Raw genomic sequence first — 288358 nt, 5'->3', positions numbered from 1 at the left:
CTGGGTCAAAACTGTGCAAACAACATAAAACTGTCTAAAATCGCCAACTCGTTAGATCAGCCGTCATTAGAAAGGTATAAAGCCAAAGTCGTCCTCCTGGGTTGTGGAACAGATCCCGATCTAATTCCGATGGAGCACTTTGTCGGTCTAATCAACGCTCATTCTGTGCCCAACCTTCAGTATCCAGATATTTACAACTACTTCATTCATTCAACATCGTCCTACACCAATCAAGAACTGAAAAGCTACAAGGGGTTAGAAGCAGATAAATATTCTGTAGCAGGATGCGTGAGATCTTTGTTGATCACCAAACATCACATCTGTTCCTGAAAACAGCCAGGGTATATAGAATGGGGGTCAAAATCAGAGCCAGAGCGTCCCGGGATGGCGGAAATTGAGGGCTGGGGTGGAGGGGATTCCTTGCCCGTGAAAGTGAGGATTGTGAGGAAAGTTTATCGCACACAAATACTACACGTTCGTCCAGATGGATAGTTTGACCTCCACTATGGCGGCATAAACACCATGTCACGTGGTTTTGTGACAAGACTTTAAAAAACAACATTAGAACACAGATTGGGATGACAGTAGCTCAAATGGTAGAGCATTGTCTACTGACGGTTCAAATCCCACTCTCGAGATAAACATTGAGCGGTCAGATCCACATCCCACAGATGAATGCTGTCGTTGTGTGCTTGGGCAAGACCCACCTTACTCCGAGTGTCTGTGCAGACTGGTGTATGAGTGTGTGTGTGAACGGGTGAGTGCTTCCTTTGATTGCCTTGAAGGTGGAAACGCTCGATATAAAACTGTGCCATCAGAAAGTAGAATAATATGAGTCCTTTAGCTTCAACTTCAAATAATTTAAAATGACCACAGCAGAGTGTCCCTCCAGAGCTTACTATCCAGCTCAAACCACGCTCAACCCAGTGAGGCCTTACATTGTTGTTTGTGCTGTAAAATCCATCACTTATCAATAACCAAAACAATACAGACAGTCAACAGAGGCTGGATCGATCCGGGCTGCCTCTGATTTCTGATACAATTCCCTGTGTTGTGCTCCGTCTTCTGGCCCATGTTAATAAGAGCCATCGATCGCTGCGGCGCTGCGTGTGAACAGAGCGGAGTCAGAGGGTGAGGGTTCAATTACCCAAACCCATGAGCAACACCTGAGCCATGCATGCCCCCTTCATCAATCATTAAAGATGTTGTATCAAGCTCTGGGATTCGAGATATGGCTGTATCATGTCTGCTGGTGTTGTATTTGAGAAGGAAATAGTTCATGGCTGAGTAATTTTAAGACAAAAAAAAAGTTTTAAAGGGCCCGTATTGTGCTATTTTCTGATCTTTGTTATAATGTCGTTGTTTCCTCGTCACAAAGATATGAAGTTGTGTTTTGTATCATTTACACAAGCACACAAACCCTGCATATTTAAGATGAATTATTCTCTTAAACTGAAAATACTCTGCTTCACTTTATGTAATACAGGAAGTGCTTTTTAAACTCCACACACCTTCACTAGAATCACTTGGATGATTTCAGCTCTGGAAGTGCCCATTTCTACTGAACTAAAGATAAAAGCTGTTAACTAAAACTACCTCTTCATGACATCACAGAAGAGAGATTTTTGAACTTTGAAGACAAAAAAGATAATAATAGAGGATTACCGTATTTTCCGGGCTATTAGGCGCTCTGGATTATAAAACGCACTGTCATTAAATGGTCTATTTTTGAACTTTTTTCACAAATAAACCGCACCGGACTTTAAAAGAAACACAACAGTTGGACGGGTCAGTGGGACTTTGTTTGTGGCGTTCACGGTGACTCTGGGCTTTGTTCAGTTGTGGCGTGTAGGGAGGGTGCTGTCTGGGACACGCTGGATTGTCGGCGTGTTCGCAGTGACTCAGTTGTTCAGTTGTGTCTAGAAGTCGGCACATTGCACTCACTTTTTCGGTTCGTTCCTCCGTTCTGTTCCTCGTCGGCGTGGAGTGATGAGTGTGGCTGTGGGTGTTTGTCGCTGTGCGGTCGCTGTCTGCTCCGTGTGTGTTTGCGTGCGCTGTGGGTGGTGCGGCTTTGTAGTTTACTGAAGTCGTGCTGGGACACCCGAGTGGATTTGTGTATGGGGCGCTCTGGTTTGCGAGGCGCGTGGCCGTTTTGTGATGGAGCGCATCCAATAGTGTGGAAAATACAGTACTCAAACATGTGTGAATGACACAAAATATAACACAAGGTCTCTTATAACATGGCTAAAAACCATGGCAAATAAGAGTCAAGTTAGTTTTGTTCAGATTTTTGCTTTTTGTTAATTATTTGCCTAATTTGAGCTTTTGTTAAATAACTTTTTTTTTTTTTTTACTTTATTGAATTTAAACTTATTTTTATACCCTTTGCAATTGCCTTTCTGTTTGCTCCACTACATGTGACAAGACACATTTTGCACAGATACATGGGAATCATTTGGGTACAGGACCTTTAAACTACTATTCTGCCTTTTACTAATAATTAGAGCTCCCTGATCTAAAGTGTTTCCAAAAGTTGTATTGTAAATCATGTCATGACCCAGAGTAGTAAATGTGATTGTGTTTACAGTGAACAGTGCTTTCATTCAGACTGGGGCTTCAGCGGCGTCACCTGCATTTGCTCCTGTTTAAATGACATTAGACTCATAAATATAATCCACTTTAGATCATTCAATAGTGCTCTGGTATTCAACAAACGGAACAAGACAAGAAAGGGTTTTTTTTTAACAATGAACGAGAATACAATTTGGCAAGTCACGCTATTGTCACAGGACATTTTTCTCTGAAATGTGCACAGAAGTAATGTTTTTTACGAATAAAAATCCTCAATCTCTGGAATCGTTGACAAGACAGAATATATGGCTCTTCGCTGACTGACTGGTACCCGAATTTGCACTTCCAGGGTTTTTGCGAACTGTCTAGTATATTCAGATTCCTGGTCGCTGGAGAGAAATGAAATTGAGTGGATCCACTAGGTGGCGCCAGCCTGGCTACAGTTTTTGTGCAGCCACCGCAAATTCTAGTTGGTGTTTGGCACGTTCAGGAGGAGCTGGTCAGCCGACCTGAAAGACCGTGCAGGAGTGTAAGGAAGGAGGAGCTCAGAGAGGTACAGCGAGGCAGCACCATTCAAACACTTAAAAACAATAAAAGTAGTTTAAAATGGATCCTAAAGTGCACAGGCAGCCACTCAAGGGAGGATCAAATGGGGGTCATGTCCTCATATTTTCAAGTGCTCATGTTTTTGAGTTACACTATGAAACTTATTCGATCCCCTCTACACATATTTTTCATGAATGTAACTTTTTCATGTTGATGAAATGTGATCAAATCATGTTGAATATGCATATTTATCTTGCATTACGTTATCATGAAAATTGGACTTTTTTATGTTTTTATTTTTTATATATTATTTAATTCTGTCGACACAATTACTTTAAAATACAATGTCAAATGTGTTTTCTGGGGACCCATGTTTAAAAGTCACAAACCTTCAAGACCCAAGTCAATAGACATTATTCATAAGTCACAAAGTAAATGTGGATTTGACCATTATTGAACATTATTGAGGATATTTTAATGTTGACTTAGAGATCTCGTCTCTCCGAACAATTAGTATTACTCAAGTTTTAAACAATGAAAAACAGTAATTGAACCAACAAGAAAAGGATCCATTAGTCGCCTGTTTGGACATTAAATTTAGCCCATTTCTTTTTCTTTTCAGTCTTTTCAATTGGACCCGCAATAACATCAACATTTTAACATTTCTCTGCAGACAGAGCACAGGAGTCACGTACACTTTTACAGCTGTTGTTGTCTGACCATGTATTGATCACTTAGTTTGACACGAACCTCACACCTGTTGTCCACTGTTGCTATAAACTATATAAAAACTGTCTGTTCCTGAGACTCGAGCGACTAGAAACTCATGATATCAGCTGATTTCTGTGTTTTGCACCGCATACAGACTGAACCAGGACTGAACCAGGACGAAAACAGGACTAAAACAGGAGTAAAACAGGTCTAAACCAGAACTGAACCATGGACTGAGTCCGGAACAAAACCAGGATTAGACCAGGACCAGGATTGAAGACTGGGACTGAGACTGGGACTAGACCAGGACTGAGACCAGTATAGTCCTGGCTTGGTCCTGGTTTACTCTTATTTTAGTCCTGGTTTAGACCTGTTTTAGTCCTGGTTCAGTCCTGGTTTAATCCTGGTTCAGTCCTTGTTTAGACCTGCTTTAGTCCTGTTTTAGTCCTGTTTTAGACCTGCTTTAGTCCTGTTTTAGTTCTGTTTTAGACCTGGTTTAGTCCTGTTTTAGTCCTGTTTTAGACTTAGTTTAGTCATGTTTTAGACTTAGTTTATAGTCCTGTTTTAATCCTGTTTTAGTCCTAGTTCAGCCCTGTTTTAGTCCTGGTTTAGACCTGGTTTAGACCTGGTTTAGTCCTGTTTTAGTCCTGGTTCAGTCCGGCATCGCAGTTTAAGTCACAGAAACAGGAAACGGCCTGTATCCTTTTTTTTTTTTCCATTTTTGCTGTTTTTTCATTTTCTTATTTTTGGTTTTATTTTGAAAAAGGAATGAACGAATTATACACAGATTTAAAAAGCTCTATAAAGTTGATTTTGCAGAATAGTCCGCTTTAAGACTTTTATCCAGTCACACCAGAAGAAAGTAACTAAAACCAATATTAAGAAAAATAACCCAGAGCTCCAGCAGGTCACAGCCCATCTGCATGCAAACATACACAATGAGCCGTCCACATAAAAATTCAAGTACAAAGCGCTTATTTAGCTTTAGACCTGCAGAGAAACGTACGCCATGAAATTCAAACTGAACCATGTCGCTGCAGCCAGGGAGCTTCTTCAATCTGACTGGGAGCGAAAATGCAACGCGCCCTTATTTTTCATCTGTTTTGGATATTTATCAGGCGCTGTCATGGAAAAGTAGGTCATTTGAGAGGCATTTATTCTGCAAAAAACAATAATAAGGTCAAAATTGAGATGGAAATGATGCCATAGAGATGCACGGGGCAGTGAGCGGAGCGGGGACTTTGTCTGTGGTTAAAACAGGATCTGTCCAAATAAATGCAGAGAAGAGGAATCAAAATATAATGGGAAAAAAAATAGGTTAATGCTGGATGTATTTTTACTCATAATAATAGAGACCGTGTTTACTTGGGACAGACTGTACAATCTTGTTTTACAGTTACAGTGAACAAAAACAGTATGTGGCAGCCATTTTAAAGGTATTATATTACGAAAAATGGATTCTTGTGAGTTTTGAGCCATGTTATAATGTTTGTACCTCATCAAAAACAGTTCAGATTTTTTAAGTGGGGGTACGCGATTCGTAATGTCATCGATGTTATTAACATTAACGCCATTCAGAATCACTTACAGAACATAAATCATAGACTACAACACATGAACCAGGACTAAACCAGGACTGAACGAGGACTAAACCATGACTGAACCACCACTAAAACAGGACTAAACCAGGACTAAACCAGGACTGAACCTGGAATGAACCAGTTGGACTAAACCGGGACTGAACCACCACTAAAACAGGATTAAAAGAGGACTAAACCAGGACTAAACTAGCTCTAAAACAGGACTAAAACAGGACTAAACTAGCTCTCAACCAGGTCTAAACCAGGACAAATGTAGTTCTACGCCAGGACTAAACCAGGACTAAACCAGGACTGAACCAGTAGGACTAAACCAGGACTGAACCGCCACTAAAGCAGGACTAAAACAGGACTAAAACAGGACTAAACCAGGACTAAACTAGCTCTAAACCAGTACTAAAACAGGACTAAAACAGGACTGAACCAGTAGGACTAAACCAGGACTGAACCACCACTGAACCACCACTAAAACAGGACTAAAACAGGACTGAACCAGGACTAAACTAGCTCTAAAACAGGACTAAGCTATTTCTACACCAGGACTAAAACATAACTAAACCAGGACTGAACCAGTAGGACTAAACCAGGACTGAACCACCACTAAAACAGGACTAAACCAGGACTAAACCAGGACTGAACCTGGAATGAACCAGTTGGACTAAACCGGGACTGAACCACCACTAAAACAGGATTAAAAGAGGACTAAACCAGGACTAAACTAGCTCTAAAACTGGACTAAAACAGGAATAAACTAGCTCTCAACCAGGTCTAAACCAGGACAAATGTAGTTCTACGCCAGGACTAAACCAGGACTAAACCAGGACTAAACCAGGACTGAACCAGTAGGACTAAACCAGGACTGAACCGCCACTAAAGCAGGACTAAAACAGGACTAAAACAGGACTAAACCAGGACTAAACTAGCTCTAAACCAGGACTAAAACAGGACTGAACCAGTAGGACTAAACCAGGACTGAACCACCACTGAACCACCACTAAAACAGGACTAAAACAGGACTGAACCAGGACTAAACTAGCTCTAAAACAGGACTAAGCTATTTCTACACCAGGACTAAAACATAACTAAACCAGGACTGAACCAGTAGGACTAAACCAGGACTGAACCACCACTAAAACAGGACTAAAACAGGACTGAACCAGGACTAAACTAGCTCTAAAACAGGACTAAGCTATTTCTACACCAGGACTAAAACATAACTAAACCAGGACTGAACCACCACTAAAACAGGACTAAAACTAGCTCTACACCAGGTCTAAACCAGGTCTAAACCAGGACTAAACCAGGACTAATCTTGGATTTGAGAGTGAGAGAACCTCGAGGTCGTGGAGCAGTAGTTTAGTATTTCTTTGAGGAGGTAACAACATTCTAACATGGTTTAACGCTCACTAGAATCAATTTTGCATAATATAGAACTTTTTAATTAAGTCTTTATTCAGTCTTTACTTTTTATTAAACTTATTAAAAGCAGCATATCTCATCTATCAGAAATTCTCTCTGAAACGATCCATATTCATATTTTTACCCTTGTTCAAATATAAGAGCTGAAGGATATTGGTTTTATTGTATTACACGGAGAAGTGGTGCGGAGACTAAGCTCACTTCAGCTCCGTGACGACATCGACTCATAAGTGCATGATTTCATTACCATAGAACAGAAGTGATTTAAGCCTGGTTGGAAACGTGTTTTTGTCCGAACGGGGGCAGCCTGCAGACATAACCCATAGACACAGCACTAATTTAATGAACCCAATAATAGAATAATGTCATAAGTTTGGATTCGGCCCGTGGCTAAACTCTCACTGGTTCATTCAAAACAGAACACGAGGGGATCACCTTTAACCACAAGAACATTTCACATTTTAATAATTATGACATAGGCTACGTTCAGACTGCAGCCTGAAGTGACCCAAATCTGATTTTTTTGCCCCTATGCGACCTGTATCTGATCTTTTAATGACCACTTGGATATGTGCAGTGTTGGGGAGTAACAGATTACATGTACCAGAGTTATGTAATCAGAGTACATATTATGAGTAACTGTATTCGGTTACAGTTACTGTTTCAGTGAGTGGTATTTGGATTACAGTTACTTTGTTGAAATAAATGGATTACACTGCGATAGTTTCCTGATTTTACATTTTGGGCTATATCCCCCCCCCCCCCCCCACTTCTTTTCTTTTTTTTCTGTAATTCCACTCATTGCCTGACACTAAACCAGGTCTAAAAGTAGGTCTAAACTAGGTCTAAACCAGGTTTAAAGCAGGTCTAAATCAGGTCTAAACCAGGTCTAAACCAGGTCTAAAAGCAGGTCTAAAAGCAGGTCTAAACTAGGTCTAAACCCAAGTCTAACACCAGGTCTAAATCAGGTCTAAACCAGGTCTAAAAGCAGGTCTAAAAGTAGGTCTAAACTAGGTCTAAACCAGGTTTAAAGCAGGTCTAAATCAGGTCTAAACCAGGTCTAAACTAGGTCTAAACCAGGTTTAAAGCAGGTCTAAATCAGGTCTAAACCAGGTCTAAAAGCAGGTCTAAACCAGGTCTAAAAGGTCCAGGTCTAAACTAGGTCTAAACCAGGTTTAAAGCAGGTCTAAAACAGGTCTAAACCAGGTCTAAACCAGGTCTAAACTAGGTCTAAACCAGTCTAAACCAGGTCTAAACCAGGTCTAAAACCAGGTATAAACCAGGATTTAACAGGACTAAACCATGCCGCGCGGACCATGTCTCCTCCTCTTCTATCAATAATATTTTTAATACGGTTAAGTAAAGACTAAGCATTTTTATTGTCTTTTAGCAGATAAAACATCTTATGTGAAGATTTCCTAGTCTTTGCTTCTCTCCAGAAAATCAAGTATACCAAAGTATTCAGATTACGTTACTCACCTTAAGTAATTTAATGGATTAATTTACAAACTACATTTTGGGGTCTGTAATCTGTAATCTGTAGGGGAATACATTTTAAAAGTAACCTTCCCAACACTGGATATTTGCTCCTAAAACCGATACATGTCTGATCTTTTGACGTGCGACTTCAGTCCGAAATGCCAGGTCACATTCATCCCACCTACACGTAAAAAAAATACACAAACGTTCTTCTCATCATTTGAAAATTGTGTCTGAATTCTGTGTCAGTGAAGCAGCAAAGCACAAATCAATCCCACCACTCCTGGCTGCGACTCTGCACCCACACGTTTCTTTCTACGTACGTTGCTGCCTCTGCCCCACAAAACGCCATGGCCAAAAACCTCATCCTTCTCCTTCTCAATCTCCTCCTTAAAATTGATTGATTAATTTATTTCTGACATTATTTCACAGACAGTCATATTTAACGTACACAGACTGAAAAGGTGTCAGCTGAAGCTTGAGCTTATTATGTTTTTACCCTTTATCAGAGCATTGTCTTGAAAACAAACAAATCAGTAACAGGACAGCAAAGTACTACAGCACAAAGTAAGTCTCATAATTCATGTATCTGCCCAGAGTTAAACATTTAAACATCTTTTAAAAATGGGAGAGTGTGGTGCAGAATTTTTGGTCTTCTGTACAATTGTTCCAGACCTCAACCCCTTTAACAAATATACAAAATTTCATAATGTCTGAACAAATATACAAAATTTCATAATGTCTGTTCTGATTTTCTTTTTAAAAACAAATAAGGTGTACATCTGGTTCTGGCTCCGGTACGACGGCAACTTTAAAATCGCCAGGTGCTCAGTGATCGTGTCCATGTTTAGGCGACTTCTGTAAATGCATGTGGGACACTTTTGGGGCGTTTAAAGTTCACACTGGAGATCACATACAAGTCGCATTTAATTGAAAATGTCAACGACCTCGCAAAAATTGTTGATTTCACCAAAAAAATCCGAATTTAGCTTTAAGCAGTGCAGTCTGAACGTAGCCTATGTTGGCTTTGTTATGCTGCTTTGTGCTCTACACTCTAGTTGTCAAAAACATACCTGGAGTTATGTTTTGTTTCACTGTGGCTCTACCAAATGACATCACCAGGAGGAACAGAGTGTTATTAGTGGATAATTCAAAAGCCGAGGCTCGATCAACCATCGTCCGGAGTCTGGACTTTGGAAAAGACACAGGGACCTGCCTGAGGATCTAAGGCTGTGAGAGGCTCGTTCTGAAATGTAACTTGGTGCTAGACCTAAATGAGCTTTAAAAGTGATCAGTAAAATCGATTCTAAAACACACAGGCAGCAGGTGAGGAGAAGCTAAAACAGGGGTAATGTGTCGATGTCTGTTAAACCCAGTGAGGAGCCGAGCTGATGTGTTCTGAACCAGTCGGAGGCGGGAGACGGATTTGAATCAAGGCGCAACAGTCTAGACGGGAGAAGATGAGCGCATTGATTACTTTTTCAGGATCAGGGTGGGATAGTTTTGATCTTTAGTAACTTTAAAAAATTGGGCCTAATGCTTCAGGGCTGAAAGATGAATCAAAATACAATAAAATTAAATAATGGTAATATCAAGCGATGATTGGTCAACATTTCATTGTATTGATGTTTGCAGCTTATGTCATCAACATTTTTTGGGGGTGTGATGCTAACTGTGGGCACTGCTCTGTCTGAAGCGCTGTTACTGAAGTTAGACTTTAATCTGAGCTTTATTTCAGCACAATCTGACCAGAAAAAAAACGGACTTAGTTGAAACTGCAGGAACAGGCAAGATGAGTTTTTTCACTTCATCACTCTCAGGTTTAATTTGAAAACTCCCTAAACAAACCATCCTTAAAATGTGCAGTTTAAATCCATTTTCTATTTTCTCTTGAGTTTTTGGACTATCTAAAACCTTCTTGGCAATGTTTGCTAATGTGCGTACTGTGTCACCATGGTAACCCCTAAACATTCCACCATTAGAGATTCATGTAGAACACCCCGGCACGATGTCAGAGCAAAGTATCAATTGAAAAGCGTAAAAGTGCACTATGTAAGTTTTCTGGTTCTGAGAGAAGTGACAGTTTTTCAATAGAAAGTGAACTGGAGCCAGAGTTGATGAAGCTGAAGCGGTTGCTATGTCCATTTGTCCAAGTCTATGATCAGCAGAGCAAATGTCTCAAACTGAAACACGGGTGGTAATTGCAGCCTGGAGGAGCCGGACTCTGGGGCTTAGTGACAGCTCTGTGTTAATTTGAACTGGACTCATGAGGAGGACATTGTCTCCTTGTCTCCTTTCCTCTCTGTGTGTCCTTGATGAAGGTGACTAAGGTGATATGGGTTTTTAGAGAAATAGGTTACAGCCATAAAACCCCGGTGTATTTTTAGCCACAGCACACGGTGTCGGACATGTGCCGTCTCTGTCTGGAGGAACACAACACATCAATTCATCCCATTTTCTTTCAGTGAAAATCAAGACTGTTATTCCTGCAATTTGTGTCTATTGATACTTTGCATCTCAGTTAGTCACTCTCACCTTTTGGTTGAAAATCAAACACCTAAACAGGACCGTGACTGCTCATATGAAGCACAGATTTCTGAAAATGTGCTGTTTAAATGCATTTTATAGTTTTTTTCTTGTGCTTAAAAACATTTTTGGCAGCAAACACTGGCCACCTGGTTGTCTCCATGTGGCCTGATTCACTAACTGTCATTAGGATTCGTTCACTTGAGGGTAGACAGGTACTTTTTTTCATTTAACCAATCGCTGCTATTTGGTCGTGACGTATGTAATGCGCCGCTAATGGGCTAACTATTAATTATATAATTAAGCTTTGCCCAAATCCTGTATGACGAAGGGCAATAACATCTCATTTCCCATTGATAACATCACCAAACATTTTCTTTGTTCTGGCTTTAAATCCTTGATCTCAGGAATTGTTGCCAACACATTTTGGCTGGTGCCCAAACTCGCACTTCTGGGGTTTTTGCGAACCATCTAGTGCAGGGGTGTCAAACATACGGCCTGGGGGCCGGATCCGGCCCTCTAAGTCCTTTAATCTGTCCCTCGGCTGATTTTCTACTAAAATATTTTAATTATATTTTCTTTTATAACATTGGTGATTTTCTGCGTCGCTTAGCATAACAGCATCTCCAGAGCCTCTGTACGTGGCCCCTCCCACCAAAACAGCACAAATGAAGATTTACCTCTTTCCAAACGCTCTTAAAGGACGATCGTTTTGACTGTTGACTGTGACACCCTCATCACCAAAATGTCAAAAATGAGAAAAGTGGAGCCGAGTGCAGGATTTCCCAAGAAAAATGGACTTATTCCTATTTACATACAAGTTCATGTTAAAACATTGTGTTGAAACTGCATTTTTCTTAAAGTTTCAGCTTGTTCATAATATTATAATATTTTGTAAAAAAAAAAGAGTTCATCAATTAAAAAAGATTTCTGTAATAGATTTGCATTTCTCTGCACAAACATTTGAACTTATTGCTATTTTTGCGGCATACATGCCATTATTTTTTTCCCCGACCCCTTTGGGATCAAAGTAGGTTGGATATGGCCCCCGGACCAAAATGAGTTTGACACCCCTGGTCTAGTGTATTTTGATTTCTGATCTAGTCGCTGGAGAGAGATGAAATTGAGTGGAGGCACTAGGTGGCACCAGCCTGGCTAGTCTCCATGGAGCTGTTGGCCTGAAATGTGTATAATATATGAACATATTTTTTATTTTTTATTATTTCAATTCAGATTTGTATAACTATATTATTATATTGTATTTTTGAACTACTATGTCCAAGAAATTTACCTCATGGATCAATAAAGTTCTAAGTCTAATACTGTAAAAAACACCACATTAAATGGAACCACAGTAGCACCAAATGTAGAACTAAACCTGGATTAAACCACGTCTTGAACAGGACTAAACCAGGTCTACATCAGGACTAAACTAGAATCAAACCAGAACACCTTTACCTTACCTGCTGTAATTTAACACTAATCTGGGACAAATGCAAATACTGCTGTTTTACTCACACAGATTAACCTCTGGCACAGTCGCCTCACAGCAGGAGGGTCTCTGGTTCTGTTAGTGGAGAGTGTGTTCTCCCTGTGTGGTGGGTTAGATCTGTATCTGAAGGACAGTCTGTATTAGATTTTCGTTGCTTCTGATAGAGTGCTTTGTTGTGACAGCGGAGTATCACTGTTATTGTAGATCTTCAAAGACACAGCCTTGAACCGAGCTCAGAGGATGAAATACTGACAAAAGTGACATCTAGATTTGACACAAAAGATCCAGGAAATGAGTCTGCTCCTGACAGGATGCAAGAGCAGCTAGAGAAGTTGGATCAAACACAAAAAAAGCTTCTCACTGTAAGTAAATAGTATTGTATTTTATTGTATTGTAAAGCATGCAAAGTGAGCTGTTCAATCACTTTTTTTTTCAGTGACACATTCAAACGAAGGAGACAAACTCAGATTTCCCTCACCTCAAATTAAGAGTTTAGTGCTCACTGAATAAATATATATATTTATAATATATTATAATTTTGTTTCCTCATCAAAAATCTACCAAGAGTTGGATTTTACTTGTCATTGTTTAAAAGGTTTGACATTATAAGTAGGGGTGTCAAATTATTGCGTTAATTGCGATTAATTAATTACAGTCATATTTAGCGCGTTATGTTTTTTAATCACGTTAATCTCATTTTTAATCTCTAACTTTAGTGTTTCTGTATGTGAGTTTCTTTATTATAAAACCTGTTTTTATGTGTTGTTGGGACAACAACACACACACACAAAACACATTTATACATTTTTTTATTTCGGTAATTCCACTCATTGCCGGAAACCCACACAAAACGCGCGCAGTAAGAGCGATGTAAACGTCATGTTAACGTTGGCGGCGTCAGGCACAATGGACGAGGTCGTAGAGCCAGTAGAACAGAGGCAGCAGTGCACAGGTAAAAACACATTCGTGTCTTGGAAATTATTCTCCCGACGTGAAATATAAAAGAAAATAACAAATATAATATCACCTGAAAACAACCTGCATAGACTCATGATGTCTGCACTACTGTCCTATAGTGACCTGCCACATGAGGGGACACGCACACAAACACACACACAACACACACACAAACACACAACACAAACACACACAAACACACACATTCATCATCGTCATTAACCTGAGAACGCGCGGACCACGTTTCCTTCCGTAGACACTGCGCGGACATCGCTGTCCTCCCGTGCGCCGTGTGTGGATCGTGTTTTCTCGCGTACGCGGCGTAAACCGCGCTTCCTCCTGTGCGCCTCTAAACCAGAACTAACACCAAGACTAAAACCAGGTCTAAACCAGGACTAAACCAGGACTAAACCAGAACTAAAACCAGGTCTAAACCAGGTCTAAACCAGGTCTAAACCAGGACTAAACCAGGACTAAACCAGGACTAAACCCAGAACTAAACCCAGAACTAAACCCAGAACTAAACCAGGACTAAACCAGGTCTAAACCAGGACTAAACCAGGACTAAACCAGAACTAAAACCAGGACTAAAACCAGGATTAATCCATTCCAGGACTAAACTAGGACTAAAGTAGGACTAAGGCAGGTCTAAACCAGGTCTAAACCAGGACTAAAACCAGTGATCTCATATATAAAGCATTTCTCTATCAATAATATTTTTAATATGGTTAAGGAAAGACTGGACTTTTTATTGTCTTTAAGTCGACAAAAGTTATTATGTTCAGATTTCCTCGTCTTTGCTACTTTACAACAAACAGTTTCTTATTCATGGAGACTTGGGCTCAACAGCCAAATTGGAGAGATTTGTTAAACAATAAATGACTTTATAAAGTCACTTTTTAAAATCTATATTAGTCTTTTGATCTGCCACAATAATGTAATAATGAATTTAAATGAAAATACCTCAAATTGAAGGCTTTTCTCAGCAATTTTTAGGTGAGATTAAAATGAGATTAATTAGATTAATTAATTACAGATCATAATTAATTAATATCTCAATTTTTTTAATCGCATGACAGCACTAATTATAAGTACTTTTTACTTCAGCCTAAACCCTTTCGGTCATGATCCGTGGGGTTGTGGTCTATGTTTTGTTTTGTTTTTGTTGTGCTGCAAAATGCCTGAATAAAACTACTACTACACTACTACTACTTTATTCACTGTTGTATCTTTAATCCTTTTTTAATCCAGCCAGAACCAAACCCTTCAAACAAAACTTCATAAAGATGAGTAGGTCTGACGCAACAATTGAAGCAGCAACTTTTACTAATCTCAGGTAAAAGAAGTTTTGAAGGTTACAAGAATTGTGGAGAGGAAAGGTCCTCCGGCTTTGAGAGACACGTGATACAAATTAGCAGCTGTGGTTGGATTGTCTCAGATTTGGACGAAGGTTTTTAAGGCTCTGTGGTCCGGTTCCAGTCTCTTCTGGACTCAAACAGAATGTAGAAGGGACTGGCTGGTTAGTCAAGTTCACAAGGGCACTCAAAAATCACTCCGTTCAAATTTTCCACAGGTAGTTACAAAACAGAAATCTAACCCGAAGTACCATATTTTTCAGACTATAAAGTGCACTTAAAATCCTTAAATTTTCTCAAAAATTGACAGTGCACTTTGTAATCCGGTGTGCCTTATGTATTAATTCTGATTGTGCTTACTGTACTCGAACCGATTTTAAGTGGTACACGGCGTTCAAAAATCTGTTAAAATGTACAGATTTTGTACAGATAGTACGACTTTGGTAAACTACGAACCTGCACTGTTTAATGGATTGTTGGAGCATTATGGCTGCAGTAGTCTAGCCTGATTCATCATCCTGTTTCACTTTGTTTCACTTTGTAGAAACTGTCAATTGCTGCTATTTGGTCATGACATAAGTAATGCGCTGCTAACGGGGATAACTGGTATATTAAAGGTTGTATAGAGGATTTTTTTTAAGGAAAGAGAAATCCAGCGACAGTCCTTTCTAAAATGTAGTGCATGCGTGACACCACCTTCCTCCTCCACAGGTCCCTCTAGAAATAATTTAGAGACCGACACCTCAGTTTTTAGACCCTTCGTCTGCTTCAGTCGCTGGAAGGAATCTCCAAGAATCACCTCAGTTTGTCTTCACTCCTTTTCTCCTTTCTCCTTCTTTCAGCGACGTCAAAAACCGACTTTCTTTTGCGGCGAACTGGTCGTGGATTCTCGTCCGCCATCGCAACAAACTTTATGCGAACTGCGAGAGAGCCACAATTAGGAAAAGCCTCTAAGACCCGCTGCATGGTTACCTTAGAAACGTAGGGAGTTTGATTGACAACCTGACAGCCAATAGAAAATGAGGCAGCCTCGTTTTCTATTGGCTGATGTTTATCTGGCCTCAACACGTCCACAGTTGATAGATTTTCTTTCTTTTTTTTTTTTTTTGGTCATCATAATTCCAAGGCTGCTGCGTCTCTGTAATGGTGTTTTAAACTTTCATTGACAATTTGAAACAAACAAAAAATCCTCCATACAACCTTTAAGCTTTTCCCAAATCCCGTAGGAAGAAGGACAATAACGTCTTTCCCCTTGGTAAAATTCACCAAACATTCTCTTTGTTCTGGCTTTAAATCCTTGATCTCGGGAATCGTTGACAACACTGAATATATGACTCTTCACTGATTGGCTGGTGCCCGACCTTGCACTTCCAGGCTTTTTGCGAACCGTCAAGTGTATTTTGATTCCTGACGTAGTTGCTTGAGAGAAATGAATTTGAGTGAAGGCACTAGGTGGCACCAGCCTGGCTAACCATAGTCAGGAGCCTCACGGAATAATAAACATTCACCAAGACAGGGAGGCAGCGCCAAATTACGCCATGATCTGCCAGTGGATCGTGGATACCTGGTCTCAAGTGTCGTCTGTTTGCTTTACTGAATGCGCCTTATAATCCGGTGCACTTTATGTATGAAAATAGACGAGAGAATTTAACATGATTGATATTGCACCTTATAATCTGAAAAATACGGTACTATTCTTTAAAAAAGTTACAAACTGTGCTATACTAATGCGAAGGTCACCGTGCTTTTAAAAAGATAATTAACGTAACAATAATGCCACTTTAAAACATATCAAATACCGGCTAAAAATCCAGTTAGGACCTAGAATCTACTTTACATCCGTAAAACTACTCACACTAGAAGTTCTTCGTGAGCTTGTCTCTATTACTTCGTTGTCTTGACAGTTTCCCATGATGCTCTGCGCCCTCTGGTCCAGGTCGCAGCTTTGGCCGTGTGTTGTGTTTCTAACAGAGAAAGATGTTACATGGAGCAGAAGTCGAGGCATGAGTTCTTCGGCCTGGACATGTACAGGTGCCTATATTGTTTATTCATATTACAATGTTTGCGTGTTTGCTCTCTGGGATGGAGTTGAAGCTTGCAGTAGGTTTTTACTGGTGATTTTCAAAACGTTTGACACAGCACTTTGTCCCTAGTCGCTATAGACCCCAATCCCGCTCCAGTAACCCCCAATTGTGCGGCTAAATCGGTCACCTGCCTTTCAATCAATGCGCAGCTCAAGTTTATATTGTTCAACTTCTTTGCTCCATATTTGAAAGCTGTTTCTCTGAATGCATGCAAATTTTCTATAATCCAAATGTAGGTCATGTAATTGAATGGAAAGTACTGACACCGACTGAAGTAAAATCACACGTGAAGATTGCAGATGTTTTGGAAATCTTGGTCCAGTTTTAAAGAGCCCGTTTAATGCTGTTTTCTGATCTACACTTTATTATAATGTTCAAAAACAGACGTGGAGTTGTGTTTTGTTTAATTCACACACGTTTAACACACAAATCCTGAATATTTAGGTTGAGTTCTTCTCTTCTCCACCTTGTGATGTCATTTGGTAATACATTGCTTCACTGTGTTTTAGAGCGTTTTCACACCACTAGTTTGATTATTTGGTCTTCATCATGCAATAAAATTATTCTTCCTTTAATCTTTTTAATCCGGGACGCCAAACTTTAATAATAATAATAATAGTAATCATTTTCAGTGTTTTAAAAGTAATTTCAATAAATAGTTAATACCGTGGGACTTGAAAGACAGATATTTTTGGTATTTTTATGTTATTTTTTTCTCTTATGAGGATCCATCTGCTTCTGGTCCGGCCCTTCTGTCATATTTTAGAACTCTTTGTGGCCCACGAGTCAAAACGTTTGCCCACCCCTGTTCTAGACCCCAGTGTGGTCCTTTTATACCTGCAGACCAACCAAAACTGGTCCAAATGACGTATACTGCCCCTTAACCGGTGCAGTTTTGGATGGTGGAAATTGAGGATGAGAGTGCGCTCGATTCGGGAGTCCGAGCATTCCCCCATGATGCATTTTGAATACATTCATTTCATTTGGACCTGTTGTCTATGGTTTTGTCTATGGCATTTAGTGCAGAGTCAAGCGGACCGAGACCACCTCTTTTTTTGGCGTCTCGGTCCGCTTGAGTTAGTGCAGATCCGAGTGTGATTGCCGCTTTCACCCCAACAAAAACAAACCAAACTAAGAGATTTTAGTTCTAATGGACTGTTTCGTGCACACTACTGCTGTCGGTATGAAAGCGCCCTTAAATTCCATACACCTTCACTAAAATAATTTGGATAATTTCAGCCCTGGAATTCAATCTCTACTGTCCTAAAGCTAAAATGTAGCTGTTAACTTGAAAATTACTGTTACGACGTCACAAGATGAACAGAGCATTTTGAGTTTGGAGATGTAGAGAGACTAATAATAAATATAAATATTAATCAAACACGCATGAATGAAACAAAACACAAATCTATGTGTATTTTTCAGAAGATAACAGCATTCTAATATGGCTTAAAGCTCATGAGAGTCAATACTGTGTGATATACAACCTTTAAAAGTCAGTAGTGTGACAAAACTATTTTAAAATATTATATTACGTGTTATTCCAGCTTTATAAACTATTTTGCAATGTGTTGAATACTAAACTTGGCAGCATGGTGGCTCTTTGTGTGTGGAATTTGCATGTTTTCTCTGTGTCTGGGTGGGTTTCCTCCGTCCACTCCGGTCAACCCAAAACATGCACCATAGGTCAAGTCCTCCAGATAATGCAGTCCTGACCAAGACTAGCAGTATTTGGTTGAAGGATGAGTCAAATGCAAGAGAAATTTCTGTTTTCTGATCTGTAATTATGTTGTTTTCCTCAATGTTTTTTTTTTTTTTTCACAAAATGTGAAAAACATTATACAAACAGAAAAAAAAATTAATAAAATAAAATACATACATTTAGACCCTCTCCCCACCCTAAAACCTACAAGTCACTCAATTTGAATTATGATTTCTACAAGTCAAAATTCTTTACAATGCGCAAAAATGGCAACCAAATGTCTTTAAAGTCCTCAAGTTTTCCTTTAGATATGTAGCTCAGCTTCTCCGGTGCCAAATTGCTGGACTTTAATTTAACCCTTCCAGACCTAAGGGCATTTTTGCTATTTAAACTCCCCCTTTTATCCCCTAATGAAGTGCTATACATCCTTTTTTTCAGTACAACCTGTTCTTTCACAATCTGAATGCTGTAGTTGTGTCATATGGCTGTAATAAAAGCTATAGCACTAGAAATACAAAGGAAAAAAAAAAAACGGAAAATAATATTCACACTCCTTTATTCAAAACACACAGCAAACATGTATAAACAACTTTTTAGACATAATAAATACTTAGTTTAGGGTCTTAGCTACAAAAGAGCAAAATATGAAGTTTGTAGGTATTCTAAAAATGTCATTTTTGCCCTCAAAACAAAAAAAAGTGCTTCACTATTGCCAATCATGGAAGCAGTTCCTATCAGGCACCAGGCATAGTGCCACATCACAGGCCTTGCATTTCCATGCAGTACACTGCCTCTTCCCCTGTGTTTGTCAGCAGTGCACACATGACAGCCTCCCATATGATCCTTGCCTGCTGCGGTCTTCCTGGTGTGGTGGTTAGTAAGTGTGGTGATGGAGATGAAGTACTGAGGAGTGGAGATCTGGATCTTCCATGTCCTCCATCCCTGCCCCTCCTCCTGCTCTCAGAGGAGATCGTAGGTGTTGAAGGTTCTGGACGGGTGGCTGGGGTTGTAGACACTGATGAAGCTGGGGAGACACCTGAAGTGAATGGCACAGGGGAATCTGGAGGAGCCTGAGGAACATCCTCTGATTCAGCACTAAACAAAAGAAAAGGAAAAAATGTTAGCTTGTGTAAAACTTGTGTATTACATATGTACTACAACAAGTCTAAGTCTAGTGCAGCAGCGGCGGCAAACACAATGCACAACCCCATCCCCACCCCAAATGGTGTCAACAGATTATGACCTCACTAATGAGGACATCCACACCTCCCAAACCACTTCATCCACTTTACACATGTAGTTTGTAGCTCGTTATTACAAACAACAACATACATGTCATAAGTCTAGTGCAACACAGGTAAACAGTTGTCTGAAGTTCACAATCTCATCCCCCCACCTAAATGATTATACCCCTCACTCATCAAATAAAACTGTATCCAAACAATGTGTAAATAGGCATTACGCATGCTACTATTATGTATTTACGCCCGTTTACTACAAGTGTTGCATGATGTTTGCTCTAAATAACTATGAAATATTTGCTACTTACTCTTCAATAGGGTCCAGATCCTCCAGGTAATCCAACTCTTCATCTGTATAAAAAGTGTCCACACCGGACTCGGCGTCACTGCCAGGCTCCGTTACCATCGCCACTGCTTCCAGCAAGGAAAGTGACGCTTTGCGTGCCATTTCTGTTCGTTCGTTCTTTCTTTCTTTCTTTCTTCTGATAGACTTCCCGGAGCTCTTTATCCTCTGTGCGCAAAACAACAAATGACTTGGCACACGCATCTGCGCGCACCTGCTCACACCTGCGCGCACCCGATTCATTGCTCGGCACTAGGCTGTTTACGTCCTGTTGGGTGTATTATGTGTCATTTGCAAGTAAAAAAAACCTTTTCAAATAAAAATAGTAAGGGATGCGCAATTACGCACACCGAGATGCGTAATTTGCCATTTACTTGAGAAATAATGGTACTTAGGTCTGCTTTATCAAATGCTATGAGCACAGTCGCTCAGAGGAGTAACTATCTTGACTTACAACAATCTTTGGCAAAGGTTGGACCAATGAAAATGGATGGAGCGCGTCACGCGCCGAAGAGCGAAGTTCCTATTGGACACCTGTGTTCACTACGTCACCACGCAGCGTGCGTGTGACGTAGGATGATGCCGGAAAGATGCTCGTAAAGCCACGGGTCTTATCTATACAAGGAAAAAAAAATTAAGTCTCTATCTTTTATGGTTAAAAAGTTATGCACGGTTATGTAAAACATGTCCACCGGTATCGTATACGATACCGTCGGTCTGGAAGGGTTAATCCACTGATTTACTTTGGGCGTCTCCATTTCCTTCCAGTTGAGAGCAATAAACTCAAAATTACAAGCTTCTTTTTGTTTAGACACTCAAGCTGTTGGGGAAGATGTGTAATATGCAGAGTTTAGTATGGAAGCCGAGAGGGGTCACAACAAACGCAAACACCGCAACAAATACAAATGCAACAACACACCAAACAAAGCCACAACACACCAAAAAAAGCCACAACGGAAATGACTGTGGGACTCTATTTTAATGCAAACGCCGCAACAAATACAAACGCCACAACACAAATGCAAATGCCGCAACACATTAAAAAGCCACAACGGAAGTGACCGCGGACTCTATTTTCTGACGGACCGATCAAGCGGCAAGTGAAGAAGAAGAGCTACAACATGAAATGAATAATGATAAAACAATAAATTACTTTTACTCATGTTTCCAACTTCTCTGTTCCTTTACTTTTCACGTTGTAGTTCTTCTTCTTCACTTGCCGCTTGATCGGTCCGTCGGAAAACAGAGTCCCGCGGTCACTTCCGTTGTGGCTTTTTTTGGTGTGTTGTGGCTTTTTGTTGTGTTGTCGTATTTGTATTTGTTGCGGCGTTTGCGTTTGTTGTGACCCCTCTCGACTTCCGTAGTTTAGCACCCAATGGCATCTCACATTCAATTAAATCTGAAATTGTAGTAGTGACCTCTTTCCAAAATAGCTGGAGTTTTTCACACTGCCACAATTTACACAGTCATCAGGAGTATTTGAATAAAAATGGTAAAGTTTTACAGGTGTAATATAAGTCCTAAACAACCATTTGTACTATAGCAACATGAATCTGGTGTTAATAGTTTGTTTTTGTGGCTGTAAAAGGATTTTAAAAAGGACATCACAAGGTGGAACAGAGCATTTTGAGCTTTCTAGATGTAGACAGACTAATAATAAATGGCTTCTCAGTGATGATCAGCAAATGTTTTATTAATATTTATCATTTCAATTCCTATTTGGAAAAACACAACAAGATATCTGTATGTTCATTTGAAGTGACATCTAATTACGGTATAATATATTAGGTGAAACTATTGAGACATTAAAAATGGCCGATGCAGCAAAGCAACAAAAATCACACGTAAAAACAGTGGAATGGAAAGTTAATCTCTATTTTATTGCCCGTACGACCTAATTCAGCAAGATAATTATAAAGAACCAATTTGATCTCCCTTAGCATTCAATTGCATCTAATCTCCAAGTGCGGTGTGTAATAGTGTTAAATGGGCCACTCCAGACCTGCATAATTTGCTTGTTCTGCTCACGTGCTGTGTTGAACGATGAGGATTACAGCCATGTTTGTTGAGCCAAAACAAATGCACAGGCAGGCTGCACACTCTGCTCTGATAATGGGAGATTTAATGGGCAAAACGTGATCAATGTTGTAATTCTCTGCAGTACACAATGTAAAAGCACTTTTATCGTGCCATTAAAATACAGGGACTTAGCAGGAGGATTAGCCTGTGTGTGTTAGGGTGATAGGGCTGGTGAGGCAACAATAAAAATGTAAAGTGAGTATTTAATAAACTTTATCTATAGTAAAATAAAGTGTGATCAGTTAGAAAAACAGCTCCAGCGACCTCATAATGGTCACATGGTAATGGTCATGTTTTTATGAGTGCTGTCAAAAATATTGCTTCATTAACAAGTGAACACAAAACAATTTTAATATACAGCTTGGTCCGGTCAAGCAGAAGTAAACAGCAAGGCCAAAAATTCAAGTTAATGCATCTGATATAAAAATGTATTGAACAGATACATATGTACTCTAGTTTATGAAACTGTTTACCTTTTTTCTGTACCATTTTTGGTTCTAAAGTTACATATGTTTTAAACAGACCATGTATGAAACATGGAACAAAAATTATTTGCCAAATTTCAAAGACCTGCAAATCATGTAAATAAATGGATGTATTTCATCATATCTTGTGTTAGTCCATCTTTGAACTGTTGATGAAGGTATGTGATTTTTCCAAAAAAATTATTTAAAATGATAAAAATTTGCTTGGAAGGACTGACATGTTTTATGGAAATAGTTTCCTTTCATTTTGAAGTATTATTAAAGTATTCGGAAGAAAAAAGCGACAAATTATGTAAAATCCTGCACCTTCTACTTGCTTGCACAATTTTCCCTCCGTTACTTTTCCCTCCGTTACCATGACCTTTCTTAATAAAAAAATCTCATGACTCAAAAAGTAAGAGGTTTTTCAACCTAATCTTGTACCATATGGTAGAAAACTATATGAAGCAAATATTCAAACCAGTTTGTTAAGGATATGTAAGTGAGAACCAAGAGTTATCACTGTTTGTATTTATTGCCCAAAAAGTGCTGCATATTTCATTACCAACATGAGTTTTTTAATATTTTGTCAACAACTTGAAAGAATATCACAGGTTTAACTTTACCCTGTTGGAGTGTAACTCTTTCCTACATTCTATTACCTTACTTATTTCAATAGTCCCTCTAGTTTCTGAATAAGAGACATTTGAATGTAAAAAATCTGCCCCTGTTTCCCTCCGTTACCGCTTGACGGGACCCAGCTCTGGAAAAAGAATAAGAGACCTTGCTTCCTTCTACTTTGACAATGTTCCCCAACTCTGAGGACTGTTTTTTCCAGTAGGACATTGCTCAACGCCACACATCAACCAAGGTGTGGATGAAGGACCACCAGATCAAGACCCTCTCATGTCCTGCCCAGACCGATCTCCAGACCTGAACTCCACTGAAAACCTCTGGAACGTGATCAAGAGGAAGATGGATGGTCAGTCATGAGGGTTATTCCACCAAATATTGATTTCTGAACTCTTCCTAAGTTAAAGCATTAGTATTGTTTCGTTTTAAAATGAATATGATCTTCTTTTCTTCGCATTATCTGAGGTCTGAAAACATTGCATCTTTTTTGTTATTTTGACCATTTGTCATTTTCAGCAAATAAATGCTCTAAATAACATTATTTTTATTTGGAATTTGGAAGAAATGTTGTCAGTGGTATATAAAAATTTTTTTTTCAAAAATTTTACTCAAACACATACCTATAAGTAGTAAAATCAGAGAAAGTGACCATCTCTTATTTTTTTCAGAGCTGTATATACATATATTTATATTTTATTGTGAGATTAATGTTCTTTGTGAAGTCGTGTACTAGTTTTTTTCATAAACTGTGGCCATTCTTATAACATTAGAAAAATTACAGGATCCATCTGTAAACAGGAAGCAAAACAATTTGTACGAAACTGAGAAGCTCTATCAGGCGCTGATGTTATTCATATGAGGAAAACATGAAATAAAATCTGCTCCAAAACGTACGACGAATCCGAGCTTACCTTCGATAAGGACTGTGACAGAGACAGAAGTTTTTCAGGCTCTCTTCTGGCTGTTCTCACTGTTTCGAGCTGTTGTTATATCCATAAACTCACGGAGAAGCAGGACTCATATCGGTCTCAGTATTTAATAGATATTTCTGCCGCTGGACTTATTTTCTCTGCTAACAGATGTAAACAAACAGCACCGTGTGATTATGCTTAGCCCTTAGTGCAGCAACGTTGAGGCGACAAACACGGTCGCACTAACGGGAGATCACTGGACGTCCCTCAGTGATGAGAACTACCTCTTGGTCACTGCACATTTCACCGCCCAGTGGGAGCTTCAGTCGCTTTAACTGTTCTGAAGACACAAGAAAGACACACTTTGCTGACACTGTTGCAGAGAACTTCATGAAAGTAGCCAGAGAGTGGAACATCGAACACAAAGTTCTCACCGACAATTGCTATGGTTTGCAATAAAAAAAAAAAAAAAACATTTGCACAAAGCCTATCCACTTTTTTTTTTTTTACATTGATAAGAGCATTAAAATGATTATTCAAGGGACAAAAATGAGCGATTAATTTGTGATCAATCATGAGTTAACTATGACATTCATGAGATTAATCGCGATTAAATATTTGAATCGACTGTCAGCACTAGTTTTTAGCACTAGGAGAAAGTGGGAGAGGGCAGAAAGCGGAAGATGGGGGGAGGATGAGGAGAGAAATAGGAAAAGACAGAGGAAGAAGAGAGAGAGAGAGAGAGAGAGGAGAGGAGAGAGACAAAGGGAAACAGAGGAAAAAGAGGGTTAGAGAAAACCAGAGAAAGAGAGAGAAGAGAAAAAGAGGGAAAAGCAGAAGAGAAAGGGGGGAAGAAAGAGAGAGAGAGGGAGAAAGAGGAAGAGAAAGAGAGTGGAGAGAGAGAGAGAAATAGGAGAGAGAGAAAGAGGGAGGGGGTTTTTATATGGCACTTTTCCACCTCCAAGGCACTCAAAGCATCATCAAGGAACCACTGACCCATTCATACACCAATGCACGCAGACAGTGGGGGGGGAGGTGGGTTAAGTGTCTTGCCCAAGGACACAATGACAGCATTCAGCTCCTCCAAGCTGCTTCTCCAGTTCTGGTCAGTTTTGGTCAGTGTCCACCAGCATTCTGACCAGAACTGAAAGAAGCAGCTTGGATGAGCTGCGAAACATCTTCAACCAAACTAACTTACGTCCAGTCGACCAAACTGAATTTTCTCCTCCCCGTAAAAGGAGCTGTTAACTCGAAAACTACCACTTCATGACATCAGAAGGTGGAACAGAGCATTTTGAGCTTGGGAGATGTAGACAGAATAATAATAAAGGGTTACTCAAACATGTGTGAATGAAACTAAACTCTGGGTATGTTTTTGAGGAGGTAACAACGTTCACGGCTTAAAGTGCACAAGAATCAGTTTTGTGTAATCTGACCTTTTAAGAAGAGAGCAGAGGGGGTACGTGGGTAGTTTTCTGTTGGAGGGGCAGAAATATAACGCCTCCCTCAGGCTGCACTGAGACTCCTGCGTCAGATCACCTCTCACATGAAGAGCGGTTGTGGTCACAGACTCTAAAATAGGGTCTCCAGCCTTTTTCCTTCAGTGAGCTTCCTTTACAAAACAAAAAATTCTAGAGAGCTACAAATTTTAACAGTCGCAAGAAATTGAGCACATATAACAGCCGTGATAAGACCTAGATGGGGAACAGGACTGCAAAAAAACAAAATCTAATCAAGTTAAGATGATGTGACTTAAGAAAGTTTTATCATGATTTGAATAAATTTCACTTGGCAAGTAAAATGATCTGCCAGTGGATGAAGACTCATCATTCACTGTCATTGAATGGTCTATTTTCTAACTTTTTTTCCACAAATAAACCAACTATAACCGGACTATAAATGAAACACAAGAGTTCGATGGGTCAGTGGGACTTTGTTTGGTTGCGTTCACGGTGACTCTGGGCTTTGTTCAGTTGTGGCGTGTAGGGAGGGTGCTGTCTGGGACACGCTGGATTGTCGGCGTGTTCGCAGTGACTCAGTTGTTCAGTTGTGTCTAGAAGTGGCACATTGCACTCGCTTTTTCGGTTCATTCCTCCTTTCCATTCCTTGTCCACATGGAGTGATGAGTGTGGATGTGGGTGTTTTTCGCTGTGCGGTCGCTGTCTGCTCCGTGTGTGTTTGCGTGCGCTGCGGGTGGTGTGGCTTTGTAGTTTACTGAAGTCGTGCTGGGACACCCGAGTGGATTCGTGTATATGGCGCTCTGGATTGTGTGGCGCGCAGTTGTTTTTTGATGGGGTTGGAGGCTTAAGAGTGCGCCCTATAGTCCGGAAAATACAGAAGATCATCCAAATGATACATTTACAATCGTAATTAATACAATTTTACTTCTTCAGCACAGTATGTATAATTCAGAAATCATTTGGTGAGCTGCTTGGAAGTGGGTCGAGCGCGACTGGTAGCTCCTGAGCCAAAGGTTGGAGACTCCTGCTCTAAACACTGCACTCTCCAGAAACGTGGAAATAGGGCCTGTGATGGGCTGTGACTGCCCGGGATCCTGCTGTTACTTTGAATACTTTGGGCCTGTCCATGGACTTTGTAAAGTGCTCTGCAACCTGCACTGGCTCCCTGTCTTATATAGGGTTTAAATGTTATTAATTGTTTCCAAATGTTTGCACGCTATGGGTCCAGTTTATTTGAGGGAGCAGCCCTGTTCTCCGTCCAGAGCCCTGAGATCTGCTGACCGGCTCCTGTTGGTCGTACCCAAAACTAGACTCAACATGAGAGGTGACAGAGCTTTTTCTGTGGCAGCACCCGGACTGAGAAACAACCTCTTCCCGTCAGATCCTCTCAGTCTGTAACGTAGTTTAAGACGAGACTGAAAACTCACCTCTTCTCCCCGGCATTTAGTACGAGCTAGTTGACGTAACAATCTTGGTGTTTTTATTGTAGTTTTCACATGTATCTGTATATATCAGGGGTCCCGCCTCCAAATAACTCGCCAAGGGATTTCTGAATTATACCATTGTGCTGACTCAAATTTGATTGATTAATCCTATTTCCATTGTAAAAGTATAATTTTGATGCCTAATTTTATGCACTGATTACTGGAAATGGGTTATGTTTTATTTGCATCCAACTGTACCTCATCTTAATCTTGCCATAGCTCTTCTATTTTCTGAATTTCTCGTTAAAATTGGTAGCTCTCTTGCAAAAAAAGTAGCTCACAGGATGAAAAAGGTTGGAGACCCCTGATTTATATGTATATGTAACTGTAAGTTCTGCTTTTGTTGAGTTTTATGTGAAGCACTTTGGTCAGCTGAAGTTGTTTTAAATGTATATGCTGTGTAAATAAACTTTTTCAGTACGACTCCAGTCAAATGAAGCTCATCGGGCTCGCAGTTATAAGGCCGAATTTGAAGTCGAGTCGCATATTAGGGATAGGAATTATTTACAGATAAAATAGTGAAATAAAAACACCAGGATCATGTAGAGTGAGTTAATACGAACATTTTAAGACCAAAATGAAAAGGCTCAATGCAGAAGTTGGTTATGTCCATTTATATGTAGTATGAGTGTGTAGAGGGTAGAGTGTGTGTCGAGTGTGTGTAGAGTGTGTGTAGAGTGTGTGTAGAGTGTGTGTGTAGTGTGTGTGTGTGAGTGTGTGTAGAGTCGAGTGTGTGTAGAGTGTGTGTAGAGTGTGTGTCGAGTGTGTGTAGAGTGTGTGTAGAGTGTGTGTAGTGTGTCGAGTGTGTGTAGAGTGTGTGTGACGTGTGTGTCCAGAGCAGGTGCCCAGGTGTGTAGAGTGTGTGAGAGTGTGTGTAGAGTGAGAGTTCCGCCTGTGTGCAGGTGCCTCACGACCACATCCACATCTCTGCACCGCTCCGTCCAAACTAGAATATAACAGGAAGAGAAAGAGGGAGGGATGGATGGAGGGAGAGAGAGGAGAAAGTGGGAGAGGGGAGAAAGAGAGGGAGAAATAGAGGAAGATAGAGGAGGAAGAGGAAGAGAGAAGAGAGGAGAGGGAGACAGAGGGACACCGTGGGGAAAGTGGGAGAGAGGGTTAGAGAGAACAACAGAGAGAGAGAGAGAGAGAGAGAAGAGGGAGAGTGAGAGACAAAGAAAGAGGAAAAGCAAGAAAGGGAGAGAGAGGAGAGAAAGGGAGAGAGATAGAGGGAGAGAGAGAGAGAAAGAAAGAGAGAGAGAGGAGAGAGAGGGACAGAGAAAGAGAGGAGAAAGGAGAAGAAGAAAGAGAGGAGAGAGAAAGAGAGAGAGAGGAGAGAAGAGAGAGAAGAGAAGAGAGAGAGAGAGAGAGGAGAGAGAGAGAAAGGAAGAGAGAGAGAGGAGAGAAAAGGAGAGAGAAAGAGGGAGAGAGAGAGAGAGAGAGAGAAGAGAAGAGAGAAGAGAGAAAGAAGAGAGAGAGAGGAGAGAAAGGGAGAGAGAAAGAGGGAGAGAGAGAGAGAAAGGAGAGAGAGAGAGAGAGAAAGAGAGAGGAGAGAAAAGGAGAGAGAAAGAGTGAGAGAGTGAGAAAGGGGGAGGGAGAGAGAGTAAAAGAGAAAGAGGAAGAGAGCGACAAGAAAAAGGGGAAGAAAGCGAGAAAGATGGAGAGGCGAGAAAGAGGGAAAGCTAGAGAAAGAGGGAGAGAGGGGAGAGAGGGAAAGACAGAGGAGAAAGAGGGAGAGAGAGAAAGCAGAGAAAGCAAGGGGGAGAGGGAACGAGCGAGGAAGAGGAAAGAACGGGGAGAGAGGAGAGAGGGAGGGAGAAAGAAAGAGGAGGGAGAGAGAAAGAGACAAGTATGAGGAGCAGAGGGAGCTAAGAGAGAGAGGAGAATAAGAGAGAGAGATAAACAGAGGAGACAGGAGAGAGAGAGAGAGGCCGCAAAGATATGGAGAGATGATTGAAGAGGGAAAATGGAGGGACAAAGAAAGAGAAGTGGGTGGTGTGAGAGGCAGGAGGAAGAGACTGACCTGGGGCTTCGGTGCTGACGCAACTGAACGGGGGAGGCTCATGTGATAAAAATAGAAAGTTATAATTTGGTCCTTTCCTTTGTGAAATTGGAAATATGTTTTATATATATGAGTATTGACCTTTAGTGTGACTGGAACACACGAGTGACAGTCCACAAAAATCAACCTGTAACTTAAAAACACGAAAAACAGAACCAGTTCATTTTAACTCTTTATAGCCCGTACAGCTGTTTAATCCACTTTATAATCATACTAGTCATCATCATCACTTTGAAAGTCTATAAAAGTCACTTTCTCTAAACTTATCCACAAAATACGTCCGCTTCTCATTATTTCTAAAACTGTGCGCCGCAGCGCCGCGATCTTTCCATTGCACGTGTTTAGTGTTGTGTTTTTTCCGGAAGCTACCATCATCACTACTTCGATTAACTTTGGAAAAAATCAGCGAAAACATATCCTTGAATCCTATTGGTCAGCCTAGTGTGGGTTGTAGTGGCCCCGACCTATCGCAGTCTCTGTTTAAATGTGAAAAACCGAGCCGTTTCTAAAGGTCGTCAAATCACGTCTTTAGTGATACAGCGGAGGCGTCAAAAGTCGTCATTAAGGAAACAGGGGGGGTCGTCAAATGTCGTCTTCATGGGGGAAAGAGTTAAACAGTTTGCAGTGGTCCAGAGTTATTCCTCACATTTCTAGCATTCTAATTATTTATTGCAAGAGTTTATAAGCACTTTTCACAACTTTCAGACACCATTTGGGCACCGCACCACTGCTAACAATAACTAGCATGCTAACAGTGCACCAACATTACTTCTGAGATCAGTTTTATTGTAGAATAAACAGTAGAGTACAGTTGGCCCATTTTGACTTCAAGAGCTGCTTTCACAATGCACTTGCACTGACGCAACACACTGCACACATATTTTAGAGCATTTTTTCCCAAAGACTTGGTTGTGACCCTCAGGTGGATCACAAGAGAGTTTTTTGGGGGTCACTTTGTCACGATCTGCATTTAGGTCTGTGATATACAGTTGTACAAATGGATCTGTGACCTGATCGTCATTCTAGATCAGCATTTCATCAGAATATCCTCTCTTCATTAGAGCCAGTATTTCTGTGCTTGTTCCTTTTGCTACTACATATATGTGTGAATCTTTTTGTAATTATTTTATTGACTATTTTGTTCCAAGATTGCTGGTTCAATTTAACGCTGAAAAGAAAAAGAAATGGGCTACATTAAGGGCCTGTTTGCGGGTAAAAATGACAAAATATTTTATCAGAAGTGCCTTTCGTTTAGACGGTGACGACGTTTTTGGGGCTTAAAAATGTAAAAATCTGAAACCACCTTCCAGAGTGGAAAAGTTGAAAACACTCCAGTGTTTCCGTCTACACTGCCCAAGACGCAAAACTCTGGTCAGATCTGCTAACGTCGCATACGAGTTTACGTAACACACAAAGAGAACACAGAAACAAACATCTCAGGTCATTTCCATGGTTCGGACCTTCAAGCTACTCTGGCAGCTCTAATAAACTTGCAGGATCTCTAATTACCTCAGGTCTCGTCCATAGGCGAGCCAGACTCTATGGACGAGACCTGAGAGAACCAGTCGATGGTGGGACAACTTTGTGGAAGGAGTAGCTGATGAAAATGCGTGGAGTGAAAACCTCCAAATCCTCCTGGGACCTGAAGAAAAAAAGTGTATTGCAACATATATTTTTTGTGATTTTCTGTCTATTTGGAGGTAAATTAACACTTTAGCATTTAGATTTTGTTCATGTTATTTGTATTTATAATTTTGTCCTATGTAATGAACATTTTGGTGTTAAATCCATGTGAAGTTAACAACCAAACAATAACAACTTTTTTGATGACCAACATCTCTGACAAGCTTCTACAGTCGCCTCAAAAAGTTTTTAGACTCTGGACATAATATTACCCTATAATCCTCCAGCCCTATTTAGGCAGAAGAACCTAGTCCCCCCATTAAGAGTCTATCTCAAAACACTTAAAAAATAGACTGGTTAACTCATTGTCCACTATAGAGGACATAAATGAATGGACCGGGTCTCAGGAGGATATGTCCAAAGATACAGATAAGTTGCTTTAAGTACATGCATACCCAATCGAATTCCACACACTTTTGCATGCAGATTTCCTTCCGAAAACACTTGTCTAAACGCGAATGAAGTAGAAGTAACAAATATCAAACATTTGAACCCTAATTATAAAGAGCTTGAGAGGGAGAGATAAAGAGATTGTCCAGTAATCAGGAAGGCTCATTCACATGTCAATTGTTGTTACCATGTTGATGTTGATGTTTTTGCTTTATGACGAAGGTAAATAATTGTGAAAAACACTTATAACCTCATCATGGTGAATAATTATAATGCTTGGAATGCTTAAGGTGAGAAAGGAATAACTCTGGATCGCTGCAAACTGTTTTCTGTTTTTCACATTTTTAAGACAGTAAAAATGTGTCTCCCAAAGGACACTCCGTTCGTCTGCACACTCTTAAATTTGTCATTTATCTTTGGACAAAACTCTGGCACTTCCTGTGTGTTTATCCCACATGACAGAGGAGCTGGTGTCCTTGGTGTCTGTGCACTTGTGTGAAGAGCTCTTGATTACAGATGAGAGGCTTTAGTCCATAAAACAGCCAAATCACACATGTACCCAGTCATTTCACAATCCGGCGAAATACGATCGATACGGGGCTGCGCTAACTCAAGGTGAGCACTCCTGATCCGAGGCTAAGTCCTTTTAAACTGTCTCATAATAACAGTCTCACTTCAGGATTGTACTGGAGTCATTAGAAAGAGTGAACGAGGTGAGCAGGTGAACGCACACGTGTGTTTATCTGTGTGCTCAGTTTGAAAGGATTTACAATGGACTTTTATTTGATCATGCTCCACAGTACAAACATTTCATCGAGGTACCGCACCATTTTGTGGTGTATACAGCAGTGGTGTTCAATTTTGTTACTTGTACAGATAAAAGTACAGATACTAGAGCAAAAAATACTGAAGTAAAAGTAAAAGGATCAGCCGAAAAAAAATGGACTTAGTACCATTTACCATAAAGATTAAAAAGTAAAAGTATTGTGTGCAGATAAAAGCTTCAAATGTGAAAAAATGATTTTAATCATGAATTTTGTTAAACAGAAAGACTGATCTTATTGTATATTTTCATTTGCTCAAACTATGAACATGATAAAAAATAAACCCACAGGTTTTTCAGCAGGTCTCAAACAATCATAAAAAATACTTTTACTTTTCAGTCCTCAAAAATGTAGAAAGAGTAGAAAGTACAGAAACCTGCTCTCAAGTGTAAGTAAAAGTAAAAAGCATCCACCTAAGTCAAGATAAAAATTTAAGTACTTCAGTATTTTTCTACTGCTCAATGGATTCTTAAGATTAGTTGATAAAATATTTCGCACTTGCAAAATTGTAAATGTGTGTGGCCATCCATGCAGTGCTCTTACTGTTAAAAATGTACTGCAATCTCAATTGAACCTGGGTTTTCAGAGTCTTATTCTGCACATAGAGGACACATACAAGTTTGTCAGTATATAAACAGCATGTACTAGTACAAGTACTGCTGCTGCAGAGGCTGCACTAGCAGCAGTTTGGCTGCAGGTGCTGGGGTTTAGGTAGTGACCATTCCGATCAGAGAGAAGCATTTTAGGTTTAAACTAACTGGATTTCAGCGTTAAAACTAACAGAGACTCATGTGAGGCTCATTCTGCTTTCTGATTGGATAATTTTGTTGAAAAATATAAAAAACAAGAAAGTCAAATATATTTTTATTTAAAACAGATGTGAGGCTTGTGACATGTTCATGTCCACACGCCAAGTGTCAAGTTGATCAGAAAGCAATAAAATCTGTCTTTTTTGTTTGACGCTCTGGTGCCGTGTGTTCTTACAGCAGCACCTGCTGCAGACTGTGAACATCCTGATGATGAACATCCTGATGATGAACAGAAGTGCACAGGACATGGGCTTTGTACAGGGTCACAAATGGTCGCGCTCTGCACCTTCAGAGCACTCAAAGAGCTTTACAACAAAGAACCACTCATCCATTCACACATTCATACACCAGAGTACACAGACACTGGAGAAGAGGTGGGTTATGTGTCTTGCCCAAGGACACAACGACAGCATTCATTTGTAGGAGCTGTAATCACAGCAGCAAACCACCTGAGCCTCTGCTGCTCCGCTGGAGATTTCAGGAATAATCATGGCTTCATTAATGCAAATCCTGAGTTCACCTCCTCCACCTGTTTGTTTGCACTTGTGTAACACTCGACTCAGCGAGGGGCAGATTTCAGAGAGCTCTTCACAAACTCTCACTCCTCTCATTTGATTACCTTGTGCAGATTCACACAGTGTTAGTAAAGTATGCAGCTCATATGTTTAATGCAAAGTCAAGCTTGGTGACGAGTGTGGTTTTCAGCGGTGTCACTTTAAAGTTTAATCAAAGTTTTTTTCTACAACTTATTAAAGTTATATTTTTAAATCTTAAATTAGACAAGAAATCCTGTATCACGTTCATTAAAGTGCATAGAATTTTGGGTTCTCTGTGGGTGGACATTTCTTTTAATTTAGTCCAAACTTTTTTTGGATCACTAAAAAAAGAAAGAATAGAAGTGCTAAATTGATCTATACCTCACAGGAATAACCAGAGCTGTACCTGATTTTAACTCTCTTAAAATATGAGAAACAGAACGAGCTCATTTACAAAAGCTCTCAGCGGTCCAAAGTTATTCCCCACTTACTTGATGCATTCTGAACTTCATAATTATTCAGTATGATGAGTTTAAAAGAGCTGTTCAAAACTCTCAGACAAAACAAACAACAAGAAACAACAAATAGCATGCTAAGTGTGCACTTCTTGATTCTATGGCAATAAAATACTTTAGAATTAGATGCAGACAGAACACATTTTGACCTCAAGAGCTGCTTATACAATATTTCTGTACTGGTGCAAGACACATTTTGCTCAAATACATAGAAATAACTCAGATACATGCCTTTGAAAGTCTATTACTTCTATTATTTTTTGTCTAGTTTACGCTACGTTCTTCCTGAGTGTGGTACAAATTATTATCCTTGCGCCCTCTGCTGGTATGTATTAGAATTTCAGTTTTTTGGGAGGAGCATCTTCACCAAAACAGCTTCAAACACAACCTCCTTGTGTCTTCCATAATCGTCGGGTCACACGTGATGTTTGTCCTTGCACAAAAGTAAAAACCACAGAAACCATTTTTTATAAAGTGGGCAGTAATTAGGAGCGTAAGTGCCCAAATAACTCCATCTCCTTGACTTAAGAGCTCCGTTCTGTCCCTCCCCTGCTCCCCTCCTGTCTCTTTGTCTCACCTTGTCTGTGTCTCTTAAGGACGTGTTTGTGATGGAGGATAAACACTGGATCATTAAAACGACCCAATCACAGCTCAGAAGAAACAAACGATTTCATTTAAAGGTCCTACAATACGTAAAACTGACTCTTTTGAGCTTTAAGCCGTGTTATAATCCTGTATCTTTATCAAAAACAAACCTGGAGTTTTATTTTGTTTCATTCACATATGTTTGAGTAACCCTTTAATATGAAGTAGCAGTTTTCAAGTTAACAGCTTCTTCTACCTTTTGTTCAGCAGAGATGGGCAATTCCAAGGCTGAAATTATTCAAACGATTCTAGTTAAGGTGTATGGAGTTTAAAAACACATTGGAGCACTTCCTTTATTACCACATGACATCACAACGTGGAAGTGATTCCAGTTTGAGAGAAGAACACTCAGGGAGGGAGACGCCTGGGATGCATCCGGGACAGATGCCCAAGTCACCTCAGTTGGCTCCTCTAGACATGGAGGAGCAGCGGCTCTACTCCGAGCTCCTCCTGTGTGACTGAGCTCCTCACTCTATCTCTAAGGGAGCGCCCAGCCACCCTGCGGAGGAAACTCATTTTGATCGCTTATATCCTCGATCTCATCCTTTTGGTCATTACCCAAAGCTCATGACCATAGATGAGGGTAGGAACGAAGACTGACCACTAAATCCAGAGCTTTGCCTTTCGACTTCGCTCCCTCTTCACCACAACGGTCCAATACAGCGACTGCATCACTGCCGACGCTGCACCGATCCACCTGTCAATCTCACGCTCCGTCCTCCACTCACTCGTGAACAAGACCCCGAGATACTTGAACTCCTCCAATTGAGGCAAGGGCATAAGTTTCTTATTTGAAAAAGTCAATAACTGGACCCGACTTCTTTTCAAAAGTTGGCACCTTGAGCTGTAGTTGAGCCATTAACAGTCCCATTGTATAAACTTTTCTGATTTTTGATTTCCACTGATCAATGGTCGGGGTCTCAGATTTCAGCCAGTAGATTGAGATAATTTTTCTTGCAGTCATCAGAAGAAGATGCACTGATCATGAGCGAGACCATCAGGAAACGTATCAAGCAAAAAGATCTTTGGGTCCAACAAGAGGTCAGCAGCCAATATATTTTGTAGAACAACTTTAACTTCAATAATCTTGTATCTTAAAGTTCTTTCGACTGACGATCATGTCTTTGGAGTCGTATAAATAACAGCACCAATTTCTGAGGTCGCTGTGAAAAAATAATTTCACTTTAGTTTATTTATACTGACAGAGAAGATGTTGAACTTTGTGACAGTTTTGTTTAATGTGGATAGGCCCAGTGATTACAGAGATATGAACCACAAACCAGGTCAACAAATCTGCAATCTGACAGGTAAACAGAAAATTGTACCACAGAGTTCTGGCCTGTCGTCCAGCTCAGGTTAAACTACAGGATTGTGGAGTGTTGTGATGTGTGAACCGAACCTATTGACCTAATAAAGTCTGGTGTGTGTCACTAACTCTCATGTAAAGCCACGGACTGCGCGAGGATTGACTGTGCTTTGGCAGCCGCCCTGTTTCACTTCTCTCTATAATAAAGTCTTACATGTGAATATGAACCAAGAGCGCTATACGAACCAGTGAGATTGACTACATACTTTGGGTAATCCATCTTAAATGCATTTTTATTAAAGGATTAAGGGGATGGTATGTACAGTACGATGATTTAGATTTTAAATTTCATAACCTTGGCCTAACTGTGTCCCCAGATACGAGGTAAATGTTTCAAATCAAATTTAATTGTTGCAGATTTGCACAATTGCAATTCTGATTTATTCTTAATTATAAAAAACATTTATCTTTTGTTATAAAGTTGTGTATTGGGTCTCCAGAAAGCAGAATGAGCCTCACGATTAGGTCTTGGTATCGTTAAGAAGTTGCCGTTACGATACATACCTCGATCTTTTGATTCGATATGTATTTCAAATCGATTCAATACAGTTAAATAAAAAATATTTTCAAAATCATGGCTGTGATACTAAAAGTCTTTGTGAAATCACATCTTGTGCAAAGTGAATATAAAACACCAACATTTTAACAATCAAAACAGTGAAAATGTCAAATGTGTCGGTTAAACAAGTTTCCGTCTAAACAAACAACAAAACAAAACCACCTAGTGCCTCCGTTCAATTTAATTTCTCTCTAGCGAGTAGGTCAGGAATCAGAATACACTTGACGGTTTGCTAAAAATCCCGGAAGTTGTAGACCACGCACCATCCAATCATCAAAAAGCTGTGAAGCCATGATGTCAAACTCAAGCGCCTGTCTGGGTCCCTTTTGTGGAACAGCACAACAGTAAACAAAGTGGTCGAGATCGATGAAGACGAGGACAGACATTCTGTGTTGTCAACGATTCCCGAGATCGAGGATTTAAAGCCGGAACAAAGAGAATGTTTGGTAAATTTTATCAAGTAGAAAGATGTTATTACCCTTCTTCTTACAGGATTTGGGAAAACCTTAATATACCAGATAGCTCCGTTAGCAGCGCATTACATATGTCAAGACTAAATAGCAGCGATTGGTTAAATAAAAAAAGTACCGCCTACCGTCAAGTAAACGAATCCTAATGCTGCGAGGTCAGAGGGTTTCCACAAAGTGAAACCGGCTGATGAATCAGGCTACAAAACTGTAACTCTTTAACAAAATAATTTAGTAAAATACACCAAAAAATACACTTGGCAATAATCGATACAGCAGCCCACGGTATTGATACTGTATCATCACATTAAAATATTGATATTTCAATATTTTTGCACACCCCTACTCATGAGTCTCTCATTTCAGTTGCCAGTTTCCAGTTACATCGCATAAAACAAAATAGTCAAGTTAAAATGACTTGAATTTAGAAAGGTTTTTCATGATTTGAGTAAATTTCACTTGACAAGTAAAATTATCTGCCAGTGGAAGGAGACTTGTTGTACTTAAAATATGAAAATACATCTTGCTGTTCTTAAAATAAGAAAAACAACAACTTTTTGCACTTAAAATAAGAAACAAAATCTAATGTTGCTTGAATTAAGAAAAATATTTTCCATTGATAAATAATTTTACTTGTCAAGTTGAATTGACTCAAATAAAGTAAAATTATCTTATTTTAAGTCATTTTAACTTAGATAGATATTGTTTTTTCCAGTTAGTTTCTGTCTGATCTGAATGGTCATTACCTAAACCCCAGCACCTGCAGCCAGTCACGAATCTGTGAATTTTGTAACATCAGAGCTTTTACATGATGATTCCAATATGGCCAACTAAGTAACTAAACTGAAAAAATATTACAACCAGTTCCCCAAATCACTGAATTATAAACTAACAGGTCAGTTGTTTCTTTAATGCAACCAATATTATCCTTTTGACAGGCTGCAAGTGTTACTGAAAACTGGGTCAAATGCACTGATGTGTTATAAAGTGTTTTATTGTCAGAGAATAAGAAAATGTGCAGTTAGCATGCTAGTCATTGTTAGTATTACTGTGCGTATAAACTTATCACAGTGACTAATGAGGATGCTCTGAATGCACAAGAGGTAAGTAACTTTGGAGCACTGCAAACTGTTTCTAACTGTAAAAATCAGGATGAATCAGCTCTAATGAGGAGAAAAATTGTGGCTCTAGACAAATGTGCTGGCTCTACAGTAGTTCTCAGGCGGCCAGACGGTGTGGTGCAGGGGCTGTGGTTGTTCCTGTGTGAGAAATGAGTCTGTTCTCCCGTCTCGTCTCATCCCTCATTCACTCTCATCAGTCTGAACAGAAACACACATAATGGACCCCAAACCTCCCAGGACTTACTCAGGCCTGACACTCTGACTTTACTAACTTCAGAGCCCTTTGTTTAGACCAAGTCACCTGGAAAGCACGCTCAATAATAAACTCACAATTTAAATATTATAAATTAAAAGAGACAAAAAGAGAATGCGTGTGATTTTGCATGAATGCTGCTTTGTATCCGACTCCGGCCCTCCATGCCTCTTTGACCGGCCCTCCACCACTTGAACTGGCCCTATGAGGTAATCCTCAAAAGTTTTCATGGCCTCTTTTTTAAATTACTTTTTGGCAAATAATAACGCATCTGCTTCTTGTATTTTGTTGATTTTTTCAATTAAAAATGATATGTATATGAAGCATTTATATTTAAACAATTATATGACGCATTTAGATTTGCTGCAGAATTTTCGTCACCTGATAAGCTCGAGATCAAACAGTGACAGTCAATGCACGTGCACAGTTCTGTAGTGCAGTTAAAGACAGCAAAATGACGAGTGTTAAAGTACGAAAAGTTGACAGAGAGTGCCAAGTTTTCAAAGAACAGTGGACGACCGATTATTTTTTTGTTCACTGTAAGGATCGTGCAGTTTGTCTAATATGTAAAGAAAGTGTGGTGGTTTTCAAAGAATATAATCTGTGTCATCAGGGTCGTACGATTCTGTTTTACGACCAATGGTAAATGGTCACATTTTTCTATAGCGCTTTTCCACCTTCAAGGCACTCAAAGCGCTTTACAACAAGGAACCACTCACCCATTCACACACCAGTGTACGCAGACACTGTGGGCAAGGTGGGTTAAGTGTCTTGCCCAAGGACACAACAGCAGCATTCATCTGTGGGAGCTGGAATCACACCAGCCAACATGTGGGTCATTGGATCTGACCACTCAACCTGTGATGTTTATGTCCGAGAGCTGGATTCGAAACCGCCAACCTTCAGATCAGTGGGCGAATGCTCTACCAACTGAGCCCAATCCAACCCCCCACCCCCATCACAGTCAAGAGCGATAATGGGGCCCCTAGAGAAAAAAGGTTTCGTGACATTGCAGCATGGGTTGGGTGAGTGAGTAAAACTCTCGACTCAGAACAAGAAAGTTGTAGGTTTGACTTCCCGGGATGGAGAGACTTTTTTTTTGCAGAGTTTGCATGCTCTGCATTCTCCCCTCGTCTACGTGAGCAGAATCTCATCAAGCCAAAATCCCTACACGTACACCGAGCGATACCTGTGTGTCAGTGCCCATCTCCTCGGATCTTGAAAGCTCCACAATGCCAGGCCTGGTTATCAGATGGGAGACCGCAGGGAATACCAAGTGCCACAGTGGAGCACAGAGGTCAGTGCAAAACTGCGGTTGTATCCTTAGGCAAGACACTTCACCCGCTTTGTCTAGTATGAATGAGGTGTGTTTGAGAGCTACCAATGGCACAAATTTACAGCCTCGCTTCCAACAGTCATAGAACATAGAAGCAAAAGCAACCACCTCCAGTATTGAAAATGTAAAGCACTTATGTGTATAAATCCAATTCATCATCATTACAACACAGTTAAACTCCTCCTGCTGAGGAAGTCCAGACCAAGTCCAGCAAACGGAGAACCGAAGAGCTCATTTTTTACTTTAAAAAAAAGATTTGGCATCATCTTTTGGAACACAGATTTCATACAATTTTCATATCCTCTTTGAAAACTTTATCCACAGTTACGCACAGTGTGTTTTGAGATCTCTACATTATTCATCAGTGTTTAAGATAAAAGTATTATTTCACTTTAGTTTCCTTCACTTCGAGAAAAGTCACAGCAGCTGCATGTCTGTGTCATTTGTACTTTGAAAAGGCTCAATAGAGTGACGTTATCCACTCCTCTGGGTTTAAAAGCATATATTGTTTGCAGTGAACATAAGCCTTGTGGATCATGTCTCTGAAAGAAACATGCTGTTGACACACTGCAAGTCTGGACGAGCAAAACAACAGGTACAAGCGCAGGAAAGAAAGAAAGTATAAGTAAACTAAAGCATTTGCAGCACTTTCACAAATACAATGACTCAAGGTTGTAGGAGCCATCACTCCAAGGCCCCTGAGCTCCTCACCCTGTCATTCAAACATATGAAGATTATATTTCAAGTGTTGTTGGCCATTCGTCAGAAACTCAAAGAGGAAGTAATTATTTACATAACAAATATTTTCAACGAAGTGTCCTTGACAGTGTCCTTAAGATCAGTTCAAATGTAGCTATCCTTGAAACTGTACTTATCGTATTTTTTTTGCACTATTAGACGCTCTGGATTATAAGTCGCACTGTCATTAAATGGTCTATTTTCGAACTTTTTCCACAAATAAACCGCATCGGACTATAAACAAAACACAACAGTTATTTGGGGTCAGTGGGACTTTGTTTGTGGCGTTCACGGTGACTCTGGGCTTTGTTCAGTTGTGGCGTGTAGGGAGGGTGCTGTCTGGGATCGCTGGATTGTCGGCGTGTTCGCAGTGACTCAGTTGTTCAGTCGTGTCTTGAAGTGGCACATTGCACTCGCTTTTTCGGTTTGTTCCTCCTTTCCGTTCCTCGTCGGCGTGGAGTGATGAGTGTGTCTGTGGGTGTTCTTTGCTGTGCGGTCGCTGTCTGCTCCGTGTGTGTTTGCGTGCGCTGTGGGTGGTGCGGCTTTGTAGTTTACTGAAGTCGTGCTGGGACACCCGAGTGGATTCGTGTATAGGACGCTCTGGATTGTGGGGCGCGTGGTCGTTTTTTGATGGGGTTAGAGGCTTAAGAGCGCGTCTAATAGCCCGGGAAAATACGGTAATCATATTTTTAAACTTCCTCACTTCCTCTGCATCTCAACAGTGAAGATTTTCCATATTTTTTTTCCCATAGACAAAAAATATATATTAAAAGTTTGAAAGCTAAAGTCAGTGGTCAGTGGTAACTAATGTAGGGTGACCAAATGTCCGTTTTTACTCGGACATGTCCATTTTTTGCATCCTGTCTTGGGCGTCTGAGTTTTTTTTTAAGTGATGGAAATGTCCGGGCTTTAATTACCGTTCATTGGGCCATTAAACTGAGCGTCTCTCGTAGCTCTCTGTAACTCAGAAGGGGCGAGCAGACACAAACAGTCGGTCAACCTGCAACATGCCAAATTTTTTGCCTGAATTGTACAAGGAATTCCAGTCGAGACAAGTGGGAGGCCATGTGCGCAGGTTGCGAGGTGAGAGTAGCTCAATGTCGAGGCTCCAGCCCGGTAAGGTGTCCGGGTTTTCACAAATGGAAATATGGTCACCCTAAACTAATGACCACAAGAAAACATCATTTTAATTATCTGTTTCTGAATCATTATAAATTGTTACGCTATAACACTGACTTTCTGGACGTTTTAATCATGTGATATTCCTGTCCCCTCTCCAAAAACAGATTTCTCCTGCGCAGTTTTTAAGCTCATAAAGCATCACCAGGTTCATTCTGCGCTCAAACTGTATTCACAATGAAAACGCAGCATTCACGGAGGATAAGAACTTCAGTTGTTGTTCCTTTAAATCACAGGTGTCAAACATAAGGCCCGGGGGCCAGATCCGGCCCTCCAAGACCTTTAATGTGGCCCTTGGATGATTTTCTACTAAAATATTTTAATTATATTTTCTATTAAAATATTGGCAATTTTCTGTGGTGTTTATCACAGCAGCGTCTCCAGCGTCTCTGTACGTGGCCCCTCCCACCAGAGCAGCACAAATGAAGACTTGTCTCTTTCCAAACGCTCTTAAAGGACGATCGCTTTGACTGTTGACCGTGACACCCTCATCAGAAAAATGTCAAAAATGAGAAAAGTGGAGCTGAGTGCAGGATTTTCCAAGAAAAACTGACTTATTCCTGTTTGCAAACAAGTTATTGTTAAAACATTGTGTTGAAATTGAATTTTTCTTCAAGTTTCAGGTTGTTCATAATATTATAACATTATAATAAGAAAGATTTCATCAATTAAAAAAGATTTCTGTAATAGAGTTGCGTTTCTCTGCACAAATATTTGAACTTATTGCTATTTTTGGGGTTTATATGACATGAGTTTTCTGATCCGGCCCCTTTGGGATCAAAGTCGATTGGATACGACCCCCGAACCAAAATGAGTTTGACACCCCTGCTTTAAATGAATAATGTCCGTTGCAGACAGCAGAGGGAGCGCCAGAGCCTAAATGTAAAATGATACAAATAAAAGATTTTAACAAATTTTATGTTTGTCAAAATGGACTGGACTGAAATCAAATGTGTTCGCTGGTTTGTCCATCCTGCCAGGACATGACTAAATATTTGAAATTTGCGAAAAGTCTAAATGAATGAATGAGAAATTGACTTCCAGAACCAGAGCAGCTTTGAAGTGGGCGGGTGTGCTTCATTATGAATACAGAGGATCAGTTATAGTATTGTAAAGCAGCACATGATATTTACTGCAGAGGAGAGTACTGTTATAATAAGCCCGGTGCATGCATTGACCCGGTATGACAGACAGGTCGGTATGAAACCAGCAGCAGCACTGAGGCCTCATATAAAATTGAGAATGAAGGCTGTTACTGTGAATGTAAATGAGATGAATAATGTTATTGTGAAGGTGCTGCCACAGAAACCAAGACATTTTGTATCAGTTTGAATGGATCTCAGTCAAAATATGTATTTAAATATATTTAAATCTATAGAGCTCTTAGCTCCGAGCTCTTTTTGCACATTTCTAGGATTCACATGAATGATTTTTCGAGTATATGCAGCTTTTTTTTCTTTTAGATGGAGATTTGTGTGAATTGCCAATGGACAATCAATCTTCGCAACAGTTTCAGCTTTTTCTTCCTGATGGAGGATTGCACCATAGCCATATTGTTTAACCTCTAATGTAATTTTGTTGTTTCTTGTAACAATGACAATGACGGCTGTGCGAGTCCAACCCTGCCACATCAGTCCTTATTATGGCTTTCATCATCAGATGTTTAATACTCCCTACAACAGAAGCATAAGCAATGGTCAAATAAACTTCTCATGTGTTCTCAATGCGAGCCTTCTGCATATTTCAAACTGTGGTACATGTACTACTGGTGGTACACGAGCTCTTTCAGGTGGTACTCGGACAGCTCTTCAGTTTGTGGATTTTCCTCATTTAGAGTTCATTTCATCTCCTTTTTCCTTTGCATAATTTCTTAAATTACAGTGGAAATGACGTAGTCCACTTTCAGACCTGGTTTAGCCCTAGATTAGACATTGTGTAGTCCTGTTAGAGGCCTGGTTTAGATCTGGTTGTACTCAGAAAGCCAAATCTTGTCTTTGGTTGTACTTGGTGTGAAAAGTTTGAAAGTCACTGGTCCAGAACATTTATTTAAAATATAAAAAAAAGTAGATGTTTGTTAGTGTTGTGAGCAAGATGAATTCTCTGGATTTTTGTGAGTTCACAAACTCTTGAGAATCTGTTTTGAAACTGCCCTGACTGAAGTGTTTGCATGTGATGGACTGACCAATCACAGAGCAGCTCAGAGCCCGTTTTACCAGAAATATGGACTATGGACAATGTGGACTTTGTAAAAAACGTGCAGAGGAGCTGTTTTTGCATTTGTAGACAGATAAGACACCTGTGCTTTTCTTTTAACTGGATTTAACCAAAGTTTGATTTTCTGGCTTGTTCTGCTGTTGTAATGTCTTGACCGGTCACTTGAAGACTGATGTGGAGAACTCTATTCAGATAATGCTCTGAAGGGGGAGCGTGGAGAGCAAAGGGAGGGGTACGGAAGCCGAGAGGGGTCACAAAAACACAAACGCTGCAACAAATACAAATGCGACAACACAACAAAAAGCCACAACACAACAAAAAAAGCCACAACGGAAATGACCGCGGGACTCTATTTTAATGCAAACACCGCAAAGTAAAGAAATGGAGAAGGTGGAAATGTAAGTGAAAGTAATTTATTGCTTTATCATTATTCGTTTCCACCTTCTCCGTTCCTTTACTTTTCACATTGTAGTTCTTCTTCTTCACTTGTCGCTTGATCGGTCCGTTGGAAAATAGAGTTCCGCGGTCACTTCCGTTGTGGCTTTTTAAGGTGTTGTGGCTTTTTAATGTGTTGCGGCATTTGCATTTGTGTTGTGGCGTTTGTATTTGTTGCGGCGTTTGCATTAAAAAGCCACAACACATCAAAAAGCCACAACGGAAGTGACCGCGGGACTCTATTTTCCGACGGACCGATCAAGCGGCAAGTGAAGAAGAAGAACTACAATGTGAAAAGTAAAAGAACGGAGAAGTTGGAAACGTAAGTAAAAGTAATTTATTGTTTTATCATTATTCGTTTCACGTTGTAGTTCTTCTTCTTCACTTGCCGCTTAATCGGTCCGTCGGAAAATAGAGTCCCGCGGTCACTTCCGTTGTGGCTTTTTAATGCGATGTGGCTTTTTAATGTGTTGCGGCGTTTGTGTTTGTGTTGCGGCATTTGCATTAAAATAGAGTCCCGCGGTCATTTCCGTTGTGGCTTTTTTTGTTGTGTTGTGGCTTTTTAATATGTTGTGGCTTTTTAATGTGTTGCGGCATTTGCATTTGTGTTGTGGCGTTTGTATTTGTTGCGGCGTTTGCATTAAAAAGCCACAACACATCAAAAAGCCACAACGGAAGTGACCGCGGGACTCTATTTTCCGACGGACCGATTAAGTGGCAAGTGAAGAAGAAGAACTACAACGTGAAACGAATAATGATAAAACAATAAATTACTTTTACTTACGTTTCCAACTTCTCCGTTCTTTTACTTTTCACATTGTAGTTCCTCTTCTTCACTTGCCGCTTGATCGGTCCGTCGGAAAATAGAGTCCCGCGGTCACTTCCGTTGTGGCTTTTTAATGTGTTGCGGCGTTTTTGTTTGTGTTGCGGCATTTGCATTAAAATAGAGTCCCGCGGTCACTTCCGTTGTGGCTTTTTGTTGTGTTGTCGCATTTGTATTTGTTGCAGCGTTTGCGTTTGTTGTGACCCCTCTCGGCTTCCGTAGAGGGGAGACTCGAAGCATTAAAAAAACAAAACTGAAACTTTTTAAATATGTCAATACGTTTTTGCCAAACAGAACATTTTCAAAACGATAAAAGGTAACATGATGAGCTAAATGTGTTATGTGTTAGTCGTTACTGCCCCACAGAAGTAAAATACCCCCTCTTTAAAATCAATAAAACAGATTTCTTTCTTTGCCATAAACCAGGCAGAGACTATCCTTTAACGCAGAGGGGAGACTATGACATTTGTGTGCTTATCGGGCAATTTTAGATTCCACCTCAGCAGTTTTTCTGTGAATGATAATCTCAAATGTCATGCGGGAGAAGTGACAGCGCTGTCTGCACCGGGCCCCGTTATTATGTGCCGAGATACCAACAGCCTTTTCATATTACTCACCACATGCATATTCTAACAGTGTATTACGGCGACATTAAGTCTAAATGGGTGATTTGGCACTCACCGGTGGTCTCAGGTAATCTGTGTTTCAAAATAATTGTTTGACAGTTTAAAAGGTTTCATCGGAGTTCATTTTAATGGAAGCACAAATCAGGAGCTGTACCTGATTTTTACCGTATTAAAAACCTGAAAAACAGAACTAGCTGCTTGCAGTGGTCCAAACTTTTTCCTAACTTTCCTAATGAATTCTATAGCATCCTAATTATTCACCATGATGAGTGTATAGGCACTTTTCACAATTTTCGGAAGCCAGAGTGGAGTTTTGTTGTGAGGTGAGCTCTGTGTTCCCACTTTTGTTGGATTGTGGTGATGGTTAAGGTTAGTGTCTCGGTGAGGTTAGGGGTTATGGATTTATTTCAACACACGTGGGAACATACTGTATTTTTCTGACTATAAGCCACACTTTTTTCATGGTTTGGGTGGTCCTGCAACTTATACTCTGGTACGACTTATATTTTTAAATTTTCACAGAGAGGGCGCTCTAGGTTAAAAAACAAACTAATTAAGACTGAACAAAAATGGCCCCAAAAAGAAAATAATATTGTGCAGATTTCAAGATGCAAGTAGCGAAATATGCAGACGAAAACGATAATCACACAGCAGAAAGAAAATTTGGTGTGAACGAGAAACCTGTGACTCCGGGAGGATGCACCATGAATCTTTCCTGGAAGTTAGATTGGATGGATCAACAAAGTCTGGACTTCAGTGACACGAAACCATCCTGTCGGGATTCAGAAAGGCTGGAATTATTCTAACTGGAACTGATGCTGAGTCTGATGACAGCTACACAGAAGAGTCCTCTGGCTGGATTAAGTGATTTGGAGTGAGATGGAGAGTTTTGTAAACTTGTTCTGTTCTGTTGTTTATGTTATAGTTTATCTGAAGAACTGTTCATATGTGACATTAACAGTCTGTTGTTCTCTGTTCTGTTGTTATTACTAGAACTTGCCTTTCAAGATGAAATCTCGAATCCTGGTCTCTGATTTTATAAAATAAATTTCCCCCAAATGTGCGACTTACAGTCCGATGCGACTTATATATGTTTTTTTTCTTCATTACACATTTTTTTGGTTGGTGCAACTTTTGGCACTAAGCTTTTAAAATATACACTGCCTGTACTGGGGAAAAATCATTTTGCTCAACTACATGGACAAAAATCTGTTGCAGCCACTTGAACACACTTATCCTAAAAGCACCAAGAGAAATGTCCATGAGCCTAAATCAGAATGTGGCAACGGCACAAACACTCGACTCTCACATTATTTTAATATATTACAAGGGCCATTATAATGACCTTTTAAAGCCATCAAAGTTACTCAAGTAGAGTGGTAATTCTCAACCTCTCACCTCACATTCACAAACTACTAGTTTAAAAAACACATTTTATGCACATTTATTTGACTGAAAAGAGTCTAGTGATGCAAATTGTATTCATGTCTTGTCATATGATTTGAAGACCCTTTGAAATAAGTGAGACGATACACAGATATAAGACCACATGGTAATATAAAAGAAAGTACAATTATTTATTCTGAAATAACATTATCTGAAGGATGATTTTTTTAGTATTTTGTGGTATTAAAATCGGTATCAAGTATTGAGTCTATACTTTAGTAAAGAAATTAAGTTTGAAATTTTAGTCTTGTGACAAGCCTAATTCACACATGTCCCTCCAGGGCTTCCGTACATAGTCACAGGCTGTCAGAGAGTGTTAGGTTTCAAAGTGTGAACTGAAATCCAAAGTTTACACACAGTAGGACCAGACTTATGAACCACTAAACTGCAAAACAAAACACATAAGTGCATGTCACAGGTTTTCATGTTTTTCTAATTATTACTTAGTTTGGTGGAATAGTGTCAGTGGTGATATTCATCATAGTTTTACATCGGTTAAGCGGCAGAATGGGGAAAAAAGCTAAGAATAAAACTACAAACATACAGGAAGTAGTGAGGTCTAAAACAGAATATCTAAATCCCATAGAAATGGAGTGGCTTTGAGCTTTTGTGGCTACCTGGCTCACACACTGAGCAGTTTTTAATATAATATCATGGGATTTTAAACAATCAATCAATCAAACTTTATTTAAAAAGTGCTTTTCAAACAAAAATGTAACATAACATGCTTTACAGCGATTAAAAACAATCCCACATTTCCTTCTGCCCACCCACCCACCTACCCAACCCCTACAGCTGCCCAACCCCACAACCAAACAACCCAGATACACACACACTCGCGCACACACAAATACAAACACACTCACATACACACTAACATGCTAATATACATACAACTACACATAATCAAATTTGAGGCTTAGTACAGGCGAACCAGTTGAGAAAGCACTGTCAGAGGAGCCGTCTACACCAGGAGCAGAGAGTCGTCCACCGCCACCAGGAGGGAGACCAGCTCCAAGCACCAACCCTCCACCAGGAGCCCACGGGACAGAACCAGAAGCCACAGCCGAAAATAAATAACTAATAAAATGTGTATAATAGTGTAAAAAGCTAAACTAAAAAGGTGGGTCTTGGGTCTTTAACCAACTAAGAAGTGCAGCATGTGCAGTTCAAAGGACACAAGTAAGAGCCTGATTGATTGTGTGAAATGTTTATTTGTTTAAAATGTAAACTATTTATTTTTGGAGACTGTGCTAGTTAAGGAGCTAGCTGAAATGCAAGATGAGGAGCTATGGAGCTGAGTCGAAAGGAAAAGCTCTCCATTTACCAATCAATGAGTTTCCTTCGCAGGGTGGCTGGGCGCTCCCTTAGAGATAGGGGGAGGAGCTCGGAGTAGAGCCGCTGCTATTCGATGTCGAGAGGAGTCAGCTGAGGTGGCTGACGGGCATCTGTTCCGGATGCCTCCTGGGCGCCTCCCTCAGGAGGTGTTCTGGGCATGTCCCACTGGGAGGAGGCTCTGGGGAAGACCTAGGACACGCTAGAGGGACTATGTCTCTCGGCTGGCCTGGCCTCCCTGGAGGAGCTGGAGGACATGTCTGGGGTGAAGGAAGTCTGGGAGTCCCTGCTTAGACTGCTGCCCCCGTGACCCGGCCCCAGATAAGCGGAAGAAAATGGATGGAACTTTGGACATTTGAGAGCTACAGGCTTTTCACACCATATCTGTCAGCAAACGTGGCAAAAGACAATCCAGAGAAAATATTCTAAGAACTTCCAGAAGAAATACTGAATGAACCATTTCATCATGAACTCAAACACCAGAGCAGAGGAAGAATTTTAAGCTTTGGGGATGTAGATAGACTAATAATAAAAGATTAGTCAAACATGTGTGAAAGAAACAAACAAAACACAGCTCCATGTGTTTGATGAGGTAACACTTTTAGAACATGGACCTTTAACTTTATTTTAGTGGAACAAGTAGTCTAACAGTCAGATGCACTTTGAGGACATTTCCGTACGATTTGTCCTCTATGTAAAAGTCAAACGCAAAACTCTGGTCTCGTCTCACTACATTACATAATGAAATGAACAAAAGCACAGACTCAGATGCACGGGGAGAGCGTCGTCCTGAGCAGCCTGATGTGATTATTGACAGTAATTACATTTTTACTGTGGATAAAAGGATTAGTTTCACACAGGCGCATATGAGGAGCACCCATCTCTGCTACAAAACTGGGTGTCACTTAAAGCGTGTGTGTGGTTTTAGATGCTTTTAAATCTGCTGCATGGACAAAACTTTGGGCTCAATTTGATTTGGCAGATCAGGACATGGCTAACAACATTATGGTATTAATTTGGAACAAGTATAGGTGTTTTCTGTTGATATTTTTGCAGAGACATCAAGCTGGAGGTGTTCAGTAGTTATCGTAGTGACACAATGCACAACTCGCATGTCTGAAAACACAAGAAAATACACAAAATGGATTTAAATAACACATTTTCAGGAGCCTGTGATCAACACAAGCGTTCATGATCTTAGGCTACGTTCAGACTGCAGGGCTTAATGCTCAATTCCGATTTTTTTGTGAAATCCGATGTTTTTGCGAGGCCGTTCACATTTCCAATTAAATGCGACTTGTCTGTGACTTCAGTGTGAACGGTAAACGGCCCGAAAGTGTCCCGCATGCGCACTGGAGACACGATGACGTCAACCCCATGCGTCAACCGCAGCGAGCGTGCTCTGTGTTTACGGAAGTTGTCCAAATATGGTCGCGAGCATTGAGCACCTGGCAATTTTACAGTTCCGGTTTCCGCCTGCTTCAGCGCAGAATAGTGACGTTTGTCGCTTGTTAATGACGTGTAGGTCGGATGGATGCGCTTTGGCCGTTCAGACTGAAGTCGCATGTGAAAAGATCGGATATGTATCGGATTCAGGAGCACATATCCAAGTGGCCTGGGTCACATTTGAAAAATTCGGATCTGTGCCGTTCAGACTGTCATTAAAAGATCAGATACAGGTCACATAGAAGCCAAAAAATCGGATTTGGGTCACTTCAGGCTGCAGTCTGAACGCAGCATTAGTTAGGTGTTTGATTTTCAACGTAAGGTGAGAGTAATTAACTGAAGCATAAATTAAGTCAGATCTTTCGAGTCAGATTGTGTTAAAATAAAACTCAGCGTAAATCTAACAGCGCTTCTAACAGAGTAGTGCTTTCTGTCAGCTTCACACCCCCAGCTAATATTGATAACATCAGCTGCAAAGCGTCAATAGTTGGTTGTGTAATTCCGTATCTATCAAACTGATATTGTTGTGTCCTTGAGTGGTGACCAAACGTCCCAGTTTTGAGCCCTGTGTCCCCTGTCCCAGCAAATTTATCCAAAACCAGTGATTTGTTCCAGTTTTATACACGAAATGGCCCAGATGTCTGTATTTTGGACCAATTTGATCTAAATCAGGACTATATCAGGTCTATTTCATGTCTAAACCAGAACTAAAGTTGGGCTAAATAGGATTAGATCAGATCTAAACTAGGTCTAAACCAGAAGAGCATGAATTGAAATACAAGTCTGCGTTTTTGTTTTTGTCTCTTAGGGTCTGTTTACACGAGAACGCTTGCAGGTAAAAATGACAAAATATTTTATCTGAAGTGCCTTTTGTTTAGACGGTGACGGCGTTTTTGGGACTTAAAAACGCAAAAATCTCAAAGCACCCTCCAGAGTGGAAAAGTTGAATTTGCACCGTTTCTGTCTACGCTGCCCAAGATGCAAAACTCTGGACAGATCTGCGTTTACATCACATACATCACCACCTAGTGTCACCTAGTGGCACCCAGCATGCATACCCAACTGAATTCCAAACACTTTTGCGTCACCGTATGCACGCAGATTTCCCTCATCTAAACGCGGAATAAAAAGTGAAGACACCGCGACACTTTTGCGTCTTCTGTTCAGACCGTCATCGAAGCGTGTCACCCGCTACCCACGAGGAACGCCGTTGACAAACCCGCAGTCATAATGAGGTTTGTTAGCAGGAAAGATAAAATCGCGCTGCTCAGACAAGGATACAAACTGAGAGGATCAAACGTGTACCTAAACGAACACCTCACCAAACACAACGCAGACATCGCCAGGAAAGCTCGATACTTACGCAAAGTAAAGAAGATTCAGAATACGTGGACAACAAATTGCAAAGTGTTCATCAAGTTGAATGGGACCCCAGAGGAGGCCAGGGTACTGGTCATTCGGAATATGGAGGATCTGGCAAAGTACGAGTAAGCCTGCTGGACCAATAAGGTAACAAACATACTATGGCTTGCATGTTAACACCAGAGAAAAATAATAGCCTGACGCAAATGGTACTGAATCATGACAATAAGGAACTACATACATCACAATACTCTGACTATAATATGCAGGACTTGGAATATCACATTGACCCGGACAACAATTTCTTCTCCTCCATATTAAATAACTGTGGTTATTATACTGATGAACAGTTCAACAGTGGCATTGATACTGAGGGCAAACTCTCAATAATCCACTTTAACAGTAGAAGCCTTTACACAAACTTCACCGCTATAAAGGAGTATTTGCAACAATTGTCTCAGTCATTTAGCGTCATTGCTGTATCTGAAACTTGACTTACAGAAAATAAAGGCACACAGTTCGTAATCGATGGTTATGAACTAAAACTATTTAAATAGACAAAACAAAGGGGGTGGAGGAGTGGCTTTGTATGTAGACAATAGCTTGAACTACAAAATAATAGATCAAATGACTACAGCTATTGAAAATGTACTTGAATGTATTACAGTTGAAATAAGAATGGAAAATTGTAAAAATGTAATTGTTAGCTGTGTGTACAGAGCACCTGGGTCTAATATTGAAATGTTCACAAACTGGTTAGAAGAAGCATACTTGCTAAATTACAAACATACAGAGGAATGTACACTATGTTCAGTTTAAATCTGTATCCAAAAATAACAAAGCCTTCAAGGATAACAGCACATTCTACGCTAAAATAGATTTAAGCTTTCTCAAGACTGATTTTAGATTGATGCCTGAAAAAATACAATGTAATATCCAAAATGCAGAATGTGCATACAATGAATTTATAAAAATATTTCTAGAGTTATATAATAGAAACTGTCCAATTGTATACTATAATAAAAAAAGTAGATATAAAGAACACCCTTGGATAACAAAAGGTCTTCAAAATGCTTGCAATAAGAAAAATAGTCTATTCAGAAATTTTATAAAAAAGAGAACGATTGAGACAGAGACTAGATATAAAACATATAAAAAACAAATTAACTACAATTTTGCGTACAAGTAAGAGAGATTACTTTAGGAAATTATTAGATTATAATAAAAACAATGTGAAAGAGGTATGGAAAATATTGAACAGTGTCATAAATAATAAAGCAAAAGCAGAAAACTATCCGAAATTCTTTACACATAATAATAGAGATGAATATAACATGGAAATGGTGGCAAATAAGTTCAATCAGTTCTTTGCTAATGTGGGTCCAGATTTGGCAGCCAAAATCCCTCAACACACAGGAGAACGCCAACAACTAATTGACAGAAATCCCCATTCCATGTTTATTTCCCCTGTGGGTGAAAAGGAAATTGTCAATACAGTCATGAAATGTAAAAATAAGAAATCAACTGATTACATTGATTTGGACATGGCCCTGATAAAACAAATAATTACAGTAATTGCCAAACCATTAGCACACATCTTCAATCTATCATTTCAAACTGGTACAGTTCCACTACAGATGAAGATAGCAAAAGTCATACCTTTATTTAAATCTGGAAACAAGCAGGAATTTACCAACTACAGACCAGTTTCTCTACTACCACAATTCTCAAAAATATTAGAACAGCTCTACAACACTAGACTGGAAAAATTCATAGGTCAACACAACCTCCTCAGCGATAGTCAGTACGGTTTCAGAACAAGCAGATCAACATCACTCGCTCTGATGGACTCAATTGAAGCAATAACCAATCACATTGATCAAAGGAGAATAATAGCGGGTATATTCATAGATTTAAAAAAGGCTTTTGACACAATAAATCATCAATTGCTATTTAAAAAAATGGAAAGGTATGGAATAAGAGGGGTAGCTTTAAAGTGGCTAAAAAGTTATTTAGTAAACCGAAAACAATTTGTCAAACTGGGTGAACACTGCTCTTCACATGAGGACATTGTCTGTGGCCTGCCACAAGGGTCCGTGTTAGGACCTAAATTATTTATTTTATATATTAACAATCTATGCAAAGTGTCTACATTGTTAAAGCAGTGTTATTTGCAGATGACACAAATTTATTTTGTTATGGAGACAACATACAACAGTTATTAGCTGATATAACATCTGAAATGATACAGCTAAAAATATGGTTTGACACAAATAATAAATTATCTCTAAATTTGAATAAAACTAAAATAATGCTATTTGGGAATTATAAGGAAGAAAAAATACAGTTACAGATACAAGGTGTAAGAATAGAGCAGGTCAAGGAGAATAAATTTTTAGGGGACATAATTGATGAGAAGATTAACTGGAAAGCCCACATCCAATATATACATAATAAAATATCAAAAAGTATTGCAGTATTAAACAAAGCAAAGTATGTCTTAGATCACAGAGCACTACACACACTTTATTGTTCACTGGTTTTACCATATTTAACATACTGTGCAGAAATTTGGGGCAATAACTATAAAACTGCAATAGAACCATTGATAAAACTTCAAAAAAAAAGCAATAAGAATTATTTATAATGTCAAATTTCATGACCACACTAATCCACTGTTTATTCATGCCAAATTACTCAAACTGAATGATTTGATTCTGTACCAAACTGCACAAGTCATGTATAAAGCTAAAAATAAGCACTTACCAAAAAATCTTCAACTACTTTTTTGTGAAAGGGAAACAAACTATAACTTAAGAGGCATTTTGAATTTTAAATTGCCTCGTGCTCGAACGACAAGAAAAAGTTTTTGTGTCTCTGTTTGTAGTGTGAAATTATGAAACAACTTGAAAATAGAATTAAAACTTTGTTCGAATATACATCTATTCAAAAGGGCAATTAAAAAATTAATTATTTCAAAATACTGTGCGGAAGAAATGAGTGCTTAGGGTATATGTGTGCATGTATATGTATGTGTATGTATATGGGTGTATATATGTATATATATATAGGTATGCATGGGTATGTGATGTGTATGTAGGTATGTATATATTATATCTGTGTATATGATGTGTACTATATCTGTGTACATAATATACATATATTTGTTGTTGTCTGTTAGATTGTAATGCAATGGAGGTACTGTGCAATTATTGCTTATAATGTACAGGAAATGAGAAGTCTGTATTTGTTCTTCGTTAATTTGGGACTGTAGAAAAAAGGGGTGGGGTTAAATAAGTATTTACTTCCTCCCACTCCTTTTTCGGACACAAGGAAAATTCTGCGTAACATTTATTTTGCCTGTTATTATAGAATAGAAATAGTTACTTTTTGTGTTATATCTATGTATTTACGTTTTTGTCTTTTTTTTAGTTTTTGTTTTTGAATTTATGTTCTATGTATTACTGTCCGAAATAAATAAATAAACATAATATAAACGTAGCTTCAGATTACACACTAACCCACACATGAGTTGAGAATGGACAATGCTGCACGCCTTTTTCACAGTTTTATTTATATCTACATTCCCAACCCAGATGTGCCCCAGTTTGTAATTTTGAAAACCTGGTCACTCTAAGCTAGACACCACTGTGACTGAGGAGTGAATTAATACAATTTATCAGAATCTTTCACTAAAATAATTTCTTCCAAGACCTATAAACATACACTTCGTTGTCTCTGTAGGAAAAAAGAAATTCTGCATTTAACCCATTCTTCAAAGATGCTGGGGCAACTTTTCAGAAGCAGTGGATCCATCTCCAGATCTAGAGCTAGTTCTGGTCAGGACTACTTTAGCTGAAGGATTTGACCTTGAGAGCGCCCAGATGATACCCACCCAGACACAGGGAGAACATGCAAACTCCACACAGAAAAGCCTTGGAGTCGGACCTGGAACCTTCTTGCTGTGAGGTGTGAGTACTCTAGCCCCTCAGCCAACATTCTGCCATATATTTTCATATCACACTGTAATAAAAGTGGAATATTTCATTGGAGTTTTCTTGCAGATTTGTCACTAAAACACTAATATAGTAGCAATTACAACAGGCATCAATATTTCCAAGATTAATTTTACAGGAATTAAGAGAAAAACATGAAATAGACTGGTGCTACCCAGGGATATATTACACAAAATTGACTCCTGTGAGCTTTTAGCTATGTTAGAATGCTGTTACCTCATTTAAACAGACCTGGAGTTCTGTTTTGTTTCATTCACATGTTTGAAGAATCCTTTATTAGTCTGTCTAGCTCAAAATGCTCCGTTCCACCTTGTCATGAAGCTGTAGATTTCAAGTTATCAGCTCCTTTTACCTTTAGATCAGTAGATATTGGCAATTCCATGGCTGAAATTATCCAAACGATTCTAGTGAAGATGTATGAAGTTTAATAACACAGTGGAGCACTTCCTGAATTACCACATGACGTGCAGCTTCAATTAAACATTAGTACTGTTGTCAGAGTGATTAACAATGTAACCCTAAATATTATATCTTCACAAAAGTCACAAAATGTCACATATAACGAGAATCTGATGAAGCCATGAATCTACAATCAGAGCACAGATTTGGACTGTGCTGTATTTACACACTGGTTTATTAATTAAAATGTATTTATTGTTGCAAAAGTTGAATTGTATTTTTCACATGTTCAATAAAAAGTCATGAAACATTCTGCAGGTTAGAACCATGTGCCCCTGACCCTTACTTAACACTAACTAAAGTTTTCTTTTCTAACTTTCTGTTCCTGAAAATCAGCCACATCTCAGACTCATTTTGAGGGTTTAACTCAACTGCGTGGGCGCACTTTCGCCTACACTTTTACCGTCTCCTGTCAAATCTTCGCTTTCACTGCCTTTTAGCTTAATTTGTCATTGTGTTTTCGCATACAAAAGAAGCAAAATTATGGACGTCATTACTGGAACAATGGTGTCTGTCTGCCAATTAAGGTAAGACAAACTTCTATTCTAACATTGTACAGAAACACTTTTAATGTCTAGCCTGCTTTAATGCCTGTATTTTGTCAGTTACCTTGAATATTCTCTTTTTATTGTATTTTTTTTTATTGTACAGCATCTTTGAGTGTTTCGAAAAGCACTTTGTAAGTAAAATGTGTTATTATTACAAAAGTCTGCTGGCAGGGTAGTCAGCGACTAGGTCAGGAATCAAAATACACTAGATGGTTCGCAAAAACCCCGAAAGTGCAAGTTCGAGCACCAGAAAATCAGCAAAGAGACATATATTCAGTATTATCAATGATTCCTGAGATCGAGGATTTAAAGCCAGAACAAAGAGAATGTTTGGTGAATTTTATCAAGGGGAAAGACGTTATTGTCCTTCTTGCTACTTGATTTGGGAAAAGCTTAATATACCAGTTAACCCCGTTAGCGGCGCATTACATACGTCACAGCCAAATAGCAGCGATTGATTAAATGATAAAAAGTACTCGCCTACTGTCGAGCGAACGAATTCTAACACTGCGAGGTCAGATGGTTTCTATGAAGTGAAACCGTGTGATGAATCAGTCCATATGTGCCGGAACAAGAATCAATTTTTTTCTGTTTTCCAAAAAGTCACCGAGCAAATGGATAAATATTTGTCATCAAGAAGATTTTAAATTTTTCCATAACGGTGTATCAAAAGTGAAAACAAAAAGCACATGGCTCTGTAAAAGATGAGTCAGAGTGGCACCTCACATTGTCGCTTCTGTTTTCTTTGTCCAAGCGGTTCTATATGTGTGATGAAGAAACAACATTATAACACAGTATAACCTTTAAGAACTAAGAATGATGTTTAGTTCTATAAAGTATGGTTGGATGAAGAGGTTTATTGATTGATTTATTTTAAGACGTGTTATGCACTGCACTTATGGCCTCACAACAAACAGGAATGACGCAATCACACTTTAATGTATTTATGGATTTATGAAAGTAAATAATGTGCGACATGAAAATAGTGCGTGTCCTTCCACAGAATGATGCATTAACAGAGTGTACGTTCCTTTTATAATGTCTCCATACGATGTGATCATGTTGAATTTGAAGTGTTCCTTTTGATAAATAGAAAGTATCTGTACAGTGTTTGTCTCTAGGAAATGGTTTAAGTAACGTCTCTCATATGTAAAACAACGCTCCCTCCCCAAGGCTCTGACAGGGACCAGACCTTGAGCCTGGGGGGGTCACCTGTCACACCTGTCAGCTGTGTGTGCGTCATCACCATAACCAGACACACACACACACATATACACACACATATACACACACAAGTACACACACAGTTCATTTTCAAACTGCTTTAAAACAGTACAAATGGATTTTTTCTACTTTTTTACTTTCCGTTGACACAAGGTACCGTAATTTCTGGACTATTGAGCGCACTTGAATATAAGCTGCATCAAAAATGTTTTAAAAGAAAAGACAATTTGTACATATATATGCCGCACTTGTCTCTAAGCTGCAGGTGTTCACGTCTTCAAGAACATTTTCAAGTTCAAGCTGTCTGCTTTTATCGCCTCTGAAAACCTCTGTCGTCTTTTTGTATTGAGTCAGTTCGTCAAGCTGCCGTCACCAAAATCTCACCATCGACCCACTGATGTCGAGCTCACGTGCAGCAGCTTGATTTCCTTCTTTGACAGTCTTTACCTTTAACTTAAACACTGCATCATCTGCATTTCTTCATGTGTTTTCCATGAAGAGAGTGTGTGCATGAAGCGCAAAATAACTGTTCAAAACACAATCAAACGAGCATCTTCCTTGGCGCATCTCCCTGTCTCTCCCCACGTTCTACCATGCATGTCTCCTGCAGAAAGAGTCTCTGTCCTTTAACTTCTTGGGTTCTTTTTAAAGACAATGCAGTAAAGTGTATTTACCTTGTTGACATGTTTCGGCTGCTAGCTGCAAGCCATCTTCAGAACAAAGTCTCTGTCCTGTCTGTATCATGTCACTGTCTTGTAGGATTTCAGCAAATTTCAGACTCTGGGGCGGGGCTAGTTCTATCGATAAGGTATCAGTGGATGTTCGGATACTGAAGTTTGAGACGTTTCATCTCGTCAATTACACACTCACCTGCACTTAACACATATGGGTCATTAAGACGTGTCCCACTCACTAATGCTTATTTAGTATCATAACTTATTTTATCACACGGCAATAAACTGTTTTAGTGCTGACAATAGCACTAACGTTGCAGCTTCGGGTGTAACCGCACAGACAGCGGTGTTTTCTGTCCTCTGGCTGCGCATATCCACCTTGTTGTCAACCCATAGACTTTATATATGAATGGACAATGTGTCAAACAAAGAATCCGTCCATATATTCGCTGCATCGTTTTATTAGCCGCAGGGTTCAAAGTGTGAGAAAAAAGTAGCGGCTTATAGTCCAAAGATTATTAGGGTAAATAGAAGTAAAAGTGGAACACAGCTCTGTCCTTTACACACATCACACAAGGTTTAGCACAACTTTTTTGTCATACTTTTCTGCTGCTCAGTAAATCAGAGTAATCTAATGATGCATTCAGGCACCTAGTAACCAACTCGAACTGAGAATTCCCACTTGTGAACTGGAAGATGATCAAGGGACTTGCACTTCACATATTAGTTAAAGGTCCAGTATTACACAAGTTCTGTTATAAAACTGTTACCTCATCAAAACAGACCTGGAGCTGTGTTTTGTTTGAGTAATCCTGCATTATTAGTCTGTTTAAATCCCCAAAGCTCAAAAACATGTGTCCTTACTGAGAGCAGGCTTGCATCTCCACAAACCTGACTCTTACTTGTCCTGGAGGAAGGCCTTTTCCTGCTATAATATTCCACAATATGGCATGAAACCGATTGATCTCCATAGAGAAGAATCATGCAGTTGATGTTCCACTTCCAGAAAGTTACATATTGCACCTTTAATTTATATATTTTATCATCTGAAACTAATTTACACGTTTTAATATATGCACTCTTTTACCATCATTATTTCTGCAATTTCAGTAAAAGATTTTTGGTAGATTTTTATTGTAAATTGCTCCATCAATATTAATTTCAATAAATGCTGCCTCTTATAGGATTTGATCATGTTCAGTAAAGCTCTCTACTTCCCCAAATGCCTGTAGCTCACATCTCTCCAGGTTAAACATCACGTAACTCAGTTGACTCCGGAGCTCCTTCTGAACATATGCACTCCCAGTCTGTCCATGGTCTGAGGCATGGCTCCATCTGCCAAACGCCCCCACAGCTACGTTCGACCTGGATCAAAACACAAACAAGTTTACACATTTTTAGCATTTTAAATCGCAAAAAAATATCATGTAACTACTGTAAATCTTATGCTCAGAGTCAGCACGGTCACCTTTAAATGACTCAGACTAAAAGCCCTACATTACGCCGAATTGACTCTTGTGAGCTTTAAGTCATGTTAAAGCGGTTACCTCGTCAAAAACTTACTGGAGTTGTGTTTTGTTTCATTCACACGTGTTTGAGGAATCGTTGATATTACTCTGTCTACATCTCTAGTTCAAAATGCTCTGTTCCACCTTGCGATGTTATAAAGTGAGAGTTTTGAAGTTTACGGCTTCTTGTACCATCAGTTCTGGAGAGTTTGGCAATTCCAGAGTTGAAAATCACCCAAATGATTCTAATGAAGGTGTATGGAGTTTAAAAAGACAAGGAGCACTTCAAGTATTACCACGTGGCATCACAAGGTGGAACTGAGGCAAAGGAGAAATTAAATTTAAATTTGACTAAAAAAACTTTGTCCAGTTGACAAAATTGAATTTCTTCTTTGCCATGGATTCTACCTGGATGACTGATAGATTGTTTTTAGTTTCAGAGAAGAACTCATCCTAAATATGCAGGGTTTGTGTGTTAAGCATGTGTGAATGAAACAAAACATAATTCCAAGAATGTTTGTGATGATGTAATATGGGCCCGTTAATTGCCCAGCTCCAGGTAGAAGCATTCAACTTTAGAACTCACCTTTTCCCCACAAACTGCCCCTTACACAGACTGATTGAAAATATGATAAACACTGACCACAGGCATGATAAAACCAAATAATTAGAATCAAATGAAAACCTGCCACATGCACTAAAGTTATTTGCCGCTATATTCTGTATATTACTCACATTCTAGTTATACATACCAGAAAACTAAACAAACAAAAACTAGAGATACTTTGCAGTGACATCAAGCTGGGGGTGTTCTACACATATTTTTAATGGTGGAATATTCAGCAGTTACCATGGTGACACAACGCACACACTGGCAAACACACTGTCAAAAAGCTTTAAGTTTTAATAGTGTCGTAGTACTCCAGACTGGTCGTGCTGCTTTTTTACGGTCTTGGTCTCATCTTGGACTCGAGCGCATTTGGTCTCGGTCTTGATGGTGCTTGGTCTCGGTCTTGCCTTGACACACGACGAGTTTGATCATATTTCATTACAGCCGGTGAATGTGCCGAGGCTGCTAAATATCACTGCAAAACCAGTAAGATAATGTAACTGTAAATGTTATGAACTTAAAAAAACCCACTTGCTTAAGTTTGAAGTTGTTTTCTGTAAAGTGACAGTGTAAGTGGGATTAAAGGAGCGTTTCTCAAACTGTGAGTGAGGGTCCAAAAAAGGGGCATAGTGTTTTTCAGTGCAGTATAGTTTGCTTGGATTATTTTAAGCTTAAATGAACATTAATCATATAGAATGGAGATAGATTCATAAAAACATTTATATATATGTGCTAAAATAACTGTAAAATACAAATAAATGTAAAAAATGACTAAGATGGTCTCGATTTGGTCTAGATGGGCCGTGGTCTCGGTCTTGTCTCGGTCTCAACCTTTAAAATTCTTGGTTTTGTCTCGGTCTCGACTAAAACAATAAGTTTTAAGTCTGAAAACTGAAGAAAAAACACAAAATGGATTTGAACTGCACATTTTCAGGAGCTTGTGATCAATACGAGCGTTCACGGTTCAGTTTAAGAGTTTGATTTACAATGAATAATGCAAGAGTGTCCAAATGAAAAAGTATTCGGTAATGCCTGCGAGCTTGTGACTGTAATTTTATGTGTGAGTAACTTAGTTAAGCACACAAATCAGCTCTTTCTGGTCAGTTTGCTTGGATTAAAGTCTAACTTGAGTACCAGAGCTTCAGACAGAGCAGTGCTTCCAGGTAGCATCACAACCTCAGACAATATTAATGACAACAGCTGTAAAGTATCAGCAGGCCTAGTAAACATTGATGCAGCATTTGTAAGAGGAACCTTTGGGCTGCACAGATCAATAAAGACCAAGCCAATATTCCACTGTCAGTGCGTCTTTAGCTCAAGTAAAGATTTCCATTGGTGAAATAACTTTGAATTTTAAATGACGTATTGATTACAAACATCGAGTGGAAAACGAACAGGGATTATCCTCACTCTGTCTGCACTTTCACAAATATTGCTGCTTTCTTTTCCTCTCACAATGTTTTTAAAGGGTCCATATCACCCTATATTCTTTGCTATAGTGAAGTTTCCTCATCACAAACATTCCTAGAGTTGTGTTTTGTTTCGTTCACACATGTTTAACAATCAAATCCTGCATATTTAGGCTGAGTTCTTCTCTCTCATGATATCACAAGGTGTATTTTGAGCTTTAGAGATGCAGACAGAATGATAATAGTATCAAGTATTCATTCTAACATGGCTCAAACGCTCACAAGAGTCAATCTTGAGTAATCTAGGACCACTCCCGCAGCAGCAGAACCACCAGCCTTTCCACCTCCTCCTCTTTGACTAAAAATAAAGTCTATCCATTAGGGATGTAACGAAATCCAAATCTCTCTGTACGATATTTTCATGATATACATCTCATAGTACGATATTTATTGAAATATTTTGTGGAGGTTAACAAAAATATGATATATACTAACCCCAAGTGTTCCCAGGCCAGTCGAGACACATAGTCCCTCAAGCATTTCCTGGGTCTTCCCTGAGGCCTCCTCCTGGTGAGGACATGCCTGAAACACCTGCCCAGAGAGACGTCCAGGAGGCATCCGGAACAGATGCCCGAGCCACCTCAGCTGCTCCTCTCGATGTAGAGGAGCAGCGGCTCTACTCCGAGCTCCTCCTGCGTGACTGCGCTCCTCATTTTATCTCTCTCTCCTGCGGAGGAAACTCATTTCGACCACTTGTATCCGCGATCTCGTCCTTTCAGTCATTACTCAAAGCTCATGACCATAGGTGAGGGAAACTGCCAATTAACTGTTGTAAAAATATGATGAATACTTAGGACAGCGTTCTATCCCACCAAACCAAGTTAGCATTAGAAAAACATGAAAATCTGTGGTTTGCTTCAGAACATGTAGCTTTTGTCAAGAATCTGAATCTATTTTCTGCAGAAAGAGGCAGTGTCAGTGAGAACAGCAGGTCACAGGGTTTCTTAAGGCCTGTATTTACCAATTTACCAAACAAACTGGATTAGTAGCTCCTTGAAGTGCCGGATGAACATTGCTTAAATCCAAATAGGTAAACATGTTTAATTTATTGTAATGAAAAAGGATGGTTGAGCCTCTGGAGTTAAGTCACACAAGGCTTCATGTTGATTGAGGATTGACGAGGCCGGAAAATTAGGATTGGGGTCAGAGGAGGAGAAACACATTCCCAGAGGTACAAATCATCAGGAGAAAGACAAAGAGTGTAAATTGCTGTGTCATTAAAACAGGAAATAGACTCAATAAATCAACAGCAGAAACAGACCCCTAAGAAACAGAAAAGGTATTTAGAATGTCTGATTCACTTTGGATTTATGTTACACATTTATTTAAAGCCACAATGTAATTTTTGTTTGTGTGTGAGCGATCTTTACAAAAATAAAATGCCAGAGAGCTACTAGTTTAGCCTTAGATGAGGTACAGATAGATTAGGGTGACCAGATTTTCAAAATAAAAAACTGGGACATCCCTGGTTTGGGTTGGTCGAAATAATAAAATTGTGAAACAAGCGCGTAATTAAGGAACATTTTTTGCACTTGGCACTAATGTGAGTCAGTATAGTCACATTTTCTTTGTGTTTTGAGCATTTTTGAAGCAAATTTTCTGTAATTTACCTAAACAAATGACTATGTATGCCTCTCTTTACTGTTGGCAGGTCAAAAATAGAGACACATGGGACATTTCTTGTGTAAAACTGGGATATAGAAAAATATCCCGCACACACCGTCTTACTTGCAAATTGTAAGATTTATTAGGACAAACCGTGCAACTTTTGCGTGACGAAGGCCTACTGCCGAAACATTGCACAGTTTGTCCTAATAAATCTCACAATTTGCAAGTAAGACGGTGTGTGGGATTTTTCTCTATGTTCTAGGGCTGCTCCCTCACCTCCAACAGACCCGTCTTAAGTAACTGATGTGCGAAGTTCTCATTCTTTTATATTGTATAAAAGTGGGACAATCACTGGTTTTGGATAAATCTGGTGGGACAGGGGACACTGGGCTCAAAACTGGGACTGTCCCGGGTAAATACGCATGTCTGGTCACCCTAAGATTGATGGCTATAAAATATAAATCATTATCCATTTAGTAGTGTACAAACTTAAGCATCAAAATGATACATGTACAGTGGTGATAGGCATTTAATTGTAATTCAGAAAACCCTTGGCGAGCTACTTGAAAGGGGGTGGAGAGCTACACGTTGGAGACCCGTGCTGTACACTAAGCTTAGATGAGTTTCCAGGAATAGAAAATCAATGTAATGACTCTATTAGACACGTAAACTCAACATATGTGCAAGGCAAGGCAAGTTTATTTGTACATTTATTTATAGTACAATTCGTACACAAAGTAATTCAAAGTGCTTTACAGAATAAGAAAAACATTAAAATCACAATAAACACAAATCAAACATAAATAATTATCATAAAATTAAAGATAAAAAAAAAAAAAAAAGAGAGAGCAACATTAATTACATAAATTAGAGAGAAGAGTTCAGAATGAAAACCTTTCAGTCAAACACAGCTAAACAGAACCTGAGTCTGGTTCTAATCAGTGTCAAAGTAGAGTCTGTCTCACATGTTCAAGAAGACTGTTCCAGGTTTTAGTTGCATGAATCTGAAACTCTGACTGCCCGTGTTTAGTCCTGACTCTGGGCACCAGCAGGAGGCTGGTCCCTGAGCTCCTCAGAGTGTAAGATGATTCATTTGGCACTAACATGTCAGAGATGTACTTTGGTGCTCGGCCATGGAGAGATTTGTACAAGCAGAGCCGTTTTAAAGTCTCTGAGCCACAGGAGGCAGTGCAGAGACCTGAGCACAGGACGCATGTGCTCGTACTTCCTAGTTCAAGTCAGGACCCGAGCTGCAGCGTTCTGGATGTTCTGCAGCATCTCACAACTCTTTTGGAGAGGCCAGTGAGAGGTCATTACAGTATCTAACCTACTGGAGACAAACACATGGATAAGTCTGTCCAAGTCTACTTTAGACAGTAAACCTTTGCTTTTTGCTATATTTTTAGATGGTAAAAGGCTGCAGATGTTATTGATTTGATGTGGCTGTTAAAATTCAAGTCTTAGTCCATTATTACCCCTAGATTTCTTGCCTGATTTGAAGGTTTTAGAGAGAGAGACTGAAGGTGACTGCTGACACTGCCTCTTTCTTTCTGTGGGCCAAAGACGACCTCATGTGCAAGTGTCTGTGTGTGTTTTTTGCCAGTCTATACTTGGTCGTCTTAACATATTAGCTGCATTTATCATTCCAGGGACGACAGGTGGAAATTAGCACTGGGACTACAACCTGGTACAATGCATCTCTCCTGTTAAGGTTAATGTTAATTGTGCACGGTCTCTGTCTCAGTAAATAAATAAACTAAACTTTTTTATTGTTGCTAAACTAATTTAACAAAAATCCAGTAAGAGCCGTTGAAATGAGTCAAAGCCAGAGATGAATCTATGTTTTTTTTGGACTGATAAACATGTAATCATCACTGAAACATCTTTGGGTGACAGAAGGTAATTAGGTATCAGGTATCAGTTGGTAGACAAAACACATCTGTGGTGCGATTTCTGCTCCCACAGATGATTAATGCTGTTGTGTTGTTGGGCAAGACAAAACCAGTGTCTGTGTGCATTGATGTGTGAATGTGTGAGCGGCTCCTTGATATAAAGCGCCTTGAAGGAAGAAAAGAGCGAAATAAATATAACATTTACCATTTTTATCAAATATACAATACATAAATGAATGAAAACTGGCATTAATGCGCATGTTGTGTGTGTGTTAAATAAGCAAGTAAACAAACATGAGAAGCAGAAGATTAGAAGGTCTCACTATTCAAATGTGTCCCGGATTAGTCTTGATTATTGCTTTAATCTTGTCTTAAACCTGGTCTTTTCCTGGTTTAGTCCTGGACAGGTTCCAGTCATTTCCACTGTGGATTTCTTGTGCTGAGACAGGCACGTTTCCTGCATATGTGCTTCGACACACACTGGGCCGTACAAGTAGACAGGAGCATTTTTGGAAAATCGACTTCCTCTGTCAATCTCCCTGACGTTTGTGCAAATGAACGACCATATAGGACTAGGTTTTCGTCTCTTCTCATCCGAACACATCCTAAAAATCTTGGCTCAGTGCAAGAAAAAAATGATACGAAAACAAAATTAAAGAGGCATTAGGTAACTTTCTGGTGTCTGGTTTATTTGCCTAGAATGGTTCATGAAATGGCTTTAAATTAATCTATGTATGGGGCAAACAAGTGAGGCAATCCAAGCCAAATTCCACAGATCAGGTCTGTGGTGAGGCAGCCAGGCTGACGTCACCTAGTGCCTCCGCTCAATTTCATTTCTCTCCAACGACTAGGTCAGGAATCGGAATACACTAGATGATTTGCATGAAGCCCAGTGGTTGTAGATCACACACCGGCCAGTCAGAGAAGAGATGAGAAGGCATGACGTCAAACTCATCGCGCCTGTCTGGGTCCCTTTTGTGGAACAGCACAACAGTAAACAAAGCGGTCGAGATGGATGTAGACGAAGACAGACATTCTGTGTTGGCAACGATTCCCGAGATTGAGGATTTAAAGCCGGAACAAAGAGAATGTTTGGTGAATTTAATCAAGGAGAAAGACGTTATTGCCCTTCCTCCTACAGGGTTTGGTGCATTACATAAGTCACGACCAAAAGGCAGTGATTGGTTAAACAAAAAAGAACCCGCCTACCTACCGTCGAGCAAACGAATCCCAATGCTGCGAGGTCAGACGGTTTCCATGAACTGAAACCATCTGATCAATGAGGCTAAGCAAGTGACGCAATCCAAGCCAAATTACATGTTAGATCTGTGGTGAGATGACCCTGCTCAAAATAAAAATGCTGGTTTTTCAAAGCTCTGAATGCTCCGTTCCACCGTGTGATGTCATGAAATGGGGGTTTTCAAGTTAACAGCTACGTTTAAGTACGTCTAGTTCAGTGGAGATTTGCAATTCCAAGACTGATGAGGGTGGATGGAGTTCAAAATAGAGTGGGTCTCTTCCTGTATTACAGTGTTTCCCGCAGCGCTTTATAGTTGGGGTGGTTGCCTTGACAACAGTTGCCCCCCCATCTTGACTACGTCCCTCCAAACCACATGAAGCCTCGCAAAATTACAGTCATTGCTCCCTGGTCCTTCCTTTTGCCAGCATGTTATCCTTCCCCCCATCCCACCGTCACCACCTTGACTAACCAGTTTTCTGTGAGAAACACTGTATTACCACATGACATCACAAGATGGAATAGAGTTTTTTCGCTTTCAGAGAAGAACACAGTCTAAATATGCAGGGTTTGTGTGTTAAACATGTGCAAATGAACCAAAACACAACTCCAGGTCTGGAAAATTGTGTAGCATGGACCCTTTAAGAGCTGCAAGTGTCACATTTTCATTAGGAAAATGTCTCAGAGTTTGAGAAACAGTGCGATAAGATATTTTATATTTTATTCTAAGTAAATTCACTCTTGCAATTTAGAATGTAGAACAATATGCAACGGTCAACTTCCGTACACATTTACAAAACTATCGCAAAACAAGTATCGCAAACAGACTACACAGAGGATCCATTAAAATGTCACTAACGCCGTCAACTTCAGCAGCATGTGGAGAGAAAATACCTTGAAATGAAAGCTCACGGCACAATAAAGTTTGGGAGTCCGTACAGAACGCAGGTGTAATCGGCAGGCGTCGGGTTCAGCTCGTGACCTGCAAAAAGAAGTAATAAAATGTGATTGTTGTATTAACTCTGGCTCTCTTCTCAACGCCTAAACAAGAGGCGTCTGTATCTAACCAAGCTGAATTCATTATTGGAAGGATTCAGGATCTCGTCTCTGTTCTCAGCTGTACAGACGCGCAGAGGAAGCAGGGATATTCCACAAAGTAACAGGGACATTTTAATGAATTCCCAGTCCATACATTATATTGCAAAGGTTGGGCGTGGATACAGTAGGATCATGTAAGGGAATCCAATTTGATATAGGACGTACCATGTGATGTAATCATCTTTTCTGTGGGGGAGCCCAGGCTTTGTGCTTTTCTCAGAGAGTGGATGGCTTGTCCCGAGGTCTGCTTATCCTTAAGAAGACCTACAGAACACAAATGTGGTTATGTTTCAATAAGTTTACCCTTTGAGGAAGCCACAAGAAAATATCTACCCGTTAGCCTCGGTTTTAGGTCCGATGCTGTCCTTCATTTTGTCCCTTAATTTCATACCCCAATGTTTATTTTATTTTATTCATCTAGCCAGGAAACATATCTCATTAAGGAGGTCATTAGATTAAAAAAAAAGCTTATGACTGGATGCATTTGATATCTAACAGTGGTGATTACTGAAATGCTACTGGTGTTTTTCAGAGAGCTGGATTTCCCTATTGATTACGTTGTAGTTTGCCATGAAATATCTAAAAATACTTAAAAGTTAATTACCGTATTTTTCGGACTATAAGGTGCACAGAATTATAAGGCGCAATATCAATAATGTTGAATTCTCTCATCTATTTTCATACATAAGGTGCACCGGATTATAAGAAGTATAAAGCAAAACAAATGGACGACACTTGAGACTGATCCCTTAGCTCAGACGTCTACGATCCATTGGCAGATCGTGGCGTAATTCGCCCGGCGTTGCCTCCGTGTCTTGGTGAATGTGTATTATGAATGTGAATGTGGGTGGATCATTTAAGTTTGCTTTTTATTTTCTACAAGGAGAAATCAAATATACATTGAGTAATAATGCGTTTAATGCAGCACATTTGTTTATGTTTTACAGAAATGAAACTTAAAACCACATGAAAAAACAGCTCGCTCCTTGTGCGCTGATGCGGTTCAGCTTCTGTCGGACTAAAGGACACGACTCAGTGGAATATAGTGTGTTCTTTCTGTGACAAGGCGACGGCGGCAATGTGCGCTGAGTCGACGCAGAACTATACTTCACTGCCCTTCACTCCGCGAGGCTCCTGACTACAATGCTCCGACAATCCACCAAGAGGTGCGGCTTTGTAGTTTACCAAAGTCGTACTAAAAGATTTTAACAGATTATTGAGCGCCGTGTACCACATAAAATCGGTTCGAGGTCAGTAAGCACAACCATAAATAATACATATATCGCACCAGATTATAAGGTGCACTGTTGATTTTTGAGTAAATGAAAGGATTTTAAGAGCGCCTTATAGTCCAAAAAATATGGTACGTAACATACATGCATTTTAACAATATTTACTTTTGCTGTCAGCCATCTGTGTCTATGGAGCAATAAATAACATTGACCCATACCACTGGTAATGTGCAACAGACTCTATTCACACTTGCGTCACAAACCAGGAAGACGTTTGGAAACATGCATTGACAACTTCCAGTGTAGTTCCCGACACTGGGCTCACCGACCGACTGTGATAAAATCCAGTAAAGAAAATGTGATCAGTGGTAAAATGAAGACTGCATATGTATGTGCTGTTTGGAATCATCTTGATGAGGTTGTGTGGTTGTTATTGTTGATTAACCGAACACAACGGAACACTAGAATCAAATGTAGATGAAGAAAACTGGGCCATTTTCTGATTTTTGTCTAGATTTTGGCAGACTTACTACTGCAAACAGAGCCTGCCGGAAGTTGTCACTGCATGTTTCCAAACGTCTTCCTGGTTTGTGCCGTAAGTGTGAATAGAGACGGACATTTTGGCGAGTCCACTTACCCTCCAGAACAGCAGTTATGTTTCTGGTGTTGAGTTGAAAGCTGCTGTGCCATTGGTTGAGAGCGACGCAGCCGACTCCGCCCACACTGAGCAGCAGGGCGGTGTGCAGAGGAGTCTCCACAGCCAAGTGTCCTGGGCTGGAATATACTCAGGTCAGTCACTCAGGTCAAACACACGACTACATCTGCACATACTTTAAGTGAATGAGAATGTAGAACTAGACTGAGTTAGCTAGAAACAACCCATTTCCTCCATCTGTGCTTTGAAAATCGGGTAATCGTTAATTCGTCAATATTATAAACGTTGTGCAGAATTATTCTTGTACACACAAACAACATGTGATGTATTTTCATAGTAATATATGATAAGGCCCTCACAGTTGTTCAAAGCTACAGATGTTTTTCCACCCAATTTCCATGGAAAAACATGCATCTTGTGTGAATGGGCTTGCATCTCCACAAACCTGACTCTTACTTGTCCTGGATATTCCAGTGTGGCATAAAAAGTATATATCCGATCTTGTATCTGTGCTGCTATCAGGTTTAAGAATTCTCACTTGATGTGTGTATGTGTTAGTTAGGGGTTTCTTTCGTTCTATCTATCGTTCTGTCTACTGTATCGATCTATCTATCATCCTATGTAACATTCTATCTATCGTTCGACTGTACCTATCTATCTATCTGTCTGTCTGTCTGTCTGTCTGTCTGTCTGTCTGTCTGTCTGTCTGTCTGTCTGTCTGTCTGTCTGTCTGTCTGTCTGTCTGTCTGTCTGTCTGTCTATCTATCTATCTATCTATCTATCTATCTATCTATCTATCTGTCTATCTATCTATCTATCTATCTGTCTGTCTGTCTATCTATCTATGTCTATCTATCTGTCTATCTATCTGTTCTATCTATCTATCTATCTATCTATCTATCTATCTATCTATCTATCTATCGTTCTATCATTTTATCTTTCTATCTATTGTTCTATCTTTCTATTTATCTGTCTATCTATCTGTCTATCTATCTGTCTACTCTATCGTTCTATCTACTCTATCTGTCATTCTATCTCTATTGTTCTATCATTCTATTTATCTATCTATCTGTCTGTCTATCTATCTGTCTATCTGTCTATCTATCTATCTATCTATCTATCTATCTATCTATCTATCTATCTATCTATCTATCTATCTGTATCTATCTATCTATCTATCTGTCTATCTATCTATCTATCGTTCTATCTATCTATCTATCTATCTATCTATCTATCTATCTATCTATCTATCTATCTATCTATCTATCTATCTATCGTTCTATCGTTCTCTATCTATCTATCGTTCTATCTATCTATCGTTCTATCGTTCTATCTATCTATCTATCTATCTATCTATCGTTCTATCTATCTATCTATCTATCGTTCTATCTATCTATCTATCTATCGTTCTATCTGTCTATCTATCGTTCTATCGTTCTATCTATCTATCTATCTATCTATCGTTCTATCTGTCTATCTATCGTTCTATCTTTCTATCTATCTGTCTATCTATCTATCTATCTATCTATCTATTGTTCTATCTTTCTATCTATCTGTCTATCTATCTATCTATCTATCTATTGTTCTATCTTTCTATCTATCGTTCTATCTTTCTATCTATCTATCTATCTATCTATCTATCTATCTATCTATCTATCTATCTATCTATCTATCTATCTATCTATCTATCTATTGTTCTATCTTTCTATCTATCTGTCTATCTGTCTATCTATCTATCGTTCTATCTACCTATCGTTCTATCTGTCATTGTATCTATTGCTGTAGCTATCGTTTTACTCTATCCATCATTCTATCCATCATTCTATCTATCGCTCTCTCTCTGTCGCTCTCGCTCTCTCTATCTATCTATCCATCCATCTATCTACTGTATTTGTCATTCTCTATTGTTATATCATTCTGTCCATCTATCTATCTGTCTATCTATCGTTCTATCTATCTGCTGTATCCATCTTTCTATATCGTTCCATATCGTTCTATCTATCTTCTATTCTCTCTACCTAAAGAATGTTCCAAAGTGTAGCTATAACCTTCAGTTTCCACGCAACAACACCAGAAACTTAAATACTGTGCGTTAAAAACATTTTGTCCAGTTTTGTTGCAGATTTCAGTGATTTAAAAACAAAAATAAACCAATCGCTGTGGTGGTACGAACCCATTTCTCACAAGAATCCAGGACTTTTATTGTCCAGTATGTCGCTCCTTTCTAGACAGTCAAAGTCCTTTACCTTTTTTCCTTGTCGAGGTCTGATTGGCGGGCGATACTTTTTCGGTTCTGGACCAGGTCAAAGAGAAGGACCACGCTGCATTCTGAAGGGGTAAATACAGTGGTCATTCTGGGGTAATACAACATACATAAGCTGTAATGGATTAGATTCCCTATACACAATCTAAAGACATGCCAGTAATTCCACCCAACACAACTAAACAAAATGGAAAAGTACAACAGGTTATACAAAGAAATAGGTTTGATAAGGTAAATCTTCAAAGGAGTTTAGTCCAAGTCCGAGTCTTTTGAGTTCAGGTTACACAACACTGTTTTGAATCTATATTTGGAAAAGAACCACGGATAAAGCTGTGTTTATACTGTAGATTGTCTAATTTATTTTTAGATCAAATAGCGAGAAAGACTTTGAGCCTCTCCATAAAGTATCAAAGGGGTTTAGGCAGGGCATTTTTAACTTCATTATATTTTTATGCTGGACGAAAGGCTAGAGTTGTTTATTTAACACTGCAGAAAAAAACCTTCAAAACCGCAATTTGAAAAGACGGACTTAGTATATCACAAATGTTACAATTTTTGAAGTATAATAATTTCTTCCACAAACTATAGTTTAGTATATACTGCATAAAAACTGCTAAACCTGTAGTTTAAATCTGTTCAAACATGTTATATATATTGTGATTATTGTATTAGTTTGTCAGCTCATATTTGGTTTTGTCAGTTCTCCTGGAAATGCTTAAAATGTGGCCTTTGAACAGAAATGCAATCGCAAATCCAATCTTTATTGCAATGCTTGTTAGAAAAATTGCTATTGCTATCAGCCAATTTCACTTCGTAGAAACCATCGGCATTAGGATTCGTTCGCTCAATGTTAGGTGAGTACTTTTTTTATTTAATCAATACCTGCTATTTGGTCGTGACGTATGTAATGCGCCGCTAACGGGGCTAACTGGTATATTAAGCTTTTCCCAAATCCTGTAGGAAAAAGGGCAGTAACGTACTTTCCTCTTGATAATATTCACTAAACATTCTCTTTGTTCTGGCTTTAAATCCTTCGTTAATTGGCTGGTGCCCAAACTCGCATTGCCGGGGTTTTTGCGAACTGTCTAGTGTATTCCAAATCCTGACCTAGTCGCTGGAGAAAAATGAAAGTGAGGCACTAGGTGGTGCCAGCCTGGTGGGCACAGTAGCCCAAAAAACACCTTTATTTTGTTAAAATCATGTATAAAGTGCTGGGAAAGTGTGTTTATTGAGAGTAAATTGTGCAAATTGTGTCTAACTCTTGGACAGAATTCTCCGCAGTGTGATATCATCAATACGGAAGTCTCTAAAATAGAACTGTACTTCCCATAATTGTCAACATATTTTTCAACTTTTCTTCACAAATTGCTTTTTGGTTGGTTTAAAAATATAATTTACATTTACAGGTATTATCCCACCAAATTAAGTCAGAATTAGAGAAACATCAAAACCTGTCAAATGTACTTTAAGGGTTGATACATTAATCAAATCTCAAAAGTTGGAATTATTTAGAGATTGTAGAAAGTCCTCTGCAAAATAATATCCTGTCTTTTGTAGAAAAATCTTGCCACTAAACCATAACTAAACCAGGACTAAAACAGGTCTAAAACAGGTCTAAAACTGGACTAAAACAGGTCTAAAACAGGGTCTAAAACAGGACTAAAACTGGTCTAAAACAGGACTAAAACAGGACTAAAACAGGTCTAAAACAGGTCTAAAACTGGGTCTAAAACAGGACTAAAACAGGTCTAAAACTGGGTCTAAAACAGGTCTAAAACTGGGTCTAAAACAGGATTTAGCCAGGACTTAACCATGCGCCTCCTCCCATACACCACCCCTGATATAAAAGCGATCTGTGGCGTAAAAAAGGTTGGGGACCACTGGTTTAGATATCCACAAACACGGGATTCTTTGATTAGTTTATCACTTCAGATTTCAGTCTCCTCTCAAATGTTTATGCTCTTTTAGCTGTTTACATTGTGCACTCTGAACTTAATCCTATTTTTAAATATATCTCGACAATCTGATCACAATTGCACAAAAGTTGTCTTAGTTTTTTCTAAAATTGTGCAGCCAACTTCGAGTGGATAAATGCGAAGGGAAAATTATAAATCAATGGGTACAAACTGTTAAAAGTCGATTTTGCACACGTCTCCTTTTGTAAACTGGATTCCAAAGCTCTATTAAATAAAAGCTATAAAAGATGTCTCGTGTGAAGCCAGCCTCTGTGTATGAAATGTGATTATTTGATCTGATTATAGAACTGCATTCTTTATTATTATTCTCATAAAGTGTTGTGTAAGTGACTTTGGCTGTTGTTTCATTTCCTTAACTGCATTTTCTCAGATAGAAAACAGGCAAGACTAAACATACTGTCCACAAACACTAGACCAAAGATAAGGTTTTATAATAAACTATTTTTATTCCTGTTGGGAAATGTGAGGCTGCATTTTACATCAAGAGCAATAAAATAAAAATACACTATCTCTACTCTCAGGGGTGTTGAAAAGAGTGGACTGTTACTGGCCGGTTATGAAACTACACTTAACTTCAAATAATGAGATCATATATTTGATCAGAATAAGAAATGCAGTGGAAATGTTTGCTTTGTGCGGTTAACCAATGAAAGGAAAGGTTGCTATGGGTTTTATCACTTCACTTTACTCATGCTACTTTTTACTTAAAAAAAAAGTCAGAAAAAACAAACATTCGCAGTCGATCTATAATAAATGGTGCAACAATTAAATAGCCTGATACATCAGCCAGTTTCACTTCGTGGAAACTGTCTGACCTCGCAGCATTAGAATTCGTTCGCTCGACGGTAGGTGGGTACTTTAAAAAAAAATTTAACCAATAACCCCAACCCAGCAGAGCTCTACGATCTGCTGGGCAACATCTGCTGGAGGTTCCCCCGGTCCCGGTGCAAACAGTGGGGTGACCGTTCTTTTGCAGTCGCCGGTCCAAAACTCTGGAACTCTCTGCCGATTGAGTTACGGTCCATCCATGACCTGTCTCTGTTCAAAACCAATCTTAAAACGTACTTATTTAGAATGGCTATTAACACTTAGTGGCCCTGAGACACTTTCTTTATTTTAATGGTGTAATGTGCTTTGTTGACCTATTTGTATGATGTTTATTGTTTTTTTTTATCCTGTTTTAATGTTGTACAGCACTTTGGTCGGCTTCAGTCGTTGGAAGGTGCTATAAAAATAAAGTTTGATTGATTGACTGAACCAATAATCGCTGGTATTTGGTCGTGATGTATGTAATGCGCCGCTAACGAGGTTAACTGGTATATTAAGCTTTTCCCAAATCCCGTAGCAAGAAGGGCAATAACGTCTTTCCCCTTCATAAAATTCATCAAACATTCTCTTTGTTCTGGCTTTAAATCCTTGATCGTGGGAATCGTTGCCAACACAGAATGTCTGACTCTTCGCTGATTGGCTGGTGCTCGAACTCGCACTTCTGGAGTTCTTGCAAACTGTCTAGTGTATTCTGATTCCTGACCTAGTTGCTGGAGAGAAATGAAATTAAGCGCAGGCACTAGGTGGCACCAGCCTGGCTAACAATTAAAGGTGCTGTACCAGATATTTAAACACTTATTTTGACTTCAAGAGCTGCTTATACTATATATGTGCTGGAGCAAGACAAATTTTACTCAGATACATGAAAAAAGATATAGGGCCTTTAAAATTACGCTATGAATGAAACAAAAATATAAAAGCTGCCCCCACAGTGCACCTCGTACCTCATTCAGATTTACTACCCCCCGCACGTGCTCTGAGGTCTGAGGACCAGCTCCAGCTCGTGGTGTCTAAAACGAGACTTAAAACCCGGGGGAACTGGACCTTCTCTGTGGTCGGTCCCAAACTCTGGAACGCTCTGCCCCCCCCCATCCCAACAGCCCCCACAGTGGAGTGTTTTAAGTCTCTTTCATCTCAAGACTCATTTTTACTCTCTGGCTTTTAACGCCATGTGAGTTGTGTAGTTCTCTGTGTCTTTCATTTATTTTATTTAACTTATGTATTTATTGTTTTTACCTATTCTATTTTTTTAGTACTGCTTTTATGTATTGATTTTATTATTTTTGTCCATTGATTTTATTGTTATTATAATTTATTTATTGATTCTACTAGTTATTAGTTTCTTCATGGTTGGAACATAATTCTGCAGATTTTTATTTTTATTTTTTTATTAAAATATTTTACTTTGCTATGTAAAGCACTTTGTTTATAAAATGTGCTATACAAATAAAGCTGGACTGGATTGGAAATATTGGTTAATATTAATTGCAATACAGTGCATATGGTACAGTATTACAAAAGGCATTTTATGAAATTATATTCGATGTGTTTAAAGAATCACTTATTGAATAATTTAGCATTTTCACATAATTCTAAAATACGTGGTTTCAGGTCATTAACCCCAGTCCAAAGAAAAAGAAGAACTAACACAAAATTGCAGTAACATTATCACATTAATTACATATAATAATAATTATTATGCACCATTATCTCATTTTTTTAAATATGATGAGAGCTGATTGCTTTATTTGTCCAGAACCTCACCAAAGAACCAAGACCCAGCACATTTGAATCAGGTTAATTAGGTTATTATTATTAGTCCTGGGAGCAGATGTGACTTCATGACCCTCATTGTTTCCTGGAAAACCCAGATCTCTCGTGGCCTGATCATGTCCGCACGCTGGGAGCAGACAGTGGACTTGAACGCGCCTGTCACTTTAGTTATAGTTAGCCTTAGTGCACGGGGCACATGTGTCTGTCCTTAGGCTACGTTTAATCCCAGCGTCCTGCTGTCAATCACACAACGCAGAAAGAAATGTAGAAGAATATACGTCTAAGAAGAACCTTTGAAGGTGTAAAAAAGCTAAAGGCGATTTGGGGAAGTTCATCATTTATTAAACAAAGTCTGAATAAAGGCCTCAACTAATAATTGAACAGGGGAGTTAGGAGTGCCCAGACTGTCAATAAAATACTGAGCCCGGAGAATCTTTGAAGACTTCTTTAAGAGAAAGAGTACACCGATGACAAAAGATGACATGGGAGAGATTGTCACAGAGTGAAGTTTTACACTGCAGAAAAGCTTGGCCAAAATTTAAGATATAAACACATAAATCTGTCAGAAAATAACTTAAGATGCAGCAAGATCATTTTACTTGACAAGTTATCTTAAAATTAAAAAAAAAAAAAAAACAATATCTGAGAAGTTCTGCTGATATTTTTGGGTTTATATGTAGGGCCGATTTAGATTATTTCCACCAAATGGCAGAATTAAATGTACTACAAACTCACTCTTAGCCCTTTTAAGAGTGCAGCTTGGTCAAGTTTTTTGCAGTTATCTTTTCGCTCTTCAGTGTTCAACTAAAGCATCACTATGTATTTTCTTTAGACAACAGGTTGGCCAAAACTAAATATCAGCCTCTGTTTGAGATTTAAGGCTGATTAGCTGATTTGTTAAAAAGTGCAAATATTGATCCTGTCTCTAGCTGCTCATGTTGACAGCTCATCTTAAGAGCTCACCTTGGCTTGAGCTTTCCATTAGGCTCATACTGTATGCGTCCTTTGCTTTGTGGAACAGAGTGAATGGACAGGATGCTCTGAATCTCTCTACATTGTATAACATATGTAATTATGAATCATTATCAACCTTCTGCATATACCTCAGAATAGCTTCATCGCATCTCGGAATCGTTTCTATGGTGTACTTTAAAGGTCTCATATTACGCAAAATGGACTCTTGTGAGATTTACGTCATGTTGTTACCTCATCAAAATCATATCTGAAACAGTGTTTTGTTTCATTTACACATGTCAACAGCTCAAAATTCTCTGTTCCACCTTCTCCTAAATATGCAGGACATGTGTGAATGAAACAAAACACAACAAAAAAGTATGTTTTTCAAGAGGAAACAACATTAAAGTCGCAAGCAGCATCGAATGGCCTTCGAGGGCAGCGCTTTGCACTCGGTGGACCTGCAGCTCCCTCAGGATGGCACTGACGCACCACTTGTCTCTGTGTTATTGTGGCTTTGGGCTGTTCTTGTCACTAAACAGACAAAAGTCCACACACACTGGAGGTGCTGATGAGGTGCTCTGCACTGAACTTCGTAAAACAACTGACAATGATGAGTGAATGGGTGTTGCAAAAACAACAGGCTCTCCGCCCTCTAGGAGCTCATGCCTAATAATCTTTTGATCAAAAACAATATCGGTTAATATGGGAACAGTATACTATATACTTTTTTGAAAGCTCTTGACATTCCCCATGTCACCGTGGGGTCATTGATGAATGACGAGCGGGTCAGCACCATTTCATCAGGCTTTGCCCATTGACTCAATGCTGACCACTACACTTTATAAAGAACAAATATGCATGTCCCACACCATTAGCATGGGTTGCTACGATACTGCTATTAATGCAGTGGGCGACTGTTTAAAAAATAAAAATAATAAAATTTTTAGCAAAAACAATATACCTGTTTGTTGAAAGCTCTCGACTTTCCCCATGTCACCGTGGGGTCAATGGGGAAATCTCGTTGGGGTCTCTCTCTGACCTCCCATTGACTTCCATTCATTTTAACAGTTATAAATACGGATATGGATACAGCTTGATGCCAGGAGTGTGTTTGAGGGACAGGGGAGCTTTGCGCTACTTTTGTCACTACATGTAAGCAAGAACAAATATGCATGTCCCATGCCTTTGGCGTGGGTTGCTAGGATACTGTTGTTAATGCAGGGGGCAACCGAGGGACTGAGGGACGGCCACCAGGGTCGCCCATTGACACCCATTGATTTCTGTTACTTTTTAGCAGTTATAAATATGGCCCAGCTGGGCTACAGCTTGATGTCAGGAGTGTTTGGGGGACAGGAGCGCCTCACGCTACTTTTGTCAACATTCAGTCAATGTTGCTTTGCCCATTGACTCAATGTTGATCACTACATGTTAGCAATAACAAATATGCATGTCCCATGCCGAAGGCTAGGTTAAGATGCTGCTGTTAATGCAGTATCCAGTTGACATCGATGAGTATTGTTGTTGAAAGCCATAGGCCCTACTAGGGGCTCAGGACTAATTATAACATAGATCAGAAAATAGTATAATACGGGCCCTTTAAGAGTCAGTGGTTTTGAAGATAACAACATGTATTTTTAACCAACTCATGCTTCTGTAACAGTGACTATAAGGTCACTGTGCTTTGGTATCCTCACTACACAGTCATGTTTTACATACTAAATGTCACAGCTCATGCAAATGGGAGGAAAGTCGGCCAAAGACCTGATTATGAAAGCAGATGTTTAATAATTGCTGAAAGCTCATTAAATGACTGACGCTACTGTAGGTTGAACTCTGAGTCATTTGGTTTTCTTGGGTTGGTCAGTGGAGTGCATTATAAAACACTTACATAGGTTCTGTATGAGACAAGGTAAAAAAGGCATCAGAGGAAATTACAAGGACAAACCATGAAGGCAATTAAGATAAAAAGAAATGTTATTTAACATGTACTTAGTGAGAATCAGAATTGCAATCTTCACAATATTGTTCTAGTCTGAATCAAATGTCACAAATGGGGCATTAATGACAAAATCCACCATCTTGATCAAGTCAAACATGTACTGGTGGTTTTTACATCCTAGAATGTAAAGATTTCATACTCTCAGTTTTCATATTGATTACATCACACTTTGCCTTGAAATATTCTTAAGTTGAACCAGATAATTTATATTACCGAACTGACTAGACTCACGGTACAACAAAAAGCAGCATTTTAACCATAAACTGGAAAGAAGTGGACTAAGGGAGTGTGACATCCCCAACAGCGTTCAGCTCCAGTCAAAGGAAGCTCATCAGGCTATGGTCACATTTTTCTACAGCGCTTTTCCACCTTCAAGGTGGCGAATGCTCTACCAACTGAGCTACTGCCGCCCCTAGCAGTTATAGGAGCCATTCCATATTAGGAATAGGAATTTATTTAAAGACAAAACATGAAATAGGATCCTGTACAGCAGTCAATATGAACATTTTAAGACCAAAATGACGAGGCTCATTAGAGCAGTTACAGAGAGAAATGTGACCATTTTTTAATGTTAAGTCAATTGGAGACAGAGTCGCTGGAGCAGGAAGTGCTCACTAGCAGGTTAGATATGTCCATTTACAGTTTGTGACTCTTAACACTATTAACTTTTGCTGCCTCCATCTGTATTAAACATTATTGGCCTAGAATGTTGTGATGGTATCTGAAACCCAGCAAAAGGGATGCATTATTCAAAACTTAATAAACTCAGGTAGTTAAGATCTTAAAATGTCTATTGGTTTACTACCATATTTTTCGGACTATAAGTCGCTCTGAGGTATAAGTCACACTTTTTGGGGGAAATTATTTTATAAAATCAGAGACCAGGAACATAGATTTCATCTTGAAAGGCAAGTTATAGTAATAACAATAGAAGAGAGAACATCAGGCTGTTAATGTCACATATGAACAGTTCTTCAGATAATTATAACATAAACAACAGAACAGAACAAGTTTACCAAACTCTCCATCTCACTCTAAATCACTAAATTCATTGAATTTCTCGGTTGCACTTCTGAGCAACTCCACGACCTCCGGAGGTAAACAGGACGCCGCTTCCTCTTCTGTATAGCTGTCGTCAGACTCAGCATCAGTTCCAGTTAGAATTATTTCAGCCTTTCTGAATCCTGACAGGATGGTTTCGCTTGTTACTGGAGTCGAGGCTTTGTCGATCCATCCCGTGACTTCCAGGAAAGTTTCATGGTGCACCCTCCTGGTTACTGTGAAGCTGTGTTCTCCATCCCCGCTTTCCTCCAGTCCCTCACAAGTTTCTTGCTCATTTCAAACTTTATTTCTGCTGCTGGATTACCATTTTTGGCTGCATATTTTGCTACTTGCAGCAAGGACACATGCGCAGTAGTGAAGTGACAGTGGTACAGGAGGAATAAAAGTAGCAGATACTGACACACAAGCCGAAGAGCGCCCTCTTGAGGCTATCAGGGTGAAAAATTTAATATATAAGTCGCACTGTAGTATAAGTCGCAGGACCACACAAACCATGAAAAAAGTGCAGATTATAGTCCGAAAAATACGATATTATTAAAAAAAATGAACACATAAAAAATAAATAAATAAAACAATATGAGTGAATGCATTAACTCTAAAAGCCCTAACACTAACATGGCGTCTGAATGCTGTTGCTCGATGACACAGCCCTGCTCTCTATTCAAACATCCATAGGTGATAACAACTGAATGGATTGTCTCCTCTCTTCCACACTCCAGGTGAGAATTAGAGCTCAGGAGTGACTCAGTGGATATACGTAGAAGACACAGATCCAGGAAAAAGAACAGGAAGAAGTATTTTCACTAGAGACAAGACATCTTGTTCTCAGCTATTTTAAGAGATATTTGAACACAAAGAGAATGAAAAGACTGCACATTACTTTATTACTACATTTAAAAGTAGTTTTAGTAGTTTTACTTAGTAGTCAAATACCAGATAATGACTGTAAGAGCACATCAGACCACATTTTGTCTACTTTTAAAAGGGTCCATATTAACACTATAATCTGATCAATGTTATAATGTTGTTCCCTCATCAAAAATAGACCTAGAGTTGTGTTTTGTTCCATTCACACATGTTTAACACACAAACCCTGTATATTTAAACTGAGGTCTTCTCTTAAACAAAAACGCTCTTTTCTACATTGTGATGTCAAGTGGAAATACAGGAGGAGCTCCACTGTGTTTTTAAACTCCATAGATCTTCACTAGAATCATTTGGAATTTCAGACCACAACTCCAGGGATGTGTTTCAGGAGACAATAACTTTCTGATATGGCTAAAACCTCACAAGGATTATTGATTATCATAAGAACAATATTAATACAGTCACTTTTTTAAGACGCTCAAACATACTTCATAAATGTTGTTGCATTGTTGATTAACTTCACAAACTAAGCAGTAGTAGTAAACTTCTCTAACCAGAGCTGGGTATCGCAAAAGTCCTCAAAATGTCAACTGTAACAGGATTTTTGGAATTGCAATTATTGTAATGTAGTTTCAAAATGTTAAACACACCTCCATTGTTCTGTGAACACTTTCAATTACATGGTGTACAGGCTGCTCAAGAAATACATTTGATCTGCCCTGTTTTATTACTGCTGATTGTGGTTACCGTCTCTTAGTTAGAAAAGAATGAAAATACATTTACGGACCAATAATTCTTCTGTATTGTTACTTTGCAGCTGATGTGTGGAGCTTGGTTACTCAAATTAAACTTTAAGGTGATTTTCTCCATAAAGAACAACAGGTGAGCTGTTTTTTTATTGTCAGACAAGTCCCTCTTTAGCTACACCTAGTGCCTCTGCTCATTTTAATTTCACTCCAGCGACTAGGTCAGGAATCGGAATACACTTGACAGTTTGCAAGAACCCCGGAAGTTGTAGACTGCACACCGGCCAATCAGCGAAGAGCTGAACCAACCTGAGTTGCGATAGCAGACTGCATACGCTATCCTCCTTTGGACTTTGTCAAATAAGAACTTAAACATTTTTTATTGCACCTTTAATTCACAGAAACGGCAATGATCATTGACAGACACGTTCACTCTCTGCTTTGTTTGCTGTTGTGCCGGCAATTACTTGGATATCACTGAGCGTTCCGGCGCATTACATACATCAAGACCAAATAGCAGCGATTGGTTAAATAAAAAAAGTACCTGCCTACGGTCGAGCAAACGACTCCTAATGCTGCGAGGTGAATCAGGCTCATCCGTCTGACCTTTTTGTTATAATACAGGCCCCTAAACATGGTCATGAAAACACATATTGATTTCAGGCTCCTGAAAAGGTGTAGCTTAAATTTTTTTTTATTTATATATATATATATATATATATATATATATATATATATATATATATATATATATATATATTATTTTTTTTTTTTTTTCAGACAATCTTAAAACCTTTTTGGCTGAGTCTGCTAAACGTGTGCATTGTGTCACTATGTTAACTGAAGAACATTCTGCCATAGAAATACATGCAGAACACCCCCAGCATGATGGTAATGCAAAGTATAAATTGGGCATGTGTTCTAAATAGTGAGCTGCATGGTGAGTTTTGGGTTTACCAGTAAGATTGAGAGCTGCTATTCTGGCTGGAGTCACGTTCCCCATGAAGTGCTCCATCCCCAGGAAAATGAAGGTACTGCATCTGGACAGCAGCTGCTCTATCTCCGCTCGACTACACCGCAAGAAAACATATGTCAGAACTAAAGAACTAACAAGGTTCTACAAGTACATCACAACTAACAGCTATAATACTGATATATGATAGAATGAGTTATATTCAGAATCATTACAGGCATTTTAATTTATAATAGGAGGCATGTTATTTAGATTGTTATGTGACATTTCCGACTGAGAGAATATAATTTGAAATGAGTCAGTCTAGCAATGGGTAAGAAAATGTACCTCATCTCATCCTTAACGCAAGCAAGAAAATATATTTAACTACTAATCCTGACGACATTCATAGCACATATATATCTACAAGTTAACATTAGCTGTATTGAAAATAATTACAGATACATATACACTCATTAGAGTTTTTCCAGAAGATGTTTCACTATTTCTTGCATTATTTATTCTTCCCATACTGGATTGTGGTATATCACTATTGTAGCCACAGCTTGAGCATTTGTCAAGGAGGTATGGCCAGAGGTGATCTTAGAATAAGTGTAATGAAACCAGGCAGGAATAAATATCTAGGGAAAAGTCAATACATCTTGGTGAATTGTTGTTTAACTGTCAAAACTAATCAATTCCCACAAATATTCTGAAAACAAGACATAATTTGTGTCAATCTTTTTGCAGTGTTTAAGTCTGAAGACCCATTTCTATTTCCTATCTTTTAACACTGCATAAATTGAGCGGTTCTGTGTCTTTTATTTATTTTATTTTTATTTATTTTACTTATTTATTGCTATTTTATGACATTATGGTTTTGTTTTTATTACATATTCATCAAAATTGACACTTGTGAGCTTCAAGCCATGTTCTCCGAGTTATGTTTTGTTTTATTCACACATGTTTGAGTAATCCTGGTTTATTAATCTACATCTCCAAAACTCAAAAGTCTCTGTTGCACTTTGTGATGTCATGAAGCAGTAGTTTTGAAGTTAACAGCTACATCAGGCATGTCCAAACTATGGCCCAGGGGCCAAATGCGGCCCTCAGACACATCTTTCTTGGCCCTCAGGCTTCCAGGTGAACTGGCAAAATTACCTTGCATCAATTAAAAATATTTTTTTACTGCAAGTTTTTTGAAAATCTACTTTGATAAAGCCTTCTATTCTACCATGTTAAACATGCACATATTTAAATTATTCCCTGTACTGAGCATCAGTCTACAGCCCTCAGTCGGCCCACTGCTTCGTCTGTGTTTAGGTATGTGGCCCTAGATGAAAAAAGTTTGGACATCCTTGAGCTCCATTTTACCTTTTGTTTAGAAATAATTGGCAATTTTAAGGCTGAAATTATACAAATGATTCTAGTTAAGATGGATGGAGTTTAAAAACACATGTGTGAATGAAACAAAACACAACTCAAGGTCTGTTTTTGATGAGGAAACATTATAACGTAGATCAAATCAAATACAGTAACATGAGCCCTTTAAAATTTGCCATATACATGAAATGGATTTTGAAGTGAGGTTGTATGGACAAGCCCATGTTTCTGGAGGCAGTTTGATAATAGGGCTTATCCACTCACCTAGGCCTGTATTTGCTGCCCATGAAGCCCTCCCACAGATGGGCAGAGAGCTGGCGGTGTGCCTCCAGAATATCACTCATCCTCCTGGATAAACTGGTACCATCTGCTCACACAAAACATGGATATAATGAGAAATAGACATATGTAAACACACTGAGTAAGAACACAAGCTGCAGAAAAGGAGGCTTACAGGGAAAGATTAGGTAATGCACGACTTATAAATCAGACGGCTACTTGAACCAGGATTAAACATACTGGAGCCGGATCTTTTGATAGTCTAGCGGTGGCAATGAAAAAAAAGGATTCTTATTTAATGATTAATATGTAATATCTTTTTGATTAGTTCCTTCATTTGGAGTATGGAATGATACAGGTCTCATGAAACAGATATTCTATTAAAAAAACTAGACACATTGGTCTGGCCCATTTGAGTTGGATTTTTACAGATTGGAGTATTGGACTAACATGCTTCTACTACTACTGCTCCCACTGCTTCTGATTAGGGGTGTAACGGTACATGTATTCATGCCGAACCGTTTCAGTACAGGATGTTCGGTTCAGTGCAGGGCTGTGCATGAGTGAATTCGCACAATTTGTGTGTGTTTACATTCCGCCACTACACGGAAGGCTCGGCTCTTTAAGATTCACAAGGAAACTCGTCTGTGATTGGGGCAGTGTTTCTCGCAGTGCTTTATAGTTACGGTGGCTGTATTGACAACAATTGCCCCCTGCCTTGATGATGTCTCTCTGAACTACATAAGGGTATTTTCAACTGCTGGGGACAACTGTAACTGCCAGCAGATCTGCACTTACTGCAGACAATGTGGACAAGTTGTTTTTTCTGGCCAAAAATATGAAGACTGAGTAAAACTTCCTCCTGGAACTGTTAGTGCTGCACTTTACTTTTTGAAAAGTTTTGTTTACTGTTTACAAGGAATTTATTTTTTATAATATTTCATACATTTCTTGCTTATTTGAAAATATTTTCTTTAACTTATTAGTATTATGTGGGATGTTTTAATGTTTCATTCATGTTAATTCACCATGTAATAGAAGTCACTGTGTTCCTTGACGTGATGGGTATGTTTCTGGACTTTGGAATGTCAGTGGGGTTGGGATATGATGTCATATGGACTATGAGTGTTATGGGACAGCAACGGGGTAGGTCTTCAAACTTTAGCATATGCCAATCTATGATAAACACGTGTTGGGTCAAAATTGCTGTGTATGTTTCTGCAGAAAATGCTAAATCAACAAGTTATGCTAGTATAAAGGCACTCGTTTTTCTGTGAATAGTCAGAACGGGGGACGTCGTCTAAGGGGCGGTGTCGAGGGACGACGACGCAAAGAGATGCCGTGTGGCTGAATTATGTAAAATCAACTTGAATCGGAGACCTGTACCTGCCTGAACTAAAAAAAGAGACATGTCTGAGAACTGTTTTAACTCTCCAAGGCTCTTTTTTAAGACTCTCTGTTCAGGTTGCCTCCAGGAGAAGCTGACAATTACCAATCAGCACTTTGCGATTATTTTATTTTCCTGTTTGTATAATGTTAAAACAAATTGTTGGTTTAATAAACACACAAATAAACAACAAGTAAATGTTTTGTATTTTGTACTGTTTTGTATACTGTACTGAAAATGAACCAAACCGTGACCTCAAAACGGAGGAACGTACCAAACCATCATTTCTGCGTACCGCTACACCCTTACTACTGATACTACTGCTACAACTACTACTAGTGCTACTACTAATACTACTACTACCACTGCTACTACTACTACAAACTTAGGTGAAACTTTGGTGGCTATAGGCACACAGCCAAAACATTTGAACCACCATGAGCTGCTGTTGTAAAAAGTCAGCATTTTGCCCTAAATCCACTGAGGTACCTGTTAAGTTTATTACTACTCAAAATAAATGTAGTGTTATCTTTATCTTGTTGGTATTGGTATTTCGATTGAAAATAACACTGAAAACATTTTGAGATAGTTAGGTGATTAACTATTTGACTTCAATTGTGTTGTTTCTAGAAATAAAGATCACATATAATAGTCCACACTACATCTTAGCAATTATAAGCCCTATAAAAATAAAGCTTAAAACAACATTGTCTTACCAAAGATGCCGTCATTGTGAGGATCCACCACATCTTTAAAGCAAAGTTAAAAACACTAACTTCAGTAAATGACAAAATTCAAACCATTAACAACAGAGAAATATTGACTCGAAAATGACAAAAAGATACATTTGATGTTCTTGGAGTTGACCGGGATGGTGTTCGGGGGCAGGACGAATGGCCGCTGTGAAAAATAGACACATACTCAGTTAATGGCGTTTTTCATATAGCGTGCCATGTATTGAAAAACAATAGTCATCCACATGAATAGTAGTTTAAATCACAGCGCTGTGGAGGAAGTGGGACTTGGAGAAAGAAAAAAAAAAGCGAAAATCGAAGTGAGAAACGCTCCACAGCCCGAAATAGGATCTTTATGAAAACACATTATGTAATTGATTGAAAAAGTGCACATAAAAGCGTATGGGAGGAAAGTGAAATAGTCCAAGCGCTGACAGCAGGTGAAAGTAATACTGCGTGGTGTATCTGGCAACCCAAGATTAATTTACTAAACTCACCGCTTTGATGGCCTGGCTTTGATCTCCCTTGGCTTTGGCTCCTTTGGTCTCCTTTTTGTTGTCACCTTCAACTGCCACAAACAGGAAGCAGAATTAATATGTACACTTGTTGGCGGAGGAAGATTACGCCGCGTTTGGACTGTAGGGGGAGTCACTTTAATGTCTGCAAAGTCAATGACATTTATTGGTGTGTGGAGAAGTTTTGCACGGCTGCTCTGTTTGTTAATGAGCCCCAAAGCAGGTACGGAGAATCATTTTCATTCCCCAAAAGAGTGTTTATTTTGTTGGATTTAGATAACAATTAAAAATGAACCAAAGATAAGCAGTTATCTTAATTAACAATTTTGATTATGATTTATTTTCAGCTCATGATAGCATCAGAGGAGCTGCCGATGTTTTCTTAATAAATACAAATTAGGCAGTTTAGGGACCACATGGAAGTCTGGCATAGTAACAATGTTCATGTAACTCTGAATTTAAAGGTCTTATATTACAGAAAATTGACTCTTGTGAGCTTTAAGCCATGTTATAATGCTGTTACCTCCTCATTTTTGTTTTATTCATGTGGAGTAATCCCACATTAGTCTGTTAATAGTACATCTCTAAAGCTCAAAATGCTCTGTTCCACCTTGTAATGTCACGATGCAGTGGTTTTTAAAAACAGCTATCTTTTGCCTTTTGTTACGGATGGGAAATTCCAGGGCTGTAATTATCCAAATGATTCTAGTGAAGGTGTATGGAGTAGAGGTCTGAGCGGGACAGAATCTTCGGTCCTACTCCGGCCCGCAAAGAATTATAATTTTCATTCCTGCTCCCAGCCGCAAGTCCTGCAAGATGGGGATGTTCGCTTTCTTAAACTGTGTCAAACACAGAGAAGCGGAAAGGAATTGTCTAAAATGTGTGTGAGATTAGACCACGTCTGCAAGTTTAGGCTGCTTAAAAAGTTTTTATTAAGGCCAAATCAAATATCCAGCACAAATTATGCATGATAGGCATACATTTATCATTTTACTTTACACTCATATTATAGTTATTATAGTTTGCGGGACTGCAGTTTATCATCCCGCCCACCGTATTGTGCAGTCCCGCTCCTGCCCGCTCCTGTAATAATCTTTCAAAATGTGTCCCGTGCCGCACTGTTTTACGTCAGGTCCTGTGGGTGCAGGGCTCTAATATGGAGTTTAAAAACACAGTGAAGCACTTCCTGTATTACCACATGACATCACAAGATGGAATATAGAGTTTTCAGTTTGAGAGAAGAACTACAAGGTTTGAGTGTAAGGAAAACAAAACCATATGTATGCTTTTGATGAGGAAACATTATAACTATTCAGCCTCACATTTTACTATAGGTGTTTTTATGTATTTTAGCATGTTAGTGTGTGTGTGAGTGTGTGTGCGTGTGTGTGCGTCTGGGTTGTTTGGTTGTGTGGGGTCGGGCAGCTGTGAGGGTTGGTGGGTGGGTGGATGGAAATGTGAGCTTGTTTTTAATCACTGTAAAGCACTTTGTGTTACATTTTTGTATGAAAAGCACTTTATAAATAAAGTTTGATTGATTGATTGAACTATAGATCACAAAACAGAGTAATATGGGCCCTTTAAATAAGTCATAATATATATAAGATACAGTAGGTAGAAAGTTAAAAATATACTTAAAAGTTTAATGCCATACTGTGTAATATTACTAGCCTGATTCATCAGCCAGTTTCACTTCGCAGAAACCATCTGACCTTGCAGTGTTAGAATTCATTCACTCAGTGGTAGGCGGGTACTTTTCTTAATTTAACCAATCGCTGCTATTTGGTTGTGAGGTATGTAATGCACTGCTAACGGGACTAACTCGTATATTAAGCTTTTCCCAAATCCTGTAGGAAGAAGAACAATAACGTCTTTCCTCTTGATGAAATTCACCAAACATTCTCTTTGTTTCGGCTTTAAATCCTCGATCTCAGGAATCGTTGCCAACACAGAATGTATGGCTCTTTGAGGCACCACACTTCCGGGGTTTTTTGCAAACTCTCAAGTGTATTCTGATTCCTGACCTAGTCGCTGGAGAGAAATGAAATTGAGCGGAGGCACTAGGTGGCGCCAAACTGGCTATAATATTAAAGTTTAAAGAACAACATTTCCATAGAGATATGCAGGTTATGTTGAAATAAAGATCATATTAAAGTCTAACAAGCTTCAGAAAGAGCAGTGCTTACGGTTAATATCACACCCACCACATCAGCTGCAAAGTATCAATACACTGTAATGTGGTCCTTTTACACTTAAGAACCAATGAAGTTCTGCTCAAATTACCCAAAGACTTTCCATACTGTCACTCATGTACACAGGCCAATGCAGCCTGGCAAAGGTACAATAAATCACTCACCACCGTCAGACATTTGAACAAAACAAACATTTCTGATGTGGAGAAGCTGTGTCCATGTGTTGTGCTAATTCGCTGTGTGTTGTTGTGCTCATGCAAAACACTAGCAGAATAACAGATAGCCCTTTCAAATGTGGCCCGGGGTACTACATCTTCCTGACACAATGGTAAACTGGAGACGTCAGAGATATGGTAATGACAGGATAAAAAAAAACAAAAAAAAACAAGACACCTGGCTGCGGGGCGGAGTTTCACAATAACCTTTAAATATGATTCACACAGCTATGCAAACGATTCAACCTTTAAAAAGTAAAAATATCTGCTGTTCATTTTCAAATGTGTGCACAGTCCCCTGAGGACAGAGACACTTAAAGCAGCTAAAAGATTGTGTGGAAAGGCCTTAGACTCAGGAGCAGCTCAAACATAAACTGGAAAGGACAGCGTGAGGACACCAGGAGGTCAGTGGTGTTTAGATCCAAATATACAGTACACATCCAGAGCAGTGGGGGAGAAGGGTCTTTCAGTAAAATAAAGATAGACCAAAATTGAACTGTCTGTCAAATCAGTCAAAAGTTATTGAGTGCGTATACATGCATCAGTAGCCTGGTTATTATCCATATCCCGATTATGTCAGTATGTATGTCAGTAGTCCCGGTTTCTTGACATAATCTTACAAATGCACAAGCGAAAAAATTAACTTAATTTAAATGAATAAACCAGGAAAAATACAAACCATGAGCTCTTTTAGCAGAGGAAGCTTGGGAGGGTTAACCAGCGGTAAGGAGCTATGAGATATCCCACAATCCACTGCACAGATCAACCCGAACAGATTCTTCATGAAAATCTTCTGCATAAATAAACTCAACTTTAAAACATATAAACCATAACCACTACAGAGCCACATCAGCCCGTTTGATAATATAATTCAGCTGTGATCACATTTGTTTAAATTTTACAGAAACTAAACTTAAAACCGCATGGCTCATTTGCATAAACTGTTAGCGCTGATAAAAACAGCTGCTCCTTGTGCTGCTGATGCGATTCAACTTCATTCGGACTGAAGGATACGACTCAGTGGATTATGTGTGTTCTTTTTGTGACAGAGGAGGTGCTAATGATGGTGAGTCTGTTCTGTGCGTATATCATATAGGAGATAGTTCATATTTCACTTTTCAGCGATCATACATGTGCAGGTCGTACGAGTGCAGATTGTACGTGTGCGGGTTTAGCAGCTCTTTATTTTACAGTCATTTCACTCATGTATGGTCACTTTATTTATGTCCCTACTCTTGTGGTGAAAAGGCTGGAAAGTGTCTTTTGGACGCATGCGCACTCAACTTTATGTAGCAGTAACCGGGATACTGTGTATACATGCCACAGTATCCCGGTTACTATCGGAATATACCAGCTACAGTAACCCGGTTTCTAATAACGGGATACTGCCATAACCGGGTTACTGAAACCTTGATACTGTGTATACATGCTCCATGAAGAAACCGGGATACTCAAAAAACCCGATCATAACTGGGAAACTGATGTGCATGTAAACGCACTCATATAGAAAAAGATATCACAGCCAATGGCACACGGAATTTCATCTGTTTTAGTGAAAATATGGTCTGTTTTCTTTGTGAAAAATGTGCAGAGGGAAGTGCTTTGTACATTTGTGGATGGGTAAGATGTTCGATTTTTCGACTTGTTCTACTGTCGTGATCCATCAGATTCTATGCTGTTCGATTGTTTTCAGAAAGTATTCCAGATTGATAAACGTGCAGAAATGTATTCAGAGTGACACGTATATCAGTCTGGTATGAGCCAAGTTACAGATTCGTTGGGAGAAGTTAAAATGAGGCAACAACCAACAGCTGAACCTCACATATAGAAGTTTATAGAAGCATATATTAGAATCAAGTGAATTCCTTATTTCTGCATTTTATTGGATTCATTAGGCGCGACCTTCAGCGTGTGTTTGGACATGTTCAAGGCCATGTCTGAAGCAGAGGAGTTAAGTATCTTGGGCTGTTCTCAGGTGAGGGATGGAGTGCGAGATTGACAGGCAAACAGGTGCTGCTGCATGTAACAGCTGTGGGGGAGAAGGTAGAGGAAAAGAGTGCATACAGAGAGATGTGTGGGCATTTAGTTAAAATTTCTCCAGTCTAAAATGGATTGCGGATAGATGATTGTACAGGAGTTGAGTATGGACTTTTACTTTTGTGATTTGTTGGTGTTTATTATGTACACAAATGCAGAAATAGAAGACACATTGATTTTTTTCCCTTAAGTTTGAAAGTCACACACACTTTAAACTCTTGTATTTATTGTGTTCCAAAATGTCAAAACGTTCCAGTCCATTTATGATTTCACGAATGCGACTGACTGCAAACTGTACATTTACGATTTTCATGGGTGATGTGGCTGTCACCTGTCACAGCTGTTGTTGTTTTGATAAACTGTATCCTGAACTGCTGCTAGGACAGAAACATGCATTATCATTCACTACTAGGGCTGTACTTGTTTGGTTCTGGTTTGAGCCCAGTTTAATTCTGATGTAGGATTTGGTTCTAATCCTGGGTTAGTCCTGGTTTGGTTAAGATTTAGTTCCAGGTTTAGTTGCAATTTGAATGTGGTGTAATGTATGAACACATCCTTATTCCACAATAAGTCTGTAGTTCATTGAAATAATAAAGTTATACTATATTAATACTCACTGTTGCGAGTACTGGTTAGGTACTAGGGGTGTGCAAAAATATCAAAATATCGACATATCGTATTGTTTAATGTGATGATACAGTATCGATATTATGGGCTTCTGTATCAATATAGTATAGTGTAGAGTACTTTTTGGTATAGTATATTTTACTGAATTATTTTGTTACAGAGCTATAGTTTTTTTTGCTCATTTAGAAGAAGGAAACTCGTTCATGTGACACATTTGACATTTTCACTGTTTTGATGATTAAAATGTTTGTGTTTGAATCGAAAGTGCACTGTATCAAGATATGTACTGAATCGTGGCCGATGTATCAAAGTATGTATCGTATCGGCAACTTCTTAATGATACCCAGCTCTATTAGGTACAGTTTAATATTGTGATAAACAAGTGCCAAGTGAAATAGAGGACATATTTGCTCAGCTGTTTTTTAGGCACATTAACTTCATTTAAAAATGATGAGGATGTCCGAAGCAATTAAGTTTTTAATGCCATCGAAAACTCCAAAAAGTGAATCTAAATGTTTTTTTCATCTGTTTGTTTGTCACAATAACCTTAATTTATAAGAACATTTAATTTCATAATGTTGGTTGTACACTGGACTAGAAGAATGTTTTTTTTTTTTTTTTTAATGTCACTGAATGAAAATTAAGGATTTCACTGACTGTAACATTGATTGTAACATTTCTTTTCACAATAATCATAACACTAAATAACATTATGCTTTAAAGGCGCTGTACCTGATTTTTACTGTACAGTCGTCCCTCGTTTATCGTGGGGGTTACGTTTTAAAAATAACCTGCAATAAGTAGTCAGCTGTATTTTGTACAGTTATTATGTGTATTTTAAGGCTGTAAAACCCCTCATCACACACTTTATACACTTTTCTAAGACAGGAAAGTTACAACTCTGTTTTATCCTTCTTAAAACTTATTGCTGCTGTCGTCCTCATGCTTATGTATTTTTCTCCTTCTTCATGTAACGAACCCTACAGTTGCGTAACTTCTAACTTCCTTCAGCGTGTCCAGAAGTCCAACTTTTTGTGCAATGGGTAGAATCTTCCTCTGCCTTTTGGGAGCGACCACAGGAGTCTGTGTCGGTGCAGAACATCAGGGAGAAATCTTGCAAACATACAGGCTTCATACAGCACTTCAGAATCACACTGCTAGAGATTGAACATTTATGAAAATCTGACAAGCTGAACACATCTGTACTGTTCAGGAGACACGGCACGAAGGAGACTGATTGACAATGATGCAGAGGGAGGAACACAACACGCATTCAAATGCTATAAAAATAAAAATAAAATAAAATGAAATAAAATATGCAAAATTGCACAAAAAAAAAAAAAAAAATCTGTGAAATAGTGAGACCACGAAAGGAGAACCACATTATAGCGAAGGATGACTGTATTCAAAATGTGAAAAACAGAACTAGTTCGTTGTAAATTGTATGGTCCATATGAATTACGAGTATCCTAATTATTCACTGCGTTGTTTACAAATATTTTTCACAGCTAACAACTAACATGCTGACATGCATTTCCTGATTACAAGAAAAAAATGCTTTCTAATTAGATGCAGACAGCGCAAAGTGGATATATTTTGCCCCTAAGAGCTGCTTATACAATATATCTGTACTGGGAAAGACACATTTTGCTCAAATACACGGGAAACACTGGATACAGGGTCTTTAATACTGTGACATTCCAAACACACACGTTGCAGGTTTGTATAAGAGATAAATTCCAAACCAAACTCTCCTATAGAAAATCACGCTGCCCAATCAGACTGGACTCGGGCAGTGAATTGTCCCCAGTATTATGGCAGATCTAATGGTCAACCCTTTATTGCAGTAGGCAGCGGTGTTCACGGATGTCTGGATAAACCTGTGCATGCCAGTGGGATGTAGAATGACCTTTCTCTCCTGGACAAATTCCATTTCTTTGGATGGCTGCCTCCGCTCCTCAAGCCCGGCTCTGAGATGGTTTGGTAAGTGTAAGGCATTATTTAAAAGGAATAAGATCAGGTATGTTACGTGGCACAGGCCCAGTTACTCCACAAAGCCTGCCCCTGGTTATTAATAGATCAGTGGATAGGGCAGTGTCTGTTTGGATGTATCTTTTATAAGTTGTTTGCTTCACTATCCTGTCTGCATCACAATGTTTCTTGGTTTATAACCCAGTAAAAATTGTCTAAAAATAACCCCTGGGAGCTGTCAAAGAATTAATGTTTCATCGGTGGTGCATTTTCTTGGCCAGAATAAAATCAGAATATCAGAATAATCAGAGAACTGAATAATAGATCATCTCTTTTTGTGTGTTTGTGACAAATCTGAATATTCAAAAAGACTCAGTAGCATGTGACAGTTCATTTGTAGCTTTAAGAATAATTGTTGTTCATTTTTGTCACGTTCCTTATCAAAACCTGCATAAATGTGCACACAATCAGAAACTGTGCATGTCATTTCATTAATTTTACATATAATCTTACTCTTTTGTGTGATTGTAAACATAGTCAATACAACAGCAAAGTGTCAGGGGCTCAGTGTTCAGAGCATTCACCAATCAGGGTCAGTAGTAAGATCCCAGCTCCAGTTAGAAGCGAAGACTTGTAGCTGTTGTGGTGTTATTGGGCAAGACATTTCTCCCACCTTGTATGAATTTGGTGTGTGGTTGAGTGACTGATGAGAGTAAATAAATAATGCCATGTAAATGTATCTTGAAAGGCACTATATAATCAGAAAGTTATTATTTGCACCTAAAACGGTATTTTTAGTGAATGATTTCCAGTAAAGCTGCTAATCGAGGAAAGAAAACGGCAATGAATGCCTCTTAAATGATTGAAAAGAGCCTCCCACAGAGACAGGTGATTGTGGAAGTGTTAATTAAATGCTGCTTGTAATAAAAATCGCTTGAAAATCAGGCAGTAGAGTCATATGAAGTAGTACATGTTCATAGTATAAGGCTACTCTAGAAAGTAACTGTAGAAAGTAAGTAACAGTAACACTATACAATTCTAAGATCATGATATTTTAAAATAAAATAGACAAATCCTTGATTCAATTTAAATTACCATGAATTTTGAGTATAACTATTATTCTACAAATCTGACAGATTTTCACTATGTAACTTTTCTGGTGGAGTGTCAGTCACCTGCAGATCTCTATGGACCTGTTATTGCTTTGCCTGGATTGTACCACAGTACTGAAGGCAATCAAGTTGTTTGTCTTGCATTTACTCAATTAGAAGTTGTTTCACTGCTCAAGAATACTTTGGAAAAATCTGCATTCTTACTGTGAGTGGGCTCGCCTCTCTAAAGATTCTAACTTGTAGCTTGGCCTAGAAGTGCCACCTGTCTCCATCACGATAGATACGTTCAATGCCAAACTGTGGGACATGTCAGGCAAAGCAATAACATCTCCATGGAGACAAGACAAGTTGTGGACCATCCACTAAAAAAGTTTCATGATGCACCTTTAGATATCATGTTTTTTCTACACTTGCACACTTTTAGCACATTTAAGAAAAAAATTGCTATGGCTGAATTTTGTTTGACAGCAATTAGGCCTGCCAAGATGACACATTTTGAAATGTCCTATATTGAATCATATTGAAAGCATTATTAAAGCAGGATTATCCCAACCAAAAAAAAACTCTTTTAAACGTTTAAATACATTCTATCATTGAAAAAAAAAACATGAGCTGCAATAAATACACACTTTAGTACACTGTAGTACAAGACTGGGTCGTGACCCTCAAGTGAGTTGCAAGAGATTTTTTTGGGTCGCCTTGTCACAATGTACATGTAGATCTGAAATATACATATACATACTTCTCCATACACCCCCCTGCTCCTCACTTCTTCTCTGTGCACGGAATCTCCACCCGTGACTTGGGTCGTGAAGATTTGTGACTTTTAAAATATGGGTCCCCAGAAAAAAACCTTTGGGAAACACTGCTTTAGTAGTAAAGTTGTGTCTATGATTATTTGACTTTCTAGAGCTTAAATCTTATTCTTATTAAAAAAAAATTCCCATAGTGAAAAGAAAAAGAACCAATGACAAATTTTTATCCTGTAAAACATACTTCTCGAACTTTTATTAATTGAACGATAAGTCTATAACAGTATTTATCGTGACAGGCCTAGCAGCAGAACGTAACAAAAAAGTTCTGATCTTGATTATGACCCAAATACAGTACTGGTACATGAAAGTGTTGCAGTACCTTTTTCTGACTGTTGCAGGCGTGAGTGGAGGAGCTGGAGAGAGAAGTCCCGGGACACAGCCGTCAGCCCCTCCTCCTGCAGCACAGACAGAGCCTCCAGAGGGAAGAGGAGCAGAATGTGATCGGCCAGAAGCACCAGAGACTCCCCCGACTCCCCCGAGAACGTCGCTGTATGGACAAGGGAGAGGACTATAAGAATAACAATGGGCTTAACTTGTCTCTACTGTACTCTTTTTCTCATATAGGGCAAGACAAAGTAGTAGAAGAAGTCTTAAAGTGGAACTAAACTTTAAGTCAACTTTCTTTTCGCTACTTAACTGTGTATGTGATGTTTTAACAGCATTATCTATCGTTCAATGCTAGGTATATTTACAGCTTTTTGGTTAAAAACATCTAAATCTAATCTTTGATTTCCAGTAGTTGGTGACATCACACATAACTGGCCTAATTTACAACCAGATGTTTCTGTTCACAAACACCTGGCTGCAGGGTTGGAGTGTAAAGTGTGAATACTTGTTAGACCCCAAGATCCTGGCTCTACTCCCCCTCACTCTCCCCCTTAGTAGAATTTAGGTGTTTAGTCCCACTTTAAGACCAAAGCAGAACAATGAAAACTCAACTGTAAATCTGTCTTATTGATTGGAAATTGATACACAATAACTGATAGGGGTGTAACAATATCCAAGTCTCACGATACGATATCGTCACGGTATGAACCTCACGGTAAGATATTTATTGCGATATCATGGGAAAGCTCGCGATATGGTGGGGAGGTTCATGATTAGGGACGTAACAATATCCAAATCTCTCGATACAATATTTTCACGATATACATCTCCCGGTACGATATTTATTGCGATATTTTGTGGAGGCTAACAAAGTTGTTAAAATGCTACTTTTTTCTCTTAAAATGCCTTGACAAGACTTAATCCAAAAAACTAAGACTTAAAAATGCTCAGAACTGTTATTTCGTCTTGTAGTCTACACTGAAATGGAGCAAAGGATCATGGTCTATGTAGTTCCCTCTGTCTTTTTTTAGCTACTGCTGCACCATAACCCTTAATTTAAGCAAAGAGACTTGTAATTCGATATATTGTGATGGTCCACGACATTATTGAGAGAACTATTGTTACACCCCTAGATATTGAAAATACATATATAGTCTGAATCAGAAACCAACTATGAGCCTTTGAATAAAAAAAATTTAAAAAGGAAGAAAAAAAGAGCTGGAAATGGAATGTAAAGGTGCATGATGAAGGGTTTCTGTGGGAGGGTCAGCCATCTGATGCCTCCATAAACTTATGTATATGATCTTTAATAATAATAATTTAATAAGATCTAATTTAATAAGCACTGTTGGGCAAGTTACTTTGAAACTGTAATGCGTTATTTATTACCTATTACTGTCATTTCAAAGTAATTCGTTACATTACAATATTACTGCATTTAAAATGTAAGGCATAAACATTACTATTGCATTACTTTAAGTTACTCTCATCAAAATAACTTTTGCGCTGTATATGGACTGAACCAGGACTAAACCAGGTCTAAACCAGGACTAAACCAGAGCTGAACCAGGACTAAACCAGGTCTAAACAGCGTGGAGTTCTTTGTCAGTCCTTTCGCCCGCGGTTACCTGAAGGTCTACGAGGGCGCATCTCCGGCGTTTCACCACTGCTGATATCGAGGTGATTTTAGCGAATTTGTATGAAGAAAAACCCACCACTTCAATCCAGGTTAAAAAACACTGTAATGCGCGTTACTCACATTTGTACCGAGTAAAATATTACTATTTTTTCCCCTGTAATGCCTTACATTACTGCGTTACAGCAAAAAGTAATGCATTACTGTAATTCGTTACTTTTATAACGCGTTACTCCCAACACTGTTAATAAGACGAGCACGTGGCTGATCCCTCAACAGAAATGTTACATGGTACACCTTTAATAGCCGAAAGCCTAACTGGGTGATCAATTTGTTATCTATTATTTCTTGTATTTAAATCATTACAGTTATCACAAATATTAAAATTATTATCTTCTCTTCTTGATTATGCTCTTGAGTTTGAAATATTATTTTTTTTGTCTTTTTGTTTTCATCACACATGCACTATTTTACTGTGGGCAGCATCCATGTGTGTGTGTGTGTGTGTGTGTGTGCGTATGTGTGTATGTCCTCCTCTTTCATGCCCTGCACAAGGCTTACAGATGAGTTGGATAGATTCAAATGAATACAGTGCTGCAGTGAGCCACAACAGATGGAGCTAATGAGGCTGCCCGGGTCCACACAGGTTAGAGTCCCTGCAGCTGTACCTGAGCTGGTCTTCTCCTCTTTGTCTTTGGCCCGAGTCGGCTCCAGAGCTGCTGACACAGGCCTGGAGTAAAACCATAGAGAAACATCACTAATGCTGCAACAATATTCATGTTTTTCACTTTCCTGTTTGTAGGTGTAATTTTTGACCATGGAAAAGATAGAATATTTGCTTTTGAATTATTAATGACGAGAGTGCCTCTATTTTATAGCTCTGAAACCCATGCATGTACAGTAAGGGAGGATTTGGGGTGTCTGTAAATATGATTGTTTTACACTTCTACAACAGAATAATAAAGTTATCTGTCAGCTGATCAAAAATTTCAGATCTCTATTCCATGGCGTAACACCAAAGAGCATCTCTGACATGTTAGCGCCATATGAACCATCTGCACTGTGAGGAGCTCAGGGACCAGCCTCCTGCTGGTCCTCAGAGTCAGGACTAAACACGGAATGATTTTGTTTTATGCAGCTAAAACCTGGAACAGACTTCTTAAAGATGTGAGACCAGATTCTAATCTGACAATGTTTAAATCCAGGCTCAAAACAGTTCTGTTTAGCTGTGCACATGGCTAAAAGGTTTTTCTCTGCACTTTTCATGTTACTTTTATTATGATTATTGATGTTTTTTTATTTGTTTGTTTTATGTGTGTAATTCCTCCTCTTTAATGCCCTCTTCCATAAAGCCCTTTGAATTACTTTTCGTATGAATTGTGCTCTACATATAAACTTGCCTTGCTTCTATGAACACATGATTATGATCCAAAAGGGTTTTATGTTTTTTTTTTCCGCTAACTGCTTTCTCTTGGTAAAAAAAACAATACTCACTGCTACAAGTCATGCAATTTGCAGCCAAGAGACTGAAACTGTATCATTAAAAATGTAAGCTGGCACACTAACATCACATTTTACACGCATTGAGACTAAAGAAGATGTTGTAGTAACTTGATTGTACAGTGTTTGTGTAGAGATCTGAAAATGACAATTCAAACCTTGGTTGTACACTGACTTAAAACTTAAGTGTTTCTTTAGGCCATGAAATGTTTTGTAAAGGACAAAGCAGAGAATCTGAACACTCACCTGAAACCAGAGAAGTCAAACTGTGAAAGAAGTGGATTCAGATAGGCTTCCATTAGTTGTAGCAGCTCCCTGAAGAGAGGTGCTAATGCTTGTTCTGCTGCTGAGCTCTGTTTAAGGAACAAGGAACAAATCTGTTTATGTCTCAATTTGTACAGGGCCTGAATGACCCCTGTGATTAAGTCATTATTATGTTCCTTTTAACACGACCCATTTCTGCTGGTGCTTGAAAGCGTTATCTGACTTCATTACATCTTTTTGAGCAGATGAGTAGTAGTAATAGTATTTTTTACTTTTGTACATTCAATTAAAAAAAAAGAATATAACTGCATGTGAGTGAATCCATAGAGAAAAACTGTTCATAGATGACAGACCACTTGCAAATTTCAATCTAAAGAGATGGAGCCATATGCCTTATGTTTGTTCATTTCAAATATTTTGCAGGTTTACGATAATATTAAAGGGACAGTCTGGAATTTTTGACATAGGTCCTCATTTCCTAGTGAGCCAGAGTGTTGGAGACGTGTGAAGACACTTTTTAAAATATTCCATCCAGTCCTTGTATTTGCAGAGGTCGCTGGTGCTAGGCTAGTGCATGTCAATGGTCATAGTTCTCCTGCCACTAAAAACAGTCTTACCCACTCAACAAAACACCCGAAGAAAATCTATTATTACACCAGACTGTCCATGTGAATGTTTGTGTTGATAGAATCATTTTAGAGGTAAAACCAAAATTGCATTTGAAGGATTTATGTCTGAGCAAAAGTGAGTTGTACTTCCTGATAGAAAGCTTGGCAGCAGCGGACTGATATATGAGAAAATAATCCCTCAACATGCAAAGATTCATGCGATGCAAGGTTAGTTTTATTATTCTGTCAACACAGACATTTACATCAAATGTATAATTCAGAAATCCCTTGGCGAGCTACTTGCAAGGGGGTGGAAAGCTACTGGTAGCTCCCAAGCTACAGGTTGGAGACCCCTGATCTAAATAAACATTTGTCCAGTTGACCAATTTAATTTCTCCTTTGCCAGTAGATAAACTTTATATGTGTCAGCCTAATAACTTTTCCTTGTTATGGAAGCCATTTTGGGGTCTTTAGACAAAAAGATAAAATAATTTCGATGGCACTGATACTACTTTTTCACTTGGAGCACATGGATAGTAAACAAAAATGACATATACACATAACCTCTGTCCTCAAACAACTCCACTGACTCCTGGTCCAATACTGTATACAATACAAGGTCCTCCTCATCACCTACAAGTCCCTCCAAAACCCGGCCCCTCCTTCCTCCCTCCTCCGTATCTCACCGACTCCTCCATCAACGCTGTCCCTGTCCCACCCACTGTCTCAGATCAGACACCAACCCCCTCACTCCCCTCATCAGGACAAAGCGCTGGACCTTGAGGAACTGAGCCTTCGCTGCCACCGCCCCACCCTCTGGAACTCAATCCCACAACCCATCAGGAACTCGGAGTCATTACAGCACTTCAAATCACTGCTAAAACTGTTCAATCTGGCATCCCCCACTAAGATTTCCACCGCCGTTTTCTACTGTTTCCTATTGGTAATTCCAAAAATAGCACTACAGTGGTCCCTCGTTTATTGTGAGAGTTATGTTCTAAAAATAACCCGCGATAGGTGAAATCCACGAAGTAGTCAACTTTATATTTTACAAGTCTGTAAAACCCCTCACCACAGACTTTATACACTTTTGTCACAGAGGACACTTACAACCCTTTTTGCATCCTTCTTAAAACTTATTGCTGCTGTCGTCCTTTTGTTATTTTCCTCCTTCTTTATGTAACGAACTGAAGATTAATTTATTCCATAATGGAGTCCTACAGCACAGAGTCCCAGCACCGCACCCGCGCAGTACAACACCGCACCCGCCCGTTAACCTGAGATTGTATCAAACTTTTGTGCTGCCTACGCCATGGACTGAACCAAGACTAACCCAGGACTAACTCAGGACTAAACTAGGACTGATTCCAGGACTGAAGAGGAGGACTAAACCAGGACTGAACTAGGACTAAAACAGGAGTAAACAGGAGTAAACCAGGACTAAATCAGAACTGAAACAGGACTCACTGTTGGGACGGGATCGGAGGTGACCGCAGGAGAAAGGACCGATGGAGAGCTCAGCACCTCACGAAGGTAAACGCGGCAAATGCCCAATTGCACTTTGCGGACACCGTGCTCGGGTTCTCTCTCTTAAGTCCAAGATTAGATTTAGACCTGGTTTAGTCCTGACCCACCCGTGTGCAATTACTACCCACCCATAATACACAAAACATGTTCATACGCTGTAAAAAAAAAAAAAAAAAAAAAAAAAAACATGCGAAATAGCAAAAAAAAAATCTGCGAAACAGCAAGACCGTGAAAAGAACCGCGATATAGCGAGGGACAACTGTATATAAATCAGATTTTTACTGTATTATTATTAAATCAGCATCTATTTCACAGGCTAAAACTTTGTCCTGGTTTAGTCCTGGTTTATTTCTAGATTTAGTCCCCAGTTTGATGTGGTGTATGTGCAAGAGGAGTACGAGAGGAGTACTTCTTAAGAAATGATAGTGAACATTGCAGCGATCTCATGTAAATCCGTCCACACCTCCAGAGTTGCGCCCTCTGCTGTCCGGCGGGAGGCCTCCTTTAGTCGGACTCGTCTGGTCTCTCGGTCCAAGGTCTGAGCGCTGTCCTGCAGAGTCAGCAGAGTCCTGGGGCAGACGGTAACCTTGGCAACCTTTGAACATGTCAGGCCTAAAACAACAAGATTGACACAGACTGAGGCATGTATACTTGGACAGGTACAGTACTGGCTTATAATTGGTCCCTGCGAGCTCCGACCACATACATCTTCTCGTGTCTAATCTTGTTTTCCACTTGTCTTTTCCGATTTATCCTTACATAATGACTTAAGATCCGATCCGGTCGCACTTGTGTGTCTTGGTAAATCAGTAGAAAGCCCATGTGGTCCATCTTAATATCAGGCGGTGACGTTTAGGAGTCAAGGTTCAAAGACGATGCGGATGCCGAGGTCACAAAGTCCTTTGGTTTGCACTTCGGGGTGGTTATTTTTTCTTTGTCTTCATTAAATGTGAACTTTCAGCTGCCCTCGAGGAGAAATGCTAAGCCATGTTCATTCAAAGCTATGTAAATGCTGACTATAGGGCAAGATACGGCTTCAAGGTAACAGTGGGCATTACAAATTCAGAATTGGGGTCTCCGAAGCGGTCGGTGTTATTTAAGTTACTCCAAATGCATTTCTTAGCAGAGCTGCAGTCTAGTAGTTTATATGCGCATGAAATAAATGCCAACTTAGCAGATTTAGCTGTTAGATTCCAGATAAAGACGATTAAGTATAATTATTTAAAACATACACTACGCAACTTTTCTACTGGACGGTCTGGCACCTTCTTGTTTCTAAGGAGATGTCATTATTTGCTAGTAACGTTCAAAGGTATGGCCAGTTTATCTATTTCCATGAAGATTTCCAGGCCAAGTTACAGGTCAGGTCTATGGAGAGGAGAGCCCTCTCACTGAAATGCATGTTTTTTTAAGATAATTAAGACACCTGCAAAAGAATCAATGCAAGACAGAGAAATGTAATGCCTTACCGTGGAACATTCCAGGCATATAAAAACATCTCCACAGGAAGAAACGAGTAGGGTGATGATAGCCAGGCTGGCCCCACCTAGTGCCTCCGCTCAATTTCATTTCTTTCAAGCGACTTGGTCAGGAATCGGAATGCAGTACACAGTTTGCAAAAAACCCCGGAAGTGCGAGTTCGGGTACCAGCCAATCAGCAAAGAGCCATACATTCTGTGTTGGCAACGATTCGCAAGATCGAGGATTTAAAGCCGGAACAAAGAGAATGTTTTGTGAATTTTATCAAGGGGAAAGACGTTATTGCCCTTCTTCCTACAGGGTCTAGGAAAAGCTTAATATATCAATTAGCCCTGTTAGAGGCGCATTACATACGTCACGACCAAATAGCAGCGATTTGTTAAATAAAAAAGTACCTGCCCACCGTTGAGCGAACAAATTCTAATGCTGCGAGGTCCGACAGTTTCCACGAAGTGAAACTGGCTGATGAGTCAGGCTATGATAATGAGTCCTCCACCAAAATAATTACAAAACGCACCTTTAATGGTTATGTTTGAGACAATCATACTCCAGTAAACTCTAGTGATGGCTCTCGTAAAAATTGTGAACTATCTTCTACTGGCGTGACTATTTTTCCATTGCTGTTTTCTACAATTTCTTACTGATTTCCATTGTTTCTTAAGCGTCTTTGAGTGTCCAAAAAAACACTAAATAAATCCTTCTGAACTTAATGGTTATTCTGTCCCAATTTTAGTATTTTGTGGTGCATGGTGAAAGTGTGAATGCAGCCATACAGAGGAGTATAAGAGGAATATTACTTATAAAATGATGAGGTAAAAGTTCTTACCTTTAGTTTGAGTTGACCTCCCTTTTTGATTTCCCTGAGCTTTCACTTCATAGAAAGCCCCATAAAGTTCTTTCCTGTAAAAAAAGATTAGAGTCAGAAAAACAGCCCCCTAGTGTCCAGTTATGTACATATATAGTTAATGTGGTCCTGAAAGTGTTTTGTTCGTCCTTATGCAAACACATACATCATAGCAGTGACAGGGGGAGCCAGGGCAGTATTTATAGTCCATAGGTAAAAGGCAGATGAGAACATAAAGTAAATATAACAGAGTGGCTCACCTGTCCTCGGAGTGCTGCAGCAGGAGCAGCTTCATGTTTGGAGGCAGATCTGAGAGGAGGCTCAGGTGCCCAGGGTTTATGGACAAATGAGAGAACGCCTGGAGAAGATACAGAACACTTTAGTTATTTCAGAAAGGCCAGCAGTAAACAACATTCAGTTACTATTACAATTAAATAGTTGCAATAACCAATCCTATTTTTAAATATGTTGGAAAAATACGTATCCAATAGATGTCTATAAAAAAAAAAGAATAATTGAACACATGGGGTCTAGTGCACTAGCCTGATTCATCAGCCGGTTTCCACGAAGTGACCTTGCAGCATTAGGATTCTTTCACTCAACGGTAGGCGGGTACTTTTTTTATTAAATCAGTCGCTGCTGTTTGGTCGTGACGTATGTAATGCACTGGTAACGGGGCTAACTGGTATATTAAGTTTTTCCCAAATCCCATAGGAAGAAGGACAATAACGTCTTTCCCCTTGATAAAATTCACCAAACATTCTCTTTGTTCCGGCTTTAACTCCTCAATCTTGAGAACCGTTGCCAACACAGAATGTATGGCTTTTTGCTGATTGACTCACACGTCCGGGGTTTTGTGCAAACCATCTAGTGCAGGGGTGTCCACACTTTTTTCATCAAGGGCCACATATCTAAACACACACGAAGCAGAGGGCCGATCGAGGGCCATAGACTGGTGCTCAATACAGTGAATAATTAAAATATGTGCATGTCTAACATGTTAGAATGAGCCATCAGTCCTTTAAAGCCACACACAAAATATTAAATATTAGCTTTACCAAGGTAGATTTTCAAAAAACTTGCAATAAAAAAGTTTATTATTCATTGATGCAAGGTAATTTGGGCCAATTCTCCTGGAAGCCTGAGGGCAAAGATAAATTTGTCTGAGGGCCACATTTGGCCCACGGGCCATAGTTTGGACATGTCTGATCTAGTGTATTCTGATTCCTGAGCTAGTCGCTGGAGAGACATGAAATTGAGCGGAGGCACTAGGTGGCGCCAGCCTGGCTACTACTGCACAGTCAAAGGACTGAATTACTGTATCTGTCCCCTTGTGGACAAGAAAGAGTTGAAAGTACATAAAAATATATTCAGCAACTGTGCGTGGTGTTTGCAGAAGATTGTATTTCAAGAGTTGAAATAACCTTAGTCTTATGAGGTTGGTGGGCTAAACCATGTAACCGTTTTCAACAGATCAATTTCGTTTTTTCAGAAAAAGAGAAAAAGACACCTTTTGAATGAGGTTTGATTGAGGAAGTCACTATATAACATGGTCAAAAGTCAGTTAATCAGTGTATAACATCTCTAAAAATCTCTTTTGTAGGAGCTGTGGGTTTTCTATACGTAACACAAAATGGTGCAGTTTTGCAACATTATTACCTTTTTTATTTTCCAAATCCAACTTCATCCTAACTCCTGTGTGTCCCAATCCCATGTGTGTTAAATCCCGGAGTATATTTATGGCAGAGACCTTAACATAGCATGTGCCATCCAGGGAGCTCATAGAGGAGGCAGTGACAGCATTCATTAATCATGAGATGGGAGCGGAGGCCGGTACCTTGGAGCAGGGGCAGACAGTGCCCTGAGCTGCCTGCAGGGGGCGGGTGGGGCTCTCGTCACGGGACAGGAGCAGGTTTGTGTGCAGCCGGAGCACAGAGGAGAGAGAGGAGAGACAGTCCCTGGAGTCACTACAGGCTGCACTCAGGACCTTGGACATGAAGCTGATGGAGAGGCAGCTCTGGAGTGAGGTAACAAATGGAAATGTGTAATAGAAAAAGCAACAAGACAGGACAAAAAGGTAAAGTTAAATCACAGAAAGATTTAATGTTACTGTATTTCTATTTCTATTTTATATTATTATTATAATAATAATAATAATAATAATAATAATATTATGATTATTATTATAATTTTTTTTATTTTTTTACTTTCTATTGTACATGTTAAAGGCTACGTTCAGACTGCAGGGCTTAACGCTCAATTTGGATTTTTTTGTGAAATCCGTTTTTGTGAGGTCGTTCACATTTCCAATTAAATGCGACTTGTATGTGATCTCCAGTGTTAACTTTAAACAGCCCAAAAGTGTCCCACATGTGCACTGGAGACATGATGACATCAACCGCAGCGAGCGTGCTCTGTGTTTATGGAAGTTGTCCAAACATGGATGCGAGCATTGAGCACCTGGAGATTTTAAAGTTTCTCTCGTACCGGAGCCAGAACATGAACAACTTACTTGTTTTAAGGAGGAGATTGAGAAGGAGAAGGACGAGGTTTTTGGCCGTGGTGTTTTGTGGGGCAGTGGCAGCAACGACCGTTCAAAGGAATGTGTGGATGTGGAGACGTAGCCAAGAGTGGTGAGTGGCGATGTGCAGAACAGTGACGTTTGTGGCTTGTTGATAACGTGTAGGTCGGATGAATGCGCTTTGGCTGTTCAGACTGAAGTCGCATGTCAAAAGATCGGAAATATATCGGTTTTAGGACCACATATCGAAGTGGCCTGGGTCACATTTGAAAAAATCGAATCTGTGTCGTTCAGACTGTCATTAAAAGATCAGATACAGGTCACATAGGGGACAAAAAATAAATAAAATCAGATTTGGGTCACTTCAGGCTGAGGTCTGAACGTAGCCTTAGTGTTCCATGAGCTTCTTTCTGTGAGGCTGAAGCGGTAACTGCTGTGCCACTGAGCTGACTTAAACTAGGAGGACACTAGCTCCCTATCCCAGGCCATACAAATCAAACTTCACCATTATGTACAAGTCCCTGGATAACCTGTCCCTGACCTTCCTCTAAAAGCTCCTCCAGCACACTCCACCACTCATCATAAAGGTTTTTAAATAGCTGTATCTTTTGTCTGTTTCCTTAGTATAAAAAATTTGTTTGGAATTTTAGTATCGTGTCAACACTACTAGTATCATGTTTGTATGTATCTTGAGATTACTTCAAATATTAAAAATGCAGCGATTACATAAGACAGACTCCACGATGAAAGTAGGGAAGGTGGAAAAAAACGTAGACTGCATAAGTAAGAGTAAACTGGCTCTTGTAAAACATAATTAAATATAAAAGAAAAGCTAAGCGGATCATGGAAGAGGTGTCCGTGGTGTTGTGCAATGAAAAAATGTAATCAAAATATCATATCTATTTCAAGACAAGCAGGCAGCTCCAAGTACCACGAGGAATCTATCTTCCTGTGCAAGGTTAAAGTATAATGCCGTACTGAGAAAGCCAAACATAGCAACAACAACTCCATGTGATAGAGAGCATGAATTCCGTTGCTATGAGAGAGGAAGCAACAGAAGAGAAGGTAAGTTATATAGAATAGTCTTGTCTATCTTCCAATAATGCACATTAATACACATTGAGCTTTGTGACAGTGAGTTCACCTGCAGCAGAGCCAGGTACTGCCCGGTGACACTGGGCTCAGACAGGCCGTGGGTCTCCATCATGTTCAGGCAGACTTCAGACAGGAGTGCAAGGGAGAGCTGGTTCTGAAGACACAAACTCGAGGCCTCTGACAGGGACTTACTGGCTTCAGCTAATAGATGTTGTGCTCCCTGCAGATTTAATTGAACAAATATAACAGACACAGAGTAATTAATCAGGTTATACATGTTTACAATGCATGGATACACCTAAAAGTCTAATATAGAGGTCTCCAGTCCTTTTCCTCCACTGAGCTTCCTCTACAAAACAAAAATGTCAAAGAGCTACTAATTTTAGCGGTGATAAGAAACTGAGTAGATGTAAGAGTAATGGCAAATCTTAGATGCTCATAAACCATTATCCATTTATAAGTGCACACAGCATCAAAATGATACATGTATCATTATTATTCAGCACAATATGTATACCATATTTTTCGGACTATAAGTTGCACTTTTTTCATGGTGTGGGTGGTCCTGCAACTTATACTCTGGTGCAACTTTATATGAAAATTTTCACACTGACAGCTGCGAGAGGTTCTAGGTTTGTGTGTCAGTATCTAGTACTACTGTTACTCTTGTACCACTGTCACTTCGCTCTACTGTGCATGTCTCCTGTAGAAAAAGCTGCTGTCTTGCTGCTGCAAATGAAATATTTAGCCGAAAACGGTAATTGAGCAGCAGAAAGAAAGTTTGGAGTGAGAAACTTGTGAGGGACTGGCAGAAAGTGAGGATGTAGAACACATCTTCACGGCAACCGGGCAGGTGCGCCATGTAACTTTCCTTGGAAGTCACTGGATGAATCGACAAAGCCTGAACTTCAATGACAACTGAAACCATCCTGACAGGATTCAGAAAGGCTGGAATAATTCTAACTGGAACTGATGCTGAGTCTGACGACAGCTACACAGGAGAGGAAGCAGCGCTCTGTTTACATCATGGATCTATGGTTTATCTCCAGAGGTCATGCAGAAGTGACACCGAGGTCGAAGAATTCAATGGATTCAGTGAGTTGGAGTGAGATTGTGAGTTTGGTAAACTTATGTTATGTTGTTTATACTATAATTATCTGAATAACTGTTACGTGTATGTTATGTTAACATATTAACTCCTATTCTGTCTGTTGTTCTCTATTCTATTGTTATTACTATAACTTCCCTTTCAAGTTGAAATTTTGATTCCTGGTCTCTGATTTTATAAAATACATTTCCCCAAAAAGTGTGACTTATAGTCCGGTGTGACTCCGGAAAATACGATAATTAAAAAATACCTTGGCAAGCTACATGGAACGGGGTGGAGAGCTACTGGCAGCTCCTGAGCTACAGGTGGGAGACCTCTGCTCTAGTGAGTAGGTGGATTAAGTCAGCACTGCAACTGCCTTTATATCTCTGGAGTAGGTTGCAGGATGCAGATATGAATTATGTCTGTGCATATTCTAAGAATCGTACCAACTGCTTAATCTATTGCTTAAAGGCACAATAACTGATTATTGCTGTATTAAAAAGATGAAAAGCAGAACTAGAAATGCTTTATAATTCGCTGCAGACACCACACAGCGGATCTGAAGAGCGGCTTATACAATATATCTGTTCTGAGGCAAAACAAATTTGACTTGATTACAGGAATGACAGGCAAGAATTCTAAGGACTAGATGTGGCAGAGGCAATTGGGAGGTGTGTGGACTTTAAAAACATGGAGGAGCACTGAAGGAGAAGGAGAGGGCCATAAAGCGATTTAACTGAGCTTATTAAAATAATGAGTTGAAGACAATCTTAGCATGCAGGAGTATTCAAAGTCATTAATAATGGGTCTTTCCACTGATAGCTGTAATAGGATCATTTGTCACAGTTTGTACCTGCTGATCGGAGCTTTTGGCAGAGGTCATTCTTGGCTTTTTGATGCCTGATTCTTGTTCTTTCTCTGAAGTCTCTTGCTCTGCTCCTGTTGCTTGTGGGTCGGCCTCCTTCAGCTCCGAGTTCTTGCGAGATCACAGAACAATGGTGTAATTATTATGAAATCTTCTTATGATCACAAACCATGAGGACGTAAGCCTCTCAGTAGTGAATACACGGGCTGACATTATCTCTCCATAATCAGCATAAGCCAGTGATTTTTCCAGGTTATTGGAGCACTGGGGCTTATGTGAAGTGTGTGTGAGTGTGGGCGGCGGCATTCCAGCAACAGGTCTCCAGTGGAATTCCTCAAGATTTCTCCTATAATTGCAGTCAGTGCAACACGCTTACACGGCTCAATGGGTTCTTGCATACTGGCTTAAGAGGCACATTTTTACAGTTATGAACAAAGTACAGGAATCATTCTGTTGTGTAAGGTTCCTGTGCGACTCTCCAGACAATACAGAAGACACTTAAGCGTCTGCAATGACCTCTGAAAAGAAAAAAAACTAAAACATGTGTCTCAACTCAGCTAACCTTTTATAGTTCAGGCTGAGTCAGTTCTTTTTGGTTAGATCTTTATGTGTTAAAGTGAAGCTCAGATTAGACTCTAACTTGGGTAGCAGAGTTTCAGACAAAGCAGTGTCTACAGATAACGTCACATCCCCAGGGAATGTTGATGAGCTGCAAGGTATCAACAGCAAGAAACAACTTTTCCCTGGAAGCAAGCAGGCGGAGAAATTAAGAACTAGGGGTGTAACGGTACACAAAAATCACAGTTCAGTACGTACCTCGGTTTTGAGGTCATGGTTCAGTTCATTTTCGGTACAGTATGAGAATAAAATGCAAAAACATTTACTTGTTGTTTATTTCTGTGTTTATTAAACCAAGAATTAGTTTTAACATTATACAAACGGGAAAATAAAATAAATGCAAAGTGCTGCTTTGTAATACTAATAAGTTAAATAAAATATTCTCAAATAAGCAACAAATCTATGAAATATTATAAAAAATTAATTCTCTCTAAACAGTAAACAAAACTTTTCAAAACATAAAGCGCAGGATGAAGCTGGCGAAAGGCGAGAGTGAGGACCGGAGTTTTGCGAGGATTCACATGGTTCGCAGGGAAGTAGTCAAGGCGGGGGGCAATTGTTGTCAAGAAGGGCGCCTTAAATATAAAGTGCAGGAAACAAGCGGAGGGAAACACTGCCACCCAAATCACGGACGAGTTCCCTCATGAATATTAAACAGCCGAGCCTTCCGTGTAGCTGCACATGTAGTGGTAGAACGTAAACAAACACAAATTGAATGAACTCAATTGTGCAAAGTCCTGCACCGAAGCAAATGTCCCACAAAGCGAAATGGTTTGACACGAAAACATGTACCGTTACACCCCTAGTAAGGCAGCATGCTTTTCTATGTTTTTGTTGTTTCTTCTATATGATGGTACAGTACAGTATGCTTTTTATTTACACAGGGACAGTGCATAACAATATACTAACAAGACAAAAGTCATAGGTAAGATGCTGGTGCCAGGTTCATTTACACCTGTAGTTCCTGAGCAGGTTGGTGGAAATACTGACTCATTAGACTCTGTTATTCTATACCACCATGGGCTAAACTAACTAAACCTTCTTCTTGCCTAGTCCTTCACTGATATTTCTGGGTAACATTTCAGAAACTGCTGTGTGCCCCAATACATCTGCCAATACAATGTACTTTGTGAAGATACAATTGATTTTTAGAAGTGAATTTTGAGCCTCTTGACTGACTAAATTTGCTCTCCAGTTCATTTCAATGCTACGGGATGAAAAAAACCAAAAGGCAGACAAAAACTCATAATGCAGAAATGGGCCAAGAGGTGTTCCCAAAGGAGGTACAGATAAGACCCAAAGTCTGTGCCCTGACTGTTTATATTTTATTGAAACCCTTGAGGACAGTAGTATTTATGTAATAGGAGACAGCATTAGTCGCGGTGGCTGTACCTGCTTGTGAGGGTCCCAGAGGGCGGATACATAAATGGGGTCTTCCATCGTAGCCTGTAACCTCAGATATTTCCCCATTAGACATAGGCTCCATGCTTTGGTCTCGGCGCTGTTCAGGTAGTGAGAGCTGACCGCTGCCAGCTGGCCCAGCGCCACCTGCCCAAGGGTAGTGCCCACATTCAGCCAGGCCTAACCAGGACAGAGGCGGAAAGGTTAGACAAGGCCCTGTTATACAACCCTTTAGACATGCATTTGACTTCAATAAAATTCAGACACTGTGCATTTTGGATGACTTTTCAATCCGATTTTCAAACATATTGGAGAGATCTGTATCTGTTTACTGTCAGAAGTAGGAATATATTGAATTCAAGAGGTTTTGTTATGGAGGAAAGATGGAGAAAACAAGTGTCTAGCCAGGAACAATTGAGTGGTGCAAGAAAATAGACTTGAGAAAGCAATATATTAGCTATATGCAATTCACACACACTGATGGGCACGTTTTCAGCATATACCAGTTGCCTGATCTAATCTATTAATAATAAATGAGCAATAGCAAACCCGGCATGTTGGGTAAATTTAACATTCACTGCCTGTTTGCTTTATAAACATGCTCAGACTACCAATGTGAGCAGCCTATGACTTTCTATGTTCATGGGATGTAAAACTGTTTGAATATGAGATGGAGGACTGCGTAAACTATATGGTACAATCTGTAGTTAAATGTGTCAAAAGTCTGGTTTATGGTGTCTTTTAGTGTGCTTCATAGACATATGAAAAGTAGACTCTGGCTCAAAGTGTCTGTGTTGGCAGAAAACAACTTAATTATTAATAAAACTCGAGAATGATCGTTAATGGGTGACAGGACTTTTAACCCGTGTTTCCCATCCAGGGGTACTTGGAATCATTTAAGAATTCAAAGAAAGGTGGCATTGAAAGGCACATTATTTTATGTAATACATTTTACATGCTTGAGAATAATTCTGTGGGATAATATAACAAAAAATATAATACTTATAGTTGGCCTTGTACTAGTAAACATACTTAATAATTACCAAAGAAACTCCAGTACTGTAAGAAGAGAGTGTGAGACAATGCTTAGGGGCTACTCAAGACAAAAAACTTTGGGAAACACTCCTTTAAACTACCGTATTTTTTGGACTATAAGTCACACTTTTTTCATGGTTTGGGTGTTCCTGCGTCTTATATATTAAAATTTTCAGACTGACAACCGTGAGAGGGCGCTCTAGACTTGTGTATCAGTTTTCTGCGCATGTCTCCTTCAGAAAAAGCCACTGTCCTGCTGCAAGTACTGAAATATGCAGCAGAAAACAGTAATCAAGCAGCAGAAATAAAGTTTGGAATGAGCGAGAAACTTGTGAGGGACTGGCAGAAAGCAGGTATAAAGAACACAGTTTCATGGCAACCAGGTGGGTCACCATGAAACTTTCCTGGAAGTCATTGGATGACAAAGCGTGGACTTGAAGTGACACAGAGGATGAAGAATTCAATGGATTTAGTGATTTGGAGTGAGACGGAGAGTTTGGTAAACTTGTTCTGTTCTGTTGTTTCTGCTATAGTTACTATCTGAATAATTGATAATATGTTATGTTAACATGTTAACGCCTATTCAGCCTGTTGTTATCTATTGTATTGTTATTACTAGAACTAGCCTTTTAAGATAAAATGTCAGTTCCTGGTCCCTGATTTTATAAAATACATTTCCCCCCAAAAGAGTGACTTATAGTCCAGTGTGACTTATATATGTTCTTTTCTTCTTCATTATACATTTTTTGGCTGGTGCGACTTATACTCTGGATCGATATATATAGTCCAAAAAATATGGTGCATGATTAATGTGGCAAGTTACAACAGCTGTGACTTTTTTAATTGGGTTTTCATTAAAAAATACCTAAAAGGTCCTATTGTCATTTTACATTCTAGACCATGGATACAACTGGGTGACCATCTGTCCCTCTTTTGGTTGTCCAGCCATTTAGCCCCCTGTTCATCCCCCCACTTATTTAGAGCATGTCCAACTTTTTCAGTCATGCCACATAAAGTGCTTAAAAATTACACTTGAATACATGATATTTTTGGGTGTACCACCATTAATGGTTGTCATACTACTACCTACCACCTACTACCTATTCAATTCTCTCAGTGTGTAAGGATTCCTAAAACTACTACTAAAATTATGAGTGTGTGAGCAACTTGTCCCTCTTTTTTTATTATAATTAATGAATTTCAACAATTTGAGGCAGTGACTCTAAATACAACCTGTGAATCAGCTGACCTGTTGGATGGTGTGAGGCTCAGGCGTGGAGCGGGTGAAGTCCTCCACAATGATCTGAGCTGCAGATTTGTGGGACCGGGCCACAGCCTGGTGTGTGTGTTCAGTGCAGTGTTCTTCCAACATGAGCAGACACAGCTCAGCCAGAGCCAGACGCAGCCTCAGCAGCCACCTCAGCACGGCCAGGGATACAACAGGGCTCTGGGGGAAAGGCCACACCAACAATATGAGTTCATTTTCACATCTCATCTTTGACAACAAGCTCATTTGTATTAACTCACTCTTATAATTAAGTACTGATGTAACTTGATGGAAAAAAAAAAATGTAATTATGGAGTGAATAGCTTTGATTAAATTAAACAGTTCCTGCAGGTTGAACTTTTGACACTCATGTTGGTCTAAGTGGCTAGTATAGTCACCAGTAATAATTCTCTCAATTTACTATTCTCTTTAAACTTTTCTCAGGAGAAAAGCAAAAAGGTGGGCTATGAAGTGTGCTCATAAACATTTGAAATAAAATTGAGAGCACCAAAGTGAAAAGCGGATTAACAAAACTCATTTTGATAGACTGAAGTAGGACAAAAGTACTGTACAGCATGTTTAGTGTAAAAATCAATGCCTCTTTGGTGCCTCTTTTTGCTAAACAGCAGCGCCATCTGCTGACCAAAGCTGCAAAGCAAAATCAATGAGGCAGACAATACAGTAGATTTTAGATCAAATAAATCATCATGCATTGTCTTTTTAACAAGATAGTGAGAAAATGGTTTTAGTTTTAGTTAGAAAACTGAAAATATTAAGGAGTTGTCTTCATATTTTCAGTTAAAAAGAAGAATTTATTATTAGCATTTATTACCCATGAAATTAAAGGTCTGAAGATTCACTTAAAAATATTAGGTCTGAAAATAGGTCCCTTTGAACTCAATAAGCTTTAATGACAGATGGACTCTTGGACCTGTGCCCCTCATACCTCCTCCTGTGCAGGGAGCAGATTCTGAGCATTCAGGGCAACATGTTCCAGCTCCCTGACAGCTGCCTGCATCTGTGACAGTGCATCCAGCAGGAGGCGCTGTTTATCCTCTGTCTCTGGGCTGTGCTGGGCTAGAAACCTGCAAGGAAAAAACAGACTATCCGCCTTAGGAAAAAATCCCAAAGATAATTTTCCAGGGGACGATAATCTTGTACCTGAGTCCATGTGCGCAGTGTGCCAGGGCCTCTGCTGCCTGCTCTCTGTGTTGGAGCAGGGTGAAGTCTCGTGCGCACTGCTCCAGTTTATCACAGTCACTTTTAAGCCTCAGAGCCTCGTCAGGACAAAGGGTCTGACCAGGTTCAACGTCACCAACCGAATGTATGCACTCCACAGCTCCTCTGTAAAAGAATAATCTGATTAATTACTTATATTCAGCGTTCAAATCCTAAATGAAATGTATTTGTCTCAAACACAGATAATGACGCAAAACTGTAATATTTAACAAGTCACAATAAGTTTAAGGAGTAGAATGAAGTCAAAGGCTTAAACAAACTATTACATGCATATTGTATACTTTCTGAACCAAGAATAACGTGGCATAGAGTGTTTACATTATATACGCTGGAGATTTGTACAGCAATTACACAATAAAGTAGTTGCTAACAATCTTACATTTTTTCTTTATTATTGAATTTGTTTTGTTTGGCACATTGATCGGATCCTTTAATTGAAGTATAACCTTTTCTACAGGAGAAAATATTCATTGTTTGTCTTTTAAAAAATCAATAACATCTTATTCTCTGCAGAAAAAAGTAAAAGTTACTAGTTAAATGTCTAAATCTGATTTTCTAACATTAAACAACACATTTGAATTAAATGTTGAAAATGTGTTTTTGTTTTGTTTTCATTGGATACACATATGTTGATATTTTACCTCATTTTTAGTGACGTGATCATGAACTCCACCTCTTTCTGTCTGTTCACCTGCTTCTCCTTTATGAGCTCCAGTGCGTCACATCCTTGTTTTACAATATCCTCGATCTAAAGAAACATGTTTTGAGTTTAGCCTAATCTTATGTACAGATCTGTGTGCATCAGAGCTGGCTGTACCTTGGCGTGTACGTGCTTGTCTCTTTGCATGGCTGTAGCCTGGACTCTGGTCTGGATCAGCTGGTACCAGAAATCCGGGTCTCCTCCAGAGGCTTGGGCTGAATCCAACAGGATCAAAGCCTGGGCAGAGCTCTGCTGCTCACAGGCCAAAGCAGCCAGACGGAGAAGAGCACGCCCTGCGCTTATCTGATCTGCAAACTCCTATAGAAAGAAACTTATCACCATTCAGAACTATTAATAGTAGATCATAAAAAAGACAATCTAGATCATTTAAACATAATCAGATACAATTTATCACAAGAATTTGGGAATTTATGGGAGTTTTTATTATTTTATTATTATTTTTTATTTATTTGATTATTTTTATTTGGACTTGTTGCTATCTAAGTTGTTATTCTGGTCATATACAATGAGGACAATTTCATACTCACATTATTAAAGGTTATTATTTTTACATTATTATTATATTTTTATTGTTCATTTACATTTATTTTCATTATTTGACCTCAATTGTTTAATTTCTGAAAGGATCTTCTTACATAAAGCAAAAATACCATAAATAAAATAGACAAAGTACTATCTATTGTGAAGTTCAGAGCTTGATATTACACTGAAGATTATAAAATTCAAACTGAAAGATGTTCTTGGAGTGCAAAAATGTGTCAGTTGTACATGAGCACAGCGTTCTCAGACTCACTGTTGCCACTGAATGGGTTTCCTCCAGGAAGTGTCTGGCCTGTGCGTGCAGCCCCATGCTGAGGCAGATCTCTGCTTTGCCCAGCCAAATGCTCTGAGCACAAATGTCCTCCCTCTGTGCGCCAGTATCACCCAGAAGGTCTTTCTGAAAACATACAGCAAACAGATTTCAGATTTCACCATAATTTAAACCTCATATTATAAACAGTTTGTCAGAAAAAAACTAAAATGTAATCAAAATAGAACAAATTTGGTCGGACCTGTTTATAAGTTTGATCAAGGCTTTTTCTCTCTTGGGAAATGAGCATCTCTCTCCTGCACCTGAAACACAAAAAACATAAACTGTACTTTTGCATGTATGTTAAAAAGTATGATTGAGCACTTAAGAAATTGAGAAAACCAACCATTTAAGCTCTTGCTCGTTTATTCTCACAAGACTGTGAAGTTTCTCAAAGTATGGTGAATGTGTCTCCACTTCCAGCTCACGACAGATTTTCACAATTCTAAAAAAAAAAAAGAAATGTGGAAATAATTTGTTGTAGATTTGACACAGTTGCATAAAAGTTACAAGAGTTAATAATGCAATCTGGGCAACATAATCAGACATTACTATACCAGTCTATGGAGAAGTTTTGTATATTGTAGATTATTTATAGTGTAGTTATTTACCTGAGTCTATAAAGTTCTGAGAGGGCTTTCCGGTCCAAAAGGTCATGAGCGATGGTCTCAGCCAGGTGTAACACAGGCAGCGTCAGGTGAGGAAGAGACAAGGACTGAAGCTGTTTCTCCAGTAAGTTCAGGTAAAACAGGCTCTGAGGCTGTACAAAGAGAGAAAAAATAGTTTATACATGATCTCTTACATATGAACATTTTCTCTCAAAATGTGACAGTTTTCTAGCATTTTATTCCAAACTACAGAAGCTTAAAGACAAGTTTAAAACACAAACCCAGCATATTTAGGCTGAGAAAACACTCCACCTTGTGACGTCACGTGGTAATACAGGAAGTGCATACAACTTCACTTAAATAATTTGGATAATTTTAGCCCTGCAATTGCCAGTTTCTACAAAAAAAAAAAAAAGGTAAGTCTTAACTACCACATGTCATGACATCACAAGGTGGAACAGAGCATTTTGAGCTTTGGAGATGCAGACAGACTAAAATAAAGCATTACTCAAACATTGTGAGTGAAACATAACACAACTCCAGGTATGCTTTTGATTAGGGAACAAAAATAGGACCTTTAATTGCCAGGTTAGGAAAGTTAAGAATACGTCTGAACCGCCGCAAACCATTTCAAATTAACTAGTTTCGTTTTTCCAACCAGAGGGTTCAATGAATAGTTTTAAATTTTAAAAGGAGGTAAAACTGGATAGTATTTGAAATAAATAAATAAATAATATAACCTGTTTTGGAGCATTATGAACATCAATATAATTAAAACAGGAAATAAAACTAATAACTGACAATATACTAAAAAAAAATAAACATATGTATTTTCCTTCTGCTCATGTTAGGGGGTACTTGGGAGAGTAAGAGTAAAGCTTATGGTAAAGCTTAGACAAAAGTCCTTAACTAGGCTCCTCCAAACCTCACAGACCTCGTCCACCCTGCTGCCCCCACCCTCTGGATCTCTCTCCCCCTTCACATCAGAAACTTAGACTTACTACAACTTAAAAAAAAAAAAAAAAAAGCTCAAAACTCACCTTTTCCTCACAGCCTATCACCCCCACACATGACTGCCTCCTCACTGCTTGTTTTGTGTGTCCTGTCCTTGTTTTAGTGTCTTTGAGTTATCATGAAATGTATTATTGTAATTATTATTATGATTGTTGTACTAATTATTATATTAATTGAATATAGGTGCATGGTGTAACATTTCTAGTAGAGGGTCTGCCCCATGATGTCTCCATTGAAATGTTATTGCTTTGTCTAGAATGTTCCACAGTATAGATTAAACCTACCTATCACGAGCGACACAAGCAGAAGAAATTACTATATTTTTGAGAAACAGGAAAGCACGTAATAAATAAATGCTATATGGAATTGTTGAAAGTCATACCATGGAACATTTCAGGCAAAGCAATGACATCTCCATGGAGACAAACAGGCGCAGTGCACCTTTAACAGAGGTTGTGAAGTGGTGCACTACATGACAGAGTGCAGGTTAAGTCAGTATTTTGACGGATTTCATATCCAGTGGAAACAATGTCTAGTCATTCTGAAAATTTTTGACCCTCAGGGGAACTAAGAGCTCACAGAGTTGTGTTTTTCGTCATGCCTGTTTGGGGATGGAGCGGGCGTTAGGGCATCTGGGCTGCTGCTGTTTCTGAAGACGTGTCTTGTCGCCTGGTCGGGACACTGGAAGCACACCCAGTCCCTCAGGGTCAGAGGAGGGGTCGTATCTGAGAGCAGCGACTTCTGTTTGTCCTCATCGGGGGAAATCTATGGGACAAAGCAGAAAGGAGGAAATAGTTCAGATTTTATGACATTTTTTTGATGGACAATCATTACTACACTAAGTTGACTCTTGTGAGCGTTAAGACATGTTATAATGCTCTTACTTTCTCAAAAACATATCTGAACTTGTGTTTTGTTTCATTCACATATGTTTGAAGAGTCCTGGATTATTATTCTGTCTACATCTCAAGTTCAAAATGCTCCGTTCCATCTTGATGTCATGAAGCGATTTCAAGTTAACAGCTATGTTTTAGTTCAGTGGAGATTGGCAATTCCAGATCAGAAATTATCCAAATGATTCTAGTGAAGGTGTATACAGTTTACAAAAAAACAGTAAAACAAGGTGGAACAGAGTGTTTTCTGTTTCAGAGAAGGAGTTGTGTGTTAAATGTGTGAATGAAACAAAACACAACTTCAGGTTTGTTTGATGAGGAAACAACATTATAACATAAATCAGAAAGTAGCGTAATATGTGCAATATACAAGTAGGGAATTACTGAATAAATTACTAATCAAATTATGAATGCATGTACTTTGGAACTCTTTTACTCCATTATGAATTGGACACAATGAGAAATTCTAAATAGGTACTTAAATTATATGTACAGCAGTTTAGTGGATTTAAATAACTTTTAAAAATTATTATTAGCTATTATTGCTTATTATTTGAATATGATCTACCATATAATTGTTTAGTTATTTTTTATTAATTAAATGTTCTGCTAAAACCAATTATCTTCAGATATTATTATTATTATTGTTATTATTATTATCATTATTATTATCATGTAGAATTTAAATAATAATAATGTTTATAATAAAATAATAATAATAATGTTTTTAGCTTTAAATGTGATCTCAAAGTAAATTCATTGAGCCATTTTTCATCTGTAATGTCCTCCAGAAGCCACATGATGGTGCTAAAAACCTACCAGCCTGTCTGACTTTTTTACTAATCAAAGTAAACTAAAACCACAAGCTATATAATCCAAACATACTGATATACTAGGGTGATGAGTGGATATTTTTATCCATTGTAAAATAATACAGATCTCAACTAAAATATTTTAGCGTTTCAACAAAAAGTCACAAAGTAAAATACAGTCCAAATACTTGCATCTTTGTGAATATGTCTAGTCATAGTAGTGTGCCATCTACACACCTCCTTCGGTTTCTTCACTTTGCCCTTGTCTTTGTCTTTGCCTTTCTTGGATCCCGCTGAGGCCGGAGACGCACTCTGGGCCTGGAACTTTGCCATATCACTGGAAACATGACTAGCTTCTGTCATCGAAATCTACAGAGAGACAATAATCATATTAAACAAGTTAGTAGACAGAAAAAGACAATTATTCAAGTTAAATAAAGAAGACATATTATGTTTTTTGGGGTATTTGAAAGTATGAAGTAAGTATGAGTATGAAACTACAACATGTCTAGATCAGATCATTACATATTGTTCATTATAAAACTGTAATATCGATCTAAAAAATAACTTAGTAATAGAAATATGTTCATTGGCAAAACAACTCCATAATGTAATTTCACCATAGCAAGCTGTAGATTTTCAATAGGCCGTTGTACTTGTTTTAATTATGGGAAGAAGAAGAAGAAGAAGAAGAAGAAAAAACCCTATCAACCCTATATGTATGACACCAAGTATGTTTTTTTTTTTTTTTTTTTAAACAGAGGTAAGTATAACGTGGAAATAGCCTTAAGCCTCAAAATGCAGGACAATGCAGGATTAAAAGGCCATATCATATTATGCTATTTTCCTATCTAATAAAAAGTTATAATGTTGTTTTTCTCATCAAAAAACACTTGAACAGACATGTTTGAGTGAGTAATCCTTCATTATTAGCTTATATCTCCAAAACTTAAAATGCTCTGTTCCACCTTGTGATGCTATCAAGCGGAAATTGAGTAGAGATCGGCAATTCCAGGTCGTAAATTATCCAAATGATTCTAGTCAAGGTGTATGGAGTTTAAAAACACAGTGTGGCACCTCCTGCATTACCGCATGACATCACAAGGTGGAGGATAGTGTTTTCTGTTTGAGAGAAGAACTCTTTTGTAGGGTTTGTGTGTGAATGAAACAAAACACAACTCCAGTTCAGTTTTTGAGGAGGTAACAACATTTTAACATGTCTTAAAGCTCATAAGAGTCTGTTTTGTGTAATACAGGCCCTTTAATCAAACATTTTACTCAAAAAGTCCCCTTTAAGCATAAAATACCTTCCACATCTGTACGACGAAGCAGTAGGCTCGGAGCAGGTTTGCCTGGTGCTCAGGGGAGTTCTGTTCGGTCATCACAGCGAGGAGAGTGTGGGATCTTATTAAAGCATCAAGACACTTCACGTCTCTGATATCAGACACAGTTTGAATCGGTTCCTCTGGAGAGACACTGTTCTGAAATGTAGAGTCACTGTTTGTAGACTCGTCATCTGAAACAAAAATCGATTGAAAAGTCTTTTAAAAAAATAATAAACTAGTATGAAATCTTAATTAGTCTTAATAAAGTAGTTACTAAACCTGAATGACTTTGGTGTAGTTATTGTTAGGTGCCATTTCAAAAAACTACTAAGATAGGTTGGGCCAACAAAAAAAATGTAAAATAGTAGTACTACAGTATTTCATGGATCAGCGGTAATCAAATCTGTACTAAAACATTAAACATAATTAAATATTTATATTATGTATAACACTTTGTCGCAATTTTTCCACAAAACTTTAAACATTAATGCTTAAATCTAATATATTTCCATGACCAATGATTAATATTTTGCTGTAACATTAAGACAGCATTAACCATGTGGTGGTTTATGTAATTAATCTTCAAATGAATTAATTTCGCCTCTTTGGGAATATTTAATGACTGCACAGCGGGGTCACTCTGCTTTTCTCAGCAGGAATTCCCATAGCATTAAATCATTATTATGTAATTCAAATGGTACAAAAATAGTCTTAATACATGGAGCTGTCTCTTTTCAATTGAAAATAGGGCCAGGCTTCCCAAAAAATACAGACACAAGGGATACATTATTGAAGTAAAATTGGAGTAAACAAGGGTGGGTTTTATCCATGGGTTTCAGAATGATGACAAATTTATACCATAGCCATGGCAATTAACATTTAAAAAACACATTTATCAGTCACACAAAATACTTAGTGAAGAATATTCTAGTTCTTAGTCTCAATTCTAGTTCCTAGAATTGTTTTGGGCGGCAGTAGCTCAGTTGGTAGAGCATTCGCCCACTGATCTGAAGGTTGGCAGTTCGAATCCAGCTCTCGACATAAACATCACAGGTTGAGCGGTCAGATCCACTGACCCACAGGTTGGCTGGTGTGATTCCAGCTCCCACAGATGAATGTTGTCGTTGTGTCCTTGGGCAAGACACTTAACCCACCTTGCCCACAGTGTCTGCGTACACTGGTGTGTGAATGTGTGTGTGAATGGGTGGTTCCTTGTTGTAAAGTGCTTTGAGTGCCTTGAAGGTGGAAAAGCGCTATAGAAAAATGTGACCATTTACCATTTTAGGATATAGGCATACTTCAAAACTATTCATGAACGCAATGATCTTCTTACATCTATCTTATTGTATCATGTCATGGTCCCAAACCTCCTCAACCACATTGAAATCTCTCTGTTCATTAAAGAGTATACATACAATTTACCCTTAAGGTCCTTGACTAAAACCTCAGACACTGGCACCACTGTGAAATAAAAAAAAAAAAGTAGCCTATTTAACTTGGAATATTTTTACCCAATTTAATCTTTTTAAATATTTTTTTGTCAGTGTCTTAACTCTGATACACCACTGAATTCAGAATTTTCCAGGACCATAAACTGTACACTACAAGAGTGGTAACTCTGTTGTTCTAATGTACAGGACCACTCTTGGTCAGGGGCCTAGACAGTGGAACTGCTACAGCGGATTTAAAATAGGAAACAAATAGCAACAAACTTAAAAGCATATTTAAATTATTGTATGTTTCCATCCAAAAATGCTCTCACTGAAATTCTAATAATGCCATACATTTCTTAAAATTTACTTACATCCCAACTACTAGCCAGTCCCTATGGAATGCCACTTGGCCCCTGCTTTTTCAAATGTTCAAATGTACGCTGATGATACTGTGTTGTATGCATCTACAAAAAACACCGGCTCAGGCTAGTCAACATCGGAGTCACTTTATGCCCTTGTTGAAAGATTATACTGCACATTTCTTTATCTGCTCTTTTTGCATCTGTTTTTATATATTTTAGGCAACATACTTACTTATATACTTCTAATTTTGCATATCTTCAAATTAACTGTTTTGATATTACTACTAATTCACTGAACACCACTACAAGACAAATGTGTAATGAAGCCCAGTTTTTGTGCCTAAAAATACATTTCTAAATCTATTTACATTTTACATCCTCTCTTCCTGACTTTGGTGCAGAAAAAGTGTAATAACAGGTGTTAAAGCTGAGTAATAAAGGTACAAGTAAAGATAGAGGTAATGGTACCTGGTGGTTGTGTATTCTGAGGGTGAGATTGCAGGAGGAGGTCTATGGCCCACTGGATCATCTGAACAGCATCAGCTTTGGGGAAGTTGTTGAAGAACATCCACTCGGAGAGCTCCAGGAGCAGACTGGCCTTCTGCCACTGGAACTCTGCGCTCTGTTTACACAAAAACACAAAGCACAGGAGAGGATGAGAAAACAGAAAAAAAATACAACATATTTAACAATGACTATCTAGACTGTAGACTGTATTTATAGATATGTTTGTAGTTCTAGTTTTATCATGAATTGGTTTAAACAATAAGGGAGTCAGATTGTCATTTATCAAGCGGACACGCTACACAGGTTTCCAGGAAGAACAGTTGATAGCCAAGGTCAGTTAAATACAATCAATCAATGAACCTGCTCAGGGACGACAGGTGGAAATTAGCACTGGTGCTACAACCTGGTACAATGCATCTCTCCTGTTGAGGTTAATGTAAAAATTGTGTGCTGTCCCTGTCTCATTAAATAAATAAATAAGCAAAAACAAAAATGTAAAAATATGTATGCACTAAATGTTTAAAATGTGATCATTATGTGAACACAATATTATTAGGTGGACTTCAAGTAATTAAGTACATTATTACATTTTTTCCAATTTTATGTGATGTTCCATGTAACTTTTAGACTTTTGAAGCATGTTTTTAATAGTTCATTATTTTCTAAGTTATACTATACTTTCAAATACTGGTATGCTATTATAAATGGTTATTGTCTTTTGGCTTTTAATATGATAAATATGAAGTAGTGCAGGGGTGTCCAAACTTTTTTCATCAACGGCCACATTTCTAAACATAGATGAAGCAGAGGGCCGATCGAGGGCTGTAGACTGATGCTCAGTACAATGAATAATTGAAATATGTACATGTTTAACATGTTAGAATGAGTCATCAGTCTTTATTCACACTAAGATCCTTAAAACCACACACTAAATTTTCAATATTATCTTTATCAAGGTAGATTTTCAAGAAACTTGCAGTAAAAAGTTCATTTTTAATTGATGCAAGGTAATTTGGACCAATTCACATGGAAGCCTGAGGGCCAAGAAAAATTTGTCTGAGGGCCGCATTTGGCCCCCGGGCCATAGTTTGGACATGTCTGAAGTAGTGTTTTGATTCTGTGTAGTACCTTCCATTATCCACATGGTGGTGCTAAAGATCTACTTGAATACTGAGTCTTTTACAGTAACAGGCAGATATCAGGTGAGTATATGACCAGTGTGCAGTAAAATGAAAGCTGTTTCATTACAGTGAGTGTGTCGATGGCTCTCTGGTAGCACGTCAGTTTTTTGGTTAAGTCCCCTGTGCATAGCGCCACCCGGTGCCACATAAAAGAACAGCACTGCTCTCCTTCTCTCTCTAGCCTCTGCATCTCCATCACCACGCTGTCTCCAATTCGGGCTTTTACACAGATTAAAGACTTCAGCAAAGATCTGGAGGAACAGGACAACATTTAAGATCAGGACTAAATCAATTTCCTCATGTGTTTCTCATTGGCTTACACTCACAGCTTGTGTTTACCACGAGGCAGGTCGATCTGGGCCTTTTCCAGGAGCTGTTTGGCACTTTTCAAGTCGGATTTGTCCAAGTGGATTTGGAGAAGCAAACGGCAAATGGAAGTCTTCAAAGCTACATCATCATCTGCAAAAACAAGTTGAGAAAGGTTACAAATGTAGTTTTAATCTTGTGAATTGAACAGTTTAGTTATTCTATCCCAGTGGTCTCCAAGCTCTAGCTCGGGACCTACCAGCAGCTCTCCACCCCCTTCCAAGTAACTTGCCAAGGAATTTCAAGTATTGTGCTGAATAAGTCTAATTTGATTAATTAAATGCCTATTAACATTATGAAGTATCATTTTGATGCCTAACTTGCCCTACTATGGATAAAGGTTTATGTTTTATAGGCATCTGACTGTAGCTCATCTAAGGCTCGTCGTGGCTCTTATATTTACTCAGTTCCTTGTGACTGCTAAAATGAGTAGCTCTCCGTCATTTTTGTTTTGTAAAGGTAGCTCACTGGAATAAAAAGGTTGGAGACCCCTGTTCTATCCTATCCCATACTCCTGATATGTTTGCAGAGCTCAAGATACCTTGAAATATCACATAAGGTAAACAACTAAAAGACTAAGACTAATTAAAGAGGAACTAAACTCTAAATTAACTTTTTTGCTTCTGAACTGCTTCTAATCTGCTACTAATTTGTATATGGTGTTTCAACAGCATTATCTACTGTTCCTAGTACTTTTTGAGTAATTTTAGTGCAAACTAGGTAAATTTGCAGCACTTGAGACTGCTGTTTCTAGTGACGACTGCAATTTTAAGTACTTTTTAAGTAACATCACGCATGTCTTCACTGATTAAAACCCGGTGTGGACACCCTTTTAGATCAATTGCACGGCTCCTTACAAGTACATATCCGCCCTCACTCTTTTCTTTCATCCTCTAGGTACCTCCTAATTTAGCAGCTCTTTTTGAAATGTAGTTGTAGGTGGAGTTTAGGTGTTTAGTCCCACATCCAACTCAACCAAGTCTATTTGAAAACAACAAAATAAATAAATGAATAAAAAGATTGAGTAAATATCTATCACAAATTTGAACAAAAGAAAATCCACTTTGTTTGAGATCAACGCTGATAAACAGCGCAATGTTTGCATAGAAGCAGATACAGAACATTTTATAACATCAGTATCTTATGTACTCACTTGTTTCTTCTGCTTTGCCAGTTGAAGATCCCGAAGTAATTTTATTCTGCTTCTGAAATGAAATGGGTTAAAAAATGTCCATGATGGTAACTGGGTAGCCATGTTTCACAAGGTTAGTTATCATAAAATTAATACAACTGTGTAGCGCCTGTGGAAAGACCAAACCCAGTACAGAAATTACATCAGGCCCACAGAGACACAAGCAACGCCTGAGAGCGATGCTGGAAAGTGGAGTCAAGTTCGTAAAAAAAGAACCGGGCAAATTCCCACATAAACTGACATTAATTATAGATTTCAAGTGAGCTGTTTCACATTTATACAACTGTTTATCCCCCTGGCCTAAGAGCTGTCCATAGGAGCGTCTCTGGAGATGTATGCCTACAATTTCTCCAGAAGCGGTACCCATTAGAAACTCTCATCGTTTTCATCATTAATATAAAAAAAAAAAAAAAAGTAGGAATACAACTCTCCTGTGAAGTCGAAATATGTAATGTACAAGATAAAATTTGCTGCTTTGATGGAAAATTATGTTCTACGAAACTTGCAACATAATCTACACAAACTTTTTCTGCAATACTTGAATCTCAACCAAAAGTATGACGCGATTATTAAACTGTGAGAATAAAAAATATAGAGATTAAAATGAGCCCTTCATTAATGTTTAATGGGTAAAATGGTAAGATGTAGGAGTGTAACGATATCGAAGTCTCACGATACGATATTGTTACAGTATGAACCTCACAGTACGATTTATTGCGATATCGTAGGAAAGCTCACGATTGGGGATGTAACAATATCCAAATCTCTCAGTGCGATATTTTCACGTTATACATCTCACGGTATGATATTTATTGTGATATTTTGTGGAGGCCAACAAAAATGCCTTGACAAGACTTAATCCAAAGAACTAAGACTTAAAAGTGCTTAGAACTGTTATTTCTTCTTCTAGTCACTGAAATGGGGCAAAGGATCATGGTCTATGTAGTTCCCTCTGTCTTTTTTTTTTAAACTATTGCTGCACCCTAACTCTTAATTTAAGCAAAGAGACTCATAATTCGATATATTGTGATGGTTCACGATATTATTGTGAGAGCTTTGACGATACGATATTACGATATTTCAGTTATTGTTACATCCCTAGTAAGATGGAAAACATTTTGAGCATTTATGGTCCTTCAATATGACGCACAACCAAGTTTACTCAACGTCTTCATTTACTTTATCGACACAGGACTTGAATAATCAGTACTTATATTAGAGTTGTTAAAAACTGATACACAGATATAAATCAATACTAAAACTGGTCTAGAAAAAAAAAAAAAAGGAATAAATAGGATAAAATTTGACCTTTTCTGCAAAGTCTATGTTGTAAAATAAGTAGCAGTAGCCTGAGAGCTGAAGAGAAGATGGAGTTCTAACCTAGGAGAAGTTTATTTACCATCAGTACGATCCCAGCACCCAGAGACATGACTCCTGAAGACATTGTGATTAACGCAGTCCAGTCTAACTGATGATGCAGGTCAAGATAACAAGGACTGATCTGGCAGTGAGAGTCTTCAGTACAGCACAGAAATGGAATATAGTCCTGATGTAGTCTTGACTTGGTTTGGTCCAGTTCTAGTCTTGGTCTAGTCCAGGTTAAGAAATGGGTTTAGTTCCCGTTTCCATGTGAGCTATGAGCAAGTATGAACGCACCCTCAGAGCAGTCTTGATCTGTGTCAGAATTAGTGTAAGACCACAAGGTAATAACAAAATAAAAATTTTAAAAAATGTGGTAAAATGGACATTCTATTGTCTAAAAGTCCTTTTTATTTTATTTTTTTTACTAACATAGCAGTGGAATAAAAAATGTACGGATGCACTGATCCAGCTTTTTCAGTTCTGATACTGATTTTGCAACTATAGCTTTACTTACTATTAGGGTTAAGCAGTAATACGGTATTAAGGTACCTAGTGTCCCTGCTCAGTTTCATTTCTCTCCAGCAATTAGGTCAGAAAGTGGAATGCACTAGACGGTTCGTAAAAAACCCGGAAGTGCAAGTATGGGCACCAGCCAATCAGTTAAGAGCCGTATATTCAGTGTTGTCAACGATTCCCGAGATCGAGGATTTATACAAAATGTATGTGCTATATGCAAAATATGTATGAAGACGGTGACGGTGAGAGATGGAAACACCTCAAATCTCAGGGCTCGTGTGAGGATCAATCACCCGCTAACTGCTGCAAGGATGAGTTTGGCCCCGAGTTCAACAAATTCCACGATTTCCACCCCTCCTGCTGATACTGACGACGAAGCAACAACTAGGCCAAGTACCACACAACCAGCCATAAAGGAGGCATTCAGAAAAATAAAAAAGTACAAAAATGATAGTATCCGCTGGAAAGCCTGAACAGGTGCGGTGATCAAGTAGACGAGGTAATAGCGTATACCCCGGTAAAATGCTGAGAAGGTTTAACGGTATCAAAATCTTGATATCTCTCGACCAAACACCATTATTATCAACCAGTACCAGCGCAAAGACTGAAAACAGCATTTATTTGCTGATATTTGGAAGCCAATACTCGATCCAGCAAATGTTTCAGTATCAACGCTGATGTCTGATAGTCAGGCTGGCGCAACCTAGTGCTGACGCTCAATTTCATTTCTCTACAGCAATTAGGTCAGGAATCAGAATACACTAAACAGTTCACAAAAACCCCGGAAGTGCGAGTTCGGGCACCAGCCAATCAGCGACGAGTGAAGATCTAGGATTTAAAGCTGGGACAAAGAGAATGTTTGGTGAATTTTATCACGGGGAAAGACGTTATTGCCCTTCTTCCTACGGGATTTGAGAAAAGATTAATATACCAGCTACGACCAAATAGCAGCGATTGGTTAAATGAAAAAAAGTACCTGCCTATGAAGAGCAAACAAATTCTAATGCTGCGAGGTCAGATGGTTTCTACCGAGTGAAACCCGCTGATGATTCAGGCTAGATGTCTGATACCAGTAGGGACGTGACAATAACCGAAATATCGTGATATCGTATCGCCAAAGTTCTCACAATAATATCGTGGACCATCACAACATGTTAAATCACAAGTCTATTTGCTTAAATGAAGAGTTACGGTGCAGCAATAGTTAAAAAAACACAGAGGGAACTACATAGACCATGATCCTTTGCTCCATTTCAGTGTAAACTACATGAAGAAATAACAGTTCTAAGCACTTTTAAGTTTTAGTTCTTTGGATTAAGTTTTGTCAAGGCATTTTAAGAAGAAAAAGTAGCATATTAAAAGTTAAAATATCACAATAAATGTCATATATCGTGAGATGTATATATTGTGTAAATATCCTTAAGAGATTTGGATATCGTTACATCCTTAATCGTGAGCCTCCCCTCCATATCGTGATCTTTCCCACAATATCGCAATAAATATCGTATCGTGAGACTTGGATATCGTTACACCCCTAGATACCAGTATCGGACCGGTGCATCCCTACAAAAATGGTAAATAGTAAATAGATCCTGTTCAAATGTCTTCACTCTCTACATGCAAACTGTCCCCAACTTTTCATTTATTCTCAAAAACAAACAATAATTAATCACTTGAAGTCACTATTGCCCACTCCTGCTTCTTTAGTGACATTTGTGATAAGAAATAATAAAAAATGCGTCTGTTTTTGTCACTTCTGTATTGTTGTTTATCAGCAAAGTGCGGCGAGGTAAACAGTAAAGATTTGGACAACAAGTTTTAAGGCTTTGATAAGAGCAATGGCGGCCTTCGCTGAGAGGGCTGTAATTGGAAAGGGACTGAGCATTTCCCAAAGCAAAAGGGACGAGTGTGAGTCTTTGTACTGCCGCTGTCTGGAGACCACCTTCTCCTGCTAACAAGGTTTACATAAGGTTTACTGCACATCACATAAAGAGAGCCACCTTCAAAGCAGAGAAGAAGAAGAAGAAGAGAAGAGGGAGATGTGCAATTGTTTCAGAGCTGGACTGGTCTTATTGAGCTCAGACTATCAAGGTAAATTAACTTAGTGACTGCACAGACATAAAGTTAACAGCGGCCCCGGAGTTAAATAGTGTTTCAGTAGCAGAGTATAATGAAAAATCTGAGAATAAAATGACTGGAATTACTGAAAATGGACCTGCATTTAAATTACTGCAATGAATGTGAATGTTAATGACTTTATAACTGATAGAATATTACAGTAACATTTTAAGGAGTTTAGTAAAGTGAAAGTGTTAGCAACAGAATAAGGATATGCAAAAAAGGACATTAATAAGGGCTAAAAACAGATTTACACTGAATTAACCACTAACTAGTTTGTAAATTAGTTAATCTAAAAAAACATTAAATCTTACAGTTGTAACCCAATGAATTCTAGCAAGTACCTGGTGTGTTTTTCAATATGTACCATTACCTGTTTGCTTACAATAGTCAGTAATAAAAGTAGTAGTAGTAGTTTTTAATACAGAGGTATATCAGTTTGGTCAGCACTTCTTCCATCTTGCTTAGAGTCAGATTCAGACAGAAACGTGCAATCAAATACATCTATTTCAGTGACATGTGAAATGAAGGAGTACTTTGGTTGTGCATCACTAAAATTTAACTTCTCTCATCTAGTTTATTTTTTATTTTTTATTATTATTATTACTGAACGGACCATGTGTGTTCTTGATTGGCTAATCCACCTATCAATCAAACCCATCTGAACATGGGGAGATAACCAGTGTCTGGTGAGCTCACATTTTTGTAAATAATTGGAGAATTGAGTATTTTGGATTCCAGGCAAAATAGCAGTAGTAGTTGTAGCAGTTGTAGTAGTGTAGTAACCTCCTACACACAATCTTTACTCTCCCTAACATAATAAACCAACCAAACAACCAAGAGTATGGTCATGATCTGTAGGACTAAAGAAGATAAGCACATGAAATTTCCTGACGTTTACCTGTCAAATGTTGTGTTGACTGTTACAACAAAAATTAAATATCTTGGGCAGATCATTACTGCAGACATGACAGATGATGATGATATGTACAGACAGTGTAGGACGCTCTATGGTCAGGCAAAGGATGTAAAGTTGTTATTGTTTAAATCATACTGTACACCATTGTACACAGCCCACCTCTGGATTAATTATTAAAAAAGCAGTTTGCAAAGACTGCAGGTGGCGTACAATGATGCATTACGGTGCTTTTGAGGAGGCCACGATGGACGAGTGCGACTGAAATGTTTGTTACTGCACGAGAATTTTGCAAACTTCACTAAGAATTTTAATGTACAGTTTTATCTGCAGACTGAACAAATCGGACAATGATATAATAACGTCGATCACAAATATAATTTAATTCAGTGCAATAAGATATCAGTCCAATATGTGGAGGCACAGGTATGGCTTTTAAATGTTTATTGTTTTTGTACTGTCACTGTCCTTGCCTGTTTTAAAAATGGACAATGAGTCTGGAATAAAGATGATAATGAATAAAGAAACGTGCTAAAAAACAAACTGATCAAACAAAGTATAGTTTGTGCTTATTCTATTAACATGCATTAGAGGCAATATGTGTAATATTTATAGCTCAAGGCAAACACACACGAATGTTGGTAGCAAAAACATACGATAAACAGCGTGTACTTACCACCTGGAGCAAAACATGCTATGTATATAAAAGTATCTATGGGATTTACAAACATTAAATAATATATAAGCTACGTACTGTGTGTTTGCTGTATGTGTGCACTAGAGCCTTCTGGATGGTCTCGAGGGGGTCCTGCAGCAGTGCTCTCTCCTCGGGGGTCCCAGCCAAAGGGGGACAAGTGTTCCAGTAATGTCTGGCAGCGGCCACACACAGACTCCAGCTCCCGGCCTTATCTGCAAATCTGCACAGAACACAGAGGTGGAATATTGATACTCTGCAGCTGATGTCTTCAATATTCCCTGAGGGTGTGAAGCTACCTGAAAGCACTACACTGTTATTTTAACACAATCAGACCAGAGAGAGCTGATTTAGTTGGTGGTGGGATGATGTGAGCGCTTTAAAAAGGCTCTCACAGTTTTTTGTTGAAAATCACCCAAACAGGATCATAAACCCTTGTATTGATCACAGCTTCCTGAAAATGTGTTGTTTAAATACATCTTCTATCTTTCCTTGAGCTTTGAGCTTTCATAAAACATTTTTGTCTGTGTTTGCCAATGTGTGCATTGATTAACCATGGTAACTGCTGAACATTCTGCCAGTAGAGACACACGTAGAACACTGCATGATGTCACTGCTAAGCATCATTTAAATGGGAGTTTATTAGATTTAAAATACATGCATTACAGTCTCGTTTAAGGTCCATATGAGCACTTATTTCTCTAAAACATAGCCAGAATCATTATATTTTTTACTAAGATTACAGAATATGTAGAGATACTTCCAGTTACTTAGCAACCATAATGCTAATAAGGGCCAAAACTGCACAATAGTTATGATTAAATTAATACAAATAAATTATAAAATGTTGTTAAATGAAAGTTGAAACTGTCGGAAAAATTAGTACGCTGTGTGTAAATTGTCTCTGCATGTTGTTTTAGAACTCAGCGCTATTTCCTCTATTTTTGTACTTTTCTTCTTAACTGTTTTTCACGAACTGATGTAAAACTATGATAAACATTTAACACAGGGACTATTCTACCAACCAAACCAAGCAATAGTAACCAAGAAAAACATGAAAACCTGTCATATGCACGTTAGATGTGCTGTAGCCTGTACCTGACACTGGACAGGAGCAGATCCAGGGCCTCTCTGTATTTGCTGACGTCACCGTACGATTCATGGGCCAAACTCAGACCTCTCAAACAGGCCGCTCTGCTCAGCATCTCACTCACGGCACAATCACCGTACCTAAAGAAGAAGAAAACAGCGTAATTAACTATTTAAGGTGCGGTATGCAACTTTTCTGGTGGAATATTGGCAAACTGCTGGTGTCCATGGAGATATAATGGCTTAACTTGGAATATTTTATAGTAAACCATTAAAAGTGGCAGCTGACACCACCAGGCCAAGTTACAGGTCAGAGCTGTGGACAGGTGAGTCCGCTTACAGTAAGAAAGCATGTTTTTCAAAGTATTGTTCAGCGATAAAATGAACTCTAGCTGTATAAATGGAAGACAAATGTGTATAATACTTTACTGTGGAATATTCCAGACAGAGTAATTATATCTCCATGGAGAAACGTGCACATTTGACTTTAAGATTAGATCAACTGATTAATCAAAAAGGTATTCAGTTATGAATAGAAGTACAAAGTCATTTCAAAGAGCTCAAGTTCAAGAAAAAAATCAAACTAGTTTTTATTGTAGACCTTCATTTCAAGGGCCTATAAAAATCAGGAATAAAATCTGATTACATAAATTCAGCTGCAATACTCAATGTCATACACCAGATGTCACTTGCTAATCACACATTTTGTAGGTTAAATCCTGTGCTCTGCTTAAATGTAAAGTAAAACAGCCCTGCATCATGATTACGTGATATTCACCTTCAAAATGTACGCAGGACATGAAACAAACACGATAAGTACCCCCTATATACTGTATGTTTACATTACAGATGGAGGAGAGAGGGAAGTGGAGAGAAGGATGCATGAAGTGAGACGGAAGGGAGAGGAGGGAGAGAGGAAGAGAGCGTGGGTGAAAAGAGAGGGCTAAAGGAAGAAAGCCTGAATAGGAAAGAAAGAGGCAGGAAATGAAAAGAGAGAGGATAGTGGAAGAGGTAGGAAGGACAAAAAAGGAAAAAAAAACAATTAGAGGGGATGAGAGAGAGAGGGAGGAAGAAGGGAGAGCGAGGGGGCAGTGGAGAGGAGGGACGACAGTAGAACACCCACTGGGTTTCAAATGACATCACAAAATTTTACAGGCAAATAATATGTATTACAGATGAGAGCAGCGAAAATCAATTTTGTTAAACCCCAAATTTTCTTGTGATAAAACACTAATACTACTAATATTTACAGAAATGATCAGGTTCAAACATTTGAGCATTTAGCCTTTAAATATTTCATGGCAAAGTACAACGGAATCAGTAGAGCCGAGTATCTTTAAGAAGTTGCCGATACGATACATACCTCGATACAATGAGCTTTTGATTCAGTACGATATATTTCAAATCAATTCGATACGATTCAATAAAAAATAAAGGCTAAATCATGGCTGTGATACTAAAAGTCTTTGTTAAACCACTTACTGAATTTCCTTCCTCTAAACAAACAACAAAACTGTAGCGCTGTAACGAAATAATTTAGTAAAATACACCAAAAAATGATCTTGGTGATATATTGATACAGCAGCCCATGATATCGCTACTGTATCATCATATTAAATGATACGATACGTCGATATTTCAATATTTTTGTACACCCCTAGTGAGAATGGAAAAAAGAGAGAGAGAGAAAAAAAGGAAAAAAGACAATTAGAGAGGAGGAGAGAGAAGGAGGAGGAAGTGAGAGCGAGGAAACAGTGGAGAGGAGGGAAGACAGAAATATGTAATACAGATAAGGGTGGCTAAAATGAGTGTTGTTAAACCCCAAATTTTGTTGCGATAAAGTACAAATACTACTAATACTGACAGAAATGATCAGATTCAACATTTGAGCATTTAGATTTTAGATATTTCAAGGCAAAGTACAATGTAAGTAGTCAGTAGTCAGTAGGGGTGTAACGATACACAAAAATCACGGTTCGCTACGTACCTCGGTTTTGAAGTCACGGTTTGGTTCATTTTCAGTACAGTATGGGAACAAAATACAAAACCATACTTGTTGTTTATTTGTGTCTTTATTAAACCAACAAAGACGGGGCGCGACAATGTAGTTTTGCGAGGATTCATGTGGTTCGGAGGGACGTAGTCAAGCGGGGGGCAATTTTTGTGATGACGGCCGCCCTAACTATAAAGCGCTGCGGGAAACACTGCCACGCCAATCACGTACGAGTTCCCACATGAATATTAAACAGTTGAGCCTTCTGTGTAGCTGCACGTGTAGTGGCGGAATGTAAACACACACAAATTGCTCAAATCCACTCGTGCACAGCCGCGCATCGAACTGAATGTCCTGTACCGAAACAGTTCGGCACGAATACATGTACCGTTACACCCTTATAGTAATCAGAAGGTAAAACTGGCCCTTACCCCTCACCTGGAGTACAGCGTCATCAAATTGTACATAATGAAAACTACTAAATGTCAAGTATCCCCTGTATGTATGTGTTTATCTGAGTGATTGTTGCAGACGTACAGGGCGTATTGGTTGCTGCTGAGCTTCTTGGCGGCCGTTTGCTTCAGACTGAGGGCTCGGTGGGAGCAGCTCAGGACCAGACCGTGGTCTTCAGCCTCGTGACAGAAGGACGACAGCTGGGACCACACCTGCAGCTCCACCACCGCGTCAGGCCAACTGCACTCACACGCCACGGCCACCAACTGCACAGAGACGGAGGGAGAGAGAGGAAGAGAGAAGAGAGAGGGGGGGAGGACGGAGAGAGAGGGGGAGAAGAGAGACAGATGAAGAGACAGAGAGAGGAAGAGAAGGTGGAGAGAGAGGATAGGAAGAGAAAGAGAGAGAGGATAGGAAGGAAGTGAGGGAGAGAGAAGAGAGGGAGATGGGAGAGACAGGGGAATGGGAGGGAGAGAGAACATAGACAGATGAAGAGACAGAGGGAGGAAAAGGAGGTGGAGAGAGAGGATAGGAAGAGAAGAAAAGAGGATGGGAGAAGAGAGAGGGTGAGAAAGAGAAAAATAGAGAGAAAGGAAGGGAAGAGAGAGAGAGAAACTTGCAAGAGAGGCAGAGAGAAGAGAGGAAGTTAGGATGGAGGGAAAGAGAAGGGGAGAGAAGAGAGACAGACGAAGAGACAGAGGGAGGAGGGTGAGGCGGAGAGAGAGAATAGGAAGAGAAGGAAAGAGGAAGGGAGAAGAGAGAGGGTGAGAAAGAGAAAGAGGATTGGAAGAGAGGGAGAGAGAAAAGAGGATTGGAGAGAGCGAGGAGAGGGAAGAGAGAGGGAGATGGGAGGGAGGAAGGGAACGAGAGGGGGAGAGAAGAGAGACAGATAAAGAGACAGAGGGAGGAAGAGGAGGTGGAGAGAGGATAGGAAGGGAGGGAGAGAGGGAGGGAGAAGAGAGAGGGTGAGAAAGAGAGAGAGAGAGAGAAAGAAAGAGAGAGAGGAAAAGAAGAGAGAGGATTGGAAGAGTAGGGAGTGAGAAGAGAGAGGGAGATGGGAGGGAGAGGAGAAGAGAAGAGAGACCGATGAAGAGACAGGGAGGAAGAGGTGGTGGAGAGAGAGGATAGAAAGAGAGGGAGAAAGGGAGGGAGAATAGAGAGAGGGTGAGAGAGAGAAAGAGAAGAGAGAAGATTGGAAGAGAGGGAAGAGAGAGGGGGGCAGGAAGACAAGGAGAGGGAGGGGGCAAGGGTGAATGGGAGATAGAGGAGGAGGAGAGAGAGAGAGGATAGGAAGAGAGGGAGAGAGGAAAGAGAGTAACAGAGAGCGAGGGAAGAGAGAGAAAGCGAGAGAGAGAGAGAGAGAGATAAACAGAGAGAGAGGAGAAATGGTGGTACATGCATAGAGAGTGAGAGATTGGGTAGAGAAAGATGAATAGAGGAGTGAAGGAAGAGAGCGATACAGAAAGGAGAGAAAGAGAGAGGGTTAAGCGGGAGATAAGAAAGCATGAGAAAAAGAGAGGGATAAGTAAAGAAAGAGAGAGGAAGGAGAGAGGATAGATAAAGAGAGAGAGAGGGATAGACAGAGGTGGCAGGAGAGAGAATGAGGTAGCAGAGGAGAGGGGGAAAGTATAAAAAATGAATGAAATAGAGAAAAAAGAGAAAGCCAGTGACAGGAGGAGAGAGAGGAACAGAATAAGGGAGGAGGAGAGAAACAGAATAGGAAAAAGAAGAGATAAAAAGTGGTAGAGAATTAGGTGGGCAGGTGAGGGAGGGGGGGAGGAGGGAGGAGGGAGGGCATGTGTGGAATGAAAGGCGAAGGGAGAGATGAGGCAATCAGGGTGAAAACATGCAAAAATGGGATCCAGAGAAGCAACAAAGAAAGAGGAGTGAATTAGGTAAGACATTAGAGAGAATAGAGGACGAGCAGGGGAGATGAGGAGAGACACAAATCAGACCCAAATGTCACTAAAAACAGAAGTGCAATAAAAACAAATAATGTAAAACAGCAAACATTGGCGGCAACAAGGCGAAATGTATTTTGAAATCCTGTCAGGTTTAAAATAGGGGTGTATGTTGTCAGCAATTAATCAGTCAATCAATCAGTGTCACTTAATTTGTCCCAGAGGAGCAGTAAAATACAATAATAATAATAATAATAATAATAGAAAAGCTAAAACAAAAGTACAGTTCAACAGGTCAGGGCAGTTTGAGGAGAGTAATATCCCTCAGGACAAAAGTGTCTCTCCTTTCTGACCTGTAGCCGAGGCAACACAGCAGTGTCCAGAGGACCAGGAGAGAGAGACCAGGTCAACTCTGGACAAACAAGAAAACCTCTAAAATAACAAGCAGGTGACTCTACCTGACGAAGTTACAAGCCAGATCTGTGGAGAGGCACCCCCTATAAAAGTTTTCCAGTGCAATAATCCCATTTGCAGATTTATTTTTGAACCCAGAACTACAAATAATTATAACTTATCTATATATTACTTTTTGAATTTTATGCATCTGCTAATCATCTCATCATACTGATTTTCCTCCATAGTTACAATATTATTACAAGTGAACTCTGGGACTAAAATTGGAAACAACTAACATTGTCACAATCAAGAGCAGATCAGAAAAACACAAGTGTTGGCACAGTGCAAACTTCATATTCATATTCTAAATGCTACACAAGGCCTTAACTGATTTAAGATCTAAGACAGACATTTGGCCCACGATATAATTATATTTGGCCCGCGAGATCATATCAAATATGTATTAGAGCTGTCCCGCCGGCTACAGATAGGCTATAGAGACATTATTTATTTAAAATTTTGTTATTATTTTATATTCTGCTTGTTCTGGATTCAGTGTTTAAGGAAAACTTTTATTAAACATTTATTTTAACAAGAAAGGTTTAACATTACATATCTCAAAAGAAGAGAAAACATGCAGATGTTGTAGAAATTTTTCAGTAAATATTTAGTTTGACCCACGACTTAGTCCCAGTTTTTAATTTTGGCCCTCTGTGAATTTGAGTTTGACACCCCTGATCTAAGACATTTTGATGCAATTATCAAATTTAGTATCAAAATTTTAGAAAGAACTGTTTAATGACCCTTATGGAAATCGAATAGACAAACTTCAAATTTAATTAAAAGTTGCCCTTACGACACAACCTTAATAAATAATGGTGTATGTCTTCTGCGGTCTTGTTTATTGCTTATGAGAGAGAACTCATGTTTGATGTTTTCAGGATCTTGTTTCGGACATTATTAGTTAGTAAAACACATTGAAATGGAAGTAAAAGGAGCAGTGTCTTTATAGAAATGTTAAACCAATGTAGGAACTCGAACAGAGAATGAAGTGGATGAAATGAAGTGTCTTGCCCAAGTAAACAACAGAATGCCATGTGTTAATAGGGTAATCAAACCACCAAAACCTAATTATTAACCCATTTGATGACTGAAATCAAATAACATGCTAAATACTATGAAACTTTGCTCAGAAAAGCATCACAAACCAGCAGTGCAGTTGAGAGTAGAAAATATATATAGATTCCTCCTGCTCCCTCTGCAAGATCTGCTCCATAATGGTCCATATTCTTCTTCATGCTATAGCGGGCTGCCTTTATGTCAGCGTTAATGAGGCTTCAAAAACATGCCCGTGTTTCTGTTTATGTACACAATCCACCATCTCGTTGCCGTTTCATAACACGGATGATGAAAGAAATATAACTTCTAATCCTTCATTCTTGGCCAGAAAACAAGCACTCAAGTTTTGTCTTTTTTGAGATGTGCCTGGCAGCATCCACTTCTTGCTACGTTGAATGCAGTGTTTTGTTGTTGTTTAGGATTAGAGGAGATATATGGTTACATAGAGCTGTGTGTTGCCAGAAAACTGTGGTATGACTGTTTTGCTGTCAATTGTGGGAGCTGTGCGACTTAAGAAAAATATCTGTGCTTTTTAGAGGGTGGGAAAAGAAAACAAAATATGAAACAGTGTACACTGACTAAATCTTTTAAAATGCAGGTAGCTTTGACTATTTTCTTTTTTGTGAAGGAAGCAAGATATAATATCAATCAGTGTTGTCATGATACAAAAAATTCAATCTTGATTTCAATACTAAGGAATAGACTTGATTTTCAAAACCGATTCCAAAACCACAATGACAATTTCAACATTAAATCAGTACTTTCGTAAATTACCATGCGGCCAGGTAGGCTCCATAGTGGTCCATGGGCATATACTGTATTTTATGGACTATAAATACCACTTTTTTCATAGTTTGGGTGATTCTGCGACTTATACTCCGGTTTGACTTATATATTAAAATTCTCAGACTGACAGCCGCTAGAGGGCGCTCTAGGCTTGGGTGTCATTATCTGCTGCTCCTATTACTCCTGTACCATTGTCACATAGCGCTGTACTGCACATGTCTCCTGCAGAAAGAGCTGTTGTCCTGCTGCAAGTAGTTAAATAATAATAGATTAATCGAGTAGCAGAAAGAAAGTTGGATGAGGGGGAAAAAGAAAGGGGATAAAGAAGACAGCTTCACGGTAAACAGGAGGGTGGGCCATGCAACTTTCCTGGAAGTTATTGAATGGAACAACAAAGCCTGGACTTCAGCGACCATCCAAAACCATCCTGTCGAGATTCAGAAAGGCCAGAATAATTCTAACTGGAACTGATGCTGAGTCTAACGATAGCTACTCAGAAGAGGAAGAGGCCCTCTGTTTACCTCCAGAGGCCACGGAGTTGCTCAGGAGTGACACTGAGGATGAAGAGATTTGCAGTGAGATTGAGAGTTTGGTAAATGTTATGTTATGTTGTTTATGCCATAGTTATCTGAATAATTGTTCATATGTTATGTTAACAACTTGTTGTTCTCTGTTCTGTTGTTATTACTATAACTTGCCTTTCAAGATGAAATATTGGTTCCTGGTCTCTGATTTTATAAAATACATTTCCCCCAAAAGTGCGACTTATAGTGCGGTGTGACTTTTATATGTATTTTGCCTGGAGCGACTTATACTCGGAGTGACTTACAGTCCGAGACATACGGTACTAGTCTATGTGCTCTTATACTTGTTCTTAACACCATTCTTGAGTTATTCAAGTTCATTAGGTTAGTTATTAATTAATTATTAAGGTAAATTTCTGAATATGACTTTTTTAGTATCGATACATGCTCAAATGAGTATCTAGTTTCGATACTAGTCTTAGAATAGATTTTTACCTGGTTTTCAATACTTTTACTGCCCTACATGAAATTGGGAAAACTTAAGAATATTTGAATATGTTGTAGTGCTGCTCTCTCGTAGTGGAATATTTGTTGTTTTACACAAAATTGTTTAGTTTCTCATTTAATTAAAAATTGCCCTTAAGATACAACTTTAATTAATAATGGTGTATTTTTTATGCAGTCTTATTTATTGCTTAAAAAAGACCTCACATTTGATATTTTCAGGAACTTGTTTTGGACATGATTATTTAGTAAAACATTGAAATGGGAGTAAAAGGAGCAGTGCCTCTGTAATGAAAAATCAATCCAGTTTTATGCAGCATGTTTCTGTATTTCCATCTTAATCCTTCATTTGCATAGTCATTTGCAAGTGTCTCTAAAATGCTAAAATAAAGTCTAAAGAGACCTAGTGCCATTGGTAAATTAAGGGCTTTCCACACACGCCCCCAGCATGCTCAGTTTCTAGGACCCCTGTGAGAGCGAGTGTCATGTCTGTGTTTCATTTTCCTCAGTTTAGTAAAAGTGTGCGATAGATTATGAACACACAGCGAAAATATCAGAGCTTGTATTGCCACAACTTCAGAAGACAAGGCTTATTTCTTCTATCTTGGAGTACTCTCTGATAAGCTGTCACCCCATGCTAAGGAAATCACTTCACCTGTGTTCAGATTTAAAAATACTGATGTAGCGCAGACTTTAGGGACATTCAGCACTACACACACAACCTTCAGAGTCTATTAAATGAACTATTGAAATTAGATCATTTGAACAAAACACATAAACAGAACAGTGCTGGACCATTTGTAAATAGTTTTAGAATTATCCGAGTCTCTCCCTTTTCAGAGAGCTCTCAAAACACAATCAGCATGCATCCCGCAAATAAAACTATTGCACATCGCATCAGGTTTGTGAAGTTTCTGTGTAGTTTTGCATCATGCTCGTATATCGATGGAGAATTGTCATGTGGGAGCTTGGATGACGTACGCTTGAGCATTGGACAAAATCTTACAGCTAACGGTAAAGAGGGTTTGAACAGGGCCCAGGAGAGATCGCAAAAATACTCAAACATACATGGATAACATCAAAAACCTTTTCAGACATGTTTTTGATGAGGAAACAATGTTGTAACATGGTAGAGAACTTCTTTTAAAATCAATTTTGCGCAGTACCCCTAGAAACTACTACCATATTTTTTGGACTATTAAGTCACACTTTTTTCATGGTCCTGCGATTTATCTATTAAAATTTTCACACTGACAGCTGAGAGAGGGCGCTCTAGGCTTGTGTGACAGTATCTGCTACTATTACTCCTGTACCTATCACTTCACCCTCTACTGCGCATGTCTCCTCTAGAAAAAGACGCTGTCCTGCTGCAAGTAGTGAAATATTCAGCCGAAAATGGTAATTGAGCGGTAGAAAGAAAGTTCAGAGTGAGCGAGAAACTTGTGACTATTGGAAAGTGGGGATAGAAAACACAAGTTCACGGTAACTGGGAGGGTGCACCATGCAACTTTCCTGGAAGTGATTTGATGGATGGACAAAATCTGGACTTCAGTGACACTGAAACCATCCTGTCAGGATTCAGAAAGGCCGGAATAATTCTAACTGGAACTGATGCTGAGTCTGACGACAGCTACACAGAAGAGGAAGCTGCACTCCGTTTACCTCCGGAAGTCGCAGAATTGCTCAGAAGTGACACCGAGGATGAAGGTTGAATGGATTTAGTGATTTGGAGTGAGATGGAGAGTTTGGTAAACTTGTTCTGTTCTGTTGTTTATGTTATAGTTATCTGAAGAACTGTTCATATTATCATTAACTCTATTCTATTGTTATTACTAGAACTTGCCTTTCAAGATGAATTGTTGGATCCTGGTCTCTGATTTTATAAAATAAATTTCCCCCAAAAAGTGCAACTTATAGTCCGGTGCGACTTACATGTTTTTTTCTTGTTCATTTTTTTTTGGCTAATGCATCTTATACTATGGAGTGACTTATAGTCCGAAAAATATGGTATATTTTGTGTTGTAAATGACATTCTACCATCTAAAAGAGTGTTGTTCATTATCAAATTACATTCAAAATTAGTATCAAAACATTTCCCTAGTACAAAAATTGAGTGTTAGAAGTTTTGTGGCAACACTAACCCTGAAATGACCCATGGGTGTTGTTTGTAAATTGGCTTTTGTGGCAGAGAAATCAGTGCAACACCATTCAAAAATAGAGCACAATAACATACTGTTCAACTCCAGCTCCAAATAAAGAGTAACTATTGTAATATAGCAGCAGCTGATGCCTTATGATGGTATTAAAACACGTTGTGAGTTTGATTCAGACATGCTTTCACTGTCCCTTTGGCCAGAGCTGCATCTGCTTCACCATCTGGAGCACAGCCTCAGCAGGACAACAAACCAATACCCACACAGCATAATAAAACAACAGAGCACATACTGTGGAGAGAGCAGGGAGGGAGAAGTCCATCTGCCCAGGGCTCCTATTGCACTGAAACATCTCCAGCCCCACCAGCACACGCGTCATCGCCCGCACCTCTGGGGTAAGGCTCTGGAAATAACACAAAAGTCTTGGGTTATTACAAACGTGTGCTTTTTAAAATATAATACATGAGGAAATGAGGAGGAGGAGAAAAAAATGAGAATGAAGAAAAAATAACTTACAATTATTAATGTGAACTCTAGGCAAAAACTGTATTCAAATGTAAAGGGAGTTAGAGTGTACTAAAGCACACTTTAAGAACTAAGATTTACTATGTAGCTTTTCTGGTGGAGGGTTTGCCAACTGTTTGTCTCCATGGAGATGTTAATGCTTTGTGTTGAATGTTCTATGGCATTTTCAGTGTTACATTTACTCAGTTACATGTGTTTTATTGCAAAAAAAATAGTGCTTTTCACAGACATATGTCTCAAAGACGCGTGTGTCTGTGGGCTCGCCTCTCCACAGATCAGACCTGGTGTTTGGAGATTGATAAATTAAAACCTGTATTATAGACAAGAGTGTAGGTTTGCATAGGGACGGTGGAGACATGTCACAACCAGTATTAAGACAAAATAGTCCCTACCAATATTTGCCATTTTATTTTAATAAACAAAAATATACATTTATTCTGATAATTTTCCAAACTCAATAGTATTAATTTAACATGTTTTAGTTCACATTTTGTTTATTAGATGTTTTGAGATGTATTAAGTGATATGACAACAGAGTTACCCCTATTTCATTGGCTGCAACAGAGTGATGTCATTAGTGGAGCCAGGAGCCTAAACTGTCGAAGCGGCAGGACAGGGCCGCACCTGAAGATGTCGGCTTGAGCAGACGTGAGTGAAGATGCTGCGCACCAAACTTTGAAAAACTTTTCAAAACAAACTTACTTGGCTTCATCTTCAATTAAACTTGTCTTATAATGAGTCGCCGCGGAAAAAGAGCGACTATGGCCCCAAGTGCACCTCCCCAACGGAGCCCTACTCGTGCACTGTGAGCAGCCCGACTCTACTGACAATATTCCATGGAAAAATGTTCGGACATGACCTCACAAATATCTCATCACCAACAAGCAAAGGGAAACCTGCTACAAACTTCTACGTCGCTGAACTAACCACCTCTCACTTATTTTGGACCTGCCCAGACTTTGTGTGTTTTTGGAAAGAATTCACCAAACATATACACAACTTCTTATCCCATTTTACCCTTTCTTATAAACATGTGCTGTATGGTTTTTGCAGTGTGCATCAAACGAAAAGTAAACGATATTATATAATTAATTTGTTAATCAAGTAACGTATCAGTTGGTTTCATGGGAGAGCGTTTGCTGATAATTCCCCCACTAAAGCTAAAAGAAAACCTGCGCCCTTGATTACAGCGCATTCCAGACAATGCAATAACTCGTAAGATGTAAACGAACAAGTGGGGGACACTCTCTCAGAAATCAGGACTTAACTAGAAATAAAACCTGGTAATAAACCTGAATTAGACCAGGAATAGAACAAGACCAACCCCATCCTACATCAGGACTAAACTGGGATCATGCCAGGACATGACAAAATGAACTAAACCAGCCATTACTGCAACAAGAACGACAAGACTCCAGAGTATTACCAGAGCACAGAACTGCTGACAGTATCTTACACTGTCCTTTGAATGTACACCGCTCACTGTCCCGAAGTTTAATTATACAAAACGCAGAGCTAAACGTTAGATATATTGCTCTAAATTATCCATGGCGATGCAGTGTGATCATGATACGTGTCCCAAATGCAGTGGAGTCCGGCCTTGTTGATAATTCATGTCTGGCAAAGTGTGGAGAAAGGCCTGCTGAATGATTTATTGATTGCAATTAGAGATAACCCCCTGTGATGTTTACAAAGCGTGACATGATACAGATCTGATACAGCTGAGGTTCAAAGTAACACAGGAGACAAAGGCTAATGTAGAGTCATTTAGGTCATTACAGGCCAAAGCAATTACACGCAAGAGAGAAGATTAAGAGAATTAATCTATGTGGGAAGTAGAACAGTGGATGAAGTGTCTTGCCCAGGGACACAACAGAATCCAATGGGTCAAAAGGGCAATCAAACCACCAAGGCCTAGGTATTGGGTGAATACAAATAGTCCTAACTTGTGTCTTATTAAGTTGTATCACCTAAAGTTACACATTTAAGCTCATATGTTTGATGAGGGTTGAAGATACAACACTTTTAAATTAAAGGTTGTATGGAGGATTTTTTTTTTTGTTTTTTTCAAATTGTCAATAAAAATTCAAAATAGAATTATAGAGATCCAGCAGCCTGTAATTACGATGACGAAAAAAAAAAAGAATGAAAATCCATCACCTGTGGACATGGTGGGGGCAAATAAACATCAGCCAATAGATAACAAGGCTACCTCTTTATCTATTGGCTGTTGGGTTGTCAATCAAACTGCCTACGTTTCTAGTGTCACTGACTCGCCGGCGCGTTGGGATTGCGTGGTTTACGTTCACCTCTCACGCACTGATGCCATTTACTCAACCAACACTGCGGTTCTTGGCATCTTTTTCGAACTGCAGCTTCCTCTCAGTTTGCACAAAGTTTGTCGTAATGGCAGACAAGAATTCACGACCAGTTCGCCGCAAAAGAAAGTCCATTTTTGATGTCGCTAACAGAAGAAGGAACATTTGTAAAAAGACAAACAGTCACTGTAATTCTCTTTCCTTGGAAAATATTCTATACGACCTTTAAGCGATTGGTGTCCACTGCACGATTTTGTTCTTGAGTCACAGCTAAAAATCATGAGTTGTAGTTTTCAGAGCGAGACTGGGACTAAGCTCAACCATCGTACGGCCAAAGACAAACTGCGACTGATATCAAGCCTGTCTGATAGTTTGGAGTAGCCCGCCTCTCGCTGTGTCTGGTATCAATCTTCGTGGCCAGCAGTATTTTTCCGCATTTCTATTTCGTTGACTCTCTTTTACTCCCTCTCTGTATGGGGCGGGGGTGAGAGATGAGGACAGTGGCGCTGGTTCAGGCCGGTGCTTTGATTGACAGCTCTGGGTTATGACAGAGTCGAGGAGATGTCTCGCAGGTTTGGAGCTACTCTCTTGGCAGCAGCGGTCAGAGGAGTGTCGTATTCATTCAGAAACAGGGAGAAGGAGCGTGATCATTCCTATATCATTCCTTTAGACTTACAAAATTCCTTAGTTTACAGTTATGGAGACATTACCACACAGAGCTGGAGCCTGATATTCGCTCAGATAAACAGTGGTCGTACTCACAACTGATCGCGAACACCATCACATGTCTGTGTGAAGTCATACAATTTAAATTTATTGTATCGTGCAGTGCGACATCCAACAACCAAACAAGATGAAAAAAATTGTGCAGTGAACACCAGGGTTTAGGCCTGTCACAGTATTTACTTTATTGGATTATTGGAGGTCATGTTTTTAACAATATTGTCCATTTTGAATATGTTATTCTGCTTTAGTGAGTCAGTGGCATGAATTTGTTTCAGTATTATTGTTTATTGTCAATATTTTCTTCAGCAATGAATCACACTTCTAAAGGCCGCCACACACTACAGGATTTAAATGATTTTTAAACATGCAACAAAAAGTGCACACCACAGACACAAGGCGAGTCTTCTGATTAAATATTAAATCTCCGATCTCAAAGATCGCTGCGGGATATGGCTGTGAGCGCACCTCACGTCAGCTATTTCCTGTCTAGAGTAAAACAACTCACTCTTAAATGTTCAAAAGATCAGAGCACTTCTAGTTTAGAAGCAAGTCAAAACTGTGTGACTAGTCTTTGTTAAATGTGGTGCAATACTTCAGATACAAGATTTTTAATGCACAGAAGACTGGGGATAAAGTCCACAGGAAGTAGAGTCACTATCACAAATCTGCAGCTTCACCTCAATCCGTGCTCTGCATGGATGTAAACAGAGACACTTGAGGAACTACTCTCGCTTCAAGCTGGATAAATAGCTCTGTTTTGTGGACTGGGTGTCATTATTTGCAGAGGTCAAATTCTATGGATAATGTGAATGAAGATGCTGCAGTTTAAATGTAAAACTTTACGAGAGGTGAGTAATAAAGTCTTCTCATTATTTTGGCTATTTCCTGAGTTTGGAGCTTACGCCTCTGTCTGTCACTTCTCTGCCCCTGATGCTCTGTTTTATTGGCTGGTGCAGTGCTGGTGATGTTTTACTGTTATGATATGACAGAGCAGTTCAGAGTCACACTGACAACACACATGAAGAGCACACACACACACACAAGGAGCACAGCAGCTTCAAAATCACATACGAGGATAGAAAGTCGGGTCACACCTCCTCGAGCTCGGGGGTGAAACAAATCGCAGCCTAAATCAGGCAAATTCCCCTGTAGTGTGTGTCAGCCTTTAATGTGTTAGTTGTAAAATACAGGAACTAGAGCTAAGTTCTAAAACAGAATTCCTCTACCTATGTCATCAACATTTACATCAAAAATACAGGGGCAATTTATTGACAAGGGTTGCAGGGTCACATTGATTTAACAAAATAACGGTACTGTCATTTATTTTTATTTGTCAAATCACAACTGAGGCAGCTATAATATCTCTGCGTATCTCATATCTGCTGTCCAAAAAGCAAGTAAAATTAAAACCTGTACAAAAATTACTGTACAATACAACTAGTAAAAACTGCTCAAGATTGTGAGTAAAATCTTAAATGTAATGATATTAACTATGTTTCTGTCATATGCACTTTAAAGGTACACTGTGTGACTTTTCTGGTAGAGAGCCCGCCACAGGTTGACTCCATGTTATTTCCTGAAATGTTCAACAGTATGGCATTTAATTTAACTATCTCCATGGAGACAAGCAGGACACATCAGCAGGCCAAGTTTGTTGACAGAAAAAAATGCATGTTTTTGTGGTAGTTTTGACAATTAAAACACTTGCAATTTAATACATACATACGGTATTTTTCAGACTATATGTCGCACTTTTTTTTCATGGTTTGGGTGGTCCTGCGACTTATGCTCCAGTGCGACTTATATATAAAAAAAAATTCAGACTGACAGCCGTAAGAGGGCGCTCTAGGCTTGTGTGCCGGTATCTAGTACTACTATTACTCTTGTACCACTGTCACTTCGCTCTCTACTGCGCATGCCTCCTGGAGAAAAAGCTGCTATCTTGCTGCAAGTAGTGAAATATGCAGCTGAAAACGGTAATCAAGCAGCAGAAAGAGAGTTTGGAGTGAGAGAGAAACTTGTGAGGGACTGGCGGAAAGCGGGGATGGAGAAGACAGCTTCACGGCAGCAGGGAGGGTGCGCCATGTATCTTTCCTGGAAGTCACTGGATGAATGGACAAAGCCTGAACTTCAATGACAACCGAAACCATCCTGTCGGGATTCAGAAGGGCCAGAATAATTCTAACTGGAACTGATGCTGAGTCTGATGACAGCGACACAGAAGAGGAAGCAGTGCTCCGTTTACATCTATGGTTTACCTCTGGAGGTCGTGGAGTTGCTCAGAAGTGACACTGAAGATGATGAATTCAATGGATTTAGTGATTTGGAGTGAGATCGAGAGTTTGGTAAACTTGTTATGTTATGTTGTTTATGTTATAGTCTAGTTATCTAAATAACTGTTCATATGTGACGTTAACATACCAGAAACCCATTCAGCTTGTTGTTCTCTGTGCTATTGTTATTACTAGAACTTGCCTTTCAAGACAAAATGTTAGTTCCTGGTCTCTGATTTTATAAAATAAATTTCCTCCAAACAGTGCGACTTATATGTTTTTTTTTCTTCTTCATTACGCATTTTTGGGTTGGTGCAACTTGTACTCCGGAGTGACTTGTAGTCCAAAAAATATGGTAAAATCTTAAATGTAAAGATGTTAACTATATTTTTCATAAATGAGTGGTCTAACATGTCATATGCACTTTAAAGGTACACTGTGTCACTTTTCTGGTAGAGAGTCTGCCACGGGTTGACTCCATGTTTTTTCCTGAAATATTCTACAGTATGGAATTAAATTTAATTTTCTCCATGAAGACAAGCAGGCCACATCACCAGGCCAAGTCATAGGATCAGATCTGTAAAGAAGTGGACCCGCTGACAGAAGTAATGCATGTTTTTGTGGTAGTTTTGACGATTAAAACACCTCTAATGGAATAAATACAAGATATACTGTATATATACTGTAATATTTTAATGCCATAGGGTGGAAAATCCCAGGCAAAGCAATGATGTCACCATGGAGACAAACAGATGGCGGACCCTCCACTGGAAATGTTACAAAATGCTAAATTTAAGCACTCCCACCTACAGAATAAACAGAATAAACAGAAACATAAGCCTTTCTTCACATAGTCTGAACAGAGAAATGAACTCTGGTGGTTACAGCTGCAACATAAAGATGCATTAACCCACTAAAACCAGGCTTCTGTCATGTGTTTGAATTATTCATGTGAGTTTATATAAGACGTGTAAAGTAGGCTGAGCACATTTTAAGTGAATGTAATTATGACAGCATGCCACAGCAGTCATGTCTCGGAAATAATCCCTTATGCTTTAATTTTTAAATATTTGCCAATTAAAAGTTTTCTAAGCTGTCAATGCATTATGTTTTCACTTTAACTGCACCGTGACAAAAACTTTAAAAACTGTACTCAAAATTTCTCCTAATAACATGCACAGATAATTAGCTGCTGCTAGTAAATAAAACATGAAGTCAGGAATCATGAAAAGTGCAAGATTAACATATTCATTTAAATGTAATGTCTCAATTTTGAACACATTTCCAAAATAAATTGAAGAAGTCATTTGCAATTTGAAAATCTGTAAACAGAGCAGAAAAATATCTTAATGAATAATCCAATTAAATAGTTATTTCCTGCCTGCTTCCATTTGATCCTTACTTAATAAACTTTCAAATGAATAATGCCGTGTACCCAGACCTGACCAAAATGTGATTGAGCTGTCTGTCATCAGGAAATAACTCTGAACTGAAAAAATTAAACAGCACTTCATTCAGAACGGTGCTTATGTTTGATGATGAAAAGATATTATTTCCATAAAATTATTCTTTGTTACATGTTTGTTTGTGAAAATAACCTTCCTTAGACGCTCTGCTCTATCCGAGGCTTTACTAGACTTTAATTTGTGCTATATTCTTTAACAGAATCTGACCGTAAAGAGCTGACTTGGCTGGAACTACATCAGGTGAGCTGATTTGTGCTCTTAAACAAGTCTCTCACACATGAAATTACACTCACATTAGCAAATTAACAGTTTTTCAATCACTCACACTCACCATTTCTGTTGAAAATCCATGTCCCTGAAATTGCGTTTAATTGTGTTTAAATCAGGGGTCTCCAACCTGTAGCTCGGGAGCTACCAGTAGCTCTCCACCCCCGTCTGAGTAGCTCGCCAAGGGATTTCAGAATTACACCATTGTGCTGAATAACAAAGCATTAGTTAATTACATGCCTATTACCATTGTATCATTCCGAAGCCTTTAATACCAACTAATAAATGGACCATGGTTTATGTTTTATAGGCATCTAACTGTACCCAAAGGCTCGCTCTCTTTCTTATCATCGTCTCAATTTCTTACAGCCGTTAAAATGAGTAGCTTTCTGGCATTTTTGTTTTGTAAAGCCAAAACATGCGACATAGGTCTCCAGGAAGAACAGCTGATAGTTGATAGCTAAGGTCAATTAAATACAATCAATCAATTAATCTGCCCAGGGACGACAGGTGGAAATTAGCACTGGTGCTACAGCCTGGTAGTCAGGCTGGCGCCACCTAGTGCCTCCACTCAATTTCATTTCTCTCCAGCGACTAGGTCAGGAATCGGAATACACTAGACGGTTCACAAAAACCTCGGAAGTGCGAGTTCGGGCACCAGCCGATCAGCGAAGAGCCATACATTCTGTGTTGGCAATGATTCCAAGATCAAGGATTTAAAGCCGGAACAAAGAGAATGTTTGATGAATTTTAATCAAGGGGAAAGACGTTATTGCCCTTCTTCCTAGGGGATTTGGGAAAAGCTTAATACACCAGTAAGTCCCGTTAGTGGCACGTTACATACATCATGACCAAATAGCAGCGATTGGTTAAATAAAAAAGTACCATCGAGCGAATGAATTCTAACACTGTGAGGTCAGACGGTTTCTACAAAGTGAAACCAACTAATGAATCAAGCCAACAACCCGGTACAATGCATCTTTCGTGTTAAGGTTAATGTACATTGTGCACTGTCCTTGTCTCATTAAATAAATTAACTAAACTAAATAAAGAGAAAAGGTTGGAGACTTCTGGTTTAAATCCATTGTGTTTTTTCTTGACTTTTCAGAAAATCTTTAAACATTTGTTAATGTGGGATTTTGTGTCACCATTGTAACTCCTAAAATTCTACCATTAGACACGTAATATCACTGCAAATTAAATTAGCAGTAGTTGTAGCTGTAGTGATTTGAAATGTGATAACTCAAATGTTGTTGAATATTGTTTCTACAGAACTCTCACTCTACACGACCTCAGCCATGAATGCAGTGATTCAATCCCCAACTCATTTCTCGAGGTCTTGCCCTCTTTCTCATGAATCATATTCAACCACAGCTTCTCAAAAGATTTGGTTCACTTTGTAAAACATACGGTATATTTATTTTATATCTGTAAAATGGAAAACACAAGTAACATTTGGATTTTTATCAATGGTACATAGATGGGGATACAAACTTAATAAATAAAAGTTTATAAAAGAATAAAAAATACACATATAACTTAATGTTAGAATTGGGGGTGTGTATTGCCTTGAGTCACACGATACATATCATGATTCGCTTATCATGACTCACTATATCACGATATATCCCAATACTAAAACAATGGATGATATATTCTTGTTTTTTTTAAATGTATGTATTTTACAAAGACCGCTGAGCCTGTTTGCGCAACTACTGCCCTCTAGTGGGCAGCATGGTTTTATCACAAGACAAGCTTCACATGGACATTTTATACTTCCACTGCCCAGGACTAATGCTCTGAAAAGAACTGTTCTGTACAGAGTGATGTTGCTTTGGAACACGCTCCCCCAAACCTTAACTGTTCACAAGCATGAACCAAGTTTTAAGAAAATGTTAAAGAAATATATTGGAAATTGTACATATTATTATTGTACTTATTATATAGTTATATTTAGTCACTAGTTATGCATTGTAATTTATTGTATATATTATAATTGTAGTAGTGTTGTGTAGTGCAATATACTATGGAACAGGACTGTATCAACTTATGTGTGAACTTTTTGTTATTAATGGAGCATTTTATTGTAAATTATGCCAACTTGGACCCCAGGAAGAATAGTCTTTACCCCAGTAAAGACTAATGGGGGTCCCATAAATAAATAAATAAATAAAAATAAATAAATAAATAAATAAATAAATAAATAAATAAATAAATAAATTAGATTTATCAATAATTACTTCTAATAATACAGTCAAATACACCTTCAAGAGAACACAATAGAGATATAATTTATATATTTAAAAAAAAAAAAAAATCATGAGAACAGTGAATGTAACTAATGAATTTTTGGGAAAAAATATATTTAAATAAAAAAATAATATTTTAAATAATAAATAAAAATAATATTTAAAAAATCAATTTGGATCAATTTTGAATCGATTCGAGAATGAAGTATCACGATATATCTCTGAAACAATTTTTTACTTACACCCCTAGTTAGAATCTATCAATCCATCCATTCATATTGATAGATAGGTAAGATATCTATGTTTAATGTCTTACTATGGAACCTGTCAGACAAAAAACAAATAAAACATCTCCATGACATTAGACAGGTGGCAGACCCCTCAACCTGAAAAGTTACACAGTGAACCTTTAAGAAATGCTGTATATGAAACATTACTTTTATTACTGTTATTTGAGAGTGGAGTGGTGGTACCTCATCCCCCGGGTCCAGGGCCGAGCCGATCTGCTGCTGCAACAGCCTCTTGGTCTGGACCCATGTGGACACCACCTGGCTCCTCACTGCAATCGGGACCACCTCCCCAGGGACACCGCCGCTGGACAACTTCAGAGCCAAATCACACAGCTGGAGAAGGAAAACATACGACTCAGAATCACCTTTACCGGAATTTTACAGTTTACAGCATGTACCATAGTTGGGTTTTATAACTATTTTAGATAAAGAGCAAAGGCCAAAATTGCTCAACAAGTCATAGGATTACATAAAAAACAAACAAACAAAAAAAAACCCCATCAACATTATACTGTGACCATACCCAGGTAACTGAATTGAATAAACTTTTGTTACTTTTGTTCACATTAGCATATTTCCACAGTTTTTAGTTCATATGTATAAGCAGACACACTACCTGTCAAAAGTTTTAGAACACTCAAATTTTTTTGTTATTTATTGCTGTTCAAGTCGTGCAAGTCCAATGAAGAGCTTAAAATGGTACAAATGTAAGTACTGAAGAGCCAGAGGTTTAAAAAAAACCCAAAACCTAAAACCCTAACCCTAAAAAAAAGATAAAAGATGCAAAACACAAGTCCAAGCTCTGCCAAAACTACCTCAAGAAAAAAGAACAAGACGGTGAAGCTTGAAAACATGGAGTGTCCAGCACAGTCTCCAGACTTAAACCCAGTGCCACACATTTATGGGAGCTTCTGCAACAGACTTGGGAAGAACTTTCTGAAGAATATTTGATTTCTATTGTAAAAAGAACAAGCCACGAGTGTGTTCAGCTGTTATATCTGTCAAAGGTGGACACTTTCATGAATCAAAAGTTTAGAATACGTTTTTTGTCAACAATAAACAGTAAAAAAAACTGAAAAAGTGTGGTGTTCTAAAACTTTAGGCTGATAGTGTATATTAATCATAAACTTGACACAAAATATTAGAATCTCAAAAAATGGTTACTATTAGGCCAAACCATGGGTGAACCAGCCAGCAACTAAAAAAAATACATTTAGTGATAGCAACTTTTTGAATATATATGGAATAGTTCTACGCAGCAGTATATTGCCAACACAAGTATCTCCGACCTTGGTTCAGTCTGGACATTGCGTTGCCCTAGGCCTCTTTTGGCAGCCTGTCAACTCTCCACTCAACCCATACAGACAGTGCAATGAAAAAGTGCAAAGAAAAACCAGGACGACTTTGTTCAAGACCACTGTATCTGACCTCTGCTGAACTCTGCACTATTTATGAAAAATGCATTAAAGATGACGTTTTCCACCCAAAGAGAAACAGATAAGATGAAATGTAGTGAATAATTCACCGCTAAAATGACTTTTATCCCGGTTACAGCTGATATTCATGAAATCCTTTGAATGGGGAAGAAGAAAGAAAGGCAGCGTTAATTGGAATAGTGGGAAGATGTGACAAATTCGATAACTTCAGTGGCACATAGACACTTGTATGACAGTCACATGTGATTGTCTGTGTGCAAAACTAGAAGTAAACAAGCCTATATGATTTCTGCTTTGAATGTGCATCTGTCAAAATGTATTAAAGATAAAAAGATGAAAGCTATTGTCGCGTACGCACGGCTTCTCCAGTGTTAACACACTATGGCGAACATGTTTACACCGTCTATTTATCTGTCCACTACTCTGGGCTGTGATTTAAAAAATAAATTATAAACTTCTTCTACAATCTGCTTCTGTAAGATAATAAGGAAGTGTCGTCTAGAATTTTACTTTTATCGTTTTTTCAACATTGACGTAGAGCTATACCAAGTTCAAGTTCTTTTTTTTTATTATCTTAGCCTTGTTTCTTCTTAATTCTTCTTCTTTTAATTACTGTGTCATTTTTTCATTTTGTTTTCATTTTTTTTTCAAGTGTACACACATACACACATGAAAAAAGTATTACTGGAACATAAATCCTACTGTTTAACCAATGACCACAAAGTAGAAGTAGTTTTGAAGCTGAATACTGCACTGGCTGTGTAAGCACTAAGATTCCAAATGGACTGAACGTTGTGATTCAATCCCAAACTCATTTCTCCAGGTCTTCCCCTCACTCTCGCCAATCTGTCCACCCACCTCCTCTGTAAATTACTGTTTAAATATAGGTCATAATATATGATTGCATATATTTCACAAACAGACTGTATCATTTGACCCTTGAGAAAATAAGTCATACATCCAATGTGCTTTTAGAAAATGGATTTCAGGAGGTGTTATTTTAAGTTAAATCAAAATGGATCCAAGTAGCTGTCAGGAAGGTTACAGTGCATCCACCTACTGCCAGCACATCGATTAAATAAGACATCAGTAAACCATGAATAAATATTCTCATTGGGATTTTCAACAAGTTTGGTTTAGCTGACTTTTCCTTCAGGCAGTTTTTTGCTGTTGTTTGCTTTTTCTTTGCACGTAAAGCATCTGTGAATGTCCAAAAAGTGCAATGTAACTTGAAATATTGTTATTATTATTACCATATTTTTCGGACTATAAGTCACACTTTTTTTTCATGGTTTGGGTGGTCCTGCAATTTATATTCTGGTACGATTTATATATTAACATTTTCAGACTGAGAGCTGTAAGAGGGCGCTCTAGGCTTGTGTGTCAGTATCTGCTGCTATTGTCCCACTGTCACATGGTTCTACTGCACATGTTTCCTGCAGAAAAAGCCGCTGTCCTGCTGAAAGTAGTGAAATATTCAGCAGCAGAAAGAAAGTTTGGAGTGAGAGAGAAACTTCTGAGGATTTCAATGACAACCGAAACCGTCCTGTCGGGATTAAGAAAGGTCGGAAAGGAAATAATTCTAACTGGAACTGATGCTGAGTCTGACGACAGCTATGCAGAAGAGGAAGCTGCGCTCTGTTTACCTCATGGATCTATGGTTTACCTTCAGAGGTCATGGAGTTACTCAGAAGTGACACCGAGGATGAAAAATTCAATGGATTTACTGATTTGGAGTGAGATGGAGAGTTTGTTAAACTTGTTCTGTTCTGTTCTGTTGTTTATGTTATAGTTATCTAAAGAACTGTTCATATGTGACGTTAACAGTCTGTTGTTCTCTGTTCTATTGTTATTACTAGAACTTGCCTTTCAAGATGAAATGTCAGTTCCTGGTCTCTGAATTTATAAAATAAATTTCCCCCAAAAAGTGCAACTTATAGTCCGGTGTGACTTATAAATGTTTTTTAATTCTACATTATGCATTTTTTGGCTTGTGCGACTTATGCTCCGGAGCAACTTAAACTCAGAAAAATACAGTATTATTGTTATTATTATTATTATAAATAAAAGGTAATTTCTGTAATGCTTTCAGTAACTACACTTATTCATGCCTTAATAATGTATGAACAAAGATTTAAATCATAATGAACAGTTTAATAAGAATGACCCAGGCTTTGTACTTAGTTATTACCATATCTCAAAATCCTAACACAAACCTTTTCCTTAAGTAATTACTAAGCCTGAATCATTCTTAATAAACAATGTGTTGATTATGAGTATTTGCTCAATATGAGTCTTTGTTCATGTTTTATTAAGCCCAATCATCGTGTAGTGCTACAGGTTTGGTTACACAAGACGGATTCTTGTGAGCCTTGTTCTAATTTAGTGTCAAAACTGAAAAACATACCCAGAGTTTGTTTTGTTTCATTTACACATGTTGAAAAGCTTCATCTTTTCATGTCATGAAGTGGAAGCTTTCAAGTTAACAACAACCTTTTCCTTTAGAATAGAGATTAAAATTTCCAGAGATGAAATGATCCAAATGATTCTGATGAAGGTGTGTGGAGATTAAAACACAGTGGAGCACTTCCTGTATTACATGACATTTCTGTTTGAGAGAAGAACTCAGCCAAAATATGCAGGATTTGAGCGTTAAACATGTGAGTCATCAGCAGCCCTCAGTATCCCCTGTTCTAGCACAGGTCCACCTCTCTCAGTACCTCTAGAGCCTTGCGGGCATCCTGTAAGACGGATGGGTGCAGTGCAGGCCCACTCACGCTGGCAGAGCCCCCTCTGGCTCTACCTCTGTCCACTGGAACTGGCGTCTTCACGACGACAGGAGCAGACAGGGGCTGGATGAGGCCTCGAGCCACCGCGTTACACAGCATTGCAAACAGAGCGCGATCCCTAAGAGACCAAAATGCATCAGACTGACATGAGAACTAAAAATAAAGCAAGTCCGGGACAGGAGGACAAACAAATGTATTTTTACTACTTTCTTGTAAGTAACTGTGTGTTTTCAGAAAGTCAGAGGGTTACATAATGAATATAATTAATGCCTGAGGACATTTGGGCTGTGCTTGGCTCTCCAGAAGCAGAGGTTAAACTCCTTTTTTGCTCTGTGGATTTCCCAGTGAATAGGTCCACAGAAAACTTCACTGGGACAGGTTTGACAGACTCTGAAATTACTATTGTAGTGGACGCATCGGTGTCGCTGAATAGGAGTAATTTGCTAGTTTCACCTGGAGGGATAGAGCATGTTTACACAGAGGTCCTCAGGGGTTGGGTAAGTGATTGACAGGCGGAAGAAACCCATTCACAAAGTCAGTGAAAATGTGCAGTCATCAGAGTAAAAAGTGCAAGCCTTGTGTAAGAATGGCATGTTATTAAAGTTCTCAAAATAAGCCAAAGAAATTAGTCTCTTATAACTTCTTAAGTGTGTAAAATACGGGGAGTGGCTTACACCATAATAACAGAACTTGTAGAAAGGACACAGAGTGAAAAGTTTAATAATGGTCCATACATAATCTCAGTTGTGATGAAAATAGCACTTGTTTAGACCTGCTTCATTGTCTGCTTCTCCGTATATCTGACCCAAACTGCACTTACAAGACTACACCACGGGAGTTCATACAAAAACAACTATTTATGCAGACAAAAGTACTAGGAAACAATGTATTTATATAAAGACAGATTCAACCTATGAATCTGAACTTACGAACTCAGTCACCCACCCACTTCTTCTTTCCGCGTATACGCTACCAGTCAAAAGTTTGAATACGCTTTCTCATTTCTCTTTATTTTTACTACTTTCTACAATGTATATACACACAGAAGACATTAAATTTATGAAGTACCGTGTATGGGATTATTTAGTAAAGAAAAGAGGTAAACTGACTACTCCAAGTAGCCACCTTCTGCTTTATTGAAAAATATTTAGTAGTTATTTAACTTTTTTCATTGCTACATGCAAAAATAACAGTTGACAGTTGACAGAATCGAATCTTTGGTAACACTTTATAATTACTACACCTTATTTAGCCTTAATAAAGCATGAACAAACTAAGACTTAATTAATAATGAACAAATACTTAACTAAGAGTCATTCAGGCTTAATAACTACTTAACTACTACCTTAATTAGCACTTAACTTGCACTTAATTAGCTTGTACTGTAAATAGTTACTCATACTTATTGTATATTTACTTACCCATAAACTAACCACTTGTGTGTGTATTTGTAAATGCATATTTGTGTACAGATTTGAACATTTATTAAAGATTAGTAAACCATGAGAGAATGATTTACTAATACTGCAATGCAATGCTCATTCAAGCAGCTATTACCTGTTAGTTAAGTCTTTTCAAGAGATTTTGTAAAGTGAAGACTAATTATGCTTTAATTAAGTATTTGTTCATTATTAATTAAGTCTTTGTTCATGCTTTATTGAGGCTAAATAAGGTGTAGTTATTATAAAGTGTTACCGAATCTTTCTTTTGTCATGGATTCCACCCATGGACACATAATAAAAACTGGATAAGGCATTCCCCTTCTGTACCGGCTCGAGACCGACTAGTGGCTGCTCCATTGGTACTGCAGCTCCTGAGATCTTGGTTCCAGAAAGAATTCTCACATAAAAGCACAATGCATTTTTGGGGAATTCAAACTGTCCCGTGTTCAGCTGACAAGGTATCGACAACTTTCACAAAGGTCGGGTTTTGTAGGGATTCTTTTCTTTTTTCACAACATAAACTTTTTAAACTTTTTAAATCCTCAAAGCGCCTAAAAGTTAACTTTGTAAAAGTTATCCTGGCCCTGCTCTGAGCCCACGCCAGCTCTGCTCTAGCAGCTCTCGCTCTGATTGTCCAATGGTCCTTTTTTTTGGGCCCATGTTCTAATGAGCACAGGCCACTGAAAACAATACAGCGCCATCTTGGATTCATCTTCCAGATTTTATTATAGTTCTATGATCCTACTTGGATGACTGATTACAAAGACATGGTTGCTACAAAATTCCACATATCTTACTTCATATATTTGAGCTCTTTTGTATGTATAGAAAGTGTAGAAGGTAGTAAAAATAAAGAAGAAAAAAAGAATGAGATGGTGTGTCTAAACTTTTCACTAATAGTCTAAATCCTTGCCAGCTCAATAAAATCATCAAATAAACGACTAATGACCAACAGCCCTAGTTGATAATATGAAGTTCTAACACTGAGGAAATCAAGTAAACAAATGTGCCAGTGATATTACCATACAGTTTTATTCTTCGTGAGCTTGTGTCTATTCTCAGATCAGAACAAAAGGTAAAAGACCACAGTAGTATTTTAAGAGCCAGCCTACCCAGTGTACTGTATCTTCTGCATAAGGTCCACCACAGGCCTGAAGGTGGGCAGGAGAAGCTGGTAGCGCCTCTGTGAGAGTAGATGCTTGTTGTAATTCCACAGGTAAATGGCAGCGTTTGCAACAACCCACGGCTCGGAGATCTCTGCCCCGAGCTCGGCTGCGCGCAAGAAAGCCAAGCAGGCGTAGGCTGACAGAGAAATGATCCAATCTCTGTGAAAAGACAAGAGGAGTGGGAAAACAGAAGTTGGCAAAGAACACAGAATAATGCCAAAAACAAAGGTATCTCTACTATAAATAAAATAAAATAAGTTAAAAGCGACAACAGGTCACTTTCAGAAGCTGTCACTTGAATGATTCCATGGAAATAGCCAATTAAAACCACACTTTGAAACATTCTGCATAGAGATACGTTTTGCCATACCGTGTCAAAGTCAAAGGAGCAATATTTGAACTAGAGACAAGCAGTAGGTCAAGTCAGGTTTGTGGAAATGCAAGCCCGTTAACAGTGCATGTTTTTTTTTTTTGTTTTTTTTTTATGTTTTTCAGTGCAATTACAAACATCCAAAATGAATGGCACATGGGGCTTATTAAAGGGACAGTCTAGAATTTTGGACATAGGGCCTAATTTCCTACTGAGTCAGAGTGTTGGAGACGTGTGGAGACACTTTTTTAAATATTCCATCCAGTCCTTGTATTTGCAGAGGTCACTGGTGCTAGGCTAGTGCATGTCAATGGCCATAGTTATCCTGCCACTAAAAACAGTCTTACCCATTCCACAAAACACCCAAAGCAATACTAATACTACACCAGACTATCGAAGTGTCGATAGAATTTTAGAAGTAAAACCAACCTTGCATTTGAAGGATTTATATCTGAGCAACAGCAGCGAGTTAGCCAGGCTGGCGCCACCTAGTGCCTCCTCTCAATTTCATTTCTCTTCAGCAACTAGGTCAGGAATCAGAGATACTAGACGGTTCTCAAACGGTTCTCAAAAACCCCGGATGTGCAAATTTGGGCACCAGCCAATCAGCGAAGAGCCATACATTCTGTGTTGGCAACAATTTCCAAGATCGAGGATTTAAAACCGGAACAAAGAGAATGTTTGGTGAATTTTATCAAGGGGAAAGATGTTATTGCCCTTCTTCCTACGGGATTTGGTTAAATAAAAAAGTACCCAGCTACCGTCGAGCGAACGAATCCTAACACTGCGAGGTCAGACGGTTTCCACGAAGTGAAACCGTCTGATGAATCAGGCTAGCAGCAAGTTGTACTTCCTGATAGAAAGATTGGCAGTGATGGACCGATATCACCTAGCACCTATCTTACGGCAAATTAAAATTCCACTGCTGCTCTGTTTGTCAACATGCAACAATTCAAGTGTTGCAAGGTTAGTTTTATTTCAAACGTTATTCTATTAACACAGACATTTACATGGACAGTCTGGTGTAATAATAGATTTAGCACGGGTGTTTTGTGGAGTGGGTAAGACTGTTTTTAGTGGCAGGATAACTATGGCCATTGACATGCACCAGCGTAAAGTGACCTCTGCAAATACAAGGACTGGATGGAATATTTAACAATAAATTTAATAATAACAATACTCTGGCTCACTAGGAAATGAGGTCCTATGTCCAAAAATCTGGACTGTCCCTTTAAAATAAAAGTATCTTGAAATCAGAATTGCATTAATTTTGACACATTTACCATTTATGAATTTACAATAACACAAAAAAATTACGTGCATAAAAATTGTACTTGAAATAGCAATGTTACACCAAAAGAATTCAAGTTCGTAAGTCTGTTATCATTTTTTACAGCTAATGAGGAAAGCAGCTGTAGTGAAAGTGTGCTAATGCGCTTTCTCTATTGCACTATGCAGAAGGAGACAAAGGAACCACTTAAAGATGTTGTGAAGGTTATTCGTAATGAGGCGTTCACCACACATTTGTCTAACCACCTGGATGCACAGCAGAAGCTTTCACTAACAATAATGTCACCACTTGCTGAAACTACATTATTACATTCAGCGCTGCACATTTAAAACAGTGGGAGGTAGTGCAGAAGTTACACTTTTGAAAAGGTCGCGAAAGGTGGCGTCAGCTTTGTGTAACTCATTTACAAGTACGATGTGGATCCTTTTCCTTCATTCAAATTCAGCAGTCTCTCAAGTCAGTTTAATGCATATGTTCAGCCGTTTGTGCTTTAGAAAATGTATGATTGTGTTAATTTACAAACTAAATCGATTTCTATCCTCATTATCAAGTCAATTATCATGTTGTTATGGATGACAAAGTTGTTAAAATTACTAAAACTACTTTGTGATTTCTTGGCACTTAGATATTCTAATGTCTAATGCAGGGATGAGCGATAGGACAACATATATAATAATGACTTTTCCTGGAACCAGATAATGATTTCAGTTTTATCACAATGAATGAACACAGTATTTTTCTTGCCTTTAAGAAGTAAATTAAGTCATTGGCCTTTTCTGAATACTCACACTTTTCTGTGATTGGTTAAATCCAGTCAAAGTCTTACCAATTGGAGAAGTGAGTGGGGAAAGTGTCAAGAGTCAGAATGTAATAGAATAGTGACTTAAGAGCAAAACAGTAGATCTTCAAAAGGATGAACTCACAATAAGATTTTTATCGCAAGTCAAATACAGGCAAGTCCAAGTCGAGTCTCGAGTCACTTGCCCATAAGTCCAAGTCATGTCCAAGTCATCTGCTTTGAGCTTCAAGTCATTTCAAGTCTTTAAACCAAATTTTTGCAATTTATATTAATTTTAAACTAAATTGTACTTAAAAAGTCAAGGTATATTTATATACGAACAGCCCCCAGAGTGGAGTGTTTTAAGTCTCATCTTAAGACCCACTTTTATTCTCTGGCTTTTAACACTGCGTGAGTTGTGTGGTTCTCTGTGTCTTTTATTTATTTGATTTATGTTTTATGTTATTTTATTGCCTTTATCAATTTATTGCTATTCTTTGGATTTTCTCTTATTTTATTTCACTGGTTTTATTATTTTAAGACTAGTATGATTAAATCTGAGCTTTTATTTTATCATTGTATTATTGTTGTTATTATGTATTTGTGCAGCACTGTGGAAACTGTTTGTTTGTAAAATGTGCTATAGAAATAAAGTAGATTGGATTTGATATTTATAGAGTATGTAAGAGTTGTAGAAATTAATTTAGTAAATTTTTCCTTTTTAAATGTCTTGACAAGATCTTAGTGTGAATCATTATGGTCAGAATAGAAAGAATTCAGATTTAAAAGTGCTTTGCAAGTCTTCTCAAGTCACAGGCCTTGAGTCCGAGTTAAGTCCCAAGTCACTGGCCTTCAAGTCCAAGTCGAGTCCCAATTCTTACTCAGTATTATCAAGAGAAGTCTCTAGTTCTAAAAATAGTGACTCAAATCTGACTTGCAATTCCCCTCCTCAGCCTAGTACTATAGTGTAGGACTCCACGATTTTGGGAAAAAATAAAATAAAATCTAATTGTACTGTAATTACAATTAGATTTATGTTCAGAAAATAGGATGGTGTTCAGAGTGCACACTGTAAACAACTCCAGCAGCAATGACATTTAGGCGAAAACATGAACTGATAAAACAAAAACATTAATGTTTTTTTTTTTTTTTATATATTATTCAGTTTATTATTGCTGTATGTGTTGACGAATGTGCCCTTTATTTTGTTTTTGTGTCCTTATAGTGTTGACGCTCTATCTACAGTTCAAGTTAAATTAAGTTATTTTGATTCGACTGAGTTCAAAACAAGAACCCCATGCATTTCAGAACTTGTTTATCGGACACTCTATTATCTAAAAATAATTGCAGCCTTTGCATATGTCATAACTGCACCAAGTCAAAAAGCAGTTTCAATTGATAGTGATATATCGTGCAGTCTTCATCTAATGTGTAATTCATTTCATGTGCATTTTACTATAAGAAGTCGAGTAACACGCAGCTTAAAGGAAATGTATGCCAGACTAAACAAAGATACAAGTAGATGATTTGCTGTGACAACCCCTGCAGGGAGAACTTGAAATAAACTGCAGTAATCTAACCAAAAACACATCTAGAATCAATCTTTCAACATTTAAACAACATTTTAACCTCCAAAAAACAAACCAATTGAGAAGCATTAAGAAATATACTCAGAGTCTGTACCTGTAAACAATCCAATCAGCATCATCCTCAGACACGCGCTGCTTATTTACAAGAGGAGGAACAGGACAAGTATTAAGCTGCACCCCTTCTGTGTGGAGCTTCTGAACAACAGCCTAAAAAAACATAAAAAAAACATGTTTATTTGTCAAATTGTAGGGATAACAGCGAAGGTGACAACGGTTTTGATGACTCTATAAACCAAGCAGATAAGAAAACCTCATGCAGAGTTGTTGTCAGCTTCTCAGAGCATTTTAAAGCCCAGTTTTGGCTGATCAAAGACATGGAAAATATCTGGAGATGACTTTATTTCAGTGGTGGAAAAGGCACTCAAGACAAAAAGAACTATCCTCATCATGGGAGTCTTATTAGCTCAGTAGTTATAATGATATTCTTAAGAAATGCGAATAGTTTGAAGAATAAAGGGGAAGAATTGGGGCGGGGGGCAGAGGCAGGGGTGAAAGTCTGACTTGGTCCGACCCATGCTGTGGATCGGTGCCTTTATTTCCTTCAAAGCTGCTGGATCTCTTTGGACTTTGGAAGTGTAACCTCGGGCCAAGGCGAGAGTGGGATGAGACAAGATACATGATAAGACAAGCTACAAACACAAGCAAAACAGATTTACCACTACAGTCAGTCCACCTCTAGGGCCTGTTCTTAATCCTAGAATCACATTTATGGCCGTGTAAAATGTATGTATGATGAATTATACACTTAAGTTACAGTATTTTCAATATGTATGTTACAGGGATAAAATATATGGTGTGATAATTGGTACAGAAATCAATGAAAGTCAAGTCAGGCGCAGTATTGATTACACTTTGTTGCACATATGGAGAGAAGCTAAAGGTAACAGATAAAATGAAAGAGAAAGCATTGTTAAAACTGTAAAAGTAGGTTAGTTAAGATTAGGAATAGATCCTTCAAAGTGATATGTTCAGAACAGTTGCGCACACTGCCTGGTACCAATATAAATATTCTATCCAATTCATTTTAATAAGGCAGCAAAATAAAAATATGACTTCTGACAATATCAAACTTCTAGCTCCATTCTCCACAGTTCACAATTTTATGGATTTGAAATAAAACTATATATTCACTGTTGAACTATTGCGGCCCACTAGGTTTTTAGTTAAAATTTTAGCTTTTATTAGGGTTGGGCAGTAATACGGTATTATCCCGCAGTATCAAACAGCACTTAGTTTCATTACCGTCATAAAAAAAATCTGCAGCACATAAGGACCTAATATAATATTATAATTTATTGATATTAAATTTGTTTGCTGTGTTTGTTTTTTTGTTGTTGTGTGGTTGTATTTTCAATGTAATGCTATCATGATTTAAAACTAATAGTATCTATAATGTTTCTTTAACTGCGTGGGGAGATGACATTCGATTAGTTTCGTTCTGTTGTCATGTGGAAGCTCATAAGGGAGATCAAGACAAGACGGCAAGTCAGGCTGCAAGTGAGTTGGTCCCAAAAAAAAAAAAAAAAAAAACTAGTACTTCTGCAGTTTGGTATTATCGTTCTTTTAATATTAGTGTTTTTATTATTACCGCATTTTTCGAATTATAAGGCGCAATATCAATAATGTTGAATTCTCTCATCTATTTTCATATAGAAGGTGCACTGGATTATAAGGAGCATTAAGCGAAAAAAACAGACGACACGGAAGACTGATCCCTTAGCCCAGGCATCCACGATCCATCGGCAGATCATGGCGTAATTTGCCCGGCGTTGCCTCCCTGTCTTTGTGAATGTGTATTATGAATGTGAATGTGTGTGGATAATTTAAGTTTGTTTTTTTATTTCCTACGAGGAGAACATAAATATACACTAAGTAATAATGTGTTGCAGCTTAATAATGTGTTGCAGCTTAGAGCGCATTTGTTTACATTTTAAAGAAACCACATGGCTCATTTGCATCAACTATAAAACGCTGATAAAAACAGCTCTTTCTTTGAGCGCTGAGGCGGTTCAGCTTCTGTCGGACTAAAGGACAGGACTCAGTGAAATATGTGTGTTCTTTCTATGATGAAGGATGTGCTGCTGAGGGTGAGTCTGTTTCTTGTGTGTATCGCGTTGGAGATTGTTCATGTGAAACTTTTCTGAGATTATATGTCTGCAGGTCATACGCATAGGCCGTATAGCGATGCAGCTTTGTAGCTTACCAAAATCGTACTAAAACATTTTGGTAATACTGTAATATGGTATACCACGGTAAAATGCTGAAAAGGTTTAACGGTATCAAAATCTGGATACTGCCTAACCCTAGTGCTTATCATTATAAGCACTAGGGTCCATAAACTAAAGTAAGCACTGTTGCATGTGGTAATGTTTTCAAATGAAGCTCTGGAGTTACTCACATGTGGTCGAGCGGTTGTCATTCACTGAAACATGCCATGTTTGGAGTCTAACGCAATTGTAAATGCATTAGAGCTAACATGGAGTGGTCCCTGCTTTTATAATACATGTGTTCTGTTTACAAACACTATATAAGGCTCTATAAGTGCATCAGAGGAGAGGATCATGTGGCAGGTTTTGTTGATAGAGGCCGGATTGAGATGCTTTGGGGATGTTCAGAGGAAGGGGACTGAATACACGAGTAGAAACATGCTGAGGTTATAGATGCAAGGTAACCGGAGGCCTAGAAGATGAAGAAAAGCATAGCCATATTTATAGTCAACGTGAAATATACAACAACACATTTACATAACTTGTTGACAGTGTAGGGCATCTTCAAGGACAAACTCATTGGATTCCAGAGGGTTTCCGGCTAAAAGCAGCAGGTTCCGGTGTTTTTCTAACATGGTAAGAGAAGACTGATTGGATTATTTTGACTATGGGACCTTGGCAGAAGATGGCGGTGTCTGAGTGCCCTTTCATTTCCCGCTGTGTGAGTGACAATCTGTACTAGCATCAAAGGCAGGCATCAACACAAGACTTTCACTTAGGTTATATGGCCAAGCCTAAAATTTAAAAAAATAGCAGCACTAAAACATTCTTGCATAAATGACGTGAGTGTAATATTACCTCTGCATTTATGAAGTGTATTTCAGCCAACAGGCGCAGCAATTCTCTGTAGGAGTCTGAAGTATTTTGATCTGGACTTCCTCTTTTTGAAGAACTATCTGCATGAAATTATGAAAAATGATGAAGAATTTACAAAGTTATTTCATATTTCATTATAAACACAACAGGTTAGACTACTCATTTCAATATTTTCTATTTTCTACTGTATTTTTATTTAATTTACTTATTTTTTGGTTAAGATTATAATTTTTCTTCCTGGTTCAACACATAACTTTACAACATATGCCAAAGGTCATTCCATTTCTGTTACCTCGCAAGCATAACGTAAACAAGAGCCAAAACTTACTAAATTACACAAATTAAAAAATAGATGCCAACACCTTTATTTGTTTAAATCCATGTTAATTCAAATCTTAATCTTAAATTAAAATAGATGCCAACACCTTTATTTGTTAAATCCATGTTTACTCAAAAAATAAAATAAAAAAAGTTCTCTGGGCACAAATTGTCCATGAATTTTGGATGTAATTTTCGCTTTCGATGACTTGTCATATTCCATATTTAAAACTCACCACTATTCTTGGGTTTTTGTACTTTTATAACCAACTTTTTTCCACAAACTGCCACATAACTAATCTAAAACTAATACATATATATTTTTTATCACAGCCACTATCCTAATAAAACTAAGTAACACTTTGAAAAACATGAAATCCTATCACGCAAATATACAAACCAGATAAGTACAGACAATTATGAACAATACATTTACATTTACATTACGCTCTTATTAATATTAGATTTCATAAGGATTATATTATGGTCTTACAGAAACCGCTCTTGAAAAATCACTAATATAGTAGCTTCCAGGCATTCTTTTTAGATTTTGAGTGTTTTATTTTCATACCCTCAGCCTCGGGATCCTTCATCTTCTGAGTGTTTGCCTTGGACAGCTTCCATCTCCCGTCGTCATAAAGCAGGCAGAACCGGCACGCTGCTCGGCACACATCCCACACTTCCTGTTTCCTCGCCGTCTTCGCCAGAGCTGCCCAAAGCTTCAGTCTGTGCCAATCACCAAACCAGAGAAAAAAAAACAAACACATTGTCTATAGGTGGGCAGAGGTCAAAGAGTAGGATTGCGTTTGTTTACAAGGTATAAATAATTTTTCACAAAGCGGTCTGTTTGTTTTGATGGCTTTGCTTAGTCCCACAAAGTCTCCCCATTAAGCAGTTTCTCTTCTTTCTGAACAGTAAACGAGTGGTTGTAATAGGGCTTTTAGGACTACTACACTTTTAATACAACTTTAACAACACATTAGGGAAACAATGCAACAAGCAGATAGCAATGGGTGCATACAGTAATACATTCAACAAGGCTTAGTTAAAAGACTGCCAACGATTCTAGGAAGGCCAGAGGCTGAAAGTAATTATTTAGATACTATTGCTATAGGTGGAAAACAGATGGGAACTAGTGCATAGATAGAATATGCTACAGGCACAAAGTCATACTGAAATAAGACCTGTCCTCACCTTTCCTTGGTGTCGGTGTCCTCTTGGTGAACCAGGTGTTTGTTGACCATTTGGACAGAATTTGAATGATGCTGAGCCTTCGCACAGAGCTCTGCCATCGGTCCAGAACCATCAACTTCACTGGCAACTACAAGATATTAGAAGTATATTTATTTTTTAGATTACATTTATGTTTTTCTATGCCTTAAATCATGTTCAAAGTATATTTTAATAATTTTATGTTTTATATATCACAAAACTGCTCTAAGGTACATATTCATTAGTCAGGCTGGCGTCACCTAGTGCCTCTGCCTAATTCATTTCTCTTCAGTGACTAGGTCAAGAGTCGGCATACACTAGACAGTTTGCAAGAACCCCGGAAGTTGTAGACCGTGCACCGGCCAATCAGAGAAGAGCTGTGAAGCCATGACGTCAAACTCAAGCGCCTGTGTGGGTCCCTTTTGTGGTACAGCACAACAGTAAACAGTCAAGATGGATGTAAATGAACACATACATTCTGTGTTTGCAACGATTCCCAAAATCGAGGATTTCAAGCCGGAAACAAATAGAATGTTTGGTGAATTTTATCAAGGGGAAAGACGTTATTGCCCTTCTTCCTACTGGCGCATTATATATGTCACGACCAAACAGCAGCGATTGGTTAAATAAAAAAAGTATCCGCCTACTGTCAAGCGAACAAATCCTAATGCTGCGAGGTCAGATGGTTTCCACGAAGTGAAACTGGCTGATGAATCAGGCTACATATTTGTAGCCTATATTTATTTTCAACTTGAAAGTTTTGCGTAAGTTATCAGATTGTTTTTTTTTTTTGGTTTTGTTTTTTTTTTTTGAGAAAGAAATGCGGAATAAATGCATCGCGTAACTAAAAAAATAACCTTTTATTCAAAAGGTGATTTCAAAATTGACCAAAATAATCGTGATAATGATTTTTTCCATAATCAAGCAGCCCTAGAAGAGCAGTACAGTATAAGGATTTAAGTGAATGTAGCCTATTTTTTTCTGCATCAGTGTTGAACAAACCTAATATTCAAAGCATTAGAATTTGGATTCAACTAACTATAACAGCTATAACAAATAAATGGTAGGAATTTATACATTCAAACTAGGTTTACTTTCTCAAAATCTATTTTCTAAGTAACTAAAAAGTAAATCTGATATCAAATTCAGACTTGTAAAGAAGGGTTATAGGATTATGTGAGAGTAGAATACAAGTTAAAGTTAAACAAGAGTAAGAGTTTAAATAACTTAAAAATATAAGGATATCTCAAAATGCAATACACCAAACATATATCTATATATTTTGGGATATTCATAAATTCAATCAGAGCCAACAAATGTGAAACCTGGAGCTTGAGTGAGGTTTGAAATGTCTACCTTACGCATTATGGGCAATTACTATCCAACCTTATCCAATCCCACTTCATCTTGGTTCTTCAGTGAAATATGTAATTAACTATTAATGCTTGATTACATTTTAGAATATTTTTTGCCTTAATTAATTATGCTTTTCTCACATCATTACTTTGAAGCTAATTGTTTTTCTCTGGGAAACACTACTAGTGCTTTATAGAGAAAAACAAACCCTTCGGGGGTCTCTAGACTTTAACCCTAACCCCAGGCAGAAGCTCTGTGCGTGGCTGGACACGGCAGGTTCGTCCCTGGGTCATTAGGGCTGCTGAATGCTGATGTGGAGCCATAGACCGAGGAGCCGAAATGAGTTTAAGATCAAAGACTGTCGGCAGTTGCTCCACATCCGAGTGCTCCCAGCCAGCCTCTGCACAGCGGGCACGGCCATTACCCCAGAGAAATCACGCACTGTATTTCATAACAAATTTTACCGCTGCCACTAAAAAGGCACTGTACAGATGTGGGGTACTGGAAATTTGCATGGCACAGCACAGTAATTTTGCACCCTGACATTCAATTAAACTTTAATCGGTGCGTGATTTACTGAGACGGCAACTCATTACACAATTAAGGCAAAGTACAGCTTGCAGGTGTGCTTTCTGAAGGAAGCAGGCTCCAGTCGGATACAAGGCTGCTCATTCATTAAAAAAGAAAATCTGCTCTTAAATACTTAGACAAAGCTGCACGGACATAATACGAGCACAATTAAGCACCTGCGGCATGAAACTATTTAACAGCAGGGTTCCAGTACATTTAGATGATTCATTTATTTTATATTATGTGGATATTAAGCGGACAATGGGCGTCTGACATCATTGTGTTTGAATTTATGTAGTGGAATCCAAACTCCATTTTCTTTCAGTGCTCAATGACACCAACTTGACGACCTAAAGGAGATTTTGATGGTGCACGCAATGGCAAAAATGAACTGTACCGTATTTTCTGGGCTATTAGGCGCGCTCTTAAGCCCCCAACCCCATCAAAAAACAACCGCGCCAGAGCGCCCCATACACGAATCCACTCGGGTGTCCCAGCACGACTTCAGTAAACTACAAAGCCACACCACCCGCAGCGTACGCAAACACGCACGGAGCAGACAGCGACCACGCAGCGAAACACACCCGCAGCCACACTCATCACTCCGACGAGGAACGGAATGGAGGAACAAACCGAAAAAGCGAGCGCAATGTGCCTTTCTGAGCCACAACTGAACAACTGAGTCACTGTGAACACGCCAACAATCCAGCGGTCCCAGACAGCACCCTCCCTACACGCCACAACTGAACAAAGCCCAGAGCCACCGTGAACGTGCCAAACAAAGTCCGACTGACCCATCGAACTGTTGGGTTTCGTTTAAAGTCCGGTGCGGTTTATTTGTGAAAAAAGTTCGAAAATAGACCATTTAATGACAGTGCATCTTATAATCCAGAGTGCCTAATAGCCCATAAAATAAGGTACCTCTGGCTGGGTCATCTGCGTCCAAAACCGCTCGGAAAACATCAGGGGCCAAGAGAAGCCCCACAGAGACCAGCACGGGGCGACAGTCTGTGTTGTCATCTGGCATGTCCTTCACCTGAACAATGAATAACATGTTAGGGTGTTTTACATGTACAGTATCCAGAAACTTTACTGGTGAAGGATCCATTATCTGCTTGTGCCATGTGCAGGATATTATTGCTTTGCATAGAATATTTTACAGTATGACTGGTCTCCATCATGAAGACAAGCAGGTGATGACACAAGGCTAAATTACAGGGCAGACCTATGGAGAGGTAACACACTCACTGTAAAATGTAAATGTGTGTTCAATACCGTACCGCAGAACATTCTAGGCGAGGCAATAACATTTCCATTCCGTGGGGACAAGCATAGCAAACCCCCCGCCATAAATGTGATACAAAGCATTTTTCCATTCTCTAAAGGAAACTCTACTAATGCTGAAACAGCACTGAACTGAAATCTATACCCGTGATTATACTGCATATTAACAACAAATCCAGTCTTTACCTTGCAAAAAAAGGCAATAAGAGCAATCACATTATCATGAACCAACCAATGTGTTATTTATAAACCTTCAAACTCTTTATGATTTAGTCGACCTTTATACTCTGAAAATCATGTTCAAAGTAAACAACAATCTCCTGTCAAAATCTTTACAGAACATGTTCAAAATCCGAAAGAGCCAATATGAGCTCAGAGGCACGGCCGTGTTTATCAAAAAGAAAATCAGAACAAACATTATGAAATTTTGTAAATCTGTTAAAGGGGTAGAGCTCTGGAACAACTGTACAGAAAATCTAAAATTGTGCAACAGTCTCTTTCACTTTATAAAGAAATTTAAATGTTTGACTCTGGACAGACACATGAAATATGATATTTAGTTTGTGCTGTAGTACTTTGTTGTACTGTTTCTGATTTGTTTGTTTCCTCTTGCTATATAGGCGAGTTTCAGCTGACGTCATTGTTATTAAAAGCCCGCATTGCATGCTGGGAAATATTTTGGTCGGAGGCAAGAAACAGGATAGCGGTCAAACACAGTGCGTAACCTCGCGTATTTATCCCCGATAATGGTAAATTCCTGCTGCATTATCGGATGCACAAATAGAAGCACGGAAGAAGGAAAATGTCTTTTTCGTATTCCGAGTGAAAAGAACCGCTAACGGCGAATTAAACGGCTTTCAAACATTCGCAGAGCAAACGTAGAAGTTCCTAGCAAACCGTGGACTCCAACAAGTTCAACAACACATTGAGACTCTTGGAGGTTTTCATCTTTTCTGCTGTGAATGGCCCAGGAGTTTCCACCAAGTCATTGTGGATATCGCCAAAGTGAATATTTGTCCAGGTAGTTGGCGATTCTGACCAGAAATTTGGTTTCATCCACCTTTTGTAGGGGTTGAAAAGGGTGATTTGGCGTCCATTGATGCTTATGACCAATTTCTGGTCAAATGGTCTTGGGTCCTCTGCCGTTAGAGTGGATAAATAACCGGGATCAATACCCTTTACGTGCTTTCTCGCTCCGTCCGTCATGTTGAATTAGTGTTTCTTGCCGCCGACCAAAATAATTCCCAGCATGCAACGCGCGCTTTTGTCAAAAATGAAACTATGAACCCTATTTATGAAGATGAAATGGTGTTAAGGTGACACTCTGATAAAGGAATAAAGAGTAGGCATAATACGCTTAAGCTTCAGCCTACACCTTTTCGGTCTGTGTATGTTAAATATGACTGTCTGTGAATGAATGTCAAAATATACCTATGACCGAAATAAATAAATAAATTAACAGTATATTTACGGCATTCAATATAAAACTGACTGAAACCAAGCAACTGCCATTGTACAGATTTTTGATATAAAAAAATATATATATTGTTAGTTTAGCTTTAGGTTATATTGCACACAAAGCAAACAGTACAAGTCTGTTCTTTTATCCAGTGTGAGACATTTGCAGCAGTAGTGCTTTGTAAGAGGGTTTAAGTGGGATTAAACATAGTGTGGAGTGTGACAGAAAAGGCTAAACCTGCTGCATTAGCATGGCTGCTCTGTCCTCGGGCCGGGCCGGGGTGTTGTGTAGAGCTCTGAGCTGGAGGAGGCGAGAGGCGGATGACAGTGGCTCTCGGTGCGTCCCGTTCGGATCCAGCTGCAGAGCTTTGTTTAGGTGAGTCAGAGCAGCCTCCAGGCGGCCCTCCTCTTCTTCAATCAGCGCCAGCTCTGAGTGAATCTGACAGCGCGTCTCCAGGAGCAGGCTGTGGAAGAAAGCCTGATGTAATGTACTGTCTCACAAAAAAGGAGTGGGTTCATGGGTTTCAGCTTCCTGTTATGTTAGTTATGTTATGTTACTGCAAAAATAATCATAATCGAATCAAAGCTGCGATTTGAATGGACGCAACTAGCACAACAGGCTGCAGTTTTTGAAGTGCCATCATTTCCTCAACAACCAACAAAATATGCTGTCTTATTCTGCCCAATAGATCTGTTCAAACTTGTTCTGAAATGTGATTCTTCTATTAGTTTGCCAGTTCATATTTCAGTCTTTCTGTACATTCTTCTTGACGTGTTTGAAATGTAAACTTTAAACAGAATCCTCTTAATAAAACATCATTCTTGCTTCATGTTCTGTGCAATATTTTGAGGCGTTTTTCTCATTCAAAGATGTCAAATTCTGTTTTAAATTGTTAATCACTATGGCCTAATTTTTTGTAATTCTGAGAGCCTCAACAATCAAGACCCCTTTAAATATTATTACTAGATGATCTAACTCCATCTGGTCTTAAAAATCCCAAAACACACAAACAACTTAATTAATATGACTCAACATTACTAAAAAGAGGTAATATTTTTGAATTGAAACTGCAGAGTAACTCAAACCCATTTATAACAATAAAACACGGGACATCTTCCTTTGCTCACCTTAACACCACCATATTAACCTACCTTATTATGTGTTATGTTTTCTTTTTATTTTGTATTGATGAAGAACTACAATAAAATAATAATATTCTTCCCTTTCTAAATCACACTGGCAGAACTGTAATTGCATTTCGGCCCCAGAACCTGAAGAGATGCAGATTCTATTATCATTCTTCTGGAAATCAATTCATTTGTGTCCGGTGTAATTTTCCAAGAGGCTGTTGCCCCGGGTGAGGACATCAAAACAAAGACAGCATTATTCTGTTATGACCTATTTACAGCTGAGTGGCTCCTGTTTTGGTTGCACTCCCAATTTAAAAATGAAAATTGCATTGGCATAATCAACACTCATGTGCTTCTAAGATGGTGCTGAATTAAGTTGTCCTTTATATGACTTCTATTTGTGTTCATTTTGAATATTTGCACTATGACTAGTCACTTCCAATTGTTATTTGTGATTTTTGTATATTTTTAACTCTTACTTTAACACTAGACGATAGATAGGTATGTATAATTTTTATGTCAGCCTTGGTTTTGGAGAATTTGCAGATGCAGAAACACAGTGAAAAGATTTGACCCCATAGGTGCAAATATTCCACTATGTTGTACAAGAGATGTACTGACATCTGCTGCAGTAACAACAAGCACAAGCCCTTAGTCATGCTCTCTGTGTCCACACTCCTCTCCACAGACGTAGGAAACAGACCTCTGGATGTCTTCCAGCGCCTTTGCCACCCGGAGCAGAGCACTTGTGATGTTCCTGCGGAGGTTGTGCTGCAGCAGAGGCAGGCACAGTCTCCACACAGTGGCACACACTGCCTGCACGGCCTGAGGGGCCCCCGCTCGCTCGGCGTTTAGGAGCCACTGATCCAACCGGCCTATTTCCCTGAGCCGAGCCTGTGGGAGAACAAGCCCAGATTGAGCATAGCTGGTGTAATGCTGAAGAGGCAGCACTTCAATCGCTTGGCATGTATGCTGGAATTGAATTATGTCTGATATGCTGTGCCAAAGCATAAATGTGACATGTACAATTTAAAACCAAATGTGATGTGCCGAGTGAGTTTTGTCAGAGCAACAAACTTCTGCACAGAATAATAATGAGATAATTAAAGCTGTCACTTAATGACGAAGAGCTTGGAGATAGATTAGCTATTCCTTGAGGCACAAGTTTAAAGATAATTTTATCAAACAGTTAATCAAGGCAGTGCCGATGAGTCCACAGCCTGTATTGTTACATGTGGGAGAGAGGGAGCCACAGTCGATAATTTCCGTGTGTGACTAAGCACCTCCACGCTGCCTTTGGAGTACTCATTCATCTTCGCCTCTTTCTTCAGGAGGCTGATTTCGCAGCTGATACATTCCATTATGATCCTTTGGCCTGTGCTCTAGAAAGACAAACACATGTGTGATTACAGCTGTCAACACTCCAAGTCTTCAGGGAGGAGAGAAACAGAAAAATAGATCGTATCTGAAGTGCACTGTACAAAGATACTGTTGGAAGTTTTGAATAATAATGTGAAAATGTTTTGCAGTTGTTTGAGTTGGAAGAATCTGACTCTAAACACACCATGTGATCCCTGGAAAAAGGAATAATTCTTGACCAAGTTATGCATTTCTGGCCATTTATCTGCATTGCTTGTGATTAATTCAAAACTCCATGGTGCTTGTATGATGTTTAAAAAAAAGGTACAAGAGAAAAGTGAATCATTTTGTGTAAAGGAGGGCCACAAAAGATGTCACTCAAGTTACTATCTGAAGGCCCGTTTGCAGTAGTAGTTAAATAACTTGCTTGCTGACTATAAAAAGATGTTCCTGTGACCCAGAATACGTGCGGTACATGCTTTGCGGAGCTGAATTAACTCCAGTGACCTTGGATCCTTTACAAAGCGCCTACTTAACTCAGGATGTCATTTTGCAAGCATAAATTTACATGTTTTAATGATAAGTCGAACCAGCTAGCCCCGTCCATTTGCGGAGCTTTGAGGAGAAAATCGGACACTCACAGCCACTTCCGCCGTCTTTAGCGCTTTCAAACAGTCGGCAGCTACTTCCTGATGCTTGGTTTGCAAGGCCAGCAGAGCCAGCTCCAGGAGGAAGGCAACTCTGCAAATCCCAGATAAAACATAATTTATACAATTCACACAAGCCTTCAGTGCGGTAATCTAAGCCATGTACTGCCCGCGGAAATCCATATGTGGTTTTATGTTGGTGGGAGGTTTAAAAGAGGACAGGCAGCCACAAAGGTAATCTCGTCATACCGGAGACTGGATTGGGTCAGTCCAGGTCACGCACCTTGCAGCTGGCGGCAGAGGTTGCGCGTTGGATTCCGTGGGAGATGAAGAAGCTTTAGTGGGAACGAGCGAATCAAAAATCTCTTGAAGCTTCGCGGCATCTCCTTCCTTTAGCTCGTCTCCATTGGCTCTCCCCAACCTATTACAACGGCACAGAAAGACTTGTCATAAAACCAATTTTCAACAAATCGTCACTAATATACTCACACCAAACTAGGGATAAACTCTAGTTCATAATAATCTTGTGTGATTGTGACGGCAGGGTCACGGTTGACATTTAGTGCTAATCTGAAAAGCCATAAGGATCTGTGACGTGCTGAGTACAGGCCTGCAGACAGGAGGAGATGGGGGGCCGGGTAATGGTGGGGTCTTTAGCGCACACCAGAAGCATGAAGGCAGCTCTGGAGAAGCATATGAGATTATCAAGAAGCCTGGAGAAATTGTCCCACTAACCTAGGTTTAATGTGTGTTGCTGAGCTCTCCATGTTGGCTCACAAAAAATGCTACAGGCGCAAGCAACAGCAATCTGCATAATAATATAGCAATGAGCAAAAATGTGTCACATAAAGAAAGATTGGTTATAAGAGCCTGATATCCCTATTGATTACATTGTACTGTGCCACAAAATATCCAAAAGGTAAATGTGAAAATGTGTAATTTGATGATGGAGATTAGTAACACATTAACTTGTTGCATTACAATAAAAATCTGCATTTCAAATATATTTACTTTAGCAGTCCCTCAATAGAATGTTGTGAAGTTATGCGCTGAAATCCACCAAGTTGTTGATGTTGAGGAAAATTTTTGATGGTAAATGGAAAATATATCAAGTCAAGTCAACAAATTATTACTTTCATCTTGATTTTTCTTAGCCTGATTCATTAGCCGGTTTCACTTCGTGGGAACTGACCTAGGCATTAGGATTCGTTCGCTCGACGGTAGGTGGGTACTTTTTTTATTTAACCAATCGCTGCTATTTGGTCGTGACATATGTAAAGCACTGCTATCGGGGCTAATTGGTATATTAAGCTTTTCCCAAATCCCGTAGGAAGAAGAGCCATAACGTCTTTCCCCTTGATAAAATTCACCAAACATTCTCTTTGTTCTGGCTTTAAATCCTTGATTTCGAGAATCGTTGCCAACACAGAATGTATGGCTCTTTGCTGATTGGCTGGTGCCTGGACTCACACTTTGAGATTCTTGCAAACCAACTAGTGTATTCTGATTCCTGACCTAGTCGCTGGAGAAAAATTAAATTGAGCGGAGGTACTAAGTGGCACCATCCCAGCCATTTTTCTTACTTTATTTGACAATTTTCCATGATAATGTTAATCTGCTTGTACTTTACTATTACAACAATGGACTTTCACTACCGTGGCTAAGAGCATTTCTTATTATACAGATAAAGATACAATACCTGATTACCTGATTCAACTCAAATTCTTATCTCTACGTATTCGCTACCGCAAAACCAAGTCATGCCTTTTGGGTGCGTTCTAATGCTTACAGTTAGATACAGAAAAAAATTGAAATTGGAGCAAGCATCAATTTAAAAAGCTGAAACCAATCAAAAGAGATTATGCATCAATTTGAAATTGCAGATCCAATCAATGGTTATTTAGAGAGGTTCAGTGGAGCCTGTTTACTCCAGTTGTGATAAGTATGAAACTGGCTGATATGGTGGTGAAGAAAAAGCTTTTGTAGACTCAAACTGGGAACATTCTCACAAATTACAAAGCCTGGATGACAGATTCAAATGAACAGGTGCAAATGAGATGTGTGCAGAAACATATCTTACTTCTTAAATTCTTCTAGCTTGTAAATTGCTGTTAAAGTGGGACTCTGCCGGCTCGTCTCAAGTAAGACATCGCAGTCTGACAGCTTGTGTTGTATCTGAAGCAAAACAACAAAGTTAGAAACTGAAAGTGTTTTTGTACTAAAGGCTTCCAATTAAAACTCAAAGAAGCGCAGAGAAGAGCGCTTTGGGAAAAGGGAACTTAATTAAAACAACTGATCTACAAATGAAACTGCCAATAGTTAAGTGGGGAGTGAGACCATTACACACAAAAACAGGTACAAATTTGGATCTCAGTTTCATCTTTTTTCAGCTCAAGTTTCAATTTAAAATGTTTAAAAGGGCTCACACTAAACTATTTTCTCATCTATGTTACAATTTTGTTTCCTCATAAAAAACATACTCATTGTTTTGTTTTGTTTCATTCACAAATGTAACACACAAACGTTGCATGTTTAAGATGAGTTCTTCTCTTTATTAGTGATGTCATGTGGTAATACAGGAAGTGCTCCACTGTGTTTTTAAACTCCATATACCATCACTAGAACCAGTTGCAGGGTTCCCACTCTTTTTCACAAAATTTCAAAACTTTTCCATGGCTTTTTCATGACCTAAAGTGAATTTTCCATGACTTTACAGCACCTACATGTGTAGAACTGATCAGACTTTTAGGGCTAAATATGAAATGTTAACCTTTTCCACTCACCTTATAGTTTGGTATTATAGTTTTTAACATTCAAAATACTGTCAGTGCATTTATTGTCGTCTCTTTTAAACAAAAGGTGCACACGTTCAGAAATAATCATAATAGTCTAATGAGAACTTAACAGAACACTTTATTTGCTTGAAAGACCATGACTTTTCCAAAACTTGAATTGAATTTAAACAATTCCATGACTTGTCCAGGCTGAGAAAATGACATTTTCAATTTCCATGATTTTTCTAGGATTTCCATGGCCGTGGGAACCCTGCATTTGGATAACTTCAGCCCTAGAAATGCCAATCTCTAATGAACAAAAGGTAAAAGGTAGCGGTTCACAAAACTACTGCTTCATGACATTACAAGGAGAATTTTGAGCTTTGGATGTAGACAGATTAATAATAAACTTAAACATGTGTGGATGAAACAAAACACAACTCCAGATATGTTTTTGAGGAGATAACAACAATCTAACACGGCGTAAAGTTCACAAGAATCAGCTTTGTGTAATATAGAACCATTACATTGATTTCAGGTCCTTTGATACATCAACATACCCGTCTTTGAAATGATTTCTTTCTTTGCAACTCTGATTAGTTTGCTTTAGTTGTACTTTCTTTTATTTTATTCAGTCCATCACTAAAACTTTCAGAACATCTTCAACCCTCCCATTGCCCTTTTTTGTATTATTTACGCCATCTCCTACATGTTTCATATCTTTCTCCACTAATGAGGTTGTGATCTCCGTTTAGCTGTCATGCCCTTTCAAGACATTCACAACACGCCCGTCTTTGGAAAAATACTTCGCTTTTGTCATGTATTGTACGAAGAGGGTATTTTATCCTACTTACCAAGAGCCCAAATAGTTCAGGAAAGAGATGAGGTGTATGGGACTTGACAAAATCTTCCGTAACTTTAGCAAACGCTGTGGCTTCCTCCATTTTTCCGGCATCGACATTACATTTGATGAATTGCCTTAGGAATGAGTAAGATAATGAAGTTACTGGAGCCCACAGATAAGAAACGGCCTATATAGCAGCCCATCAGCTAACAACACCTTACATTTTTTTTACCCAATGTAATCTTTTATAATTAAGTCCCCATGGAGCTGAATGCTATGGCTCTTATTGCTTTTGATTTTAATGGTGGATTTTTCTTGCTGGTACAGTGGATTATATTCCATTAATGTCAAACATGCGTGTAATGCTTTTCAGCCTGTTTATGTCAGTCTTTGTGAGCTAATTTTAAAGGCGCTATGGAGTTTTTCTCACTGTTATGTGGAACCTATTCAGCAGTGAATGTGTGTCATGCTAGACGCCCTCTAATTAATACTGGAGCTGTATCGCTAACTCTATATATACTGAACATGAGCTGCATTAGACTATAAGAGAGATAACACTAACAGTTAGACCTGGGGCGCCGTAGAAAGACATGATAACGCAGCTTATATTGAAATAGATTCTCCACTCTATAGCGAAGAATGAGAGAGCCAATTAACTCTAGACTCTGAGTACTGTGATACTAAATAAACCACGAGCTGATTAGTTCTGTGAGTCAGGAATGTGAATGTACCAGTCAAACGTGTTACAATTAATGATAGTATTGTTATATTTACTATGAAAAATGCCACAGTACTATATATTGTTTTAGTATCATAGCAGAGGCGACTACAGAGCCCACGATGCTTTGCTCTTTTGCCTAGAACTGGTATTGAGAATTTATACATTATATAAAATTGGTCTCAATTAAAGCTGCGTTATCAGATTTTCATACCAAAGCGAATCTGGGGCTTGCCACCAATCCTAGCCGTGGCTTACAGCTCTTACTTTATACGAGTATACGATCGATAAAATACTTTCTTATCAGATGCAGACAGCCCACAGTGCTCTAATTTTCTTGCAAAATGCTGATGTTACAATACAATCTATGGGGAAAACTCTGCACAATATTATAATAAATAAATAATATCCTCTTGTGAGATTTAGAGCGTATTGTACTGGGTGTGATTTGAATATTGATATGTCGCAGAGGCATCACGCTGTTGGTGTTCTACATGTATTTCTATTGGTGGAACGTTCAGCAGTTACCATGGTGACCCAATGCACATATTAGGAAAAAAAGGACAAATAATGTTTAATATACACTACCGGTCAAAAGTTTTAGAACACCCTAATTTTTCAAGTTATTTATTGCAATTCAAGTCCAATGAAGAGCTTGAAATGGTACAAAGGTAAGAACTGAACAGACAGAGGTTAAAAAAAAAAGATAGAAACATAAGTCCAAGCTCTGCCAAAACTACCTCAGGAAAAAGGAACAAGACGATGAAGCTGAAAAACATGAAGTGTCCAGCAGCAGCACAGTGTCCAGACTTAAACCTCATCGAGCTGGTTTGGGATGAACTGGACAGAAGAGTGAAGCAACCTACAAGAGCCACACATTTATATGAACTTCTGCAACAGACTTGGGAAGAACTTTCTGAAGAATATTTGATTTCTATTGTAAAAAGAACGAGCCACGAGTGTGTTCAGCTGTTAAATCTGCCAAAGGTGGACACTTTCATGAACCAAAAGTTTAGAATACATTTTTGTCACCAGTTAACAGTAAACAAACTGGAAAAAGTGTGGTGTTCTAAAACTTTTGACCGGAAACTCAAGAAAATATACAAAATGGATTCGCACTTTCAGGAGCTGTCATCAATATGAGCATTCATGGTCCTGTTTAAGCATTTGGATTTTCAACAAAAAAGGGTGAGAGTGACTAACTAAAAAACTGGTGTGAATTGTGACAGTCATTTACGTCTCACCAGTGGCAGCTGCAACCAAGTCAGCTCTTTCTGGTCAGATTGTGTCAAAATAAAGCTCAGAAATCTCATTTGAGTAAGAAAGCTTCTAACAGAGTACTGCTTTCAGTTAGCTTCACACCCCTCAGAGAATGTTGATGATGCAAAGTTTCAATTGTTCACAGAAGCTTTAGACACCTGTCACACGTAGATATGTGTTGGAAAAAAGTCATAGATTTTTATTATTGTGCAGCACTTGGCATTGTGACTGGTGTAACGCACTTTTAAAAGGTTTTAAGCTATGGCAAAAATCCACTGTTTCCATACAAATAATGAAATTCACATTAAAATTTTATGATGAAAGATCCTCACAAAATCCTTCAAATCAGGAAGGAATTATTTGATTGGTTAGATTCAAGAAAAGATGTGTGTTTACATCATGAGCTGAGCCCTCCAGTCGTGGTCCGGGTCGTTCACCTCCTCCAGACTTTGGAGCACCTGCCTCAGCGAAGGGACCAGGGTGTAGCTCCTCCCCTCCACCAGCAGAGGGCGTACTGCGTGGAGGTACAGCACGGAGGCGTTAAAGACCAGACAATGGTACCTGTGAGAAAGAAAAGCAGCTCAGTATGTGTGAAATTAAATGTCTCAATCCAAATGTGTCAAGTACAAATCCTTCCAGGTTCACTTCTTTTCTGTCACTGTTGTCAAAATGTAAGACCACACAGGAAGACTATTCAGGAGACAATTTTCACATCGAGATAAAAAAAAGAGCTGTATTCATGAGTTTGAAATCACATTTGCAACACTGTCAAGCCGTCAGCATAATATCGGCCTGTTGTGGACAAAAGTGTGAATTAATTTGCTTATAAAAGTGCTTCTTGAGATGTGGTAATTTATTAAACAGTAAGACTGTCATACATAAACTTCACCAAATAAATAAATAATAATGTCACAGCTGCAAACACGTCACAGTTCAAACATAATAGTATTGAAATTTATGGTATCCATCCATCATCCAAAATATTAATCTGAATACAAAATAATGCTTAAAATGAATGCATTAATAACGCATCAGTTTTATATAGCACTTTTCTGGACACTCTAAGAGAAGTGAGGCTGACAATCTGCACCATTGGCCCCTCCAACATTCATGCACACACCATTTTCATACTAGGCAATGTGGGAGAAGTGCCTTGCCTACAGACACAATAGTATTCGCAATTGGCGCCCCACTGTAGCACCCGATTTTCCCAGTGGTCTCCCATCCAAGTACAAACCAGGCCTGACCTTGCTTAGCTTATGAGATTTGATGAGATCAGACTTTGAGAAGCCACATAATATTGTCTAATGTTCATATGTTAAGGTAAACTTATTTTGTGCTCTGCATTTGACCCACCCTACGACACTTTGTCAGGAACCTGTCTCCAGATCTTGAGCTTGTCTTGGTCAGAACTATCTTAACTGGAGGATTTTACCTATTGTGCATGATTTGTTTTAGTATCTCTTAGGGATGTAACAATAACCAAAATATCGTGATATTGTATCTTCAGAATTCTCACAATAATATCGAGAGCTGTCACAATATATCGAATTATACCATATTTTCCGCACCATAAGCCTCCAACCCCATCAAAAAACGACCAGAATCCAGAGCGTCCTATACACCAATCCACTCAGGTGTCCCAGCTCGACTTCAGTAAACTACACGCACGCAAACACGCACGGAGCAGACAGCGATCGCGCAGCGAAAAACACCCACAGACACACTCATCACTCCACGCCGACGAGGAACGGAACGGAGGAACAAACCGAAAAAGCGAGTGCAATGTGCCACTTCTAGACACAACTGAACAACTGAGTTACTGCGAACACGCCGACAATCCAGCGGTCCCAGACAGCACCCTCCCTACACGCCACAACTGAACAAAGCCCAGAGTCACCGTGAACACGCCAAACAAAGTCCCACTGACCCAAATAACTGTTGTAATTCGTTTAAAGTCCGGTGCGGTACGGTTTATTTGTGAAAAAAAGTTTGAAAATAGACCATTCTATGACAGTGCGCCTTATAATCCAGAGCGCCTAATAGTGTGGAAAATACAGTAAATTCCTTTGCTTAAATGAATTGTTCCTTAGAAGGAACAGCTAATAAACATTGGGAACTGTGTCCCATGATTCATTTCAGCACAGACAACATGAAAAAATGTTTTTTACTTGAATTCTTGAGATTCTGACAGTAATAATTCACACCAAAATCTTGCCAAGGTATTTTAAAAGCAAAAAAAAGTGTCCTATCTAGAATTATATTTGCCACTCCAAAATATCGCAATAAATATCGTACCGTGAGATGCATATCGTGATAATACTGTACAGAGAGATTTGGATATCGTTACCTCCCTAGTATCTGTGTAAATACATAAACTAAACCAGTATGGAATTAAACAAACTCCACTTTTATTTCTACTTTTTATATATTTGGTACTTTTGATATAATTGTCCAGATTTTACTCAGCTTTCAGACCAACGCACAGCTGTCAGGTACATATGTAATGGAACGAAATGACTTGTCTACGTGCATCCAGGCCTGTCAGCCCCCTGTCAATAACACTGGTAAATTACTCTGTGTATAGAACCAAACCACATCCTGATGAACACTGCACACTGAATTATTTACATTATGTCCATGGAAACTGCTGCATTTCTTGGAAAACACACTGTAAATTCCAATATAGACCATTGGAGAGTTATCCGGCTGATGAAGACTGTCTGAAATAAGAAGCATTTATGATTATATTGCTTGATTTTTGCTGAAAATCGTGTGGGAAAAATGTGCAAATTTATTCACCAGGGAGCTTGGTGGGCATTAGGCTTTCATGGACGCATTAGATGTATTTTCCCTTTGGTTTTAATTGCGGTGCTCATTTTGACCTTCTATTGACAAGCTGCGGTATCATTAAAGTGGAATGGACTCTAAGACATTTCGCACTTAAATAAACTGCGTGCTATTATTATTGTGACTGTATTCGTGCTGTGAGCTTTAACACCAGTCCTTGTTAAGGCGTGAAACTCTTGTGGAGGTCGTCTTTTTAATAAGAGCGAAAACCTATGCTACATCTCAATCTATGATCTTTGTATTTCACAGCAACATCTCTGCCCTCTGACATGCATACTTCTCTTTGATAGTCGCCTGTAACATGTGCACTTTGCCATTGTAGAACTTTCTTTACCACTTCCGAGACAATGAAACGCACATAACATGAATTACTAAACATTTTTTGACAGCGTAAAAAAAACAAAGCTTGACATGTTTAGAAAAGGTTACGGACCTTGGTTCGTTCTTCGCAACTTCAATCGCTTTGAGGAAGTAGTCCACGGCCTTCTCAACGTCCTCCTGAAATATAAAAATAAAAAGTAACGTGACATCTCAGAACACAGGGAACAAAGGGCGTCTTAAAACAAAAAAGGACAAAGGAATAGTCAGCATCCTGTGTACAAAAGCTGCAAAACTGTTCTACTTTTGGGTAATAATAAATGTAGCCCAATGTATCCTTCTAGTGTGAGTTCAAGTATCAAAAAAACTTCTCATTGATACTTACACTTAAAAGCTTATTCTTATAACTTATACTTAAAACTAGTATCAAAACTAGATACTCATTTGAGCAGGTATCGATACTCAAAAAGTTTAAGTCACAGGACAAAAATAAAATCTTATAAGTAGATCTTACTTGAATAAATCTAGGAAACCGACTGCCTTGAAAAATCTGGATAAACTGGACTGTGAATCTAAAACTCAGCTTGCAAGTACGGTAATTCGTCAGCGCATTGTACAGTAAATTCCTCTTTCATCTAACTAGGCAAGGCAAGTTAAGTTTACTTTAGTTTTCATTCATAGAACTCATGTTTTGTGAAGCTGTGTCAACTAATCAGTCAGTTCCTCAAATATGAAATATGTAGTAACCTTTACTTGAAGAGTAAGTTCATCTTACTTGGGAAAACCATGGAAACTGATTGCCTTGAATTGAAGTAAATGTTACTTATCTACACAAGTTAGGGTAAAAACAGGTTCTATTCTACAATAATGCCATTTAGATCTGCATCAGGTACAAGGATTTGAATAGTTATTAGTCTTTGAAAAAAAAAAAAAAAATGTAGCAAAACTTGGATTCATCTTAATTTCAAAACACATCATAACATGTGAAACAATAAAATAATAGACATAGCTCAGTCATTCCATATGAACTCAACCAAGGCCCCCGCACTTAGGGCTCAAAAAATGCTGGAAGAAACAAAACAGGTGTACAGATGTAATCGAGCAAAGAGTGAATGAACAGAGGGAGGATATCGAGACTGAATGAACACAGACAGGATTTACCCTGCGTTCGATTATCCTTCCGAATTGGTTTTCTGAGGAAGTTGCCTAGCGACACGCATGACACGCCCCTTCCTCGGTGGCGGAAAAAGTAGACTGAGCAAGGATTCCGAGTCAGAATCCAAGATTGCTATGTCCAAGATTGCTATGTGTTTAGATACTTTGGTGGTTTAAATGACAGTTTCAGTCACTCGTATTACTGCAATACTTTACCCTGTCCGTATCACTGCCTGTGGGTGTGGTAGTTGGTGTTGTGGTGAGGTCAATATTGAACAAACATCCCTAAGGTTGCAATGAAAGAGAAATCATAACATCCATGCAAATTTCAAAAATCAAATTAGTTAAAGTGGCAGTGTTTTCAAAAGATGACTCATAGTCCACGTAGTTCGTCACGCGAAACATAGTAACACGCTTCAAGCTCGGTCATGATGTTAATTCCGAGGTCCAAGTGTGAGTCGGAAGGTAATCGAACACAGGGATAAAGACGGTCCTGGGATGATTCGGGAATGAGTGGAGGCTGTAGGAAAAACAGGAAGGCAGCAAAAGGAGGACCGGAACTGAGAAATGGATCTGGACTCTTGGCAATAATACGTCACTGTTGAGGTTACTCGTCTCATTCAAGTTAACCTTACTCTAATCAACAAGTAATGTGCTTTTTTTCACCCTGAAAGTCACTGTTACTTTACCACAATCATTAAAATCCACAAATTCATAGCTGTGAGTAAGGAAGTTAACCCTAGTGTTAGATTTGACAGTGTAGACTAGTATAGACCCATGGACCACTACAGAACCTACCTGGATGACTGAGGGATTACAGATCTCATGGTAATAAGAGTAAGCATAAAAGGGAGTACTATTAGTTCATGTTCTTAATCACATTCTAGAGTTTTTTAGTATCATCGTGGTACCAAAATCAGTATTGAGTCTACTCCTTAGCATCAAAATCGAATTTGAAATGTTCGCATCATGGCAACACTAGTATGTATCCAACAGTTGAATACACTTCAGAGCCTCGAGGAGATGTGTCCAATCATGTGTCCTCACCGTGCTCCCACTGGCCCCGGGACACTGGAGCTGGCCTTGGCAGAGGTAGGCTCGACACAGAAATTGATTCGCTGGCGGATTCCCTTCAAAGTAGATCTTTAGGCACGGTTTGCTTATCTGCGCACGTCCAAGCTGAAACACAGAGAGCAAAAACACACAAGCTGCAGCGGAATGGAGGCTGGCGTTCGGGGTTCTTTCCGCAGATTTGTTTGTCAGCACAAGTTCCAATGCATTTTGAACAGTGTCGCGGGATATATTTCAAAGCATTACTTTTGAAATGGAAGAGGAGAAAGTGATGCATTAAAAATAAAATGGTACAATCATGGCATATCCCGCGGGTACTGCCATAACAGCTCTGCCTTTATGACTTCATGAAACTGTAAAAAATCTATGTGAAAAGCACTTAGAGTAAACAAGTGCTGCTCTTTCACTGGCCTTATGACTCAAATATGCACTGTCTAACTTTTTTGATTGAGACTCCATCACCTGCTTGTCTCCGCCGGAAGTTACACAGTGCATCTTTAAAAAAGTCATATTGTTTGTGCGACAGACTAACTCACTGTTGATATTCTGGTTATAGTATTTATTATATATATTCCCTCTTGGGTTTCCTTGATCAACAGAACTGAGCAGACAGGGACATTTGGGAAATTATTGGTTAGAAATTGAACCCACAATACATTTTCTGGTTAATATAATCCTTTGTGGTAGTTTCATATTTGCCATGACTTTGCTGTAGAGCTTTTGTTTTGATTGCCTCGCCTCAGGCTGTGCTGCATTATGACTAATTGCATTTCTGGTAACAGGTTGTTTTTCCCTTAATATTTCACACCAGTTAAACCAAATGATTCCAGACAGTGGCGTTAGGAATCAAATATTAATACATCGCCGAAAAACCAAAAAGCATGTAGGCCTATTAGTGAGCCAATTATTTTATATTCACAGGGCGCCTGAGACTCAGAGAAGCATTTTACAAAACTAGTGCTTTCTAATATTAAAAAGATAACACCAAATCAGAATATGCAATATTACTGTTTTATTATTCAAATAAGTTTCCTGTGCCGCAGGACACATCCATACATTAGTGAATATTCATGTCATCTCCTACGGAGGCTGCTGCAATCTCAGGTTATTGTAGAAAACCTATTAGTGCTCATATCCGAGCAGGACTGAGGCTAGTGCTGATAAATCATAATATTGATTTATTAAGCTCTATAAATCTTCACTACCTGTCGTTAATAGCGGAAATAATTCAGCTCCTTTGAAAGAGCAGACCAAAGCAGAGCCACTCACTGCAGAACAGTACGTAAGGAGTTTTCTTTAGTCCACATTTGGTTGGAGTCAAGGACATGATTTTCTCAAAAGTTGCTGCGTTGCTTTTGACACTGTACGCAAAGGGCAAACTAATTACACACTGGTACCTGTTCACAAAAAAGAGAATCATTCTAAGTTTCTGCTATCTCTATAATAAGGAAAATACTTTCAGCTACACTTGACTCTCTTCTGCCCATGCTGCTTTTTGCACAACACACGATGGGGAATTGTCCAAGACATAATCAAAAAGACAATGCCTGAGTGCACCATAAACTCCTACTGACTGAATGTAAAAGACAAGGACATGTAACCTTCTAACGATAAAAAAACAGAACAACACAAGTGGTGCACCCTACAACCCTACAAATATAAATTATCGTATATCAAACACTTTTTTGTGACAGACCTATCTGTAAAAAACTAATATTTTTCAACTTTATTTGTTTTTTACAGTTACTGTCACGATAAAAATGTTTGGCATACGATTTTATATTTGCAGGGCTACTGTACTATAAGGTTAAAATATTACACTTTCAGTAAACTTTTTTCTGAAAAAGAAAAGAACCAATTAAGAAGAAATTAAGAAGCTGCTAAAATGTAGATATAAAAATGTAATGTAAATATAGTACTTATTGTGACAGGCCTATTTACAGATGTTTAGATATGGCAATGCTGCATAAAAAATATCTTCAGGGTATCCCCAGGTTTGACTACCCCACATTTAAGACTTTTTAAAGACCTTGTTAAGACCGCTTATATGAAAATTAAGACCAACACCGCACCCATTATGCGGGCGAAAAACACCAGATCAATTCTAATAATGACTATTACTCATTGCTTCAAATAACAGAAAATACATCTATTATAAACTCTCATTCAGAACTCCAGAACTCATTTATAGTCATATGCATTGCTTGTAAAATGGCCAAAAAATAATTTATAACATTCTAACAAGAAAAATTAACCTTTCACATTGTCTTGTCTCACATTGTTTTTCAAAGTGCTTCAACCATTTAACATTTTCAACAAGAACAAACTGTTGCTCACCAGAAACCAAAGTATTGTTTGCTCATACTCCAAATTGGATGTTCATTCACGTTACGCGGTTTCACAGTTGTTGTTTTTTCCTCCCTCCATTTAACATCGCACTGCAGCCCGACTGAGAACACAAAAAATAGGCTACTGAAATTTAAGCCCTTTGTGAAAAAAATAAGACTTGGACAACATAATTTAAGACGTTTTAAGGCCTAAATTTAGGAACATGAAGCGTGCAGAGATACGAACAGAGAGAAAATAGTGCCAAGCGATTATGAGGTCTGACTTTTTTGAGGACTATGGTTTTGTCATGCAAACATATCACTCTTTTGAACACATATTGTTTTGAGAAGAAAAACGCTTTATTTTAAGGTCCCCAGTCAACTTGCCGGACTACTTTCGTCAGCACCAAAAACGGCCAGTATCTCGGCTCACCGGACGCTGTCGGGGGTAAGTCCGTGTGGATGCACGACACTGCTCACGGGGATGACGTACAGATTCATATAAAAAAATCAGAACTATCCCTTTAACTCTTTCTCCCATGAAGACGACATTTGACAACCCCCCGTACCCTTAATGACGTCTTTTGACGCCTCCGCTGTATCACTAAAGACGTGATTTGACGACCATTACAAACGGCTCGGTTTTTCACATTTAAACAGAGACTGTGATAGGTGGAGGCCACTACAACCCACACTAGGCTGACCAATAAGATTCAAGGATATGTTTTCCAAAGTGAATCGAAGTAGTGACGATTGTAAAAAAAACAAAACAAAAACAAACAACACGAAACACGTGCAATGGAAAGATCGCGGCGCTGCGGCGCACAGTTTCAGAAATATTGAGGAGCGGACGTATTTTATGGATAAGTTTAGAGAAAGTGACTTTTATAGATTTCAAAGTGATGATGAAGTTGATTATAAAGTGGAAAACAGCGATAGCGACGGACTTTCAGAGAGTGAATCTTAAGAAGATGAAAATACCGCTGATGCGTCTGTATGGAGTCCTGCGATATCCGAACAAACTATCCGGCTTTATACTCGATTATGACCCAAAATTGCCCTGAAATCTGGATGTTTCCCAGGCTAGTCCTTCAAAATATTTCAGTATTTTTTTCCGAGATGCGATGTATGACAGAATCGCTACAGAAACAAACGTTTATGCGGAGCTCTGCACACGAGAAAGTAACCAAGATGACAAATACTGGACACCCACTGATGGGGAAGAGTTTTATTATTATATTATTATATTATAATAAGCTAAATGAGTTGAATAAATTAAATAAGTTGAATAAGTTAAATGGAAAAAATGAATTAGGTCCACACACAGGTGTACAACAGGTAAAAACAGGTATACTGTATCTGGTGATATGAAATCTGTTTAAATACTTTGACAAAGTATATTTTTATATTTATTTTTTTATAAATATAGTACTCAGAACATGCATATATCAGATGCTGAATGTAGTTTTTTGTTTTTGATTTTGCACCTGACCAGGTAAACTCATTTTCAGTGAGCTGATATACACCTATAAATGAGTTGAATCACATTTAAACATCCATAAATGAATAGTTCAGAGTCTAAGGTTTAAAGAGATACCAAATATGTCTGTGTTACAATTAAGTTCATGAGTGTAAAAATCATTTATAATCACTCGTGGAAGTCTGTTTTCTTTTATGCAATTACGCTCTATAGCCCTAGTCATATATGTATGGGTTGTTCCTAGTAGGCGTCTAGGGGGGAAAGACTTAAGACCTTTTTAAGACTTTTAAGACCTCGCGGCTAACCTGATCTTAATAACAATATCTTAACTTCAACAGAGCGAAGTGTCCCTAAACTGGTGTGCGCATACCCCAAAGCAGCCGCATACGCAGACCGTCCTGTCACGGTGTTCGAACGCTGTTGAATAAAGACATTTGAGGCGCAGCAGTTATTGTTACGTTCTTGTTTTGACAGACACAAACAGATGTGTCGGGTACATAATGCCCTCTGTGGGAGGTAATGAGCGTCCCATGTTTCAGTAATATGCTAATGCTTGATTCTGTGAGGCACCAGGAAGCGTTGTGTATTACAGGACGTTTCATCAGTCGTGGGCTCTTTGAAAGGTGACTGAGGCTGGTAGGTGGATGGTGTCTCTGTGAATTTAAACAGGGCGCTGCTGCTCTTCAGACACAGCCTCTTTCACTATATGGTCTCTCTCCATATGCTTCTAATGTGCATAGCTAAACTGCGCAATTATGGAAATGAAATAAGGACGTTAAAGGACACTGCGATTCATTTTTTTCCCTATAATATCCTTGAGATACGAGCGATCACCTTGCAAATGAGTTTTCTAATTAGTCCATATAGTTATAGAGCGACACTGCAGTCAGTTTAGACCGTTTATACAATCGGTGGTTAACAAAATATATAATAAATGACCTACACATTTTCCATATGCTCAACCCTTTTCTATAATAAATGCAAAACACATATTTATGGATCTTTGTGCGTAAAACAGTTCAGTCAGTGAAGTGCTGTTTGGAAGTGTGGGACGATTCGTCGCGCTTACAGATTAAGTTAGAGCTGCTTGATTATGGAAAAAAAATCATTATCACGATTATTTTGGTCAATATTGAAATCACGATTATTCAGACGATTATTTTTTAGTTACACGATGCATTTATTCAGCATTTCTATCTAAAAAATACGCCACTTTCTTATTGATAATTTACGCAAAACGTTGAAATTGAAAATAAATATAGACTACAAATATGTACTTTAGAGCCATTTTGCAATTCATAAAACATGAAATGAATAAAATATCCTTTGAACATGAAATAAGGCATAGAAAATCATAAATGTATCCAAAATAAACTATATATCCGGCTGTTCTACAATCTCTGTGTTTAAAAAAAAAAAGTATAAATATACTTATTTATATAAAAAAAAAATCCCCAAAATAAATCGTTTCAACTCGATTACAGGAGTTTGGAGATCGTTTGACACATGAAATCAAAATCGTGATCAAAATTCGATTAATTTTACAGCCTTGGAAAAGTGAGATGGAAAACAGGCAAAGAACTCCAAAGCACTCTTGGCGGTGATAATATAATTTGTATTTGCACATGGTTAAGTTAAAAAAAAAAAAAAAAAAAAAAAGTGTACAAACACGTTTCTGCTGTGGTGAGCCTTCTCCAGGGTGCACACAAAGGCACAGGTGTCTCATTTGCATTGGTGCGTTTTTTTTTTAAGTTTTTTTTTCCTGTTTCTCATCTTACTGGCATCACCTGTTTTACAAGTGAATGCAATTTGTTTAATTTAATTTCTATTCATTTTCCATTTTCATTATTGTACAGCATTATTATTAGAGAATTCAACTGATTAATACCAACAATAATCTACAAAGCTTGTTCAAAATGAGAGAGAACTCATAATTTTAGAGAGCATGGAAATTTCAAATTGCCCAATGTTCGAAGTATCTGTAAAAGTTTATGTGTGTCTATATGTGGTGTAAAACTCTGGAACAGTCTGGCTACACATCCATAAATTCAAGCTGTTATATAACCATATGGTCTGGACACAGTATATAGAGAATACATCTTAATATTGGAACAATACTGCCTTCTGTGGTGCTGGTTTATGCTTGTTGCTTCCTCTTTCTTGTATCTGTACCATTGTTGGTGCGCTTATGTATTATTGCAATATGATGATAGTTATGTTACCAAGATATTACAGTTGCTCATTACTCGCATTTGTACGTAGTTCATATAGTTTAATGTAAAATGTCTGAAAAATACAAAAGAAAGCTCATGTTAAATTAGAAGAGGGGGGTGGGATTAAATACATTTTCTTCTTCCCACTCCTTTTTGGGCATTTTTTTTTTCCTTTTTGTTGTGGTTATTATTATTTTTTTATTTATTCTTATTAAGGACATCACAAACACCTTAGCCAAGCCAGATGCATTGCTTTGAGTGTTTTAGCACAAGTGCTAGTTTTCAACACCTGTCCATATGAAAATATAAACTACACACATAAAAACAGAATACAAGACACATAAGTTACATACAGATAAATATATATACAGTACATTTTCAATGGATGCATTTTTGATTGGAAACATACAGTAATTTTAAGAATATTTTTTCTTTTATGATTTCACTAATGTTACATATTCCAATTTTATAAGAATGTAAATCTCTTACTTGTTCAAGAAAAATACATAAAAAAAATGTTTGAGCCCAAATATAATACTTATATAAATGATAATACTTATAATAATAATAATCCTGTAACATTAAAATAAAATGGAGTAGAGTAAGCCAAATTCCACAGTTATTCGTACTAAATAAATTAACTACATAACCAGTGTTGGGACGGTTACTTTTAAAATGTATTCCCCTACAGATTACAGATTACATATCCCAAAATGTAGTTTGTAACGTAATCCATCAAATTACTTAGAGTGAGTAACGTAATCTGAATTCTTTAGATTACTTGATATTGTTATGCTTTTTCAAACTACATGAATGTACCAACCACATCCTGAAAATTCATGTTTGTTCTCTTCAAATTGGCTGAGTCCAAGTCTCCATGAATAAGAAACTGTTTGCTGTAGAGAAGCAAAGACGATGATCTTAACATAAAATGTTTTGTCTGTTTAAAGAAAATAAAAAGTCCAGTCTGTACTTAAAAAATATTATTGATAGAGAAATTATTTTTATATGAGATCCCTGCTGCCTTAAAGTGTGTCCACCCTACTGTTAGGTCTCTTACTGTTTAGTCCTGGTTTAGACATGGTTTTAGTCCTAGTTTAGTCCTGGTTTAGACCTGATTTATTCCTGGTTTAGTCCTGGTTTAGTCCTAGTTTTAGGCCTAGTTTAGTCCTTGGTTTAGACCTGGTTTAGACCTGGTTTAGTCCTGATTTAGACCTGGTTTAGTCCTGGTTTAGTCCTGATTTAGACCTGGTTTAGTCCTGGTTTAGACCTGGTTTTACTCCTACTTTAGTTCTGGTTTAGTCCTGGTTTAGCCCAAAATGTGAAAACAGGAAAATATTGCCATGTAATCCATTTATTTCAACCAAGTAACTGTAATCCAATTACCACTCACTGAAACAGTAACTGTAACTGAATACAGTTACTCATAATTTGTACTCTGATTACATAACTCCGGTACATGTAATGTGTTACTCCCCAACACTGTACATAACATTGTGGTCCGTGTGATGAGATAAAGGACTCACCTGAAGAGCTGCTTCGGCACACAACACGTAAATGTCCGAGGAAACGCACTCTTCGCTGTTTCCGGTGTTCGTCAAGAAGTCATAAGCGATCTGCAACGCGTCTGCATCTGCACACGATAAACAAAGTACTTTTAGAGTCATCGTTATGTGGAGAAACATTGGTAAGTGTGACTGACCTTTTTCATCTCTGGCCTTTGAAATTAACCTGCGGATCTCCACTGAATCCACGTTATCAAACTCGTCAGCCATTACCATTTATCAATTTAACATTAGCATCGACAAACCACGTGGAACTCTATCTAACATTAACACTTCACCAACGACATAAAGTTAAATTATAAAATCTAGAGAACTGCTGATGCACGCAGATATGACGGGCAGACGCGATAAATTTGTTAGTAAAACATTTTTCTGAGCACGTGTTAATTCAGAACGCGGTCATTTTACCTGTTATTGTACTAAACTAAAGGGTTTGCATCAAGTTTCAGTCATAAATGTAAAGAATAAACACGAACAGTAAATAAAATAAACACGAACAATTTCCGTGTTTAGGATTTGGAGCGAAAGCGCGTTACCTAGCAACCGGAGACAGGTACTCAACTACGGCGAGAGCGGAGGGACAAAACAAATCACACGTAATCTTCGCACTTAGACAATTTTTAAAACTTTTTTTGTATTTAGTCTTTTTAAAAATCTCGCAAGATAGAACCAATAATATATGATTAGCATTTACTAAGCCTTTGTTCTAATATAGTTTATAGAGAAAACGTCAAACAAATTAAAATTATGAATAGTAATTAGAACTACAGAAAACGCGTATAGAAAAGTTTTGTAAAGCAGATGGCAAACTACAAATAGTAGTATTACCTAATCAAATTATATACAAACTACTGCAGTTTTCGTTTATTACGTTATATTATAATTTAATATTTGTTGGCTGTTTTCTGTACTTGTTATTCGGGATGTAACGCTATCCAACCCTTTCGATATGATATTTTCATGATATCCATCTCACAGTACGATATTTATTGTGATATTTTGTGGAAGAAAAAAAAAATTAGTATGATACTTTTCTCTCATCACCACAATCCAAATAATTACAATTTAAAAGTGCTTCATAACAGTTATTTCAACATGTAGATTGGACTGAAATAGAGCAAAGGATCATGGTCTATGTAGTTTTTTAGCTGTTGCTGCACCAAAACAATGAATTTAAGGAGAAACACTTAAGATTCAATATATTGTGACTGTCCATGATATTATTGTGAGACTTTTGATGATACAATATCACGATATTTTAATTACTTGTTATGTCATTGTGGCCCTTGGCAGGTGATTTTACCCCAGATCTCTTTTATTTTAAAAATAATTTGACATGATTCACTGTCTGACACAGTTCAACTGCTGATATCTTGCACAGCAGAAAAAAACAAACATGAATTCTATTTGAGCTCTATGCTAAAACCCCCATGATAGTCAGTCTAAGGCTTTGTCAAAGCTCCTTAAAAAAAGTTTGCAATAAAGTACAGATATGTGGGATATGAGGGTTTAGTGATGTTTGGTCAGAGAAGTCTGAAGACAAGGGACAGGGGGAAGAAGTGTCAGGTGCTTTCTGTCTAGAATTAATTAAAAGACCTGGATTACACCTCGCAGTATCCTCAGAGCAAACTTGTGTTAGTACAGCCAAGTTAAATTTGTCAGTGCATTGTAGATTCTGCCTAAAAGTCATTCAAACAGAACACCCACCTACACAGGAGATTTAAATAAATAGTTTTCTTTCTCTTTTACTTACTTATTTGTGGTGGCATAGATTCAAAAACCATTGTGCTCATAATTAATGTTATTTTATGCACCAGTGTATTACTGTATTGGCATTGATTCTGAGCGAGCACCACATATTGCAACGGCAGCTCCTATGGAATATTCTATCTCCACAATGAACAGATGGGCCTACAGAATATGATGGAAAGTAGAGCTCATACCTGTCAGAACCTGTGCATATAAGCCACATTTCAACACTGCAGGGGGAAAGAACAAAAGCTTTATTCACCAGACTATGGGTTGGCAACGTATATATGGAATCCACTGTGAAATCCCCATAATTTACAAAGATTCTCTATACTGTTTCTGCATTTGATAATATTAAAATGTTATGTACTGCCAGATAGGTCATGATCACTCAAGAAAAGAAATACTTGGTTTCTTGGTCTTATACCCAGATTCTGTGATGCAAAATTAAAATTGTCTACAAAGAGTCTAATGCTTTTTGATTTTAGTGGACCACAGAACGACAAAGACAACAAGTGTTACATTTAGGGAAAAGTAGAATTTAACAAAGTCAAAAGTCAGAAAATGGACTCAGGTCAACTAACGAAACAGAAAAAAAATGTGTCACCGAACAGAAAAATAAATTCATGAGGACTAATCGTAAATGAACACTAGAGGGAGACATTGCACTAAAAATAAACCAAAAATGCTAACCTTGTAAGGTAAGTAACAATAAGGCAAAACATTATAACTAAACAAAACACAGTGAGTAGTAATAAACGTAATAGTGTCAGTCTCATTCTGAAGCCTGAAAAGAAACAATATTAGTATAAAATATTAAGACAAATATTAAATTCAGTGTGCACCAAAGTAATAAAAAACAAAAATACCTTAATGACTTTAACTATATGTGGTGTTAAATGTAATGTAAGTGTAAATTCAAAGGAGAAATACCAAAACGGAGTGCTGCCATAGTTATCCACTAGCCAGGCTGGCGCCACCTTGTGCCTCCGCTCAATTTCATTTCTCTCCAGCTACTAGGTCAGGAATCAAAATACACTAGACTGTTCGCAAAAACCCCAGAAGTGCAAGTTCGGACACCAGCCAATCAGCGTAGAGCCATATATTCAGTGTTGGCAACGATTCCCGAGATCGAGGATTTAAAGCCGGAACAAAGAGAATGTTTGGTGAATTTTATCAAGGGGAAAGACGTTATTGCCCTTCTTCCTACAGGATTTGGGAAAAGCTTAATATACCAGTTAGCCCCGTTAGTGGTGCATTACATACGTCACGACCAAATAGCAGCGACTGGTTAAGTAAAAAAAAGTACCCACCTTCCGTCAAGCGAACGAATTCCAAAGCTGCGAGGTCAAACGGTTTCTACGAAGTGAAACCAGCTGATGAATCAGGCTAGTTATCCACCACATTGATTACACATTAACTCATAGTACTTTCCTTTATATGTGGCCTTATAATGCTGTCGTAATCTATGTGGTCTTATATTTTCTATACATGCTAAAGTAGTATGACCAGATGTCTCTATTTACACAGGACAGTCCCAATTTTGAGCCCTGTGTCCCTTGTCCCAGGAGATTTATCCAAAACCAGTGACTTGTTCCAGTTTTATACAAGAAATGTTCCAGGTGTCCCTATTTTGACAAATTTGGTACCTGCCAACAGTAAAAAGAAGTAGTAGTAAAATACAGAAAAGCATACTTAAAAATGACCAAAACACAAAGAAAATGTGACTACTGGCTCACATTTTAGTCATGAATGAATAACAATTTTCCTTAATTATGCACTCATTTCACAATTTTATAATTACCAACTACCACAAACCGAGAGTGTCCCCGTTTTTGATCTGGAAAATTTGGTTGCCCTATTCTAAAGCGATTTAGGAAACGTACTTGCACAAATGAGTATCTAGTTTAAATTCTAGCTTTAGTATTGATTAGTATCTGACTTCCGATACTTTTGACAACCCTAATGCAGAATGTGACTTACGATTGTGTAACTTTGCTGTGGATTTGTATCTTTGAAACTTTGCACAGATAACAAGAACTTCAGACTGAGCATCAATCATCCACTCAAACAGATGCCTGACAGATAAGATGTAGCAATCGCTGGTTTTTGAAGTAAAATGCAGTTTGTGACATATTCCACCGACATTGCCGCCAAGGTCATATTTTTCATTTCTCTCCTGACAGTTTTAAAATGTTGCCAGACCAGTGAGTTCTTATTTTTTGCTGTTCTTCTCTCTTTTACAGATGAGTCCTGAAATGCCACGAGGACATCTTCACAAGCAGGTACACTCCAAACGAAGAAGCCCCACGCCGTCCAGGACTTGAATTTAAAACCTTTTTGCTGTGCGTCAGGAACGTTAACCGCTTCACCGTCAAATGTAAGTGAATAGTTTTGTCATGACACTAAAACTAAAGACTCAGTACTGATTCTGATACCGCAATGATAATAAAAACACTCTTATTTAGGCAGTGGGATCTATTCACGCTTATGTCGCAAACCAAGAAGACGTTTGGAAACAACAACTTCCCAGGCCCAATTTTCTTCATCTCCATGTCATTGTGGCATTCCGTTATGTTCAGCTAATCAACAATTACAACCACACCTCAGTTTTCATAATTTCCCCACTGGCACACAACTCTGAGCACACTGGGTACATGTAATTACAAGAGATGAGGGGCCAAATTCAAAATGATTCTAAACAGCACATACGTCTGCAGTCTTCATTTTACTGCTGATCACATTTACTTCAATGGGTTTTATCACAGTCGGTCGGTGAGCCCAGTGTCAGTAACTACACTGGAAGTTGTAATATCATCTTTGCAAACGTCTTCCTTGTTTGTGGTGTAAGCATGAATAGAGCCTATAGAATGTGTTTTTTAAATATTAAAACATAGTACTTTCTTTTATATTACCATGTGACCTTATATCGGTGTAATCCCTCAGTCTATGTGCTCTTATTCTTGTTCTGATACAGCTCACAATTATTCTAAAGCTATTTAGGAAAGGTTCATTTCTGTCCTGTAAATGTGACATTTTTAGTATCGATACCTGCTCAAATGAGTTTCAGTATTAGTTTTAGTTTTAGGGAGGCACAGATCCAGCTTTCTCAGTTCTGATACCAATTTTGATATATGAGTTTAGTGAATAACTGAGATTCAAGAGCTGGACCACGCCTCAGCCTCCTCTCCAGCCAACCACGGCTTATCTCAGCCACACCTTCAATTACCCAGAAGCCCTATTTATATGTCCTATCCCGACAACACCAGCCGGGTCAGCTTTCTTGACCCCCTCCCCTCCACCTGTGTCTTTCGTCCATCCTTCAGTCCGAAGACGTTATCTTCGAGGATTCAGGTTCCGATTCAGCTGGGTGACCGTTTTGGATTGGAGATTATACCCCCACCCTGAGTCTTCCCCCAGCCATCACGTCTATCTGCCGTCAATAAACACCTTTATGATATTCCAAGTATGTGCCAGCACCTGATATCAAACAATACCGGCATTTATCTCTCCTTTATAAGAAAATAAAATAGGAGAACACTGATGCAAATGTGTTATGAGGATGTTATTTTCCTTAAGTAGAGAACAACTGTGTGTAAATAAACATGCAATGATTGAGTCTTTCTGGGTTGATTACGACCAATAAGTAGTCATATTATACTATGTTTTACCAGGATATTGACCGAATCGATATTTGGAAGCCAATATTTGATACCAGCATTTGATGGGTGCATCCCACATCCTACCATCAGGACTTTAACTTAAAACCTTTTTGTTGTGTGGCAGGAATGCAAACCACTGCAGCACCAAACGCAAGTAAATAATCACACAACTAAACGTGCCCATTACAATCCATTGCCTATAGCTTTGTGATAGCATTACTTATTCATGTCTTTGTTATAGATAAGCTTCATAAGCTTTGTCAAATGGTACTTGTGGGGAAAATGTACCAATATAATTCATTACAAACATCTCCGCTCTCCTTCACTCTGTAATTGAGTGTCAGTGCGGCTCATTCGCTGAATAAGGCTCGTATAAATAACCAGAGGATGCACAAAGGTCTTCATCTCACTGTGCAAATACTAAAACCCCATTCTGTTCAATAGGCACATTTAGTGTCATTCCACTTGTGTTTACTCTCCATCATAAAAGCTATTTCGCAGGAATTGCTGTGTGTTTGGGTCACGGGCTGTTGTTAAAACCAGAAAGAAAATGGAATTGTTGTTAAGAGATGATCCATGTTGCGTTGACTGGTATCTGCGAGCCTTTAATGAGGATGTAACCGCACGATACTCCTCTGTCACAGCGGAGAGCCAAACCAAGGTGTAAGGCTGAGATAAACAATGAAGACACAAGTCAATTTACATTAATCAAGCCAGCGGAGTCCAGCAGAGCAGTGAATTAAGCGCGCCTATAGACTGTGTGTGTTAGCATAGACGCACTTAAGACGCTACAGCTGTTTAGACAACTGCCTGTAGCCCATCTGCTTGTTCAAAGGGTTAGATGTGGCTTGCATATACAGTAGTCTTTTGCTTGACTGAATCGTGAGTGCAATTAACCAACATTATAGAAAACATGAGAATTGTGCTTTCATTTTCTCAAAGAGGGGGTATTCTGCATAATAGATTTTTCCAAAGCTTTCTACAAATGTTATTTAATCATCAAAAACATGAAGAGGTTTTAGATGTTCTGTATGTTTTGAGTATTTTATTGATCTCTCCCTATTTGAATTCTACTTGTGGTAGCTGAAGGGTCTGTGTTTGTGTCAATTCTAGATAAATATACAAAAACATGATACAAAACTGTACACAGCAAATGAAACTAAGCCTAAGTTTAGAATGCAGGGCTTAATACTCAATTAGGATTTGTTTTTTGTGAAATCAGATTTTTGGGAGGTCATTCACATTTCCAATTAAATGCGATTTGTATGTGATCTCCAGTGTCAACTTTAGACGCCCCAAAAGTCCCGCATGTGCATTGGAGGACACGACGACGTCACACACACAGCGAGTATGCTCAGTGTTTACGGAAGTCACCTAAATGCTGAGTTGTCTCCCAAAATCTGGTCCAGTTCTTCATAAAATGGACAGGTTACACGTCCAAGGCTGCCTCATTTGTTTGAGTCTTTAGCCTCCTTATATTTGGCTTGCAGGCTCTTTATTTTATGTTGACATTGGAGCCAGGACCGCCTGTAGCCGCGCTCGGCCATTTCTTTGGTAATCATTTCAAAAACTGCCCAGTTCTGATAAGACCCTTTCAATCTGACCTGAATACAGCGATCCCCCCAAACATTAATTAACTTGTTAACCTCGTTTTCCCTTCATTGACGAGACTTTGAACCTGACGTGTAGGTGGGATGAATGTGACCTGGCCGTTCAGACTGAAGTCGCATGTCAAAACATCAGATATGTATCGGATTTAGGAGCACATATCCAAGTGTCCTGGATCGCATTTCAAAAAATAAAATCTGTGTCGTTCAGACTGTCAGTAAAAGATCAGATGCAGGTCACACAGGGGTGAAAAAATCAGGTTTGGGTCACTTCAGTCTGTAGTCTGAAAGTAGCCACATTAATACATTAACATTAATATGTTTTATGTTATTTTCAGTGATTTTTAGGATTTTCAAAACAATAAAAGGTAACATACTGATCTAAATATGTTATGTGTTACCTCATAGAAGTAAAATACTCTCTCTTTAATAAATAATGTTTTGTCTTTTCTGATGTTATGATTGATTAATTCAGAATTAACATCTAATGTCTCCTGCCAAATCATTTTTAAATAAATGTGATCTCTTATCAAATAATTGTATATTGTATGTCAATGCAAAATAGTACCGCATACTTTTTACCCATTAGAGCTTTGGTTATTTGGTAGTCTAGCTTTCTTTCATTTTATGTGGCATTTTTATCACACGATTTACAGAATATGTGCTCTTATACAATTCATACAACAGCCCCTTGGTAAAATGTGTAGGAAAACTGAAATAAGGCTTGCATTTTTCACAAGACATTTAAAATTGTATTAATATTAAGTTACATCATGTCTGGTTATGTGATGGGTGGAGCTGTCTGTCCTTTTTGACACATTGGATTGAGCTTCACGCCCCTGAGGTCTGGTCTGCTCTTTAGGGAGAGGTGAGAAGTCTAAGACAAGGACAAACTTAGACAACAAGAACAAGTACAAGAGTGGTGGAGACGAGGCTTTTAAGGCACTGAACTGCAGTCTCCAGATGACTCCAAGATAGACTGTTAATCTATTCTTTCAAAGAAAACATCATCTTTCAGTGAAATTAGGTTCAATAACACAATAAACTAACACGAACAAGTCATAACACAAAGAAGTCATATTGTTTCATGGTTATTTTGGAAGCCCCCGTTTCATAAAGTTTGGAAAACCTCTGTACAAAATGTTGACTAACTCTGAGCTGCCCTGTAAATTGTCAGTGGTCAAAATGTGAATGCTGGAATTTGTAACCTTAAAACCTTTCTTACATTTTGCATGATTTGTTCCAGTTTAGTACTATGCTAGCCCCAGTTTAGTTTGTATTAGCTAGTTAGAACCTTGGAAGTTGTAGATCGCGCACCAGCCAGTCAGCGAAGAGCTGGGAAGCCATGACATCAAACTCAAGCGTCTGTCTGGGTCCTTTTTGTGGAACAGCACAACAGTAAACAAACTGGTTGAGATGGATGTAGACGAAGACAGACATTCTGTGCTGGCAACGATTCCCGAGATCGAGGATTTAAAGCTGGAACAACGAGAATGTTTGGTGTATTTTATCAAGGGGAAAGACGTTGTTGCCCTTCATTCTACAGGATTTGGAAAAGCTTAATATACCAGTTAGTCCCATTATTGGTGCATTACGTGCGTCACGACCACTGTTGGGCAAGTTACTTTGAAACTGTAATGCGTTATTTATTACCTATTACTGTCATTTCAAAGTAATTCGTTACATTACAATATTACTGCATTTAAAATGTAAGGCATTACATTACTATTGCATTACTTTAAGTTACTCTCACCAAAATAACTTTTGCACTGTATATGGACTGAACCAGGACTAAACCAGAGCTGAACCAGGACTAAACCAGAACTGAACTAGGACTAAAACAGGACTCACTGTCGGGACGGTCTTGAAGGTGACGCAGGAGAAAGGAGCAGCTCTGCTCCACACCTCATGGAGGTAAGAGCGGCTGTCGCCCGATCACTCTTTATGGACCCTGCTGCTCGGGCTCGCGGCCCTGATTTCAGCAACTATTTGCAGGTACCCGAGCCGGTGCAAGAGTCTGTTACAGCGCGTAATTTCTACCTTCCTTCAGCGTGTCCAGAAGTCCAACTTTTTGTGTAATGGTTTGCATCTTCCTCTGCCTTTTGGGTGTGAGCGCAGGAGCCTTTGTCGGTGCAGAACGTTTCGTCAACGTTGTGGGTTTCGTCGGGGAGAAAACTTGCAGACATACAGCACTTCAGAATCACACTGCTAGAGACTGAACATGTATTTAAATTTGGCAGCTGAACACATTCTGTACTGTACTGTACAGGAGACAGGAGTCCCTTGGCCAGTCAGGACGCAGCGGGAGGAACGCAATACGCATTCATACAATGTCACAAAAAAGGGCATGCAAAATTGCACACAAAAAAAAAAAAGAAAAATCTGCGAAACAGCGAGACCGTGAAAAGTGAACTGCGATAGAGGGAAGGACGAGTGTAAACCAGGTCTAAACCAGGTCTAAACAGCGAGGAGTTCTTTGTCAGTCCTTTCGCCTGCAGTTACCTGAAGGTCTATGAGGGCGCATCTCCGGCGTTTCACTGCTGCTGATATCGAGGTGATTTTAGCGAATTTGCATGAAGAAAAACCCACCACTTCAATCCAGGTTAAAAAAAAAACATTGTAACGTGCGTTACTCACATTTGTACCGAGTAAAATATTAAATTTTTTTCCCCTGTAATGCCTTACATTTCTGTGTTACAGCAAAAAGTAATGCATTACTGTAATTCGTTACTTTTATAACGCGTGACTCCCAGCACTGGTCACGACCATTTAGCAACGACTGGTTAAATTAAAAGTACCCGTCTACCATCAAGCAAACAAATCCTAACACTGTGAGGTCAGACTGTTTCCACGAAGTGAAACCAGCTAATGAATCAGGCTATCGTATTATGGCCTATATACTATATGTTTCTGCAGCTTCTTAATTATACCCAGCCCTAATCCAAAGCCTGGGTGGGAACTTTAAACCTTTTAGATGTTTTGTGCTCAAATGACCATGGACAGTCCAAGCAGCTCTTTCACTACTTCGGATCACAATTGCAGTCTTCTTATTTTTGCGTGTTGGTGCTCATGTGTACACTGTATTCACTTGTATTTACTCTATTGCCCATTTTGAGTCACTCTTGCAGCATCACCAGTGCTTTTGCTGAGAAAGCCCACCTGGGTGTAATTAGCTCTCCCTCATTCAAAGCCTTTTTCAACACAGAGACACAGAGATGACAGTTACTGATATAATTATACGCCCGCGGCAACACTTTTAAGCTCTTCCCAAATGTTTTCCTGCCAAATTCTCTTATGCAGTCTATAATCAGGCAGGTTTAAATGTGGAATCGACAGTGTCCAAACAGCAGAGCCCCAAATCCCAATGTTTTGCTAATGCGGATCAGTATTTTCAGTGTTTTGAGTCACAGAAGAGCGCGTTTGTTACACATCGCAGGAGTTTTTTTTACCAAGCTTCATCCTTAGATTAATATAGCCTCATTATAAGGAATAAATCACCATGATGTTTTTTATTTGGACACAGGGGGCCCTTATGAGTCTTAGGAGAATGAGTGTAATTTGTACAGTGTTATAGCTCCAGAATAATGTATTGTGTTATTGTCTTTTCTGACTTTCACTACTGGGACATTAATCATTCTTTTTACTGTACTGAAGAAATCCTATTGACATCTTCTGAGATTTACTTTTGGTGATACATCGTGAATCCGTGTACCATTCGTTCATTCATTTTTCAAAATAAAACCAAAAATAAGAAAACAAACTATTGTCTTCATTATTTGTCTCCAAAACCAAAATGAAAAAAAAAACAGGTAACGATTTGTTTTTTTTCAGTTTTCGATTTTGTGTTTAAATGAAAAATGGAAAAACGGATAACGGCCCTTTCCCGTTTCCGTGACTTAAACTTTGATGGACTTTTGCGCTGCATACAGACTGAACCAGGACTGAACGAGGGCTAAACCAGGACTGAACCAGGACTGAACCAGGTCTAAACCAGGACTGAACCAGGTCTAAACCAGGACTGAACCAGGACTGAACCAGGACTGAACCAGGACTGAACCAGGTCTAAACCAGGACTGAAGGACCAGGACTGAACCCAGGACTGAACCAGGAAACCAGGACTGAACCAGGAAACCAGGACTGAACCAGGACTGAACCAGGTCTAAACCAGACTGAACCAGAACCAGACTGAACCAGGACTAAACCAGAACCAGTAACCAGAAGAACCAGGTAAACAGGACTAAACCAGGACTAAACCAGGACTAAACCAGAACTGAACCAGAACTGAACCAGGTCTAAACCAGGTCTAAACCAGAACTAAACCAGGACTAATCCAGGACTAAACCAGTCTCAGTCCTGGTCTGGTCCCTGTCTTAGTCCTGGTCTCAGTCCCCGTCTCAGTCCTGGCCAGGACGGGCCATAGACTGTTGGGTGATCAGGACTGAGACCGGGATCAGACCAGGATCAGACCAGGACCATACATGGGGACTGAGATTGGGACTGAGATCGGTTTAGTCCTGATTTAGACCTGGTTTAGACCTGGTTTAGACTTGGTTCAATCCTTGTTCAATCCTGGTTCAGTCCGTATGCAGCGCAAAAGTCCGGCATCGCAGTTTAAGTCACGGAAACAGGAAACACAAAATGAAAACCTGAAAACGCGAATTGTTATCTCTCTTTTCACTTTGGTTTTGGAGACAAATAACAAAGAAAACTGTTTTTTTTTTTTTTTTTTTTTCTTATTTTTGTTTTTATTTTGAAAAACGAACGAACGAATGACACATGGATTATTGTGTTCCAGTATCAGCTAATAAAGCCATTATTTCATTCCTCTGCTCCATGTGTTTCAGAACTTCATCACTGCGACTGGAGGATTGGATTTTGATCTGTCGGCCAGGATCTATAATTTACCGTACTGTATCACTACCACACCAGTGAGGCTCAAGATGGATTCTCGTGTGTTTGTGAACTCGCGAATATCGTGAGAATCCATCTTGTCGCGCAAGGTTAGAGCCTCCACCCATTTGAAGCTAATCTCTAAACTAGACGCAAGCAGTAACTTTTCTACAGAACTAAATCACTGCTTGTTTTTATGCAATATTGTGATCAGTGTACCTTAAAGTTCTTAATTACACACATGTTTATCTCCGTTGGATACGCCCCCTCCTCTGCTGGACCCCCTCTGTTAATGTTGTGTGTGTGGAGTCGACGTATCTCCGCTGACACAGTCCCTGCTCCTCTCTGATTAAATCCTAATGCTCTGATCAGGCTCAGTCACAAACCATTCATCAAAAGATCAGAGTGGGAAAACTAATGACTGCAATCCACTGGTGACACGTGTTAGAAGTGACGCGTATTCACTGTACCGTACCGACGTAAGGAGTAAGGAGCAAAGTGGAATTTGAATTTAGATTATTGTGAAATGATCTTGTTATTGTCATAGTTACTTAAGACACATAAGACCATTCAGTTTGATTCATTTGATTTACTTAAAGATGAATCATGTAACTTTTGTCTTGCGGAGTTGGGGGAAGTTTTTTTTCCCACAAAATGGCATTAAACTTACCTATTTTACATTTATTTTACAGGGTTTTTAAGCAGTAAAATCTCCGTGGGGACAAACAGGTGATGTGCGCTCCACCAGGAAAGTTAGTACGACATTAATCGACAAAATTAATGTACATTAACTGTTAAAAAATAAATAAAATCCACAGTTAGTCCAGTGAGATTTATTTGGTCTTCCAGTATTTTATGTTATTAGGTTCTTTTTACAGACCAGGAGTTTGTTTTTTATACCTGACAGTTTCGACTGCTCCCTGCAGTCTTCCTCAGAGTCACGTGATGTTGCTGTGTCGTGTCCAGTCAGCTGATTTAAACAGGTTTTGGTGCTGTCTTCCTACCGCTGGAGGCAGGACAAGATCGCCATCTGCAGTCCGACCTCCTCAGGACAGTATCCCAGGTGTGTGAGAATAAAAATAAAAAAAACCTCGTCCTGGTTTATAGTCCTGTGGGCACGTTTCCCTATTTAGTGTTTGTTTTCCTCTGTCCCAATGATGTTTGCTCCATCCTGGTCCATAACGTGGTTCTCTCTTTTACAGTGGTCAGAAACAGCCGATTTGAGTTGTTCCTGTTCTGCTTTGTGTTTTGTTGCTCGTGTTTCGCCTTCGCTGTTTCCTTCTCGCATTCTGTTCTGTGTTCCTTTTTTCGTGTACGTTTAAACGCCCGCCCTGTTTCCCCGGTGTATGTTTTGTGGCAGGACATGCAGGGTAGTTCGTATATGACGTTACATTTATGCTCCAGTTCTATTTTGTCTTTTGGGTGGACGAGTAGTTGCTTGAGTTTTCTGTATGGTTTTACTGGTGTGTTGATATCGTGCTTCCTCATTGCCCTCTGCACTTTTTATATGCGGTAATGTTACCACGCTTGAGCTTTTGTTTTGTTTTTCTGGTTCTATTTTTCTTTCTCTAACCTGATGTTTTCCTTTGTTTATTGGCATCACCTCAGAGTCTTTTGAATGTGTCTGTCTTCTTCCTGTTTGTCTGTCAAATAATGTTGGTTCTGTCAAATAATGTTCTTACAACGGAGAGTTTGTGGACTGTGGGATGTTCCGATGTCCATAAGAGGGACTGGTCCGTGTGAGTTGGTTTTCTGTGTATGGAAATCCACATTTATTGTAAAAACTAGTCAAACTATATTTTGGCTTTATCTTAAAAGTTGGGGTTAGTTCCAGTTGAATTATGCAGGTTTAAGAAATGTTCCAAGTTTTATTCGATATTGATTTGTATTTAATATTATATCACTGAATTAATTTACCACATTTTCAAATTTCTCTCATTCTTATTGATTCTCCAAAGCAGTGAAGAGTTTGTTATGAATGCAATTATGAATGACGTCAATAAAAGAAAGTTCTGAATTGGTTTTCTCTGATCTAAATGTTAAAATTGTATGCAAAATTTTGATTTTCTCTCCAAGCAGGGCAAAATACTATGTTATTTATGTTTTTTATCAGTCACACACCTGCGATTTAATCAGTTTTCAATATTTTAAGACATTTCGGAGGAGTTTTAGCTCAATATTTTCCAATATTTACTGTCAAAGTTTATGTTTTAAAGATGAAAAGCAGTCACATTCAGCAAAGTAGGTGAGTTTAACTAATGATATGATATTACATTTTTGTTGTTTTTCCCAGTAAGAGAAGGCTATAGAGTTTTTTTGCCCCAAGGAATACATTTCATCTATGCTGTAAATTGTTACCAAAAACACCATCTGTCTCAATCCATTTCCATCGAATCCATTGACAACTGTATTGGCCTGTGTTCATCCCCACTGCAGCTTGGCAGTAATAGCGAGCCTCCAATCTTTTTCTGTTTCTCTCTTTCTTAGCTGTGTTACTCATCTATTTCAAGTATAGAAGAAATCCTATAAATCACCCTGATATATTTGGATACTTTTCTGATGTTGGTGTATGAAACAAATCCTTCTATTGATAGCTGATATTTAATTTTTTTATTTTTTTTTTTATTTATAATTTGTCACATCCACAATAAGACAGACTTAACTAAACACGCATACAAAAAAAAATTATAAATAAATAAAAAAAATAAATAATAATAATAATAATAATATAATAATAATAATAATAATAATAATATAATAATAAAATAAATAAATAAATCAATAATAATAATAATAATAATAATAATAATAATAATAATAATACCCCCCCCCCAAAAAAAAAAAAAAAAAAAGGGAGGGGGGAGAGGGGGGAGGGAGGGGTGCAGTACAGAGTTTCTCAATGCAGTGACACAAACATTTACATACACATATATTTTGACATTGTCCAAGAGTATGCTGTTCTTATTTTACTGTGCTTTGTCCAAATAGGGTTTTGCCACAGTCCATAGGTCATCAGTCCGTTTGTTTTTTGTGTCCAACGATTAGCTGATATTTTTAAAGTGAGACTAAACACAAAACTCCACTCGCAACATTTAAACTTTAAAACTGCTAAACTGTGCAGTACCTGGACGACTAAAGAAGAGACCGATGGGGGTCTGGAGGTGTAAGGAACAGTGTCATTGGTCTAATGAGTGTCCACAATACAAACTTCGCCCCTGAAGCCAAGTATTTGTAATCAGAAACACCAAGCTGTAATCAGGGCAGTGCTGAGTGATGTCACATAGCACTTGGAATTACACTGAAGGCAGCCCACACACATTTTTTGACTATTTTTGACCAGAAAGCTGCAAATGTGTCTAGTTTATTTAGCAAAAAATTTAATAAAAAATACTAGGAACAATAGAGACTGCTATTTAAACACTGTATACACAAAAAAGAGAGGATTTAGTATTTAGTTCCACTTTAAAGTTTAGTTTATTTGTTTATTTATCAGGGACAATGTACATAAAAACATTGAGATACACAAAGAAGTCACATGTTTGCGCAGGTTATAGAAAAATTGCTCATTTCCACCTGCAGTCCCTGGACAGGCTTGATGTCATAAATGGCGCATATGCCAATAAATTACAATACAATGTTTACTGATGCGTCCAGTCAATCAATAAGTATAATAATAGTAAGTAATAAGCCGTGTCATACTGTAAAACAAACCTGGAGTTCGAATTCCAGGGCTGAAATTATCCAAATCCTTTAAGTGAAGATTAGGGCTGGGTATCATTAAGAAGTTGTCAATATGATACATACCTCAATACATGAGCCACGATACAATACAGTGAGCTTTCGGTTCGATATAATTCAAAGTTAATATGAAACACAAACATTTTAATCATCAAAACAGTGAAAATGTCAAGTGTGCTGCATAAACAAATTATCTTCCTCTAAACAAGCAACAAAACTGTAGCTCTGTAACAAAATAATTTAGTAAAATACACCACAAAATACTTTTGGCGATATATCGATACAGCAGCCCACAAAATCAATACTGTATCATCACATTAAACTATAAGATATATCCATATTTCAACATTTTTGCAAACCCCTAGTGAAGATATATGGAGTTTGGAGCACTTCCTGACGTGTTTTCTGTTTGAGAGAAGAACTTAGCCCACGGGTGTTCAAACTTTTTTCATCAAGGGCCACATAGCTAAACACAGACAAAGCAGAGGGCCAATCGAGGGCCGTAGACTGGTGCTCAATACAGTCAATAACTGAAATATGTGGATGTTTAACACATTAAAATGAGCCATCAGTCTTTATTCATGCTGAGATCCTTAAAACCACATACTAAATATTAAATATTCGCTTTTTCAAGGTAGATTTTCAAAACACTTGCAGCAAAAAGTTAATTTTTAATTAATGCAAGGTAATTTGGGCCAATTCACCTGGAAGTCTGAGGGCCACAAAAAATTTGTCTGAGGGCCGCATTTGGCCCACGGGCCGTAGTTTGGACTTGTCTGACTTAGCCTAAATATACAGGGTGTCTGTGTTAGAAATGTGTGAATAAAAGAAAACATAGCTTCAGGTCAGTTTGTGATGAGGAAACAACATTATAACAGAAATGATTATATCAGAAAACAGTGTAATAAAGCCCCTTTAATATGACATATATCCACACCTGAATGAAATCTTTCTAATAACTCCGGCTAAAGTAGAGATTCTGGAAAACTACGGCTTCGCATTTGTGTGGAACGTGAGATAAATGGAGTTTTAGGAGCTGACGTGCCAAAAGTGCGACCAGTGTTTACCTTTTGCTCTGATGATGAGCATGGAAGCATTCAGAGCAGTAGTTGCATTTCTTCTGGTGCAAAGACTTTTCATGTGTTTGCATTTGCACACACAGCTGATGTTTCATATTGATGACCAAAGACAAATGAGGCTCAGAGGTCAGCAATTTTGCCAATTCTTTAACAGATCTGTCGAGTGGCGAGCCTGCTCAGTAATGCACGGTTTTCAAGGTATTTCTGAGAAATACTTACAACTGTAATGAAATAAATATTACAGGTTTGAATCTAATCCAGGTGCCGCACAGAGTAGTAAAGTTATGTAGTTATGATGGCTCTCGATGGCGTATTTATGCAGGTTGATGTAAACCAAAACTTTTTTGAAAACAATGCTGTGTGCACGATGTTATTCTGGAAACTCGGAGAGAGAGAAATATTTGTTTCTCACCATACCCAGATATGTGTAAACATAGCCTTAGTTTGATGGTCCTGATCGTACAGCTTAACTCAGTGATGGAAAATAAGGAAACGTAACCTGTTGTGTCCTGCTGTCCTGCTTCTATTAAAGAAATACTGTGCTTTTGACAGATATACAGTTATAATCTATGACACCTGTTGATCATTGTGTTATATTTTTGGACATTTTAACGTGCAGCATTGATCTGGAACATCTCCAATGATTTATTGGGTGGCAGTAGCTCAATTGATGGAGTGTTTGTCCACTGATCTAAAGATTGGTCCTTGGGTAAGACACTTAACTGCCTGCCTTGCCTGGATACACTGGTGTTTGAATGTCTGTGTGAATGGGTGAGTGGTGCCTTGATGTAAAGCCCTTTGAGTTCCTCGAAGCTGGAAAAGCACTATATATAAATGTGGCCATTTATCCATGTGACCATATTTGAGAACTGTAGAGCCCAATGGGAGTTGTCTCCTCCACTTTCGTAATTGTCATCACAACAAAGTGCATGCTGTTGGCCCCTCCTGAGGATAGCTGCAGCTGATTTAATTTCATTTGTGACAATAGTTACATGATGCTGCCAAATCCTACGTGTGTTAAGAAGATGAACATGGAGAACATTAAATTGACCAGTCACATTTAATGGCTTTGGATTGCTGATGTTCTATCTTTGTTTAGTTTTTAAAGAAATATTTCATCCTTTTAGAGTTTAAAAATCAATTACCCCAGCTTTAAGTTGTTTTAGATTAATATCACATTGATTTTAAAGGAGGAACATCAAGTTGTCAGTTCTGGCAGAGAATTAAGGCCGTATTAAAGTATTAAAATCTGTTTCCTGATATAGTAGCTCAGTTGTGAAAAGTAAAGTTACACAAGTGTCCAGTCATCACTAAAACTACAGTCTCTGAACAATCAGCGACTGTCATGTCAAAGCGTTGAGATAAGCGTACATCAGCTTTACATAGACCCCTGTTCAAACGGCTTGAACCGTGAAATTACACTGTAATGATCTGTCACCATGGAGACGGGCCCCGGCACTGATACAAGACCTGTTCTAATCAGGGACTGTTCCAACACCTGATAAAACTAACTCACAATGTATAGTCCAGCGCTTTAAGTGCTTCAAGTGAGACCTATGGGATTTCAAATGGACACGCTCACAGTCCATCTCGATGTGACAGTGATGTTTGTAGAGTCCATTAATGCCAACGAAGCCCAGCCTCCTGTAGGATCAAAGCGCACTGAAGTGGAAACTGGGAATAGTGCAAAGATTTTACACATGTAGCAGATGTACTTTCTCAAAAATATGAACGAAACATTGTCGTTTTATCTCAATAGACTGACTGACACAACAAGATACATGTATGTCTTACACTATTAGAGTGAGACATTGCAGGTTAGTAGAGAAAATGTAGATATACTTAAGCATATATTTTGTAGATTAGTGATTTAAATATAAAAGTTGTTAATCACTTCATGTTTTCAAAGATCCTATATTAAGCTGAATTGACTCCTACAACGGTTAAGCCATGTTAGAATGTTGTTACCTCCTAAATATACCTGGAGTTGGTATTTTTGTTTAGTTTTCAGTTTCATTCACAGGTTTGATTAATTATTAGCCTGTCTACATCTCCTAAACTCAAAATGCTCTGTTCCACCTTGAGATTTCATGAGTTTTCAAGTTAACAGCTACATTTTACCTTTTGTTCAGTAGAAATCGGCAGTTTCAAGGCTGAAATCATTTAAATGATTCTAGTGAAGGTGTATGGAGTTTGAAAACTTCCTGTATAACCACATGACATCACAAGGTGGAACAGAGTGCTTTCTGTTTGTATATAAAAGAACTCTGAATGTGTGTGTCAAACGTGTGTGAATGAAACAAAACACTAATCTAGATATCTTTGTGATGAGGAAACAACATTATAACCAGAAAATAGTGTAATATGGACCCTTTAAATAACGTGTGTAATGTGTTTGGATGCCTTTATAACTGCAAACTTTGACCCCATTCAAAACTAAATAATGGAGAGAGATGGGTTTAAAATTGTTGCTTGATTTGTTGACTTAGTAGTTGCAGTAGATATAGTAAATATAATGTTTGGGTTAGAATTTTCTGATCTACTACATTTCAAGTAGTAGCAAGTAAAATTACTCCAAAATGTTATGTTGAAAGTATGAATTTCAAGTATTGAGTGTAAAGGGACAGTTCAGAGTTTTGGACATAGGACCTTATTTTCTAATTATCCAGAGTGTTGGAAACATGTGGAGACACTTTTTTAAATACTTCATCCAGTCCTTGTATTTGCAGAGGTCGCTGGTGCTAGGCTAGTGCATGTCAATGGCCATAGTTATCCTGCCACTAAAAACAGTCTTACCCACTCCACAAAACACCCGAAACTAATCTATTATTACACCAGACTGTCCATGTGATTGTCTGTCTTGATAGAATAATTTTAGAAGTAAAACCAACCTTGCATTTGAAGGATTTATGTCTGAGCAGCAGCAGTGAGTTGTACTTCCTGATAGAAAGCTCAGCAGAGGCGGACTGATATCACCTAGCACCTATCTTACCTGGAAAGTGCTGAGAAAATAGTCCCTCAACATGCGACGATTCATGAGATGCAAGGTTAGTTTTATTTCAGACATTATTCTATCAACACAGACATTTACATCGACAATCTGGTGCAATAATAGATTTGTTTCGGGTGTTTTGTGGAGTGGGTCAGACTGTTTTTAGTGGCAGGATAACTATGGCCATTGACATGCACTAGCCTAGCACCAGCGACCTCTGGAAATACAAGGACTGGATGGAATTTTTTTTTTTAAAGTGTCTCCACGCGTCTCCAACACTCTGACTCACTAGGAAATGAGGTCCTACGGCCAAAATTCAGGACTGATCCCTTTAAGCTTCACTAAAACCTTGGTATTAGATAATAAATCCTTCTGCAGAATCCTTCAAGAAATATTTACTCAAATGTAATTTCTGGTATATATGGTCGTGTTACAATAGTATTTTTAAATTTCTTTGTACAGAGACATATCCACCTGCAGAGAGAGAGAGATGTGGTTCTGTTTCCAGGGGCTCAGACGTGATCGGACACAGGACTGACAAGTAATTTCATGGGCAGCTGCGATTCCCCCCCTCATTACACGTAAGCAAATGAAGCAGGTAAAGGGACCGGGCTGAGAGGGGATCTGCCTCTGATTAAAGTTTGTGCCGTTGTGAATCTTGATGGTTGGAAATCAGAATTCAAGGGACAATGAACAGGCTAATGCTCCTGGACAACTCAAGAGTCTAGTATTGTTCAAGTGTATAAAGTTTGGGTTTATACAAGGTCCATTTTAGTGAGGTACAGACAAAAATAATAATGGTCAAAGGTGCACTGGGTAATGTTTCTTGTGGAGAGCCTCACTGCTGATGTCTTCATGGAAATGTTTTTGCTTTGTCTAGAATGTTCCACAGTATAGATTAAACCTACCTATCACAACGGAGACAAGCAGGTTACAGCATTATGCTACTTTACAGTTCAGATCTCTGGAGAGTCGCCCCTAGCCTGATTCATCAGCCAGTTTCACTCCGTGGAAACCATGTGACCCCACAGCATTAGGATACGTTTACTCGACTGTTGGCAGGTACTTTTTTATTTGACCAATCGCTGCTAATTGGTCGTGACGTATGTAATGCGGCAAATCCCGTAGGAAGAAGGACAATAACTTCCTTCTCTTTGTTTTAAGTCAACAATGTCATGCATTTTCAACACTTTAAGTTGAACAAATAATGGGTTGGATGGCTCTCTTTAAAGGCCCTTTTCTGTAAAATAAACAATGGCTGTAGGTAAGTTTTTTAGTAGTAGTAGTAGTAGTAGTAGTAGTAGTTTATTTTTCTTCGGTCAGTTAACATAATCATACATCATATAACAATAATTGAACACAATAAACAAATCATGCAGTTAAAGCATATCAATAAGGTTATTCTATCGATCGAAGGGGTTTAGATTGAAGTTTAAAACTTTTTTTTGCCAAACCCTATTAACATATAGAACAGGATACAAGATGGCAGAACTATTTACATAAAACAACTCAAAACTCCTCTTTTATGAGAGCAGGAAAAGAAATGTCCCTAAATCTTTTAATATACACATACACAAAACAGAACACAATCCAATATAATCGATGTTCATACACACACACACACACACACACACACACACACACACACACACACACACACACACACACACACACACACACACACACACACACACACACACACTGACCCTGTACATGTTAATATTTATACCTATTGGTTTATAATATACACTTAAATATATAAGTATAATTGGGGGTTACAGTTAATTTGTAGATTTGATGAGTAAAATGATTTATTGTATTTCTGTATATTTCTCTATAATTTTAGTCTTATATATATATATATATATATATATATATATATATATATATATATATATATATATATATAAGTTTTACATGTTGAGCCCCAAATTTCTACACAGTACATCAGTTATGGTGCAGTTATAGAGTTATAGAGTTATTCTTTCAATTATAAAATTCTTATCAACCACATTCTCCCGATATCAAAGACTGACTGTGTCCAGAACATGAACTGACTTAATTCATAATGAACAAATAGTTTCTTAAAACGATTTGATGAATGACATGCTTCCTAACTAATACAGGGGTTAGGAGTTTATTTTAGGATATTAATGAAGCAAATACTAAGCCTGAATCATTCTTAATAGTAGTGAACCGAGTCTTTCTTCATATTAACTGTCTTTAGTTTCTTGTAGAGGAAACACTGCTCACCTCCAGTCCATTCCCACTGGTAAAAGAGGTCAGATCTATACACTGCACATTACTGTACTTGACTCACCAAATGGACTCTGTCAGTCAGTCCTGGACACAGACAGTCCAGTCTTGGGAGTAATGATTTTCTGATTTGCCAAGAGGAATAGTCGTACCTTACAGACCTTATAACCTTATAGTCTTGTTTTACCTGGGGGTTTATAGCACTTGGACAGTTTGATTTCCCCATCAACAAGACACAAAGTCCAATAACTGATATAATTCATCTATAATTTATGAAAAGGCTAAATGCTGAAGACAATATTATTACTTCTAAAGAGGCAGTATTACACTTACACACAGTAATAATTACTAGCCCATAACACATTTAAATCACCATGTTGCCTTTTATTGTTTCAATTTCTGTATTCACCAAGAACAGCATATTAACAATCAATAAGTTCTCTCCTTTGCTTTCTATGCTAAGCCACTCCCCCTCCAGAGCACTGTCATTTACTTAAACATGCATGGATGACATACAAAACTAGTGCCTCCACTCAATTTTATTTCTCTCCAGCGACTTGGTCAGGAATCGGAATACATTAGACTGTGAAGAGCTGTGAAGCCATGACGTCAAACTCAAGCGTCTGTCTGGATCCATTTTGTGGTACAGCACAACAGTAAACAAAGCGGTCGAGATCGAGGTAGACGAAGACAGACCTTCTGTGTTGGCAATGATTCCCAAGATTGAGGATTTAAAGCTGCAACAAAGAGAATGTTTGGTGAATTTTATCCAGGTGAAAGACGTTATTGTCCTTCTTCCTACAGGATATGAAGCATTACATACATCACGACCAAATATAAGCAATTGGTTAAATTAAAAAAAGTACCCACCTATCGTCGAGTGAACGAATCTTAATGCTGAAAGGTCAGACGGTTTCCACAAAGTGAAACCGGCTGATGATTCAGTCTAGTGGTTTAGGTAGTGAACATTCAGAACAGAAAGACGCCCTCCAGCTGGATTTTAACATTGGAACTGGCAACCCAAATGAAAGACTCATGAGGCTTATTCTGCTTTCTCATTTCATAGCGAGTTTGAGAACCAAAACACCAACTTGTCCAAAGTTTTTCTAATTAATTATAAATCATCATTAGAATTGTTTTAATTATAAGCTATATTTGATTGGAACATGTCTATCTTGTACGAAGACAGAGATATGTTTATGAAATTATAAATATTCTACACACTCTCTCTTTGACAAACCATGTTATGACAATACAGTATAACATAATATAATAGTCAAATCATATAGTTTAATAATAATTAATAATCAAGGAGAAAGACGTTATTGCCCTTCTTCCTACTGGATTTGGTGCATAACATATGTCATGACCAAATAGCAGCGATTGGTTAAATAAAAAGTACCCACCAACAGTCGCGTGAACGAATCCTAATGCTGCGAGGTCAAACAGTTTCCACAAAGTGAAACTGGCTGTTGAATCAGGCTAATACTAAAACCTCTTCAGGCGTGTTTGTAATGAGAGAACAATATTATAACATGATAGAAGTAAAGTTGATTTTGCATAATAGCCCCTCTTAAAATAACCGTTTGAACCATGTGATCATGAAAATATCTTGAAAAGCTGATTTTTAACCCCAGCACCACAGTGGAGATAGAGTTCATGTTTTTTGGGATTTTCAAGGGCAAGTTGGTCAGTGTGCTTGTTCGTTGTTGACCAGTTTTTAGTTTGATTTTTATAACTCTTTCTGTGAAGCCCTGTGAGGTGACTGCCGTTGGGTTTTTGAGCTTTACAAAAATGAAAAGTCCTCAGGCTTGTTTTGATATTGGGCTTGCTAGACAAAAGCCTCTCTCTACACCACCGCTTCGGATCATTTTTTACGACAATTTATTTGGTCTTCAACTTTTATAGCGGGTTGGAGACAGAAGAATAGAACAGATCTAACTGTTCCCTCATCATTTCTTACTGATGAGTGATTCGTGCATATTTGAATAATCCTGAATTGTCCTGCAATTTTCTGTTATCGTCTATCTCCTATTTCCACTGCTCTGCTCTGTACTTACTTCAAAAAATGTATGTATGGCTCAAAAATAGTGATAAAAGTAAACATAAATTTTCTGTTTGTTAGGGTGAAATCAGACTATGAAAAGACAAGACCAGAGAGTCAATGGACCTGTTTCTATTAAAGTTGCATTATGTAATATTTCTGATGTAGAGGCTGCCACCTGCTGGTTGTCAGGAGATGTTTTATTTTGCAGTAAATATTCCACAGCATGTCATTACACTTATTTATCTCACATTTAATCAATTACAGGTGATTTTATTGCTAAATTGCTGGGAAAAAATGTGGATTCTTATTAGAGCATGCTCGTGCTTCCTCAGATCTGACCTGTAACTTGTCCTTGTCTCCACTGAGATAGGGAAGTTTCATGCCATACTGTGGAATATTCTAGAAAAAAATATCCATAGACACAAACAGGTGGCAGACCTAACCAGTAGGTGGCAGATACTAACCAGTATTAAAACTAGTATTGAAACTAGATACCGTATTTTTTGGAGTATATGTCACTCTGGAGCATAAGTCGCACCAGCCAAAAATTGTGTAATGAAGAAGAAAAAAACATCTATAAGTCACACTTTTTGGGGAAAATATATTTTATAAAATCAAAGACCAGGACCCAAAATTTCATCTTGAATGGCAAGTTCTAGTAATAACAATAGAATAGAGAACAACAGGCTGTTAACCTCACATATGAACAGTTCTTCAGATAAACTATAACATAAACAACAGAACAGGAAAAGTTTACCAAACTCTCCATCTCACTCCAAATCACTAAATTAATTCAATTATTCATCCTCGGTGTCACTTCTGAGCAACTCCGCGACCTCCGGAGGTAAACAGAGCAGCACTTCCTCTTCTGTGTAGCTGTCGTCAGACTCAGCATCAGTTCCAGTTAGAATTATTCCGACTTTTCTGAATCCCGACAGGATGGTTTCGGTGTCACTGAAGTCCAGGCTTTGTCCATCCATCCAGGAACGTTGTATGGTGCACCCTTCCATATGTCACAAGTTTCTCTCTCACTGCAGCACCACTCAACCCATGAAAAAAAGTGCGACTTATTGTCTAAAAAATACAGTACTCGTTTGAGCAGGTATCGATACTAAAGAAGCCACATTCACAAGACAGAAACGAACCTTTCCTGAATCACTTTAGAATGATCTTGAGCTGTATCAGAACAAGTATAAGAGCACATAGACTAGTATATGCCCATGGACCACTGTGGGATTACACAGATGGAAATATAAAAGAAAGTACTATGATTTAATGCTGTTTTTCACCACTGTGATATTGGCATCCCTTTGAGTATCATCTCTATTCCTTCTCGAAATCAAGTTTAAAAGTTTTATATCATAACACTAACATCCACCAAAACATAATGTATTCTTCGATATGTCCTTGGCGTTGGTCAGAGAAAGTTGTAGCTGCACATTCTTTTCAAACATACATAACTCAGTTTGTTTGTGTCTATAGGGTCCCCTCTGTGTGTGAAAGTACTGTCACATACGCAGCATAAGGTCATACAGAGACGTCTCCTCTTGACTTTATCCGCTGTGACAATCCTGCTCTCACAAAGACCATGTAATAATGCAGCAGGCTATAAATATTTCAACAGGAACACGTCAGTCACGCGGCAGTATAAGACCTTAATGAGGAGACTGTTTGAAGCCACTGTCATGTTAAAGTGCTGTTGTCTTTCACTGTCTCATTCTGACCCTATATGCTCATTTTAAAGCTGCACTGTGTAACTTTTCTGGTGGAGAGTGCGTTAAATGCTTTTCTCCATGGAGATGTTATTGCTTTGCCTGGAATGTTTATGTAGTATCAGTATGAATCTGTGTCTCATTCATTTTTCAAAATAAAACTGAAAATAAGAAAAAAAAAAAACAACTATTTTCTTCATTATTTGTCTCCAAAACCAAAATGAAAAAACGGATAACGATTTGTTTTTTCAGTTTTCGATTTTGTGTTTAAATGAATAATGAAAAAAAGGGATAACGGTCGTTTCCTGTCCCGGTGTCAGTCCCAGTCTCACTCCTGGTCCTGGTCTCAGTCTCAGTCCTGATTCTGGTCCTGGTCTCAGTCTCAGTCCGGGTCCCGGTTTGGTCTCGGTCTGATCTCAGTCCTGATCACCCGAAAGTGTGCGGGTGCACCTCTGGACCCGTCCCGACACTCAGTCCCGGTCTCAGTCCTGGTCCTGGTCCTTGTCCCAGTCTCAGTTCTGGTCCTGGTCCTGGTCCTTGTCCCAGTCTCAGTCCCGGTCTCAGTCCCGGTCTCAGTCCCGGTCTCAGTCCCGGTCTCAGTCCCGGTCTCAGTCCCGGTCTCAGTCCCGGTCTGGTCCCAGTCCTGGTGTTAGTCCTGATCATCCAACAGTCTACACAGGCGCACCTCCGGGCCTGTCCCGACACTCAGTCCTGGTTTAGTCCTGGTGTAGCCCTGTTTTAGTCCTGGTTCAGTCCGGCATCTCAGTTTAAGTCACGGAAACGGGAAGCACCTGTTATCCGTTTTTCCATTATTCTTTTAAACACAAAATCGAAAACTGAAAGAGTTTTCAGACGATCTCAAAACTCTTGTCTGTGTTTGGCCATGTGTGTATTGTGTCACCATGGTAACAGCTGAGTATTCTGGCAATATAGATACACGTAGAACACCCCAGAGCATAACGTCACTGCAAAGTATTGATATTAACGAACAGCAGTGTAGAGATTGAAAGCTGCTTTTTTTAATCTCTCAAGACAGGGTTAACTCATTACATATTTGATCCAATTATGTTACATAAGTGTTATTTACATTGGACACTGAAGTGCTTTATATGAATTAAAGTTCAAACACAGCGCCCTGGGGCTACATTAGTCAGTAAATAGGCTCATTACGTCCAATTAAAGGCAGAACCAGGATATCGGCATCAGTGCTTCTCCAGTTTTTTTTGTATAAAGCAAGAAAGAATAAATATAGTGGGAAATTAAAGGTGTATTATGGTTAACTTTTCTGGAGGAGCATTCGCCACCTGCTTATCTCCATGTAGATTTTATGCATCACAATATGGCATTAAACATTTCTTTTTTCCATGGAGACAATCGGGTGAAGTCACATGTTAGATTTGTAGTCCCAGTTACCTGTTTTCCAAGGTATTTTGAGCAATAAAAACTCCTGTCATTGAATAAATGCAATAAGGATAATTTTGGTAACATGTTGTGGAACATTTTAGGCAACCGGTATCATCGCTGTGGAGACAAACAAGTGTACTCCCCTCCAGAAAAGCTACATGGTGCACTAGTTGTTAAAGCAATATGGTGCAAAATAACTTGGTTCATTTAACTTTATTTATACTGTAGGTAGAATTGAAATCCAATTTGTGTTGACTTCATGACAAAAAATGAACAAAATATAGAGTAAAAATTAGAGGAGCAATAATCCACTATTCACTGATGTTATAATGTTGTTTACCTGCAGTTGTGTTTTGTTTCATTCACACATGTTTAACACACAAACCCTGTATATTTAGGCTGAGTTTTTTTCTCAAACAGAAAACACTCAGTTCTACCTTGTGATGTCCACTTAGTAATACAGGAAGTGCTCCACTAGAATCATCCATCCATTTTCTTCGACTTTATCCGGGGCCGGGTTGTGGAGGCAGCAGTCTAAGCAGGGACTCCTAGATTTCCCTTTCCACGCACACTTCCTCCAGCTCTTCCGGGGGGATCCTGAGGCGTTCCCAGGCCAGACGAGAGACATGGTCCCTCCAGCGTGTCCTGGGTCTTCCCCGTGGTCTCCTCCCGGTGGGACATGCCCGGAACCCTTCCCGAACAGACGCCCGAGCCACCTGAACTGGCTCCTCTCGACGTGAAGGAGCACCACTGGAGTCATTTGGATAATTTCAGCCCAGAATTTGACAATCTCTACTGATCAAACCGACAAAGAAGCTGTTAACTTAAAAACTATCCCTACATGACATCGCAAGGTGGAACAGAGCATTTTGAGCTTTTGAGATGTACACAGACTTATAACAAAGGATTATTCAAATATGTGAATGAAAGAAAATGATTACACCACAGCTAAAGGCTCACAAGAGTTAATTTCCGGTTAAAATATGACCTTTATACAGGGGCGGACTGGCAATTTGTGCTTTCTGTAAATGTCCAGAACGGCCGTCTGGTCTACCGGCCGTCAGCCATACTAACAGCAGAGAGCACTAATACGATAATTTGCCCATTTGTCAAGCATAAATTGCATACCCTACAAGGCAACGAAGAAGAGTGGGTTACTCGTTGGTTTCAACACGTATTAAAGATGTTGAACAGAAAACGTAAGGATAAAGGTGGATGGGAAAAGGTTAAAGACAAAAAAGCTGTGTCATTTTGAAATTAAGTGGTGTTTTTGTTAATAAATGATCAGAAGTCGTTAATCTTTGTGTGTTTTCTTCAATTATTTCATTAAAATCCCCCATAGTCGCCCGGTTTGTGAGGGGAAAAGTCCAGGGCTGTTTTTTGGTCCCAGTCCGTCCCTGTCTTTTAAGTGCTTACAAAGTGCTAGTATTAAAAAATAAAATAATTAAAGCCAGTTTACCAGGCTTTTAAGGTAAGATCATTTTCCCCTTTAACCAAAAACATGCACAGATGCGTTCTCCCACTGCTTCTGACAGATGGCACTGGTTAAAGAAAGGCCCAAATTACTAAACTCACCTTAACCTTCAAAATAAATCGCTGGGCGCAGTTTGAGAATGAGTAATGTTGGTAGTTTATTCTTGCTAATGAAGCGTCTCTGCTCTTGTGCCAGGTGGAGCAGGATCCAGAGGAGGAGCCCAGAGGAACCAAGCAGACCCCTGTGATGTTTCAGACCGCCCAGTGTCTCTGAACTCAGGTACCATGGAAACGGCTCCTCTCCCCCCTCCATCCCACCTGCAGCTTTCTCCGTCTCTCTCTCTCCACTTTAACCCTCATCTCTGACGACGTATAATCCTGTTTTAAGGTCCTGTACCTGTTTTTGTCCCGTGACTTTGAGCAAATTCTTGAGATCCACTACTGTCTGGCTCTAATGAGAAAGCATTTTACTGTCAGATAATCAGTAAGTCTGTGATTAGCATGCTTTTTGCAGTGAATAATTACTATGCTTGAGATTTATAAGCTAAATCAGTTCTATTTTTACATTTTTAAAAGAGTAAAAATCATCTACAGCTCTTTTATTACAACAATTTGTTTATATTACCAGGTTTATTATGGTTTATTATAGGCAAAATAAATAGTAAATACCCCTTTTTTCTCAACATCCACGGGCACCTGACAAAGCCATAAACACAGTGACACAACTGTAAAAATATTAAACACGTTTCATGTGAGATTTGAACAAAAGTAGAGCAGTAATTTCTCAGAGTTCAGTGGGATATTGTAATTTTAAAAAGAATAAAAATTTTAGCCATTACAATTTGTTCATTTTCACCAGTGAAACTTTGATAATTGCTATTCTTAAAGTTATTTTATTTTATTTTTATTTAATTTTTTTACCTGTACTTCCCCAGCACTAATTTAGATCTGTTGGTGATGTCTGAGTCGAGTCAGCCAGTCTAGTTACAGCTGCTAGCTTTAAAAGGTGCATTGTGTAACTTTTCTGGTGGAGGTAGGGCTACTTGATTGTGGAAAAAATCATTACCACGATTAGTTTGGTCAATGCTGAAATCACGATTATTCAAACGATAATTTTTTTAGTTGCATGATGCATTTATTCAGCATTTCTATCTCTCTCTCAAAAAACAAAAAAACAAAAACAAAACAAAAACACTTTGTTATTGATAATTTACCCACAACTTTCAAATTGAAAACAAATATAGGCTACAAATATGAACCTTAGAGTTTTGCGATGTACAAAACATAATGAATAAAATATACTTATTCTGAAAAATAGTGAACATGAAATAAGGCATAGAAAAACATAAATGTATCCAAAATAAACTATATATCCAGCTATTCTACAATCTCTAGATTAAAAAAATTAATAAATATACTATAAAAATATTGTATACTATAGCATACTATAAAAATATCCCAAAATAAACTTTGTTAAAAGGTTTATTGTATCAACTTGATTCTATGAGTTTGGAGATTGACACACAAAAAATTCAATTAATTGCACAGTTTTAGGTGGAGGGTTCGTCAAATGTTTTTCTCCATGGAATTATCTAGAATGTTTCTCAGTGTGGCATTAAACAGTTCTATCTTCATGGAGACCAAACCAAACCAAGTTACAGGTCAGATCTGTGGAGAGGCGACGCCCGCTCAGTCAGAATGCCTGTTTTTCTACGTATTTTTGAGCAATAAAACCATCTGTAATTGAATAATTGTAAGGTAATGTAAGGTTTAATGTCGTACTGTGGAACATTCCAGGCAGAGCAATGGCGTATCCATAGAAATAAGCAAAAAAAGTTACATAATAGTTACATAATGCACCTTTAAAACCCTAGCCTGTTAAATATAGTAGTATAATATTTAGCATTATAATAATTATTTTTATTTTTGCTTTACTTTCAAGTTGTTTTTTTTAATTTTTATTATATATATGCAAATCCAGGCTAGAAAGTTCACATCAGGGTCATAGTTTCAGATTGGCTCAGAAACATGTCACCGCTCCACTGCACTCAACTTTGATTAGAAAAGATCTGCTTCAAAAGAAAACAAAGTGCTGAATTGTTAGAAAATGATCAAAGAAAGTGCGGGATGATTTTGGGCCGTGCTGTATTCAGTCTTGTACATATTTGTGCTGTCTGGTTCTGGACTTAAATCTGGATCAGTCAAAATGTCCTCAGTTAGCCCAGAGTTAAAAGCTTAGCTGGGTTTTGGTGGATAATCTTTGTAAACAAACTTTTGCCATCCCTCCTCTGCTTTGGGAAATGCATATGGTTATCTGGATGTGTTTTATACACCCCAAACTGAGCGCGTTCATTAATAAAACAACATTAAACAGGGGGTATTTTAAGTCTGTGAGGTATTAACTGCTAACATACAACAAATTTAGACCATATTATCATTTACTGTTTTGAAAATACTATATATTTGCAGAAAAAAAGAGCACTATCATCATGCATCCCGCTAATGAAACTACTGCCCATCACATCCGGTTTGTCCAGTTTTTGTATCGTGTTTTGTATATTTATGGAGAGTTGTCGTGTGGGACCATGGGTGACGTAGGTTTGTGGGCGGAGCTTTATATAGAGTCTTACAACTATTCGTAATCTGTAATCAGAGCCTGGCCCACGTCCGAAAGAGCTGCGATCGAGTCCGACCTGAGCCCGAAAGGCATTTAGATATTTGTGTCCGAACCCGACCGAACACAACACAATTAAAATCACACTATTTTCACAGGCCGACTAAGGTTAGGTTAGGTTGCTTTATTCGTACCCGTAGGTAAATTTGCTTTGCAGATTTAAGAGACAGGTTCCACATTTCACATTTCATTCATCCACAAAACACACATAAAAACACGATAAAATGTTACAATAAAGTGTTACAGTGCTCCAGTGCAGAATGGTTTGTTCCATAAACAACCAATTAAAATCATCCAACACACTTGTCTAAAATCACAATAAATAAATCTTAAATATGTTAAAAACACACAATCTTAAATAAATAGATTACAATTTATTCATAAGTATGATAGCAGCCGGAATGAAGCTCCTCTTAAAACGATTCGTTCTAGATCTTGGGACTAAAAACCTCTGACCAGAGGGAAGCAGCTGAAACTCTGAATTTAGTGGATGTTGCACGTCTCCCAAAATACTCTGGGACATCCTCTGTAAGTGTCTCGAGTACAGAGAGTCCAGACTGCTCTGAGGATAGCCAATCATCTTACTAATGACAAATGTATGATATTGTTTGTGTTCCTCTAACGGACACCGAAATGCAAAATACAAACTCAGGATATAGTAAAAATACTGAGAAAACTTTATACCTCACCTTTCGTAAAGTGGTGAATTTAAATTGCAGCATCTCATCCACATTACCCATAGAATTGTCCTCTGCAAATAATGACATCCAGTCCACAAAACATTGCTGTTAATCCAGTTTGAGGTGTTATTTAAAAGTAAAAAGGCCGGAGTAGTTCCTCACGCGTGTCTGTTTACATCCACACAGCACACGGATCGAGGTGAAGCTGCATTCGCGATAGTGAGTCTACTTCCTGTGGACTTTATCGCCAATCTTTTATGCCTTAAAAGTATTGCACCACATTTCACAAACAATAATAACACATTTTTTACTTGTATCTAAACTAGAAGTGCAGTGCTCTGAACTTTTGAACACTTAAGACTCTCAAAGCGAGTCGTTTTACTGTAGACAGGAAACAGCTGACGCACTGATGTGTCCGAGTCCGACCTAAACCTGTACATATATTCTAAATATTTAGGTTTCCATGCTCTAGTTCGGATAGAACTCGGGAGAGATCTCAAAATTACTGAAACATGTGTGGGTGACATCTAAAACTACATCAGGCCTGTTTTTGATGAGGGAACATTAGAACATATTAGAAAGCTAAAAAACAAACTAGATTTTTAGGGATGGGACAAGATCTCAAAGGACAAATTTGCCACAAGAAAAGTTATCTCGTGAGATTTTTTCCCCTGAATTCACCTTTGGCTTGGACTAAAAAAAAAGTTAAGAGCTAGTGAGTTATACAATTTAAGAGAAGAAGAAGAAGAAGAAGAAGAAAACAGTGCTACAATGTCCGCTAAAATATTACATAATGTCAAAATATCTTCTCATCTCTGATCTTGTGGTGTGTCTCGTTTTGTTAAAATTGTCTCTCGCCCCATCCCTATCGAGTTCGTATGATGTTTCCTTTAGAAAGAAAAGAAAAGAATAAATCTGCTTTTTATTTCATAACTCAAAAGGCTTCGGAAACTGATAACTGCAAATAATTTCCCCTTCAGTACAATCCTAGATCACACGTTCCTAACCAAATCATAGCTGGAGTTTTGTTATAATCCACTCTTTGGTTCATTCGTCTCTACTTTCTTTCCCTCTCTTTCTTTTCCATTGTGTGAAAAATGTGTCTCATTGTCAGTACGTGATCTAACTCAGCCCAGTGAGGCGCGCTAAGTGCAGAGTTTAAAAGCAGCTCATTTGGGTCAGTACAGGACGGGCACGGGCTTATCTGGGGTACTCCACGGATGTTTGCCCCACAGATCAGCTCTCACACTGGGATACGAGCCAAATAAGACCCCCCACTGTTCCCCATCCCACTGTAAAGACTATTCAACACTCAGAATCTAATAAGAAGAAAAATTTAGTTCTCATAAAGTCTCCTAAAATTGAAGCATTTAGATGGTACAGAAAGAGACTTAAGGGGCTGCCCACTCCATTATCTAGACTCATACGTTGATATAAATTGAATTAAAGAGATTAGGACGTAAGGTTGAGTGAGGACTTTGTTCGGAGATAACCCTTTGTAGTGAAGTCTTTATGTGGGCTGTACAAATATGCCGCTCACAATAATCACTATACTGACTTATCTTTCAATATATGAGAGATGAAACAATCCTTTTTTTTTTTTTTTTATATGATAAGAGCTGAGCTGTGGAAAGATGAATACATAACTTATATGACTCATTATACATACAAACTAACTATTCTGTTATTTATTTATTTCAGTTCATCCTTTTTTTTTTTTAACAATATTGTAGATTTAGAATAAACAGGGTTCCCACAGTCATGGAAATCCTGGAAAAGTCATGGAAATTGAAAATGTCACTCTTCAGACCTGGAGAAGTCATGGAATTTTGTAAACTCAATGAAAGTTTTGGAATAATTTTAGCATCTCTTTGACGCAACTACACCGTTCGGTTAAAGGTTGTATGGAGGATTTTTTGTTTATTTCAAATTGTCAATGAAAGTTTAAAACACCATTACAGAGACGCAGCAGCATTGTAATTATGATGACCAAAAAAAAAAAAGAAAGAAAATCTATCAACTGTGGACGTGTTGAGGCCAGATAAACATCAGCCAATAGAAAACGAGGCTGCCTCATTTTCTATTGGCTGTCAGGTTGTCAATCAAACTCCCTACGTTTCTAAGGTAACTATGCAGCGGGTCTTAGAGGCTTTTTCTAATTGTGGCTCTCTTGCAGTTCACATAAAGTTTGTTGCGATGGCGGACGAGAATCCACGACCAGATCGCCGCAAAAGAAGAAGAGAAGGAGAAAGGGAGCGAAGACAAACTGAGGTGATTCTTGGAAATTCCTCCCAGCGATGGCGCGACTGAAGCGGACGAAGGGTCTAAAAACTGAGGTGTCGGTCTCTAAATTATTTCTAGAGGGAGCTGTGGAGGAGGAAGGTGGTGTCACGCATGCACGACATTTGAAAAAGAACTGTCGCTGGATTTCTCTTTCCTTAAAATAATCCTCTATACAACCTTTAAGTTATCATTATGATTATTTCTGAACATTTGTGCCTTTTGTTTAAAAGAGACGACAATAAATGCACTGACAGTATTTTGAATGTTAAAAACCAAACAATACCAAACCATAAGGTGAGCAGAAAGGGTTAACATTTCATATTTAGCCCTAAACGTCTGATCAATTCTACACATATAGGTGCTGTAAAGTCATGGAAAATTCACTTTAGGTCATGAAAAAGTCATGAAAAATTTTGAAATTTTGTTAGTGAAAAAGAACGTGAACCCTGATATATTTTTGTGGGTAATTCTGCTTATTGTTTGGTTTCATTATTATCATGTATCACCTATATTTACCTCAGCAATAACTTGTAGTAACAAAAACATAGTCTTACTTTAAAACTTGTCATTTTGAGGTGTTTACTAAATATACTTTGTAGTACTTGCAGTGACAGTTAAAACATTGCCTTGTAGTTTTTTAGAGCAATTAAGATAGCAATCCAGCACAACCTAACTAAGAGTTTGTGCAGACACAGACTAATAATAATAAAGGGTTTACTCAAATATGTGTGAATGAAACAAAACACAACTCCAGGTCTGTTTTTGATTATAAAACAATATTATAACCAATTTTACTCACCAGGCTTTTAAGGGTTTAACCAAAAACATGCACAGGTGTGGTCTCCTACTGCTTCTGACAGATGGCACAGGTTAGACTTAGACTTGGACAGACTTTATTGATCCACAAGGGAAATTGCTTGGACACAGTAGCTCATACATCACAATATTTTACTATAACACAGAGTAAAAAATACTTTAAAAATGGTAATAAACTTCTAAATAAGTAGCAATAAAAAATAACAAAAAATTGGTATCAATAAGACAAATTACACAATGTACAGTTAGCAAAAAACAAATATCGTAGTATAACAAGAACTAGAGGTCATAAGAAAACAGTGCAAAGACGATATGTTGGTTATGGTTAAAGGAAGTTTCAAATACTCACCTTAACTTTCAAAATAAATCATTGGGTGCAGTTTGAGTATCAGTCATGTTGGTAGTTTGTTCTTGCTCATGGCCAGGTGGAGCAAGATCCAGAGAAGGAACCCAGAGAAACTAAAACAGTCTTGTCTCTGAACTCTTTTACTTTTACCTGTGTACAATTATCTGAAATAGTACTGTATTTTCTGGGCTATTAGACGTACTCTTAAGCCGCTAACCCCATCAAAAAACCACAGCGCGCCACAATCCAGAGCGCCAAATCCACTCGGGTGTCCCAGCACGACTTCAGTAAACTGCAAAGCCACACCACCCGCAGCGCACGCAAACACGCACGGAGCAGACAGCGACCGTGCAGCGAAAAACACCCACAGACACACTCATCACTCCACGCCGACGAGGAACGGAACAGAGGAACAAACCAAAAAAGCGAGTGCAATGTGCCACTCTGAGCCACAACTGAACAACTGAGTCACTGCGAACACGCCGACAATCCAGCGGTCCCAGACAGCACCCTCCCTACAACTGAACAAAGCCCAGAGTCACCGTGAACGCCACAAACAAAGTCCCACTGACCCATCCAACTGTTGTGTTTCGTTTAAAGTCCGGTGCAGTTTATTTGTGAAAAAAGTTCGAAAATAGACCATTTAATGACAGTGCGTCTTATAATCCAGAGCACCTAATAGCTCGGAAAATACGGTAATTGACAAAAAAGTTCATATCACCTTTTTAGAGCCTAGATCACAAATATAATCTGTTCAAATTTCTAATATCCTCATTAGATTGGTTCAATTTAAGTCTAGTTTTCAGTAGTCGTGTACTTTCTATGTTTTTTCCTACATACAACTTTGCGTTGCCGCACTGGAATTTCCCCACTGTCGAGCAAATGTATTACAGTCCACAAATCCACAATCGCACAACCACCGCACACTTTTGCTCCGTGCCTTGTCTTACATTCGAATGCTTGTTCCAAATTCTAAGCAGAAAAGCCAAAACTTAATCTTGTTTATTTGTGCGTCTGATCGTTTTCCACTACAGAGACCCACTGGACCAGACCAGCTTTTATCACTTGTTTTCACTCAGCACATTCAAATGTTTACTCTGTTTACCCAACACTGCTGGAGGTTATGCACCAATTCAATACAAGTGTGCCATTTACATTATAAGAAGCACACACACACAGCTCTTGTATTTCCAGTGAATATTCCTGTCATGATAATTACTATAGTATATCGACTTATTGTTCAACATATTCTTCTTTTGTAATGTTAACCCTATGATAATGCATTGTTTAGTTTATTTATTTATTTAATGAGACAGGGACAGTGCACAATTTATATTAACCTTAACAGGAGAGATGCATTGTACCAGGTTTTAGCACCAGTGCTAATTTCCCTGGGCAGATTGATGTTATATTTCATGAAATCAAACATACAAAGAGAATGTGTTTATAATGACCAGGGGATCATAACAATTCTGTATCATTCACACCCAGTTCTGTGACATTAAAAAATAAATAAAAATCCCTGTATACAAAAATAATTAAGTGTAAAATAAATGAAGAAATAATAGATATTGCCTTTTTTCATTCAAAAAATAAAGCAACTCAGCTCAAGCTCATCTTTGCATTAACTCTGTTAACCGTACGATATGGATGGACGAGTGCGACTGAAATGGTTGTTACTGCCAGAGTGAACACTTTGCAAGCTGCACCAAGAATTTTAATGTACAGTTTTATCTGCAGACTGAACAAGTCAGACAATGAAATAATAATGTCACTCACAAATATAAGATTCAGTGCAATAAGATATCAGTTCAATATGTGGAGACACTGGTGTGGTTGTCTTTTAAAAACATGAATATTTATTGTTTTGTATTGTCACTGTCCTTGTCTGTTTTTAAAACGGACCATGAGTCTGGAATAAAGATGATGATGATGATGATGATGATGATGATGATGATGATGATGATGAATAACCAGAACCATGAGCTCTTTCAGCAGAGGAAGCTCAGGATGTTCCTGATTGTAATAGATCCATGTTCCTCACCAGCAGTAAGGAGCCCTGAGGTATCCCATAAGCAGTGTTGGGAAGGTTACTTTTAAAATGTCTTCCCCTACAGATTACAGATTACATACACCAAATGTAGTTTGTAACGGAATCCATTAAATTACTTTAAATGAGTAACATAATCTGAATACTTTGGATTACTTGATTTGCTGTAGAGAAGCAAAGACTAGGATATCGTAACATAAGATGTTTTGTCTGCTAAAAGACAATGAAAAGGCAGAGTCTTTACCTAACTGTATTAAAAATATTATTGACAGAAGAGGAGAAGACATGGTGCATGCAACATGGTTTAGTCCTGTTAAATCCTGTTTTAGACCTGGTTTAGACCTGGTTTAGACCTGGTTTAGTCCTGGTTTAGTCCTGGTTTTGTCTTGGTTTAGACCTAGTTTAGACCTGGGTTTAGACCTGGTTTAGACCTGGTTTAAACCTAGTTTTAGACCTAGTTTAGACCTGGTTTAGTGTACGGCAATGAGTGGAATTACCGAGAAAAAAAAAAAAAAGAAGAAAGGATATAGCCCCAAATTTGAAAACAGGAACATACCGCTGTGGAATCCATTTATTTTTAACAAAGTAACTGTAATCCAATTACCACTCACTGAAACTGTAACTGAATACAGTTACTCATAATTTGTACTCTGATTACGTAACTCCAGTACATGTAATCTGTTACTCCCCAACACTGCCCATAAGCCACTACAGATCAAACTGAATGTTTCCAAATACTATTGTACAAGTTCTACACTGCAACAGATTATTAATCAAAATCTTCTGCATAAATAAACATTACATTACAAAACTTTACAACATATGAGCCATAACGACTATAGAGCCACATCAGCCCGTTTGAGATTATAATGTGTTTAATGCAGTTTTGCGCACATTTGTTTACATTTTACAGAAATGAAACTTAAAAGCACATGGCTCATTTGCATAAATTATAAGCACTGAAAAAACAGCTCCCTCCTTGTGCCGAGCAGGGCGAGCACAGAGAAGGCAAAGAAGCGAAGCAGCAAAATCAGAATTAAATATAAGCATTAGATCAATATATGCGATATGTCAGAATCCATTTTGTGTTTAAAAAATATCTCGATATATGTTAAATATCAAGATATCGCCCACCCCAGTCTCTCTACATTTCCAAAACTCAAAATGCTTTGCTCCACCTTGGGATGTGAGATTGGCAATTTCAAGGCTGAAATGATCCAAATGATTCTAGTGAAGGTGTATGGAGTTTAAATCTGCCCAAATATGCAGGTTTGTGAGTTAAACATGTGTGAATGAAACAAAACACAGCTCTAGGGTTCGTTTTAATGAGGAAACATAATGACACAGATACAAAAAATAGTGTAATGTTGGCCCTTTAAGATGAGTTATCATGGCAACACCGGTGCCAAAGCTTAACAAAACATGAGAGCCGAGAATCAGACAGAGTGCAGCAAACGGATGTGCTAGTTTCCTCTCTAAATATGGCTGTTAGCGTGGTCCCAGCTTTTACATGGTTGACCAAACTTCCCTCCCAGCAGCAGAATGAATGGGTGAGATTAGGGTGATTCACACAGACACGGGGCGCAGATGGGCTGTGCTGTGCTGGGGAAAACTCATCTCTCGCGAGGCAAAGACAAGTCCAGAGCAGCTTAGTTCAGGAAACCCCCGAAAGCACTGATTTATGAGCCAGAAACACACAAGAGGAGGATTCTCAAAACAGTTTAGAGCTTACATTATGTGTTTTGGTTTTAAGATGAGACGCTGCAAGTGAATGGGAAATAATCTTACATTTAGGGATATACATTTCAAAAAGCTTTCATAATTTAATCTTTGCATATAAATAAGTTCACATATAGACACATTGAAAATATTTGGTATATCAAAAAAATGTGTGGCAATGTAGCTGATCATGTGGTCTCTGCCATGTGACACAGGTGTCACATGGCAGAAACTACAAAGGTCAGAGGGGAACTAGGTGACTTCCTCTTCCTGAGCAGGCCTAACACACGGCTATTTCTGGTGAGCTAAACTAATGTAATGTTTGTACATTTTAATCTTGTTAGAAAACAAATTTAACTTTTGTAAACATTATTTTAAGGGTTTTAACAGTCCAGATGAGAGAGGTATGCTTTTAACTTTTATCTTATTGTTTAATTTTAATTGATGTATTTAATTGGCTGCACTGTGTTGCAGGCTCAGTGCTGGTTGCCGTTTTTGAGTTTTAGTTTTGATTGTTAATTCATTACAGCTCTGCAGTGGGTGTGGGCTGGAGGTCGCTGGGTGTGGAGGGGGCTCACATAGAGGGTGACCTTATTTATAGTTATTGGTGATGGTGGCACTTGTAAATGGGTGTTTTCAGTTGTGGTAACGGTTTTCTTTGTATTAATCTTGTTTGTTTTCTCACTTTATAGCATGTCCCCTTCACCCCAGCTTTAGGGTGGAGCCGCACCCCTGCAGTAGTATTCTCACTTGTTAAAAGCACCTTTTAATATTTTTTTGTAAATAAAAGCTGCCGTATGGCTGTAAGACCCATACACTGACTGGCTTGCTTTGTTATTAAAGCTACCTGTGAATTGCAGGTGTTACAAATGGATACAGCCAGATTTGTTCCTTGATTTATTTATTTTTTTGGACATTTTTCTGATTTTTTTTAGAATACAGAATTGCTGTGTAACTTTTTGGTTTTGGGGTCTGTCACCTGCTTGTTTCTATGGATATGTCATTGCTCTGCTCTCTGGAATGTTCCACAGTATGACATTAAACAGATCTACTTTACATTTATTCAATTACAGGTGGGTTTATAGCTCAAAAGTACCAAGAAAAACAAACATTCTGACAGTGAGCGGGGTCGCCTCTCCACAGATCTGACCTTTTAGCTTAGTCTGGTTTGGTTTCCATGATGATAGAAAAGGTTTAATGCCATACTGTGAAACATTACAAACAATCAGAATCAAAATGCCTTTTATTTGCCAGTTTCTTCACATATACTAGACATACTGTACAAAAGAAAAGCAATAACATTTGAAAAGTTACACAATGCATCTTTAAGGTTAAGGTACATTTTATAGGGCCAATTTGTCCTCTGCATTTGACCCATCCTTCAATGCCAATGGGGGACCTCATCAGGAGCTATTGGCGCCACAGTCTCGTGCCCGGGGACCCATTTCCTCTCCCCTCTCTCCTCGTTTTTTTGCGAGGTCGTTCACTTAAATGCAATTAAATGCGACTTGTCTGTGATCTCCAGTGTGAACTTTAAACGCCCCAAGAGTGTCTCGCATGTCTCACACGCTCGGTGTTTACGGAAGTAGCCTAAACGCTGAGCAGGTTACACGTCCAACGCCGCTTCGTTTGTTTGAGTCTCTAGTCTCCTTGTATTTGTCTCGCAGGCTCTTTAGTTTTCATTGACATCGGAGCCAGGACCTTCTGTAGCCGCGCTTGGACATTTCTTTGGCAATCATTTTAAAAAACGCCAGGTTCTGATAAGACTAGGGCTGGGTATCATTAAGAAGATGCCGATACGATACATACCTCGATACATAGGCCACAGGTACGATACATAGCTCGATACAGTGAACTTACGATTCGATACGATATATTTCAAATTGATTCGATACCATTCAGTAAAAATAAAGGCTAAATCATGGCTGTGATACTAAAAGTGTTTGTTAAACCACTTCTTCTTGTGCAAAGTTCATATGAAACAAAAACAATTTAATCCTCAAAACTGTGAAAATGTCAAATGTGTCGCATGCACTGCAAAAAATTTTATCTAGCCAAGTTAAGATGACTTTGAATTAAGAAAGTTTTATTATGATTTGAGTAAATTCCACTTGAAGTTAAATTATCTATTAGCGGAATTTGATTTTTTTTGCTACACTTAAAAAAAGAAAAACAACAACCCTTAAAATAAGAAATGCAATTGAATGTCTCTTGAATTTAGAAAAACACTTATTCATTGGTAGAGTCGACTCAGATAAAGTCAAATGTTCTTAATTTTCATTTTAACTAACCTTTTTGCTGTGTGAATGAGTTTCCTTCCACTAAACAAACAACTAACTGTAGCTGTAACAAAATAATTTAATAAAATACACAAAAAATACTCAATACGCGATATATCGATACAGCAGCCCACGATATCGATACTGTATCATTACATTAAAGGATACAGTTTATCGATATTTCAATATTTTTGCACATCCCTAGATAAGACCCCTCCAATTTGGCCTGAATACAGCGATCGCCCCCAAATATGAATGAACTCGCTAACCTCGCTTTCCGTCCATTGACTAGACTCCGAGCCTGACGTGTAGGTGGGATGAATGTGACCTGACCGTTCAGACTGAAGTCGCACGTCAAAAGATCGGATATGTATCGGTTTTAGGAGCACATATCCAAGTGTCCTGGGTCACATTTCAGAAAGTCATATCTGTGTCGTTCAGACTGTCATTAAAAGATCAGATACAGGTCACATAGGGGCAAAAAAATCTGATTTGGGTCACTTCAGGCTGCAGTCTGAATGTAGACGTAGACTTAGACAAACTTTATAGATCCACAAGGGAAAGTATGTGGACGCAGTAGCTCACACATCGCAATATAATATAATAAAAAAGAGTAAAACATATATATGGTAATAATAAATTATAAACAAGTAGCAAAAAAGATAGGAAGAGATTCAAGAGAGTCAAAATAAAATAGAAAGATCAGTAATAAAATATAAAATCTCAGGCTTATACAAGAGGTTATAGGAAGACAGTGCAACAATGATATGGTGATTGACAGGACATAGGATTATCTGTTACATAAAGGTGAGTTGTACATCTGTATGGAGTATCCTCTCTGCTCTCTCTTTTTCACACTCCTTCCTCTTCTCTCTGTTTCTCTCCCTCTCTCTTTCTCTCTTTCTGTCTCCTCTCTGTACACCCCGCCTCCACAGTGACCTTGAGTGGTTGGCTGTCTTCCCTCTCTCCTGACCTGGATGTTTTTCTGGCTGAAGTTGGCGCTGTGGGTCTTGGCTTCTCCGCTCGGTGCTTCCTCTCATCAGGTCTGGCTCTGTTCCAGCTGTCACACTCTATACGCCTGTTCTCTGGGGCTTTACTACTGCTACTACTGTTAATGCTATTACTACTACAGCAACTGGGGTGTGAAATATGACAAAATATAAAGGCCTATTTTCTGATTTATGTTGTTTTTCTCATCACAAACACACCTGGAGTTGTGTTTTGTTTCATTCACACATGTTTAACTCAAAAATCCTGCATATTTAGAGTTTTTTTCTCAAATAGAAAACATTACGATCCATCTTTTTATATAAGGGTTAATAATAAAGAACATTCTAACATGGTTTAAAGTTCACAAAAGTCCATTTTAAGCTTAATGTAGGACCTTTAATGAATGTTTTATCCAAAAAAAATTGAAACTTAAATGGCATACTGTGAACTGTTCAGGCAAATAGACACGTCAAGTCAGTTTTATTTCTGTAGGACATAAGCACATAATACAGGGAAGGGCAATTTTTATTATTTTTTTTCCATGGGGCCACATGAGAAACAGAAAATATTATGGAGGGCCAAAACGCTTAACTAAATTCTGCATAATATTAACTGTATTTCGTTATAAAAAGCAGTAAACCACAACACCCGTTTAGTCTTAGTGTAGACCTGGTTTAGTCCTGGTTTAGTTCTGGTTTAGACCTAGTTATACTTGGTTTAGTTCTGGTTCAGACCTGGTTTAGACCTGGTTTAGTTCTGGTTTAGACCTGGTTTTGTCCAGGTTTAGATGCAATTTAGCCCTGATTTAGACCTGGCTTAGACCCGGTTTAGACCTGGTGTAGACCCAGTTTAGACCTGATTTTGTCCAGGTTTAGACCCAATTTAGTCCTGGTTTAGTCCTGGTTTAGACCTGGCTTAGACCCGGTTTAGACCTGGTTTAGGCCTGGTTTATTCTTGGTTTAGTGCTGGTTTAATCCTGGTTTAGACCCGGCTTAGACCTGATTTAGACCTGGTTCAGTTCTGGTGTAGTCCTGATTTAGTCCTTGTTTAGACCCGGTTTAGATCTAGTTTTGACCTGGTTTAGTTCTAGTTTAGTCCTGGTTTAGACCTGGTTTAGTTCTGGTTTAGTGAAGTTGCCTTACAAAAAATGTAATAAAAAAAAAAAAAAAAAACACCTCTAAAATAAAATTATAATAAAAGCAATGCAGCTTTAGTCCATGCATGAGGTAAACTAATAAAATATGTTTATTTTGTAATTCCAAATGAGCTTAAACGGGCCAGTCAGAGTCAAACAAACAATGCCCCGATCTGATATAACATCGCCATGGAGACGAAATCTACATAATGCACCTTTAATAGAAATTAATATTAACTTTATATGACAGAATTCACGTTATCTTTGCTACTTTAATTTTGCTCTACATTATTGTCATAGACTGTGTGTATTTTAGACAAATTCAATACAATTACATATGTAGTTTGTGTTTTAGCTGCTGTATTTCTTGACAAACGTTCTGTCTTTTTCAGAATCACCACCACAAAATATTACATTTTACTTTATCAGCCATGGACTAAATTACTAACAAACATCTGTCAAACTGTATAAACGGTATAAATGTGGCACAGATTTCTATCAGCAAATCTCTTTTCAAAATGGCATTACCTCATCTCACTATAATCCACTGTAACTCTGCCTCTCAGTTTTATCTCCGACATGTGAGCGAAGGGGAAATGATTTTGTCAGAAGTAAGTGCGGTCTTGTTCAGATAGAGGCGCCCGGAGGTTTAGATCCCAGTGTGGAGTGTGTGATGTGGGGAAGGATATGCAGAGGCCTCTCCAGCAGCACAGGCACAACACGGGGCTAGAATGATTCAACTTACACCGAGGATGACAACATTTATGATGAGAGGAGAGACTACAGGTTTAAGTGGTGCTTTGAACGTAGGTGGATGCAATCAATACTTTAACATCAGCTATTTTCATCAGTTATGTATGAGGACTTCCGCTGTTCGGTGCATTTTAGAACACTGTGGCAGCGAGGTAAAAATTCGACCAGCCATCTGTCAATCACACCCATCGCAAATCGGGGAGTCAGGATTTGGTTCCAGACCCACACGTGTCAAGTGCTGTCAAAGTGTGTGGTTTTGAATGGCCAGGCAACGGCTACCACAGTGTCGGACCGGTTTTGTTGAAGAGCAGCGCTGCACACAGACCAGACCATGCACTCACGACATAACTTTGCTTTTATTAAAGGAATAGGCTTGAGGTGGACTCCAGCTCCAGCAAAAATACAGCAGACTCCCAACAGAAAGAATCCGCTCCACGTCTCCTCTGCCAGCACCTCCCCAGAACCACTGGACTGCACGAGCTCCTCTTGTTACTTTTAATTATACAGCATACTTGTGCCCACTGGAGCAGAGCTGTACTGTGTGTATTCTGAGCCCAGGGTCAGTCATCCAGGTGTATTCCATGAATAATAATAATAACTTGTAATGGGCTTTACAGACTTGTCGAAGCCCCTCAGAGTCAGAGAAATACACTGTAGTCAATATTCGGCAGCACTTTAAGATAAGAGTCTTTGTAAAGAATGAATAAGGCTATAATAAGAAGTAGTTATTTGTTTTTAAGCTCTTATGAAGCATTAACATCATTTGCAGATGTTTTGTAATGTTAACAAGACATGAACATCAAAACATGAGTGTAAGCTGCTTATTATTAGCCTGATTCATCAGCCGGTTTCACTTTGTGGAAACCGTCTGACCTTACAGCATTAGGATTTGTTTGCTTGATGGTAGGCGGGTACTTTTTTATTGAACGAATTGCTGCTATTTGGTAGTCATGTATGTAAGGGCCGCTAACGGGGCTAACTGGTATATTACCTTTTTCCCAAATTGCATAGGAAGAAGCACAATAACGTCTTTCCCCTTGATAAAATTCACCAAACATTCTCTTTGTTCCGGCTTTAAATCCTCGATCTCGGGAATCGTTGCCAACACAGAATGTCTGGCTTTGTCTACATCCATCTCGACCACTTTATTTATTGTTGTGCTGTACCATAGAAATGGACCCAGTCATGGTTTCTCTCCAACTTCCGGAGTTCTTGCAAACCGTCTAGAGTATTCTGATTCCTGACCTACAGTAGTCGCTGGAGAGAAATGAAATTGTTGTTGTGAATTATACCACTGTCAAAAAACAAGTGATTCATGGGTTATTTTCAAGCTTTATTTGAATATAACAGAAATGATATATTGAAATATAATTAAATATTGTAGCCACAGCTGCCCTGGGGCAAACTGACTGAAGTGACATCACCCCTTTGACCAACACTCACTCACACACCACAGTCACATGAGGAAATGTGGATGAAGTGTCTTGCCTAAGGACACAATGACTGAACTTGATCCATGGATGAGTGCTCTGATCAGTGAGCCACAGCTGCATGAAAGTCCATCTCCACCAGTTTAAGATAATTAGTGGTTTAAGGCAATTACAATTTTGGTCCAGTTTGGTCTTAGTAAGTAAAATAATAATCTGTGTATCATTTGTTCATTCGTTTTTCAATATAAAACCAAAAATAAGAAAATGAAAAAACAACTGTTTTCTTCATTATTTGTCTCCAAAACCAAAATGAAAAAATGGATAACGATTTGTTTTTTCAGTTTTCAATTTTGTGTTTAAATGAAAAATGGAAAAAACGGATAACGGTCCGTTTACGTTTCCGTGACTGCGATGCCGAAATTTGCGCTGCATTTGGACTGAACCAGGACTGATCCAGGTCTGGGACCAGACCGGGACCAGAGCGGGACCAGAGCGGGACTGAGACTGAGACCAGACCGAGACCAGACTGAGACTGAGATCAGAACTGAAACAGGGACCAGACCGGGACCAGACCGAGACCAGACCGGGACCAGACTGAGACTGAGATCAGAACTGAAACAGGGACCAGACCGGGACCAGACTGGGACCAGACCGAGACCAGACCGAGACCAGACCGGGACCAGACCGAGACTGAGATCAGAACTGAAACAGGGACCAGACCGGGACCAGACCGAGACCAGACCGGAACCAGACTGAGACTGAGATCAGAACTGAAACAGGGACCAGACCGGGACCAGACTGGGACCAGACAGGGACCAGACCGAGACTGAGATCAGAACTGAAACAGGGACCACAGCGGGACCGACACCAGACCGAGACCAGTCCGAGACTGAGACCAGACCGAGACCAGTTCGAGACTGAGACCAGACCGAGACCAGTTCGAGACTGAGACTAGACCGGGACTGAGAAAACTAATTGTTATTTGTTTTTTCAATTTGGTTTTGAAGATAAGTAACGAAGAAAACTGTTGTTTTTTCGTTTTCTTATTTTTGGTTTTATATTGAAAAACAAATGAACGAATGATACACGGATTAATAAGCCACACAATCAGAACCAGAGTTGGACTAAACACTACTGTGTAGAAAATAGTAAGACATCTCACGTATAATACCACCCAGCACAAACCACATGACAGAATTATAAATAACCCTTCTTTATGTCTGTGTACTGTATACCTTTAACTGTAAAACTCTGCATTTCTTCCCCGTCATGGGAGCGCGATAGTACTTCATAAGGCTCTGCACATGCACACTTCACTCCCATTTATCGTCAGCCTGATGCTCCATTTGTGAGGGAATCTTTTATTGATGAAAGTGACAGAGACATCCAACAGGAAACTCCCCAGACGCTGCTGTTTACTCACAACAAGCAGCGCCTATGTGAAGTCAAACCAAGTGTGAAACTAAGTCAGCCATGTGCACAGTGAACAAGAAGCCCACCGGAGCTCATGTCATAGAAGGAGAAGAACGCCCGTCGATATCTCTATTTAGACACCCCTCTTCATGGATTATCACTGTGTTTATTTTGGGGAAGCGATGGGGAGTGACTGAAAAATGAAATATGTGTTAAACATGACTTCGTTTCAGAATATGAGTCTTGTTTCGAGTTGTTTTGACATGTTAAGATATATTAAGCTTCTCGATTTTGATTTTTGGACCTATTGTAATTGATGTTTGAGTGTTTTCAATGTATTTTTACTTCAAGAATAGTTAAGATAGAACTTCCAACTTTTGACTTGTGGAAGGATACATTTAGTTTTATCCATTATCCATTATTAATATCTATAATGGTAAAGTATTTTTTTTTCAATTTTGAACCATAAGAAAAGGGCTGATATGATGAGAGCTTGCTGCTGTGCGAAGATGGTCCATCCTGACTCATTTTGTCATCTAAAAGGCAGTTTTAAAGCTTTGCGTGTGCCAAGAATAAATCATGAATGTGAACAGTTTTACAGAGCCACAAACTAGTTAGAGCCATGGGTGACAGTTTTAGTTGGAAAATCAGGTATTCCATTCAGACACAGAGTCAAAATCTAGGCATGGGACGATACTGAAATTTGGTGTCACGATCATCATGGCCAAAATAATTGCACTTAATAATTATATGACTATAAATTTTAAAGTTGAGGACAGTTATGGACATGAATTGGGCTGGGTATCATTAAGAAGCTGCCAATATGATACATATCGTGATACAGTGAGCTTTCGATTCAATACAATATATTTCAAATTGATTCGATACAGTTCAGTAAAAATGGCTAAATCATGGCTGTGACACTTAACGTGTTTGTTTAACCACTTCTTGTGTAAAGTTCATATAAAACATGCCCATTTTAATCATCAAAACAGTAAAAATGTCAACTGTGTCGCATAAACAAGTTTCTTTCCTCTGAACAAGCAACAATACTGTAGCGCTGTAACAAAATAATTTATAAAAATAATCTGCCTTTGCAGCAAAGAGCGACAATAGCCAAATAATCGTGATATCACAATATATCGAATCGAAAAGTGTCTGTGCTTAAATTACTTGTTATGGTGCAGCAATAGCTCAAAGAAACAGAGGGCACTACAGAAACCATGATTCTTTGCTGTGTTTCAATCTAATTTACACTTTGGTTTTTGGTTTGCGACAGAACCAAAGGCTTGTCAAGGCAATTTTAAGGGAAAAAATTGTATATTCACAGTGTTGTTAGCCTCTACAAAATATCACAATAAATATCGTACCGTGAGATGCATATTACGAAAATACCGTGCTACTCATCACTCGTCAAATCAAAACTCATATCCTGAACTGGAGTCATGTGAGCTCATCTAAGTTTTCATTGCAGTGTCCATCAAACGTGCTAGGTTTATTAGACATGGAAGCGTTATCTGTAATATGGCTTGGCATTTCGTGATGTCTTATCAATTGTGTGACTGATGCGCGCTCCACTGTGGGGCTCAAAGCATCTTCAGTCAGCTCTGATATGAGATCTCGCCGCATTGGTGGTGGAATGAGGCGTTATCTGTCTGTTGTGGACTAAAAAGAGGAAAGTGTGTTATGAGGAACAAAGAAGGGAGACGGTTCACTGAGCAGGGTTTGTTTGGTCGACTGTGGCTTGTATTTTCCAGTTGATGTGGCTAAACATAATGCCGAGGGAGTGATATGCTTCCGGTATTCAGTAGGTTTGCCCGTGGTCACCAGTTATATCATCATATGTCTATATATACAAACCACAGACTGTATAGAAGCAGACTAAGGCAGTGTGACGTCACCCAGTGCATTCAGCGTCCACCCAAGTGAAGCAATCAACACAAGCACTTATAACGGTCAATTTGGACCCGAGTTATATGTTTGTAATCTGAGTGCACCAGTGAGTCACCTGATTGGTCTGTTCATGTTGATTTATGGACACAGTAAACACCAGGATCATGTAGAGCAGGTTCATACACTACTGGTCAAAAGTTTTAGAACACCACACTTTTTAATTTTTTTTACTGTTTACTGTTGATCAAAACATATTCTAAACTTTTGATTCATGAAAGTGTCCACTTTTGGCAGATATAACAGCTGAACACACTCGTGGCTTGTTCTTTTTACAATAGAATGATGAAATAATGAAAATTGAGGTGTGGTTGTAATTGTTGATTCGCCGATCACAACGGAACACTACAGTGACAGGTGGGTGAAAAAAACTGGGACATTTTTGCATTTTTCATAGCCACATTGGCGCCACCTCGTGCCTCCACTCAATTCAATTTCTCTCCAGCGACTAGGTCAGGAATCAGAATACACTAGACAGTTTGCAAGAACCACGGAAGTTGTCGACCACACACTGGCCAATCAGCAAAGAGCTGTAAATGGTCACATTTTTCTATAGCGCTTTTCCACCTTCAAGGCACTCAAAGTGCTTTACAACAAGGAACCACTCACCCATTCACACACCAGTGTAGGCAGACACTGTGGGCAAGGTGGGTTAAGTGTCTTGCCCAAGGACACAACAGCAGCATTCATCTGTGGGAGCTGGAATCACACCAGCCGACCTGTGGGTCAGTGGATCTGACCACTCAACCTGTGATGTTTATGTTGAGAGCTGGAATCGAACCGCCAACCTTCAGATCAGTGGGCGAATGCTCTACCAACTGAGCTACTGCCGCCCCTGCACTGGTTGTGAAGCCATGATGTCAAACTCAAGCGTCTGCCTGGGTCCCTTTTGTGGTTCAGCACAACAGTAAACAAAGCGGTCGAGATGGATGTAGACGAAGACAGACATTCTGTGTTGGCGACGATTCCTGAGATTGAGGATTTAAAGCTGGAACAAAGAGAATGTTTAGTGAAGTTTATCAAGGGGAAAGACGTTATTGCCCTTTTTCCTACGGGACTTGGTGCGTTACATACGTCACGACCAAATAGCACTGATTGGTTAAATTAAAAAAGTACCCGCCTACCGTTGAGCGAACGAATCCTAATGCCATGGTCAGACGGTTTCTATGAAGTGAATCAGGCTAAGAACAGAGGCCACCAGAAGTTATTATCTCATCTTTCCAAACGTCTTCCTGGTTTGTGAAATAAGCATGAATAGAGCTTATTGGAGCCAGAGTCAGTGAAGCCGAATTGCATCCATGCTCATTATACAATCCCACCCCCCTATTGGTCATTCTCTGTCATACTGAGTGTGAGACAAACAAATCAGCCAAAGAGAATGTGAACTCTCAGCAACAGCATCTACAAAAACAAACACCAACTGTCATCTAGCCTTGAAAAAATTACGATATGAGCATTATGGCTTAAAGTCTACTAATTATTCCAAGTGATAAGTGGCCAATGTTGACTCAGAAGTCAAACCTAATTAATTTAACTATAGCAATAAATAGTAGAGAAATTCTCCCTGGGAAAAAGTGAATCTATTTTAGAGTAATTATATGCACATTATGTAATTTAAAACACGTCTGAAGTTTTGGTTTAAAGCTGTGAATCAAAACTGCTCTATGCACTTTTATCTCCCTCACAGAAGTGGGAGTGTTCCCAGTATCTCCAAACAGTGGCCAATTGTATGAAAAAGCAATTATTTCCGAGTGTACAGTGGCCCCTCTGAAATCCCCTGGCAGGATAATCCATCTATAGCCTGTATGCTAAAGCAGTTCAAAGGAGCCCCACTTTAGCCAAAATATGATTAAACATACATTCACTTTTACTCTGCACAAAGAGAGAATTTGGAAAGTTCCACAGAGCACAGCGAGTTGCAATCCGTGGATCATTCATTTTTTGATATAAAACCAAAAATAAGAAAACCAAAAAACAACTATTTTCTTCATTATTTGTCTCCAAAACCAAAATGAAAAAAAAATGGATAAAGGATAATGATTCTAGGACTAGACCAGGACTGGTCCCAGTCTCAGTCCTGGTCTCAGTTTTGGTCTCAGTTCTGGTCTGGGCCCAGTCTCAGTCCCTTTCTGGTCCTGGTCTCAGTCCTGGTCTCAGTCCCGGTCTCAGTCCCGGTCTCAGTCCTGGTCTCAGTTCTGGTCTGGTCCCAGTCTGAGTCCCACTCTGGTCCCAGTCTGGTCCCGATCTCAGTCCCAGTCTCAGTACCGGTCTCATCCTGGTCTGGTCCCGGTCTCAGTCCTAGTTTAGTCCCAGTCTCAGTCTCAGTCCCAGTCTCAGTCCCAATCTGGTCCCGGTCTGGTCCCAGTGTGGTCCTGGTGTCAGTCCTCATCACCCGACAGTCTTCTCGGGCGCACCTCCGGGCCCATCCCGACACTCAGTCCTGGTTCAGTCCTGGTTCAGTCCTGGTTCAGTCCTGGTTCAGTCCTGGTTCAGTCCAGCATCACAGTCACAAAAACGGGAAACATCCGTTATCCATTTTTTCCATTCTTCATTTAAACACAAAATCGAAAAAAATTAAAAAAACAACTCTCTATCCATTTTTTCATTTTGGTTTTGGAGACAAACAATGAAGAAAATAGTTGTTTTTTCACTATTTTATTTTTGGTTTTATTTTGAAACACAAATGAACGAATGATACACGGATTGAGGTGCAACTGGTTCTCACGGGAAACGAGACCAAAGCTAAAAGTCATGTTATTAATGACTTCTGTTGTTATAATGTACGTTTATGTCTTATTTGCATTTGACAAGTTTACATGTTTTTTATACTTATTACTTAGTTTGGTTGGATTGTAGCTGTAGTAGATATTTATAATTGTTTTGCTTCAGCTAAGTGGCAGTTTTTAGAGAAACAAAAGTTGAAAGTTGAAAAAAAATACAGGAACTAGTGCAGCGTTCTAAAAAGAAATACCTCTGTGTAAACAATACGCACAATTCTAACCAAAATGCAGGGATAATTTAGTAAGTTAGTTAGAAAATAGATTTCAGACCTGCACTAGAACTCATATAATTCACTATTTACAAAGAAGAAACATAGACAGTAGTAAAAATAAAGGATTACTCAAACATATGTGATTGAAAATACAACTCTGGGTATGTTTTTGATGAGCTAACAACATTGTAACATGACTTAAAGCTCACAAGAGATAATTTTGTGTAATATAAGAACTTTAATGACAACAACAAAGCAAAATTCTGCTGCTTTCTCTTTTGTTATTTGTCTGTTTTGGGTCTGGCAATGTCAAGAGGCAATGTTTTAATCAGATAATGATTTTAAAGACGTCTCAAGGTTTTAAATCTTCATGTGGAGAGATTTTCTAAAGATAAACAATCCATAATATAGCCCCTCTTCCTGCTAACACGACCTTCCTTCTTATAATCCGTATTGTTCCAGTTGTTTGAATCATTTATGACACAGTGGGACTTAAACGTGACGTAGACAGAGACACATGTGGAGAGGCAGCTTTCATAAGAACTGTCCCTATTCCCAAAGTGAGGTGAAAGATACACACAGTACATACAGAGCGTCATGTCCTACTCTAAACTCTGTGGAGACATTAAAAATACATGGTATTGGAAATCATGTTGGGCATTCTCATAAATAACAGTATATGAACTCATCTTGTTTACTAGACTGCAAATGTGAATAAAAAACAAAACATATTTATAACAAGACAAGCAGCGCTAAATGAAACAAATGCAGAGTTTCACCCATAAAAGCTCCCTAGTTACCTACTTTAAGTTTAGAAAGTGAAATTCGTGAAATAAACAATCTTAAACTTGCCCATAATTGTGCATGTTTTCAAAATGGACAAACAGAGGTGTAACGGTACACAAAAAACACAGATCTTTTTCGGTACAGTATGGGAACATAATGCAAAACCATTTACTTGTTGTTTATTTGTGTGTTTATTAAACCAGCAATTTGTTTTAACATCATACAAATGAGAAAATAAAATAAATGCAAAGTGCTGCTTGGTAATACTAATAAGTTAAATAAAATATTCTCAAATAAGCAACAAATGTATGAAATATTATAAAAAATAAATTGTAAACAGTAAACAAAACCTTTCAAAAAGTTAAGCACAGCACTAACAGTTCCAGCATGAAGTTTTACTCAGTCTTCGTATTTTTGGCCAGAAAAAACAATTTGTCCACATTGTCTGCGGTAAGTGCAGATCTTCTGGCAGCTACAATGTCCCCAGTGGTTAAAAGCGAAAGTGAGGACCGGGGCGTCCTTGTCAATATTAAAGAGCAGAGCCTCCATGTAGCTGCACATGTAGTGGTGGAATTTAAACACACATAAATTGCGCAAACTCACTCGTGCACAGCCCTGCACCGAACCAAACATCCCGTACCAAAACGGCATCAGCATGAATACATGTACCATTACACCCCTAACAAATATACTCACAAATATACTACACAAATTCCATTGTGAGATTAAAATGCACTAACCAGACATTATGCATCACCTTAAATTTGACAATTATTTCTTCTACTTTTATGAAACGCAGAGTGTGACAAAGATGTTGTGCTGAAAAAAAAAAAAAAATCAATGCCCAGCCAAATTGATGTATTGATTGATTTTTATTATTATTATAGTGTCTTGCACATTTATAGATGGATACAGACGATAGATAAACAAGTAACAATGCTGACAAAAAACATACTCTAGTCATACTGGATATAATACTTGTTGTCTGCTGTCCCAGGCTCTAGCGATATAACGAACTAAAACAAATGTCTCCTTTTTATAAAGCCAACTCATAATTTTGTATTCCAGCAACCAAAATACATCAGGGTTTGATTATTGTACAGCAGTAAATAAAATATTCCTCAAATCAGAATAGAGAGCACTGTAAAGAACAATTCGAGATATTAAGTGATATTCAAATTTGTATCACAGTTTTTAAGTTGAACAGTTTTCAATATCGAAAAGAAAACACATACATAGGACAAAACTGGCCAATAATCACTGTGCCTTACATCATGTTTTGGTATATTTATGAAAAATAATAAAAAATAATCAAATAGTAGAGAGAAATCGAATAGTAGCTCAGTCAGCAGAATGTTTCCCCACTGATGCGAAGGTTGGTGGTTCGAGTCCTGCTCTCAACATAAACGTCATAAACATCAGATCCACTGACTTACAGGTTGGTGGTGCGATTCCAGCTGTTGCTGTGTTGGTGGGTAAGACACTTAACCCACCTCACCCTCAGTGTTCGTGTTCACTGCTGTATGAGTGTGTGTGAATGGTAGATAAATAGAGAGTGCCATGAAGGTGGAAGAATTGCACTACTTAAGCCTCCAACCCCATCAAAAAAACGACCACACACCCCGCAATCCAGAGCGCCCTATACACGAATCCACTCGGGTGTCCCAGCACGACTTCAGTAAACTACAAAGCCGCACCACCCGCAGTGCACGCAAACACACACGGAGCAGACAGCGACTTCACAGCGAAACACACCCACAGCCACACTCATCACTCCACGCCGACGAGGAACGGAACGGAAGAACGAACCGAAAAAGCGAGTCCAATGTGCCTTTCTGAGCCACAACTGAACAACTGAGTCACTGCGAACACGCCGACAATCCAGCGGTCCCAGACAGCACCCTCCCTACACGCCACAACTGAACAAAGCCCAGAGTCACCGTGAACGCCACAAACAAAATCCCACTGACCCATCCAGCTGTTGTGTTTCATTTAAAGTTCGGTGCAGTTTATTTGTGAAAAAAGTTCGAAAATAGACCATTTAATGACAGTGCGCCTTATAATCCAGAGCGCCTAATAGCCCGAAAAATACAGTATATAAAAATGAGACCATTTACCATATAGATTACTCAAACATGCATGGATAACTAAAACAAAAAATGACAACCATATTATAACATGTTAGAAATTACCAAAGAGTAACAATAACCAAAATATCATTATATCGTATAGTTGAAAGTCTCACAGTAATATCATGAGCTGTCACAACATATCGAATCACAAGTTCCTTTTCTTAAATGCATGGTTTTATAGTAGCTACAGCTTATAAACATCGGTAACTACATATCCCATGATTCATTTCAGTGCAGACAACATGAAGAAATATGTTTTTTACTTGAGTTCTTGGGATTGTGATGGAAATAATTCACACCAAAATCTTGTCAAGGTATTTTAAAAGCAAAAAAGTGTCCCATCTACATTTATATCAGCCTCTCCAAAATATCGCAATAAATATCGTACCGAGAGATTTGGATATTGTTACATCCCTAATAATATTCTCTCTTTAATCTACTACAAAAGTGTTGATAAAGCTGCTCTTTTGCCAGTATTAGTATAACTTTGAATAGTCTACAAACCAACTTTCTCCAGGACATAATCTGAAAAATCAGTTTGCATGTCTGAAAAGAAATGAAGTCCAAGTCCTGTGTTGGTTAGAGACATCTTTGTTTACAATGGGAGAAAATTACAGCCAATTCACAGCGCAGCAGAGCAGTAGATTTGGAACGCGCTGTTGTGACACATTTTGCATCTGGTCTGAATTTTAAACAGCTAAAAACACACAGCTCCATCTCCTAAGTATTCCACCGCCCCTTTCCGTATTTCTGTAAACACCATTAACAAAAAATAGAAATAAAAACTTCCCATGGAACCCAGAGAAAATCAGGATTTCTTTCCTCTCTTCCCATCTCCACCCACTAGCCCTGTCCTCCCACGACTTCTCTCCCAAAATGATTCGAAAATCTTGTTGAATCTGGCAACCCTCGCTTTTACACTTTAACACAATGCATGCCCACAAAACTGCCAAGGTAATGGAAGAAAATCTCTACTTTTGCTCGCTGAGAAGTCACATTTAGAAGCTATACAGCTGGATAGCAAGATAAATTTTCTTTTTACTTCTTGGACATGCATTGTAGAGGGACAGAATCTCCTTATAAAAAGCTCGTATGAATATTTTATGGGGAGCTGTCGAAATGCCTATGTCATTCACTCACCTTCGCAAACAAACAAAATAGAAAGTGACGAGTAAACATCTACTTTTTAATTACTTTTCGCCAAGTTTCGTCCTTCAGTTCACAATTTTGTATCATTACAGCAGCACCTGCACTACGCCGTCCCACTAGTTTGAGTTCAATTTATGTTTTCTTTGGCTACAGTCGTGTCGCAATTAAAACGCAGAACCTCTGTGTCAACTCTGAGAAATGGAGACATGTAATTTCAAGGCAAGCAGAGCCGGGGAAGTTTGACTCAAATGAAGTTTATGTCAGGGGTAAAATCTCTTGTGTCCTAATCACTGATGCTGCAGAGGAAATCTGATTTGAAGGCAGTGATCTGTTGTAGTAACCAAAGCTACAATAGAAGTGGGTGGTTCTGTGGTTTCAAGCAAAAGGTTTCTGTCTCATCTGAAGGATTTGGCTTGGCAATGGTGCTCTGTTGTCATAGCAATAACACAAATTTAATTAAGATAGTTTGAAATCATAAAATCCTTCAAGTCGAGAATAATTTGCCTGAATAGGGAACATGGTTTTCTTCATATCGTTTTAATAATTCCAACCAAATTGGACAATTTACAACAAAATAAAGGTGTTGTTTCACATCTACCGTATTTTTTGGAGTATAAGTTGCACCAGCTAAAAAAATTCATAATGAAGAAAAAAAACACATCAGTCACACTTTTTGGGGGAAATTTATTTTGTAAAATCAGAGACCAGGAACTGACATTTCATCTTGAAAGGCAAGTTATAGTAAAAACAATAGAGCAGAGAACAACAGACTGTTAACGTCACGTATGAACAGTTCTTCAGATAAACTATAACATAAACAACAGAACAGAACAAGTTTAACAAACTCTCCATCTCACTCCAAATCACTAAATCCATTAAATTCGTCATCCTCTGAGTCACTTCTGAGCAACTCCACGACCTCCGGAGGTAAACAGAGCGCCACTTCCTCTTCTGTGTCGCTGTCGTCAGACTCAGCATCAGTTCCAGTTAGAATTATTCCGGCCTTTCTGAATCCTGACAGGATGGTTTCGGTGTCACTGAAGTCCAGGCTTTGTCGATCCATCCAGTGACTTCCAGGAAAGTTGCATGTTGCACCCTCCTGGTGTCACAAGTTTCTCACTCACTCCAAACTTTCTTTCTGCTGCTCGATTACCGTTTTCGGCTGCATATTTCACTACTTGCAGCTTGTAATCTGCAGAATATGATTTTCTTTTTGGGGGCATTTATGTTCAGTCTTCTCAGTCGTCTTCATAAGTTTGTTTAAATTTTAAATTTTCAGTGGTACAGAAGTAATGGTGCAATTGGCTGACGTAATCCCAGACAGGACAGAGGCTCTTTCTGTGACAGTGATACAGGAGGAACAGGAGCAGCAGATACTGACACACAAGACTAGAGTTACATACATTTTAATACATAAGGTGCACTGGAGTATAAGTTGCAGGACCACCCAAACCGTGAAAAAAAGTATGACTTATAGTCCAAAAAATATGGTACTTGTTAAATCAGAGCTGTTTTAGTTTTGGCTCTTGTTTACATTATGGTTGCTAACAGTTATTACCTCTACATATGTCACATCTGCTGCTCATGTACAACCAGAAAAAAAGTCAAATTATACTTTATGAAATTTGGGTATGAGAGAGGTGACATTCAGGTTATGGCTATGACCAGACTTTCTCTTTGCATGTATCAGACTCTAGTAGCATCATCTGTGTCATGCTTATTAGCTTTTTGGATCAAACCCAAGCACTTACCTTTTTAATAGAAAAAGAATACAATAGAACTTTATTTGTCTTTCGAGATAAAACAGAAAGTTTTCGTCTGCACAGTTTATTCTGGCAACACCGTGCTACGTGGTGTTAATGCAAATCTATGATATGGACCGAATCAGAATGTATCTTTTTGATTTAAGAGAAAACTTGTAGAGAAAATAAAGATAAAATGACTGGTTTTTCAAGAACAATCCCAGTGTGAGAAAGTTTAAACTCCCCTGGTTGAGAGGAGAAGAGGCGGCAGAGAAACACTGGGCTCTCTGCAGGAGGCTGTCTTCACCAAACAATGGAGCAAACCTGTTTAACTCTGAGCTTCTGAAGTGAGCTACAGGATACTGGAGATGTTCAGCAATCTGTGGAGAGAGGCATTGTTCTTATATTTTTGGCTTTATTATTGTAGTTTTTTTTCAGTTTCTTCCTGAAAAGATAAAATACTTTAATGTATACTTAAACCTAAAGGGCAGGCAGTCTGGTTTAAACACACTGTGATCACAACGAAACCTGGGAGGCCATTAACTGTCATATACCAACACTTTATAAAGAGACACATGAAGAAACTTGTTATTGTCAAAGAATCTGGCATCTCAAAGTAAAGAACTTCTCTTTTCTGGCTGGACAATTATCTTGAATCATAAAACTGAAAGTGTAAACATACTTTTGCTTTGTATATAATGTCTTGTAACTGTGAATAAATCAACTTACAATTATTAGAGAAAAATCCTTGGTAACACTTTATTATAACTACACCTTATTTAGCCTTAATAAAGCATGAACAAAGGCTTAATTAATAATGAACAAAGGCTTAATTAATAATGATTCACGCTTAGTAACTACTTAATTACTACCTTAATTAGCACTTGCACTTAATTTGCCTGTGCTGTAAAAAGTTACTCATAATTATTTCATACTTAATTACTCATGGACTAACCATTTGAGCATTTATTAATCATTAATAAGCTATGAGAGAATGATTTACTAATAATACAATGCAATGATCATTCAGGCAGCTGTTATCTGTTAGTTAAGTCTTTTTGAGAGCTTTTCTAAAGTGAAGACAAATTATCCTTTATTAAGCATTTACTAAGCATGAATTATTATTAATTAAATCTTTGTTCATTATTAATTAAGTCTTTGTTCATGCTTTATTAAGGCTAAGTAAGGTGTAGTTATTATAAAGTGTTACCAAATCCTTTCTTGACTTTCTCACGGGTTCGTCCAAAATAAATGTAAAGAAATGATGGCTCAGTCGAAAAAAACTTCACTAAAGTGCGTTTTTATTCACACCACAGCCCAATGTGCAGAGTGCAATATTTACAGTGGAGATTACGAGTCCAAAAAAAAAAAAAAGAGCTCTGTGTGCTCTTGGGCCCGAGGAAGACGCGCCGCTGGGTAATGACGGGGCAATACGGGCGCTCCATCACAGACTGTTTACTTACACTGGTCATTTTTATGAAGAATTCTACAAGCACTTTGTTATTAATTATCTTACAGTGGCTCTCTTGAATCAAGTGTGGTGTCTGCACTTACCCAAGGATAAAGTGAAACCACTGACCGTTGCAATAATCATAATAACTGGGCCCTTAACTGTACTTCTGCACTACTGCACAATCTTGCACAAAGTAACTAACTTAATTCATTAACCATTGGATTTATATAGTTGTTTTTAAGACACCCAAAGTGCTTTACAGTGCATTATTCATTCACCTCAAACTCTGTCGTGGTAAGATACTATTATTATTATTTATATTTATATTATTTAAACAAGGACAGTGCACGGAAAACATTAATCTCAGACAGAAAAGATGCTCTGTGCCAGATATAGCTTCAAGTTATATCTGGCTATATCAAACTTATTCATTTATTGCATTATTATTCTATGATTTTGCTCTTATTTTATTTTACTGGTTTTATTATTTTAAGACTAGTGTGATTAAATCTGAGCGTTTATTTTATCACTGTTTGTTTGTGAAATGTGCTATAGAAATAAAGTGGATTGGATTGGAAGCTACTTTCCATCTGCAGTCCTTGGTAGCCACAGCTGCCCTGGGGCAAACTGACAGAAGGAAGGCTGCCAATCTGCCCCACCAACACTCACGCACACACCACTTTCTTATTGGGCAATGTGGATGAAGTGTCTTGCTTAATAATGACAATGTAAATGTTTTTTTTTTTTTTTTCTGTTGCTGCCCCACTGTGGCACCTGTTCTCTGCGATCTCCCATCCAAGTCAGGCCTGGGCTGGACCTGCTTAACTTCTGAGATCTGATGAGATTAAGCTCTTGACAAACCGGTATGGCCACATTAACTTGGAAAGAAGAAAAAGTTTATCTCATCATGCCTTAAGTTCTAAATTAATACTGGCAAGTTTTTAGCTTTTCACCAAACTCTTATATGTTTTGTATTGTATATTGCCAAAATAAGCAATAATAAGACCTAGCAGTAAACACACCATTATAAATAAGTTGGCGTTATCATAAAATCTCCTCTCTAACTGGTATTGAAGCCTGTCAAAGCCACTGTAGGTTTGGTACAGCAGGTTGTTAGCTCCCGGTGGTGGCTGTTATTAGAGCCTGTTATAGGATAACTGCTGAGTTTTAGACAAACGCTCGACCCCAATTTAAAGCAGCAGACAGGTTCCCTCCAGTATAGTGCTAAAATATGTCTATGGATAATGTATCGCTGATAATAGGTGGTACAATGTCACTTGAAGAAGACGTATTGCTTTATACTGTAGTTCTAATATTATATATGTGGATAATTATGTTATAATTTGCATATAATAAAAGAAGTCGTTTTCGATGACGTTCATGTTAGAAAACTGCCGTCAAAGAGCAGTGTAGCTGTTGGATCTTTCTATGGATACCTGCACATCACACTGGCAAGTAGGCAGTGTTGGGGAGTAACAGATTACATGTACCAGAGTTACATAATTAGAGTACAAATTAGGAGTAACTGTATTCAGTTACAGTTACTGTTTCAGTGAGTGGTATTTGGATTACAGTTACCTTGCTGAAATAAATGGATTACATGACGGTATTTTCCTGTTTTCACATTTTGGGCTAAACCAGGTCTAAACCAGGTTTAAACCAGGTTTAAACCAGGACTAAACCAGGTTTAAACCAGGTTTAAACCAGGACTAAACCAGGTCTAAACCAGGACTAAACCAGGACTAAACTAAGTCTAAACCAGGACTAAACCAGGATGAAACCAGAACTAAACCAGGTTTAAACAATATGATACCTAACAGTAGGGTGGACATAATTGATCTCATACAGAAAGCATTTCTCTATCAATATTTTTAACATGGTTAAGTAAAGACTGGACTTTTTCTTGTGTTTTAGCAGATAAAACTTATGTTAAATATCCTAGTCTTTGCTTCTCTACAGCAAACAAATGCCTGTTCATGGAGACTTGGGCTCAACAGACAATTTGACGAGAACAAACTAGAATTTTCAGGATGTGGTTGTTACATTCATGTAGTTTTAAAAAGCATAACAATACAAGTAATCCAAAGTATTCAGATTACGTTACTCGCTTTAAGTAATTTAATGGATTACGTTACAAACTACATTTTGGGGTATGTAATCTGTAATCTGTAGGGGAATACATTTTAAAAGAAACCTTCCCAACACTGACAGTAGGAGATTTCTACATGTATCACCAGATAAGAAGATTGCGCCACCTACAGGCCAGGACAAGATACCACTGACTTGGAACGCACTTTAGAAAACGGGGGCAGGTGTGGGCTGTTTTTAAAGACTGTATTTGACATACAATATTTTAAACTATTTATTCTTATTATTATTTGTGCTGTTGCTGACCTGGACCTGAGTGCAATATTTAGTTTATGTGTTTTTTTTATACTGAAATGACGAATAAATTCTGATTCGGATTCTGATTCGGAAATAAGAAAATAAAATTGGAGGATAAAGTAAGTAAAGAGCAGTGGGTTTGTGCTAGTGGCGGTGATTAAAAAAGACTCAAACATGCAGGAATCAGTCCAAATACAACTTTGAGAAGGTAAAAGTGAAGTGGAAACATCTATAACATGGCTAAAAGGTCTGAAAAGTCGATTTTGCAGAATTGATCATGGATGCTTAAGAACTGTTTGGCTGTTACATATAATACAATAGAATAAGACAAATCCTTCATGTTGATTGGTTTCAGATTGATCAAAAATATTCATAGTTGCCTTAGCAGTTAACACTTTTGAAAGGTGAAAAGCGCTAAAAGAAACAGCAATCCTTGAAAAAAAAGACCTAAAATTGTACAAGCAAAGTTCTTGTGATAGTTGAATAAACAAGTCACAAGTTTTTCATAAAATAAATTTTGTTAAAATCACTGTTTATTGAAGTAGTGTATTCAGTTTTCCATTTGCTTGGTAATCTGCCTCTTTTTCACTTTAATTTTCAAACTTTGTCTTTGTTAAATCAATAGTTTTGTGAAGCCCTGAGAGGCGACTGCTGATTTTGGGCTCTACAAAAATAAATTGAATCAAATAGTTTGTCCCCAAATATTTGGAGTAAGATTTTGGCAAAGTTTTCTTGGTTTTCTTGGATTCTAGATTGCAGTTTTAAAATGTCATTATGCCTGTCTCAGCAATCTCAGAAGGGCCGATAAATTAGGTAGAGGGAGGTTTAATATATATATTATACCAGTGGTTTTCAATAAGTGAGGTCCAACTCTCCTGGGAGGCTCCAAAAAGCCACTGGGGAGACGCAACACACACAGACTAAACCAAGACTGAACTAGGACTAAAAAAAAGGTCTAAACCAGGACTAAACCAGAACTGTACCAGGAGGACTAAAACATGACTGAACCAGGACTAACACAGGACTAAACCAGGACTAAATCAGAACTGTACCAGAACTATACCAGGACTGAGTGACGGAACGGGCCCAAAGGTGTGCCCACGTAGACCGTTGGGTGACCAGAGGAGAAAGGACTGACTCAGAGCTCCGCCCCACACAGGGCTAAGCGCGGTCGGCACCCGATCGTGCTTTGCAGACACTCTGCTCCATGGACTCAAGATTCTCTCTCTCTCAAGTCCAAGATTAGTCCTGGTTTAGTCCTGATTTAGTCCTGGTTTAATCCTGGTTTAATCCTAGTTTAGTCCTGATTTAGTCCTAGTTTAATTCTGGTTTAATCCTAGTTTAGTCCCGGTTTAATCCCGGTTTAATCCTGGTGACCTACTCATGTTCAGTGTTGTTAAAAGTCTCCTCAGTTAGGCCTGCATGAAGTTGGAAATTGTTTGCTGTTGCAAAAAATTGTTGATGAATTCATTTAAAAATAGATGTATATGAAAATACAACATTAAAATATATATATGATCAGTTGTTATTGAAACTCATCATTGCAGGAACACAAAAGATGCATTTACTTCAAAGGCCTTGTGTGGGGGAGGGGCAGCTGATGGGAGTTTGAACAAAGGGGAGGCTCAGCTGTCTTTACCTACTCTAAGGGGAGGCTCACAGTCACCCAGTTTGAAAACTCCTGTATTATACCTAATAATAGTTATATATGTGTAATCCCCAGTCGTTCAGGTCGGTTCCATAGTGGTTCATGGGTGTATACTAGTCTGTGTGCTCTTACACTTGTTCTGACACAGCTCAAGATCATTGTAAAGCTTAATTTCTGTCCTGTGAATGTGACTTTTTTTTTTTTTTTTTAATCAACACCTGCTTAAATTAGTATCTAGTTTTGATACTAGTTTCAATATTGATTATTATTTGCTTTTCTATACTTTTACCAACCCTAGTGGTTGCATAGTGTGGTCCTTTGGCAATACTAGTCTATGTGGTCTTATATTTGTTCTGATACAGCTCAAGATCATTCTAAAGCTATTCAAGAAAGGTTCATGTCTGTCTTGTGAATGTGATGTTTCAGTATTGATATTTGCTCAAATGAGTATCTAGTTTTGATACTAGTTCTACTATTGAGTAGTACCTGATTTTCGGAACTCGCCTAAAACTCAGGGAGAAGGTACAGGTCCATACGGGCCAGAACATCCAAACTGGCCAACAGTCTGTATCCACAGGCTGTGAGGCTCCTGAACTCTGCCCCTCTCCCCCCTTGGCCCCTCTCTGCCCCCCTCTCACGGACAAAAACCACATCCAACTCTTAATAACACTGAACTGGTTGCACTGTTGCACTTTTGTCATGATTCTCAGGTCTCTGTCTGAATGTCCCTGTCTGGGTAGGTTACTTGACACGACCTCATCATGCTGCTATAAGGAACCGTCTCATGTTGTACTGAGGCCACACTGGGTCAATGTTTACACTTGGGTTTAAGGGGTAATTATGGGTTTGCACTTTATGGGATGCTCCAAACGCAATTTCGTTGTTCTTCTGTGACAATGACTAGAAGTTGAAATAAACAAACAAATACACAAACAAACAAATAAACGCTGAGCAAGTCTCCAAAAATCCGGTCCAAGTCTTGGTAAAACGGACAGGTTACACGTCCACGGCTGCTTTGATGAATTGATCATGGATGCTTAAGAACTGTTTGGCTGCAACATATAATACAATAGAATAAGACAAATCCTTCATGTTGATTGGTTTCAGATTGATCAAAAATATTCATAGTTGCCTTAGCAGTTAACACTTTTGAAAGGTGAAAAGTGCTAAAAGAAACAGCAATCCTTGAAAAAAAAAGACCTACAATTGTACAAGCAAAGTTCTTGTGATAGTTGAATAAACAAGTCACAAATATTTCATAAAATAAATTTTGTTAAAATCACTGTTTATTGAAGTAGTGTATTCAGTTTTCCATTTGCTTGGTAATCTGCCTCTTTTTCACTTTAATTTTCTAACTTTGTCTTTGTTAAATCAATAGTTTTGTGAAGCCCCGAGAGGCGACTGCTGTTGTGATTTTGGGCTCTACAAAAATAAATTGAATCAAATAGTTTGTCCCCAAATATTTGGAGTAAGATTTTGTCAAAGATTTGTAGATTTGTTTTCTTGGATTCTAGATTGCAGTTTTAAAATGTCATTATGCCTGTCTCAGCAATCTCAGAAGGGCCGATAAATTAGGTAGAGGGAGGTTTAATATATATATTATACCAGTGGTTTTCAATAAGTGAGGTCCAACTCTCCTGGGAGGCTCCAAAAAGCCACTGGGGAGACGCAACACACACAGACTAAACCAAGACTGAACTAGGACTAAAAAAAAGGACTAAACCAGGACTAAACCAGAACTGTACCAGGAGGACTAAAACATGACTGAACTAGGACTAAACCAGGACTGAACCAGGACTAACACAGGACTAAACCAGGACTAAATCAGAACTGTACCAGAACTATACCAGGACTGAGTGACGGAACGGGCCCAAAGGTGTGCCCACGTAGACCGTTGGGTGACCAGAGGAGAAAGGACTGACTCAGAGCTCCGCCCCACACAGGGCTAAGCGCGGTCGGCACCCGATCGTGCTTTGCAGACACTCTGCTCCATGGACTCAAGATTCTCCCTCTCTCAAGTCCAAGATTAGTCCTGGTTTAGTCCTGGTTTAATCCTGGTTTAATCCTAGTTTAGTCCTGGTTTAGTCCTGGTTTAGTCCTAGTTTAATTCTGGTTTAATCCTAGTTTAGTCTCGGTTTAATCCTGGTTTAATCCTGGTGACCTACTCATGTTCAGTGTTGTTAAAAGTCTCCTCAGTTAGGCCTGCATCAAGTTGGAAATTGTTTGCTGTTGCAAAAAATTGCTGATGAATTCATTTAAAAATAGATGTATATGAAAATACAACATTAAAATATATATATGATCAGTTGTTATTGAAACTCATCATTGCAGGAACACAAAAGATGCATTTACTTCAAAGGCCTGTGTGGGGGAGGGGCAGGCTGATGGGAGTTTGAACAAAGGGGAGGCTCAGCTGTCTTTACCTACTCTAAGGGGAGGCTCACAGTCACCCAGTTTGAAAACTCCTGTATTATACCTAATAATAGTCATATATGTGTAATCCCCAGTCGTTCAGGTCGGTTCCATAGTGGTTCATGGGTGTATACTAGTCTGTGTGCTCTTACACTTGTTCTGACACAGCTCAAGATCATTGTAAAGCTTCATTTCTGTCCTGTGAATGTGACTTTTTTTTTTTTTTTATCAATACCTGCTTAAATTAATATCTAGTTTTGATACTAGTTTCAATATTGATTATTATTTGCTTTTCTATACTTTTACCAACCCTAGTGGCCTTATATATAGGTTGCATAGTGGTCCTTTGGCAATACTAGTCTATGTGGTCTTATATTTGTTCTGATACAGCTCAAGATCATTCTAAAGCTATTCAAGAAAGGTTCATGTCTGTCTTGTGAATGTGATGTTTCAGTATTGATACTTGCTCAAATGAGTATCTAGTTTTGATACTAGTTCTACTATTGAGTAGTACCTGATTTTCTATACTTGTGACAACCCTAGTGACCTTTTAGGCTACGTTCAGACTGCAGCCTGAAGTGACCCAAATCCGATTCTTTGGCCCCTGTGTGACCTGTATCTGATCTTTTAATGACAGTCTGAAAGACACAGATCCGATTTTTTTAAATGCGACCCAGGCCACTTGGATATGTGGTCCTAAAACCGATACATATCCGATCTTTTGACATGCGACTTCAGTCTGGATGGCCAAAGTGCATTCATCCACCTACACGTTATCAACAAGCCACAAACGTCACTATTCTGCGCTGAATTAGGCGAAAATTGTTAATGAACTCCGTGTCACTGAAGTGAAGCACATCACCACTCACCACTCTTGGCTACGTCTCCACATCCACACGTTCCTTTCAACGGACGTCGCTGCCGCTGCCCCACAAAACACCACGGCCAAAACCCTCATCCTTCTCCTTCTCAATCTCCTCCTTAAAACAAGTAAGTTGTTCATGTTTTGGCTCCGGTACGAGAGGAACTTTAAAATCTCCAGGTGCTCAATGCTCGCGTCCATGTTTAGACAACGTCCTTAAACACAGAGTACGCTCGCTGCGGTTGACGTCATCGTGTCTCCAGTGCGCATGCGGGACACTTTTGGGCCATTTAATGTTCACATTGGAGTCACATACAAGTCGCATTTAATTGGAAATGTGAACGACCTCGCAAAAACATCGGATTTCACAAAAAAATCCGAATTGAGCGTTAAGCCCCGCAGTCTGAACGTAGCCTTATTTGTGTACTGTGGTTTTATACATTCTAAAGCTAATCAGGAAAGGTTTGTGTCTGTCCTGTGAATGCAAATTTTTTAGTATCGATACCTGGGCAAATGAGTATTAGTTTTGATACTAGTTTTAGTATTGACTAGTATTTTCTACGTTTTGACAACTATAACTGCTCAGATGCTTCTAGTTTTAGTATCAATTATGCCTTTCGATACTTTCGTCAACCCTTTAACAGACCAGTGGGTGGATCATGATTGTTTGTGTGCATGTTCCTCTTCCTCCCTCCTCCTCCTCTTCCTCCTCCTCCTCCTGTTCTGGTCCTGGTCTCTCCGTAGCAGGGCTGCCAAATGGCCTTCATGCTTTGTAATGCTAGAGGCAATCTGGACTCATGGGCGTGCTTTCACTGCGTACACACAAACATACGGCCAGTCTCCAAATAGGCCACACATGCCATCAGTAAAGCTGGCTTAAATTATAAATAAAAGGACCTGGAAAGCTATTATGTGCAATTTATTCTTGTAATTGAGGTATTACAGTGACAAGCCGGGTTTAATGCGAATAAAGGTGGAGTCAAAAGGGCAGGCAGAGGTATTAGGGGTCTGAATGGGAGGTCTGGGAGCCACAGTGGATAGAAAGAAACACACAAACAAGCCCGAGTTACTGAGTTATTTCTGTTCGTGCTGAACATTCCCGACAAACCTGTGGGAGCTCTCCCCATGAGAGAAGAAACAACTTTCTTTTGTCAAAATGGCCATCTTCTTGCTGCCACATAAACCCCCAGACACTTAAATTCACTGCGCCTGATTTTTACTTTCTTAAAAATGTGAAAAACTGAGAAAGTTCATTTGACACAGTTTGCAGTAGTCCAAACTTATTCCTTACTTTGCTCATTTATTTCAGGAATCTGTGTGTGAGTGAGTGTGCGATTGGCATCCTCTCTTCCACCAGTCTGTCCTTGGGCAGTTGTGGCTATAATACTGAATGCCCTAACATCATGTTTGGTCAAAAATGAGTTAAAGTCATTTTGTTTATATTTTCGATCTCTTTTATCATGTGAATAAATATCATGAAAAATATTGAGCTCAGAATTGACCTTATTTATCAGTTCCTGTATTCTGCTTTTGCATTATGAGACAAAAATAAGGAGTCGTGCAAAGACAAAAGGCAGAAACAGTGTATGTTTTGTTTGTGATTTAGTTCATAAATATATTGTATTTTAAAATCCAACCTCTCACCTCCTTCTTTTTGTTTTGCCTTGGCACAGAGTCTTAACACATTAAATAAATAAACCTTTGTCTTCAATTATACTTCAATTATCTTTGATGTGAAAGTATTCAGTGTATTTATTCATACTGTACATACAGTGTTGGGGAGTAACAGATTACATGTACCGAAATTACGTAATCAGAGTACAAATGATGAGTAACTGTATTCAGTTACAGTTACTGTTTGAATGAGTGGTAATTGGATTACAGTTACTTTGTTGAAATAAATGGATTACACTGTGGTATTTTCCTGTTTTCACATTTTGGGCGGTATCCCTTTTTTTTTCGGTAATTCCGCTTATTGCCGAACACTAAACCAGGACTAAAACCAGGACTAAACCAGGACTAAACCAGGACTAAACCAGGACTAAACCAGGACTAAACCAGGACTAAACTGGTCTCGGTCTCAGTCCTGGTCTAATCCTGGGGCTGGACTCGGTCTCAGTCCTGGTCTGGTCCCGGTCTCAGTCCTGGTCTGGTCCCAGTCTCAGTCCTGGTCTAATCCTGGTCTGGTCCCGGTCTCAGTTCCGGTGTGGTCCCAAGTATGGCCCTGGTCTCAGTCCCGACCTCAGTCCGGACCTGTTTTAGCCCGTATGTGGTGCAAAAGTCCGGCATCACTGTTTACGTAAACGGGAAACGGCTGTTATCCATTTATTTATTTATTTTTTTCCATTATTCATTTAAACACAAAATCAAAAACTGAAAAAATGAAAAACAGCTTTTTAAACATAAATATCAAATATATTCTCACAACACAGTTGCAATTAGTTGTTATTTCCAACCCACATGGGCTTTGGCGCAATAGACACTGGTTCAGCCCAATCAGTCAAAGTTAAAGAGTGGGGAGGAGGCCTGAACGAGAGCCCAGAGAGGAGCCTCATTCTGGGCTGGCACGGACACTTCACGCCTGGTTAACACTGGCTGTAGCACACGCAGGAGGAGACTCAAACCTCCCTGTGCTGGGGCAGAAGAGGGCTTGTCTGATTTCTTTCTTTTCTTTGTAACTTTTCATGCATTGTTAAGCTGCTTTATCCACCCACACCTTCTTGACTCACACATTTGTTATTCCACTTTCTGTCCATTTTCACACTACAGAACAGTATTTATATTCAAGAACATCAGACTGAGGGGGGAAAGCGTCCTGTTTAACATGCAGTGAGGGCCCACGAACATGATTTGTACTCAGGTCTTCAATTTAATGCTGCACCCCATTATATTAGACATTATTTCCATGTGTAAAATATGTTATTGCAATTTAAGCTCACATAATACGAAATCTTACACATTCAATGCATGTTATACTGCTGTTCTATTTATCATTCTATTCTATTTATTATTATTTTATTTTTTACAATCATAGAAATGATAATGTGATGTGACATTTAAAATATTCAAGACTTTTTTTTTCATGACGTTTTCAGTCGTCGATCTCATTCTTAGTATATGGACAGGCCTCATGTGAAAGCTCAGAATCTCCAGAATTCACTCAATCCGTGTATCACTCGTTCAGTCGTTTTTCAATATAAAGCCAAAAATAAGAAAATGAAAAAACAACTATTTTCTTCATTATTTATCTCCAAAACCAAAGTGAAAAAAGTTTTTGATTTTGTGTTTAAATGAACAATGGATTCATTCATGACTTAAACTGTGATGCGGGACTTTTACACTACATACGGACTGAACCAGGACTGAACCAGGACTGAATCAGGACTAAAACAGGACTAAACCTTAAGTCCTGGTCTAATCCTGGTCTGGTCTCGGTCTGGTCTCAGTCTCAGTTCCGGTGTGGTCCCAGGTGTGACCCCTGTCTCAGTCCCGGCCTCGGTCCTGGACTCAATCACAGTCTGGTCCTGGTCTGGTCCCGGCCTCAGTCCGGACCTGGTTTAGTCCGTATGTGGTGCAAAAGTCCTGCATCACAGTTTATGTAAACGGGAAACGGCTGTTATCCTTTTTTTTTTTTTTTCATTATTTATTTAAACACAAAATCAAAAACTGAAAAAATAAATCATTATCTGGTTTTGGAGACAAATAATGAAGATTTTTGGTTTTATGTTGAAAAACGAATGAACGAATGATATATGGATTTCACTCCTTGAGCTGCAGAGGCTGCACTAGCACAGATTCATGACTGGCTGAAGGTGCTGGAGTTTAGTAGCCAGACTGGCATCACCTAGTGCCTCTGCTCCATTAAAATTTTCAACTAGGCAACTAGATCAAGAATCAGAATGCACTTGACAGTTTGCAAGAACCATGGAAGTTGTAGACCAGCCAATCAGTGAAGAGCTGTGAAGACATGACGTCAAACTCAAGCACCTGTCTGGGTCCTTTTGTGGTACAGCACAACAGTAAACAAAGTGATCGAGATGAATGTAGACAAAGACAGACATTCTGTGTTGGCAACGATTCTTGAGATCAAGGATTTAAAGCTGGAACAAAGAGAATGTTTGGGGAATTTTATCAAGGTGAAAGACGTTATTGTCCTTCTTCCTACAGGATATGGAGCATTACATACATCACGACCAAATATAAGCAATTGGTTAAATTAAAAAAAGTACCCAAATATCGTCGAGCGAACGAATCTTAATGCCGCAAGGTCAGACGGTTTCGACAAAGTGAAACCGGCTGATGATTCAGTCTAGTGGTTTAGGTAGTGAACATTCAGAACAGAAAGACGCCCTCCAGCTGGATTTTAACATTGGAACTGGCAACCCAAATGAAAGACTCATGAGGCTTATTCTGCTTTCTCATTTCATAGCGAGTTTGAGAACCAAAACACCAACTTGTCCAAAGTTTTTGTAATTAATTATAAATCATCATTAGAATTGTTTTAATTATAAGCTATATTTGATTGGAACATGTCTATCTTGTACGAGGACAGAGATATGTTTATGAAATTATAAATATTCTACACACTCTCTCTTTTGACAAACCATGTTATGACAATACAGTATAACATAATATAATAGTCAAATCATATAGTTTAATAATAATTGCTTTTAATCATCACATACAAGCACAACATCACTCCAGTTTAATCAAAATCTTGGCTATTCCTCTCCCTGATAAACTCTTGGAAACAATGAGTTATTTGGGCGCCTTCTTAATAATAAATAAATTAAAACAAGCCAGTGTTTTGATTGAGCATAATCAGATACCATGGAGCCTTTAATTTCCTCACTAATTGCTTGATATCTGTGTCGTAATTGCCTTCACGAAAAGCCTGATTTTGTAGCAGCTTTTCTTGTTTTCCGTGTCACAGTGGGCCCATGTTAACCCAAGGCTTTCCTGCAGCAGAGACAGAGGTGGTCTGTGAAGTCTGAGAATCCACAGTCTCTTGTAAAGCTCCATGTCACGCCCACACACTGAAAAACCTCTGTGTGAGTGTGTTTGTTAAAAGTGTAAAGGAGCAGATGCTGTTCCTACAATGGTAAAAATAGTTCCAAAAATGACAGCTAAACATCTATAGCAAAAGGGTAAAAGGTTGGGTAAGAGGTGGAGCATCGGCTGAGACTGTCACCTCGCTGCAGGAAGGTTTCGAGTTTGATTCTTTGGAAACTTGCACGAAGAGAAACACGTAACAAAAAACATAAAAAGCTTAAATGTGCATTGTGTTAATTTTTTGGTGGAAGGTACATCAAATGCTTTTCTCCTTGGAATGTTAGTGCTTTGTCTGGAATAGAGAGGGGCATTCGATAAAATTTTCTTAATCGAAATTGGGAGAATGAATGATCCATTTTTGATTAATCATTAATGTTTTTAGATTAAAATTATCATCATTACTATTACTATCACTAATCTGCATAAATGAACTCAACTTTACAAAAAACAAAACAAAAACATAAACACTCTAGAGCCACATCAGCCCATTTGAGATTATAATGTGATTAATGCAGCTTTGACACATTTGTTTACGTTTTACAGAAACTAAACTTAAAACCACATGGCTCAAATGCATAAACTGTAAGTGCTGAAAAATAAAACAAAACAGCTCTTTCCTTGTGCGCTGATGCGGTTCAGCTTCTGTCGGACTAAAGGAGTGTGTTCTGTGTGTGTCGTGTTGGAGATGGTTCATGTTTTCAGAGATCAGACGTGTGCAGGTTTAGTGCAGCTCTTTATTTAACATCATTACACTTTATTTATGTTGGTCACTTTATTTATTTTGACTACTGTTGTGATGAAAAGACTGAAAACTGTTTGTCTTTTGGACACATGTGACTCAACTTTATGTTGCACCGGGACACTCAAAAAACCCGGTCATACCCGGCACACTGATGTGCTGTAAACACACTCACTGACAGGAACAGTGTCTCCAAGGAGCCAGAGCCCAAACGTGGAACTGTGATGCACAACTCCAGTGTTTGTGTCAGACGCAGCCTCGTCTAATTACACTACGCACAGCAATCTACATTCAGTTTGTCAGTTAAAAATGAATGTGATCGACACAATTCGTAATAATCAATTATCAAATAGCTGACTAATCATGCCCATCCCTAGTCTGGAATGTTTCATGTTTTTTTTTCTCTCTCTTTTTTTAATTTTATGATGATTATTTATGTTTTGATTGTTTTGATTGTGATCTTAATGTATTTCTTATTCTGTAAACATTTTAAATTACTTTGTGTATGAATTGTGCTATACAAACAAACTTGCCTTGCCTTCATAGTATGGTATTAGATCTTTATATCTTCACGGAGACCAAACCAGACCAAGTTACAGGTCAGATCTGTGGAGAGGCAACCCCATGCACAGTCAGAATGCCTGTTTTTTTAGGGAATTTTGAGCTGTAAATCCACCTGTAATTGAATAAATGTAAAGTAGACCTGTTTAAAGTTATACTGTGGAAAATTCCAGGCCGAGCAATGACATATCTATAGACAAAAACAGGTGACAGATGCTCCACCATGTAAATTACACAGTGCACCTTTAATATATCAGGTCTACAGTATGTAACCTCTGTCTTTTATCTTGGCACTTGTCCTGGTTTAAACCCAGTACATAATCCTAATGTAGACCTGGTTCAGTCCTGGTCTAGTCTTGATTCAGTCCTCATTAAATCCAGATTGAGTTCCAGGTTTTGTCCCACTTTACTCCCAATTTTAATGTGGTGCGTGGGTGGATATTTATCACACTGCAGAGACTGTAATCTGTTTACACACGGCAAATCCTTTAGTATTGGATTAGGCCAAAGTAAAGTGTGAAGTTAAGTTAAGGTTAGAGTTTAGTTTAGGATAGACAAGTAGTAATCATGATTAAGGTTAGGATTAGTTTTACAAGTCAGTGTAATCTAGAAAGCATGAAAACCCACAGTGTGTATGAGACTGTGTGTGTGTGTGTTTTCAGCACACTTCAGCGTACTTGAAAAATAGGTTTAGGGTTTAGTTTAAGTTATCCATCCATTTTCTTCCGCTTATCCAGGGCCTGGTCTCGGGGGCAGCAGTCTAAGCAGGGACTCCCAGGCTTCCTTCACCCCAGACACTTCCTCCAGCGCCTCCGAGGGCCCCCAAGGTGTTCCCAGGCCAACCGAGAGACATAGTCCCTCCAGTGTGTCCTGGGTCTTCCCTGGGGCCTCCTTCTATCACAAGGACACCTAGTTTACGTTAGCAAAATCGTCATGGTTAAGTTTTGGCTCAGTTTGGAGGAAATTAACGTAAGTCAGTGTAATATCCCCAATGTGTGTGTATATGAGCGTGTGTGTGTGTGGTTTTAACGCACTTCAACACTCTTGAAAAATAGAGTTAGGGTTTAGATTAAGTTTTCCATCCATCCATTTTTTTCCCTCTTATCCGGGGCTGGGTCGCGAGGGCAGCAGTCTAAGCAGGGACTCCTAGACTTTCTTCACCTCAGACACTTCCTCCAGCTCCTTCGTGGGGTCCCCAAGGTGTTCCCTGGCCAGCCCAGAGACATAGTCCCTCCAGTGTGTCCTGAGTCTTCCCTGGGGCCTCCTTCCATCGCAAGGACACCTATTTTACATTATCAATGTAGTAATCATGGTTAAGGTAAGGCTCAGTTTGTAGGTAATTAATACAAGTCAATGTGATATTCCCCAATGTGCGCTTGTGTGTGTGAGAGAGAGAATGTGTGTGTGTCACTTCAACACACTTGAAAAATAGGATCAGGGTTTAGTTTAAGATATCCATCCGTCCATTTTTTTCCGCTTATCCAGGGCCTGGTCTCGGGGGCAGCAGTCTAAGCAGGGACTCCTAGACTTTCTTCACCTCAGACACTTCCTCCAGCTCCTCCGAGGGCCCCCAAGGTGTTCCCAGGCCAGCCCAGAGACGTAGTCCCTCCAGTGTGTCCTGGGTCTTCTCCGGAGCCTCCTTCCAGTAAGACATGCCTGAAACACCTAGTTATGGGTATGTCCGATCTCAAGGACACCTAGTTTAAGTTAGCCAAGTAGTAATCATGGTTAAGGTTAAGCTCAGTCAATGTAATGTCTCCCATGTGTGTGTGTGTGCGTGTGTAGAAAAGTCACAGGCAACATGATTCACAGTTCCTCTTTTAAACATGACAGTTTTCATCAATATGTGCTTTAAGGGCTGAATAAATCACACTATTCACTGTCCTTGATGCTGAAATAAATAGAAATCATTTAATAAATCAACTGTATAGGCCAAAGTGAATTAAAGTTTTAAGTTAAGATTAGAGTTCGGTTTAGGTTAACCAAGTAGTGATTGAGGTTAAGGTTAGAGTTTGTCTTCAGGAAGTAACGGTAATGTCCCAGAAACCATGAAAATCCAACATTTGTGTGCAAGCGTGAACACATCCTAAAATATTCATTAGAAAAAAGTCACATACAGCATGATTAACAACTGCTCTTGGAAACACAACAGTATTGCTTCAAGGGCTAAATAAATTACACTGTTTCCTGTCCGCGGTGTTGAAATGAACTTGTTTTTGTCCTTTAATATTAGATAAACGATATGGTTAAAAGTTAAGGCCAAGAATAAATTAGGTTAAGCAGTAGTTATGGTCTCCAGGGAGTAAATACAAGTCAATTTTATGTTATTTATTAGGAAAAAGCAAACAACTCCTCTTCTAAACACAGCACATTTCATCAAGAGCCTCCAGGGCTGAATAAAGTCACTGTTCGCTGTCCATGGTGCTGAAATGAAAACTTCATTGGTGCTGAAATGAAAACTTCATTTCATACAAGTCAATGTTCTGTTCTGTGTGTGTGTGTGTGTGTGTGTGTGTGTGTGTGCAAAACTCTCCCTTAATTATTTATTTGGAAAAAAATCAACAACTCCTCTTCTAAACGCAGCAAATTTCATCGAGTGCTTCCAGGGAATAAATACAAGTCTGTTCGCTGTCCATGGTGCTGAAACGAAAACTTCACTTGTTCTTTCATTTGTTTCAATTCAATAAATGAGAAATCAAAGTATATCACAAAAGAACATTTTATTCTGTCAACGGGACAAAAGTTTTAGGAATTTATGTTTTCCTAACTCATCCAAGAGGCTTCTTCATTTCTTGACATATTGGATATTGATAACTTATATCTGTCTCAAGAAAGGCACTAACTACGTAAACTAAATGCAGAGAATTATAAATAGATAATAATTTTTCTGAGATTTTGAGACCACTCCTGTTGCTCGAGCTCGATCCTTGGTGGCTTTATGATCAAAAATGCATATTTGACCTTGGTTACCTTGAACTTCAAGTGACCTTGACCCGTTTCAACCTGTAACATCCAGTGCACCCCGGTTATGTGTGTGCCAACTTGTGTGATGATTGGGTGAATATTTTAGGCCGCAGATGGTTCAGAATTTGCTGAAATTGCCTGTCCTTAATTATGGCATGACCTTTCAGTTGACCTCAAATTACCTTGGATTGTCACCAAACTTTTTTTTTGCGGCATCGGGCACAGGGGCTTGACCCACGTACCAAATTTGGTGACAATCAGTCAATAAATGGTGGAATTATCGCAAGTGGACAGACACACAGAACACAGGGTGAATACAAAACCTGGTCAACCGTTCGGGGACCAGGTAATAAAAGCTCAGAATATGTCTCACTTGAGTAACAAAGCTTCTGACAGTGCAGTGCTTCCAGTTAGCTTCACACTCTCCAGGAACGTTGATGAAATCTGCTGCAAAGTCTCAATAATGTGAAAAAACTTGCTCTTGTTTAACATATCAATCCAGCCCTTTTCTGCAGCCCCTTTGTGTAGGATCTGATATTTGCACTCGACATGACGCCTCACTAATGCTCCACTCTGGGACATTATTATTACCTAAAGCAAACACAGCCCGGTCTTTGTACAGGAGCAGAGCAGAGCCGGTGCTGGCTGTGGGCGCCTCCATTAATCAAGTCCAGACAACTGTTTAGCAGCAGATTGTGGCGAGGAGGGGCAGGACCATGGATATGTATGAAGCCAAACTCATCAGTCATAGCGTGTGCCCATGTGCCCATGTGCCCACTGCTAACAGGGATTTGGAAAGTCAACTTAGAGCTGGGTGATCCACGATTTTTATTTTGTTTATTGCAAAATTAAGTCCTCTTTTGCAGCAGAATAAGAAGCTGTAATGTTTTGTCTATGCTAATTTGTAGAGACGAGTGGTTAGTGATTCTTCCTCACAGCAAGAAGCAGAAAGAGACACTGGGGAGGAGCGACATGTGAAGAGAAAAATAATGGTCCACATCTGTACACATCTGCAGCAGGATTGATATCAGTAATTGTGCGTGTGTGTGTATCAGCTGTAAAATTATGTTGCCATTCTAACAAGCTACTCATAGTTTGGAGCGTCACCTTTTTTGCCTCGTATATGCTGAGTGGACCGTGTCTTCTTGCATACCCTGTGAGAAACCAGGACCAGGACTAAACCAGGACTAAAGCAGAACTAAAACCAGGGCTAAACCAGGACTAAAATCAGGTCTAAAACCAGGTCTAAAACCAGGACTAAAACCAGGACTAAACCAGAACTAAAACTAGGACTAAATCACAACTAACTCAGGACTAAAATCAGGACTAAAACCAGCTCTAAACCAAGTCTAAACCAGGTCTAAACCAGTTCTAAGCCAGGACTAAACCAGGACTAATACTGGAATTAAAACCAGGTCGAAACCAGTTCTAAACTGGGACTAAAATCAGAATTAAAACCAGGACTAAACCAGAACTAAACCAGGACTAAACCAGCACTAAACCAAAAATAAACCAGAACTAAAAGCAGGACTAAAACCAGGACTAAACCCGAACTAAAACCACGTCTAAACTAGGACTAAACCAGCACTAAACCAGGTCTAAACAAGGACTAAAATTAGAACTAAAGTCTGGTCTAAACCAGGTCTAAACCAGGTCTAAACCAGGTCTAAAGCAGGACGAAACTAGGACTAAAATCAGGACTAAAACCAGGCCTAACCAGGACTAAACCAGGTCTAAACCAGGACTGTCTCGGCTGCCTTTACCTACTCTAAGGGGAGGCTCACATTACCTATTTTTTCATTTTTAAATTTTTAAAATTTTATTACTGTTTGGCAAATAATAACACATCTGCGTATTACATTTTGTTGAATTACTTTGTTCAATTAAAAAATGATATTTATATGAAGTATAATTTTATGACATATTTACATTTGCCACTGAATTTTCATCCCCTGACAATCTCGAGATCAAAGCACGTGCAGAGTTCTGTAGTGGAGTTAAGGGCAGCAAAATGACAAGTGTTAAAGTACGAAAAGTTGTCAGTGGACGACCGATTATTTTTTTGGACCGTGCAGTTTGTCTGATATGTAAAGAAAGTGTGGAGGTTTTCAAAGAATATAATCTGCGTCGTCAGGGTCACACAATTCTGTTATACGACCGGCCTCACAGTCAGTCAGGAGTGATAATGTGACCCCCAGAGAAAAAAAAGTTTGGTGACCCCTGAACTTTCATGTCTCAAAGTTATTTCAGTCTAGTTGAACAGAACGTGAAACAAGCTCCAGAAACTACTCAGTACATTCAGTTTATATCCAAACAAGTTAAATGTATAATTCAATAAGGAATCAGTAGGTAGAACTGGAGGGAACATGAAGAAAAATACTGTAGAAAAGTAAAGAAAGAATAAGGTTGAATACTGAGATTTATTTGAGCTTATCACCTATAACAAAAAATATTTTAAAAAGGCTGCAAAGTTTTCATAGAAGTGTTAAAGTATAATGAGATATTTCTGAACTTTGGTGATTAATTTGACGCTCCATTGGGTTTTTGAGTGGTACTCATCGTGAAATTATCAAATTTCCTGGTGCTTGTGATCACTCAATCATCCAGTTGACAGAATTCAATTTCCTTTTGTGATTTACTGGTGCATTTTAGCAAATTTTGGATGGATTGCTAAAAATGATTATCATCTTAAAAAAAAAAGATTAATTTTCAGCATTGTTTTATTATTTCATTGATTCATTTTCAATATTTCACCATTATTTCTAACAACATTTAAGGGGAGACACTTCAGGCTTTCATGTGGAAACAAAAGAAGAGTTCGCTCTGTACTGAAAAGATGTTTTAATATTTAATTGAATCCATCTGTCTCCATAGAGTTATATGAGGTATTGTAATTTCTAACACAGTTTTCTCAAAAGGATCAGCCCTTAAAGCAGCACCTGCACACACCAAACTTTACAGTCTTGACGCACGCAGTTTGTGAGGTCATGAATCCCCCCACCTCCACGCCAAAAGTCGTATACTCAACATTGACATGCCGAAATACATATAGATTTTGTTTGTTTATTAAAAAACGACTAATTTTCAGTGCAAACATAAAGGTGCCAGACCAGTAAAAATCTGTAATATTTGATGTTTTTTTTTTTTTACTCAGAATTATGGCATTTATATTAACGCTGTTTATTATCATCTATAGAACATAAATCATAGACTACAACACCAGGACTAAAACAGGACTAAACCAGGACTGAACCAGGACTAAACTAGGACTAAAACAGAACTGAACCCGGACTAAACCTGGACTAAACTAGGACTGAACCAGGTTTAAACCAGAACTGAACCAGGACTAAAACAGGACTAAACCAGGACTGAACCAGGACTGAACCAGTACTAAACTAGGACTAAAACAGGACTAAATCAGGATTGAACCAGGACTAAACCAGGACTAAACCAGGACTGAACCAGGTCTAAACCAGAACTGAACCAGGACTAAAACAGGACTAAAACAGGACTAAAACAAAACTAAAACAGGACTAAACCAGAATTGAACCAGGACTAAACTGGGACTAAACCAGAACTAAACCAGGTCTGAACCAGGTCTAAACCATAACTGAACCAGGACTAAAACAGAACTAAAACAGAACTAAAACAGGACTAAACCAGAATTGAACCAGGACTAAACAGGGACTAAACCAGAACTAAACCAGGTCTGAACCAGGTCTAAACCATAACTGAACCAGGACTAAAACAGGACTAAACTAGAACTGAACCAGGACTAAAACAGGACTAAAACAGAACTAAAACAGAACTAAAACAGGACTAAACCAGGACTGAACCAGGACTAAACCAGGACTAAACTGGGAATAAACCAGAACTAAACCAGGTCTGAACCAGGTCTAAACCAGGACTAAAATGTAACTGAACCAGGACTAAAACAGGACTAAAACAGGACTAAACCAGGACTGAACCAGGTCTAAACCAGGACTAAAATGTAACTGAACCAGGACTAAAACAGGACTAAACCAGGAATAAAACAGAAATGAAGCAGGGCAGCTCCAGTTTGACATTTAAGTTGTAGCTGTTTAGTTGTTGTGTTTTTTTTTTTTTCTCACACTGGGAGAAGTGGGTGGACGACACACCCCCGCGTACCACGCCCACTACACCACTGAATCTTGTACTTAACACAAGTTTCACAAAATCTACAGAATGATATTTTTTTATACGTAAAGTTTTAACTCTAAAAAGTGAGGTGAAATTTGAATTTACAGGCAAATTTTCAGTCAAATCTAATTTACTCAGACACTAAAAATGACAGTTTTCTCAGTTTTTACACAGTTTTAGATTCATATGAAAAACAAGACATGATTAAAAACGTATAATACATAATTTTCTTATATTTATGTGAGTAAACTACTGGAGAAGTCTCAAAATGATTCCTCTAAATTTAAGCTTTTGTCTCGCCTCAGTACATCCAACTCCAGACATGTATCCACCATCTGACTGGAACAAATATACAATCCTCTCTTTGTATATGAAAAATGTAAAAGTTTGCTTGGTTATTTTCAGATTTCTCGTGTTTCTTGACCCACATATGAAAAAAGATGCGAGTGGGAGACGTCATATAATTGGCTGCACAGAAGTAGGTCACAGTTTGAGCTTTGAAGTGTCAATAGTTGGTGTTTTGGAACTGTTAAAAGATCGCACGCTTCATCTGTACAACATGACATTTTGAGCGGTTCTTCTCGTCTTGTTTTTTTTTATTATTTTAGATTTAATGAGGGATATAAACGATTTTGCAGAAAGTGCCAATGATTCATCAAAAGTCCCAGAGGATTGGACTGGCAGGAAGAAGTATTTGGAGATGTTTTGACAGTATTTCTCGAATGTGGGTTGTCCATATTTTTGTACTTGTGTCTTGGGAGAGTGATTATGCAACGCTACAGTTATGGAGATGTGTAGTTCTCCTCCCATCCACTAAGCTGAGGATTTGTTATCTGTCACAGAGGCCTTTTTTACGATCTATAAGTGTGGAAAAATATGATGAGTGCCAAATGTAAACCTGTAGCGCTTATCCTCCAGCTCATTCACAGTCAAGACCATGTTCTATTATTATAAAATATCTATTGCTATAAAAAATATTGTCATCTAAAATAATTAATTACCTTCTGATGATGTGTGTGCGCTTGTTCTGCCACTCAAAACCTGCAGCCAAGACACGTTTCTAATCTAGGTTTTTAATCAGAAGTGTAATATTTGATTTCTCATATATGGATAAAGGGAAGCTCCAAAAAAATTACTTTGCATAACAGGATAATATTAAGTGGGTTAATATTATCCTGCCAGATATTATAAAGTTGGTAATAAAAAAAGTAAATGTAATGAGCTTTTTACCGTGTGTGAACTTTGTTGTCCTTTTTCATTGTGCCCTGAAGTCCAAGACAAACGTATCCATTTGGAGACAATAAAAGCTTATCTTATTTTATTTTATGACAGAAATAAACTGTCACACAAAATCAAAACACAACAATTAAACCAGGAATAAAAGTGAACTAAACCAGGAGTAAACAAGAATTAAAACCAGGATATGAAAACCTCGACAAGCTGATCCCGTCAGATCTCAGAAGCTCAGCAGGGCCTGGTCTGGTTACTACTTGGATGGGAGACCACTGGGAATTTCAGGTGCCACAGGGGGGCGCCAGTGGCAAAAACTGTTGTTGTGTCCTTAAGCAAGGCACTTCACCCTCATTGCCTGGTGTGAGCGTGAGAGATGGTGGTGGTCAGAGGGGCCGATGGTGCAGATTGGCAGCCTCGCTTCTGTCAGTCTGCCCCAGGGCAGCTGTGGCTACAGTAGTAGTTTACCACCTCTGAGTGTTGAGTGAATGAATAACGAACTGTAAAGCGTCTTTGTGTATCTTGAAAGGCATTATATAAATGCAATGAATAACTGATTAATTAAATTGTTAATTCAAGAACAAACTCCAAATAAATCTGTGTATCATTTGTTCATTTGTTTTTTTTTTAAATAGAATAAAAAAAATTTAAAAAATGTAAAAACAACAATTTTCTTCATTATTTGTCTCCAAACTAAAATGAAAAAAAAAAAAAAACAAAAAAAAAAACGTTAAAGATTCCTTTTTTAAGTTTTCGGATAACAGCTGCTTCCCGTTTCCATTTTTTAAACTGCAATACCGGACTTTTTGCACCGAACCAGGACGGAATCAGAACTAAACCAGGACTAAACCAGGACTAAACCAGGACTAAACCAGGACTAAACCGGGACTAAACCATTTTCAATCACGGTCTGGTCCCGGTCTAAGTCCTGGTCTCAGTCCCGGTCTGGTCCTGGACCTGTTTTAGTCCTGGTTCAGTCCGCATGTGGTGCAAAAATCCAGCATCACAGTTTAAATCACGAAAAACTATCAATTTTTTTCCATTAATCATTTAAACACAAAATAAATAAATAAAAAAAAACCTAAAAAAAACCCAAAAACGAATCTTTATCTGTTTTTTGTTTTTTTTAATGAAGAACACAGTTGATTTTTTGTTTTCTTATTTTTGCTTTTATTTTGAAAAATCAATGAACGAATGATACACGGATTTAAACACATTATTATTTTCTTATTTTATTTATGTTTTTTTGAATGAATGTTATAAAATGCAAATATGTAAAGATTATAACCAGCATGTCTTAACGTGTAATCACTACCCGCCCGTAAAATTCCATTAAACATTAAAATCTGTCCGTTTCAGTCACTATTTGCCCGACCGGGTGCAGGACTCTGACCCCGAGTCGTCACCAAGCAGCGGTCGGTCACATGTGGAGAGAATCTAGAGCAGCGTCACCCACCAGCAGTACACGACTTCATCTCTAAAATACATGTCCTCTTTTACAAAAATACAACGTGGCGTCAGATCAGTGAAATAATCTGAGCTCCGGCCAACACAGATACATGGAAAAAAAGGTTCGTTAGTGGAGCTTTTGCCAGCCCCAGTGTTGCAGAGGTCAGGCACAGTTCATGGTCTAAATAAAGCGGTTTGTATCGAGTGTGTCATCTGCCTCTGTCTGTACTGACTAATGCTGTATAATTGCCCGGGTCTATGTCAGAAAACGCATAATAAGTTTTTTCATAGCTTAGTCTTTTTTGTGGATGATTTGAGCTTTGTCCCCTCTCTGTTTCCTGGAGAGCAGCTGCCGGGCTTTGCGGAAATCTGACAAAATGGCTGAGTAATCTGACACGCTGCAAGCCAGTGTTTGTCAAGATTTTATTGGTGCAAGGAACAACAGGATCCGTGTGTCATTCGTTCATTTGTTTTTCAAAATAAAAGCAAAAAAAAAAAGAGAACAATGAATAAACAGATTTTCTTCATTATTTGTCTCCAAAATCAAAATGAAAAAATGGATAACAATTTGTTTTTTTAGTTTCTCGTTTCTAGGACTTAAACTGTGATGCTGGACTTTTGCACTGCATACGGACTGAACCAGGACTAAGTCAGGACTGAAACAGGACTGAAACAGGATTAAGACTGGACTGAGTGTTGGGACGGGCCTGGAGGTTTGCTGGAGGGTGACTGTCAGGTGATCAGGACTGAGACTGGGACCAGACCAGGACTGAGACCAGGATTGAGACCAGGACCAGGACTGAGACCAGGACTGAGTTCAGGACCGGGATTGAGACCGGGACTGAGGCCAGGACAGAGACCACGACCAGACCAGAACTGAAACTGGGTCCAGGACCAGGACTGAGACTGGGACTGAGACCAGAACCAAACCAGAAATGACACCAAGAAAGACACTGGGACCAGACTGGGACCAGCACTGAGACCGGGACCAAGCCAGAGACCAGGACTGAGACCGGGACCGGCATCAGGACTGAGACGGGGACTGAGACCGGGACCGGCATCAGGACTGAGACCGGGACTGACACCGGGACTGAGACCAGGACTGAAACTGGGACCAGACCAGAACCGAACCAGGACTGAGACCGGGACCAAGATCAGGACTTAGACCAGGACTTAGACCGGGACCAGACCAGGACTGACACTGGAACCGAGACCAGGACCAGACCGGGACTGAGACCGGGATTGAGACTGGGACCAGACTGGGACAAGATCAGGACTCAGACCGATTTAGTCCTAGTTTAGACCTGTTTTGGTCCTGGTTCAGTCCTTAAGCAGTGCAAAAGTCCAGCACCACAGTCTAAGTCACAGAAATGGCCATTATCCGTTTTTTCAAAAATTTAAAACTGAAAAAACAAATTGTTATCTGTTTTTTCATTTTGGTTTTGGAGACAAATAATGAAGAAAATAGTTGTTTTATCATTTTCTTATTTTTGGTTTTATTTTGAAAAACGAATGAACGAATGATACATGAATTCACTAGAGGTGCACAAGTACGTTAGTTTAGGTTGTTACACATTTTTTACAGCAGTTTTACATGAAGAAGCTCCTGACATAAGAAGCGGTGACACTGTGTAGCACTGATATTCTTTTCTAAACATATAGTGAACTGCTGCCACAAAACTAAACAAGGAGTAAATCTTTGGTACAGAACTTTTGTCTCATAAATTATCAACTTCTTTCTCCATAAAATCTATTGTAAGAAAGCGTTGGCGTTTAACCTTGCTTCACTTCTCCGTCAGTAAAAGGTTTAAGTCAGATTCAAATACTTCCTCCTTTCACAGTTCGAATGTTAGATATTGTCATTTTATTCAAGACTTTTTTTTTTTAACTTGAGAAAACAGTATGTGAACTTACTAAAACCACGAGGAGGAGTGTGACGTGAACTGTACTTTTAGGCTGGATTTTGGAGAGAGCATTAGGGATTGTACCTCAAGGCCATGGCGGTCTTGTGTAATAGTGTGTGTGTGTGTTTTGTGTGTGTGTGCGTGTGTAATGACTCTTTCCTTTCCTGTGAAGTGTGTCGCTCTCGGTGAGGTGAATTTAATGAGCACTGTACCTTGTGTGAACTTTGTATGTTGTTTATTTTCAGTGTGCCCCTGATGCCCAAGACAAATTTATCCATTTGGAGGTAAGGCTGTGCAAAAATATTAAAATACTGATATATCGTATCTTTTAATGTGATGATACAGTATCAATATTTTATTGTTGACCGTGATCGTGTCTCTCTGAACAATTATTATTACTCAAGTTTTAAACAATGAAAAACAATAATTGAACCAGCAACAAAAGGATCCATAAGTCGCCTATTTGGACATTAAATGTAGCTTATTTCTTTGTCTTCTCAACATTCAATTGAACCAGTAATATAAGAACAAAATAGTTAATGCAATAATTACAAAAAGATTAGAAATGATACAAAACATGTCTTAACATTTTAACATTTCTAGTGAGATAGGTGGACCTGTCTATGTTTTAGTAGTGTGTTCCAGTCCAGGTGCAGGAGGAGAGCGCAGCAGCAGATCAGGTGCAGCATTCAGTCTGTTTCTGCGCTTTGTTTTCATTTTTGTGAGCACAGAAAATCCCAATTCACACATATATGTAGAAGTGAAAGGAATAAGCAGAGAAATACTGGCCATAGTGAGGACAGGATATTCTGATAAAATGCTGATCCAGAATAACAATAAGGTCACAGATGCATGTGTACAACTGTATATCACAGACCTACATACAGATTGTGACAAGGAGACCACCCAGTCTTTGGGAAACATTGATCTACAGCAGGTGTGTCAAACTCAAATTCAAAGAGGGACAAAATTAGTTGTGGGCCAAACTAAATATTTATTGAAAACTTTCATCTGCATGTTTTCTCTTCTTTCCAGATATGTAATGTTAAACCTTTTCTTATTAAAATAACTGTTTAATAATAGTTTTGCTTAAACATTGAATCCAGAACAAGCACAATGTAAAATAATAACAACATTTTAAATAAATAATGTCTCTGTAGCCGGCGGGCAGCTCTAAGACATATTTGGTATGATCTCACGGGCCAAATATGATTATATCACAGGACAAATTTGGTCCCCAGGCCTGAGTCTGACGTGTCTGATCTACAGGACGGGGAAAAGTACAGCAACAATCACACAAAATCACATGTAACACCAGCACACTCGCTGTACACAAAATTCATTTCAGACAGTTCATTTGAAGTTAGAGTTTAAAAGTTAAACCAGCAGATCCTCAATACAAAAACATCTTTTTTAATTTTTTTTTTTTTAAACACGGTAACATATTTGACCACGGAACAAACCACTTTTAAAGCTTTATAAAATACTGCCAGTGTTGAGCTCTCTCATATATGAGCTGAGTCACATTTGACCTTTATTTTACTTATTTACTGCTATTTTATGATTTTTATTGTTTTCGCTTTTATTTAGATTTTACTGGTTTTACTGTTTTAGGACCAGTATGACCACATTTTTGCAAGTTACCTTTTTGTTGCTTCATTTTATGATCCCTGTGCAGCACTTTAGAATCTGCTTTGTTTGTAAAATGTGCTAAAAAGTGGATTTGGATCTAAACATAACCAAACGAAACCAGTTAAATGCATGAAAAAGGTCTGTACCTGATCCGTTCTCTTCTATTTTTTTTTTTCAAAATGTGTCTTGCCGCAGTACAGATAAATTGTTTAAGCAGCTCTTGAGATCTAAATAATTCAGTGGTTATTATCCAATTTATGGCTCTAGAGTCAGGGAGTGTGTGGTTAGCTTGCTAGTTGTTGTTAGATTTACTGTAAAGGCAAACTCCTCTCCTCTCAAACGCCTCTGAAAGTTTTGGAAAGCGCTTCTAAACTAGGTGAATAATTATGCCGGGGAATAACAAAATGAACCAGTTCTGTTTTTCACATTTTTAAGAGCGTAAAAATCTGATAATAAACCAAAATTTGTACCTCCAGCGTCCCTTTCCCCGCCGTTTGAGAACCCGCGCTCCAGACAGATGGTGCATGCATGATAAATGAACTCAGAGAACCAGCGCATTTAAAGCTCAGCCAGACTTAAAGCTGTCTCTGCATTCAAACTGATAAGACATATGTTTCACAGCACTAGCATTCATAAACATTACACAGCAGATATCAGTTACCCAAGAACAGACTCTTTTTGTGAGTATTTTCGCTTGGGGCTATGATTTATTTGGATGTATAGAGAAAGGAAGCGATAAAAAAAAAACTACTTATTTATTTTTTCAATTGTTGCATTTCCTACTATAACTTTATATCTGCTTCTGCATCGCTCTTGCTGTAAGAAAATAACTATAATGGGATTTTTCTAAGCTACTTTTGCTTTCATAAACTTTCTGGCTCTACCTCACAGGAGTCAGAGCCGTGCTGCAGCCCAAAGCGAGCTGCTGGCGTTGCCCATAGTTGTTCCTTAGCGTTAAAGATCAGAACGAGACAAGAGTGAATGGACGTGGATTTGTAGTGAAGCTCAAATTAGAAAACAGGGAGAACTTTACTCCGTTTGAAGGGATTTTTATGTATTATGCAGGATTTTAAGAAATACTTTTGTACACCTAACTTTGGACTTAATAATTAATGTATAGAAAGTCAACTCAGCATCAGCTCCCCGGTGAAATCCTTACCTGTCCAGCCAGACAAAACTTTGACAAAACTTTACAAAGGTGAGTGGATCTGGAGCCGTATCCTGTCTCCCTGATTTCAGAGGGCGTGATTGACAGGTGGAGTAACCAGAGAGAGAGAGAGACGCATGCTCGGTTCACATCAAAAACAAACATGGCTCCTTACACTTAAAAAGGATTTAGAAACAGTGCATATGTTTACAGAATCAACAATCAAAGCACCAAAACTATTACTTTTCTCAGGTAAAAGAAGTTATTTATTTTGTTCTGAATGTTACAAGAATTTTGGCGAGGAGATCCATCCATCCATTTTTTTCCACTTATCTGGGGCTGGGTTGCGGGGGCGGCAGGGACTCCCAAACTTCCTTCACTCCGAACACTTCCTCCAGCTCTTCCACGTGGGACCCCAAGGCATTTCCAGGCCAGTCGAGAGATATAGTCTTGGGTCTTCTGGGAACATGCCCAGAACACCTCCTGAAGGAGACGCCCAGGAGGCATCCAGAGCAGATGCTCGAGCTTCAGCGGCTCCTCTTGACAAAGAGGAGCAGTGGCTCTACTCTGAGCTCCTCCTGTGAGACTGAGCTCCTCTCCCTATCTCTAGGGAGTGCCCAACCACTCTGCGGAGGAAACTCATTTCGACTGCTTGTACCCATGATTTTGGTCATTACCCAAAGCTCATGACCATAGGTGAAGGGAGGATTGTAGATTAAGCGGTAAATCAAGAGCTTTGCCTTTCGACTTACCTTTGCCTGGTGTGGAGGAGTTCAAGTATCTTGAGAGGAGATGTCTTCTGCATTTGAGAGATGTGATACAAATGAGCAGCTGTGGTTGGACAGTCTCAAGTTTGGATGGAAGTTTTTTTTTTGTCTGCTTGTTTGTTTTTTCGTAACTTCCACTTTAAGAAGATGCTGAGATCACAAAGCATTCTTAAATGACAATTGCGCCTAATTCACCAACCCCCAGCTACGAACACCTCCACGCAGCATTGTGGGACAAGATATCTGTGTAATCCTTCAGTGTTTTAGGCAGGTTTCATATAAAAAATAAAATGAATTCTGTCTGTTGAACAAAAGTTGATTGATCGATTGCTACTTGGGGATATGTGTTTTCAAATTTGAAGCAGGAGATATGTAAATATGTGTGCGTGGATTAAAGGACCCTTATTACAAAATAATATAAGTTAACTTGAAAACTGCAGTCGAATGTGACTTGTATGGTTTTGATAAGTTTAAGAAGCAAGTGTAGTTCACCTCCACATATTACAGGAGCTTTTAATGTATAGACAGTAGGCAGTATTTATCATTGAGGCATTGATGGAGGGTGTTTCTCATTTGTATGTGTATCTTAAGCGCAACTGTCTGGGGGGCTCAAGGTCAAGGACAGTATCTATCTCTCAGTGCACTTTCCACAGTCATACTAAACAGGGGCTTCAACTTAAGAACTTACACTGTCAATAACAATGAAGTACTCCAATTGAAAGTCCAAACTAAAACAATATCACACAAGAAAGTGGATTTGTGCCCATCCCAAGCCGCAATGTATCATGATTATGTAGGCATTTGCTTTCCATTTGAAGATATAACGTGCTGTAAATCCAACTTATTGGCATCTTATTATTTATTTACAACCTTGAGAAGTTCTCCCGTGGTGCAAACATGTACTCCTGTTCTTCATCTATTAATTATTAGTTTTCTTTTTTTTCTATATATATAATGGGGTTCTTGGATTGGAATATTTTCTCTCGGTTGCAGACATATTTGAAAGAAAATAACACGGATACTAATAAATGAATACACGAAACCAATTTTTTAGGAGTTATGATTGATGAGGGTCTGAAACTGGAGTTTGTCTCATATAAATTACACTAAAGGCAAAATTTCCAAAACCATAAAGTAAAGTTCTGCATAAAGTAAAGTACTCACTAAATAGTACAGCGTTTTTAACTTTATAACTTTATAAACTCTATAATTGCACCATATCTGATGGACTGTGTAGAAATTTGGGGGTCAACATGCAAAACTTACCTACAATCTTTATTTATTTTACAAAAAAGGGCCCTGAGAATTATCCTCAATAGTCATTATACTGTAGAGAGACATCCAACCCATTATTTGTTCAACTTAATGTGATGAAAATGCAGGATAATGTTGACTTAAGTCTCCTCAAATCATGGTAAAGCAAAGTGCAATTTATTACCTGTAAAAATCCAAAAGTGTTTGAGATGAGAACAAAAGACTACAATTTAAAAGGAATTTACATGTTTAAAAAACCCAGATTCAGAACCAAGGTTATGGGCGTCGCTGTGAAAGGAGTTGATTTACGGAATAGTCTTGACAAAGATATAAAAGAATCAAGTACAATAAAAGAATTTAAAAAACACATAAAATCAAATTCAATGTCTATGTATGAAAAAGAAAACTAAGTTGTTGTGCATAAAAGTGAAGATTTCTGTTTGCAATTGATTAATAATTGTGCCTGAACTGAAATGTACTGATTTGAAATGTTTTAAAGTAACTATCAGTGTTGATGTTTTGTCTTGTATGTTTGATGTTGTGACACTGCTGATGTCTTGTTATACTTTATGAATGAAATAAATAAACAAATTAAAATTAAATTAATTCATACCGATACTTTGTCAATATTTCTAAAGAGTCTAAAAAAGAGTGGAGAACTAAAACACAGTACAATGTAAACAATGTAAAAGACGGACAGTGTGCTCAGCCAACTCCAAAATGATTAGTAAATTAATTGGTAAAGTTTTCTTAATAGGCAATTTACAATAAAATCACATGGTAGCATACATACATATAAAACTGAAAATTGGTTCAGTGCCCTCTCTGTGTGTCTAGCAGAACTCGTCTGGCTCGGTTGGTCAGAGTGGCAGGTAAAATTGTCATCTTACAGCAGCTGCAGGACATACATAACATAAGGGTGATTTGCAAGGCCCAACATATAACGAGAGCCCTGACCACCCGCTCTGTGAAGAGTTTAACCTCCTTCCTTCTGGGTGGCATCTCAAAATGCAGCAGATCTGGACTCAGAGAGCTCAGACTTCCTTTATTTCTAAAGCCATAATGAGGATGAATGTTTTTATAGCTTGGATCAGTCGTAAGGAAATGCAGTCACATTTCCATTTTTTTTTTTGTGTGCCTTTTTTTAAGGGAATTTTTGTCTGCATTTTCGAGCTAAGATTAAGCAGTGGTTTAGTGCATTGTTTCCTAAAGACTGGGTCGCGTCCCTCAGGTGGGTCACAAGGGATTTTTTTTGGGCCGCTTTGTCATGATCTGCAATATATGTATATGTACATCTCTGCACATCCCTGCTCCTCACTTTTTCATCAGCACCGCCTTGCCTAACCAATTTCTGTGGGAAACACTGATTACTGTTTTTCCTTGTTTAAAACTTGAGTATCGTGTTTTTCTGACTGTAAGACACACTTAAAATCCCTTAATTTTCTGAAAAATCGACAGCCCACCTTACAATCTTGTGCCTTATGTATTAATTCTGATTCTGCTTACTGACCTCAAACCGATTTTCACACATATTCCACTGAGTCATCCGACAGAAGATGACCGCATCAGCGCACATGGAGCGAGCTTTTTTTTTTTTTTTTTAATCGCTTATAGTTTATGCAAATGAGCCATGTGGTTTTAAATTTTGTTTCTTTAAAACACGTGTGTGCAAAGCTGCATTAAACACATTATTACTCAATCTATGTGTGAGTCCTCCTCATAGATAATAAAAAAGTCTCAAGTGTCGTCCGTTTGTTTCTCTTGATGCACTTTATAATCTGGTGCGCCTTATAGTCCGGAAAATACAGTAATACTAATTGTTCAGAGAGACACGATCACTCAGTCAATAATAAAATATCCTCATTAATGTTCAATAATGGTCACATATTTATTTTGTGATTTATGAATAATGTCTATTGACTTGGGTTATGAAGATTTGTGACTTTTAAAATATGGGTCCCCAGAACAAAAGTTTGGGAAACACTATTGTATGTACTGTATGTCTGACTCTGCTGCTCAACAGTTTCCCTCTGGGACAATAATAAAGTTGAAAGTTGAAATACAAACAAACCAACAAACGAACAAAACAAACACTAGCCTCAAAGTGGTTATCTTGACTTTTGCTCTCACTCTCTGTTTTCTCTCTCTTTTTCTCTCTCTGCAAATTATCATTAGGATTGCGTGCATGTTGTCTGTAAATGATAAAACAGCTCAGACTTTAAAGAGAAGGCCAGAAGTTTAAACGGCCCATATTACACTATTTTCTGATCTATGCTATAATGTTGTTTCCTCATCAAAAACAGACCTGGAGTTGTGTTTTGTTTCATCCATGTTTAACACACGAATCCTGCATATTTAGACTGAGTTCTTCTCTCAAATACACTTTCACTAGAATCATCTGGATAATTTGAGCACTGGAATTTCCAATCTATACAAAACAAAAGGTAAAAGGTAGCTGCCAACGTCACACGGTGGAAGAGAGCATTTTGAGTTTTGGAGATGTAGACAGACTAATAAAAGAGGAGTTTGTTTTCATACCTAATAGTTTCGACTGCTCACTGTGGTCTTCCTCAGAGTGGTCACATGATGTTGCTGTGACGTGTCCGATCAGCTGATTTAAACAGGTTTTGGCGCTGTCTTCCTACATAAGTAAAGTAAGTAAAAAAGCCCCTCATCCCAGTTCATAATGGGACGGAGCGAACATCATTGGGAAAGAGGACCGCAAACACTGTCACTGAATTAAAGAGGAAAATCGAAATACGGAAACGCGCCCACGGGAGTAAGAACCAGGACGAGGGGGCTTGTTTACTCTCACACACCTGGGATACTGTCCTGACGAAGTTGGACTACAGATGGTGCTGTCGTCCTGCCTCCACCGGTAGGAAGACGACGACCGATCACGTCACAACAACATCACGTGACTCTGAGGAAGACGTAGTTGAAACTGTCAAGTATGAAAACAAACTCTTGGTCTGAAAAAAGTAGCCTGATTCAGCAGCTGGTTTCACTTTGTAGAAACCGTCTGACCTGGCAGCATTACGATTTGTTCGCTTGACGGTCGACTGGTACTTTTTTATTTAACCAATCGTTGCTATTTGGTCATGACGTATGTAATGCGCCAAATCCTGTTGGAAGAAGGGCAATAACGTCTTTCCTCTTGATAAAATTGACCAAACATTCTCTTTGTTCCGGCTTTAAATCCTCAATCTCGGGAATCCTTGCCAACACAGAATATCTGCCTTCGTCTACATCCAACTCGACCGCTTTGTTTACTGTTGTGCTGTACCACAAAAGGGACCCAGACAGGTGCTTGAGTTTGACGTCATGGCTTCACAGATCTTCGCTGATTGGCCGATGCTTGGTCTACAACTTCTGGGGTTCTTGCAAATCATCTAGTGTATTCTGATTCCTGGAGAGAATTGCAGTTGAGTGGAGGCACTATGAAAAAAGAACCTAAAAACATAAATTATCAGAAGACCAAATGAACCTCTTTGGACTAAAAAAGGATTACTCAAACATATGTGAATGGAACAAAT

The 288358-nt window shown here is 38.6% G+C and overlaps 1 protein-coding gene across 1 annotated transcript; it reads right to left on the bottom strand.

The window, feature by feature from the left end:
* Window positions 1–59321: 59321 nt before the first annotated feature.
* Window positions 59322–195484, bottom strand: LOC110175779 (cilia- and flagella-associated protein 46). The gene is given in 61 exon segments (XM_055162939.1): window positions 59322–59508; window positions 67380–67449; window positions 67731–67829; window positions 69435–69571; window positions 71699–71780; window positions 82881–82993; window positions 84523–84625; window positions 86641–86673; window positions 86770–86824; window positions 87147–87226; window positions 96462–96629; window positions 98774–98835; window positions 99852–99958; window positions 102468–102616; window positions 104310–104383; window positions 104588–104685; window positions 106165–106344; window positions 107993–108163; window positions 109887–110009; window positions 111909–112097; window positions 114202–114399; window positions 115166–115304; window positions 115381–115563; window positions 116100–116206; window positions 116276–116476; window positions 116973–117116; window positions 117232–117292; window positions 117376–117474; window positions 117641–117789; window positions 119253–119284; window positions 119287–119416; window positions 120594–120725; window positions 121664–121872; window positions 123945–124098; window positions 125232–125415; window positions 125491–125623; window positions 126684–126735; window positions 132389–132551; window positions 133427–133558; window positions 135948–136129; window positions 143539–143649; window positions 153544–153693; window positions 157517–157703; window positions 160140–160352; window positions 164316–164428; window positions 167347–167444; window positions 168254–168408; window positions 168877–168991; window positions 171742–171856; window positions 173801–174026; window positions 175397–175587; window positions 175977–176075; window positions 176694–176793; window positions 176983–177125; window positions 178782–178874; window positions 180328–180451; window positions 182692–182856; window positions 185579–185643; window positions 187666–187797; window positions 195236–195342; window positions 195412–195484. Coding segments are annotated over 61 exon segments (7839 nt in total).
* Between the last annotated feature and the right edge of the window lie 92874 nt (window positions 195485–288358).

Source organism: Boleophthalmus pectinirostris, unplaced genomic scaffold, assembly GCF_026225935.1.
Source record: "Boleophthalmus pectinirostris isolate CB_2022bp ecotype Guang Dong unplaced genomic scaffold, ASM2622593v1 HiC_scaffold_5, whole genome shotgun sequence".
NCBI lineage: Eukaryota > Metazoa > Chordata > Actinopteri > Gobiiformes > Gobiidae > Boleophthalmus > Boleophthalmus pectinirostris.
The sequence above is the reverse complement of the archived record's forward strand: the minus strand, read 5'-3'. Positions and strand labels throughout refer to the sequence as shown.